Source organism: Lemur catta, chromosome 6 (assembly GCF_020740605.2).
Source record: "Lemur catta isolate mLemCat1 chromosome 6, mLemCat1.pri, whole genome shotgun sequence".
NCBI classification, from domain to species: Eukaryota; Metazoa; Chordata; class Mammalia; order Primates; family Lemuridae; genus Lemur; species Lemur catta.
The window spans coordinates 18,657,583-18,871,566 of record NC_059133.1 but is presented as its reverse complement, the minus strand read 5'-3'; the positions used below and the strand labels follow the sequence as shown (position 1 = coordinate 18,871,566).

The 213,984-nt window shown below is 40.0% G+C and overlaps 4 protein-coding genes across 16 annotated transcripts; 2 read left to right on the top strand and 2 right to left on the bottom strand.

The window, feature by feature from the left end:
* The first annotated feature begins 12,041 nt into the window (after positions 1–12,041).
* CHPT1 (choline phosphotransferase 1) lies at positions 12,042–49,724 on the top strand. Of its 3 annotated transcripts, none has more exons than XM_045553118.1 (9): positions 12,042–12,529; positions 27,316–27,463; positions 27,744–27,885; positions 35,193–35,277; positions 38,202–38,333; positions 41,505–41,663; positions 42,097–42,222; positions 44,391–44,501; positions 49,315–49,724. In XM_045553118.1, the coding sequence occupies exons 1-9, from the start codon at positions 12,257–12,259 to the stop codon at positions 49,384–49,386; spliced, it is 1,248 nt and encodes a 415-aa protein (XP_045409074.1). In that variant the 5' UTR covers positions 12,042–12,256; the 3' UTR covers positions 49,387–49,724. The 3 variants fall into 3 exon arrangements, with proteins under 3 accessions (XP_045409074.1, XP_045409076.1, XP_045409075.1); XM_045553120.1 differs by lacking the exon at positions 49,315–49,724 and adding an exon at positions 46,504–46,669 and having other exon boundaries at positions 12,178–12,529; XM_045553119.1 differs by lacking the exon at positions 49,315–49,724 and having other exon boundaries at positions 12,178–12,529; positions 44,391–46,669.
* Positions 25,185–59,172, bottom strand: SYCP3 (synaptonemal complex protein 3). 4 transcript variants are annotated; one of them, XM_045553122.1, is made up of 9 exons: positions 59,132–59,172; positions 58,052–58,201; positions 57,478–57,544; positions 57,279–57,313; positions 54,629–54,746; positions 53,101–53,197; positions 49,097–49,195; positions 46,709–46,813; positions 46,023–46,581 (listed from the first exon to the last, which is right to left on the bottom strand). In XM_045553122.1, the coding sequence occupies exons 2-9, from the start codon at positions 58,182–58,184 to the stop codon at positions 46,528–46,530; spliced, it is 708 nt and encodes a 235-aa protein (XP_045409078.1). In that variant the 5' UTR covers positions 58,185–58,201; positions 59,132–59,172; the 3' UTR covers positions 46,023–46,527. The 4 variants fall into 4 exon arrangements, with proteins under 4 accessions (XP_045409080.1, XP_045409078.1, XP_045409077.1 ...); XM_045553121.1 differs by lacking the exon at positions 59,132–59,172 and having other exon boundaries at positions 58,052–58,279; XM_045553123.1 differs by lacking the exons at positions 49,097–49,195; positions 59,132–59,172 and having other exon boundaries at positions 58,052–58,279.
* Positions 59,173–65,038: 5,866 nt separating this feature from the next.
* Positions 65,039–159,839, bottom strand: GNPTAB (N-acetylglucosamine-1-phosphate transferase subunits alpha and beta). Of its 4 annotated transcripts, XM_045553115.1 has the most exons (22): positions 159,761–159,839; positions 159,242–159,288; positions 113,733–113,818; positions 108,671–108,790; positions 107,568–107,609; positions 104,982–105,187; positions 100,417–100,481; positions 100,044–100,178; positions 91,459–91,620; positions 90,517–90,696; positions 90,111–90,281; positions 88,531–88,654; positions 87,126–87,329; positions 85,363–86,453; positions 82,747–82,946; positions 82,308–82,527; positions 81,511–81,624; positions 77,647–77,732; positions 77,294–77,392; positions 74,600–74,767; positions 69,872–69,962; positions 65,039–67,019 (listed from the first exon to the last, which is right to left on the bottom strand). In XM_045553115.1, the coding sequence occupies exons 2-22, from the start codon at positions 159,242–159,244 to the stop codon at positions 66,942–66,944; spliced, it is 3,645 nt and encodes a 1,214-aa protein (XP_045409071.1). In that variant the 5' UTR covers positions 159,245–159,288; positions 159,761–159,839; the 3' UTR covers positions 65,039–66,941. The 4 variants fall into 4 exon arrangements, with proteins under 4 accessions (XP_045409071.1, XP_045409070.1, XP_045409073.1 ...); XM_045553114.1 differs by lacking the exons at positions 159,242–159,288; positions 159,761–159,839 and adding an exon at positions 135,573–135,942; XM_045553117.1 differs by lacking the exons at positions 104,982–105,187; positions 107,568–107,609; positions 108,671–108,790; ... (1 more) ...; positions 159,242–159,288; positions 159,761–159,839 and adding an exon at positions 103,564–103,628.
* A 229-nt stretch (positions 159,840–160,068) lies between these two features.
* Positions 160,069–187,831, top strand: DRAM1 (DNA damage regulated autophagy modulator 1). 5 transcript variants are annotated; one of them, XR_006735709.1, is made up of 8 exons: positions 160,069–160,311; positions 166,345–166,412; positions 169,167–169,309; positions 174,865–175,042; positions 179,578–179,636; positions 183,799–183,891; positions 184,445–184,652; positions 187,648–187,708. XR_006735709.1 is itself a non-coding variant. In XM_045553110.1 (7 exons), the coding sequence occupies exons 1-7, from the start codon at positions 160,181–160,183 to the stop codon at positions 184,487–184,489; spliced, it is 717 nt and encodes a 238-aa protein (XP_045409066.1). In that variant the 5' UTR covers positions 160,069–160,180; the 3' UTR covers positions 184,490–186,716. The 5 variants fall into 5 exon arrangements, 3 of the variants coding, with proteins under 3 accessions (XP_045409066.1, XP_045409067.1, XP_045409068.1); XR_006735708.1 differs by lacking the exon at positions 187,648–187,708 and adding an exon at positions 186,443–186,716; XM_045553110.1 differs by lacking the exon at positions 187,648–187,708 and having other exon boundaries at positions 184,445–186,716.
* The last annotated feature ends 26,153 nt before the right edge of the window (positions 187,832–213,984 follow it).

Sequence of the window (213,984 nt, the reverse complement as noted above, 5' to 3'; positions counted from 1 at the left end):
TTTGCACTAGCCCATAATCTTTTAAGCAACTTCCTCCACTCTTCCTGATATTACCAAGTTTCAGTTAAGGGAGCAAAATAGAACTATAAGATACCATGCCACTATTCTTTATTCCCTCACCTGCCCGCTTTTTATTCTTTTTGGTCTTTTGTTGCAGAGGCTAAATATATTGTGACTTTCAAGTGGGCCCAGAGCATCTTTGGATGACATTTAAAAATACCTGTCCTGCTTCCTTTCCAGATTAGAGCTGAGCAGTTATAGGTGGTCATGGATCTGGATTGATGTTGGGCTAATATAGGGACGGGTGGATGATCCAGGTACTTGCAGCACATTTGAGAGGAGCAAGGGAAAACTCTAGTTTGTGTCCAAATTATTGCAGGAAGTCTGGTTCATCTATAAAGACATGATGACCATATCTCTATGTGCAAACAAACAAAAAACAAAGGCAGCATGGCAAAACCAATCTGTGTGGCCCCCACAGCCTGGCTGCTGGGTCTGAGCCACAATGCCTGCAGCTGAGCTGGTCACCTAACTCAAATAAATGCTCATTGACTGATTTTGCCAGATCATGGTCAAGTTCATTAGGCTGTTTATAAACATAGCCTAGAAGTGACTGTAAGCCTGCTTACAGAATTTTGGTTCCCCACTCATGACTTTTTCTCTCTAATTATATTTCATGCTATTAATAGGTAATGTTACTTTTCTACATATGATTTCTCCTCTTATTAAGGGTACTCATACCCTGCAAAATTCCAATAAGGATGAAAAAGTCTATTGTGAAACTGCAAAGAGCAAAAAATGCCAGCAGCTGTCACTGCTACCGTTTCCCACAATTTTGTTCTAATTTTGCTGAAATTTCACTCTATTAGACAAAAATTGTATATTATCATAGGAAAGTATCAAAACTTCTTGTTGGGAACTAAATATTCACTAAAATGATTAAAGGATAATATTTAATTTAAAAGAAAGTTTAATGAATATTCTCATCTAAATCAATATAAAAGTAGAAAAAAAACATTAGTTCTAAGAAATGTTAGAACAAGATAATACGTCCTTAACCTCATTTATTTTTAAACTGAATTCTGAACCACTCTTTTCAGCTCAAAAAATGAGTAATTGAGTGTCTGGTGTGTGCTTGGCACTATGATAGATTCAGCTTGGAACTCAATGATGACTAAGCTACTCCATGCCTTTACAGAATTTATGATGTATACGACTAGTACACAAAGGGCAACATATAAACAGGGCAGAATGCTGGTATGAGAGCACAATAACAATTCAGAAGCTGGATAATGTGGTTTATGTATTTGTTATTATCAGTGTATATATCATGCTAGAATGGAGTACAGGACATAACCATATTATTAAATACTTTATTTTTCCAAATCATATATGACTCTGAGATCCCCACTATCTAGGGAGATTGACAAATTCTCTCCCTCCATTGGGGGATCCTACTTTAGCCTCAGATTCCAGAGTCAATTGGAATCTTCCCTGGTGCCTAGAAAATGGAGAGAAGGAAAGACCTCCAGTCTTCAGTCTACATGGGTGATGGCAGAAATGCTTGTGGTCTAACCTAGTACGGTCTACTCAAAGGTGACTCTGAAACTTCCCTGACAAGTGTGGACCTGGGGTCTTTCAGCTTTCAAGACTATAGCTTGACTATTGGATTAGTCAGGGTTCTCCACAGAAACAGAACCAATAGGAGATGTATGTGAATAGATTGATTGATTAGATAGATGGATAGAGATCTAGGAAAAGATGTAGTATAAGGTATTGGTCATGGAATTATGGAGGCTGAGAAATCTCATAATTTGCTGTCTACAAAATGGAGACCTAGGGAAGCTGGCAATGCAGCTGAAGTCCTGAGAACCAGAGAATGATGGTATACATTGTAGTCTGAGTCTGAAGGCCTGAGAACCAGAAGCACTGAGGATGATGCCCGCCCACAGTGGGGAGGATCATCTGCTTTACTCAGTCCTCCAATCCAAATGCTCATGTCTTCCGGAAACACCATCACAGATGCACCCAGAAATGATGTTCAACCAGCTACCTGGGCATCCCATGGCCCAGTTAGGCTGACACATAAATAAACAGATATATTTATTTATTTATAGCTGATAAATAGCTATCATAGTTATTTCCCTGCTACTTGTAACACATTAAGTGCCATGTGAGTTGTATTTAACTCACGCTAGTTTTGAGCCCGGGGCCTCATGAAACACAGATAACTCACACGTCTCTTCACCTTGGGGGCTGCGTGGACTATTTTTCAAATTGAATATAACTCATGCACAGAAAACAACAAAAAATAAATTTTTCATTAAATTAGGATTGTTTTATTTTCAAAGTTTTTAATTCTATTTTCATAATAAAACACCATGGCCCCAAGGAAAAATTTTTTTTTCTAGTGTGGGAGTCAGTGTGTTAAAAATGTCCTTTGTGAGAGCATTGAACAGTTCTACTCCTCTGTACCAGCCTTAGACTTGGACAGGAGGAGCCTCTGCACTTTCAACAGCGTCACTTTTGCCCTCCTCCAGCCATGTCTCCCTCCACAAGGCAGGGAGTCCATGGACCCCAAGGGATGGGCCTACTTGGAATCCTCACCAAACTCTGCCTTCTTAAAGGCTGCACCCAAGCCCACGTGTAGGGCCTTTTCCCTGGATTCAAACCCCCAAGGGTGCACCATGTGGCCAGTATACTCACCCCAAGCCCAAGCGGTAGCCCAGAGGCACCTGTTTGCCAAAGAGTTGAGATGTGAAAGATGTGACCAGAGCTTGGGCATGAGTCAGGGGCACCTGAGACCCCTCATGGTGTCGTGTGGGAGGGAGCCAGGGTGGTAAGACCAGGGAGCCTGGAGACTGGCATTGAGCCATGATACTCTGGCAAGAGTCTCTGAAGAATCTAAGTATTTGTGTATATGGGCTGTAAAAGTTAGGGGTCAGGCAGCCCCCAGTTGCCTGTGTCTCCTTCCCTGAATCTCCTCCGTCCCCTCCTGCATGCACCCTTCCCACCTTCTCCTCCACCCGCCCACCAAGCTCCAGGCCTGACCTTCTGTCTCTTTCACATAAGTTCCCCTGAATGCAATTCTAGAAATACAAGTTTGGTTTCTCTTTCCTAGGAGTAGGAGTAGCATGAGGAATAATAAGACCAGTCTTCTCACCAAGTCCCCATAACATCAATTGATTCTAAATTGAACTCTACATTTGTTTTATTTCCTTATTTTAGTGGGGTCACTTAATTAACAACCTAGGACCAAAGATTCAGGTGACTGCTACATGTATGTGTTTATGAAATCTTTTGTAATTAAACTTTGATAATTTAGAATGAGCTTGAGAAACAAATCTGCTTCTAGAACAACTGGTTCTCCTGATTCTAAGGGCTGTCATTACCTTCTTAACCTCACTCCATGATCTCTCTCTGTCCCTGAATGCATTGGCCTGAGCAATCGCTGACCTAGCTGAATATTTTTATTCCATCTGGAGTAGATTGCTAGGGGCAAAACACCAGGGAGGTGACAGATGCAGTTAAACACTCCCAGAGAGGGGACTTGGGAGTGGCTTGGGGCACTGGCGGACTCAAAGAAGTCATTAAAGAGCAAAATCTTGCACTTAGGTGCATAATCGATCAGAACTGCTCTTTCTCCCAAGCAAGAGCTTTAGAAAGCATCTTTCTGTTCTTTGCAGATAAGCATGTACACAGCTATCCACAGGCAAGAGATTCCTCCTTGTTTTTACTCTACCCTCACTTTCATTCTACTCTTGGAGCCCAGGAAAACATCTTAAAGATGTTATACACCAATTTCAAAACCTTGGCTTTAATTTTTTTAAGTTAATGAGAAAAATAAAAAAAGAAGTACTGAGGGTTATCAGCAACACTGTGGCTGGGAAAGGTACTGCTATTCAGACTTGGTAAGGCATCCCTCTCGGACAATTGTGACAAGGGGTACTTGAAAGGGAGCCATGTTTCAAAATAAACCAAAGTTGGTGTCAAGTCATGTGATCATTTGGAAGATTTCAGGCACTAAAGAGCCAAATAAGTATCCCCTGCAGGCTTTGGGATGCAGTGCCATTGGACTGATCATCCCAGCCTCACGACTGAGTGTCCACGGGGGATCACTGTGAATTCAGTCCCCGTTCCTGCACTGGAAGGTACCACGAGCAGAGCAGGAGGCACATGGGGTAATAGCAAGAGGAGGGTAATAACACTCTGTGAGGGTTATTTTCTTATTTCTTCCTTCCTTCTTTTCTTTTTCCTTCCTTCCTTCCTTCCTTCCTTCCTTCCTTCCTTCCTTCCTTCCTTTCTCTTTTTCTTTCTTTTCCTTCCTTCCTTTCTTTCTTCTTTTCTTTTCTTCTTTCTTTCTTTTTCTTTCTTTTCCCTCCCTCCCTCCCTCCCTCCCTTCCTTCCTTCCTTCCTTCCTTCCTTCCTTCCTTCCTTCCCTCCTTCCTTCCTTTCTTTCTCCCTCTCTTTCCCTTTCCCCCTTGCTTTTGAGACAGGGTCTCACTCTGTCATCTAGGCTAGAGTGCAGTAGCATCATCATAGCTCACAACAATCTCAAACTCCTGGCTCAAGAAATCCTCCTGCCTCAGCCTCCCTAGTAGCTGGGACTACAGGTGCGTGCCACCACGCCTGGCTAATTTTTCTATTTTTTTGTAGAGATGGAGTCTTGCTATGTTGCCCAGGCCTCTCCTGAACTCCTGGCCTCAAGTAATCCTTCAGCCTTGGGCTCCCAATGTTCTGGGATTACAGGCATGAGGCACTGAGCCTGGCCTATGAGGATCATTTTTATGCACTTCTTAATGACCCACTGATGGGGCTCAACATACGTTCGTTAGCAGTAGAAGTAGAAGTTGTTCCCTGGTCCGTCCCTGTTTAAGTCCTCCCAGCAACAGCATGGACTCTGGCTGCAAGTCTGTCCTCAGTGACTCCACTCCCTCAGGAAGGTAAGCAAGAGCAGACAGACCAGGAGGGTAGGACATGAGGGGGCTCAGTGAAGGCCACGACCAAAGAGCAACATGGAGTAGGAGGGAGTGGGGAGGAGGAGAAGACACTCTTATTTATACAGAGGGAAGGGCAGTCCAGAGCAGCGAGACATTAAGAAAGCCAAGAAATAACCCTCCCAGCCAAGGAACGACAGAAAGAGGAAACAGCAATGGGAAAAGCAACAACAAAAAGAACAGCACTGTATTTATCTGCTTTACAAGCACTATCTTGCAGCGGCAGTCCCGGTTTCTTAACCCTTCCCACGCCACTGTGTTCCTCATGGTGGAAGACAGGCAGACCGGGGCTGGAGGCAGCACGTGAAGGCACAGCCTGAAGCCCCCGCCGCAGCTCCCCAGGTCCTTATTCAGCAAAGGGGATCCGCGTGTTCTACTCTACTCCATGACATATGAGTTTAGTATAAAAACACTGTCATCTTCCCAGATCTTCAAACGGATGTTCGTTTCTCCAGAATTATATATCGTCAAGGAGCTATTGTCTCCCAGTCGGGGAAGCACAGCATTCTCTTAGAAAGCTCCATCAACAACCAACAACCAACATCCTCACCAACGACCAAAAGGAAGACCTCAGTTACACTGTGGATGTCATTATGTAAATGGCATAAAACATATATATATATCTTTTAAATATATATAAAATTTGAAACATCTACCTATCTGTCCCTTCACAGCCTCAAGCAAAATTAAGTCCAGCTGGTCTTTCTCATCTTTCAATTGCCCTGAGTCTGTTCGCTCTTTTTCTACTCAGCCCCGGTCCAAGCTTTGTAAGACGGTAGCTTCAGTCCTTCATTACTCAAAATGTGCTTCCATGACCAGCAGCATTGGTCACCTGGGAGCTTCTTACAAATGAAAACTCTCAGGACCTGCCCAGATCCACAAATTCAGAATCTGCATTTTAACGGGATCCCAGGTGATTTGTGTCCTCATTCATGTCAGGCCATGCTCCAGCCTCTTGCTGTCTTGTTCCTTGGATGGGTATGATGTGGGGCCACTCTCTCTTAGTTATCACAGAGGAAACACATCCTGACAATTATATCCCCTCTAGGTATTCCTGACGACCTGACCTAACATCTAAATGTGACTTAGCCTGTTACTCCTAAAAGCCCTAACTCAAAGGCAGGAGTAACTTGCCCTGGGACTTTCAATTCGAGGAGTAAGTTTCCCTCTAGTGCTCCTCAAATCATACCATGGGAAGCATTTTAGAGCAGCAGGATGTGAACTCAGAAAATGATAAAAGTAAAAACTGATTAGAGGATATAAACAAGACCCAATGCTAAGAACTGTGTCGCCAAAGGAAATCTGTTTCGTTAACCCTAAATTGCTTTTGCAATTCCAGATAAAAAGCACAATTACAACATCTCAGGGATTCTATTGTGAAATTTTGTTTTCTGACCTCCAGGAAATTCAGCATTTCTAGAGAGGAGAGCAAAGGTTTCAGTTAATCTATTATTGCACACTGCGTACCTACTCTTGTATTTCATAAGTTACCATAGTTTCATACAATTTGGACTTTAGAGCTTCAAAGTACAAAACTATAAAAATATAAACCAAAGCAATTAAATGAAATAAAAGCAAGTATTTATGCCACAATATTATATTAATCATAAATTCTCCAGCCTGTAGGTCTAAAGCTCAGAATTCTAGATACTTACACAGATAGCTTGATTCCCTGGATGATAAAATTCACACATCTGTTTTTGTTTTTTTTGTTTTTGTTTTTTTTTTTTTTTTTTTTTTTGAGACAGAGTCTTGCTTTGTTGCCCGGGCTAGAGTGAGTGCTGTGGCGTCAGCCTAGCTCACAGCAACCTCAAACTTCTGGGCTCAAGCGATCCTCCTGCCTCAGCCTCCCGAGTAGCTGGGACTACAGGCATGTGCCACCATGCCCGGCTAATTTTTTCTATATATATTTTTAGTCGTCCAGATAATTTTTATTTCTATTTTTAGTAGAGACGGGTCTCACTCAGGCTGGTCTTGAACTCCCGACCTCAAGCTATCCACCTGCCTCGGCCTCCCAGAGGGCTAGGATTACAGGCGTGAGCCACCACACCCAGCCCACACATCTGTTTTTATTACGCCACACATCTAGCTAGGTGAGTGATTTCTTGGGATTGCAACCCACATCTTTTTCCAAAGCAATGAAAGTCAGTGGTTATTTCACACACAGCTGTACCCAATCTGGCTATGTGAAACTGTGTAACATTTTGTTGGAAGTTGGCCTAGAGGTTGAGGATGCAGAGGAAGATTTCAAATATGAGTGAAATTTACACAAAAGAACTAGCAGTAAAACCAAGAGCAAGATGTCCTTTCTCCTTTGAGAAAGGGATTCAATTCAGACAAACAATCAAATAAAAATTTATGGATGCAAGAGGAAAAATAATAAGAAATCCTGAATCTACTTTTCTTTGATATTAGAATATATTACATGAAGTGGGGAAGGTAGACAGGATAGATACGCCTTAGTATGTCTTCAATCAATTTGAAATTTCCAAAGCCAGGAACTGTGGTGGTTGCCTGTAATCCCAGCTACTCAGAAGGCCGAAGGAGGAGGATTGCTTGAGCCCAGATGTTTGAGGCCAGCCTGGGCAACATAATGAGATGCACATCTCCGAAGCAAACACACAAACAGACAACAATTAAAAAAAAAACCCTCAAAAATGGAAATTTCCAAAAATTCATTAAAAAAGCACAGGGGAAAATCAACTTTCTATGTGTTAAAAAATAGTTCTTTTAATTTTTATTACTTTTACTACTTTTGAATTATGAAATATTTCATATTTGCAAAGTAAAATGCAAATGTTTATGGCACATATAATCTCTATATCTATGTGTATATAGGGAGACATGGCATAGATAATAATAAAATGAACATGTTACGACTACTCAGTTTAACAACTGTAGTTGAGACAGCTTGATGGCCCTCCAATACCCACGCTCCCACTTTTCAATAGTAAGAGAAATTTTAGCTGGGCAATGGTTGGCCAGCAAGAGACTCCATTTGCAGCCTCCCTCTCGGTTAGGTGTAGTAGCCGTGTGACCAGGTTCTGGGCAGCGAGATGAGAGCAGAAGGGAAGTGTGCAGTCTTTGGTCATGCCCTTCAAAGGAAGGCAGCGTAGCAGTCCCTTTTCTTTTTCTCCTTCCAATTGGTTGGGAGTTGCGGCCAGCCCTTTTTGACCACAAGGACAAGGGCAACATCCTGAAGGTGGTAGACTAAGAAAATAGAAGAAATCTGAGTCCCTGACACCATCAAGCTGCCATACCAGCCCTGGATTACCTACCCAGACATTAGATGTGGGAAAAATAAATTTTTCTTGTTCAGCCTAGCTGTATCCTACTATAATTACCAATACCTTTGAAGCCTGCCATGTGCCCTCCACAATCACATTTCCCATCCTCTGTATCAGGAGTAACAACTACCCAGAACTGTATTTATAAATTTTTGCTTGTCTTCATAGTGTGGCCACAGGGATACGTATTCCTAAATGCAAAGTCTTGCATGTTTTTGAGCTTTATATAAATAAAATCATACTGTGTGCATTTTTTCCACGACCTGCTGCTACAGACTGAATGGTATTCCCTCCCAGATTCGTATGTTGAATCCCTGACCCCTGTTGAGATGTTATTTGGGGAATTAATTAGGTTTAGATGAAGGTGGGGCCCTGATGATGGGATTAGTGCCTTTATAAAAGGAGGCACCAGAGATCTTCCCCCACTGTTTCTCTCTCTGTCTCTGTCTCTGTGTCTCATTCTCTCTCTCTCTCTCTTCACTCCCCCAACTCTCTATCTGCCATGTGGGGATATAGAGGGAAGGTGGCCATCTGCAAGCCAAGAAGAGAGCCCTCCCTGGGGAACCAAATCAGCTGACACCTTGACCTTGGACTTCACAGCTTCCAGAACTGTGAGAAATAAATTCCTGTTGTTGAAGCCAACCAGTCTACAGTATTTTGTTAAGACAACTCATTCAGACTAATACACCTGCTTTTTTCCCCTCACTCGACATTATGCTTGTATAATTCATTCATGTTAATAAATCAATAGTTCAGCATAGCACATATAGTCCATTAATTTTTCATTGCTATATTAAATTTGCTATATAATATTAAGTTACTTGAAAATATCACCGTTTATTACCCGCTGTATTGTCGGACATTTGAGTTATTTACAGCTTTGGGTTATTATACAAAGCTGCTATGAATATTCTTATACCTAGCTCTTAGAACACATGAGCAAGAATTTCTCTAGGACGTATTCATGGATCACAATTGTGGTGTTACACAGTATACATCCGCATCTTCAACTTTACCAGATAATGCCAGATTTTTTTTCAAATGGTTGTATCCATCTACTCTCCCTTGCTAATACGTGCATTTAGGTAGGCTACATCATTAAGTTCTGGCCAATGGAATGTATAATAGTCCCCCCCACCACCACCTTATCTGCAGGGGTATAAAAGCCTAATAGATACCTGAAACCACAGTTATTCCCAAACCCTATATATACTATGCTTTTTATCTTATAACTAAGATGGCTAATAAGTGACTAGCACATGAGCAGCACATATAGCATGGATATGCTGGACAAAGGAATGATTAATATCCTGAGCAGGTTGAGGTAAGATGGCACAATATTTCATCATGCTATTCAGAACAGTGCACAATTTAAAATTTATAAATTGTTTATTTCTGGAATTTCCATTTAATATTTCTGGACTGTAGTTGACTGTGGGTAACTGAAGCCATGGAAAGTGAAACCATGGAGCAAGGGGGACTACTGTATGGAAGAGTGTTGTTTGGGACTTTTGAAAAGGCACCCTAGTTTGCTGGCTCAGCTGAACAGTATCCACCTTTTTCTATCCTCTTCCTCTTTCCTGCTGCTTGAAACGCAAGTAGGATGGCTGGAACTCCAGCAGCCATTCTGAACCATGAGATGACCTTGTAGATATAAGTTGGAGCAGAAAGACAGAAGAGCTTGAGTTTCTGATGACTATGGAACCACCATACCAGTCCTGGAGTGCCGAATCTAGACTTCCTTTATGCAAGACAGAAATGAACTTCTACTTTATGTCACCATGTTTTGGGGGGTTTTGCTATAGGTATCTTAACATAAGCCCAGTTGATTGTTTTTGTTTCTTATTGGTTTTTAGGAATTCCTTATATACTCTGGGCACTATTCATTGTGCATTTTATTTGAGAGAAATACCTTTTCCCAGTTTATGGCTTGTCATTATCTTTAGGATGTCTTTTGATGTATATTAGAAATTACTTCTAATATAGTTGAATTTATTAATCTGGAAAAGGATTTTTCCTTGGATTATTTGTGGCACTGGTACATTAAAAAATAGGTATTGCAAGGTTCACTGCACATAAAGCTAGCATTGCTTAAAGTGGATCTCCCTCATTCTGTTTCCCTTCCTGCATTTGTCAGCATCATTTTTCACAGTAAAGATTAGGAGATACATATTCAATGAATGGCATAGTCTGTAGATACCCTCATAATGCTCTAAGGCAGGGGTTGCCAAGCTTTTCTCTGCAAAGGGACAGGTGGTAAGTACTCTAGGCTTTGCAGGCCACACGGTCTCTGTCACAACCAAACTCTGCTGCCCTTGTGGCATGAAAGCAGCCAAACTATATGTCAGGAATAAACATGGTTTTATTCATGGAACTGAAATTTAAATTTCATATATTTTCACATCACAAAATGTTCTTTTGATTTTTTTCCCAATCATTTAAAAATGTAAAAATTATCCTTAGCTCATGAGCTGTAGGAAAAACAGGTGGTGGGCTGGGTTTGGCCTGCAGGCAGCAAGTTTGTTGAGCCCTGCTCCAAGGTGTTGGGATGAGTTGGGGGGAGGGGTGGAGTGGGTGGTGGGGCGAAATGCATCTGTTGATAGCTGCTACTCAGCATTAAGTATCCTAGAAGCAGTTTTTGGCTTGTTCTATGCCTTAGAAAAGTGCATACAGATTAGAGCCATGAAGAGCAAAGCAAGTGACAGGCCTATCTCAGGTTGTGCAATAGAACATGTTTATGACAGGATGTTCCAGTTCAAAAGGGTGCATTGTGAGGTAAGGGGCTGCTGAACTACCATTGTGTGGCAAACTGGCCTGCTCCCTGCTGCAGTGAGAGGAAACTCCCGATTCCTGCCTTCTATTCCAGGGAAGAGTGTGTGTAAAAATATCCATCCTTGTTGATATCAAATGCTCTGAAAAATAGGCATTTGGGTTTTGTTAGGTCCGGAGCCGAGAGGGAGACACACGAAGCCTCATGTGTAGCAGAATGCTGTTTATTTTGAGCATCTGGGTGCAGATGGGTGGAGGCGAAAAAGCGTCCACGAGAGAAAAGGGGAGAGCCTTGGGTTTGATAGAGGGTTTTTTCGGGGGGAGTAAGTGGGCCAGAACAGCCGTTTGTAATTAATTCTTTTGCAAACAACCAACTCCTGAGACCCTTGCCCCAGTCACATCCATCCTTCAGCTCTGGCGTGGCTCTGATCAGGAGAGCTAGGGAGGGATGAACTTCGTCTCTATCAGGGAGGGAGTGGGAAGGAAGACTGGCTGCAGCTGTCAGATTTACAAAGTCCGCGTCTCTCCAGACTCCTACGGGCTATTGTTTTACAAGCCTACGTTTTGCATTAACCACATTCTGTCCTACACATACTTTTCGGGTTCCCACCTGGAGCAAACCTAACAGGTTTCAGCCACTGGGTCCCCTTGTTGGACAGTGTTTGTGAGCCCTGATTTTTAGTTGCAACACCTTGATCTCTGAACCTGCACTGGGAGTTCTCTAGAGCTAATCACATGGCGGCGCCGCTTTCCTCCGTGTTGTGCCCCGCCCCACCACAAGGTAGAGGAACCAGCTCTGTCACTGTCGGGCCAGCCAGAAGGCTTCGTTCAGGGGAGCGTAATCAGACGCCAGAAGCAAGTGCAGGTGACCTTTGGGAAGTCTGCGCCCTTGGGCAACAGCAGAAAGTTACAGTCTTAACCGCGACCTGCCGGCCTGCGGCGCCCGCCCCGCCCCCTCGAGGCCCCGCCCCTCGAGGCCCCGCCCCGCCCGCGGGCTGCATCCGCAACCCCAGCCGCTGGGGGCGGGGGCCCCGGCACCAGGGCGGCCCGGCGTGATCTCTACCTCGGCCGGCCGTGCGGGGCCCCACGGGCCAGTGCCCCCCGCCGGCGCAGGCCCCGCCGCGAGCCCCGCCCTCCGCTCTCCCCGCCCCCGGCGCTCGGCGCTGGCTGCGCTTGTCGCGGCTGCGGGGCCCGCGGGCGGCCATGGCGGCGGGCGCCGGGGCCAGGCCGGCGCCGCGCTGGCTGAAGGCGCTGGGCGAGCCGCTGAGCGCGGCGCAGCTGCGGCGGCTGGAGGAGCACCGCTACAGCGCGGCGGGCGTGTCGCTGCTCGAGCCGCCGCTGCAGCTCTACTGGACCTGGCTGCTCCAGTGGATCCCGCTGTGGATGGCCCCCAACTCCATCACCCTCCTCGGGCTCGCCATCAACCTGCTCACCACGCTCGTGCTCATCTTCTACTGCCCCACGGCCACCGAGGAGGTAGGGCTCGCTCCCTCCCGCCCGCGGCGGCGGCGGCGGCGGCGCAAGGGAAGCCTCCAACCGCTGTCCCTAGGAGCCTCTCGTCCCTCGCCCGAACCCGGCCCCGGTGTGCTGCGGACGGGTCGCTAGAGGTGCCTCCAGGGGCTGGGGGAAAGGGGAGACCCCCGCGCGGCTGAGCCTCCAGGGCGGCGGAGGGCACGGCGCGGGAGGCCGTGGCCGTGTCCGCCCCTAGCCTCTCCCGGGCCGCCTAGAGGCTGTCATGCTACTACCCCAGTCCCGTGACCATCCCGAGCCTCCCCGGGCAGCGGAGGGGCTGTCAAGGTCACTGCCCCAGTCCCAAGTCCACTCAGATCCTCACCGGGCCACGTACTGGCGGGAGGACCGCCTGTGGGATGGAGCAGCGGGGGGGTACTGTGCACGCTGAGGGCTGAACACCCCCATCTCCGTCCTGTGCGGCGCAAGGACAGGTGGCCGGGTTGGCCAAACCCGAAATGTTCTTTGTATACTTTTATAACCGTCCGTTTCTCGAAGGTTGTGCTAGTGATACTGAAATTACTGGTAGCACTGATCAAAGAGAAGTTACTTTTAAGAGAGAACTTCCTCTTTGCTTCACTGACTTCTTCATGAAAAACAAACTAGGGTATTATCAAGACGATAATTCTTATCACAACCCAGGGATCGATAAAAATCAACAGATATTATTAGCAATAATTACATTTGACCTATGTGCAAAATAAGAAGGGCAAATAATGCGGGCTTTGGACAGCTGTTAATGAGAAGCACTCCTTGGGCTGAGTATGGAGGGATATAGGGCAAAGTTGGGTTTATTCTCATCTGTAGCTTATAGTACATGGGATAGATATTACATGGCATGTTCTGTGCCATTACTTTCTTTCTTTGCCCTCCAAGTAGTGAAGCCCCTTTATAATCATAGTTGAGTATAGATCCAGTGGAGGTCTAGTGGGAGTTGAGGTTGGATAACAGGAATACAATGGAAATACTTCATGCCTTCCATTCATGCATCCGTTTTTAAAAAATATTTGATGGAGCCTACATTTAAATATACCTTGCCATTTGACCAGTATGTTTGATATATATTTCTTAGCAGACATTCCCATTGTTATGCACCATTGCTATTCATTTACATGGTGTTTGAAAAAGTAAGCTGCTTCAGTTTTTGGTTTTTGCTTGCCTGTTTCCAGAATTTTCCAGAGAGAGTGTATCCAAAATGAAAAGATTCTGAGTTGGAAGTGAGCGACTTGGCTTCTGACTAGCTCTGCTACAACAGAACTTCTGTGTCTGTTTTCCCATGTGTCAAATAGAAAATAATGCCTGCCAAACCAATTTCTCAAGGATGCAGTGAGGATCAAATGATATATACAGATAAATGTAGGGAATTATAATTTGCTCAATAAATTAAAAATATTAGTTAATGCATTAGAAATATTACTGTTATTAAACAATGTCCCGAAAATGCATAAAAAATTTAGTTTTGATTGGTTTTAAATTCAGCTAACAGCATTAGATGAGGAAACTGAAGGGAAATTAGCGGCATCTAGGATCACATAGCTTTACTTGGGGACCAGGATTCCAAGCTAAAAGAGGGGAAGGGAGCTTCCTCTGTAGGGTTTTGTCCCTCTCCTGTGGAACTTCTCCATTTTACTTTGGTTATGTGTATCCTTATTGAGCAGGACAAGCTACCACATTTTAAGTTCAGACAGCAATTGCTTATTTGTATACTTTCCATAGCACAGTGCCTTGCATAAAAGCAAATGCTTAGTAAATATTTACTGAATTATTGACTGCATGAATGAAATAACCCAGTGTAATTTTGAGAGATGGTGTTTTTCAACTCTTACTCAGTTTCAGCTGTTCTTGGATTACTTATCAGTTGTTTGGCTTTGGTAATTTTAAGGTGAATAAGCAAATGTTAGGGTGAATGGAGAAAACAAGAACTGAATTGTCTCCTCATTTTGATGAAGCAGTTCTATCTGAACACCACTCTATATAGTCCGTGGTCCCCGTTCCTTGGCTACCTAATCTTAAACTGGAATCACAGATCCTTAGAGTTTGGAAGGACCTTTGAGCTTAGATAATTCATTAATTGAAATCCAGTTCTAGCTCCACCCTAGTAGCATTTCCTACTACAAAACACTGCATGCACTTATTTTTGACTGGTGTAAACTGTAACTCCATTCCCTATTCCTTATCCGATGAAATGTTTTTGTCTTGCCTTCTTGATCTGTGTATATAAATCCATGTCATTGTCTCTGTTAAAGAGCATATTTATAACAGGTGCCTAGCTTAGGGCAAGGTCAAAGGGCATTGACTAATATTAATACATTTCTTTTGTTTATGATGATAGAAAGTTGAACCCAAAAGTGAGTACACCTGAGGAAGCCAGAAAGCCCTTAAGAAATGGTTTATTCTTTAAATAACTCAGATTACAGTCACCTTTGTACTACATTGTAAAGAGTTATTTGTTGGGGGAATAATAGAAAGAAAAGGCAATAACATGTAGATTCCTACTTAGATTATTTTTCATAGGTTCGGTTTCTTTGAGATCTAGTATATTTCCTTTTTTATCACTCTTTTATCTCTTTTTTAATTTTTTAACCAGCTCAATAACTTTTCAAGTTTCATTTATTAGGGTAGGACTCTTGTAAGGGAATGACCTCTCATTAAAACAATATATGACAAGTCCAGACTGAAGAAGAAACAAACAAAAAAACAAAACAAAAATAAACTCCAGACTTATAGGAGATGAAAGTTCTAGAAACAAGGAAGAATTCAGCGTGAGGCAAGAGGAGGCCTCAAATTAAAGGAGGCACTTGCAGAACCCTGAGAGTGAATGCCTAAAATTCTGCAGCCTTGGTGCCTCCTTGGCTCACCGTGGTCCCAGCCCTGTCCAGAAGGAGCCTCTTTAGGTAAAGTGGAGGTAGTTTCCCTTTGTGGCCTGTCCCTTTGATTCTTAAGGCTTTACTAGTGCCTTAATTCCTAAGGAATAAACTATTTCTTCTTTAAAATTCTGGTTCAACGGTAGATAAAACACAGCATTGTGATGTATAGAAAGGGCTTTAAATCTTACTCCTGGTGCATTTGACTGGGGCATAAGGCTATGACCACCTGGGTTTTGAGAAGTTAAAGACCAGAACAGATGCTAAAGCACCCAGGAAGTACAATTAGTGTGGATGATAGATTTGGCCTGGGTTTTCTCCATAAACCTCTCTCTCTTATTCCCCTAAGCACAGTGAAATACTGACATCATCAACAAGAACTCTAGTAAGGGCTAAGGAGGAAGAAAACCTGGAACAAATATAAAAAATATATTTCAAAGTACAGCTTTCAAAGTACAGATGTGTCAGGTCATGAGAAAGCCCCTTTGGCCCTGAGTGCTGGTTTGACTGCATTTGTGTGCAAAGTCTGGTTTCCTTTGCCCCAGCTTATAATGCACTTCATTTCCTGAAAAAGGGCGGGCTCTTCTCAAATGCTGATTCTTAAACTGAGCTGAGGCCAAAGATCTGGATTGAAACCAATAAGCCCCTAGGGCCTTCCTGATTGGCTTGACAGGGAATGGTCCTACCTTTCCTGACCGCCAGCCCCGCCTCTGGAGCCTTTCAGGTGGGAACCCTCCATCTGTAAACAAGGGAGCGCCCTGCCCTTCACAGGCTCCCAGTGAGCAATGTCTTAACCCCATCACAGGTGCATAGTATGTGTTTAGAGCAGTTGCAGGACAGGGGCAGTCAGTCATTTCTAATTGTTATGCTTTCCAGGGTCAGGTTAGCAGTGTATTAGGAACTCCATGAATTCTCTTTTAAACATCATAGAAATATCTGTCTGGGTGCAAAGTCCACCAGGAGCATATCAGCATTACATTTTTTCACATACGCACAGTCTGTCTTCTAATTTTCTTTCCTCCTACCTCTTAGAAATACAGTTTCTATTGTTTTTAAAGAAAGAAGTCAATTGATGCTTGCATAATTGAAATCTCCTTACCAGCTAAGCTAATAGTTATTGGTTATGTAAATCTCTTTTGCATATGTTTCAACTCACCCAAGGCCATTTAAAGGAAAGAGGTATTTTTTTTAAGTAAAAAAAATTCACATAATGGACATTGTATAGTTACAGTATTTTCTAAATTTTAGTTTGGGAAGATTTTTGTGTTGATGTATTACCTATACTAGCTTTTATTTACTATTTTTCTTTATGTCAACTTTAAATCAACCTCCTTTTAAAAACAAACTCATTGTAAAGCTTAACATCTATAAAATCATAGATTTGATATGCTAGCTATCTTTCAAAATACCTTAAAATAAATACTTAAATATTAAAATGAAAAGTATATCGATGAATCACCTAAAATTATCTGATGTAGTGTCAGTATTAACAATGACAATAATTAACATTGACTGAGCTTCTTCCATATGCCAGACACTTTTATAAGTACTTCACATGTATAATACTTCATTTAATTCTCACAATGAGACTGGAATAGTGATTATTCCCATTTTTCAAATGAAGAGACTGAGGCACTGAGAAATTAAGTAACTTGTCCAATTCAGCCAGTAGGTGGCAGAACAAGGATTCGGGTGCAAGTAAAGTCCAGGGTCCGTACTCGTAACTATCTGCAAGAAGATCCCAGGGCAGGTATTCTTCCTTCTGAAAACCATTTCTGTAACCTATTACTTGATAGGAAAAATTTAGATCATCAATTGATTTCATCATCTAGTTATTTAGCTCCTACAGCAGATTTTAAAAACAGAATACATGCCTCACACCCATGTATTCTATGAGAAGATTATATTCTCATATGAAAGGTGGGGCCGAATATGAATGAGATCACATAAATCTACAGTTAAAACATACCTTGCAGACCATCTAGTCTAGCATTTTCTTTTACAGAAGACCTAAGAATGTGTTCTGGAAAATAAAGTATTTCAAGGTTGTAAGTGAAGTTTGTCCGGTAAGCAGAGATGTGTCCTTCACTTTCTAAGTCTTTTCTTCCTTTTCCTGAGGGGGTGTCCTCTTTGAAAGATGCATATAAAAAGAAGTCTGATACCCAGGATAAACAGTTGATCTATATATGTGTTGTTCTCTTTTATCCAGAGTTAATTTTAATAAGAACAATTACCATATAAGGTCTAGTTCAGATCTCTGGGTGTTTAACTTCCTTCCAAATGACTTGGATAAAGATCGGTGTTCTCATAATACAGATTTAGATTTATGATAAGGGATGTCTGTCTAGGAAGGAGGACTGCCTTAATGGACTCCTGGATTCCTCCTTTTCCTCTGCATGTTGACATCTTACTACATATAAGCTGCTGGAGGAACCCCAATTCTGTAGTCTTTCTAACCGGTTGGTACCATATGCAACCACTGTCAATGATTGGTAGTGTCCAGTTATCTCATAACCAAAGCTCTGTGGCCTTAGTGAGTTCCCAGGAACTCACTTTTCGTTTCTCCTATAATTTCTCTTTCTTGTCCTCTTGTTTTATCTAACAGGGACTCTTTCTTGCAGCAGCATAATGTTGGTGCCATTTCTCACCATTCTCACTCCAGGCCCAGTGGTTCTCATTGTCCTGGACACCTGCACACCTGACTACTTGTACTTACCACTCAGTACTGCTATTTCTCCTTTACATGCTCTGTGTCTTCTGCTGTGGAAGGCCATGTGATTCACTGACATCCTCCCACCTGGCTAACTGACCACTTGGGTGACTAAACTCATGGGTCACATCTCTCTCTCTCTCCAAAATAATCCTCGCTATGTGTTGAAAGAGACTATCTGTATGCCCATATGAAGCCCAATCATTTGAGCAATTAGGGATTGATTTCCTGGCTGAACTTCCACCTAGAGGTCCATTCCCCCAGGAAGTGAAAACTAAGGCTGTCTGAATGCTTCTTGTTTTTCTCAAGTGGATTTCTGTTTTCTTGCACTGTGCATGCCCCTCCTCAGACACTGTGGGGTGGCCAGAGTGCTTGTAACCCTGAGAGTGGGTTTTCTCTTTAATGCTTTCCCAGAACCTAGAATAGTACATGTACCTAAGGGGTCATTTAGTACTCATTTTTTAGACCAGCTTGGGACTTCTCTTGGTCCTAGAGGTCCCTCTCTAAGTCTCTTATTTCTGATCAGGGAACTTGAGTCTACTTTTCTCTTGGACTCTAACAGACTACCATCTGGTATTTGCATCTGGTTTCTTTTTCATGCGTGCCTGGTAACATTTAAACCACTGACCTACCCTCTGCTGGCTTTCTCGGTAATTAGAACTAGTTTTCACCTATGTATAGTTGAATAACAGAATACCTTTTGGGTTATATTGGCCAAGTAGACATGTTTCCATCATCTTTCCTTTGATGGCCCCTCCTGCAAACAGATAGAATAAAAGGAAGAAGAAAAATTTAAAGTGAAGTATTAATAAAACCTATTTTCTTAGGAGAATTTTTGAATTTTACAACTGAGGAAAGGTAGTTTACATTTCATATTCTCACATGTTAGAAAGCATCCACATGTCTTTTTTGGATTATCATTTATTTTTTATCAAGTAAGGTGATTGTTAAATCTTTATTTATAGGCAAAAGAAGGAAGGGAATTATCACTTTAAGTGGAATAAAATAGAATATCATCGTGATTCAATTTCCAGTTATTAATAACTAAATTGATATAGTAGTTTCCTTTAATCTTATAATGTATAGCATCCTATACTTCTACATGATTATGAAAATATGAATTTCCATATAAGAGTTTGAGGTGGAAAACCGTGATTCTGTAAGAATTATCCACTTATTTCTATTTGTTTTCACTATGGATTTAGAGGTCTTAAAGTTGAATATTGCTATGGTTTGTGTCCCCTGAAAAGTTCATGTGTTGGAAACTTAATCTCCAATGGAACAGTCTTGGGAGGTGGGACTAATAAAAGGTAACTGGGTAATAGATTAATGTTGTTATCACAAAAGTGGTTTGGTTATCATGAGATGGGTTATAAAACAAGTCTGGCCCCTGGTTCCCTTCTCTGTCTCATGTGCTTATTTCCACCTTCCACTATGAGATAACACAGCAAAAGGCCTTCACCAGATGCCAGTGCCATGTTCTTGGCCTTCCCAGGCTCCAGAACCATGAGCCAAATAAATCTTTTCTTTATAAATTACCCAGTGTCTGGTATTCTGTTATAGCAACAGAAAACAGACTAATGTAAGGTTTTTTTGAGGTAGCCGGTGCCAGAGAAAGAAAGACAGCAGAGTTGAAAGGGATAAGTAAAGAGGCTTTATTGGAGCACTCCCAGGTGGGGGTAAGGAGTCCCGAGAGAGGGACCCGGGCGAGCCTCACGGGACCCACGGAGTGGTACCAGAGAGGCTGCCCTGCCCAGAAGTCTGAATGGGTTTATATAGGTTCTTAGGACTGGGGGATGGGAGTTTCTTCGGCCAGGAGATGGCCAGGAGATGTCGGTGGTGGTGCGAGGAGTGAGGAATTTCTTTGTTTCAGCTTTGGGGCGGGTATTGAGGGATAGGAGGAGGGACTTCTTCTTTTTTCCATTAGGGAAGGGAGGGGTACCTGGCACCAGCCTTACAACTAAGATAACTGTTACTTGAAGAAATGGTAGGCTACAATTACGAAACAATGAGCGACTTATGTACAGTCCCTTCCCTTGGTTAAATCAGGTCTTTACTTCATTAACTAAAGAAGACAATTTCAGAACTGTGCATTTTTAACTTGATGCCGCCACCTGTGAAACCATTTAAAACTAAGGAAACACCAGAAATAGTGCTATTTATAATAAAGTTATATATAAAGTCCTGAATACTATTGTTATGTAGTTTCTTATATTTGCATGCTTGAGGTACCAATGATGCATGCATGGTACAACAGAGGCCTATATATTTACAAAGTTTGCTTTCACCCTGAAAAATAAATATTTATAGAAGGCATGTTTTTTAAGTGGAAGAGGTAGGAATGTAATGACTGTCCTTTGATTTCTCCCTAGGTGAAGCAAAGGCATATCAGGCAGTCCTTGAGGGAGGGGGCACATGAGTGCTTTGCGGAATTGGGTGAGCATGTTTACGAAGGAAACAGCCATGAGATGGAATCAACTAATAAATAAATAAGGTGGATAAGAGGACCTTGTGGGTGGAATGGAGCTGGAGTATGAAGTTAGGTGGTTGAGAGAGAGGCTGCTGTAAAGAAACTTACCAGTGGGTAGAGCTTGTGTTCATTCCATATATTTTACTACTTCTAAGATTAGTTTGGGAGTAGCCAGAGGAGCCCAGAGCACATGAAGGCCCTGCCTCAAATGCTTCTGTAATACAAATTGAAAATTATTTTTGCGTAAAGACCTTTATTGTCACACTTGGTCCATTAATTCAGGGATATTTGTTGGACATGCACTCTATGCCAGGCACTGTGCTGGAGGACTGGGAGTGCAGTGCTAAGCGAGAAAGACACAATCTCTGCCCTGACTCTGCTTCAATCAGTTCAGCCCTAAAAAATGAAATTTGTTAGGTGAGAAGAAAAGAGGAAGAGAAAAGTTAATTTTGGAGTTTGGGTTTGAGGGTGGCAGGCTTTGATGAGAGAAGGCAAGCTGAAGGCACTGGTGCTGTTTCTCTTTTTGTTTGTGAGTCATAGAGTTGTGGGCAAGGAAGAAGAAAAGTAGATGCCTGCTCTCTCACTAGAGGTCTTGTCTCTCAGTCACTGGCCAGCCCCTTTTCCCTCTGTTTTTGATATGGAAACTAAGATTCTTAAACTCATGGGCTTTTCCCCAGAGAATGCTGAAGGAATATAGGATTTGTCAGAGCTGGTGTTCACCTCTGGATGTTTTCTGGAAAAGCAAGTTATGTGTAAAAATTAAATAAATTAATGGACTACCGGAGTTGCAGTTTCCTTTTTTCCAGTATAAGCTTTGTGCCTTTGAGCCTAAGGTAGTAGTGTATGACTTCCAAGCTAAGATGTCAATTTAATTTGTTTGTTCTTCTATATAATAATTAGAGTATTGTCAGAAAGCACTGAGGAGGAAGTTTTAAAATCATGATTCAGTTTTCTCTAATCGTGTAATGAATAATAGAATCCTATAAATAATTCAAGTAAATAGAAAAGCAAAAATTTCCCAAATACTCAGCTCTTTTGTGCAGCTCTTTTTCAGCAGTGTAACTGGAAAACAATTTATCAGTGGAGACTTATTCTTTTTAATGACTAGGGGTTATGATTGATTCTTAGTAATTATTTTGTTTTCTAGAATAAACATATGTGACAACCCTTCATGAAATCAAATAAAATTCATTGTTAGGGAAGTTATTACTTAAATTATGGTATAGCCACATAATTGAATACCATGTAGTCATTAAAAAGAATGATGTAGATCTGTATGTTTGACATGGAAAGATTTCTATAATATATTGTTAAATTCTGATCTTAAAGATATGTAGATATTATAAAAACTATATAATTAAAAACTCTAAACATTTGAATTTAATATTACCTGCAAAAGTTCTACTATTTAGAATTAAGTTCCTTCTATAGAAGTAGTCTGATATATTGCTTATGGCTCTATAACGTACAATCCAAGCCTGATTTTTCCATCCTTACATTTAAAACTTATGGAAATAAGTTCATGTGAAAACTAGAATTGAATTGGGGTGGCTGTGTAGATCCTGCTTCCTTTAAGAGTCTCTGTAATTGTACCCTTTTTGGGAAGACTCCTGGAAGGAAGGTGTTCTGTGTGCCTGGCCAAGTAGATCCCAACCTGTTTGCGGAGATAACAAGTTAGAAAAGAAGTCGGAAAAAATGCAAACTTCCAGTTGGGAACAGAGGTGATGATTGAAGGGAAAAGAGAAGATAGGTCTGGCTCCTGTGGCCTTGGGAAGACTGGGAAAACTTAGAAGGACTTGGGAAGACTTGGAAAAGAAGTGAACGAGGTATTGGCAGATCAGGGTACCTTTCTGGGTTTAAAAGAAAGGCGACTTCTTGTGGCTTGCAGCCATTTCCAGTGGTTCACTACCACTTGAAATTGTATTGTGTGAGGGGAAAGTGCTTCTCAGCAGGTTTCATGGAACAGGTAGTTGGTGAAGAATTCAGGTAAGAAGTTCATCCAGCCTGTGTAGCCTGAGGCGGGATAGATCTCATATCATAGGGCAAGTCAGAAGACCTGGGTTTGATTTCTGGACCCAGCCTAACTGCTTGCCTTGATGGGAATTATCACCCCTCCCATGTTTCAGTTTCACGTTTAATATAAAGAATGTGATGATAACTGCCCTGTCTCTGTGGATTTCTGTATCAAATAAAACAATACATTAAAAATACCCTTTGTTGTACTACTGTTTAAGATCATATTACCTTTGTAATCTTACCTGTTATAATTACCTGTTCCAGGAACATGGATGCAGTCACTGACTCATGAGAGCCTTTCACTTTCAGGCCTCCACCTTGGTTGCTGCCTAGACCTTTTCTGTCTTTTCCTTGTTTAAATTCTCCATGTCTCTCTTTCCTTATTTAAATCCTAAATCTTAATGCCTCAAGAATCCTAATGAAGTAGTTTTGTTGTTGTTGTTTTTTTTTTTGAGACAGAGTCTCACTCTGTTGCCCAGGCTAGAGTGCCACGGCGTCAGCCTAGCTCACAGCAACCTCAAACTCCTGGGCTCAAGTGATCCTACTGCCTCAGCCTCCCAAGTAGCTGGGACTACAGGCATGTGCCACCATGCCTGGCTAATTTTTTCTATATATTTTTAGTTGTCCAGGTAATTTCTTTCTATTTTTAGTAGAGATGGGGTGTCGCTCTTGCTCAGGCTGGTCTCGAACTCCTGACCTTGAGCAATCCTCCCACCTCGGCCTCCCAGAGTGCTAGGATTACAAGCGTGAGCCACCGCGCCCAGCCAATGAAGTAGTTTTAAACTGGGAAAATAGTCTTCATTTCCTTTTCTAAATGAGGAGCAGGATGTAATTTTGGGCAGAGTCCACCCCAACTGTGGTGTCAAATTTATTTCAGTATGAATTTCTTTTTAACACCTTGACCTTTAGACCTGCCTGCAGCCAATCTCTCAGATCAGAGGTCAGAATTAAGCTTTTAATATTGATCTTTGGGGGTACTCCTTGAGAAGCTCTAGATTTTCAGTATAAAAAGTTACATGGAAGGGAGAAATGCAAGATCCTTCAGGTAAGATGATTATTTTCAGAATTCTCTCATTTTAGGGGAAGAGTATTTGATGGAAAATAAAAAAGAGAAAAATGACATTTTATGTCATTATAGAAATGTTAGTAACTTCAGCTTCCAATTTTATATGTTTAAAGTATAACTTTGATCATCAAAATTAAAACAAAACAATTTTTCATAATAGAAAAAATGAGTAAGAATTTGCTAGTTTGGTATGATCAACTAATTTTTGACAAGGCACCAAGAGGTCACAATGGGGAAAGGATAGTCTTAATCAATAAATGGTGCTGGAAAAACTGGATTTCCACATGCAAAAGAATGAAATTGGACCCATATCTTATACCATATACAAAAATCAACTCAAAATAGATAAAGGACCTAAATATAAGACCCAGAAACTATAAAACTAGAAAAGAACATAGAGTGAAAGCTCCTGGACATTGGCCATGGTGATGGTATTTTGGGTATCACACCAAAAGCTCAGGCCACAAAAGCAAAAATAAATGAGACTACATCAAACTAAAACATCTCTGCACAGCAAAATGAACAGATGACAAAATGAAATGGCAGCCTACGGATTGGGAAAAAATATTTGCAAACCACATATCTGATAAGGGCTTAATATCCAAAATTTATAATGAACTCATACAACTCAATATTGGAAAACCAGATAACTTGATTAAAAAATGGGAAAAAGACCAGAATAGACATTTCTCCAAAGAAGACATAAAAGGCCGAGCACCGTGGCTCATACCTGTAGTCCCAGCTACTTGGGAGGCTGAGGCAGGAGGATCATTTGAGCCCAGAGGGTTGAGGCTGGAGTGAGCCATGATGATGTCACTACACTCTAGCTGGGAGACAGAGCAAGATTGTCTCAAAAAAAAAAAAAATTTACACTATAGTTGGAAAAGGGTTAACAAAATTGTTCTCTGCAAAATACTTTGGGATTCTTTCAAAAGATTCTAGGTGGGTTGTGTTTTGTTTGTATGTTTTTTCAGTCTTATACTGGCATGATTCTTCAGTTATCTGTTTGCTCTCTTTTAAATTGGTTCATAGTTTCCAGATAAACTTCTAAAAATATGCTGATTGGAACTGTGACATTCTAACATGTATGTTTATAAATCAGGTTGTTTCTCTTGTTAAATTACTTCTAATTTATACTGATTTTCCTTTATATGGGTGAGACTTAATAAGTCCTTTGAAACAATTAGTACTGCAATCATTAGTACTGGACATGTATTGTTAACACATGGTAAACCTTTACTAAGGTTAGTTCAAAGTAAATTGATATTTACTTAGATTGAAGAATGTGGTGGGGTAGTCAAGTTGATTGGATATTTATAGAATTACCATATAAACCATACATAAATTGGTATTTTAAAGATTATATTTGCTACTAAAAATATGCAAAACACAATTTAATGACAATAGCTAACCTTTATTGAGCAGTTACTGTATGCCAGGCTCTGTGTAAAGAGCTAAGAGTTTTTTTCATCAGATACTATCACCTGTAAGTATTATTCACATTTTACAGATGAAGTCCTTAAGGCTTAAAGAGGTTAAAAGACTTGGCCAAAGTCACATGGCTGTTAAGTGACAGAGCCAAGGACTCCAACATGAATCTAACTTTAAAACCCTAACTCTTAACAATTTTGCTGTATTTCTCTCCAAAATGTAGAATCCTGGGCCAACGTTGCTATCATGGTCCCTGAGGAAGTGGAATTCATTTGTACAGTGCTGAAAGGAAAGAATGATCATTATTAAAATCTTGTATTTTCAAATTGGATAATTTCTATCGATCTGTCTTCAAGTTTACTGACTCTCCTCTGTCAGTATTATCTGTGCTTCTGTAGGTAATAGGTCTTTTCCTCTGGCTTTTATGATTTTCTCTTTATCACTGGTTTTAACTGATTTGATCATTATGTACTTTGATGGGTTTTTTAAAAATATTTATTCTGCTTGGGGTTTGTTAAGCTTCTTGGATATGTGAGTTTACAGATTTCATCAAATTTAGACAATTTTCAGCTTTTATTTCTTCTTAATGTTTTTCATGCCCCACCCTCTCTCTTTTCTCTGAGCCTCCAATTGCTTCTATGCTAGACTGCTTTCTGTTGTTCCACAGGTCACTCATGCCCAGTTCAATTATTTTTAGTCTTTTTTTTCTTTCTGTGTATTATTTTGCATAGTGTCCATGGGTAGTCTGCAAGTTCACTGATCTTTTCTTCTGCAGTGTCAAATATGCTATTAATTCTACAATTATTTTACCAAATACTGTATTTTTCATTTCTAGAAGCTTCACTTGAGTCTTTTCTTTCATTTCTTTTTATAATTTTCATGTTTTCCTCTATCTTCCTGAACATGTGGAGCATATTTATAATAACTATTTTAATGTCCTTGTCTGCTAATTCTATTATTTTTTTGTATTGATTCTGATTATATTGATGATTTTATTCCTAGTTGTAGATCCTGTTCTTCTGCTTCTTTGCATGACTGGGTATTTATTTAGTTGTTTATTTTTGACTGGGTGCCAAACCTTGTGAATTTTACATCTTGCGGTGCTAGATTTTTTTTCCTAAGATACACTTTGTGCCAGCTGCAGTTAAGTTACTAGGAACTAATTGGGTCCTTTTGAGTCTGGATTTTAAGTTTTGTTAGGGTTGTCCAGAGAAGCCTTCGGTCTAGGATTAATTTATGTCCGCTGCTAAGGCAATACACTTCTGAGAAGTCTACCTGATGCCCAGGTATTAACAAAGTCTTTCTGCTCTGCCCAGTGGGAATATGAACTATTCCCAGCCTTGTGTGAGCTTCAAGAATTGTTTGACCTTCCTTCAACATTCCAGTCTTCTTTCCCTGGCCTGGATTAGCAGTTTTGTCTCATTCAAGCACAGACCAGCAAGGGTGCCTTTCTGTAGACCTCCACAACTTGTGCTCTTCTCTGCACAGCTTCCTCCTTTCAGGTCCTCTGCTCCACAAATGCTAGGTGCCTTGACCTTCCTGAAATGCTGATGCATTTCTCCTCAACACAGCAAGATTACTGGGCTCTGTTCTGGTCCCATTCCTGCACTTTGGTCTGGAAACTGACTCTGGCCTGTAAGCTGGAGCAATCGTAGGGCTCACCTCATTTGTTTCCCTTCTCCCAGGGATCACAAGCCTGTGCTGTCTGCAATGTCTGAGAACTATTGTTTCGTATATTTTATTGCCTTTCCAGTTATACAAGGCGGGAGAGTAAATCCAGTTTCTTATACTCCATCATGAATGGCAGCAGGTGTCTGCAGTTTGCCTCTAAGGTCTTTTTTCATAGCAAAAATATATTGAATAATTTCAAAGCTGTGCCATATATAAGTAGTAGTATATTAAAAGAGCCATGGACTAGGAATCAAGATCAGGGGCCTAATCCTTGCTCAGCCATTTAACTTTGTGCTTCTCACAGTATGGACTTCTGTGACCCTCCACCCAGATGACTTAGAGCAATTCATTTGATTTCTCAATTTCACATGTAGAAGGAAGGTTATCAATGTTCTTTATAACACACTGAGATGTTACAAAGTATGAGCCCAAGAAAATACGTTGATTGGCTTAGGTTGAGCTATTTTCACACAGAAGCTAGCTTGTTGTCACTTAACAGTCTTTATTATTTACATTTATTTTTAGGCACCATACTGGACATACCTATTATGTGCACTGGGACTCTTTATCTACCAGTCACTGGATGCTATTGACGGGAAACAAGCCAGAAGAACAAATTCTTGCTCCCCTTTAGGGGAACTCTTTGACCATGGTTGTGACTCTCTTTCTACAGGTAAAGTAGTGGAGATATATAGGTGTTTTTTTTTTTTTGGTACTGATACCCTAAAAATAAAATGAACTGAGCTGTTTGGTCAGTTTTTTGGATAGGTGTACATTTGGGAGCAATTTTGAACAGAGCATTTAAAAAGTGTGTTCAAGAATTCATTTTAAGTGTACCTTATTTTAGTGCCAGAATGATTGCCTTAAAACTCTGTATTTGTAAGCAGCACAGAGCAATTATTTCATTAATTATTTTTAATTCTTAATAGTTCTAAAACCTTGTTTTCTTTCAGTGTTTATGGCAGTGGGAGCTTCAATTGCTGCTCGCTTAGGAACTCATCCTGACTGGTTGTTTTTCTGCTCCTTTATTGGGATGTTCATGTTTTATTGTGCTCATTGGCAGACTTATGTTTCAGGCGTGTTGAGATTTGGAAAGTAAGTATGTTTTCTAAGTTGTACATTTAAAAATATAATAGAATTCATTTTCACAATCTCTTATTTATCCATAATAAGGGGAATAAATCTTCAATCAGTAATTTAAATTAGTTTTTAATTTATTGGAGCATCTATAAATACTACACCTTAATTTAAGTCTTTTAGGTAATTTGCATGTTATAAATAGTTACATTATTTCATAATAATTTTATTTTTCTTCTCCCCTTCTCCAACTTACTAGCCCAAGCTTACAATAGACAGGAGAAAAAGAAAAATAAGGGACTCGAATAATATAGAAAAAGGATATGCAGTAATTAAATAAGCAGCATTTGACTCGTATAATAAAATAATGTGATATGGAGTCTAAGGTCCTTTTTGGTCAAATCTTCATGTACCCAAAAAGGGGAACCCCCTTGACAGCAGTCACCAACAACAGGTAATCTTGAGGGTCTCAGCTGTGGTAGACAATTGGTGAGATGTAAAAACACCTTGTAAATGCTACAGCTAAACTTCAGATAATATGTATGCCTGTGGTGAGACACCAGGAAATAGTGCACAAAGCTAGAGTGCTATTCTCTGTTCCTGTTTCTCATACAGCTTCCTCTCTGTCTGATCCTTTAAGAACCATCTGCCATTTGCTCATTCTTGGCTTTGGCTTCCCATGTCTGCTAATTCTTTTTAGCCCCATGTTAGTGCTCCATAGGAGAAATGGTAGCTCTGAAAAAAAATCTTTGTTAATGATAAATGAGAGGAGAAGCTCAAAACTATGGATCATTTAGCAGAGAGCAGGCTTTAGGCAATTTTTCACACTGATTCTAAATTATGGAATAATTGTATTTACTACCTGTCGAGCACTTGCATATTTCAGGCACTGTACTAAGTGCTTTACGTGCATTATCTCATTTATTCCTCACATGAACACTGTAAGATGGATGGGTATTACCCCCACTGTACAAATGAGGTAGTGCAAATATACTGCCAGGAAGTGGTAGAGCCAAGATTAAAACTCAAGTCTATTTGACTTCCAGCCCCACACTTGTAATGACTGCTGCTTAATACAATGGGGTCAGCAATGTATTAGTTGCTGTGGAAAGATACCAAATACATTTAAGATTTAGTCCCTGTTGTAGGAACTATACGGTACACTTATTAAAAAGATGAGAAAATACTTCTGTGACATTGCTGATATACTCCATTCCAAGTATAAAATGACTTGCTTTAGGTTTCCAGAAGAACTGAAGAAATTCTAACTAAGGAGAAGGTAACTGTGGGCAGAATTAGTTTAAGAAGGGTTTTATGGAAAATGAGAATCTTTACCTGATTCCTTACATTCTGATCAAGAGCCCACAGATCAAAAATTAAGAATCTGTACCTATTTAATTAGATTAAGATATGCTAAAATAGAAAAGCAGCTTTGCAGAGTATAGTGCATTTTAGTTAATTTGCTGAACTTGCTATGGTAAACTGGAGTAATATAATAATGTAATGTTTTGGTTAATTGTCATTATTGTTATTTAATGACTAATACTTGCCCTTTTTGATTCCTAACTTCATTAAAAATCTTTCTGAATTAGTTCATATCTCTGGCCTAGTTTATACTCATTTGCTATTGATTGAGAGCTTAGTATATGTGCTTAGAATTGGAGATACAAAGATGAGTCACCCATGGATGGGAATATCAGACAGACTGGGGAAGAGCATTTTAGGCAGAAGCGTGAGGGAAGTACTCAGAACATTAGGGAAATGGCTAATGGGTTCAGCACTGAGCCCGCAGGGGAGTGAAAGAGATCCTGCAGTGTCCCAGGGGTCAGCCACTTAAATACTAACTCCATATGGCATTTATCCTAAACAGCACATTGTTTCACCTTCCCAAAGTAAAAATATCATTGAGCTGTTGACTAGGATAGATTGGTGGTCCTACTTAAAACAACAAGAAAGATCTCTGTGTAGGCCCTCAGCTAAGCCTCTGGAAATTCTTACAAACTGAGCCAGTGTCTCTTGTCTTTTCACTAGGATGGATTTTCTGAAAATCTGTCAAGTTTTGAGTTTAATTTTTATAGTATTTATAGTATTTGAATACAGATCTATGAAACCAGGCCAAACAATCTCAGAATATACTGTGGAAATTTGTTTTATGAATGTATTCTTGGTTTAAGCCTGTTTTATGTTATTTCCCTCTTTTCTAAAAGAATGAAGAAAAAAACATGCCAAATGAGTTTTTTATTGGGCTAAAGAAATTAAGGTTTTACTAATAGTACTATATTTTGCTACATATTCTTTTTTCCAAATGTCAGAGCCCTTTAAATCACGTATTAGTATTGATTCTGCTTTAAGTATAATAGTTAAAAGTACAGGCTCAGGAATCAGACTGGGTAGAATCAAATCCTGGTTCCAGCATACCAGTTATTTGGCCAGAAATATATTAATTTCATTTTCTTCAGTTTCTTCTTCCATAAAATGGGGATATTCCTCATAATTGTCTTCAAAGGTTATTGTGAAAATTAAATAATAATATATGTAAAGGACCTAGTCCAGAATCTGGAACATAGAAGTACTCAATAATAAAGTTAGCAATAGTGTGCCATGCTATCTTTATTTTAATTCAATATCTTTTGTATGTTTGTTTTCTCATGAGTGACATTAAAAAGTGACTCTTACTACTAAAAGAAAAACAGATGTCTTATGTAGTAATCAGTAAGTAACTGATACCATAAGGAAATAAGCATATAGAAGAAATTGAGCTAAAATAAATTTTAAATGGGAGGTCAACATGTTAATAATTTATTGAATACTGATACAATATTTATACAATGAATTTGAATATGTATTTTTGCACTATTTCTACAAATATTTATTGAGCATCCATTATATGTCAGGCCCTGTTCTAGGTGCTGCAGGGTGAGAGTAAACATAACAGACAAAATCCCGGCCCCAGTGGAGCTTACATTCTAATATGAGAGACATACAATAAAACCAGCTAAACATGTAAATGCTGCATGTAATATGTTGGACGGTGATAAGTGCTATGTGTCAAGAACTATAAAGGGCCTGGGATTTTACCCTACTTAAAAGCTATCAGGCCTATTAATGTTTCATGGATGCTGGCAGAAAACAGCTTTATTACGCAGAGCAAAAGCAGTAGCCAGAGGTTCATGTATGTGCCAGATTCCCATGTTCCCACCCTCCTGCAGTTTTGTGGGGACCACACAGGTGGGCCTAGATGAAACCCTGCATATGCAGTATGTTGCATTATGGCAGAGGAATACTGAGGAATCGCTCCATTTTATAGTAAGCTTGCTCTTTGTCTTGGGGAGATGTAACCTTATTCTTCAAGGTTGCTCACTGAATATACAACCCTGAGAAATGGCCCAGGTAAAGAGTATTCAGGATCTTGCCTTCTTGGCACACCCAGCAAGAAACATGCAGAGATGGCAGTGTTCATGGCAGACTGCCTCTCCTAATTGTATTAAGGAAAAGTAAGCAGGGAAGGAACAGTGACTAAATACTATTATATTTTTCTAATGAATATAAAAATACTCTTCTATACTGTTCCATAGAACAGAAATACTATTCTATTTTACCTGTGAATATTTTAATTGTTATATTTTATCTCTTGAAAATATGTAGATTTCAGTATAAATACATATTTGTTACCTTGAATTAGATCATTTAAACCACAAAATGGTAGTAGCTATTTTTAACTATAATTTTCAATTGTTACTTTATGTCATAAAGTTTATGGTGTTAATGTAAGTTTAGTTTATTAATGATGCATTAATATTTTCCTTAGTACAGTTATGGAAAAAGTACAGTTAAAATCTGGCCCTATACTTACGCTTGCCATATGAGATAAGGCATATCTTACTTATAACATATAGCAGGGGTCTTATGTAATTCAATAGCACAAAAAAAGTGCTTAAAGCTTAATTCTAAATCAAGCATTTTAGATTCAAGTCCAGTGTTAATTTTTTTTTTTTTTGAGACAGAGTCTCGCTCTGTTGCCCGGGCTAGAGTGTTGTGGCATCAAGCTCACAGCAACTTCAAACTCCTGGGCTCAAGCAATCCTACTGCCTCAGCCTCCCAAGTAGCTGGGACTACAGGCATGTGCCACCATGCCCAGCTAATTTTTTTCTATATACATAATTTTAGCTGTCCAGATCATTTCCTTCTATTTTTAGTAGAGACAGGGTCTTGCTCTTGCTTAGGCTGGTCTCGAACTCCTGACCTCGAGCGATCCTCCTGCCTCGGCCTCCCAGAGTGCTAGGATTACAGGCGCGAGCCACTGCGCCTGGCCCAGTGTTAATTTGTATTATGTGATATTTTGTTATTTACATGTGAATATTTATAGACTCAGTATTAATTTTCCTTTCTTTCAAATTTTGTGAGAATTTCCATATGACATTAGATTCATTTTTCAAACTATCTATAGTAAAGTACCAGTTCCCTTCCTCTTCCTTGATCCATCCTGGACTAATAACATACAATTAAAAAATTAAAAAATAAAAAAAACTTATAAAATACAGACTTCAATATTTCATTTGATTCATAAACAATATTATTCTGTCAAATTGCCATAAAAGGGCCAGGCACAGTGGCTTGCACCTATATCCCAGCTACTTGGGAGGCTGAGTCAGGAGGATCACTTAAGGTCAGGAGTTCAAGACAAGCCTGGGCAACACAGTGAGACCCTATCTCTAAGAATGAATAAATAAAAAATAGATAAGAAAGTAACTTCTTTTAAAAAAAAAAAGCCAAGTGTGGTGCCTCATACCTGTAATACTAGCACTTTGGGAGGCCGAGGTGAGAGGATTGCTTGATGCCAAGAGTTTGAGACCAGCTGAGCAACATAATAAGACCCCCATCTCTACATAAAATTTAAAAATTAGCTGGATGTGATGGCAGTATTCCCAGCTACTAGGGAGGCTGATGCACGTGGATTGCTTGAATCTAGGACTTTGAGGTTGCAGTGAGCTGTGATGATGCTACTGCACTCTAGGCTGGGGTGACAGAGTGAGATTCTATCTCAAAAAAAAAAAATTGCTGTGAAAGTTTCTAATGTTAACTCTCAATTTCTATACTTATTTCATTGGGGGCAAACTCTGTACCACACTTTGAATAGCACTATTATAGATTGTTCTCCGTGATAACAGCCTGGGGAGTTAAGGATATACCTTCACCATATCCCCCATATCCATCTTTCTTACCTTTTTAAAGCCTTTCCTTGGATTTTTAAAAAATTTGGACCCATTAATGAGTTCCCTAAGTTTATTAATTGTTACAGAGAATATCCTTTTCTTTGTCTAATATATCTTTCAAGCTTCAACTGTCTCTTCATAGTTCAAATATTTGAGAATTTGGTGAGTGATTCCACCCTTACTCTTCCTATAAATGTCATAATTTAATAGATCTTTATCACCATCCTTTCAGCTTTCTTTTTTCCGGACTCAAGAATTATAATCTATTTAGTTTATCCTTAAAAGGCACAGAAGGGGAATGAAACTATAAGTGTAATTTAAAATCTGTGGTAATGAATGATGCATATGTGAAATCAGGTTCCGAGCTCAGCATCCATGTGTCATTATGTTTCATCTAGAGAAAGTTTGTTCTGTAATCCTTATCTGCTTTCCTAGTTGCTTCTGCTCACTAGTCATACCCTGTGAAAATTATGGATAACAATGTTCTATCATTGTTACCGCAAAAAGAGTGCAACACTGGTAATGAGTCATAAGCGTAGTAGGAAGAATGTTGGTTGTGAAGTCATTTTCCTATAGCAGTATTTAACTGTTCCGATACAGACATTGGAAAGATCATTTCAACTTCCCTCTCTAAAAAACAAATAATTTATAGCCCATAAGATGAATAATAGATGCTCAGTAAATATTTGTACTTTTCCCCTTTTCCCTCCACAAAGGACCATACATTATATTATTAAGTTTACTTTTTTCAACTAACTGGACTATTACTCCAGGCAGCCTGGAGGCCTTGGTTTGCCTGTCACTGATCTTATAAATACTGGATGTCATTATTCATATTTTCATTTTATTTGTGAATTAAGGTTTAGTTCACCTTTTCCTTCTAACTGCCCCCCAAAATAGTTCAGTTGAGAAGTCTTTTTCTTCCATATCTGGTTATATTTTATCCTCTAATCCCTACATTTCTTATATTTACAATACAGTAAGTATTCCTCTAGCATCTACAGACATCCAAGTGCAGATGTAAAGAGGTAGATGGATATAAAAATCTGGAGCTCAGGAAAAAAGATAGATTGGAAATATGGATTTAGAGGTCATTAGCATATAGATAGTAGTCTTAAGTATAGATAAAATTGTTCAGAGAACATAAAATTTCAGATGAAATCTGAAAACAGCATTTAAGATATAGAGAAAGAAGCAGTCTAGAAAGGAGCCTGAAAAAGAGCTCCAGCAAGGTAGGAAAATCAGGAGAAAGTATGGAATAAATAAAAACAGCAAAGCATTTCAAGAAAGAGGTATTGATCAGCATCCTAAATATTACAAAGAAGTTATGCAAAATAATTATTGAAATGTATCCCTTAGATTTGACAAATTGAAAGTCACTGTTTACCTTAAACAATTTTAGTAGAGTAATGGGGCCAAAGGCCAGAGTACAATGGGTTAAGCAACAAATATGAAAAGAGGAGAAAATTACAAATATAGACTAATCTTCAGTCAGCCTGTTCTTGGAGCAAAGGAGAGAGGGTTTGACAGCTTCAGAAGAACGCAGAATAGAGGGACTACGTTGGTTGGTTAGTAGTTTTTGGAGAGAAATTTCAACATGTTTATATATTAAGGGAAAATGTTTATGGAGACCAGAAAACCATTAGTAGTAACAATAAGGAAGACTGTTGGAATTTTCCCTACTTTTTAAGTGAAATTGACTTGGGAGTGTTTCAGAATTTGCTTACATCGTATGGCTGTCTTTATATATTTTTTCCTGGTTTACAAGAGTAATGAATAATTGTTATAAAAAATTCAGACTTTACAGAAGTACATAAAGTAGAAAATAAAAGTCTTCTGTAATCTGTGATAACTGTTAACAATTTGATATTTACTACACAAGTTTTTTCCCCTCTGCATATACTGATGTTTACCTATGTGTGAACACATGTTGATCTGTAGCCTTTTTCACTTAATAGTGTAGTCAGTTGATAATTCAATGATGGAAGTAAAGGTAAAAACAAACTAGGCCCATAGAGATTTTTACATCTTTGTATTTAATACATGCTTAATCTCCATATTAAGGAACTTTATTTACAAATACCTTATCTATTCTTTATCCTTCCTCTTTAGAGTGGATGTAACTGAAATTCAGATAGCTTTAGTGATTATCTTTGTGTTGTCTACATTTGGAGGAGCAACAATGTGGGACTATACGGTAAATCTGAATATTTAAATTTATTTTTAAGTACTTTTAAAATATTTATGAAAAAATACTGAATTTTTAATTTTCTTCAAAAATCCTTGCATTGTTTAATATTTATTCCATTTCTTAGTGTTTTCCCTTCATTTTATGTGTTATTACCCTATATACTTTATTATAGCATTTTCTTCTATGAATAAATGTATTACCTTGGAAGAAAACCACCCAGTCTCCCTAATATAAAACAAACAAACTAACTAAACAGAAACACACTGGAATTACCTTTACCAGGCTAAAATTTGTCTCATAAAAATAAATATTTTTTAAAAATCCAGTAAAATATTTTTACATTTGAAATTTTATCCCTCAATATTAGGAAAGAAAATTAGCTAATTTGCATTTTTATAATCCACTTTGAGGTAAAGATTCCCATATTAAGGAGTGTTTTTATTTTCTGCTTGGTTGGTGACCTCAGTATTTTGCAAAAAGTTGACTCTTAAGGAGGCCACTGTCATAAATGTAAGCTTTTTTGCATAGGAAGAAAATTTATGAAGAAACATTCTGTCACTACAACCTAAGTCCACAACATTGGCTAACTGATTCACAACTTTTTGCTCATAGTTTTAAGAAGAATAATAAGGGTAGTATCAATAGCCAACAACTAACATTCATTCAACACTTAGTATTTTCCTAAACACATTACCATCAATTTCATCTGCCCCTCAGAACAATCCTATGAAATAGATAGTATTATTATTGTTTTATAAATAAGTCTTAGAATATTAATTTGCCCAGGACACATGGGAAGTAAGTACTGGAGCTAGGAATTAAGCAGACCAAGTCAAGACTGTATATTTGTAATCACTAAGCTATATATATCCAGTAAAAACAGCAAGAGATAGGCCAGGCACAATGGCTCATGCCTGTAATCCTAGCACTCTGGGAGGCCGAGGCAGGAGGATCAGTCGAGGTCAGGAGTTCAAGACCAGCCTGAGCAAGAGTGAGACCCCATCTCTACTAAAAATAGAAAGAAATTAACTGGACAACTAAAAATACATAGAAAAAAATTAGCTGGGCATGGTGGTACATGCCTGTAGTCCCAGCTACTCGAGAGGCTGAGGCAGGAGGATCACTTAAGCCCAAGAGTTTGAGGTTGCTGTGAGCTAGGCTGACACCATGGCACTCTAGCCTGGGCAACAGAGTGAGACTCTGTCTCCAAAAAAAAAAAAAAATAGAGATAAAAAACTAAAACATACTTTTACCATATGATCCAGCAGTAGTCCACACAAAAACCTGCATACAAATGTTTACAGAAGCTTTATTCATAATTGCCAAAACTTGGAAGCTGTCCTTTAGAGGTGAATGGATAAACTGTGGTATATCTAGACAATGGAATATTATTTAGCACTAAAAAGAAATGAGCTATCAAACCATGAAAAAACATAGAGAAGCCTTAAATGCTTATTACAAAAACAAAAAAGCCAATCTGAAAAGGCTATATACTTTCTAACATATGACATTCTTTAAAAAGGCAAAACTACAGAGATAGTAAAAAGATTATAGGTTGCCAGGGTTTGGGGGAGGGAGGGATGGTTGCTGAAAAGGTGGAGCACAGAGAATTTCTAGGTAGTAAAACTATTTTGCATGATCCTATAATGGTGGATACATGTCATTATACATTTGTCATAACACACAGAATGTACAACACCAAGACTGAACTCTAATGTAAACTATGAACTTTGAGTGATAATGATATTCCAACGTAGGTTCCTCAATTGTAACAAATGTACCACTCTGGTGTGGGATGTTGATAGTGGAGAAGGCTGGGCATGGGGGAGTGGCAGGAGGTATGTGGGAACTCTTGGTACTTTCTGCTCAATTTTGCTATGAACCCAAAACTACTTTAAAAAATAAAGTTTATTAACATAGTAAAAGATTTCCCTGTGGCACATAGTATCAGAATTGCCAATTACTGTTCATATCAGAAGGCTTAGAAATAGACTTTGAGCATACTTTTAAGTAGTGGTACATACCCTGAGACATTCATATTCCTTCTCATCATGTAAGAATAAATAATACAATCAAGGATATGCTACCACAGGTCCATACAACATACTAGAGGGATGGTATGTGTCTTTTATGGTAGCTGTTCAGCTAGTACCCATAAGAAGGTAAATGTGGACCTAGAAGCAGTTAAGCAACTCTGGTCATTAAGTTAGGCGTGGTTGTCTTAAATTTGAAATTGAATCTTAAAATTGTTTAATTCAATATTTTTGCCAATCATAGGAAGAAAATACACCTGCTTATTCTTACTAAGAAGGATACTTATTTTTGATGCAGGTTTTCTAAATTTAATTGTTAACCTATAGTTTCTACAAATTTTGATGTAATATTTCAAAGTATTTTCAAAACACAATAGCCTAGAGCTTCTGGCAATTCATTTGTTACTGTTTTTTAAATCCTTTGCTGCCCTTTGGAAGTTTTCTTGAACAGCAATTGACCAACAGGTAAATATATTGCTAGAGATTTAATCCTGGATATTAACTACACATATTTTTTGCATGCACACACATTATGGTATTTGTCACATTTAATGATGCAGATGATGGTGTCTGCCTTTCCTATAATGCTGCTTTTTAGAGGTTACTAAATATAAGTGAACTATCCTTTTTCATGTTTAAGTCAGATAAAGTCTTCTGAGATTAAAGATTTAATCAATTATATAAATAGACTAAGCTAATCTGGTAGATTCACTTTTCACTTAATAAAGCAATTTCAAAAAATGTTACCACTTTGGGCTACATTCCAGAAGTTATGGTTTGATTTCAAGAAAAAGGATAGCTTGTTGTACAGGGCCATATCATAGTGTTTCTTTACTATTTAATAGGAAAAGAAATTCTGTTTTCTTAATGATTTGTTTCTTTCCTCTACCCCTAAAGATACCCATTCTAGAAGTAAAATTGAAGATCCTTCCAGTTCTTGGAGTAGTAGGTGGAGCAATATTTTCCTGTTCAAATTATTTCCATGTTATCCTCCATGGTGGCGTTGGCAAGAATGGATCCACTATAGCAGTAAGGCATTAATTTTATCATCATTCAGTATTAATTTTATCATCAGGTATAAAAAAGATACTAAAAATATGCCAAAGTTCAAGAACAGGGAAGGAAACTATCTTAATTAATTTTATGCACATAGTACAAAAGCATTTAAAAAGTTGAGACTGACAAAACATTTTTCCTCTTTCTACAAGCTTGCTCTGTGCAGACTTTTCTGACATTTCATTTAATCATCCAGTTTCATTACTGTACATAATTAAGAGTTGCCATTTGTCTTCCTGAATTTTGTGCCCTGTACTATTATGGGAGAGGAGGAAGAGTAGGGAGTGAGTTCCTGAATGAATGGCAGGAAAGCTGCCAAAAGTCAATGATTTCACATTTGGGGCAGTTTATTACTCATGAAGTTAGTTTTACTGAAATTTCACTGAAATATACTATTCTAATATTTTAAAAGGTAAAATTTTTTTTTTTACCCTGGTTCTTGAGTAGGTATACCTTGTGCTTGTGTTCTTTACACCTTGCTCATGCTATAATACTTTTGTATTTATTCACATTTGTTTTTCTAAAACTTCTTCAATACTTTTAAGTGGGAAAGAGTCAGAATACCTGCCAAGATTTTAAACAAATATAACATAATGCCTGTGTGTTTTAAAAGCCTACTGTCATCTTCAAGGTAGTTGAACACAGGAAGATAAGTACTTATTCCATTGATACCATCTTATTACCAAAACATTGTTAGAATGCCTTTTTTAGGATTGCTTTAAGCTATAGCATATTCTCATTAATTTCTTTGGCTCCGTAGTTCAAAATTTCTATCCTTTATGGGTGGATTTGATTTGGGGAAACAGTTAAAGTCATTTGGAGCCAGGTCTAATAAATGAGTCATAAACATGAGCTACAGCATTTTTAGTATATTAAAAAAAGTCTCGGCCGGGAGCAGTGGCTCACGCCTATAATCCTAGCACTCTGGGAGGCCGAGGCGCGAGGATCACTCAAGGTCAGGAGTTCGAGACCAGCCTGAGTGAGAGCAAGATCCCGTCTCTACTAAAAATAGAAAGAAATTATTTGGACAACTAAAAATATATATAAAAAAATTAGCCGGGCATGGTGGCTCATGCCTGTAGTCCCAGTCACTTGGGAGGCTGAGGCAGAAGGATGGCTTAGCCCAGGAGTTTGAGGTTGCTGTGAGCTAGGCTGATGCCACAGCACACTAGCCTGGGCAGCAGATCCAGACTCTGTCTCAAAACAAAAAAAAATTTTTTTAAAAAGTCTCATTCTCTTAAATGACTTGTAAATTGGCTTTTAAGACAATTTCAAAGGAGTCCTCATAATTCATAAATTACCTTTATGAATTTTACATACATAATTCAAAAGCAAAGTATAAAATTCATTTAGATATATAAGTTCTGCTATATTTGGAAAAACTGTCATTTCTTGAGGTGTTTTGTCAGTTGACCTCAGTACAGTATTTTGCATAAGGTTCTTAGGAATACATATCACTTGACCATGGATGATACAATAGAACACTAGCTGGAACATAAGTTCCACTAAAGAAAATAAGATTTAGTAAGGATTAATATCTACTTAAGAGAATATTTTACTAATAAATAATTGATTATTAAATGTTTGAGGGATGACTTAAGAAATCAAACACAAGCTAGGAAGAGGTTGATTTCAAACTCTTAGTGATTTTCCAACTTTTTCAGCAAATTTTTTTCTCAAATAAAAACTAAGAATCACAATATATAAAACAAAGTACTATTAGTTTAAATTTTTATAATTTATTACAATATAGTAGTATAATGTTTATTATGTACATAATGTTGCAGTATTTATAGTATTATTAATTTTCTAGTAAGTTCTAACTTAAAACATCTAAACTTAAGTAAGGCTGTTTTAAGGAACCCATTTAAATTGGTTGTAGATTTAGTAAGCCTTAATACCAAATTTATTTCAATATTTTGTTTAGGATAAGCAGTGCCGAGAGAAGACTAATTCACATAAACAAAAATGTAATGGCCTGGCCAGTATTGGACATGATGTACAAGGCGACAGCCCATTTTGCCATGTCAGTCCTCACTGTTGTAATTGTTGCTTATGACTGTTTTTGCCTGATAATCTGTTGTTGTAAATATACTGCCAAAGCTTTGCAATGGCATACATACATAAGTATAAACCTTCCATCTAAAATGTTGCCCCAAGTCAGCAGGAAGTAGACCAATAACAATATCACCCCTCCTCCCATAGATTTGGAATGGAAATATTGACAGTGGGGAATATGTAATAAAGGGAATGGCCTGAAAAAACAACAAAAATATTTTATGTCTCTTTAAAACCTTCTCATTCTTTTTGAGAACTATTATAAAACCTGCATCCCTGCTTTACACCAGTGGTTGGGAGGGGTGGGGGAATGTCCTTTGTTCTTTGTGCTGCAGTGAATTGTTCAGGTGGAGGGTCGTGGTCCTGGGTGGAGGTCATAGGATTGTCTTCAGCAGAGATAGGATGGAGATGAGACAATTAGAATTATCAACTGTAGTTGAATAGCAATTGCCTGAAACTGAGAACCCACCCTTTAAAAGTTCTATATTTCTGCTTATTATTAGTAAGCTAGCATTTTTAGACAGAAGTCTCCATTTTCCTGATTTGCTGGCAAATTAATAAACTTCTCTTTCTTTCTCAAAAACAAAAAAAGTAATGGCCTGGATTGTAGTTTTACATAGTAGGACATGCAGTCTGAATGCAAAAAGAGGGGAAGAGGGATATTGGTATAGAGAAAAATGAGAGCAGAATTAAGATATTTTGTGGAATTAGCAAGATAAGCTTATTTCAGTATCTCCACAAAAATGTTAATTTAGCAATCTAAGTGTGGGTGGCCTCCAACAAAGTAAAAGTTGATATAGAATAAATTACATTAATTTTTAGCTGGTTATTAGTTTAAAAGGTGTGTGAATATAAAATTGGAATCAAACATCTGTGGCACTATGTTGTGTCTGTGTAACCCTGGATTCTGTGGAAGTTTGAAAAGCACACCCAAGGTTTGTATCTGCCTTTAGGCCATATATTACATCATACTTTTCTTTAGGTTCTCTAGTTCCTTGTACAAAATCGATACTCAGAAAATGTTTGCATTGTACAATATAAATGCAATGTTAAAATGTGATATTGACTTTCTGTTTTATCCCTTAGGGCACCAGTGTCTTGTCACCTGGACTCCACATAGGACTAATTATTATACTGGCAATAATGATCTATAAAAAGTCAGCAACTAATGTGTTTGAAAAGCATCCTTGTCTTTATACCCTAATGTTTGGGTGTGTCTTTGCTAAAGTCTCACAAAAATTAGTGGTAAGAAATTCTTTTATGATTCATGGTATAAATAATGTGCTTAGTCCTCAAACACAAAGCTGTAAATTACTTCATATAATGTGTAGGTTTTCTCTTGTCATGTCAACATCACAATTAATAGTTAGCTATTTGTGCTCCAAGTAAAACTGTGATATGAGTTAATGTTATATTCGGTTAATTATTTGGTTAGTTGTAATTATCAATTACAACTTTCCAAATTTACAACTTTCAAGGAATTTAAACATTAGAAACTTTAATAAGCTACCCAGTTGTGAATTTGAGGTATAGATAAGTATTCCCATATCAAATGTAAGATTAAATGGTCTCTTTATTTTTGTCTTAATAGTGAATTAAAATTATAATTTTGTCCTGAAAATAAATGCTAAAACATTTAAAACTTAATAGTGAAATTATTTTGTTTACTTTTTTATAGATAGCTCACATGACCAAAAGCGAACTTTATCTTCAAGACACTGTCTTTTTTGGGCCAGGTCTGTTGTTTTTAGACCAGTACTTTAATAATTTTGTAGATGAATATATCATTTTGTGGATAGCAATGGTAAGTACTTCTGCTTTTTCTTTATGTTTTAACAGATGCCTGATCACACTATGCTAAAGAGCCATTTCAGTGAGCTATCCAGTAGCCTCAATAGTCTATCTAGTAAATGTTTTTGAATATTTGAAATTACTTTTGCTAAGCTATGAATCATTCTGTATTGTATATAGAAATAGCCAACATATCTGGAGATCAGACTTCTAACAACCCAGACCCTTGGAAACACAACAGTGTACCTAAAAATATATCTTTCTTCTCAAGAACAAAAAAAAATGTTCAAAGATGTCAAAAACTAGTTAACTCTGCCCAAAGGACTTTCTGACTTAATCAAGCTTATTAGAATTATTCCCAGTTTACAGCAGGTAATAGGCAAACTGGATGGTGTTAGTGCTAGCAACAGTGGGCACTTTATTGCATCAAGAACTGTTAGCTAATATTGAGGAAAGAAAACAGAATAGACAGTACTACTACATACAGCATTCTGAGATCACTTTATGCTAGAAGCAAGCAATCCTATGTGTACAGCCCTTGAGGATAGTACATAATATGTATTATTAATAATGACTCAGTCATCAAGCAAAGGTTAAATTCTCACTGACTATATCTTAAGAAAGGGATGTGGATAATACATATATTAATTTATCTTCAAAATGATACAGAGTATAGTGCGCTTAAGAGAAACACTTCAGCCATCTGAGGAAAAGAAAATCATTACTGGTAATACTTCAATCACAAAATTAGATAAATGGAGCATTATTAAATTTTGTATATTATTAAGATGTTTGTTCTTCAGTGAATGGTGGATTTGAATAATTTTACTATATTTTTCTCTCTGGACCTCATTGGACCTCTCCAAATTGTTAGTGACATAAAAACACTGAAATACGCTTTAAAAAAACCAGCAATGAATCTTTTGATAATTCAAATAATCTCCTATACTTGTCAGATTTAAGTATTTAAGAAATCCGTATCTGTTCTGTGTGTGGCCCCCAGGGTACATCTGATGATCCTTCACAAAGTTGTATAGTATACTTTTTCTAAAGTAAATTAATAATTAATTCACTCAGTCCATTCAAAAGTCTTCCATTCTTCCTTCAGTGATGGTAAGCTATATCCTTTTAGGTAAATGAGTTTTGAGGCAATATTCTAAAAAGTATTTGAAAACCAGAATAATTTCCTTTAATTTGCTATTGACTATAAATATTTTTAGGGTTCCAAAACAATCCAAATTTAAGACATAGGGTGTGATTATTCAAAATATCTGAAAACTCAATGTAAGTTTTCTTTTAGGGAACCTAGATAGATATTACCAAGTGTAATTGTTTAATAAAATTAAAATATCAGGTATTAAAAATTTAAGCACCTATTTTGCAATGAGTAGTTAGCCTGGTTTACACCAGTGATGGAGACTGGAGAACTGAAGAAGTCAAAAGCACTAAGTGAACAACTTAAAAACACTCACCAACACACAAAATGAGGGCCAAAGCATATGTACCTTTGGCATAAGCGTCCTGCTAAAGACAGAAAAGAGCCTGATGGAGCTTTTCAAGTAAGTGATACAGAGATTTTTCCCCTCATGGGTGAGAAGAATTCCCTCTACAAGGGCAGAGCTTTGAGGCTCTTCTTTATCCTGGACTTAATTTTCTGAAGAGAAGCACTTGACTGTGGTCTCTGGGCAAAGTCTCTAAATAGAAGCCCTCCTCTAGAGGGCCTCCTCCTTAATTTTGTAAACACAATTTTATATATGCCTCCCCTCAACTATGGTGTCTTTTCCAGAACTTTTATCTTCTTATAATGCATTTGATGGAGTGAATTTATTATAAGATACGACTGATAGCCCCTTCTAGAAGGAAATGTATAGCTTCATTGCACAGCGGGAAGTAGAATGTAGAGTCAGAAAACTTGGGTTCTGTTACTTTTGAGCTTTTGTATTTTAGTCTAGTCCTTTTATTTCATTGAGCCTCAGTCTCTATAATTGTGCAATAACCTGCATATTCCAGAGGACTATAGTGAGGTCCAAATATGAAATATATCAATGTACTTTAAAGTGTACTATTTTTGGTGAATAATTTTAGGTTAAGGTTTAAAGCTTTGTGGAGAAACAGAATAGTAACTGCTACTTGAGAAAAGATAGACCATAATCAATTTGATATTTCTTTTTGCTCCTAAAGGTCATTTCTTCATTTGATATGATGATATACTTTAGTGCTCTGTGCCTGCAAATTTCAAGACACCTTCATCTAAATATCTTCAAAACTTCATATCATCAAGCACCTGAACAGGTTCACAAGCATATTGACTGACTAATGGCCCAAGGAAAAGAGGAGATGCAGTTAGGGGAACCTATGAGTGAAGGAAATCCCCCTATGCAGGAGGCTAGTATACTATCAAATAAGGTTATATTTGAATATAAAACATAAATACTGCAGATTCTATTATGTCTATTTCAGAAATGAAGCCCTCATTGTGTATCATTTTTGATCACGGGTATTCTCAGAATAATACAATCTGTAAATTAGAAACAAGACTAAAGAAAGAAATTTCAATCCTAAAAATAAGAAACTGAACTCCTATAGTTCTAAATGGCACTCTCTTTGAGAAATATTTATTAGATACTTAGTGTTTTCACTGCCAAAAGAGTACCTAAAAATTGAGAATGTAAAGGATTTTAGCCATTTTGAGTGTATTTTGCTAAAAATGGAAAAGTGAGCTCATAATACTGCATAAGTGCTTGGCTTGTAATTATTGAGTCAAGTAATGTTCTAAGAATTTTAAAAAATCATAATCATTTTTCAAATGAGGCACATTAAAGATCTTTGGTGATCCAAATCTTCAGCTACCATCTGACCCTATTTTTAATTTTATACAATAGTTCTGTAGACCATATACCATATGATGAAATCAGAAAAATAATAATGAATATGTACTATATCGGTCATAGGCAAGAAAAAGGCCTATTGAAAAAAACAGTGAAAGATGATATTCCTTATGTGAATTAAGTACACAGAAAACACTCTGGAGTACTACTTACTTTGCCTCTGTAACTATTAAAACTTCTCACATAAGGACCTTCTTAGAAGTTTGAATAGTACTTAAGATTTATATTCTAATACATACTTTGGGTTAAAAGAAAATCCCTTACAAAGTTCGAAATTTTAGGAAATAAACTGTCCTTTTAATGTCAAATATTTGTTAATGGTAGAGGATTAAAATCTTCCTGTACAAGTTATCACAGTTAGAAAAAGAATCTATGTGGACTTGTTTTTTAAAACTTGGAAAACCTTAAAACTAAGATAAGGGTGGGTTATAGAGTCAAAAATTAGAATTTAAAACATAGAAAAGCAGGAGAAAATTGCTCCTCTTCTCCTAATGGGCATATTTTTTGTTTTGAATAATACATGGAAAACAATCTCAGCAAAAAATAAGTTTAACTGATTTACTTCAAACAAATGCTGAAACAAGTGTTTGTATGTCCATCCTTATAAATAAAATGCAGATTTTAAAAGATGTAAAAATTAACTATTTGGGTTTGAAAATAATGTAAAATTAAACTCAATATCAAAAATGAGTATTACCAAATATTAAAATTGAAAAAACATTCTAGGTAATTTATCTTTAAAGACAGATGTCATATACTTAAACCATAAGTAATTAGGTATGTTAATGATGTGTTCTTATTCATTGCTAAGGGCACATGTGTCAGTTAGTTGCAGACCAAGCCGAATTAAATGACATATCTTTGTAGAAATGACAGATTCACAAAGCCGTGTTTTAAAACTGATATTTATCTCTTGTTCGTTTGTTGATGATTTAATGTTCAGAGGTAATGATTTTAACAGTTTTATTCTAGAACATAAACTTAAGTTATACAACCAATTCTAATGAAAATAAGACGAACTTAAGGATGTACATGTAAAATAGATTTTGTATTTTTTTTCTTAAAGAAGAAAAATGTAACCTTCTATACTTGTGCTTTCTACCATTCAGATACACTAAAGCCAAAACCTAAAATTAAATCATCTTTAGTGGTTACAGTGAATTTTTCTCTTTAACATTGTCAATTAACTTTTAGCAATAAAGAGCTGAAAACTTGATACATATTATTTAGGAATAGCTGCTACTCACATAACTGTTTAGATTTTATTTGGGGATTAACAGAAAGGAAGGTCTTACAATGAGACAAGCTAATGATTAAAGGTGTTATAATTTAAACTGGAATTTCTAAACCACTTTACAGACTTACATGCCTCTTAGCTAATGTTGTAATTGTATCATATTACTTAGGTTTAAGTTCTGTCTTCAAAGTCATCAGAATAACATGGATTGAAGAGACTTTCGAACACTTGCCATCTCTTCCTGCTGCTGTTTCATGAAAGGAGATATTAAACATTTGTTTAATTTTTAGTTAAGTGTTATACTTCTTTCAGCAAATAAAATATTTCAGTGCTTACATTAATCTTTATTTTTGAAATTTTAAACAAAGACTTACAGTTTCCATCATCATTTTTTTTTGCAACATAGCCATTTCTTTTCTAAGTTCATTTTGTGCACCACTAAGAAGACTATCATGTTCCTTCGCCAAGTGTTCCATACTCTAAAACACAAAAGGCTAGTTCAGTTACAGTAAACCACTACTTTTCACCTCAGGTTCTAAACTTGTACAACTAATTTTCAACAGTAAGAACTTGTTAATATTCAAATGCTGCTCATTTTTTTCATAGCTCCAGAATGAATAGAAGTGCTCATCATTTATTCCAAGTTTCAAAGTTCTAAGCAATAAAGACCAAAATACCTACTATAAAGGAAAAAAAATCAGATATGAATCAAATATTATAGGAAGTTCAACAGTAATGTACTTTGCTTACACAATGGATTAGTGAACAGTTAAGGTCAAGATGGAACAAAAAAAAAAAAGGTTAGGAATCCCATATAATAAATACCATAATTTTAAATTTTCTATTAAGTATTCCAAATATCAGGTAATTACTATTTATGACTAATAGTCAACATGACATGAATTCACTAGAGGGAATAAAATGGTCTGTAGTATGACCTCTTCTACATTATGAAAAACAAAAATTATGTTTTAAATCTTTATTCATTCAACAAATAGTTATAATCTAGTGTCTACTATGTAAAAAGTACTATGTTAAGTGCTGTGGAGAAATTTTAAAAATATCACATGATTGCTCCCTTGTTCCAGTGAGAAAAAACAAAAATAACACAGAAGTTTTATAATAGGAATGGAAAAAACTTGCTGTGGCTATGTAGTGGAAAATGAAGATTAATTCTGATTTATTTGACTAAAGAGTAAGCTTCCAATAGATAAAAAAGTTGAAAGTATTCTAGGGAAGAGCGTCAGCAAAAACATGGAAGTAACATGGTGAGTTTAGAGAAAAATTAAATGGAGTGGTGGGGTAATGAACAAATGTAGTAACTGAAGCTCAAAAAGAGAGGGTCATGTCATGAGGAGATCTTGAATAGCTAAGAATTTAGAACGGGAAGCTACTGACAGTTTTCTAGGAGGGAAACAAGATATTTTCCATAAGTATAGAGTGGAGAACAGAGAAACCAGTTAAGAATTTTAATAGTACAAGCAAAGCATGATGAGGTCCTAAACTAGGGTAGTACCAGTGTGAATTAAAAGAAAGAAAGAACCACGGCAGAGGTAAAAATTGCAGACCTAGCAATAACTGGATGTGAAGGATAAAGGAGATGGAGAAATCAAAGATTATACTACAGTTGCTACCCTAAGTAACATTTAGTGATAACATTTAGACGAAACTTTTACCTAGTGCTTTATCAAACCTTCACATCAATTAACAAATGACTCTCTGGAAGCACTGGAGCAAGCTGACAAATTCTCTACTGGGAAATACTTTTAGAAATAATTTTTGTGGCCAGGTGCAGTGGCTCATGCCTGTTAGCCCTAGCTACTCAGAAGGCCGAGGCAAAGAGGATCACTTGAACCCAGGAATTCGAGGCGCAGTGAGCTATGATTGTGCTACTGCACTTGACCCTAGGCAACAGAGCAAAACCCTATTTCTTTTAAAAAAAATTTTAAAAATTGTGTTCATATATATTAGTTATTTAAAAACTTATTTTAAAACTATTTTACTAGTTTACTCAAGAGTATCCCAATTCCTTTAGAAGAGTTATATTTTAACATGTATTTGAACAAGATATCTAAAAGAATCCATTAAAAAAAATTATATGCAGGATTCCATTGAGCTATGAATGGTCACTAAAAAGTATATTTCTGCATGAACAAGGTCGGTGTCACAGACCACAGTTTGCTTATATATGTGTCAGTAGATAACTACCAATTCACAAATTTTTAATCCTCAGCTGTCTGTTTTATGTCTCAGCTAGTTCTTATGATAAGTTGGCATATTAAGTCATTTTGGTCACTGTAATAATTGTAAAAACAAATATGCTATAAAATACTTCTATAATACATTTGAAAACAAAAGAAATACTCATTAATTTCAATTGGTACTTTCTATTTAACAAACACTGGGGATACAAAGACAAGTAAAACCCTACCTAGAAATTATTTAGACTTTATATTTTCCGTTAAACAGAGAACTACAACTAAAGTGTTAATAAAGTATGGATTTTGTGTAAGATAAGCACATTTCTAAGTAAAACTCCCAATTAAACTATTTCATGTTTTGAATAATCCCCACAAAGCTATTAGAGTCCTAAAGTAAAGATATATTTATCACCTAAGTTAAATCAGAAACAATGAATTCAAAATGGAAAGTAGTTAAGAATTTAAAATGTATAAGTAAGTTTTTCCCAGAATCTAAAAAAATTATACTTCCATAAATACATCATATTTTCTAAGAATGTATTGTTGCCATATATAGCTGACCTTTATGAACTGCTCATATAACTGTCTAATTGTTTTCAGTCTCTGGCTCTGAACAGTTCTTGATTGTTGGAAAACCTTTTGTTGCTGCTGAAACATATTCTACAAATACAAAAGAAAAAAACTGTGTAATTGACAATTTTGGTACACTTTTATTTATTTATTTATTACTGAGTACTTTTTCTTGAATACTAATGCTTTCTTGGGTTGTACAATCCCAGGGCAACAAGAATGAAGGGAAAGAAGGAGTGCAGGAAAAATTGGCAAGCAAATTCAAGATGTCATATTATTGAACAAGTTACTCTTTGATGAAGAGTCATAGGTGGGTGAACATGGCTATACAGTAAAACATGCCTCAGAACAGACCATCAACGAGGGAAATGGAGAGAGAATTTATTTGTTGCTCCCCTCCCATCCTCTGCCTCCCAATTGTTAAAGTTCTGCCTATGGGAAGTAATTCTCTAGCACTTCTAGCTTGTGTGAACTGCCCCTTTGGGAATCCTCTGGGGAAGTGAGATTCCATGCCTGTGGAGTGGGTGCTAGAGGCTCTGGCTAGTGCAGAGCTGGCCACCTGGGGTACAGTTTTAAATTTAGCAAAAATAAATAAATAAATAAATAAATAAATTCCACATTAAACTTAAAAGTATTGATTTTACAACTACTTCTTTTAACATTTTAACTCTTATGACCAAGTTTAAATAATTTGTGTTCTTCACTAATATGCAACAGTATATAATCCTACCAGTCAGTGAATAGGAAATTTTAACAATATTCAAGACAAGTCTTAATTCTTGATTTCAATATCCACACAAACAATCCTTGCAATAATGGTGGTCTTTCAGTTCACTGACCTGTATACTCACTTATATACTCATATCCTAGATGTGTCATTTCTAATAACTTTAGAGCTGGGTATTCATTATTCCCCTTTCATAGATGAGGAAACTGAGGAATAAAGGTAAATAATTTGTCCGTGGTTTCACAGCTAGCAAATGCTCAAACAAACAAGTATTTGATCCCAAACACTGTTGTTTCCAGTGTTCAGACTCTAACCATTATACATATTTCTCCATATATCCCAGTATTCAACCACTACTTCCTTACTATTCTAGCTTACTTTCTTTTTAGTGCTACAGCTCAATAACCTATCAGCACCTATAATCCATTTCTTCCTACCTACTTTTCACTGTCATCCCTACCTCTATATCCCCACTTTCCTCTTTCCTGACTTAAATTCTATGGTCAATTATTATTATTCCTTTCCATGTATAGCTTGCCTTCTTACTGTCACACTTGCTTGGCTATACCCCAAACCTGGAAAATCCAACTCTCCAGCTACTCTGCCTGGAGGTAACACCTTCCTATCATTTGTTGACCTTAACTATGTCACTAAATAGAAGCAATCCAAAGAGAACTTTCAGTCTCCCATCACCATATCTACTCTCCACCTACATCTGTGCTTATATACACTCTACTTTCTCTCCTGTTTCTAAGGATAAACTATCCTTGTCTCTTGCTAAGGCCAACTTCTTCACATGTCTCATCCACTCTCGAGAACTCAGCAACTGTCCCCCCTTTCCATTATTTTTATTTTTTTCCTCTAGATTATTCCTATCAGCATACAAACATGCTATTTCTCTAATCTTAACAAAAACCTCTATTCCCTTTCTCCACAGGCTACCACCCCGTTTCTTTCCTTCCCATTCTGTCTTACTCTGAACAGATTTTTATACTTATTTTTCCATCAAAATTATTCTAACTCAGGCTACCAACTTGACCTCTATCTTGGCCAAATCTAACTTATTTGGCCTGTAAGCAGCATATGATAAGAGTTAATCCCCTATCCTTCTTAAAATGTGTTACTTGGCCTAGTTTTCTATTAGGTCACTCTGTCTTTACTAGTTCCCCCTCATCTCCTGGAACTCTAAACACGGAAGTACTCTAGGGCTATCCTTAGACTTCTTTTACATTTAAAATCACTCCCTTGGTGATATCATCCAGTCTTCATGGCTTAAATACTGTCTTTATGCTGAGAATTCCCACCTTTGTATCTTCAGCCTCTCCTGAACTCAACTCATACCAGTGGCCTACTCAACACCTGAGTGTTTCATGTGCACCTCAAAGTTAACATTTCCAAAACAGGTGATCAACCAACCCCAGCATTATTTGATAGGAACAATACTTCAGCTCTTAGATAAGAAATGTTTGATAATTACAGAGAATGAAAGGATGAAATGAAAATGTAGTTAATGCTGTTCTATAATATATGAGTGGGGCTGACTTCCATCCTCCCATAGGGATGGGTAGGTAACACAAATCTGGCCATTAGGAGTAGACCATGTTCTGATTATAGTTTCCCCCTTGGTATCCTTGGGGGACTAGTTCCAGGGCCCCCTGAGGATACCAAAATCTGCAGATGCTCAAGTCCTTATATAAAATGACATAATACTTACATATAACCAGTGCACATCCTCCCATATACTTTAAGCCTGCAGTTCCTAACCCCTGGGTCATGGACTGGTACCCGTCCGGTCCATGGCCTGTTAGGAACTGGGCCACACAACAGGAGGTGAGCGGCAGGTAAGTGAGGGAAGCTTCAGCACTCCCAATCGCTTGCAGCACCGCATAAGCTCCGCCTCCTATCTAATCAGTTGGGGGGCATTATATTCTCACGGAAGCGCAAACCCTACCATAAACTATGCATACAAGGGATCTAGGCTGCACGCTCCTTATGAGAATCTAATACCTGATGATCTGAGGTGGAACTGAGGCAGTGATGCTAGCGCTGGGGAGTGGCTACAAATACAGATTATCATTAGCAGAGAAGTTTGACTGTATAATAAACGTAATGTGCTTGAATCATCCTGAAACCGTCCCCCCAACCCCCGGCCCTGTGGAAAAATTGTCTTCCATGAAACTGGTCCCTGGTGCCAAAAAGGTTGGAGACTGCTGCTATAAACCACCTCTAGATTATTTATAATATGTAATATAACATAAATGCTATGTAAATAGTTACACTATATTGTTTTTTAAATTTGTATTTTTTTTTTTTTTTGGAGACAGAGTCTCGCTCTTTTGCCCTGGCTAGAGTGCCGTGGCGTCAGCCTAGCCCACAGCAACCTCAAACTCCTGGGCTTAAGCAATCCTTCTGCCCCCGCCTCCTGAATCGCTGGGACTACGGGCATGTGCCACCATGCCCGGCTAATTTTTTCTATATATTTTTAGTTGTCCAGATAATTTCTTTCTATTTTTCAGTAGAGACAGGGTCTCACTCTTGCTCAGGCTGGTCTCAAACGCCTGACCTCGAGCGATCCTCCCGCCTCGGCCTCCCAGAGTGCTAGGATTATAGGCGTGAGCGACCACACCCGGCCTGTATTATTTTTTATTTTTTTTTCCCAAATATTTTTGATCCACAGTTGGTTGAATCTGAGGATGCAGAGCCCATGGATACATAGGGCTGAATGCAAAATGACTGGCTGTGAATGGGCAAATGATCCAAACTAGATCGCTGATATTCCTCCAGAGAAATGTTCGCCAGTGCTGTTGAGATAGTCTCAGTCCACTGGGGTTATTAAACTTGTAGTAAGTCTAGGATTAAAAGTATCTTGCTTATTACTACATTGAGAGAGCTTACTAAGAATTGTCAACAGAACCCAGATGACACTATGTGAGCAATCCTTCCCTGTTTTCATAAAGCTGTGCCTAAAGCTAAACTACCTCCAACTTATTATATATACACCAATAATCCTTGTGTACTTTGACAAATTTCTGTCACTTGGAAGTGTAAGAATCCCAAGCAATATAAGAAGCAAAGACTAATGGCTTGTATGAATATGATATGTTTCTATATTTCTGTGGGTTACAGTTCAGCAGGACTAAAACACATAGCCAACAATGGTTAATGGAACCTGCCTCAGTACCATGGGTCTAATAAAAGGCCAGGTTCTCCACTCCTACTTGAGACTTCGTTAAAATAGATTAATTACAAACTTAATCATGATACCAACCATTAGTTTTTCTTGTTCCTCAGCTTTCTGCGCATCTACATCCCACTGCTGAAACAAAGCCATAAACTGCTGAGAATATTCCTGTTTAACCTTCTGCCTATAAAACATAATGAATTATTGTCATATTTCATACCAATATGAAAAAAAATTTAAAACAAAATTGAGTTGACATATTTATACTATAAAAAAGGAATGCTTTCTTCTAGTAATCAATTTTTTTTAAAAGGGAAATAATAGCAGCTTAAATCTGATGGGAACCCAAAAAATAAAATGATGATTTATGCTGATTCCAGAAGTATGCTGATTCCAAATAAGCTAATAGAAAAGCCCTCTCACATGCTTTAGTTCTTGAAACTGTACATATGAATTTCCTAGAAAAACTCATTTTATCTCCAAGTAGTTTATTTTTCATTTTTTCCTACTGAATATAGGTTCTGATATAATAAATTGATTAAATGAGGTTATTATATTTATCATATAAGATTTCCAAATAGAAATATTTCACTTATTTTTTCCTCCATTTTGGAGCAACAAAGATTTTGGACAAAAGAAAAGTCAGCTAAAATATACAAATTATTTATAATATAAGATTGGCCTTTTTCTACATTATTGAACATAGTTAACTATCAGAAGACTAATGATTTCCATGACATTTACCTTTTATTCAACTATTGTATCTCAAGAATAAATATAAATTACTTTTATAATTAAAAACCTCAATTGCTTGTTTATTTATTTTTTTTGAGACAGAGTCTCACTCTGTTGCCCGGGCTAGAGTGAATGCCGTGGCATCAGTCTAGCTCACAGCAACCTCAAACTCCTGGGTGAAGCGATCCTACTGCCTCAGCCTCCTGGGTAGCTGGGACTACAGGCATGCGCCACCATGCCCGGCTAATTTTTTCTATATATATTTTAGTTGGCCAGATAATTTCTTTCTATTTTTAGTAGAGACAGGGTCTCGTTCTTGCTCAGGCTGGTCTCAAACTCCTGACCTTGAGCGATCCACCCACCTCGGCCTCCCAGAGTGCTGGGATTACAGGCGTGAGCCACCGCGCCTGGCCCTCAATTGTTATCTAAGGGCCAGGTACAGTGGCTCACGCCTGTAATCCCAGCACTTTGGGAGGCTGAGGCAAGAGGATCACTTGAGGCCAGCAGTTTTAGACCAGCCTGGGCAACACTGCAAGACCTCGTCTCTACAAAAATTAAAAAAAGAAAAAAATTAGCTGGGTGTGGTGCTGTGCACCTGTAGTCCCAGCAACTTGGGAGGCTGAGACAGGAAGGATCACTAGAGCCTAAGAATTTGAGGTTACAGTGATCAGGCCACTTCACTGCAGCCTGGATGACAGAGTAAGACCTTGTCTTTTAAAAGACCAAAAAAAAAAAAAAAAAAAACTTAGAATAATCAAGCCAAATATATTTTTATGAGGGACTCCAATAAATACAAGGTGATGGTAGTTTTCGTAAGTATTTTGCACCAGTAAAGACTAAGAAATGACACAAATGTCTGGCTCTAAACCAACAACCATACCTTTGCTCTCGTTGTGTTTTCCAAACATGTTCAATTTTCTGGTGGCTAGATTTGAGAGAAGCTTTGGTATACATTTCTAGTCTTTTTTTCTTAGCCAGAAAAACCTTGTTCATGTCAGCTAGATTGAAAATAAATAGTAATTAAAATTTAATGTTGAATAAAATTTTGTTCTTACATATTCAAGTAAATATGAATAAAGTTGGTTCAACACTATGGAAAAGACATTTAAAATTAAATTTAGATAATAGCATAATTTCAAAAAACAGAATTATTTACTTACTTTTTTTCTGAGACAACTTTCAGTCATTAGTGTCCCAATTCTTTTTTTTTTTCTGAGACAGAGTCTCACTCTGTTGCCCAGGCTAGAGTGCTGTGGCGTCAGCCTAGCTCACAGCAACCTCAAACGCCTGGGCTCAAGCAATCCTCCTACCTCAGCCTCCCGAGTAGCTGGGACTACAGGCATGCGCCACCATGCCCGGCTAATTTTTTATATGTGTTTTTAGCTGTCCACATAATTTCTTTCTATTTTTAGTAGAGATGGGGTCTCGCTCTTGCTCAGGCTGGTCTCGAACTCCTGAGCTTAAGCGATCCGCCCGCCTCGGCCTCCCAGAATGCTAGGATTATAGGCGCGAGACACTTCGCCCGGCCCCAATTCTAATTTTTCTACCTGGGGATATTTTATTAATTTAGGGATAGTGAAAAGAGCTAATAAGCAAAACAAAGAGTCAAGGGCTGACTTAATTTCCTCATAAGAAAACACTAATAATGGCTAAATTTTTCTAAATGTATAAAATAATCCCCAATTGAAAGGACACATTTAGATGAATTATTTTTCATAATTTATTATATAAAACATACAAAAGTACTCTACTAAAAAACAATCCAAAATGGATAAAAATAGTTAAATCAAATAAGAAAAAATTTTTTAAAATGTAGTCAATGATGCTTTTAAAGACATTTTTTACTAAAAGAGCAAGGACCAAGGACTGAAAAAAAATCTTAGTTTAAGCAAATATCTATATAAATTCATTCAACACCACTTTTAAATACTTCCATGAATCTTTTTTTGAATATTTTTGCCAATAAATACTGCATTTCATAAAAATTTTAATGATACAAAAGTAAAAAAGTTTATTTTATCTTCTTGAAAGAGAGTAAAAAAAAAAAAAGAAAGAAGGAGGGGAAGAGAACAGGGAGATGGTGTGGCATCCCAAAGAAAGGGAAGGGAGTGCCAGTCCATAAAATTTTTAATACTTCAAATAATGGTTTGCTAAACATATACCTTTATGTTATAGATCTACCATAGTTATCTTTCAATAATCATGATGGAGCTGCACTATGTTTTATACTTTCAGCATCATCTGTAATAACAAACTTATAAGACAGATTATAAAATAATTTGTCACCACCAGATAGAGCAAAGCTTTCAAAAAAGACTTAGTTGTATGAATAATCCATATGGAGGAGCCATACCATTTACTCTTTTTAAGAGAATATCCCTGGCTGGGCATGGTGGCTCATGTCTGTAATCCTAGCACTCTGGGAGGCTGAGGCAGGAGGATCACTTGAGGTCAAGAGTTCAAGACCAGCCTGAGCAAGAGCAAGACCCCCGTCTCTACTAAAAATAGAAAAAATTAGCCAGGCATGGTGCACTACTCCCAGCTACTCAGGAGGCTGAGGCAGGAGGCTTGCTTGAGCCCAGGAGTTTGAGGTTGCTGTGAGCAAGAGTACTATCCTCTAACAAAGCTCAGGTAACTGATATTTAACATACTACTTAAAACTGGAGAATTTTTAGACCTGATTCTTTTTTTTTTTTTTTTTTTTTTGAGGCAGAGTCTTGCTCTGTTGCCCGGACTAAAGTGCCGTGGTGTCAGCCTAGCTCACAGCAACCTCAAACTCCTGGGCTCAAGTGATCCTCCTGCCTCAGCCTCCCGAGTAGCTGGGACTACAGGCATGCACCAACATGCCTGGCTAATTTTTTCCATATGTATTTTTAGCTGTCCATATAATTTTCTTTCTATTTTTAGTAGAGACAGGGTCTTGCTCTTGCTCAGGCTGGTCTCGAACTCCTGAGCTCAAACAATCCATCCACCTCGGCCTCCCAGAGTGCTAGGATTACAGGTGTGAGCCACCGTGCCTGGCCTAGACCTGATTATAAATCTTTCACCAGCTAGCAAAGTTGTCTTTAGTTTTCAACTACATAGTTTATTAATGTAAAAAAAACAATAGTTATTTTAGAGACTTCAATTTACACTGTCCTCCCTAAAGAACACAGAAGTCAGATAAATAATGAATTTGAGAAAATGCAAAACTGATATATACACAGACATGTATGTATATGTGTGTGTGTGTGTGTATCATTTAGCCTGTGAATACGAAGAAAGGTAAAGACTTCCCATCCATTTTTCTTCTAAATTTCCATAATCTGTTCAGTTCACACACATAAAATAAAAGCACCATTCACACTTTTAACATCATAGAAACGTAAGCATGGAAGTCTATGAAACTAACAAATACTTATGTAAAATCCTATATATGAGAATAAGACATTAAGTAACAGTCTTATAGTCCACTGATTAACATTTCCTATTACACAAGTTATATGTTTTAAAACAATTTTTTTAAAATACAAATATCTCTTTAAACATACCTCCAAATCTTTCCAGCATATTGTATACTTCACCCCTGTAAAGAAATTACATTTTAAAAGTTTTAATTGAAGATCCATAAAATACCATGCTTGTTTTGGAAGCTATCACATGCCAAGTATTTTACATACATAATGGTTGTTAAACAACAAAAGAACCTTGAAGTACTTTAACATGCAAAAATTATTTTGAGCAAGTTACCCGAATTCTTGTACTGTTCCTGCAGAAGGCCTCTTCTTCCCATGTTTATCAGTTACTAGAATCTTTCCTGTATTGACAATAAAAACAGAAAAGCTGTTTTGAAATTAAGTATGCTATTTTGGTAAATTTTAATGAAGTAATATCTTCATTTGAGGGTCATGTAGGCTTTTGGCCAACATAAATTTTTAAAGGAAACATGTAAATGCATACTCTCCCTGCAGGTTAGATGAAATTAAATCAGAATTCAGGACTATCTTATAGGAACAATTTTTCAAGTCTTACTAAGTTACTGTCATAGTAAGCCATGTACTATTTATCAGACATTTTGCATATAATGACTGTAAAAGCAAGAATGCTACATAAGCTTCTATAACTCCGATACTAGGGTATGAAGATCAAATGAAAAGCAAAGTACAGCTGGTTGTACGCACCCACCAGTTCTGAATCCAAGGATACCAAGGGATGACTGCACATGAAAACACTTTGCCAAGTTTTACTGCTGTTTTAAATGTAGTGGGTTCAAAGCAAATGAACTGAAGGACACCATCACTACCCAACATTAGATATACCGTACCTTCTGTAACAGCTTCCTCTGAACCACTCAGATCTTTTTTATCTTCTTTCTCAAAGTCATAGCCTTTTATAACCTGATCCTCGGTTGATGACTTCCCAGATTTCCCAGAATGCTTTCTTCCAGAGGGCACCATATTTAGATGTTTCCTGACTTGAAAAAACAAACCTCTCAAACCTTCTGAATCCAAACGCATCATTTAAATAAATTGGTAAACTTTAAAAACCCAAGAAAATATCAAATAAGGATTATCGTAGTTGAATAAAACTTCAGCAGTTTCGTCATTTACTTTATTGGACCAAAAGTTAGCAACCAGTATAATAACACTGCCAACTAAAAAAAAAAAAGGATAAATGACAGCGTCAACCCGGACTCCACGTGTGCTGTGATGGGAGAGTTTGCACCTGAGGACTGGGAGATTTGAATTTTAGGGCCCCCTTTGCCAGATTCTGGCTTAAATGTAGGCAAATCTAGTTGGCGTCTCGGTCACAAAATAAAATCTTGGTTGCTGCCAAGATAAATCATGAGCATGCCAAAAAAAGTTCACAGCTATATACATATAAAATAAAAACGTTCTGCAACGTAAGTCGCGGAAAATTAACGTCCAATAAGATTTCCACAACACATTCAGCTAGGAAAAATGCCAAGGAAGCTTCAGTTAATTCCGCTTTTTTCTGACCGGTTTGGGGCAGGCAGGAGGGAGAGACGCACAGAAGCGGCCCGGCCCCGGCCCCCCGCCGCTGTCCCCGCTGTAAACCTTCCGGGGGCGCCGACTCCACGGGGCCCAGACCTAGCCCAGACCCAGCCCAGCCGGCCTGCTCTTCCTTCCGCCAGCTCCTCGCCTGCGCAAGGCGCTTCCCTCAGGTTTGCCGCCTCCGTCTTCCCGTCAGAGGCCCCCAGCTAACGCCAACAGGGAAGATTTACTTCACTAGTCAATAAACAGCCCTTGGCCCGGACACCGGCGCTGGACAAACCTCTCCCCTGCTCACGCCTGAAAAAAGGCCCAATGGTCGAAGACCCCAGTTCCCGGCCTCCGGACAGGTGGCCCCCACAACTCCAGCCTCCCTCACCCGCACCCCTTACCTGAGCTATCCACTTCGCTGCCGCGATGCTACTGAGGAAACGGGATTCGCGCGGGAAATAAGCCAGCCTCGCCTCAGCTGGGCTCGCAGCTGATTGGCTGGACGCCGCACGCATGCGTGCACGGTGTGGCGAGGCTCCCGCCCCGCCTGAGCGATGGCTGCCAAATTGCTGGCGGAGGGTATTTTTAGCCAGATGAGGCCAGTTGCTAGTAAACTGGACGCCCAGCGTTTTCCAGATTTTAATTTAAGTTTTAAAATGTTTACAATCATGAAAATTGCTAAAGAATATGTAAATTATGAAACACAGTGAACACACCACCTAATTGTGAAGCAGAACTTTACCAATATTAGCTGAATTTCTTGAGGCAGTCCTTACCATCCCATCCCCCTCCACCCCCACACCCGCGCCCCCGTCTTCCCCACTCAGAGGTATAAGAAAATTACCTTGAATGTGTGTAAACCATTCGCCCCCTCCCATTTTCCAAGTTTTGTTACCCCGTGTATTGTATCCTAAACAACACGGCTTAGTTTTGTGTTTGACATTACAAAAAAATTGAACCATACATAGTCTATGTAGTATTCTGCCACCCACTTTTTGACTCGACGTCATGCCATTGAGAGAATCTGTATTATTACTTGTAGCATAGTTCTTTTGTTTTCACTGCTGTGTAATATTCCATGTGACGCTATTCCACGATTTATTCATTGATTTTCTTGTCATGGATATCTGGGTTATTTCCAGACTAGGGCCTATGTAAACAATACTATTATAAATATTCTAATCTCTTGCACATATGCTAAAGTTTTGACGGAGCACAGTATATAGGCGTGACGTTGCCAGGTCATAGGCTAGCTGATTTTCAATAACGCCAAATAATTGTTTTACAATTTATATTTCCACCAACACAATGAGTTCCCTTTGTTATATATATTCATTATCACTTGGTATAGTCAGATTTCTTAATTTTTCCATTCGAGTGGGTGTAAAATGATACTTGTTTGGGGTCTTCTATATTCTTCCAGTCACTCACAAGACTAATCTCTTTTAATGCTTATTGTCCATTTGCATTTCCTTTTCATTAAAATACCTATTTCCGTTTGTTGCCCATTTTTCAGTTGGGTGTTATATGTTTCCTATTGATTTGTAGGCCTTTATATATGCCAGGTATTAGTCTTTATGACTGCTTTTCTGTGTCTTTTCAAAGAAACTTATCTTTACCCTGAAGACACAAAAAATATTCCCAGGGAAAGTGGTGGTGCCCTGCCTTCCCCTGCTCAGACCCCCCCCTCCCCCAAATTCCCCTATAGTTTCTATAAAGATTTTAACCCTTTTAGGGTTTAACACTCCTCCAAAGTGGTTCTCCCTCTAAAGTCACCAGTGACCTCCGTGTTGCTAAATCAAATACACATTCTCTGGTCCCCATCTCAATTGACTCTCAGCAGCAGTCAACACTGTTGACCACTCTTTCTTCTCCCTCGTTTCTATCTTCCCTTGGCTTGCACAGCTGCGTGTATCTCCTCCTATCTTCTTAGCATTCTGGCAACTTGTCAGAATCTTTGCTAGCTCCTCCTCCTTCAAATGACCCTCACATGTTGGAGTTGCCTAGGGCTTGGGTTTTACTCAGTTCTTTTCTCAATTTATATACTCTTCAATGTTCTCATATATGCACATGGCTTCAAATATCAGTTTCTCCAAATGGGGTTCATGGATCAGCCAGTATCAGAATCACTTGAGGGGGAGATAAAAAAAAAAAAAAAAGATGGGAGGCAGAGAGAGAGGGAGGAAGAAAGGTGCGTTCAAGTGCAGATTTCCAGGCCCCATCCAAGGCTTACCAAATTTACTCTGAAGGTGGGGACTGGAAAACTTGCATCATAAATAAGTTCTCCAGGTGATTCTCATACTGTAAGTTTGGAACTCCTAATTTGATTTGTTACATTAACAAGGACAGCTCAACATCTCCATCTGGTGGCTTACTAACACCATTGCCTTATTTTCTCAAATAGGGAATTACTAAAAATGAAAAACAGGAATAAGGAACAAAGGACATGAATGGCTTATCTGCTCCACGAATATTCAAGATTGCATTATGTCATCTTTTGACTTTTCTAGCTCCTGAGAGCTCACCTAAAGTTTCTAATTTTAATCCTTACCCAACTAAATAAAAACATAAGAATTGAGATGATTGCATTATGAAGTTTCTTATATGAAACCAAGGGCATTATGGATTTTTAGTTAGCTTTCCTGAGGTTAGCTAATAAAAAGCATTCTGCTGTCCACTAAAAATTTAATATTTAATAAGTTTATCTAAAATTTCCCATTAAATCGTTCTAGTTATATTCATTATAAAACAATCTTTTGAAGATATCATTTATGAAGGAAATGACATTCACCCATAATCCCACTACTTAGAGATAATACACAATTTCAAATTTTTTCTGTGCATATATCTATTTTCTCCCAAGTTTAAAATATATTTCAACTTTTGTACATCTACGTTAGTTTGTTACCAGCTCTGCAATCTTTTTTCTATTTTAAGTTGTATATTTTACCTCTTTTATCTAATATTTGGCAAGCAAAGGCTTCAGATTGTATTGATGCTGACCACTTTTAGACTGCACAGTTCAAGTACAGGTTCAAAGGAACCCTCCTGTTTACTGTTTTGCTTTGAATCCTCTTATGATGATACTCAGCATTCCATTGGCTAGCTCCTTTAAATACACCACGGTACTGGGTGAGGAATGACCGATGCGACTCTCAGGTTCCTTCTTTATAATACACACTATTCACTATATCATCATAAAGACTGAGTTGTTTGTTTTCCTACAGTGACTCTTAACTGAAGATCATCAATCATTTTTCTTCTTTATTCATGGTAAAAATTTCCCAAGATTGATCTCCATCATCTTGGCATTTTACTACCATAAAGACCATATCTGGAGATTTCACCACATGCTTCATCAGGTGATTTATAATTTTTAACAGATATGCCAATATATCATGACTTGTCTCAGTACTGATTCTTAGAAGACCACATGGTTAATACTTTTCCATATAGATCATCACCCATTTAACTTCAATTATCTGGATTCCTGACAAACATTTTCCCATTTTCTTTAGTAACTAGTGGTGGAGAACCTTGCCAAGGTTGTTTGAAAGCCTAAATATTACATCCCTTGTTTCCTTACTCATAGTCTCAAAGACTCAGGTCATACAGTCAATCTGTTAGAAATTTCTCAGTAGATGAGCTACTGGTGATGGACCTTGAGGAATGGGTAAGAGTTTAACAGATGAATAAGGAAGGAAAAGATGAATCAAGCATAAGAATAGCATCTGGAAAAGCATGGAGGAATAAGAGTGCATAACACATTTGGGAAAATGCAATGTGGTTGACATAGTAGGAGGCCACGAGTGAAGCTGGCAGGGGAGGAAAAACACAAGATTGCAACTGAGACCAATTGTGAATCATAAGAGCTACCATTTATGGAGCACGTGTATAGTAATACTTTACAAACATTTCTTTGAATCCTTTCAGTAATGAAAAACTTATAAGGCTCATTGTATTCTAATCAACAGATTTGATTTTTCCAATTGCTTTCAAGTATGGCAGCTTGCCTTCAATTTGAATAACAAATCCAGGAACTTGGTTTTCCACATACATCCAATCTTTATTCTGTGAAGCTGGTGTGTAGTGTTTTTGTCAGCTCTGCACCCTTCCCCTTCTTTTAGTAAATGTCTCCATCCCTCTGGCCACAGAGGTGGGCACAGAGCCCAGACTGAGCCAATCATAGTAACTTATCCCGCCCCCACCAGGGTTTTCTGTGTTGGAGCCAGAGAGGAAGCCGCCTGCTTCTCTGGGGGATATGAGCCAGACAGGAGCTGCCATGTCCTCACCACGGGGACAAAAGCTGACATGCAGAGGGAGGCAGGGATGGACGGTGCTGAGCAACAATCCTGGAAGTCTTCTTTGTTTTATCTTTTAAGCAGCTTGAGTTAGATTTGTCCCTTGCAATCCAAGATATTTTAGTGGCTAACAATAAATTTTGTAGAGATTTAGGTGGAAAAGCCGGCTCTGTCACTTAGTATTGAGACCTTAGGCGAGGCATTAAACCTAGTTAGGACCCAGTTCCTTCATGAGCAAAATGGGGATATGGTGTGGATGAAATGAGATTATGAACATAAAGCATTTAACACAGAATGTGCTCAATAAGATGCAGCTGTTAGGGCAAGCGAAAGGGGAGGAGCAGTAAGACTGACAAGAACCCCCTTCACCTTCCCTTAACAACCAAGGCTTTGTACTCCTGACACCATGAAGTCAGATTTACTTTAAAATTTATCAACAAAGAAAAATAAATAAAAAAGATAGAACAAATGTGCCAAAGTCTTGATAATTATTGAACAGATGAGAATTCATCTACTTGTCTCTCCACTTCTAAAATTTTCATAATGTTTTTAAAAGAAAAATCTGTGGAGATTATCATGTGGTTTCTCTTTTGGGGCCTGCTGATGTTGTGAATTGTATTGATTTTCAAGCATTGGGCCAACCTTACTTGCATTCCAAGAGTGGATTCAGCCTGTCCATAAGGGTTGTTTCTTTGGGGGAAAAAAGAAATTCAGCTTGCTAATGTTTTATTTGGGAATCTTTTGAGGTAGATTGTCAATGGTTTTCCTTTCTTGTATCTAAGCCAGGCTTTGGTGTTCGGGTTGTGTTGACCTCAAGGGATGAGCTAGATAGTATCTTCCTTCTTTTTTCTACTCCCTGGAGGAATTTATGTGTGATTGGTCCTGTTTCTTCTTTAATTGTCTTGACCTGAGGTATGATTATACTTTACTTTTAGATCCTTGATATGTTAGTCATTATTTGCATACTTTTTGGTATATGTAGAAATAACTTTAAAAATACACACTTTTGAAGAAATAGAGGAGGCAAAAAAAAAAAAAGTACCCTTTTTAAAATTAGAAATGTGTCACTTTCTTAGCTAACTACAGTGTAAGCATTTCACCCTAAGACTAGATTAGCAGCCTCGCCTCTGCCTGGATCCTTTACGCAAACTTTCATCATTACCACCTGTATCACTGATATTTACCAGGCAGGACTATTTGCCAGGTGCTATGCTGGGTACTTTACACATCTCGTTTCCTTCAATCATCATTATAAGCCTATGAGGTAGCTAGCAGTATTGCCTCCCACATTTCGTAAGAGGAAGCTGAATCACAGCAGGCCATGTCCAGGATCCAGAAGCTGACTGCAGAGAGTGTGCTCTTCACCCACATGTGCCACTGCCATGGGGAGGCAGCACAGCCTGGTGGGCATGGGAATAAGAGACAGACAACCTGGGTTCCTGCCCCACCTCTGCCTCTAACTGGCTGTGAGACCTTAAGCAATCCTCTTGGCCTTGGTGTCTTCACTAATAAAAAGCAAAGCTTGGTCTAGACAGTTGTTTTGAAATTCTGTCTGAAGGCCCTGAGATTTGGGAGACAACACCTTGAGGGGGTCAGGCAGGAGGGGCGGCTTTCCTTCTTCTGTATACAGACTGCTATGGTTTGAATGTTTTTGTTCCCTCCAAAATGCATATTGAAACTTAATCACCAATGTAACAGCACTAAGAGGTGGGGCCTCTGGAGGTGATTAAGTCATGAAGGTAGAGCCCTCCTGAATTCAATTAGATGCCCTTATAAAAAAGGCTTGACAGAGGGAGTTTATGCCTTCTGCCCTCTGCCATGAGAGGACACAGCATTCAAGGCACCATCTAGGAAGCAGAGAGCAGTCCTCACCAGACAACCAAGTCTGCCAGCCCCTTGATCTTGGACTTCCCAGCCTCCAAAACTGTTAGAAAATAAATTTCTGTTCTTTGTAAATTATCCAGTCTCAGGTATTTTGTTATAGAAACACAAACAGACTAAGATACATACTGACCATTATAGGATTATATTTGAACTAATGGTTCTTAGGCTTTAAAAACTCTGAAGACTGTTTAACTACTCATCAACTTCTGAGGTTCCTGTGTTCCCTAATGTTGTAATAATTCTATTAAATCATTAGACAAATGATTCTATTATCCATCCCATTATCAAGCTCCTAACTAGGTGTGGACTACATTCATCTAACCACAGAAATCCCCGTTACACCCAAATGTTCATTTCTCTATAACTTTTCTAGAATAAATTCTCCACTTTTATAATAACGCCCAGAAATCCCCCTAAATTTTTACCATATGATAAATTCTGTAATAAATTCTGTAATTTAGAACCCATTTCCCCCCATAAAGCAACATTCTCCTGTATAATACTATTCTCTCCTTATGCTTTCCACTTAATTTTAGCAGTGTTCAGTACAGAATCTGGCACACACCATATGTGCACTCAACTGATTGTTGAATCTGGGTAACAATAAACAATCCTCAAAGATTTAAAAGTCAAAGCATCAGACAAAAATGTAACTTTTTATGAGACTTCAATTTTTGAAATACATAAACTCTTACAGCACACACACAGTATTTACATACATTTCAAGTTCTTTTTACAAAAGATGTCTGCCATTTTGAAAGAATACTGTTGAGATCATGATCTAAAATACCTCTCAGAGTTCAAAAAGGACTCATGGAATCTGGTCTCCACAAATCCACTGTATAATGACATAAACAAAATATGGCTGAATGTCAGGATTTGCCTATACATAAAAATACAAATTCTCAGTGATCAGCAAACAATGGCTTATGGATCAAATCTGGCTGGAGGCCTGTTTTTGTACAGCTGCAAGCTAAACACGGTTTTTACACTTTTAGACTGTTATTTAAAAAAAAAAAAAAAAAACCTAAACAACAAAACAAAGAAGAATATGTGACAGAAACACATGTGTCCTGCAATTATTTACTATTTGGCCTTTTACAGAGAAGCTTGCTGGCCCCTGTTCTATCCAAAACAGATTGAGAGAGATAGCTACTAGAATATACTGATGAGCATTAAACAAGATGCCACTGTAATGTGCCAGTGCTATCAGCACTACTCATTTCTAAAATGAGGCACTTCCGTTTGAATATGTACATTTCTAAAACATAATTACATCTGGTAAGTAGCACTGCTACTTAACTCTAGCCCTTTGTATTAGGCTTGCACATTAAATCATAGCATTCTTAGGGGCTGAAGTAAACAAGCACAAAGTTTTTCAGATGTCAGTCATTGAGCTCTTCAGTAGTTATCAGTGGCTTAAGACCACTTATAGTCTTAAATACTAATAAAATCCATAATTTAGATATTGCCAATAAGAGGCAATACTGCTTCATTATTTAAATAACACCTATAAAAATATGTTTAGATATTGCAATTCATTATGTTCAGAAGCAAGAATAATTAGTTAACTTAGTAGCTACTTATTTCAAAAATGGGAAATAGGGAAAAAAAAGCAAAAAACTATAGCAGAAGGCTTAGAAATGCAAAGACTGGGGTCTTTTAGCAATCACTCCCATGCTGGCCTTGGCTTCTCATATTAAAGTGAGTCTGCAGTGGTTGCTGTGGGAGATTAGCAGCTGTCTCTTGTCAGTGAGCCTTTTTATAAAAAAGATGACAGGTCCATAAGCAAACGCTTTAAAAGTCAAACCAGTTCAGATCTGCTCAACACACAAGTTTTCAGTGTGTTAGCTGACTAATTCCTGGTCAATGGGCTATATGCATGACAGAAAACAGCATGGTACTGGATGTTTTCCTTCTTCAGGCCAGGCTGGCTAATAAGCATCACGTCACAAAGACATCTCTTATGCTGAGTTTTAAAATGCTCAGTAAATGCTGAGGTAGATGATTTTCAAATGAAGATCTTCTATACCCTGATTCGATCAGGACTAGCTTCTTTGTGTAACCTCCTTCTGGGAAATATCTTCCGCTTAAGTGCAATTAACTAAATGACAAAAGATGGAAAATAAATTTTAATTCTCATGCTGATGAAAGAGTATAAGTACATTAAACGTTCTGAGGTCCATGTGACTGTAATCATTTCCACAATCTTACACATAAAAAACAGACAACAAACAAGACTCCATCACTCCTCTCCCAAAACAAAACCAACCATTAACTTTGTTTAGTTCTGTAGGGTCAATATGCCTAGATTTGTGCCCACAAAGAGATCAACAGGATTAAAATTATTTCAGCCCACACTTTATTTTTCTAAGAGCTATGACTACAGATTTTTACACAGCATTACCCAAGCATATTTATTTTTCAAAAGATGTCCATTTGTCAAGGCTTTCTATTGAAGGAAGCTAGCCATGTTTAGCCATTAAGACATTGTCTCTAGGTTTGAAAATAACTAGATCTGTGAGTAGGATTAAAAAAAAACCTAAACACCTATGTTAAAAATCCTGTCAGCATTTTTTTCTATACTTACTGTAACCACAATCATTTGGAAATGCAGGTAATAAAAATTTATGAATGGGTTACAATGTAAAAGTTCATTTGTAAATTAGTAGCTTAGAACTTAGATGAATACTTTTTTTCTGATAGAAAGTTTATTCATGATAGATCTGAAATAGAAAACCTAACCACCATTACAATAAAATTTCAATTAAAAAAATGTGTTCTTTATGGTTTCCATTTGGGATCCCTATGTTTACCTGTCTTCCTTCTCCCCAGCCGTGCAGGACTAGCTACGCCTCCATCCAGAGGTGGAAGCAGGGCTTTGCCCAAGCATAAGGCACCACGGTTTGAATGATGAGCTGGGATTCAAGAGGGTAGGAAGACACAGCATTGGCTGGTCTGTTTGTGCTGGTGGTAGGTATGGCAGAAGGAAAGAGTTTGATACTACTAACTAGAGTACAGGGTGTTGCAGAGGGGAGACGATTTAACCTTACCCCCCTTCTCCCACCCCTCTAGTTCCCTGTTCTCTGTTGGTGTAAGTGACACAGAGGAAAGACTGACCCTCTTGCTCCCTTCCACTGCCACTAGCTGCTTCTTTCAGCCAGGGTCCCTCTCCTTCCGCAACCCAGGCCAGCTTGCAGTAGACTCATGGCTTCCTCACTGGACCCCTGTTCTAAAAGCAGGTACAGTCTTTTTGAGATTTTTTTCTAAGACTTTTACCTGCCAGGAACAAGGGCAAAAAAAATATCAAGAACAAGATATATATGATCCCTGGGAAGCAGATGAAGGTTAAGGTGCCATCCTGCCTGCCTGCTCAGTCTCCATTTCCTGAAGTTCCTTCCACCTGTGTCAGGAAGCTCAGTCATTTATCCTAAAGCTCTCAGTACTTGGGAGCCTCATCCTTCTCAGTGTAAGTCAATTTGCTGTACATTTCCCCTGAGTGACAGCTAGAGAAGCTCCACTCAATAGTCACCTCAATCAGAAACTAAGGCAGGGTTGCTTGCCCTGCACAAGTCATGGCAGCCCAGATGCCCATTTCCCTCCTGCTATCCTTTTTCTCCAGAGTATTTCATACCTACAGCCTAATGAGGGTTCTCTTATCCTTTTCTTTTTACCTCACAAATTTCCCTCCTACTACTGGACCCTCACCTCAGGGAGGCTGTGTGTGGGCATGCAGAGGCAAGCCCGGGTGCAGAGGGGCTGACAAGGAAAGGAGGACGGAGGAGGAAGGAGAATTCCCAGCAACTCAAAGGAACTCTAAGAGGGAGCTACCAGTATGAGCAGGACAGCACACAGAACGGGGGGGATGTCTGAAGATAAGATATCATGATCACTCTAGGAAGGTTAAAAGAAAGGAAGAAGGCCGGGCGCAATGGCTCACGCCTGTAATCCTAGCACTCTGGGAGGCCGAGGCGGGTGGATCGCTCAAGGTCAGGAGTTCAAGACCAGCCTGAGCAAGAGCGAGACCCCGTCTCTACTAAAAATAGAAAGAAATTATCTGGCCAACTAAAATATATACAGAAAAAATTAGCCGGGCATGGTGGCATATGCCTGTAGTCCCAGCTACTCGGGAGGCTGAGGCAGGAGGATCGCTTAAGCCCAGGAGTTTGAGGTTGCTGGCAGACGCCATGGCACTCACTCTAGACGGGGGGGGGGGGGGGGGCAACAGAGTGAGACTCTGTCTCAAAAAAAAAAAAAAAAAAAAGAAAGGAAGAAAATTGGAGACCCTTAAAAAATTATCAGATAAGGATTCTAGGTGGTTTTTGGTTACAAATACTTAGACTTTTCAGTTTTATTTTAGAGCCTACAAGTTAATCTATTGAGTTCCAGATAAAAGAAGACTGGTGGCTGGGTGAGGTGGCTCATGCCTGTAATCCTAGCACTCTGGGAGGCCGAGGCAGGGCGGATCGTTTGAGCTCAAGAGTTCGAGACCAGCCTGAGCAAGAGTGAGACCCCGTCTCTACTAAAAAAATAGAAAGAAATTAGCTGGACAACTAAAAATATACAGAAAAATATTAGCCAGGCATGGTGGTACATGCCTGTAGTCCCAGCTACTCAGGAGGCTGAGGCAGGAGGATCGCTTGAGCCCAGGAGTTTGAGGTTGCTGTGAGCTAGGCTGACGCCACGGCACTCACTCTAGCCAGGGCAACAGAGTGAGACTCTGTCTCAAAAAAAAAAAAAAAAGACTGATAATAGATTTATAAGGTAAATAAATAAAAGGCTGTTATGTTTGCTGCCTGAATATTATGAAATATATCTGACATATTGATATGAGCTATAAGCCAACAGGAGAAATTAAGATTTTTCTGGTTGTAAATTTGTATCATTTTCTAAAAGACTCAGATGCTAGTGTACCAAGAAATAGTTTAATACCCATATAAAATATATAAAACTTACCTGCTCAGCAAAAAACGAGAATATAGTAAACATAATCAATGTTGCTAGTACACAATGGGTCCAAAACTTTAATTTGTCTCGATATGCCCTCCTGTGCAGAGAGAGAAGAAACAAATATATATGTACTTCTGTATACGGTTTCACTGTCATTACATAAGCATTATTATACACTACTTTCACAAAAACAAGGTTGGAAAACACAAAAACATTGTCTAGAGGCAATTCTAAAATGTTGACCCAATATACATTTCCAACTTGAGTTCAGATGTTTTATTATGTCATAGCAAATATTATACTTGAATTAGTAAAGTGATTCAGGCGGGAAAAGGACTTCAAAAGAAAATTTTGAACTCCAGGCACCTAAACAAACCCACTCTTTCATTCATTTTTATTTATTCATTCATATTCATTTATTCATTCACTTATTTACTTGATAAATGTTTCCTGTGGATACAGAGAGATGAACAAGATGAAGTCCCTGCTTGAGAGTGTTCGGAAACCTGAAGAGTCACTGACATGCAGACTGACATCTAGCTAGCACGTAAGGTGGACAGAAATATGTATTATCTGAAGCAAAGTCTTGTAGAAAACTTAGATGAGGACATCACCACAGGGAAGGTAACATTTCCTTTAAGCCTTGAAGGGAGAGGGCAAGCACCTGGCTGAGGAAGGGAACAAGCGGCAGTGGAGAGGCAGAGTCGTGAGCTGGGCCCTGAAGAGATGAGGGGAGTCGACATGGGGGCAGCTAGGCCAGGCCAAGGCCGTGGACCTGAGCTGCAGCTGCTCTGAAAAGCATGAGATGGCGTCTGGACATAAGGCAGTAGTGGGAAAGCGGATGAAATGGCAGGGTGGGGATGCATGTGACATGGTCAGGGTAAAAATGGTGGCCATTTGAAAGATGGATGGACAAGTGAGGCAGGCAGCCCAGTTTTAGTCCAAGCATGAGAGAATGAAAGAGATAAGCAACAGACAAGATATGCTGAAGGTGAATCAAATGGACCTGGAGCCAACAGAATACTGGAAATAAAGATAGGCAGTACAGCACAGTTTCCGCATCTGTAATTTGGAAACAATGAATAATTAGTTATGAAGATTAAATTAAAAATGCTTAACATAAAATTTGGAAGATATGCTAATTACTACCAAATTTGAGCCTCTGTGCTGAGTTCCAGATTCTCATTTACAACTGTTTGGTTGTGGGTGTCTCGGTCTCATGTCACACATCCAAAACAATACTCTCCCAAACATGGTTCTTCCTCCTGTATTTCCCACATCAGTTAGCAGGATCACAACCAGCTCAGACAACTCTAATATCTACAGTGTCATTCCGAATCTATGTGGAATTTAACAAGCTAAGCAGCCACAAACTCTAGGACAGCTAATGTGTTGTGCCAGCAGTCAGAGAACCCACCCACTGAGCACCTACTATGTGCTAGGGAGGCAGGCACTGTGGGCTCAGCAGCGAGTAAGACCCCATCTTTGCCCCTGAAGAGGACTCACTGTCTACCAGGAGAGACAAACACAACCAGACCGACGGCCGTACAGTGCAGTGAACACTATACCCAAGAAAGGAACTGCTTCTGTGGGAACAGGAAGAAAGCCAGTGCAGGAATTCAGGGAAACAAGGCAGGGGATTCATGCAGAGAAAGAAAAACAAAGCAGTTTCTAGGAAGGAGGGCGGGGTGGTGGCCGGCAGATGATGCAGAAGCTGAGCAGGATGAGAAGCAAGCAGCCACCAGGGCAGAGGCCTGCAAGGGCATCCCACACCTGATTCATGCAATTTATACTGCACAGAAAGCAAAGTCCTCCCCAACTTCTCTTAAGCCCATGAAGGTAAATTTAGTCACAAACTGGATTTGGGGAGTTAACACTTAGAACTGTCTGAAGATCTTTTCCCTCTAAGCTCAAGAAAAGTGAAAACGGTGAGAAGCCATTCCTTGCCATTTCTGGAAGACAAGATCTATGACTCAGAGCAACTCCTTACGAAAATAAAAATATACAGATACCAGCAGTGTACATCCTAATTGTCTCATTTATCCAACTCCAAGACACCAAAGAATTCTAGTTGCCAACAACTACCAATTTCCCCTCTAAAGTCTCTCCTAATTCGTCCCCTGCTTTCTCTTTATTCCCTGGGCTGTGTCCTTGGTTCACACCTTGGCTGTCACTTCTAGGACTACCAAAACACTTACCAGCATTTGCCTCCAGTTCCCAGACAACCCTGCCCTACTCCAAATAACTTCCTCACCAGTCCAACCTCCACGCTAATAATAACTATTTCACATCATGAAGTCTGATTAAAACAACTGTCCTGGGGATCCATGCTCTAAAGAAAAAAGTCTAATCCACATACAGATACAGCCCTTCATAATCTCTCCTTTTCTTACACCTGTGTGCCTTTGAAAATGCCATTCCTTCTATCAGGAATGCTCTTTCTTACCTGGAAAAGTCATTTTCATAATTCAAAAGCAAGTCCAAATGTCACCTTCCCCTAACAGAATCGGCTGTTCCTTCCTCTGTACACCAATAGTATTGAACCCTGCTACCAAACTCAGTATACTGTATCACAACCACTTGCGTGGTGTCTGTCCCCCTGGACAGACTGTGAGCATCTCAAATGAAACCTGGTACCATATACCTGTCATCTTTTGTATTCCTAGCAGCTGGCACAGGGAGACAGGCAGTGGGTCAAAAATCTTCCTAAACTGAAAGATAAAATTATCTTTATCATTAAATGTAGTAGAATATAGTGGAATGTGTAGAGGGTTGGCAGTCAGGCTGGATCTGCCACTCGGCTAGCTATTTCAGCTTGAGCAAGTTACTTAACTTCTATTACTGTGTTCTTATCTGTAATGTGGCAACAATACCTTTAACTGTAGAGAGTAAATATATTGCCCAGCACAGTGTCTGGCATACAACAGGTACTCAAGAAACAGAGTAGCTACTCTGATGGCAATAATGGTGGTGATGACGACGATTCACGAGCTGAGATGCCTTATGCAAGTTACTTCCTATATCTGTGCCTTGGGTCCCTTTTGGTGGAATAAGGATAAAATGGACCTACCACAGAGTTGTTAGAAGAGTTAAATGAGAATATGCATGAAAAGCTTCAATATGGTGCTTGTTACTTAAACACTCAATAATGGTAGTAATTATTCCCATAGTAAATACTCAATAAATTAGTTGATTGAACAAATATAAGAATGAAAATTAAGCATAGCAGAAAGAAAAAACAATGACCATATCAGTGTGATTTGTGTTTTTTCCCTAGATAATCAAGAATTGCTTCAAGCACCTTTTCTGATGGTTTCTTTTTCTCCTCAGGCCCTCTTAAGTATGACACCCTTAAATTTCCTTTCTTAACTCTCTGCTACTCTATCTGAACTCTCTCCTGCTGAGAACCTATCCTGGATCATGATTCTAACCGTAAGCTCTGTGAAAAATGATTTCCTGAACTAGGCTTCCCTAGCTCCAGCACCCATCTCTCGACTGCCAACTCTCTCTTGCAAGCATTGTTGTTACCACACACAGCTACAACCAGCTACACTTTCCACTATCTCTACAGGCCAGGGTACCATGTTTGCTAAGCCAATCAGGCTTAAAATCTCAGCCAACTTCTGGCTCCATCATATTTGGTAAGTTACTAAGCTCAGACCATTATTCCTTTCTAAGAGCTTACTCTTCTTTTCCGCTCCCATAATTAGATTAAAACAGCACTCATTATAGCACTTTCCAGGTTATTCCTACATCAAAAATGCTGTCCCCCTAAGTGAAAGAAGCCAGACACACAAGGTCACATACTATATGATTATCTTTATAGGAAACATCCAGAACAGTGAATCCACAGAGGAAAAGCAGATTAATACTTAGCAGGGGGCCGAGGGTAAGGAAAATGGGGAGTGACTACTGAATGGGTACTGGATATTCTTCCGGAGTGAAGAAAAAGTTTTCAAACTAGAGATGTTGCACAACATTGTGAATGTACTAAGTGCTACTGAACTGTATATGTCAAGATGGTTTATTGTGTGCTCTATGACTTTCAAGTTTTAAAAAATGCTGTCCTTGATGCTTGTCTTCTTACCCCTCACAACTCTATCAAATAATTTCTAAACAACACTTAACCAGATGTCAATCTTTCACTCTATAATATAGTTTCCCAGTTGGTTATAAAGGCTAACTGGACAGTCTGGTTGCTAAGGCACTGAAAGAAGTGGCTCCTAACACCTCTCCAGGTTTACTTTCCGCTGTGTCAGTATATGAATTCTCTAGTTGACAGGCTAGACCCTAAACTGCCCTGCTCATTCTCATCCCCAGATTTTTGCTCATTGTTCCCTTCTCACTACTTCTTGAGATTCTCCCTTCAGGACTTAGCATAAGTTCATTTTCCCTTGACCACAGCTCAGCCCATACTGTCTTCAGATACTTCTCATTTTATACTAAACAACGAGCTCTTCCATACGGGTGTTCCCCATCACCTATGCATTGATCAACAAATGGTTCAATAAATGAATGACATTCCAACTAACTGAAAGAACTCAGTTACGTATTTTTTCAAATCCCTTAAAATGCCACTATTTTTCAAATATTAAACTCAATAAAAATTATCTGTATTTTTACAAAGTAATTACAGAGTAAATAACACATTAAAGAAATTTCATCACCCTAAAATATAGATATGTTTGTATATATACATACACACACATACATATATAAAACATGAGAATTTACCATTCCTGTAGCTCATGCATATGAAGGAAACGGTTTCGATACTCTCTTGGCAGCTCAAACTGAGAAGGTATGGGGAACATGGATTCATAGAAGTCCCTGAGAACAGCCTTCACTGTGTGGGCATCTTTATGATTGTGGTCAATGTTGTCATTCAGGCAAACAAACTTCCTGAAATAATAGAGAACTAGGGTTATTAGTTATCATAAGGATAACCCTAACCTAACAAAACAAGGAATGTGGATTCCAAACATATTTTAAATGGACTTATGTCCCAAATTGATACATTTACTGATATTACTCTCTGGGGGAATAATATTCAGTAAAATTTTCCTTTAGATATTCTTCACCTATAATACAAGAGAACTAGAGTAGATAAAAGAGCCTTCTAGCTATAGGAGTAAATTAATTTAATGATTTCCATTTAGTGCATACTGAATTAAGTGTTTAGTAAGTATAGTTAACTCACCAGAATATTTTGTTAGCAGCTAGAAAAAAAATTAGTAAGTACCTAAAACCAAGTTCTCTGAACTGTTAGTTATATTAAGAAGAATAGTCCTGCAGAGAATTGAGAGAGAGAGATTATGCCTACTGATTCTTGAGTTTGATGATTTCTATTAATACTTAATATGTCTTCAACCAAGCTGTAAGAAGCTAGAGTTCTGGTAAAAAGCAGATTACAGTGGTGCTTCCCTATTTGCTTCAAGTTTCCTTCAAGGCAAAAGTCACTAAACTAAGGGCCCATTAAAATGGTAGGTAGGGATGATAACACTTTTAAAGTAGACTTACCAAATTTTTAAAAAATACATAAAATCAAACAAATCTGAAAAAGCCTTCGGATCCAGCTACCAATTTATGGGAAATACAGAGGACATAAAAATGTGTTAAACAACTGGGATATGATCAGAGAAGTTCTTGAATATGTGTTAATGCTCTTGGCCTGAGGATGAAGCCAACACAATCAGGAGGGCAGCAAAGCTGAAGAGGTCAGCCAAAAACAAAGCCTGGTTACTGCCTATCCCAGACTCCTTATTAATGGGATAAAAATGTCCTTAAAGCTCAAGTAAGAAGGCTGGGTTTCTTTTCTTTTTTTTTGTTTTTAAAGACAGGGTCTCACTCTGTCTCCTAGACTGGAGTGCAGTGGCAGGATCACAGCTCACTGGAGTCTCAAACGCCTGGGATCAGTGATGCTCCTGCCTCAGCCTCTTGAGTAGCTAGGAGACTAGTTTCCATGACTGACTTAAAATAAGGCCCCATAAAAGTGAAACAAAACAAAACAAATAAACAAACAAACCAAAGTAAAAATGATAAAATCTGGGTGCCCCAAGGCAGGCTCCGGGAGTCAGAGGAGGCTCTGTAGGGAACTTGGCCTTGGGGTTTGAAACAACAACAACAACAACAAAAAAGATAAAATCTGTTCAGGTACACAAGAGGCAGCTAGGCCTGGAAACTATGGAAAAGGCCTGGCTCTGCCATGTGTCTTTTTACTAAAGCCCTGTCCCTTTAAGTACCATGAAGATGTCTGTCTATAAATTCTCTCACCCAACAACTTTCAAACTGGTACAAAGACATAAAAAGCACAAGCTACAACTAAAAGCTGCAAATTCTCACGTTAGTACTACAGATCACTAATGACTGAGAGCACACATCAATGGAATGGCAAGAATTCTGTATCCTCATCAAAATTCATTCCTAAAAACTAAAGTTTTTTTTTTTTTAAATGACAGCAGTACATTTCAGGTGGAGGGAACAGCATGTGCAAAGAGAGCTGTAAGCTGGGTAATTATTAATTACTGTAGCTTATTGTTTGGTTGGTTTGTAGGAAAATATTTTTTATTTTATAAGAAATCAAGTATTTTATTAGATTACTAAAGACACTAAATAAACACTAAAGATATTTTAATGTTTCTCAAAATTCCTATTTCTTTTTCCTCCAAACAAGAATGGGATTTGTAGGAAAAAACCATGGCTTTACAATACCTAAAAACTTTACATCTCTGACTATAATTAAAATCCTAATTTAAATGAGGTAAAACTGTAAGACTTCCAAAAGCATTTATAAGACTCAGAAATTAAAAATATTCAGTTTTATACGTCAATGTCTTTTTTCCTCCAAGAAAATTGGCAAAATGCCTATTTCCCACTAAAGTGAAAGAGTTAAAAGAAAACAAAAAACCTCAAAATGAATATTTTTAGCCAATTTTATCAAATCAGTTAAGGCAACAGTCAGGGGCTGGAAATTTTTAAGGTTTATGTAAACCTGAAAGTTTATTCATCTCCAAAGGATGGCTGGAGTTTACTGGATCAATTTTCACATTTATGGTAGCATTTCTTTTTCTTCATAAGCTAATCTGAACTTTAGTTTGATCTGCTAAGATAAATCTAACCACAGAAACAAGTGTTCTGGAAGCACCTTTTAAGCAATGCTGTGAGAGTCCCAGCTGCCTGGCTTCACCTCCCCCCACAGGATGCAGCCTGCCCCTGAGCCTCCCTGAACAGCTCATGTCCGCCATGGGCTAGTCCTCTGCATGGTGGACCCTACCTCAACTCACAACTATCTCAGTCAACCTCCAGCTCAAACACTACCTCAGCTGTTAGGTCTTCTGTCTGCTCCAAACAGAAATAAGCCACCCCCTTCTGTCTATAGTCCTACTGCCTTTTAATTGCATAATTAAAAATAATTTTTAAAATTGGTACCTGGGGTTTTTTCTTATGTCATCCAACTGGCCAACGACATGAGAAACATTGGTACGAATCATCTTAAAAGCAATTTCTTCTTCTCCCATGATTTCAAACCTAATTATCAAAACATATTTAAAGAATTTAATATTTATGTGGATACAAAAAACAAAATTTCAATAGAAAAAAAACATTTAAGACTTTAGTAGACTCAATATCCACAAAACAACTTAATCTTTCATATTATTAAACAACCTCACATAAATTTTAGAAGAATGTTTAATAGATAAAATATTGTGAAATTACGAAAATGCCAGACTTTGGTAATTATTCTTAAGCTAAACAAAGGGAAAATGTATGTACTAACTTACCTATATTTGTTTTTGTCCTTATATGCTTTGTGGATTTTGTCAGTTACTGGTTTACAGTTGGTTACTAGACTTTTAGTGACTGGTGGCTGTGAGAAAATACAAGTAGATCAGACATTCCATCAGGGCTGAGACTAGGGGGAGGCAAGTGAGGCACTCACTTGTAATATTTAAAGGGGCACCAGAAGACTTGGTAATCAAAGTGAATATTTTAAAATGCAGTATTTTTTAAAAATCAGCCAGTCGTGGTGGCTCACACCTGTAATCCTAGCACTCTGAGAGGCCGAGGTGGGAGGACTGCTTGAGCTCAGAAGTTTGAGACCAGCCTGAGCAAGACTGAGACCTCGTCTCTATCAAAAAAATAGAAAAAAATTAGCCAGGCGTCATGGCACAAGCCTGTAGTCCTAGCTATTCGGGAGGCTGAGCAGGATGATCACTTGAGTTTGAGTCTGCTGTGACCTAGGCTGACGCCATGGCACTCTAGCCTGGAAAACAGAACAAGACTCTGTCTCCAAATAAATAAATAAATAAATAAATAAATAAATAAATAAATAAATAATCAGATTGGCATACTACAACCCACTGGCTAATCACTTTTTTTTATAGTTTTATTTTAATCACACATTACTTCACATTAGCTGTTAAAAGCCTTAATAAGGTGTTACAATTTTTTTCAGAAAGAAAATCTTTAACACAAAATATAATGAACTAGTTAATGATACTCATAAGCTAACTTGTGATTCTTATAGTCTAATTAGGTAACTTCTTTACCCTGTGTGTAATCACAGTTAATTACAGTAATGAAGCCTATACCTTAGTTAAGAATTCACTCAAGTACTGTTAACTAATGCTATAAGTATAACCAATACTTATACTTTAAACAGTTTATCTGCAGGAGCCTCAAGACTAAATTATAATCATTAGCAAAGTGGCCTTACTTATTTAACTCTTAGCTCTCAAAGAGTATTTGCTGATTCTAAATCTCAAGCCAGAAATAAGCAAACACTAAAATATTATTCTGCTAATGAATGAAGATGTACGCATTCCAAAAGAAAACTAAAATCCCTCAATAATCTTTCATTGTGGCTATAACAAGGCAAGATGAATAATTGTTTCCTATACGTGTATTATCTTTCCTTAGAAAAGAACCCACTTCTACAAGTTTTATATAAGTGCAGGGATTGGTAATTGTAAAATCTTACTAGGGACCTAACGTTTTAAGGAGAAAGAAGAAAACTAGAGGAGGAAAGATAAACAAGTGAAAGGACAGATGTGAAAACAGAGGTGGGAGAAACAAAAGCCTTGAGTGAGAGCTAAAATAGTCCCTGCCACTGGTGAAGCTTCCTGAACCTTTGGGCAAAGTCAGTGGCCTCTAAGCAACCTTTTAGCACACCACTACATTGTCCCAAAGAAAGTGAAGACCAAAGAGGACCTCTTAGGGAAAGAGGTTGAGGGGGAAATGGTTTAGGAGGCCAGCAGCCTTTCTCCTTTCTTCCTCCTCTTCCTAGCCATCATGCTCTGGGGTTGCCCACGAAGAATATAGGGTGAAATTTTAGTTATCTTGACAAATATACAGATGTAAAAAAATTTTTTTTAACCGGATCGTTGACCTCTGGATGACTGTATTAGCATTGTTAGGGGAACTCCAAATTTTGAGAAAACAGAGTTATTATTTAAAAAGTCTTATAAGTAAGAATGTTATTTAGCCTACACGACCTAATTTCTACGGTTTTTTTAGCTTTGATTCTATTCTTTCTGGAGGCAAGAAAAACACTGACTGTGATTACACATATACCTTTTTAATCATTAAGAACATACTGGCAAACAACTACTAACATTTACACAATAGTCTAGAGCTGCAGTCCCCAACCACAGGCATGACCCGGTACCAGTCCATGGCCTGTTAGGAAACAGGCTGCACATCATCACCCGAGCTCTGCACCTCACCCCTCCCCACCCCAGGCCCATGGAAAAATTGTCTTCCATGAAACCAGTCACTAGTGCCAAAAAGGTTAGGGACCACTGGTTTAGCGTTTACAAAGCATTTTTCATAAACTTTATCCCACTGGATTATGTCAAAGAACCAGAAGAAACTGCGGAAGCACACAGGTGAGCTGCTATTCTTTTATCAGCCTGATTGCCTAGCAGCTCTATGTGAGGCCTCTTGAGAATACACACCCCAGAACTTGCCTCATTCTTGACCTGCTGTTCATATCTGCTCACCCTACTAGAGCAAGTTCCTTTGGAGCTGACACCAGGTCTTACTCCTCTATTTATCTCAACTTTATTGAATTTGTAGTTTTAAGTTTAGAATATTTAAAGAATTGGCTTTAAGTGGCACATATCTACATACTAACCCACGTCACATACTAAACTAACCTACATGTGATTGGCAATACATTCATGTGTTGCTTAACAATGAGGATATGTTCTGAGAAATGCATCATTAGGTGATTTTGTCTTTGTGTGAACATCACAGCGTACTTATGCAAACCTAGATGGTATAGCCTACTACACACCTCATCTATACAGTATGGCCTATTGCTCCTAGGCTATAAACCTGTACAGGGTGTTACTGTAGTGAATACTGTAGGCAATTGCAACACGGTGGTAAACATATCTAAACATGGAAAAGGTACAGTAAAAATACAATTGTCATAATCTTATGGGTCCACCGTCATACGCAGTCCACCATGGACTGAAACATCCTTACGTGGCACATGACTGAACTTTTACTTTGTCTATGTGTTCTGACGGCTGCTGTGCTGATCTCTTTCATCAGTGGCTGCAGCTTGTCACACTGCATGAGCCTTCCAGTGGCCACTCTGAGAACATGTGTGAGAAACACGGGCCCTGACATGCACAATGAATGCTAAATGAATGGTTTTCTTCTTTTAGCAAGCAGATTTTTAACTGACTCTATTACTTTTCTCTACAGTCACAAGTGTCTTATCTGTAGTCAATTATAAATTATTTATTACATATATGGCTTGAAGATTTGCAAGATAGTAAATTTTTTAAAATAACTTATTCTGATTGTGAAAGCAAAAGCTATTCATTATAGAAAATATAGACAATACTAGTGTAAAAAAGGATATTAAAAACTATCTGTTATTTAACTTATTGTCATTTCTGTTATCTTTTGGGAGGCATGGGGTGTGTCTGTCAGGGGAAGGACAGAAGTTTTCTATAGTTGAAATCATACTGTGTATATGGCACTACCCATTTTCCCCCCACCTAATTTTATTTTATAAGCATTTTTCCATGTATCAGCAAAAATTAAGTCTAAATGTCATGTTAAAGGCTGCATTATATTTTTGTTTTATCAATTCTAAGATGCACTTTTTTTTCCCACATTTCCACTTCTTTGAAACTGGGATGTCTCTTGCTATCAACAGCCTTCTAATTACTTCAGCCAGGTGGCATTCCAATGTCTTGCGTGCAAATCACACACTGCCCCATTGGTAAGATGGAGAAAGCGACAGCATCAAAGCAACTCAGCCTCAAAGAACAATGGTATTCCATCTGATGAATATTTTTTTGGTTGACATTTAACCCCAGGATTTTTTTCCTGGCCAGTGAGAATATCCTGGGGCTATTTTCTGCTATTCTTTGTCAGTAGGAGATCTGTTTATAGAATATTAGCAATATTCTCAATATTAGCTTACATATCCATGGGGGGAGGGAGTAGATTCCAAAGCAAGATAGATATAAATGATTCTAGATTATCTGTGCTATTATTTTGCACCAAAGACATACAAACATAGAGCCTGCCTCTAGTTTTTGAAATACTATGCAGCAATGGTGTAAATAATACTCGATAAGATATACTTTCTATTGTACATAAAAGTAACACAGGCCACTTACCAGATTGGGATCATAGTAAGCTTCCTGAGTTGCTGGAATGTTGTTTAGCTGACTGATATTGGCAGGAAGCATTTTTGAGCAATTTATTAACATGTGTTCCAGGCCTGTCAAATCCTAACAAAGTAAAATAAAAAGATAAACCTGTTATGTGCATTATAAGTAATGATTACAGTTTTAAAAATAAAAATTTTATAAAATTCTCCAAAAATCAGTTAAATGCTATCTTCAAAGAGAGTTTGACTACATGATTCTTAAGATAAAGCACCCTAAAAAGAGAAGAATGAGACAATACAGATACAAAAATACTTCATCCTCATCTCAAAGTAGAACGTCCTGGCTTGTGACAAACCCATTTTACACAAGGTTGGTACAGGGGATCAAAAGAAGGGTGCACTGTAGCTAGATTCATCTTGGCACCCTCCATTAGTGCGTTCCTACTCCTGGGACTAGAAGGTGCCATGATGGAGGGGCCTGTCTCAGAGCTCCAGTCAGCCACACCTGAAGTCCCAGAATGAACATGCCATAAGAAATGTATATGTAGGTATGGTCTGGCTCTACTCCAAATAATACAAGATCTATCCCCACTGAAAACCTACAAAATATAATCTCATAAAATACAGACTTCAAATTTGGTTACAATTCTGGCACTAAAAATAGACTAGTTACAAACATCCACATTAAATATTAAGAATTATTTTTATTTGCACTAATCTGAAATATGTAGGGGGTAAAGGCATCATCAGAATTAAGATTGTCATTTAAAATGTCACAAAATTTAGAATAAAACAATACAACACCTGCAAACTTAAAGGCAGGTCGTGAATTCTGGTAGCCAGTGTTCGGATTTCTCTGTCAGACAAGACACCAGATTGGTCTGTATCAACTTCATCGAAGACTTGAGATATGTTCAGTGGCTGAACTGCACTCATGAGATAATAAAAATAAGAGAAGGCAAACTGCATATCCTCAGAATGGCGTACTTTGTGAAATGACGTCTTGTCAAATTCTTCAGGGAACCTGTCATATGTAACATATAATGAGCTCTGGATGTTCAAAGTATGTATAGTATCTAACATTTATGGAGACAGATTTTTCCCTTCCCACTTATCCAGACAATACTTCTAACATATTAGTCATCAAACATTAGAGCCATAAATTTAGCATAGCAAATATGCAAGTTTCAAGTAGCCTTTGCTCTGAACACATGCAAGCAACTCCAACCTAAACAAGACTTACATATCTTGCAGTTCTTGCATAACAACTCGGTCAATCATGTGAGGCATGTGAGCAGGGACTTTCCGAGACGTGAATCCAAACTTGCTATTTAGAATTTTATTTACATATCTGAGGGAATCTGCAAAAGTATCTTTTAGTTGTCTCCCAGTATGTTTGCTCTCAGTAAAGTATGCCAGTTGTTTCTTCAATGACTCTTCCTCCTGAAAAGAGAAGTCCACATAACTTGGTGTTAAGTTTAGTGGACAAAAGTACTTTGTTAAAAAGAGATAAAGGTACGATTTTATATAATGTGGTAATAACTAGTCACTAACTCTCCATAAGGCGCAAATAAAATGCATGCTAACAGGTCACTTTAAGGATTCAAAGGGTAGGGACTAAACTGGATGTCAGTGCAAGTATCGCCAATATTGGCGTGAGAACAACAGGTGTGTGATGGTGGTCTATTTATAGGGTATTCTTCAAGGACTGGTCATTGATCATGAGATTTCAGACCCAATTCAATTCAATACTTAAAACATTAATCTATCTATCTACTTATTTATTTAGACAGAGTCTTGCTTTGTTGCCCAGGCTAGAGTGAGTGCCGTGGTGTCAGCCTAGCTCACAGCAACCTCAAACTCCTGGGCTCAAGTGATCCTCCTGCCTCAGCCTCCCAAGTAGCTGGGACTACAGGCATGTGCCACCATGCTCGGCTAATTTTTTCTATATATATTTTTAGTTGTCCAGATAATTTCTTTCTATTTTTAGTAGTTATGGGGTCTCGCTCTTGCTCAGGCTGGTCTTGAACTCCTGACCTCGAGCGATCCTCCCGCCTCGGTCTCCCAGAGTGCTAGGATTACAGGCATGAGCCACCGTGCCCAGCCTAAAAAATTTATTTATATATAAATTTGATAATACTTTCAATATCATCTCTGCAGGTGACATCAAAGCAGCAAGTCCTTGAGTTTTGAACACAAGGACTAGAAACAAATTTGGTTTCATTGTATAATAATATTATTATAAAATCAAAACCAGTAAGAGGCAGAACTAAATAGGTAAAGAAAATTGGCAAAGAATTCGAACATACTTTACAGAAGAGGAAATATTTTTGCTTCTCAAACTAACAATGTAAAGAGATTGGTATTAACTGGTATTGTTTAGCCTGCAGAGAAACAAGCACTCTTGTATACATTTTGTAGAAGTATGAAGTGGTGCAACATTTTAGGACATATTTAAAATTTATTCACATCAGACCCATTAATCTAGTAATTCTACTACCTACAGAAATAAAAACCTACTCAAGTATAACATATGAGCACAAGAATATTTATTCTAACACTATTTGTAATCACAAAACACTGGAAATAGCTTGCAGATATTAAAAAGAACAATGGCACCAACATGGGTTGTTTGCCCACACATTACTAAATCAAAAGGTAAATGCAGAAAAATATATGCACAGTGTCATTTCAGTGTTACAAACCAGTAACTATACAGCTGGAACGTTTGCATACATATAGAAAAATACTGGACAGATACCCACCAAACTACTAAGTGAGTTTCTCGAGGAGGGAGATTGAGGAAGGAAGAATATCTTTCCTTTTTTTTTTTAACTGTATGTTTTTGAATTGTTTGCAATTTTTACCACTAGCCTATGGTGCCTTGTAAAAACCTTTTTTTATAAAAGGAAAGAAAAGAAAAGAAAGAAAAGTGAAAAAAGTGAGGAAATAAGCAAGAACTCTGTCCTTCACTCAGCAATAAGTAAATGCCTACTGTGCCAGGGCAAGACACTTCCAAAACAGAGAGGAACAAGCTATAATTCCCCTTCACCCATTTTTCTCTCAGCCTATCACCCACTTGTGGCTGTGCTTCTTCACTACCCAGCCTAGACCACATGATTTTTCTTGGTGTGTCAACTCTCACCCCCTTCAAAGGTTAGCTCACAGGGCACTTCCTCATGGATGCCTTCCCCTAAACCTCCAGGAAGAGTTAAGGAGTTCTCCCCTCTGGACCCCTTATCCATACCACAACAGAGACATTTATCTCATTGCCCAATTATGTGCCCACACATTTGTCTTCCTTAATGGTCTCTGTGTCTCCACAAGCAGCAACTGTGTGAGTTATCCTGCATTGTACAGTGAGTTGTACAAATGAGGCCATGGCACGGTGGTGGCCGTGGTACAGGGGAAGAGAAAAGAGTACTCCAACTTTGAGGCTTGCTCTTGTAACACTGACTTATACTCTTGTACTGTTGGGGAAACTAACGAACCTAACTGAACCTCAGGGATTTTTTCATCAGTAAAGATGGAACGGTATCAGATTTGACATGCCAAGTAAAGACAAGATACCATCCTTGTTCTCCTACTTCCTTGGGACATGCTCCTGGCTAAATCCCTTACTTATTCACAGTAGGGCTGTTTCCCAAACTGCAAATGGAGATAAAAATAGTAAATGCCTGCACGTGGCATTTTTATTATTAGGGTTATTGGGTAAATTAAGTGAAACCATGGAAGAAAAGCACTTACAGAAAAGCACATAGGAAAGTGCTGAATAAGTGGTAGCTGTTTTTGTATTATCACTTACAGGGTTATTTATTTTTCCCGAGTGTAAGAAACAATAAAGCTGGATGTAACTTACATCAAGAAGATCTTGGAAATACTTTTTTTTCTCCCACGGTAAAAAGCCCAGGTAACTTTCTGTGTAATGTTGCAGCTTTCTTCCAAGTAATACTTCATTAACACTTATGTGATTTTTAGCATTTTCTTCCATTCTGTTTTCCTCTTCTTCATTCTCTGTGATTTTTTCTTTTGTCACATGGTTTTCCAGTGGAACAATCAGAGGTGAGAGTTTTTCTTTTGACACACTTGTACCTACTACTTTTTGGGTCTGACTTTCTGATATAAATCTTGCTTTGGTCCTCAAGTCTAGGGGTGGATTCAAGTGATCAGTCACTTTTATGGTCACTGCTGGAAAAGTCAACCTCTGTAATGTTTCAGATGCTCCTAAGCTGTTTGGCAAGCTGCTTTTGTGAACCCCTTTTTCTGGTGGGGCTGCCAAACTGTTATTCATTTCATCTGTTATTACAGCTTGATCTATTTTTATTTTACCATCCTGTAAGTTCATTAAAACTGATCTCAGCAAGGCTGACTTGGATAAATTATATCCCCTTAAAGTGATGTCCCCCTGTTCCAGTTGCAAATCCAAGTGACTGAGACTCAACTGGGCCTCTTTTGGAAGGAGTGAAGTATTTACCAGGGGAATTTTCACCTCCTCTTGAAATCTACTTGTGTTAACATCATGTCTCTTGACCTTTGGGAAGCGTTTTTCTTCAGGAATATCCTCAAAAAGAACTTCCGCCTCTGGAAGAAGTGTTATGGGGCTACCCAAATTTTCATAAGCCTTCTGAACCGTAGAATTCAGTTTTGGTCCCTCCCTGGTATCCACCTCTACTGTTATCTGGATTTTGAACTCTTCATCATTTGTATTTTGAAAGGTGAGATTGAAGTGTATTGTGGTTGCATTCATTCCACTGTGCAGTATGAGGTGGATGGTTTTCCACTTATTGGCAACAGAAGCGTGTCGAATTATTGGATTATCACTATAGGCACCTTCAATTCCTCTTTTTGCTATTTCTGCAAAGCTGAAATAAGGCAGGTATTCACCTTTTGGAATAATATAGTAAGTCTGGTTTGGGAGAAGAGTTACTTTATATAATTCATGAAAATGATCTAGAGGAAAAAAACATAAACGTGATTTGTTAAAAACTAGGAATTTTTCCTCCTTTTTAATTCTTTGAGTCTGAAATTTCACTAAGAGTGACTTTAAATTAATTTCAAAATAATCAGAAATTGTAATATAATAGCTACTGGTATAAGATTCATTTTACTATCTGAGGAAGTTACAGTAATTAACATGAAATGTTGACCCTGACTCACTACAAGAGTTACGGCACAATTCTTAACAATAAATTTCAGTTAATAATTTCCATCTCTTTTTTTTGTCCATTTGAAGAAAAAACTTTCTGTCAAAACAATTTTCATTAATAAATTATCAACAAAATCCAATACTTGAACTGTTCTTATTTAATGAATTATTGATCCCCTTTTATTGTTTCCAAATTAAACCTTCATCACATATTTTCAGCTAAGGTAAACCTGCTTAGTCCAAAAAAAACAGACTGGAGCAATAACAGGAAAAGATGAATCTTTACTGTCTACTAATTTTCTAAAGATCTGTGTCCTTCTCTTACTTTCAATTTACAATTAGTTTGGATACAAGGCTGGAACAGGGATACACTAAGAATAATTACTTTAAATCACCACCACCACCCAAAACTCTCTGTACTTGTCATGGATTTTTGTCCTATTATTCTTAATATGTTTGTACGGCAATAAATATACCTTGCCCACAGTCGCCAGCATCAAACCCACAGGACAAAACATTGCAGGCTTGGTCACAGAACTTATCAGCGAGCCAGGAATTTGCACATCCTTGATTACAGTAAGAGACACCATTTATTCCTCCACCAAAGTGCCAGGGCTGTCCGACTCCAATACTCCCAGTACCCCCGCCTCCTGCAATAAAGCGACTCCCTCCACTGTTACCTACAGGGGGGCAGAAAGGAAGACAGACTCTTGTGATACTTATAATTTTGAAAAAAAGACAGTTTCTTATTTCTTACTAATGTTTTCAAGATTGATGCATGAATTTCAGTCAGAAAAGGTTCACCATTCTTTAGTAGAAGATTTCATGTATCTTAAGAAGAAAATAAACTGAAAAGGGAGCATCGCTTTGCAGTGGTGGGATGACCAGGCCTTGGTACCTCATAGCTGTGGGACCTACAAGTACAGGCCTCAAATTTCCTTGGCGGGGGTGGGGGACATGTGCAGACAGGTATGAAGGAACAGGGAAACAGGAAGAGATTATTCTAAAAAACATGACTGTCAGAATTACCAAAAACATGTCCAAACATGCATATTGACCTTTGTCATCAAACTAATATTCTACCAGGGGCTGACTTCTCTGGTCTGCACAGACCTACTTTGCATATCTGCATTCTCTCCATGCAGCTGCTTGTATTTTTTAAAAGTGGATCTGACAGATTGGACTGAAACACAACTCAAAGCTTTGTTTCCTCCAATATTCAACATTTCCAAATCTGTTTCCTCATAAGGAACATGGGGATGATAACATTTTGTGCAAATTCTCTCTCTCTCTCTCAGGTGACCAAGAAATTGAAGTGGATAATAGATAACACACTATAAATTTAATGCTTTATAAACTGAAAACAAATGTAAAAAATTGCCACTATCAACAAGTCCAAATATAAGTATGTAAGAAAGGGAGAGGAGCTGCTGAGGAGATGAGACATTTACTTCTTTTGCATCTCCTTAGGTACTCTGCGACCTAGCATGATCTGCTACTGAAAACCACCAGCCATGAGCTCCTATAAAAACCAGTTAGATTTGTATCCACTGAAATACAGAGAAAAACAAAAAAATAACCAGTGAGAGTGATTCTGGCTCTTGAGTTTAAACAACTAAGCATATTCCAGATTTTCACATTTTAAAAAATAAGAAAATGCATTTTCCAGTGCAGGGCCAACATGAGAAAATGCCCTCAACAATGGATAAGATGAATAAACTGGGCCACAAAGAAACTCTAACCATCACCTCCAAAGAGTCTATGGATTACTTACTGTTTCAATACATGAAGAATGTTTATATCTACAGCACATGTTCAACAATGATTTAAGAATCAAAAAACTCCGTAAACATAAACGAATTACATTTAACACGTACTTACCAGAGCAATCACCACCATCCCAATCACAGGCGGAATTATTACAAGCCTTGTCACAATAGCCATCTTTAATCCAGGAACCTGGGCAGCCCTCAGCACAGTTTGGTACAGGCCACGTCAAATAAACCTACAATAAATCAAAGAGAAGATACAGTGATTTCTGGTTTCTAACATTTTTATTCTTGAATTAGGATTCCTTTTGTAAAAACAAACAAACAAAAAACTAGAAAGGTTAAAATTTTCCAAGGGCTGACATTCATATTTGCTCTAAATGTGCCTGTGCCTAGTAATTGTTTTTTTAGATCCTGCTGTGTTGAAGGTTCTTACTGAGCACAGTTACTCCTTCCCATTACTCAAGGAAAGCAGACAAGGACTCAACTCATGGATTAGTCTCTCACAACATGGGCTTATAATTTACTCTGAAATAAAGTAACAACATGTCAGACTTAACCAGGCGTACAAAAGCATGGCAAAGCAGGTGGCAAGCAGGCACAGACACTGCTTTTCTGTGATAACTATCAGTAACTCACAAGTATGTTTATGCACAGTCTTGTCTCAAAGCTGAGAAGCAGCAGATGAATTCTTAACATCCTCCTCTATCTCCATGCATAAAGCCCTGTGATAAATAACCCGCACAGCATTCTGAGCTGAGTACTCACCTGTTCTCAAATAGCAATAAGAGTACATGGTTACTTTTTCAATTGAAAGCATTTTAAAAATACCCCCCTTTCAAAGTCTCTCTGCCTTTGCACGTTCCACCTACTTAGAATGTCTTTCTTCACCTAAACCAACTCCTACTTTTTCTTCACAACACATGTCAATTCAGATGGGTGTTCTCCCCTTCTCATCTGTCTGATTTAAATGTGCTCACATGCCTGTGCTTACACTCCTCAGCAGCACCAGGGCACACCTGTCAGCAGAAGAGGCACTGTACAGTCATTGATTTTGTATTTGACTCATTAAGCCACAAGCTCAACTCTGCAGCCCTACAATCTAACACAGAGGAGACAAGTCAACAGGAGAATGAACCCTATAACCACCTATGGTAATAAGTCTCTTAACTTGTCACTGAATCTTTCTAACAATACTCCTGGGTTATTTGTATTTTCCCCACTACACAGACAGATAAAACAGAGGTGAAGTCACTGCCCAGGGTCATCCTAAACAGTTGGCTCCTGAATCTGTGCTCTTAACCACTTCTTCAGCCTGCCTCTCCACAAAGCCAGAGTGTGATGGGCTGCCTTAAATGAAATTTCATCCATATCTTTTGGCATGAGTTTGAGCTAAATTTCTATTTTGGTCATTTTGCTGACATTCTAACCATGATTTTGTGTTTCATAGTGATTTTATTTTTCTGCTGTTGTAGTAGAAAATTTAGAGAGTCGGGGGAAAAGACTGGGTTCTGGGTGTCTGAGAATGCAGGGAAGCAAATTTCCTACTGTAGTTTTCTTACTCGTTAATTGTTGACTCTCCTGAGCTTAGCATTCAAAAATGCTTACTTGATCCTATTTGAGTATAATAGTATATGCACTGATCTCCTAAGTGACTTCCATGCTAAGCATCTCCTCCTCTGAGGCACTCACCTTCTGACCTTTGGAGTGACTGTAAAAATCATCTGGCCAAACATCCTTCCCAAACATGACATCATCGTTTAGGTAAATAAACTTTTGGGACAGCCCTTCAATGCGATGAATGTGACTTTCAATAGCAGGCGAACTAAAGGTAGGCAAGTGGCTCAGATTTCGAAAAACATCCTGTTAACAACAACAAAAGAAAAATCCAAGAGAGAAGGAGGATGAATGAGAGAATGAGAGTTGTTTTGATTTGGCTGGACTGGGTTTTTGGAAGCAAGGAAGGGCAGGAAATAGAAGAGAGTTAAGGAAAGCTGGAAGTGGAGGTCAGAAGGGTAAGGGGAATGAAATTATGGAGGTCCCTGTACCACATTAAAAGAAAAAAACAGGAAACCACAGCCTTGTGATATTCATGTACCTGGTGTGTTACTATTGTCACTCGAGGATTGTCAAGGTTCAACCAGGATGGAATCTGCCCGTTGGTGACAATGAAAATATTCCGAACCCAGGGCGCATGCCTCTCAATAGATCGCAGCGAGTATCTCAGCTCTTCATTATCTTCAAAACGACTGGCAGAAATGTCTTCATCCTGTTTAGACTGAGAAAAGCACTTGGCACATGAAGATGTGAAATTCCCCTTCAGTGATATCTCCTCGTTTCTCCACCCTGTCTGCTCTCAGGGTGCTCTGGCAGACTTTTAAAGGCAGAGTCCTAGTTGTAAACATCACAAAAAATGCAAAGGACTCCGTATATTAAAAAAAAAAACAAACAGGCTGGGTGTAATGGCTCACACCTGTAATCCTAACACTTTGGGAGGCTCAGGTGGGAGGACTGCTTGAGGTCTGGAGTTTGAGACCAGCCTGAGCAACATAGTGAGACCCCGTTTCTACAAAAATAGAAAACTTAGCTGGGCACCATGGCATGCGCCTGTAGTCCCAGCCACCCAGGAGGCTGAGGCAGGAGGATCGTTTGAGCCCAGGAGTTGGAGGTTGCAGTGAGCTATGATAACACCACTGCACTCCACCCTGAGAAATACAGTGAGACCCTGTCATACATACATACATACATACATACATACATACATACATAAATAAATAAATAAATAAATAAATAAATAAAATTAAAAACCAAAAAACTCAAAGATAACAGCATTTCTGTAATATATTTATAGACAAGCTTCTTGGATCTGATTCTAGGTTACGTTAACTAATAGTAAACCAGTAGCAGTGACTAGAAAACAAGAAAAGTTCCATTCAACTCACCTCTCTGTAAGTCCTCTTCCTTTCTCCTAATATAATGACATAAATTTTTAACATTCTAAAGCCTTGATCTGAATTATAAAACAATCTGTGTCCCTTACCTGGCTGATGGCACTCAGATCCCATAATAAATACGCAGGACTTATGGTCAGTTCTTTTCCATCGATGGTCATGTTCTTCTTAGTTTGTTTATTCAGTTCTTGGAAATCTTTGGGGTTATTCAATTTTAGAAGGGCTACACTGGCCTCTGAATACAACTGCAACTATCAAATAACAAGAGAGTTACATATGAAAAAACTGAACCTCAAGGAAGAGGCACCTTTAAATTCCCAGTATGATCTTTAATCTTGAAATGGCAGGACAGCATCACCAAAAAAAAAGGAAAAAAGAAGAAGACCTAAACAAACTGGATGCATTTCCCAGATGGATGCAGCAGACCAGCTGTTTAAAACCAAGGAGGAGTGATGGGGGTGGTAGCAAATGGGATACTTTAGGCCCCATTTGAAACCTGCAGCCACTACTCAATGCCACCAAATGCTGTCAGATCTCCTGAGAGGCCAGAATCCCCAACTGTTATATGAAAATTCCCCAATTTTTCAGTGCTGGCTCAAATGCTTTTGATTACTTTGTATTCAAACAAAACACATCTACTAGCCAATAGTTTTATAACTTTTGTTCTAGAATATTACCAATCTGCTTATATTGGGCAAAAAATCTGCAATGTAACTTTGCTGGGAATAGTGACAAGCACATCTGCCAGTGGGGTATCAGAACAGCTTTTGTGCCAAAAGCTGAGGAAGAGTATCTTGGGCGGGGCTGCCTGAAGTGCTTCCATGGGAAAACTACCTTTGGGGCAAAACTTTCGTGGCAATCAAAAATCTAACACAGAACATCATAAACATCAACAAGTTTTACAAACAGGCCTCTCTACCCCTACTGGAGTCCACATCATCCTTTATCTTTTTTATGTTCTGACTGTATCATACAACTTCCTATGAAAAGAGGTTTTCAGAGTTCAGGAAAAGGGGAAAGGACTGAAAACCATGAATCTAAGACAAAAGAATCTGCTGAATTAGCTCTTCTAAACAGAGCTTATGGCCTTCTTTCTTAAACCATAAAACAGAAGCAAACAAATTATGAGCTCATTTTGAGCTCTTATATTTGCTACATGACTATACAAAACTCATTTTCTAAGCAGTTTCCTGAGCTTATGTAGGCCAACACACTAGAGGTTAGAGTTGGAAATTTCATTTCTATCTTTTCTCCTTTTTATTATGCAGGCCATTAACACAGGTCTTACCATAAATTGTGAGTAGGTATATGTGTGTGCACGTGTACTGTCTTCCCAATTCTACTTTCTTTTACCTTGACAGTGCCTGGCATATGTTGAGGACTCACTAAAAGTCAGTTCTCACGGCTGTCACCATCCTGCCTCAGTGTGTGTGTGCTGGGTGTCGGGAAGCTGGCCACGCAGAATGAACAGCACGCTACCTGGGTACCTTCCCACGCCTAGCCTCCCCTGCCCCTTCCCTCCCTCTTACAGGGGCTACCAAAGCATCTTTGAGGGCTCCCTGGAGTGGAAAACATCACTATCACAGAAGAAATAAATAGTAATTTAATATTCTAATTTAATTTTAAATTTTATCGGGAAAATACCTTTATCCTAACCTCTTCTATTCAAATTGCTTTTATTCTGAAAAACTATTTTGAAATTTCACAGACATTTTAAAATTTCATGGATTCTTAACATTATTTAAACTAAATTTAAAACCTAGATAAAGTTCTGAGACTAATATATTCCTGAGATATACAGCACATCCGACCTTAATCCTTGATTTCCAACTCATAGCAAAGGTCAGTTATTGTTAGAAATTGATTTATGACAGCAATTTTTGTTGTTTGTTTTTCCCCCAGGCACTGTTCATTAGGGAGAATCAACCTCATAGAGGCTGTACATAAAAGACATGCCAAAGGTGCAGCATATTCAAGTCAAAAATCAGTGAAGCTGAACTGCCCTAACACATTTATATTCTAACTTGATAATATAAATAACATTTTCCCTGCAATTTCTATCCCTGACTGAGTGTATACTATGTACCAGACACTGCCCTTGGTGGTTAGTAAGTGCTGGAGCTGAAGATTCAAACTCAGATCGACATAACTCCCAAACCTGAGTGTGCTCATTCATTTATGCTTTTGTTGGTATTGTAGGGCTGGTGTGTGAGATGCACTGAGATGGATGATAAATACTTTACAACCCCAGCTGGCAGTCAGCTGCTCAGCCACTCACGAGCACAGCATGGTGGGTGCTACTTGAACTGTAAGAGAGGTAGGCAGCTGGGTGGGTGGTCAGGAAAGACTTGCTGGAGGAGGTGCTGGCTGAACTCTAGGAGTAAGAACCTGGCTAATATCAAAGGAAGCAACATTTTTGGCTCCATTTACAAGAGTCGTTTAAGATACTGACAATCAGGGTCAGAGTGAAGAAATTACCAAAAGTGCCTGGAGAGCAAAGCAGGGCCAGGCTCTGGGTCATGTGTGCCACTTTTTACTGCATGCCTCTACTGACAGGTTCCCAGGCCATCATGTAAAAGCCTATTTAACTACAACTAAAAGGCTAAGGACTTCATTTTAAGACAAAGAAAACAGAATACAATCTTGTTCCAATACTAGCCATTAAAGTATAAAGAAAAAAATTTTTTAAAAAAAGGAAAAATAATTTTTCAGTTCCTGATAATAAAGGAAAAGAAAATTACAAAAGAGAAAGTAGATTAAGAATTTTAGAAACTGTGAAAGGGACTTCACGGTTCTAACAAAAGATTTAGAGATTCACAGCATTCTTTTCATTTCATAACTTGTATTGGATCTTTCTTTGCTAAAAAGGTACATCACTTAAACTATTCTTATATTAGCAGCCTTGCCTAGGGCTGGTTTCTAATTACATATCCATTAAAAAGCAGTAAGAGGTTTTTCTACAGTAACTATACAACAATTGAGAGAGAGATGAAAAGGCAGGTGTATAAGGGAATATTCATATGTACGAGAAAGATTTTCTCCCACGGTAATCAACCAAGTTGTGAGTGGTGAAAAGGGTGAGGAAGTACCCTTCACTAGCCACTAGGTGACAGCCCAATCCTGGACATCTATTCCTTTTGCCAGAGACAGACAGAGGTGGTAAGGAAGGGTGGTTGTAGTTTGTGCTTAAGGCTAGAGTTCTTAGCTTGCGCAATTGTGGGCAACTGCCTCCATATATAGTGTCTTACTTTAAATTATAAGTTTATCTAAATTCTTTAAATTATAAGTTTCTTAAAGAGAGAACAACCTCTACACTTACCCCCTACAGACCCACAATGGACACGGAACGTGACTAAGAAATAAAGCTTTTTTTTCTTAGCCATTGAGATTTCAGGATGATTGTTACTGTAGCATTACCCAGAATCACGTGACTGATACACCTATGTGGCCCTATGATGCCAGGGAAGACAGAGAGGGAGAATAGAATGGTGGTCAAGCCAGGCCTTGGGTAAGCTCTGACTAAGCAATTGATGGATGAAGTTGAGTCAGTGAAGGACAATATAGATCACAGTCAGGAGAAGCAGTGTTATAGAAACCAAGAGGAAAAACATTACTTTTCTTAATTTTTAAATTGTAATTCTGGTATATCTCCAAAGATAGATAACAGACATACACCAAAATTAAAGGACAAGAAACCAGGGGGTTGGTAATCAGCAGGTCAGTGGAGACCGATTTCAATAGAGTAATAGACATGGAAACCAGATTTCAAGCACTTGACACTGCACATTTAGACTTCTGGTTGTACATATGTATACACACACACACACACACACACACACACACACACACGGTCTGTCCAGACAGTATCTAGCCATGTAATATGAAAAATAGAGACGTTTATTCAAGAAGATACAAGATACATTGTACATAGGACAATGATGCCTACCTCAGTCCCCTTCAAAGTAGGCAAATTGGGACCTCACACAGTTCTCCCACCGTCTCTTAACCTAACCCGTACATGTTCAACATTCTCAGGCGTTCTGCTTGTTGCAGGCCTTCCAGAATGCGGCTCAATTTCAACCGATACTCAACCATCTTTAAAGCATTTCTGTCACACTTTTATTTGTGCTACACTTATTGCATCATCTCCGAAAGCCTTCTGAATCATCCGAATAGTTTCCGCACAGGATAATGTTCAAGCTTAACACAAAATTTGATGCAGATTCCTTGCTCTACTCACTCAGTCATTTTGAATGCTACAGCCACACAGTACACATGCTCAATGGTGTCCAGCACCCCACTGACTAGTCCAGTGAAGTTGTCATTGTTCAGGCATGTGCATTACAGTCCACTCGCCTTGGCTGCCAGGTTATACCAATGTCGTGTGTTTTAAACTGTTCTCATGTTAACAATGGCTGGATACTTTCCGGACAGACCTCGGATATATACATACATATTGGAACAAATCAAATACTTTACATTTTGTATACTGTATGAAATAGGATGAGGGAAGAATAGTCACAAAGGTATTCTTTCACAAACCTAAATTCAGAGTTATACTGACCAAATCATAAGATAGAAGGACTGGAAAAGCAGCACAAGTAATCTTCACTTCTCAATTATATAAGTGATGATTATCAAGGCAAGGTCAGAATATATTAATATATGTAAGACCACTTAAAAATATTGCTTACTGTAAGAATATTCTAATTAAATAGTTCTACCATTCTCTACATATTATCTTATATTTAAAAATTGGCTTTATCACCCAAGAACTGGCTAGGGAAAAAAGATAAATATAAATAAATAAAAAAAAAAGAAGAAAAAAAAATGGCTTTAAAAACAACAGCCAATAAATACAGGTAAATATGAATGCATGTTTTTACATCAACCAAAAGTAATCAGTGCAGAAGAAAAATTATCCTTAAAAGACAGACAAAACAGTCTTAAGATAAAACTTATTTAAACTTATCAAACTGGTTATTTTTAAACGCCAAAAAAGAAAGGCTGCATCAAGTTGTGTAAACAACCACATACCTGCAAATATTATTTCTAGGACAGTTTCAACCAGGGATATTTTCCCCCAAGGAAACATTTGGCAATGTCTGGAGATATTTCTGGTTGTCACAACTGGGGGCGAGTATACTACTATTGGAGGATAGAGACCTGGTACGCTGCTAAATATCCTGCAATGCACAGGACAGTCCCCTAGAGGATAGCAGTATCTGGCTAAAATGGTCAATAGCTTGGAGGTTCAGCTATTGACCTAGGCCTGGCATGGTGGCTCATACCTGTAATCCTAGCACTCTGGGAGGCTGAGGTAGGCGGATCGTTTGAGCATGGAGTTTGAGACCAGCCTGCGCAAGAGCGAGACCCTGTCTCTACTAATAGAAATAAATTAGCTGGACAACTAAAAATATATAGAAAACATTAGCTTGGCATGGTGGCACATTTCTGGTACCAAAGGCCTAGGGTGATTCTTGTGAATAGTCAATCATGTTGCTGAAAATGTTCCCCTTAATATCCCAAGACACTGTATGTATATGGTGGGTGTGTTTATAGTCACAGCTTTCTTATTGCTCATTCCTTCAACAAGCATTTCTTGAGCGGTCCCCTTAGTGCCACGTAATCACTAGGGGTACAAAGGTGAACAGAACAGTACCTGTCTGGAGATGCCCGTGGCCTGGTGAGAGTCTAAGGGACACAGCTGAGCCCTAGGTGGCTCAGGGGACGCAGGCCGCAGCAAAGCCCTCCTGAGGGAGCGTGGGAGGGCAAAGTGGTTCAGCTATCAAGTCTCGAAGTCCAATGCCTAACAGGCCTCTCCTCCAGTGTGTTATGAGTACCTCTAATGCAACATACCCCAAACTGAACTCTAAGTTTCCTTCCCCAAAACTTGCTTCTTCCACTGAAGCTCTGAGTGTGATTAATTCCATCACTTCCATCTTCACTAGAAAGATCCATTTCCCCTCCCTTCCCTCTCCCTGAATAGCTTATAAGTCACCAAGTGAAGCTGAGTGTGTCTCTCACATGTTTCTGGAACCATTCCCATCTTTGGCATCCCACTGCCAAGGCACTTGTTGAACGAGAATGTCTTGCTGGGTTATGGCAGCAGTGGCTGAACTGGTTTTCCTGTCTCTAGCCTCTTCTAGTCTAACACCTACCATATCTTCCTCTACTAAGTTCCTTAGAAATAAAGCAGACTGTATCCTCCTCCTGCCTCCAGGATAAAGTCTAGGCTCCTTAATAAAGACCTTTCTCAATATGGCCTCAACCTGTCTTCCCAATCACATCCTTAGCAAAGTTTCTGCCTGCGCTAGCAACCATTGTCTTGGTTCCCTGAAAACACCATTTACCTTCAAGCCTCCAGCCCTTTGTGCGGTTCCCTCCCTCTGTTGGGAATGGTCTTTTTCACTCCCTTCTCTGCTGAAGAATGACTGCTTTATTCAGGGCCCAGCTAAAACGCTTCCCATTATGCAAAGCCTGCCTTACCCTCAGTACACCTAAAGCCCAGGTGTTCTCACAGCACTTTGTATAAACTCTTATTTGGAAATGACTGTACCCAAAATTAATTTAAGTGTTTTTATCCACTTAGTTGTAACTAGCACAGACCCTGGCACACAGAGGGAATTTAATAAATGCTTGCTACCCAAATGGATTGGGAATCCAATGATAGGAAACCTCCTTCTCAGAGTACTCATAATAACATCAGAAAGTACTGCCTAAGGAGTCACTTGAAGGCTTGGGCTCGAATGCTAACACACTCCTATTCTTCCTCTTTCTTGTTTTCTCTCTAGTCTCCAAAAATCCTAAGTCCTAGTCTCTGAAGTTGACCACTTGTGTCGGGATCATGAAAACAATCTGCAATGAATGTCATGGATGATTAGCTTGATACTCTGAGAGGTGTTGGCCTTGACAAAGACAAGCCTGGAAATCCAAATAAATCTCCAACTGGGTGGATGAACTATGGAAGGAGCTATCATCATGCCTGGAGCCTGCTGGTACTCCTTCTCCAATTCAAGCTACTACTCCACTCCACCTCAACCTGCACATACCACACCATGCTACCCAAAAATAGTTTGCTGAAGGGTCAACCACAACTTGGGATTTGCATTCTTTGGCAGCACACACCTATCCACCAGTAGACATATCAAAACAGCACTGGTAAGCAGCTGTAACAGGCCACGTGATATGGGATATTCAAACTGGAGTGGAGAATGGAGAAGTGGAATGAACCTTCTTTCTTTTAAAAATTTATCATAGTTGGAATTATATAAATAGAATCAAGAATGTCATTCTTTCTTCATAAGCAATTTGACAGTCAAAAGTACAGATAAACATGTGTTTGTAATTCTAGAACTAATAGCTAGGAAGCCAAGAAGCCAAATAAACATTGGCTGAAATGAAAGCTAACCTATGGTTTTATCTGCCCAAATCAGTATTAAAAATAACTTGGGGAAGAAAGGACATAATATATACTCTAAAATAATTGCAGATTAAGAAAAAATTCAGCCTGGGCACTACCATATTTTAAAGTACAATAAGAAAGTTATGAAGAAAAATATGAAAAAGGAAAAAATATAAATTCATAAGTGGTCATCATATTACCATTGTATTACAATGTATCATAAGACAAAGAAACACCTATGAGGAAAAAGAAACAAGTGAAGGGGAAATTTAGGGCGAGGGTATAAAAACATGGCCAAGTGAGGTATAAAAACATGGCCAAGCGCTCACCTAGTCAGAGCTCCCCCACCATCCCATCTTCATCCTTTCACCCCTAAGTTATCAAATAATGTACAACACAAGGAAGAAGAACCAATCAGGTAAGCTACACGTAGTGGCAAAACTCAAAGAGCATTTCTTTATAAAATCAAGAAAAACAGAGTCTAACAAATCCTGAGCCAAGGACTTTATGCCCTCTGCTCCAAGAGAAAAGACCTTCACGATTTACACCCTAGAACATTTCTGAGAAAATAGTAGGCGTCTTAACTTAAGGTCAAATAAAACAGTATACCCACATGGACCGTGTCCATGCCCTAAAGCAATTAGGCGAATGGCTCTGAAAACAATAAATATTAAAGAAAACACATGCCCCCAGCCAGCCTCCAAAGTCAATCCTAACAAATGGCATCCATGGTCAAGACTGAAGAGTTAATAAGTATACATTCTAAATACTTTTGTGCCTCAATTAGCTACTAATGAATGGTTTCATATTATCAAACATTTCAAATATTTGAAGCACATTCTCTTTGAGAAAGCTTTTAATAAATATACAGGTTAGAGTCTGTGTATTTATTACATTTATGATTTTTCCTCATCTCCTCTCTGTTTCCACTTCCTTACACTATAAATTCCATCAGAACTTCAGTCTGTTTTGTCTACTGCTGTATCCCCAGCAGCTATAATGTCACCTGACACATTGTAAGAGGTCATTTGTTAAATAAATTCTGCTCTATCTGGGAAACAAGCAAACCAAATAAGACTCTTAGAATTTTGCCCAAATTAAGAATAAAGAATGAGGCTCTTATACAAATAAAAAGTCACGCTAATGACAACATATTGTGGCAGAAGAGTCCCTCTTTGCTTCTTATGATTGTCAGCTACACTTTGAAAAAATGGAGCACTCATTAAATGTGATGTGCCAGGCTGATTGCTCTATTTTCTACATTCTTACCAGTTTGATTTTAGAAGAAAGATTTTCTGGCAATTTTGTTTTAAGTTGATTTGTTTCCTTGAATGTTGGTGGAAATCCACTCAGAAAAGCCAAATCTTGCATTAGCACTAACCCAGGGACTTCTTTATCTGTTGTCTAAAATAAGGGAGAAAAACACAACTCATTTTCCATATCATGAGGCTGGTGAAAACTTACAGCTGAGAAAACTAGTAAAGATCTATTGCATCATACAAGCTTCAGAGTAAGAATGTTAGGATTACTTAAATCAATAGTCATTAATATCAGCAAGCCAGCCATAGAGAAAAAGTAAACATTTACTCATATTTTCATTCTAGTCTATTACAAACAAGCAACTACATTTAAAAGAACGTACCAAGTAGCCCCTCCAAACTGTCTGTTTGCTGTTTCCTTTAAATAGTCCAGTGTGAGCATCTTCAACTACAATCAGGAACACAATAAACAAGCATATTTTTAATGAATACTTAACTACAATGTCTGGCAGGACACAGTGCAAAGCATTTTGAGATCTATTAAAGCAGTATAACCCAAAGTCTCCAAAAAAAGGAGTTGGAAGAGACAAAATTAACCCACTCAACAAAACAGGAACAATTTAAATCAGCATACAATTAAATGTTAAATTTTGTAATACCAAAATAAAGATTCGTGCAGGCAAAAATGTGGAATGCTTCAATTTAAGCTAGATCTCAAAGGAGGAAAGGACAGGATGACAGAAATCACAGATATAGGAGCAAACATAGATATGTTTTAGGAGAAGAAAAAGAGAATCATTTGACTAGAGTAAAACATTTGGGAGTGGTGAGTACTAGGAAACAAGGGTAACCAAATAGGGGCCCTTAAATGCCAGGCAGTGGCATTTATGTCAACATCAGGGAGCCACTGTGGATCCTACGGTTCCTTAAGAGTCCCAGTTCTCTCACAAAGAGTCTCTAAAATTCATCTGGTGATGCTGAATAGAGCAGAGCAAGTGGGGGTAAAGACTGACACAGCCCACATGGGAGAGAGTTCTAAAGTGAGGGGGACAAGGGAGCTCAGCAGACTGGCTGCTGACAATCAGGGATTATGGAAAACAGAGAGAGGTCAGAAGGCTCCAATTCTGATCTTCAGGGTGGGCCAAAAGGGCAAGTTCTGCAAATTACAGCCTGCCAAGATGTCAATCCTGGGCAAGGGTCTCAAGTGTACTATTAAAATATAGTTGGTGAGCACTGGAGAAAAGAAAGCCTTCACAATACACTGTTTACCTTTAAAGAAAGCACAGGAGGTTAAGAGTATGACTTCATTATGAATAAATTTATCAGATATACTTCTCTCTCTTTCTATTGGTATAGTGTGTTCTATATTGGCAGATCAGAGAATCCTAATAAATCTGATATATGGTATTTGTAATCTCAGCAAAGTAGCTAATAGCATCATGTCATCCCTATGGATATAAAAAAGACGTACAGGCTGGATGCTCAGTTAGGAGATAATATAACTTATCAAATTCTACTAAAGAATGTGAATTATAAAGCCAAAATCAACCTAGAGGGAGGTTTAAGACGTCTGCCATAAGTTCTGTCTTGTTGAATCCTCTATCAGGGTTTTGGAAGATGCAGAAAGCATGTTTGTAAATGTTTGCTGCTCTATTCAGCATCACCAGATGAATTTTAGGGACTCTGTGACAAAACTGTGACCCTTAAGTGGATTCACATGAAGCTGACAGAGGAGCTGTTACCTTGGGTAACACACTAAGGATTCCCCAAATTTGTGACTATTTAGAGCAATGAATCAAATCTAGCAAAATAAAATACCCTACAAACAAAGGTAAAATCTTTAACTTGGCTAAAAGCATAAATTAAAAGAAGTATATGGGCATTAGCACATGCAAGTTTTTTTTTTAAAAGCTAAGTTTTAGTCACCAGTGAGTTCAGTATGAGTCAATAATGTGCTGTGGCCATACCGAATTTCCACCACATTTTTGTGCTTTTAAACAGAAGTACTTAAAATAAGAAAGGTGATAATGTTACCCAAAACCGACTCATCAGGAAACTCTGAAGTTTGAAACTTTTGAAGGTTGACCTTCAAAATATCCAGAATCCAACCACTTCATACCTTCACTGCACCTCCCTGGTCTAAGCCATCTTCCGTCTTGCCTGCATCATTACAACTTTTGCTCCTACTCAAGTCTATTCCCACCACAGCAGCCAGACTGACCCATGTTGAACATAAGACAGATCACATTTCTCCTCTACTCAAAACCCTCCAATGATTCCTCATCCCACTCTGCATTAAGGCCAAAGTCCTTGTCATGGCTACCAGGGCCAACATCATTTGGTCCCCGTTACTTCTCTGGGCTCATCTGTTGCCTCTCTGCCTTGTTCACTCCACTCTGGCCACACTTGCCTCCTTGCTCTTCTTCAAATATGCCAGAACACTCCTGTCTCAGGGCCTTTACACTGTCTACTCTACTGACCCAGACCACTTTTTCCCCCCAGATATTCACATTGATGGCTATCTCACCTTCTTCACATTTTCACTCAAAAATCACCTTTCCAGTGAGGCCTATCCCTACCAAAATTGGAACTGCAACCACCCTGCCCTCAGTTGACACTTTCTCCACAGCACTATCTTCTACAAACCATATACCTTACTTATTTACTGTGTTTACCATTTGTCTCCCTCTACCAAGATATAAACTCAATGAGGGCAGAGACGTTTGTCCATGTGTTCACTGCTGCATGTGTTCACTTGAATGAATAGTTCTGCTCTCCATGTAGAAACTGAATCACGCTGAAATAGAATTTCACTTCCTGTTGACACATTTTAAAAGCAATCTAAGAGCAAACTAGGACTTGAACAAGCCCCTAAGAGACAGCTAAAGGAACAAGAATAAAAAGAAATGTCACGTGGAGAGGGATTACATTAGTTCTGAATGACCACAGGGGGTACAACTTTAACCTATATGAGAAAGTTGTAAGAAAGCAGTTTATAGTTCCTTTTAAAAGTCAGTTTAGTCCAGAGGTAAAATGAATTGCCACAGGAGGAAATTCATTTTGTATAAATCAAAGCTTGACTGGGAAACCACTTTGCTGAGGAGATCTGGGTGCAGGCTGCAGAGTGAGACCGTGTGACTGCTGCAGTGCGTAATAGTTCAAGATCTAGAGTGTGAAGGGGGACATACTTGTACTTGGAAAGATTGAAATTTTCTTCCAAACTAAAAAACGCTTGTTAAGTACCAAGCAGCCAGCACCATTAGACATTATTCAGGATATAAACTGGAGATTGGTAAGGTTTCTGCTCAATAAAGAAATTTCATGAGAACACCATAAACTCCCATGTAATCAAAAACTAACTTATGAGTTAGATGATAAGTATTACAGGAGTGTAGAAAAGCAAAAACAAAATTAAATCACTGTGAATGTACTAGTCTGGGAGCTTCACAGAAGACAGAGAACTTGAGATAGGGCTGGAAAGAGGAGAGGGGAGAGGAAGGGGAGGTGCCGTAGGAAGGAAGGATTAGTACCTGTGAGCACACTGACAGCTCCAACGCGATCCAGGGGATGCAGGGCGGGCAGGGGCGTGGGGATCAACAGGTGAAATCAAGGCAATTAAGGCCAAACTCCAAACACCAGGAAGACGAGTGTGAAAAGCAAACATAGCCTACTATATTATCCTCTTCAAAAAGGCAGTGAACCAGAAAAATCAGGCTTTTCAGATTTATTTGAGAGTTGTGTGCTAGACAGAGACAAACTTCACAGTAAAGAGCGCAGCCAGGAGTCTATTACCAGAGGCTGTGAGCAGGAATTCAGTCTGGTGCAGAGGAAATGAGATGAGTAAGGTAAGAATCTAAGAATAATTTTCAAAAAACAAAAGCACGTGATAGGATGAGGTTAATTATTAGTTATAGAGGAAGAAAGTAAGAAGGGGTCAGAGACGGTTCCAAAGATTTAAGCTGGGGACACTGACAGAATGGGAGCTTGAGAACTGGACAGTGTGGTAAATGGAACATGACAGCGTTCACTGTACGCATAAAACCCATAGAGCCTCCAGGTAGAGAGGATCAATGCAGTGAAGGAATTAGAGAGACAGAGGCCAGAGCAGGAGATGCAGGTGTGGGCTCAGCAGCTGAGTGGCCAAGTGGGAGAATGGAATCTCTAAGGAGGGAGTACAGTTTTATGCCAGGAATTATCATTTTAATTCCATTATCTGTTCAAATCATCTGTTGCCTTATAAACAGCACAAATTTATTTTTCATAATTCTGGTGGCCGAAAGTCTGAGATCAGAGTGCTAGGAAAGTTGGCTTCTGGTGAGGGTCCTTTTCTAGGTTGCACGTATAGTCTTCTTGTAACCTCATATGGTGGAGAGCAGAGGGGGCTCTCTGAGGTCTCTTTTACAAGGGGAGCAATCCCATTCATGAGGGCAGGGCTCTGGTGACCTAATCACCTACCAAAAGTCCCACCTTCCAATACCATCACTGGTATAATCCTACGGGTTAGGATTTCAGCATATGAATTTGGGGGGGGGCACACAAACATTCAGTCCATAACATCTATATAACCAGACATTTCAGAATGTAAAGTATGAATGCTCCAGGTATGTTCCATCTAAATTGCAGAAAACAATTGTGTTGAATTATGTGATGGAAAAACAGCCTCTAGAAAAATTTAGAGCCAAGATAATAAGGTATTTGTTAGTATCAGATTGAAGGTCCTCACCACAACACAGAAGAATATGTGCATCACATGGAGTAAAATATATGCAATTTATATCCCTTTCTGAGGTTAAGGCTGAAATGCAAAGGCAGCTCTTTTGCTTCTCTTTTCCATTTTTAACTTATCAGACATTTCTTTAAAACTGAATCATTTTCATTCCATTCAGAACTCTGTTATTCAAATATCCAATGATAACATGATTTTAAAATATCCATAAAAAGATCTTACCATCCTTAGCACTGTCGAAAACAACAACTGAGACATTAGTAGAAGGATTTTTTGGTTTTGCAACATTGAATATGTCACTGGCAGAATGAAAAGAAGGATAAAGAGATGGCAGGTCTTTCAGGGTGATGTTGGCTGGCAGGGCTGGGTCCAGGATAAGCATTGGCACCTTAATACAGTGTGTCAGCAAACATTCTAACTGCTTCTCACTGGAAAGAAATACCAACATGCTTACAATTACATTCTTTAAATTTAATCAATAATGAGAAGCTTCTTGGTACTACTAAATTTTCCAGATTTTTTTCTATAGTTTATTAAAAATCACAATATTTTAATAAATTAGGAATTTTATCTCATGACTACAGAAACTTAGCAAGTTAGCAAGTATGATACAAAATTATTAAGTTCAACTCTAAAGATAGAGCTTTCAAAATCCTATTAATAAAACAAGATTGTCAATGTTTACTAACTCAAAAGTGCACAAGAAATAAAGCACTTCCTTACCATATTTAGAGAGTATTCATAATTTCAATGAAACTCATTATTAGACAGATTAGGAAATAGGTAGATTCTCATTAATAGTGTCATTGTTACCAGATAAAATTTACCAATTCCAGTTAGAATATAATTAAATACATTGAATATGACACTACATTGATGCAAAGAAAAGCAAATGGGCCATGGTTCTAATACAAATTTATATATTTCTATCTGAATATGAGTAATATCTAGAATAAATATATCATCTGAATAAACTAATGGATGGGCAAAGGACAAGGCTAGAAAATCACAAAGTAGGGCCTACAACAAATTAAAAAACATATAAAATTGTTCAACTTCCCTAATATTCAAAGAAATGCAGAAGAAAACAATGATGTATCACCTTTTATTTACTAAATTAGCACTCCCCAAAAAATGATGACTTGAATGTTAAGCAAGTATAGTAAACCTATTCTCAAATACTGCTGGTATCACTCCAAATGACAGCCACTCTTTGGGAAAGCAATTTGCTAATGTATACATCTATGATGTATAATATACCAATGTATACATATACATCTATGATGTATAATATACCAATGTATACATATACACTTATTCAGAATCATAAAAACATATATATGCTTCTTCCTTGGTAATCTTACTTCCAGGAATCTAGTCTAAGTAGGGAGAGAGAAACAAAACAGGAAAGACAAACAAACCCACACAAAGAAAATGCCACAAACCCAAATATAAATATCACAAAATATTTACAACAGTGAAAATACAGAAGTCCCAACATTTAATAAATTATAGCACAATGACTTTGTGGAATATTATGCAACTATTAAAACTGAAAAGTATGCAGCATGAAGATAATGTATCAACACAGAAATATGTATGATTATATAAAGTAAAAAAGGATATAAAATTGCACTCAGATTATAAACTGTAACTACTCAAATATGCATTAAGAGGAAATAATAAATAAAGATGATAATAGTTGTCAAATGAGGATAAAATTATGTGAGTTTTTTCTGAGACAGAGTCTCGCTCTGTTGCCCTGGCTAGAGTGCCATGGTGTCAGCCTAGCTCACAGCAACCTCAGACTCCTGGGCTCAAGCGATCCTCCTGCCTCAGCCTCCCAAGTAGCTGGGACTACAGGTGCATGCCACCATAGCCAGCTAATTTTTTTTTTCTATTTTTAGTTGCCCAGCTAATTTTTTTTTCTATTTTTAGTAGCTATGGGGTCTCACTCTTGCTCAGGCTGGTCTCACCTGAGCTCAAGCAATCCTCCTGCCTTGGCCTCCCAGAGTGCTAGGATTCCAGGCATGAAGCAACGCACCTGGCCTTCCCTCAATCTTTCTTAATGTCACACCATCACTTTCATTTAAATAATTTAAACCATTTACAAAACAGTATTAACATTAGCATAATTTATAAATAAAACTCCATAATTAACATAAAGAGATGATTCAGAAGGTACTTCTGGATCTTGAAATTCCCCAGGATCTTCTCTAAGAATAACTGTTTTTTAAAGTCTAATGGTTAAGTGGGGGAAGTGGCAGTTAACAGAGGTTTCCACTTGCCAGTGAGACAGTCTTGCTTTAAAGACCTATCAGAGTCAGGGATCATTCACTTGTAGATAAATTCTTGTCATTGGGATAAATCCCCTTCCCAGGTCCTTAAATACAAAACATGCAACTTTATAGCCTTTAAAGAAATATATATTAAACATATAAGTAAATGGGATATAAATTTTATAAATGAAAGTATTGGGTATAAGTCAGAGTTCAAGCAAACCAAGAGAACAATGCACCAAGACAGATTAACGGGAACTATAAAGAAGGGAATTCTTGGTACTCTAACCCTTTCAAATGTAATAAAGCTTTGGTTAGCTAGCACTCAAATAACCAGAGTTCTCAGTCAACTATGCATTCAGCATTGCAAAATTTCCCATCTAATGGATCCACCTACTTTGGGTGTCAAAAACTATAGAGAAATAGAGTAAATACAAAATACTATGTACCCAACAAAAACAAGTGACAATCTGGAAATTTCACTTCAGTCCTTCAGTTTTTCTTCTTGAGAGGAAATAAAAATGTTTACCTCTTCTTAGTTGGTTCCGTCGTATTCTTCCCAAGGATTTCTCTAATGAAAAGCAAATAGAGTTCATTCATTACATATGCATGGGCTAGTGGTAGCACCAAATGAGAGTAAAAGGGACTTACAAAGTTGATTTTCCTGGTTACTCTGATGAAACCAACATACTGGTAGGAAGCACTATAATGCTTACATTTAAAATGGATAACAAGTTAAATGTTCCAGTGAAATATTACGAAAAATACTGTACTTCCCCCTATAACCAAGACAGTTTACTTAAAATGTAAACTTTTATATTTTACTAGTAAAAGATGGTACCAGGCTGTCAGTCATTTCCACGCACTGGGAAGGTCTTACATCCTCTAACTAAAAGAGAGAATTTGTTGCAGTATAAGGTGGCCAATGACCTGAAACTGGGGTGCACCCCTGACATTTACAAAGAAGTGAATGAGGTTCTCAGAAAATACTCCTGAGGAAAGCAGAGAGGAATCTATATCAGCCAGATTCCTAGCTCTGAAGGCTCTCTGGAAGTCCATTGTATCTTTCCCAGATAAAGTAAATAGAATGATCAAAATCACATATTAAAGAAAAAGTACCGAAGTTTCTAATTCCATAGTCCATGATGTGTTCCTTATAGGGAAAAGGGAATACATGCTTCTGTCTTTTTCAAATGGAAACAAGTCTGTAGGCCTATTATATTTTTCAAGGGAATAATAATCTGTCTTACTTTGAAGCTATTTCCCATAATAAACCCTTACTTCATGCAAATATCACACCTGGGACTTGAAATGAGTGAGCAGGAAGCCTAGAGCTTTCCTGGGACTCCCCCACTTTAGGACCCCTGAAGACCAAGCCATCACTAGAGCACCATGTTCATAAAATGGCCATCTAACAAAGTAAGGCCGGCACTTGGCAGAAGTGGCCAAATCCTCCTCAGGCACCAGGAAACAAGGATCCGACAGATAACTGCCAAGATCTTGCAATGGTGTGGATTTGAGAGGTGGAGTTTTGTTTGTATAGCATTGTGAAAATCAACTCACCCTTCTCAAATGCACACTTACTTGTGCTCACAGGACTATGTGTGTTTATTTTTTAAAACTCAGTTTTACCTCATTGCTTTCTGCTCCTCCTCCATCTGTTCTCTGACCTGCTGTAGTTCCTTCAGGAGTTCAAGATCCGTGCCATTCACCCAGGTGTAAACCACGTCGATCGGCATGGGCAGACAGAGCCTAGGGCAAACCCACAAGTCTTCCAGCTTAAATGCATTTTTCCAATATATTTGGAATAAGAATATAACAGGGTTTAAACCCAGAGATCATGGAAAAAATCAATGAAAAGGTAATCCAAGTGTGGTACATTATCACAGAAATGCATGTTTTCAAACAGGAGCTGGGTGCCTAATGTTTGTCGAGTACCTTCTCTGTGAGTTGCATTATGCTAAACACTTCACATAATTTCCATTGTTTGATCCTCACAACCACTCTGTAAGGAGGCTGGTATTACTCCATTTTAAAGATTATTTGGGGTGGTCTTGGAAGCTCGGTCTAGATTAAATTGCTATATTCTAATAGCAAACAAGGGAGCTAGGATACAAATGCAGACAAACAGAAAAGAAAATAGAAGCTTAAAGAATAAAGTTATTTAAAAAAAAACAAGTTATTGAATAGCTCATGATGAAGACCTAGCCCTACTCAGTACTGCAGCCTTCTTGTGCCCTCCTGCCCCCAAGCCCAACCTCTCCCTGGCCTCCTCACTCTGCTCTGCTTTCCCTTTTTTCATAGGACTTATCATCTTTCTAACATACTAAACAATTAACTTGTAACCTATACTGTTAATTATGTGTGTCCTCCCCCTAGATTGTAAGCTCCAAGAAGGTGGGAAACTTTACTGCTTTGTTCCCTAAAGTATCCAAGCAATGAGAAGAGTACCTGGCACGTAGGTGCCCAGTAAGTATTTGCTAACATGAGAGAGACACTAGTACAGAAGACCTTCCTGAACCTGCACCATTTTTCCTAATTATCTAATCCTCATAACAAGGAGTCAGGCAGACTTTCAATTCTTGAGTGCACTGTTTAAGCCACACCTTAGTGATTTTGTCCAGGTTTTACCCTTGCCAAAAGCACTTTCCCCCATTCTCTCACTGACTTACCAAAACCTATCCATCTTTCAGGGCCTGCTCCAGAACTTTGACATATGAGTTCATGTATACATTTGGGTAATGATATTACTTTTCATGGGCTGTTGCAAGTTTAGTATTTTCCAAGAAACTGTATAGTTTTTGGGGTGTTTTGTTTTAGGCCAAGGACCAAAGCTTACCCTTTTACCATCTATTTGTCCTCCTCACAGCCCAGGTACAGATTAGAATGATTTTGGTTGCAACCATATCACTCAGTGCAGGATTAATTATCTCACGGGAAAATAAATGCAGGTTGGTGGATATATCTTTCAAATTATGGAAAAGAAAAAAATAAATATTACAGAAGTGTCAACCACCTTTAGCTTAAAAGAGGTGAGATGACTGGATGAAAGGAATGTTTATCCATTCACTGAATAAATATTTCTTGAGCACTTGGTATATGCTAAGCACTGTTCTAGACTCTAGGGATTCAGTAATAAATAAAACAAAATCCAAATATGTGCCTTCATAGAGCTTACATTCTAAAAGGGTGAAAACAGGAAATAAATCAAATAAATGGATATAAAGTCATTTTATGTTACGGAGAAAATAAAGCAGCAAATGAAGAAAGTATGTCTATGTGGGGGGGTCAGTTTTAAAGAGGGAGCTCAGAGATGGCCTTAGAGAAAAGGTGGTATTCCAGCAAAGATGTGAAGGGAAGAGAGGAAGCAAGACAGTTGTATAAATGGGGGAAGAATGGGCCAGAAAAAGGGAACATCTCATGCAAATGCCCTCAGACAGACATGTATCTCCAATATCTCACTTGTTTAAGGAACTAGAGGCCAGTGCTCCCTGGTGGGGCAGAGGCAAAGGGAACAAATGGTAGAATGTAATTGGAGATGAAGGTCAACAAGGTAACAGGGGACCCAGAGCTTAATCAGGAAAATGAGGAATCACCTTATACGCCAGCACATGTGACAGCTGAGTATCTACCAACTCTCTTGTCAAGATTTACCATTGCCTGCAGAATACAGTCTAAACTCCTTCATAATCTGCACCTTGCACTCTGGATGCTCCAATTGTATACCCATACCCAAATATGACACGAACTTGCAACACTTTGTGCCTTTAAACATGCTTTTCCCTAGGCCTAGAATGTCCTTTCTTTCATGCTTCCTTTAACTAACTACCTCCTCCTTCCCCAAACTGCCTCTTCCCTCACCCCCTACAAAGAGGATTTATTGCTTAACACGCAGCTTCCATACAACTTTGTACTCTGAGGCTGCAGTCCCACTCTCCACCCCCCGTCTGTGGCCTGCTAGCAGTCATGCCGCACAGCTCCGCAGAGCTCTGTCTATAAAAAAACTGTCTTCCATGAATGTTGGTGGGGGGGCGGGGGTACAGCGGTGAGGAGGGGCACACCACAGGAAGTGAGCTGAAGCAAAGGAAGCTTCATCTGTATTTACAGCCACTGCCTGAGCTCCGATCCACCCCAGTCTGTGGAAGAATTGTCTTCCATGAAACCAGTCCCTGATGCCAAAATGGTTGGGGCTGCTGCTAAGGAATCCTTATCATACTGTGCTGTACTATTTTTCATGCATGCATATTTTCTGCATTTATCTATATCAATGATTCTCAAATGTTAGTAGGCATCAAAATCACCTGTAGGACTTGTAAAACAGATTGCTGAACTCCATGCCTAGTGTTTCTGATTCAATAAGTCTAGAAGGGGACCCCAGAATTTGCTTTTCTAACAAGTTCCCAGGTAACGCACCTGCTGCTGCTCCGGAAATTACACTTTGAGAACTGCTAACTTATATGTAGGTTATACTTCACTTTTTTCCCCACTGAAATGCCAGTTCTATGTAAGGTCAACGAGTTCATCTTGTTCACCACTATATGCGTAGGGCCTGGTACAAAAGTGGGGTTTAATACATATTTGTTGGATAAATAACTATCAGTTCATTCCTTCAGCATTTATATCAGTCTTTCCCAGTTAAAAAAAAAAATCTGTCTGCCTCACATTGCCCACATGTAAATTATCCAAGGTCATCTCACTTCTAATCTCCCAGTTGGTTTATGCTCAGACTAAAAATAAATTTTAAAAAACTGCTTAAGTGAAATATTTTTAAAAGAAAAGGTTAAAAAATGAGGGGGGAAGAGAACTGCATATTCTGAAGTTTTCCTGTAAAAGTAACACTATCTGCTATTAAAGATTTTTTAACATACTCAAGAGATATCCATATATGTTCAATGTATAAAAACATGATATACTCCTAATATGCTGTATGTATTACATGATCAGCTTAATTCTCTGGTGAAATTGACAATCCAAAGGAGATCATGTGATCTGCACAAGGTCAATGAGTCAGTTGTTTTTCTACTATTAGATGTGGTCACGGTGAGTGTGAATCTTTTGTTCTAACCACTAGCCCACTGTCTGGGTTCACAGATGAGAAGGCAGGCTTTATCTTAGTGACTCAGAACAAAAGCAGTGGGGACACAGATACTACTTTTATTTGAATCACTGTAGTTTAAGTGAACATTAAAGTCACTTAATAGTCCCTTGGTTCTATATGCTATAAAGTAGGCAAGAAAACATAGAACTTAAATAGTATCTTAGAACCAAAGAGTTGGAGGAGATTTTACACTTAATCTAATATCCACATTTTACAGATGATAAAATCAAGCCCCAAACTGACTTACTGCCTCATAATTAGTAGCAGTGGAAAATTTACATATTTGCTTGTTAATGTCACATAGAATGGGATTCTGTTTTCATTCAGGGCAAACAACCTTAAAAAGATTTGTACAAAAATTAGCAAAGGAATGAAAACATTCTATAAAAACAATGGTATTTTAAAATATGTTAGAACATGTGGCATGTTGTATTATGATCCACTTATTTGTTATCATCAAAATTAGGCAATTTTGAATATCCCTACATAACATCAAACTAATTTTAATGCAATCTAAAATTAGAAGACACATTTCACACAAATTTTTTTTTAATTCTTTAGAAAGAGAAAAAAACTATTTGATTAAAACTGCTGACCTCAAAATCCACATTTTCTAATAAGCTAGTTTTCTTTCTAAAAGTTTGAAGCTCCTTCAGGGCAGAGATCTGCGCATCTGTGCCCTATCAGAATGCAGGACAGCGTAAACACAGAGTAGGTGCTCAATAAATGAGTAAAAAAAGTCAAAAGTCAATCAAGTTTGAACTTTCTTTAGGGAAACCAGCTGTTGTTAAAATGAAAATTGGAGAAGTAGAAAATTATATTTCATTAAGAATCCTTTAATGCAACAGTTCCCAGAATGTGGTTCACCAGACCAGCAACTTCAGCATCACCAGAAAACTTGATGGAAATGAAAATTTTCAGAGCCCCTCTGAGACCTACAGACTCAGAAAGTCTGAAGTGGGAAGAAATTGTTATTTTCTCAGGCCGTCCACTGCAAGCTGAAGTTTGAGAACTGCTACATTAAGAAATGGTTCTCAAACTTTTTAGCCTCCAGATCCTTAGCAACTAAAAAATTATTAAGGACTCCAAAAAGCTTTTTTTATAGGTTATAATTATCTACATTTGTTATATTAAAAAAATTGAGACATTTAAAAAATACCAAGACATTTTAAAACAACAATAATAGGCTAGGTGTGATGGCTTATGCCTATAATCCCAGCACTTTGGGAGGCTGAGGCAGAAGGATTGCTTGAGGCCAGGAGTTTAAAGCCAGCTTGGGCAACACAGCAAGACTTCATGTCTACAAAAAATTTAAAAATTAGCTGTATGTGGTGGTGCATGCCTATAGTTCTAGCTACTCGAGAGGCTGAGGCAGGAGGATCAAGCCCAGGGGTTTGAGGTTACAGTGAGCTATGACTGAGCCACTGCACTCCAGCCTGGGTGACAGAGCAAGACCCTATCTCTCAAAAAAATAAGTTAAACTATATCTTTAACTTGGAAAAATGCTTCAACTGTCATATTTAAAGCATGGATTATTTCATGACTCATCATTTAGGTCCAAATAACAGATATTCCTCAAAATAGATCTCTTCTCACCGATTCTGAAAGGACTTTCCAGCAACATTGTCTCTATAGGAATCAAACAAGACATGGTATTGATCTCGGCTCCATTCCAGAACCACCTAGAAAGAAGAAAAAGAAACAATATTTTCTCTGTGTCAAGAACTAACAGTATATCTTTGAACATGTGTCCTAGAAAAAAACAAACGAAACTAAGAGTATTTAACTTTCATTTCATTTTAATTTCATTAGGAATTGCTAGAGGAACAGGCAAAGCAATCAAAATTCATTCCTTCACTTACTGTCTACCACATACCAGACATTGTGCTAGATTCAGGCAAATTACAGTTCCTGACCTGGACAGCCTAAAAGATTTAGTGTCTCACTGTGCTTGGAAAGGGGTAGGGGAATCAAAGAAGTTCATGAGGATGTGATATTTGAATTGGGTCTTAATGAATGAGTTCACCAGGTGGGGAGAAAGGGGCTGCCAGCCAGTTGGAAGAGCATATTCAAAGGTTGAGAAGCAGCAAGGGCAGACTGTTTTAGGGCAACTCTGTAGCCGGCTTTGTCGAGAGCACAGGTAGATAACCACGGAGCAATGCAGCTAGGAAAGAAAGCTGGGCCCTAACTGTGACAGGTCTTCTGTGCCTTGGGACGAAGCAATACTGAAAGATTTTAAGACAGCTATACATCCATCTAAAGTTTAAGAAAGACTCTTCAGCATACATGAACACAAGCTGAAACAGAAGGGACTGACAAGATATGGGAGGATGATGACCTTATTACCTATGAGGTTTCAGCTGATAACCTTGCTAAACATTTCAGAAGAAGTGGTAAGCCTCCTCTTATCTGCATCTCAAATCTATAAACCTACCCAGACATATGCTCCATTTTCTTTTTCACTCTTCTTACCACAGATGAAGTGTCCCTCCTCTTTGCAAACATCCCATCTTTGTCCATTTTCTCTGTATCTCATCAACTTTCAGGTTCTTAAGACCTTGTCTTTCTCATTTTCTCCCAAGAGGATTATTCCCATCAGCACTTAAACATGTTCTGGTATCTCAGAAAAACCTTCCCTTCATTCCACATCCCTCCCAGCCAGTTCCTCTATCCCAATTCTGTCCCTTTCAAGATTGTCTCCTGCTCCCTCCTTCAACCTTCAGCCCACTTCAATATTAATTGCCAAGCCCTCCACCTTGTCAAATCCAATGACATTTTCCTGATCTCTATCTTACTCAATTCATAGCGGTTGCCTAGTTCTTCTTTCTTGAAATGCTTTCTTGGTTTTCTTCCTATCACTCTGGTGGCTCCTTTTCTGTCTCCTTTACCAGCTCATTCTCTGCTATCTAATCTTTGTGTATGTCCTTTATTTTATTCCTCTTTCTGAAACGCCTGCTTCCTGCCCAGGCTTCTTCCAGCATCCTATTCCACCACCCCTAGGAAGTGGCCCTGCTATATTCAGATGGGATATAGGAGCCCCAGTTGTTTAAATTTCATTCCAGACAGCAGAAAGGAAAGAAAGGGAAAGATACGCCCCTCCATTAAGGTGACTTCCTGGAAGCTGCACCTACTACTTCTGTCTTTATCAGTCAAAGCTTAAATAAATCTATTATAAGAAGTTAAAATTTATCAAAACTTATGCACATAAACACAGTTAGTAGTTGAGAGAAATGTAAAGATGCAATACTAAATAACTGCATAAAATTAACTGTAGCATATGCTATACTACTGTAATAATTTCATAGCCATCTCCTGTTGCTACTGAGTTGAGCTCAAGTGTTCTAGCTGTTTAAAATTCCATGTGACACTAATTATCTCCCCATGAGTAGTTGGTATTTCTAGTAAATTGTATATCACAGTAAAAAGTGATCTCTCAATAGTTCTCCCATATTTTTCATGTTTAGTGCAATACTGTAAATTTTGCACTAAACACCATAGGACTCTTACGAAGTGCTGCTATTAGTGCTGCTGGAAGTGTTCCCAAGGAGTAGAGAAAAGTCACAACATTAGAAGAAAAAGCTGAATGGCTTGATACATACCATAGATAGAGGTCAACAGCTGTGGCTACCAAACATTTTAAGATAAAGGAACTTAGTGCAACGGTCATTATGAAAAAAAGAAAAGAAAAAATTCATGAAACCGGCACTGCAGCTACACCAGCAGGTGTGAAAACCTTGCACTTTTTGTGAAATACCTTTTTAATCGAATGTTGAAAATGCAGCTTTTATGTGGATGCAGGATTGTTATAAAAAAGGATATCTACCTACAGACTCTAATGATTCAAGAAAAACAAAAGTTGTTACATTACAACTTAAAGCAAAAAGAAGATGAAGGATCTAAAGCTGGAGAATTTAATGCCAGCAAAGAATAGTTTGATAATTTTAGAAAGCAGTTTGACTTAAAAATATCAAGCTAACAGGAGAAGCAGCTTCTGCCAACCAATAGGCAGTAGACCAGACGCCACTAAGAAAATCATTGAGGACAAATGATATCTGCCTGAACAGGTTTTTAATGCAGACAACATTTAATTTAATTCTGGGGGGGAAATGCCACAAAGACCACTTAATAGTAAGGAAGAGAAGTAAGCACCAGGATTTAGGGCAGGAAGGGATAGGCTAACCCTACTGTTTTGTGAAAATGCAGTCAGGTTTATGATTAGGACTCTCTATAAAGCTACTAACCTTGAAGGGAAAAGAAACACCAGCTACTAGTCTTTCGGTTGTATAAAATGAAGGCTTCTACAAGGAGAACCCTTTTTCTGGGTTGGTTCCATAGATGCTTTGTCCCTGAAGTCAGGAAGTACCTTGCTAGTAAAGGACTGCCTTTTAAAGTTCTTTTGATATTGGACAATGCCCCTGGCCACCCAGAACGCTGTGAGTTCAAGATCAAAGCCAACAAAGTGGACTAATTAAATCGGGGTTATAAGGACCTTTAAGGCTCATGACACACAGTATTCTACAGAAAGTTTTGTTAACGCTATGGAAGAGAACCCTGATAGGGAGAACTTTTGATTTCAGTTTTGTTCTGGCTTGCTTGTGTACACTTATACTCGTACTTTCACACAGATCCAAACCCCAAGTGTTCCCTGACTGGGCTTATAGGGTTTTCTTTTGCTCTCAAGAAATTAATAAGAAGCAGAATGGGAATCCAAAATTCTAAAGCATGCAATAATGGCCCCCCTCCTGGGACTCCTGCTGGCTACATGTTCAAAAGTTATGGTCTTCTCTCATGCACATTTTTAAATCAATGGATAGAGAACAAAAACAACGTGATGGCCATCCTGGGGATCTTTTGATTTCCCCAAACTTGTCCTTCTTAGAAAAAAATTAGAAGACTGTGGTCCTAAAATTGAACAATCTGAGTGGGAGGCATACTTTAATTTGCACTTCAAAGCTTCTAAATGCATTCAGGATCCTAAAATTGCCCTCTCTACAAGATACTATCTCGAAATTAATTGAGATAAACAAATAGTTAAGAAAAGACAAGGCCTTAAGGACCCAAACTCTTCTCTCTCTGGAAGAGACTTCCCTTCTCTTTCATCTGTTCCTCCTCTCTATCCTTCCTTGGCCTGCTAAAACCTGTTCCTTTCAAGTTAAACTCACTGATGATTCCTCTAAACCCCATATTTCTTTTGTTTCTTGGAGCAGGGCTGACCTTTGAGCCATTGCCAAGGAATTCCCAAAGGTCACTGAGGACCTTCAGTGATTTGCTGATGAAGTCAACATAGCCAGGCTTATCAGCCAGATGTTTCTGACCTATACCAGTTGGTTCACATTACTTGTCAGTGAAAGTCAGGCACAACACTGGATGGGCAAGGCTTGTTGGTGTGATCCTGAGGGGATTAGGCAAAACACCCTCCAAAGACTATGATAGAGCCCAAGGCATGGGAAAAAAAAAAACTCCAAAAGGCCTGTTTAGGCTTTTCCTAAAGCCTGAGACTGGGAAATACTCTAGGGCTGTACTCAAGAACCTAATTAGCGGGTTTACAACTATCATAGCCAGCTCCAGGTTGTATTTAAAGAAAATGCTGGATTACCTATAGATGTTGATTCTACTAGAGTAACCTTTAATTCTGATTGTGAATGGCCTATGTTGAGAATTCCCAGCTGGTCAAAAGAGCCTGCATGGAATGAGGAACTATGTGTACTCCTGAGCTAGTTAATTTGGCAAATCAGCTTGCCGGCACTCTTGAGGACACTACTAAAAAGAAAACCACTAAAATTCTTAATCTCCAATTACAGCATATGGAGGCGCCCAAATATAACACTAGGAGGAAAGCTCCTGAACTATGCTACTACTGTAAAGCCAGAACTCTGGAAAAGAGATTGCTGCAAAAGACAGAGAAAACCTTTCATCAACTTCAACTGAGAAATATGCTCAGTGTATAACAAAAAGAAAAAAAGGGGGCCAGTCTCAAAAGTTTACATATTGTATGATTCTGCTGGAGCTCAGGTGCCTTAACATGCTAGGACGTCTTGGAAGCTGCCTCAGAATCAAGGTCCCTCTAACCCTGTCCTCACCCAAACATGAGGGATGGAAAGAAGGAAATGTACCATGTTTCTGGATTACAACATGTTCTTCATAGTTTCCGAAAACAAAATTTGTTTTGCATTAAGAGGCACTCAAAGAAAGAAAAAGATATACTAAAGATATTCTAAGCTTTATCTTTTCTAGCTGCCCTCCTCCTTTGATACCAATCAGGAATCTAAAGCAGCTCATCACCAGCAGCACTTTCTGATCAATCTGATTCAAGATGCTGGTTTTCTCAATGCAAAGTGGCTTAGTGCAATAGGCACAACTTTAAAAAAAAAAAAATTAACCCATTTCATGTTAGGAGTTGAATGGTTATTAAAACTGGGGCGATTTCCCCTCTTCACATAAATTAAAGGAAATAACTCAAACCCAAGATGCATGACCACTCTTACTCTAATTAAACTCAGACACTTTTCTAGACCACGCCTACCTTCTTTGGGTCCTTTATGGAATTAGACACACAGTATATGTTTGTTGAACAGATTTTTTAAGGAACACAAAATGGAAACCAGGGCTCTATTATGGACTAATCATTTATTTGCATGAAATGATGTAGGAGTACTTATTGTTTAGCTTTTGAGTGAGTACAGATCAAAATATATTAAACACTATCAGAGAAAAGAAATAATAAAGGATAGGGCTAATCATGACAGACTTTTCCTAGGAGAGAGCTAAGATTTTTAAGGAAATGTAGGAAAAGGGAAAAAAGGAAGGATTTGTTTGCCATTTGGGGAAGAAGGAAGGAGGCAAAAATAACAAAGGAAATTGTATTAAAAGTCAGAATTAAGAACATTAAAGCTCTGACAGTGTACTTTACTGTATAAAAGTTGTATCTATAAGAAAAAAAAATTAAAAACAAAAAAAGAACCTCCAGCAGCCACAATTGGCTAAAGGAAAAAAGAAAAAGAGAGAGAGAGGAAGAAATGTCGAAAGATACTTTCAAAATGTACTCAAACGGACTTTCCAGGTATGTCTAGTTTGCCTGTTTTTACTGCTCAGAGCTTTAAGAGTCACAGAATTCTTCAGGAAAGACTTTAAATCCAGTGCCCTCCTCTGCAGCCAAAGTTGAGTCCTTGTTATAATGTCCTGGAAAATAGCTATTCTATCTCTGAGTTCAGACCTGCACTGTCCAATATGATATCTACTAGGCCACAGTGGTTATTAAATTTAAACTAAATAAAGTAGGAAATTAAGTACCTTAGTCACACTAGCCACATTTCAAGTGCTCAGTAGCTACATGCAGTTAATGGCTACCATATTGGACAGTACTGAAATATAGCACATTCTGATCATTACACAAAGTTCTATTAGACAGTGCTGCAGCTATTCATTTAGATTAAGTGTCACAAAAGTACACTGGGTGGTGAGTCAGAACGCTTGGCCTAAACTCTAGTTTTGCTATTTTAGACAAGTCACTTAACACTAAATTTCAACTGTAAAATTTAAACAATACTACCTTATCCCATAAGGGGTGGTTATGAAAAATCAAGTGAGCTGATATATGAGGGCTGTCCAGAAAGCATCCAACCATTGTTAATATGTAATTTTCATGGCTGGATACTTTCCAGACAGCTCTCGTATATACAAATACTCTGACAACTACAAAGGAAACATAAGGTATAAAAGTATGAAATAACACTGAATTTACTTAGCCCCACAAGGGGCTCACAGACTACTAGGACGACAAATTATGAAACAAATAATTACAGTATATCATGTGAAAAAAATAAAACTAAAATATGAACAAAGAGATGGTTTAACCTGGTAAATATTTCTATTAATACTACAATTTTTAAACAAGAATCCAAAACTGTTCTAATTAAGGTTTTTTTAAATTTCATTTTGGCAAAATTTAATTGCCATAAAAAAGTTTAATGAAATGAAGTTTTTTGCATATTAACTTAATAACTTAATTCAGCCAATAAATATTATGTGCCTCCATTCTAGACTCTGAGGACTCAGCAATGACCAAAACAAAGTTTCTTCCTTTGTGGAGCATTACAGACTAGTCAAGGGAGAAAGTGCTTGATATAATGTTATATGAAAAAACAATTGCAGGGGTGGGGAACCTGCAGCCTCAAGGCCACATGTGGCCTTCTAGGTCCTTAAGTGTAGCCTTTTGACTGGATCCAAATTTTATAGAACAAATCCTTTATTAAAAGGGGCGCAGTAGAGAAAGATGAAGTTTTCTTGCTTCTTTGGTGCTTAAAAATGAACAATTTTAAAATGAGAAAACCACAGGTTCCCCACCACTCTGGAGTATGATACTAGCAAAATGGTACAAGAGGCAACTACAGTCTTTCTTTCCCTGAATAAACATCAAAAAAACAAGCAAAAACTGCCATAATAACAATAAAAAACAAAAAAAAATATTGTATTATTTCATTATATAAAATGTCTGGCAGGCAAATCCATGGAGACAGAAAGTAGATTAGAGGTCACCAGGAGCTAAAGGGAGGGGTGAATGGGGAGTTGTTTCTTAATGGTTACAGAGTTTCTGGGGTGATGAAAAAGTTTTGGAAATAGATAGTGGTGATGGTTGCATAAGCATAAATGTAATTAATGCTACTGAGTTCCACACTTAAAAATGGCTAAAATGACAAATTTTATGTTATGTATATTTAACCACAATAATTTAAAACAAAAGTAAATCACTACAATAACCTCCCCCCTAAAAGAATAAAGATTATGAACAACTCTATATCCACAGATTTGATCATTTAGATGAAATATTTAGACCAACTTCTTGAAAGATATAACCCACCAAAACTCAAACAAGGAAAAATAGGTCATCTGAATAAGGCTATATCTATTAAACAATTTGAATCAATAATTAATCACCTTCCAAAACAGCACCACACAGAGATGGTTTCACTGGTGAATTCTACCAAATATTTAAAAGGAAACAAATGATACCCATTCTCAACAATCTCTTCTAGAAAACAGAAGCAGAGGGACTATTTCTTAACTCATTCTATGAGGTCAACATTACCCTAATACCAAAGCAAGACAAATAAGAAAGGAAAATTACAGACCGATATCTTTCATAAACATATATGTAAAAACCCTCAATAAAATGCTACCAAATCAAATCCAACAATACATAAAAAGAATTATATACCACAACCACATGGGATTTCTCCTAGGTATGTAAGGCTGATTTAACATTCAAAAATCTATTAATATAATCCTTCACATCAATAAGTTAAAGAAGAAAAATTGTAGAATCATATGAATAGATGCAAAAAAAATTTGACAATCCAACATCCATTTGTGATTTAAAAAAAAAAAAAAACACCTTCAGCAAACTAGGAATACAAGGGAGCTTCATCAACTTGAAAAAGAACATCCACAAGAAACTTATAGCTAATAACATTTGATGAGAAACTACATGCTTTTCCCTCTTAAGTCAGGAACAAGACAAGAATGGACTCTTCCCCCCTCAACTCTTCACTCCTACTCAATATTGTACCAGAAGTGCTAGCTAATGCAATAAGACAAGAAAAGGAAATAAAAAGTAAACAGATTTAAAAGGAAGAAATAAAACTCTCTTTGTTCACAGATGGCATGATTGTCTATGTAGAAAATCCCAAAGAACCAACCAAAAAAAAAAAATCTCCTGAAACAAATAAGCGATTATAGTGAGATGGCAGGATACAAAGTTAACATGCAAAAGTCTATTTTCTTATATATGAGCAATGAACAATTGGAATTTGAAATTAAAGATACAACACCATTTAGGTTAGTGTCCCTCCCCCGCAAAAATAGAAAAGAAACATATAGGTATAAATCTAATAAAATATGTATGAACTCTACGCAAGGAAATCTACAAAAAGCCAATGAAAGTAATCAAAGAAGATCTAGGCTAGACATGGTGGCTCACATCTATCATCTCAGCACTTTGGGAGGCCAAGGTAGAAGGATCAGCTTGAGGCCAGGAGTCAAGACCAGCCTAGGCAACACAGCAAGACCTCATCTCTACAAAAAATTAAAAAATTAGCCTGGAGTGGTGGCAGATGCCTCTAGTTCCAGCTACCCGGGAGGCTGAGACAAGAGGATCACTTGAGCCCAGGAGTTCAAAGCTGCACTGAGCTATGATCATGCCACCACACTCCAGCCTGGGCAAGACTCTGCCTCAAAAAAGAAGATCTAAATAAAATTCCATGTTTATGGATAGGAAGATTCAATATTGTTAACATGTCAGTTCTGTCTAACTTGATCTATAGATTCAAGGCAATCCCAATTAAAATTTCAGCAAGTTATTTTGTGGACATATACAAAATGACTCTAAAGTTACATGGAAAAGCTAAAGACCCAAGATACTCAACAAAATATTGAAAAAGAACAAAGTCAGAGGACTAACACTACCCAACTTCAACACTTACTACAAAGCTACGGTGACCAGGACAATGTGGAATTAGAGAAAAATAGATAAATAAATCAATGAGTAGAAGACAGACCAAGACATAGACCCACATACGTGTAATCTAATCTTTGACAAAGAAGCAAAAGCAAGTCAATGGAGAAGGAACAGTCAACAAGTGGTGTTGGAACAACTGGCCATCCACATTCAAACAATAAATAAATCTAGATACAGATATTTTATCTTTCACAAAAATTAACTTAAAATGTGTCAAAGACCTAAACGTTAAATACAAAATTAAAAAACTTCTAGATGACAACACTGGAGAAAATCTAGGTGACCTTGGATTTGGTAATAATGTTTTAGATACAACACCAAAAACCCAATCCATGAAAAAAAAATTGATCAGTTGACATCATCAAAATTAAAAACGTCTGCTCTGGGAGACACTGGTAAAAGAATGGAAAAATAAGCTACAGACTGGGGGAAAATATAAAAACACATATCTGATAAGGGATTGGTATCCAAAATATACAAAGAGGCTGGTACAGTGGCTCACAACTATAATCCCAGCACTTTGGGAGGCCAAGGTTGGAGGATGGAAGCCAGCCTGGTCAATATAGTGAGACCCCATCACTACAAAAAATTTTAAAAATTAGCTAGGCATGGTGGCATGTGGCTGCAGTCCCTGCTACTTGGGAGGCTGAGGCAGGAGGGCTGCTTGAGCCTACGAGTTCAAGGTTACAGTGAGCTATGATGGTATCACCACACTCCAGCCTGAGCAACAGAACAAGACCCTGTCTCTAAAAAAAGAAAAAAAAGAAAATATATATATCTACACAAAGAACTGTTAAAATTCAACAATTAAAAAAACAATTAAAAACAGGCAAAAAAACCCACCATACAGATAGCAAATAAGCATATGAAATGATGCTCAACATCACGTTATTAGGGAATTACAAATTAAAACAAGAATGAGACACCACTATAAACCTAATGGAATGGCTAAAATCCAAAACACTGAAAACATCAAGCTGGTGAAGATGTGGAATCACAGGAACTCTAATTCATTGCTGGTGGGAATTTGAATGGTACAGCCATTTTGGAAGGTTGTCTGGCAGTGTCTTACAAAGCTAAACATAGGCTTACCACACAATCCAGCAATCAAGCTCCTAGGTATCTACCCAACTGAGTTGAAAAATTATGTTCACATAAAAACCTGTACACAAATGTTTATAGCAGCTTTATTCATAATTGCCAAAAATGGGAAGCAACGAAGATGTCCTTTGGTAGATAAATGAATAAACTGCGGTCCATCTAGAAAATGGAATATTATTTAATGCTAAAAAGAAATGAGCCATCAAGACATGAAAAGACATAGAAGAAACCTAAATGAACACTGCTAAGTGAAAGAAGGAAATCTGAAAAGGTTACATATTATATGATTCTAACCACATTCTGGAAAAGGCACAACTACAGGCACAGTAAAAAGATCAGTGGTGGCATCCTACTTATGACATCCTTTAAAAGGAAAAAAAAAGGCTCCCCTTTCTTCTCTCAACCATCTCCTCCCAGACCAGGCTCAGATGTCAGCCCATCTGAGAAAGTGTGCCTAGCACCCACACCTATTCTTCCACTCCATTTATCACCATGCATTTTAAGTTTGCCTACTTGCTTGCCCACCTAGATCTGTCTGGACTGTGAGTTCCTCCAGAACAGAAACATCTTTGTGTCTTTAGTAAGCAGTAAAGAACCTTCATGAACCAGTCACATGAACAACTTCTGAAAATTTGCTAAAGAAGCTTTATCCAGTTTGGAATTAATGAGACACAAAAATGAAGTTAAGGGAATGAGGTCATGAAGAAAAAAGGTATATCAAGGGGAAAGGATAAACTAAAATACTAAAAGAAGTAGCAATTTTAGGAAGGAATTTTAAAGTAGCCAATATGGTTTTTAGTCTAATTGGAGAATGCATTTCACCCTCTGCATGAGTGACTTAGTCTATAACATTTTCTTAAAGATCACTTCCTACTTAATTTAGTGCACATATGAATCACACACAGGCTGACTCATCAACTGCTAGAGATTCTGCATCTGGATCACAAGATGGGAACAATCAATCTAAAGAGCAGTAGAAATTTAAAAAGATATATCAGAATATATATATTTAGTTACACTTGCTTGTTACATTTTAAAAGGACCCAGAGAGAAGCCTACATGTTATTACACAGTGTAATACATGTTAAATGAATAAAGTTCTTGCTCCCTCTGCTTTCATATCAGCCATAATAAGTACACTGAGGTAAAGAAAGATAATTATGAGTTTTCCTGTTCTGTCTCTAAGGAAAGATTAATGGGCCTTAGCCCAGAAGGTGGTCTCCTGTTCCTGTCTTCATCAGCATTGTGGTCAGGTGGAGAACGGTCCTGCGATGGGACATTGGGCACTTAATTAGCATTTACTGAACACCTGGCACCAAACTCTGTGCAAGCTGCCTTATATACATTAGGCCTCTCATTTAAACCACCTTTCCTCACTAGGCTCAATCACAATCATCAAACAAAAATAAATTTTGATGCTCATAAGTATTCATTCAACGAATATTCACTGAACACCTACAATTAGAATCTGGGAGGGCAAATAAATTTGTCTATCTTGCTTACTTTTATATCCCAAGATGTTAGTGGAGTGTCTGACACATAATGGAACATAAAAACCAGATGACTTTGCCTCCTAAACCTCTAGAATCTGTCAACTTCTCTTTTTATGCCCTTCCACCAGCCTAGCCAGAGGCTCCTGCAGACTAACTGCCCTGCAGCCCTTCTTGCTTCCTCTAATTCAGGATTTCTCAACTTTGGCACTTTGCTGTGGGGGCTATCCTACGCATTGTAGGATATTTAGTAGCATTCCTGGCCTCTACCCACTAGTCCAGGTTATCCTACGTAATAACCTTTAAGGGCACCCTATTGTTCTCAGGACAAACAACAAAGTCCCAGATACCTAACTACCTAGGGGGTGCTGGGAACAGGGCACCACCAACTCCCCTGATCTCCCCTAGATCCACACTTTGCCTTGCTCTCTACCCTCCTGCCACACGGGCCTTTGTCTGCCTTCTTGAATGTGCCCTGACTTCAAGGCCTTCACACTGTTTCCTGGGCTGGGAGCAGGGTTTCTCAACCTCAGCACTATTGGCATTTGGGGCTGGGTGATTCTGTATTGTGAGGGGCATTATAGGATATTTAGCAGAATTCCTGGCTTCTACCCACTAAGTGCCAGTAGCACCAACCCCACCCCATGCCCCAGCTGTGACAACCAAAAATGTCTCTAGACATTGGAATATTAATATGTCCCCTGGGAGGCAAAATCATACCCCACTAAGAACCATTGCCCTAGAGCAAACTTGCCCTCCTCTCTCCTCAGCCTCAGTAATTCTTACCCTTTAGAACTGAACTCAAACAGCATCAAGAAAGCCTCTCCTGACCCCCAGCCACCAGGTAAGACTGAGTCTCACTACCAGTCTCTCCCACAATACCCTCTACTTCTTTGCTGCATTTCTCACAATTTTAATGAAGTAGCATTTAATGTCTGGGTGCACAATGAGAATATAAGCTCCTTGTCAGTGGGAACCATGTCTGCTTCAGTCACTGCTATATCCCCAGGGGCCTGGTACAGCGCTCAACAAATATTTACTAACTGAATGAATGAGCCAGGCACTCAGCCCAGGCACAGGGATATGAAGATAAGAAAGATTCCATCCTTGTGCTGGGGATGCTGAGTACAGAACTGGCAAATAAGTTTCACCTCCTGGGCAAACTCAATTAGCTGCAATGATGTGCATGTAAAAATATAAGTTTTTTCTGAGGCACCAGAATAAAAGATACCACATTCCAAAGTGAGGTGTTGGGCCAAAATGCAAAGTTTCCTAGGGAGCAGTTGCAAACTCATCCAAATCATGGTATAAAGGTCCAGGAGCATCAGAGGAGGGTTTTCAGAGGCAACTGGCATTCTGTGACTCCTGCTCCACCTCATACAAGGGGAGGGATGGGAATCTCTGTCCCATCCCCTCAAGCCCAGGAAAAGAGCTCAAAGGATCACCAAGAGAGCTCACTATGGGTCCGTGGAGTTGGGTGGGTAGCATGTCTGTCTCACACCCGAGAAATATATAAAGGGCTGGCTAACTGCTCTGAGGACAAAACAGAGGTTGTCATGTGCTGGAATCAGCCCACACTCCCCTAGTTTAAGCAAAAGATGTGGGTGTCCCATGCACCAAATGTGGGCCACATAAGAGAGAACCAGCAGAGGGTCACCTTACATCAGGCCCCGGGCCCTCTGGAGGGGCAAAGAGGCTGAGATGAGAAGCTCCCAGTACCATCAAGACTCTTAGAGGCTATGGAATGAGTAAGCAATCAGTCTGAATGAAGAGGCATATGGTCTCATCAGGGGAAAACCAAGTGACTGTGCCCAAATGTAATGGTGGGTATGGTCTCTAGGGTATCCTTTGAAAGCACTCAGGAGAGACAAGCTCTGACACCTGCAAACCCCAGACAGCTCCTGCACCTGTTAAGAAGGACTTTTCTGCCCTCATTTCCTTTCCTTCTCCCACATGCTCCAACACAGGGTGGGTGGGAGAAGAGAAGCATCAGGTGGGCAAAGTGAGAAGCAGCCCACTGTGCCCACCCTCCCTTCCCCAACTGCAGGCTTTCTGCCTGGAGCGGTCTGTGCTTGTGCAGTGGGGAAGAAGCTTCAACTTAGGTTTGAAGTTCTGTTATGACTTAGGACTTGTCAAAGGAAAAAAAAGACCAAACTCGGTAAAATAATTTTAAAGAGATTTGCTCTGAGCCAAATTTGAGGACTGTGACCCAGAGTCACGCCCAAGCAGTCGTGAGCAAGTGGACTCGGTGTGGCTGGGTTACAGTTTGCTTTTATACATTTCAGGGAGACAGGGGTTACAGGTAAAGTCATAAATCAATATGTGGGAGGCACACATTGGTTTGGCCCTAAAAGGTGGGCTATCTCCAAGCGGGGGCTTACAGGTTACAGGTGGGTTTAAAGATTCTTTGACTTGTAATTGGTTAAAGACATGAAGCTTTGTCTAAAGGCTTGGAATGTTTTAACATAAGGAGCTGTTTATCAGAGACAAGCCACCAGACATATATTTGTTGCATAAATTGAGGACCTGTAGGTTTGTCTTGCATACCCTTAGGCCTGTTAATGGGTTACAAAGGATGTCCCCAAGAAGGGGAGGGGCATGATGAGGCATGTCTGACCTCCCTCCTCCTGGCAGGCAATTTAGTTTTGGGATATCTCTTTGGCCATGAGGGGGTCCATTCAGTCAGACGGAGTGGGGTGAGCCTTAAAATCTTATTTTAGTTCACAGACTGAAGACTTTAATTGCCAAATTGACTTTATGTAGTATGAAGTGACCATGGGACTTTTTATTACCTAGCAGTGACAGAAGTCTTAGGTCCACCTGAGTTTTCTTCCGGGCAGGGGTACAGTTAACCCTGCAAGCGAAAATAAAGGGCCAGTGGAAGGTAAGAAAAGAGGCTGGCTACACACCCCACAAGCTGTGCTTACTCAACATGACAACTGCAGCCAGTTGCCTACCCAGCGTCACTTCCCTATTCTTCTTCCATAAAGGAACCCCACCTCCACATAATGGGAGACAGTCCCCAGCTTCAGGGGTAGGTCAGATTGGTCTAAAAGTAACCCCTTCCTCCTTTCAAGGGGTTCATTTAGAAATGGCTCTATGACCCAACTGGGGCCAATGGCAGGAAAGGATTGCTAAGGTCATTGGGCAAGTTCTTCTTCCATGTTCTGAGAGTGTTCTTGAATGCTGCAGGAACCCCAAACTGTTAGAGAAATTATTCTGAAACTATATCTGGGCTCAGGGAGACAAAAGTGCCATGATGAAGGAGCACTGTCTGTCACAGGAAGGCAGGTGGAAGATAAGTGGTACAGGCAGCTAGAAGGCAGTGTGGACCTACAGCTTGTTGGAAGCAGCAGGAGATCAAGAGTCACAGATGTCTGGATGGGGGCGAAACATGTGTTCCCTATATATAGCAGGAGATGGCTAAGGAGCAAAGCCTGGGGAACCCCAGCATTTAAGGCTGAGAGGGAACATTGAGTGGAGAGGGTGAACAGAGAAAGGGGATGGTGATCTTCCTGAAGAAAGGAGTGAGAATTTCCAAATGCCAGAGTGCCAGATGCTGCAAAAAGGTCAGATTAAGTTTTTCTCTCATAAATTGCTAAAATTCATTAACAAAATAACATTTAGACCTCAAGAGTAAGTCAGGCCAAATGTAACCATCAAATCACTATATTAAAGATATGTACTGAATCATCAAAAGATTTAGGAGGGCACACTTGAATTCCTAAAAGATTTAGGAAACACACTTGTGTTTAACAATGCTCCATATTAATATACCCACCCAATAATACAAGTTTCACAGAAAGATTAATTAACAAGATACTAAAAATGGAAACAACCCACTTTTACATCTTCTAGAGCAAGGTAAAGTGCTAACAGCTATCACACACAATGTCAACATTAAAGCTGAGGAAAGGAAATGGGTGTAGACTAAAGCCAGTACCTAGGGCAACTGTTGCTCTGGCCCTTCTTTCGATAACAGCCTCATGGTTATCCCCCTAGGGCTCCCCTCTCAGTTCATGTGGTTCAGTTGAGACTGACAGCCCCACCCATTCCCCCAGCTCTGGAGATGATTCTGGCGGTTAACAAGGGTATCACAAGGGCACTCATTCCCCAGCCTAGGCAGGCAGCCCTGGGTTTAGCTGGCATTAATGAGAAAGAGAAGCTATCTTTTTACTACAGTTACTAAACTGGTACAACAGAAGCTGCAGTTGCCAGCAGTGATCTTTGCTCCATTTGGGGAGAGCTTGTCTGAGAAGTAAACCAAAAAGGGGAAAGCTGAAGAACAGGGACAAAACAAGATTCCTGATGACATCAGTTGAGTACCCAGATCCAACCCTGCCAGAAATTTCACCGTGTATTTTTCAATTACCATGTACATTCTAAGAGCAGGCCTCAGGATTTTAGGGAAAGTTACCAGAACAGGAAAGACTTTCAGAGCATGAAAATGTGTAAATTATGATAAGATCAATCATTTTTGAGAATAAAAGATAACTATAAATGTTCTGCATCAGAGCAGAAAACTTTACTGGGAATGAGTTTGAAAGAATATTAGTTAAGATCATCCTCAATTCATTCACTCATTCATTCATTCATGCATGAAGTATTTATTTGCTACCTACTGGGTACCAAGCACTTTCTAGGTGCTAAAAAAAAAACAGCAGAGAATAAGATAAGGTCCCTGCTTTGACAGCTGGACTATGTATCTCTCCAAAACCTCCCAAAAGAAAAAGACTCTTTAAAAAGCCTGTGTAGCCATTGGCATTTTCTCTGTAACACAAACTCCATTATAGTATATTTCCCATGTGAAGAACGCAATAAATTTGTATTAACAAAACATTAAAGCTAAAATGGGAGTCTTGAAATCTAGACTCACAGCTTTAAAACATTTTTTTAAACAATGACACCTTTTCCCCTTAAAAGAAATCTACATACCTTGCACTCTGGGAGGCCAAAGCGGGAGGATCGTTTGAGCTCAGGAGTTTGAGACCCCGTCTCTACTAAAAATAGAAAGAAATTATATGGACAACTAAAAATATATATAGAAAAATTAGCCGGGCATGGTGGCACATGCCTGTAGTCCCAGCTACTCGGGAGGCTGAGGCAGGAGGATTGCGTGAGCCCAGGAGTTTGAGGTTGCTGTGAGCAAGGCTGACGCCACGGCACTCTAGCCCAGGCAACAGAGTTGAGACTCTGTCTCAAAAAATAAAAAAATAAAGATAAATAAAGCAGGCAAGCAAAAAGGAGCAGAGAGGCCAGGGAAAAATTACTATCCATCATGAGTAGATTCTATCTGAACCTATCTGCCTTGCTTATGTAAGTTACTTATTGGATATTTGTTTCCATACTTAATGCACATAAGAAGTGATATGTTATACACACACACACACACACCCCATACCCCCACACACATGCACACAGATACACACATATCGGTGATCTACAATCCTCTGTTAGCAATCCTGAAATCCAAAAAGCTCTGAACACTGGAGATGTTTTTGTACCTTATTTGGCAACAAAACCTGACCTGACCTGAACTCATTTGGTGGCAAAACTTGACCTAAACTGACTTGAGGCTATTTATGGTCTGTATTTTCCTTGCTCAGTGTGAGGGATTGTGAACTTGTATATAAATGGTTCAACTAAAGATGATGGCCTTGAAATAATAAATTTTTACCTCAAAAGCCACACATTTAAAAATCTATACAATAGCAACTAATAGAGAACAAATATTTACAATCAGAACCTTCTGAGCTAAAAAGGATCTTAAGAGCATAGTCAATCTAGTGCCCTCATTTGTAGAGAGGAAACTGAGGCTCCCGGAGGCCACATGAGTTGCCCAAGTCAACTAGTCTGCAACAGACAGGCTTGTACTTGCTACCCTCGCCTTCAGGCAATGCACTTTTGTAAGCATTAGTCCCCATTCTGAGGGCCTTCCCCATACAAATGTCACTTTTGGAACCAGCTCTGCTTTTGTCTCATCAGAGTTCCAAGGGTTCCCCAGAAAGTACCTGGCTCAACTTAAAGAGAAAACAAACAAGCAAAAATTTTAATACTTCTCTGCCTCAATTCCACTTTTCTTTCTTAAAATTTGGATGAGTGTACAAATGGCTAATCAAAATACAGCAGTCAATCCTAGTACTCTGACAGGCCAAGGCAGGAAGATGGCTTGAAGTCAGGAGTTCAAGACCAGCCTCAGCAAGGGTGAGACCCGCCTCTACTAAAAATAGAAAGAAATTAGCTGGGCAACTAAAATAGGAAAAAAAAAAAAAATTAGCCTGGTGTGGTGGCATATGCCTGTAGTCTCACCTACTAGGGAGCCTGAGGGAGGAGGATCGCTTGAGCCCAGGAGTTTGAGGTTGCTGTGAGCTAGGCTGACGCCATGGCACTCTAACCCGGGCAACAGAGTGAGACTCTGTCTCAAAAAAAACAAAACAAAACCCCAAAAAACAACAACAACAACAACAACAAAAAACCACACAGCAGCCAATACTGTAAGGGCAGCCTTGCTGAAATAAAAGGAAAATATCTAATCCCTCAATTTCCTAATAACAGCTAAATATCAATCTTGAGCTCTCCCTACTCTGCTGTTTCTCTCCCCAGCTGGTGGGAACCCGGGGTTCCCTTGTCACAAACATCTGAAAACAGCAGAAAGACAGAAAGGAAAAGTAAATCTTTCTCTTTTACATTCACCAGCTCACAGCCTTCAGAATGTGTTTCTATAGCCTCCAGGTGTTCCTGAGAAGCTCCAGGACAGAGGGCAGGAGAGGTAAACTCCAGGCCTTAGTTCCTTGCCCAAAACCCTATCTCAGGGGCAAAATCACATGCCCTGTGATAAGCCTGACTACATCTCAGAGATAACCAAGTCTCCAGGCACACAGAAAAAGCAAGAAAGACCGGCAGCTGCCTGCTAATTACTCCACAACCATTACTATTTTTTTCTCTTTGTCCCCATAAAAGTAGCAGGCCACTTGGCCTGGCTGCTGGCATCTCCCTTCTCTTTCTTTGGGAGGATGGGATGCCAAGCCTCTCCTGCTCTTCCCCCCACCCCCAGAAGGATAAAATTAACTTTTTTTACTTTGATATTTTAATTTCTGTGTGAGAAATCTTTCTCCACCCATACCGTGAGCACCTACTAGGCTTTCCACCCTAACAAATACCTCTTATAACAAAAGAGGAAAAAAAGATAATGAATTCACAGTTAACAATGATCTTCTTAGTCCTTTTATCCATTACAATTAGTGAGCTTATTAACAAGTTGTGATGAGAGTATTGTTTCCCCTGTGGACAGCTGCTGTAGGAAGGAAAAAAAAAAAAAAAAGAAAAGAAAGTATTCTGTTTCAAGGATATATTTCAAAATAAGGATTTAGGACATAAAGTAGTCAATAATAAATAGTAGCAGTAGCTACTACTATTTAATGAGGGTCTGTTATATGCCAGGGACTGTGCGAGGTGCTTTACATACAGGTCTTATTTAAACTTCACCATCAACCCTGCCAGGAAGGTATTTTTGCCTCTAATTTAAAGACGAAGAAGCTCAGAGTGGTTAAGCATTCTTTTCAAGATCAGACAAGGGACAGCCAGGCTGTTTGACAAACCATAAAGAGGTGTGCTTAAAAGCACAGCCTCGGAGCCAGACTGCCTAGGTTTGAAGCCCAGCTCTGCTATGAATTATATGGATTAATCTGTGCAAATGCCTCCGTTTCATCACCTGTAAAATGGGTACAATAACAGTACCTACCTCACAGGAGTGGTGATGTGAGGATTAGTTAATGTACACAAAGCAGTTAAGAGAAAGCCTGGCACCTGGTAAGGCCTATGCAAGTATTAGCTATTATCATGATCGTTATTAACTGGAGCCAGCATTTCAAACCCAGATCTGCCTAACCCTGCAGCTCCTCTTTTCCACTGTGTAGTACAAGTTAACCACAGGCCAGCTGCCTGTACCTCTCATTCCACCTGTTGGCATTCTTTCTCTCTCATTCCTCTTTTCTGTTCCAAACTTTAAGATCTGTGGCCATTTGAAGCCTGTGACAAAACATCTTTCTTTTGGTAAACAGCCAGGCATGGAATGAAAGGAAAAAGTATATACAATTGTTATGAAAGTTCAGCTACTTGTCCTCGAGGCTGCATCAGAAGAATGAGAACAAGTGGTTTTAGAGGAAGGAAAGATAAGTTTTATTACTTTGCCGGCAAAGGAGGAGGATGGAGACTCCTGTCTGAAATGCCATCGTCCTCATAATAAACAGAAATACAGAGCTTTTAAAGGATGGGTTCTCAGCTTCAGGCAATTACTACTGTTCAACTACAGTTGATGATTCTGATCATCCCATCCCTGCTGAAGACAATCTCGTGACCTCAACCCAGGACCTCCCTTTACCTTTACCAAGGCCAGGCCAGCTCCTATGGCACAAATAACACAAGACTTAACCTGCCCCTCCCAACCACTGGCCTGAGGCAGAAATGCAGGCTTTAGTTCTCAAAAAGGAGTACAGGATGTTTTAAAGAGACAAAAAATATTTTTTCCAGTTTTTCAGGCCAGTCCCTCTGTTACAAAATGAAAAATTCTTAACAACTGATGGCTTTAAGTCACCTTCACGATGCATCAGAGTTAATAAATGGCTAACTTGAAATTAATCAGGATCAAAAAAATCATACAAAAACAATCAGGCTTAACTATGCACAGATACATTAAGTTGCAACACATAAAACAAAGATAGAACAGCAGGTAGTTTTGAGATCCAGGAAGGATATAAGTACCTACTCCACATTTACAAGTCTGGAGCTTTCTCACCCTTACCTGTGAGACATTTTTTTCTAGCCTCTAGAATCAAGAACTACTAAAAGTATACACCTGGAAATCATGCCATATAATTCAGTCACTCATTAAACAAACACTTAGATTGTACTCTGGCAGTCCCTGGCACTGTGCTCAAGCCAGGGTTACAGTATTTAAACAGGTAGCTCATTCTCTTATGGAGCCTACAATCCAACATGGGTATAGACCTCAAGCAAACGTATATTGTAGCATTTCTAAAAACCATTCTGTTTATTTTAAAATCTTCTGCACACCCCCTGAAAAAAAGAAAGAAAAAACAAATAGATAGATTTCAAACCACTTAAAAATACAGCTTTTCTCCCAGTTGCTAAAAGCAGTGTTCTCAAAAATCACATACATGTACTCTTCCAGTTTTGACCTGCTCATAGTTTGCTCATAGTCTCTGTACACTTATGATAAAGAATACTGTATTAGACTATCAATAATGAAATAAATATCAAACTAAACCAAAGGGTTATTTAATTCCAGAAAATGTTTAAAGTATATAAGCAGAGGGGCACAAAAATCCATCGAACCTGGGTGTTTCCACCTCCCAAATCTGTTGCCCGACCCTCTCAAGAGTTTAGTCTAACCAACTACTTCATTGCACATTAACTAAGAGCAGATCAAGAAAGGCCTGGCCTGTGTGATCAAGTCTAAAGTATTAGCATATCCCATGACCCAAGGGCTGGTGCTGGCTCCCAAGGGGTGTGGTGCTGGAGTCCAAGTCAGTTACCCAGTCCTTGGTCACATGGCAGGGGGCCTGGTCCCAGCTGATCTCGGGACGGGGAGAAGAGTTTGGAGCTGCCAAAAGATCTTTTACATGGGTGAATGCACAACTACTAGTAGAGGCTCCACGGGCTAACTGATGTACAGCTGTCCATAATAACGGAGTAAAAATGCAAAAGAAAATTCCCTTTCACACTTAATTCCCTTGAAATCTGGGTCAGTACACTCTCCCCAGTGAAAATTCACACGCAAAAAAAAAAAAAATTAAAAAAAAACAACAAACCACACCACACTACTCTTGCGCAAAATTTTTGAGATGGGGGGGAAGAGGATTAAGAAGATAAGGTGGCTTTGTCAAAAATGACAAGATTAGAAAGGTGATACCAGAGAGAAACTGTAAGAGGGGCAGGGAAAGGGGATTTAGGTGTGCTATGGAAAAATGGGAAAAGAAACTCAAGGTCCTGGAAAGCAAGTTCATCGGAGAAGGCAAGGCCTGCGGGAGAAAGTCAATGACTTGGGGACCCTGAAGACGGCGCCCAGGAGACTCGGCGGAACACGCGTCTATCCCCCCAAACCGTCAGGAAGACGAGATCTGCACTCCAGATGCTGAAACCGGAGCGGGCAGGAGATTCGAGTTCCCGGCGCCCCGGGGGAAAGCGCAGCTCTGGGACTGGCTCCCGCGGACGCGGGGCGGATGGGGAGGCAAGAGGGAAGCGCGCCGGGGCTCGGGCGCGGGTCGTGCGTTTTCAGGGCGTCCGGCCCGGGGTGCGGTGCCGCTCACTCACCTCTCCGAACTGGAAGGCTGAGACGATGGTGACAACGACGCCCACGAAACAGACGTAGAGCCCATACCTGTGGGACAGGCAGGTATAGGTCTGTCTCTGTAAGAGCTTGAGCAGCATCACCCCGGCCGCCGCCACGCCACGACACGCCCCGAGGAGCCAGAGCCGCCACCGCCGCCTCAACGAGCCGCCATGCAGGGCCCCCGGCCGGGCCGCCGCGCTCAGGTCACAGCCTCCGGGCGCCGAGCATTGCCGCTCCGGGGACCGACGCCCGCTCGGCTCCGCGCCGCGGCCGCCGCTTCCGGGAGCCGGGAGCCCACGCCCTCGGCGCGGTGGAGGCGGACCCGCGGCCCGCGAGGCGGCCGGCGCCGCCAGGGTCCGACCCGGCGGGAGGCGGCGGCAGCGGCGGCGGCTGCGGCTGCAGGTTCGCCAGCGCCACCTTGAGGGTGGAGGGGCAGAGGGTGGGCGCGAGCCCTCCCCATCTGCGCGTGCGCGGCGGGCCCTGTGGGCGGGGCTGGGCGGGGCTGGGATCCTTGCTCGGGGTTGGGCCGGCAAGCGAGGGAGCGCCCCGCCCTTAGTCTAGGGCTCTAGGCTGTGCCACTGACCCGGCTATAAGGCTGTAAATGTTTTTTGTGGAAAGGCGTAAAACCTTTCTGCATTTACAATAATCGGGAAATCATGGTTTTCCACAGAGCTAAGAGGAGATGCTGTATGAGGCGCCTTCCCCACCGCCCCAAACACTGTTTCAAAGAGGAGACTTTAGGGCTAAATCTGCCAAAATCAAATTTCATTCATTCACTAAATATGTCTATAGTGCCTGGTGCCTGGCATAGTGCTTAGTGTCAGGTATTCAAAAAGGAGCTGGACCTGGCCACTGTTCCCACAGAATCTAGTAGGGTGATAAACATGTAAACTACCAAACAAAAAAGTTGTTGCGAAAGAAGTCATGAGATGTACTGAAGGGGAACAAACGCAGGCGTGGCCAGTTAATCCTACTCTGGCACCAGGTTATTTCCAGGAGGTCCTACCCTTGGCGCCTCTGATTTAGGAGAAATCTTTTTTTAATCCCAACACACCCTAGGGAATATGATTTCTTCCTAGTCACCCTGGGAAACAATACACTTTTCTAATGTTGCCATCATGCAAAGCATTTTTAGAATTATCTTCAGAACCAGCTTCAGGAAATACTCAAAATGTGCACTCTCAACTTGATGGTCAGATGGAATTAACAGACTCGCAAAAGGGGTTTGCTTTACTTCAATCCAAGGCAAGGTTTTTACACTTTTCAGTCAATTCTTTTCATCCTTCTTTAGGAAAAGCTGATACATGCTATAGGTACATGACAAAGATTATAGCAGTTGTATGAGACACATACAGTTCTGAGGTCTTTTCAAGCATGATATCAGATATGAAACCGTCTACCACCCAACAAGACTCTCTAGATGATGGCCAACATTTACTTAGCATCTACCACATGCACAGCTCATCTAATCCTCACATCAACCTTATGGTGTAGATACCATAATTATTGCCATTCTATAGATCAAGAAACTGAAGTACAAAGAAGTTAAACAGCTAACATCACACAACTAGTAAATGACAGAATTGAGATTTGAACCAAGTAGTGGGCTCTAGAACAAGGCCAAGATTAAGGGAAGTATAGTGAAGTGAGTCATGTAAGTACAGGGACAGATTCTGTCTTTGTTTAAAATTTTGGTATTTTGTTCTTCGTGGATATTTTGCATTAATTTTGATCTTTTAAAATATTGCATTAAAATATTACTCATCTTGATTAGTGAAGTTTTTTTTTGGATTTCCCTTAAATTTTACACCCAAGGCAAGTGCCTCACCCTCCTCACGCTAGGCCTGGCCCTGCCTAGAACCTGTGCTGTTAAAACAGTATGCTTTGACTAAGTACAGTGGCTTATGCCTGTAATCCTAACACTTTGGGAGGCCGAAGTGGGAGGATCACTTGAGGCCAGGAGTTTGAGACCAACCTGGACAACATAGCAAGACCCCGTTTCTACAAAATATAGAAAGATTAGCCTGGCATGGTGGTGCATGCCTGTAGTCACAGCTACTCAGGAGGCTGAGGCAGAAGGATCACTTGAGCCCAGGAGTTTGAGGTTGCAGTGAGCTATGATGATGCCACTGCACTCTAGCCTGGGCAACAGAGTGAGACCCTGTCACACACACACACAAAAGTGTGATTTGTTGTAGTGTAAGTCACCTTTAAATATGTTTCTACCTCTTTATGCTCCAGCCACACAGCCTCAAGGGAGTTAGGAGCATTGCCTAGATCCTTTCTTCTAGAGAACTTGCTCTTGTCCACTCTCTCTCTCTTCCCCTTCTAAGGCAGTATGGTTAAACTTGAGCAAAAAAAATGTGAGTGTAATATGATACACCTGTTGTAGCTATCTTATAGAGTTATTAGGAGAGTTAAATAAGATAATGCATGAAAATGCTTAAGTGCCTGGGACATTTTAAGTGTTGGGGAAAATTTAAGAAAAGGATATTTAACTTTGTTCTATAAGCAATGAGGCTTTTCAGCAAGAGAATGAACTGATTAAATATGTACTTCAAAAACATGAATCTAGGCCGGGTGCGGTGGCTCACGCCTGTAATCTTAGCACTCTGGGAGGCCGAGGCGGGTGGATTGCTCGAGATTAGGAGTTCGAGACCAGCCTGAGCAAGAGCGAGACCCCGTCTCTACTAAAAATAGAAAAATTATCTGGCCAACTAAAATATATATAGAGAAAAAATTATCCGGGCATGGTGGCACATGCCTGTATTTCCAGCTACTCAGGAGGCTGAGGCAGTAGGATCGCTTAAGCCCAGGAGTTTGAGGTTGCTGTGAGCTAGGCTGACACCCCGGCACTCTAGCCCAGGCAACAGAGTGAGACTCTGTCTCAAAAAAATAAAACAAAAAAACAAAACATGAATCTACTAGTAAGTAAATGTATCATTTCTGGAAATGATTTTAAACTATCAGTATCTGAACAGTGGAAGAAATACACAGAGGAGCATCTTCTTTATCTGGAGATCTGTTATCTGGCAACCTAAGCAAGCCAGAAAAGCACAAAAAAAAAAAAAAAAAAGCAAAAAGACTGTCAAAGACCCAATGAAACCCTGAGTTTTGCTTTTAGAAGAACCCCTCAGTCTCTTTCTCTCAAAATCTGATAAATATAATTCTGAGAAACAGTTATCTGGGTTTTCAGTCCATAGCAGATCAGGATAAAAAAAAAAACTAAATTGAGAGCTCCGTTTCCTGCCTTTTCCCCAAGCAAGAAGTGACTATTGGCTTGATCTTGAGAAAAAATTAGAGGAAAAAACTTTTTTTAAAAAGAAGTCAGCCAGGCATGATGGTGCGCAGCTGTAGTCCCAGCTACTGGTGAGGCTGAAGCAGGATTGCTTGAGCCCAGGACTTCAAAGCTGCTATGAGTTACGATTGGGCCAATGCCCTCCTGCATGGGCAATAGAGTGAGACCCTGTCTCTTAAAAAAAAAAAAGTCAAACTAGTTCAAAAAGTATAAGCATCTTCTTCAGGTCAATAAATTGAGGCAGGAGCAGAGATATAATGAAGACACCAGTATCCAGGTACAGTAGGATAATATTTCAGAGTGGTGAGTCTAATTTCTGAGATGAGTTTAAATAATGTTTAGTGTTTATTCAGCATTTGTTAATGAACACTTAGTGCTGGGCATTTTACTGTACATTGAGTGACCTAGGTACCTAGATACATGGGTACTGAGGAAGACCTGGTCCCTGCTTTCATGGAATTTACACTCCAGAGGGACAGATACATATTGAATTAGTATCTTAAGGGGAGCTAACCTAGCCTGGAAGGTCAGGGATGGCTTCCAGGAGGAGATGATGCTAAAGACAGAGTTGAAGACGCAAGATGGTGGGTGGGGGGAGGCAGGAAGGGAAGTATGTTCCAGGCAGGGCTGGCCATGTTGAAGGCTGTAATCTAAGGCAAAAGAGGCTAGAGGTGAAATGAGATGGAAACAGAGAGGCTGGCAGGGCTGTAATGGCCATATCAAGAATAAAGGACTTTATCCTAAAGACAATGACAAATTTTAATAAAATCCAAGAAGTGACATGATCAGATATGAATTTTAGGAATCATCATAACTGTAGTGTGGAAAATCTGTTGGAGGGGGCCTGAGGAGTTGAAGTGAGACCAGTAGCAGTTGAGTTGCCTGATAAAATACAGAACACCCAGCTAAATTTGAATTTCAGATACACAACATATATTTTTAGCATAAGTACATCCCATTCAATATTTGGGACATACTTATACTCAAAATTATTTGTTATTTATCTGAAATTCACATTTAACTGGGCATCCTGTATTTTCATTTGCTACAGATGTTCTCAGCCACTTTTGGCCAGGCACAGGAGTCCCTGCCCTTGGTTCTGGGCCAGTGCCTGGAAAGCCTATCTGAGTCAGGGATGAAATATTGGCTGTCCATTTGTTTGCAGATATAAAACAGCATTCTCCAATTAACCTCATCAGTACTAAAACTGATCTCCCTCTGTCTGTATCTTCCACAGCCTTCACAAATAGTTCAAAACTCAGCAGACAATGAGAATGCTTTTATGTATTGGACCCTATAACATCAACCATCTTTGAGTCTCCCTTTGCTCAGTTTTGATGAAACATGAACAACCCAAGTAAACAATCCTGCACAAACAGAAACCTCTTGCCCTGGGCCTACATATGTTTTGTATATAGCGAAAGTGTGCTTCAAAGGCCTTACTTGAGCTGATAAGAAAATTGAACCTAAACAAAGAGCTCTAACTAGCTGATGAATTTAAGTTAAAATAACTCCTGATAAATCTATATTTAACTGAGTCCTTGCTTTATTCAAGGTAAGAAGATAAAATGTTCATGTTGCAGAATGCTTTCACTTTTAGCTCTAGGCTTGAAAAAACTTGCGTGTTCCCAGGAAACATGTTTTGCTTTTGTCCCTTCTCCCCTTTCAGGATATAGTGTGTGTTCATAGGACATGTAAGTTGTAAGTGACCCCATCCCTTTCTTTCTTTATTCTAAAAAAGAAAGCCAGGACAGCTTTTAGTTTTTGCAAAATAGTGAATAATACAAAATTATTAAGTAATTTAACTGCTTCTGATAGAATTTCAAGAACCAAAACAGGCTCTGTTAATTTTCATTTGAGCTCAAATACATCATGTATATATAAATGAACATACATAATTTTCATATAAATGTGACCATACTTTTATTTATTTGATATTACTGTTGGGTTTTTTTGGTTTGTTTCGTCCACTGGAATATAGGAACCATAAAGGCAAGAGATTTGCCCATCTTATTTACAAACATATCCCCACCCTTAGCACTGTGCCTTGCTAATAGTAACTAATTGATAAAAATTTAACTATGTGAATTGGTATATTTTGCACTGATAAAAGTATCAACCATAGAGTTGGCATATATTAAAGTTTTTCTGAATTGCAATGTATTATTAAAGGAAACTAGAGTATTATGGAGAACAAACCTAAATTTTGAAGTAGAACTCATTTGGAAAATTTTCAGGTCCTGGGTCATTTTAATATGGGGTATTGTACTCACGACATCTAGGTTTTAAAATCTCTGTTATATCTGTTATTATTTACTCTCTTTGTTTTATTTTGTGTATTACTTCTTTGTGCCTTTCTACCTTTTCCTAAATAGTCTTTTCAAAGAACCAGCTTCCTCTCTACCTCATCCTCTCTATTTTTCTGTGGTTTTTCTATTCATTGATTTGTGCCTTTATCTTTGCAATTTGCTCAGTTTGCTCTGTTGCTCCTGAACCAGTTTCTCAAATTTAACACTCAGCTTTTTCAATCCACATTTTTTATAAATGTTTTCAGAACTATAAATTTCCCTCAAAGTACTAATTTTGTTGCACCCCATAAACATTGGCATGGAATGCATATACGCAATGGGAGTTGAGGCACTGCAATAGGTGCAGGCCTGAGGCACAGCGTCCCCATCAGAAAAACCAGGCAAGGTGGTCACCAGACCTAGGCCAGGGTGGCAAGGTCACTGAGAGACTGTGCTCTCTGGGCGTGCATGGCTTGGGCAGAGGACCACAGCCGTCCTCACATATTGGTACACTAACCCACCCCATGCAGCAGGAGGACAAAAAAAGCAAAAGCCACACACGGGAATCAGGAAGAGAAACCCCCTTCTTCCTGAGACGTCCCTCCATCGCCCTCTACTGGCAAAGCTCAACATCACACTCCCTGCAAAAGAGAAATGCGTTAAGAGTTCAGCCCGTTATCACAGGGCGGGTTCTGAGGAGGTGAATTTGGGACTGCGAGGCAACAATTGGTTACTGGGGCTTCCCTGAAGCTAGAGCACCACGTGTGATCTAGATTCCCCTAATCAGGATGAATATGTAGAAGATTTTCATCTGGAAGTGAGTTACATGGAGGGAGAAAGAGAGAGAGAGCAGAGGGCACCTATTTTGGCTACTGTGGGTCGAGGCAGACACACTGGGGCTCTGAAGCCAGCACTGCTGGAAGCGGATTCCTGCTGTGTAGACGCCATCCTGGTCCTGCTCTTTCTGATCCTGGCCGTCAGAAGCTCCCGTGACAGCCCAGTTTAGCTGGGGTTTTAGGAGCTGATCCTACAAATTCAACCTAAGGTCTCTTTGTTCAGCCTTCCTGATAGCTCATGGGTGAACCAACTTCATCCCTTTCTGCTGAAATCAGCGAATGGATTCTTTAATCTACAGATAATTAACCTGACCAAAACATGGTAAGAGAATGTAGTTTGTATAATATGAACTCTTGGATTTCATTGAGGCTTCCTTTGTAGCTTAGTACGTGGTCCATTTTTATAAAGTTTCAGGTTTGGTCAGAAAGAATATATCCTCTGTGATCCTAATTTCTTCCCTGTTTAAGTTCTCTCAAGCCTTAGGATCAATATCAAGTCCACCAGGATATACTTTGCAGAATCTACCTATTTCCAACTCTTATATTTGAAAATTGAATCAACTGTCTGATCTCCAAGCCTTTGGAACTTTCTTTAGTTTTCTGCTCCTTAGAACCAAAGCAGTGAGCACTCAACATATAAATATTTGATTATCTGGTCTGGTGCAGTGGCTCACTCCTGTAATCCTAGCACTCTGGGAGGTTGAGGCAAGAGGATCACTTGAGATTAGGAGTTCAAGACCGGCTTGAGCAAGAGTGAAACCCTGTCTACACTAAAAATAGAAAAATTAGCTGGGCTCGTGGTGGACGTTGTGGTGCACGCCTGTAGCTCCAGCTACTTGGGAGGCTGAGGCAGGAGGATGGCTTGAGCCCAGGAGTTTGAGGTTGCTGTGAGCTAGGCTGACACCACGGCACTCCAGCCCAGGAGACAGAGCAAGACTGTCTCCAATAAAAAAAAAAGGATTATCAAAAAACACTGATTCTTTAACTCATTGTAATGTTAAGTGTATAATTAAATAGGGAGAGTTCTGTATGTTGTATAGTCTGTCTTCTGAAATACTGTCAGAGGTACTCTAATATTTTGCTACAATACTTTGGCAATGGCTTCTAATTTCTTATAGTCACTGTAACCAATCCCAAGGAAACAGTACAAATACAAGTGATGACAAGTAATATAGTTAGAGCACCACAAGTGATGACAAGTGATATAGTTAGAGCACCAAATTCCAGAGTTAGTTTATCTGAAGTGTAAATGTCACAGTGAAAGACCAGTAACTGGGGCTGCTGGCATTTCAGGCTAAAAGAGTACTGAAAGGACTGTGGTAAGAACCTCTAGAGGGTACCAAAGGAAAGGGTTAATAGTTACTGGGATTAGTGTGACTAGAGAGAAGCTCATGAAAAAGAAAGCAAGGATTTTCTGTTGTCTTTTCTTCTATCAAGTACAAAGGAGCTGCAGGTTTATCTCAACTGCTCTGCTACGAGGTACAGGGGAAACAAATAGATTTTAAAAGCTATATCACAGCAACCTCAAACTCCTGGGCTCAAGCAATCCTTCTGCCTCAGGCTCCCAAGTAGCTGGGACTACAGGCATATGCCACCATGCCTGGCTAATTTTTCCTATATATTTTTAGTTGTTCAGCTAATTGTTCAAACGATCCTCCCGCCTCGGCCTCCCAGAGAGCTAAGATTACAGGCGTGAGCCACCGCGCCCGGCTGTAGTTGTCTCTTGAACAAGCATTTTCAGGGCGGAGTCTATGCTTCATACTTCAAATCCTCCTTGTGCCCATCAGGTTAGGGGTTCAGCAAAGGTTTGTAAAATGACTACATGAATGTTCTGTTAGTGGCAGACACGGGCTGGCAACTTGCCTAAATCCCTTGTCCAAGTTACAGAATTTGACAACAAATAGACAACACATTTCACCACTAAGTGGCAGTATCCACAATGATAACCTCCAGAGATGGCTCAGTTCCAGTGAGCGCATCACTGAGACTTCAGTGACCGTGGGGACAAGACCATGGTAAGAACATAACCTGTTAGTCAAACTATTCTCCTTCTGGTGAAAATTAGCAATGAATTACTTTCTGTGCAGAATGGGTAACTCTACAGATAATTTCTAATAAATATAGTTAAGAATCAAAAAAGCCTGAGTACTAGTAGAAATATTTGCTTTCATGAAATATTAGTATAAATTTTAATATTCTTTTTGTTTTTTAAATAAAGCTTAGTTTTATTTTTTTATTATGAAAGTATTATATTCTTAGTACAGAAAAGATAAAAGAAGACAAAATCTCCTATAGCTCTTCCTGGTGTTTTTCCCCTGTAAGTGTTTCACCTTGCTTTTTTCTTTTGTGAATTGACCTTTAAATTTTATTGTTCCAAAACAATTCATGTTCATAAAAATAAATGAAATAAAAGGGGTATAAAGTAAAAAGTTAAAGACTTTCTTCCTCCAAGGCCCTGTTCTCCCTCCTGTACTTCTGAGGAGTAACTATTGTTAACAATGCGATGTGTATTATTCCAGACAATTACTTTCTGCAGATTTAATTTTTTTTAAAAAAGTTTGAGAATTTTTTACTAAAAGTACAAGTAATATTCTCGTTTTCAAAATCCTTCCCTCCTTCACCCCATGCCCCTCAGATGAAACTACATAGAAGTAATCAATGTTACCAGTTTCATGTGGTTTCTGGTTTGCAACACTTAGGCATTTGGAAATATGGGAGGGCATTTTTGGTTGTCGTAGTGACTAGGGAGCTCTACTGGCCCTCGAGAGCATAGTGCTCAGGGATGCTAACAACTCCGCAATGACAGAACCTTGTTACACCAGGAATGCTACTAGCATCCTTGCTGAGAAACCCAGTAAGATCTCTTCCATCCTAAACACACACACACACACACACACACACACACAGAGCCTTTTTTCATTCATACACAAAAGTTGAAAGAATTGTCCATTGAAACACTCATGTACCCACCACTTAGGTTCTACTATTAACCTTTTGCCTTACTTGCTTCTTTGCACATCTTTCCAACCATCTATGCCAACTCCAGTTCATTAATCCATCTTTTTAAAAAAATGTACTTCAGAGTAAGTTGCAGAGTTGAATATACTTTATCCCTAAACACTTCAGTATTAAATTACCTTTTAAAAGTCATATCATACATAATACTCTATAGCTCGCTCTATGACTATATTATCATTCGTTCAATAAGTCAGTATTTATTGAGGGTTTGCTATGTGTCAGATACTTGGCCAGGCCCTGGAGTTACAATGAGAAGAAAAACATAGTCCCTAAATTGTGCAGCTTACTCTAATGCAGCTTTTCAAACTCTTTCTATAGTAGTAGTAACAATAACAATAACAACAATAATAATTGCAGGCAGTCTCTGGGTTGTAGACAACCCAGGCAGCCCAGCTCCGGAGCCCACAGGCTGCACCACAACTCTGTTCTGTCCTCTGCTGCGTTGTCTCCATGTTGATAATATATCATCTACCCTATTCTTTTCTACAGGGGCAAAATATTCTCCAGAATTAGTTTAACGTAATGTAATACTGATTCTCTTACTTTTTAACTAATTATTCACTGTTGTATTTAATGATACAGAAAAGAACCTTGCTTGTATATCTTTGTGCATGTGTATAAATATTTTTCAACTAGGTTCTAGGAGTAGACTTGTTTTTATTTTATTTACTTATTTGTTTTTTTGGAAGCTAACCTGACCTGGGATAGAAGTAGATTTGTGAATCAAAAAAGTATACACATTTTAATTTTGATGGATACTGGCTGACCTCTGAAAGCATTGTGCTACTCTACGCTCCCCTAACAGAATGTAAGAGGACCAAATGTCTGACATCTCTCACAAAACTCTTTAAGTTTTACACACCTGGTAAAAGAAAACTACCTATATAAAATTGTTTCACATTCACTCATTTACTTATTTAATTACTTAACAAATATTCGCTGAGTACTATTATATAACAAGCACTGTGCTAGGCCAAAGTGACAATCTATGAACAATACAGAAAAAGATTCCTTCCCCTGTGGGCATATAATCTAGTAAGAGTAGGCAACCAATAAAGAAATGTGCAAATTAGTACACAACATAGTGTTAGGTGATAAGTGCAGTGTAGATAAATAAAGCAGAATAAGGAACTAGAGAGTGAGGAAATTAGGGGTTAGGTAGTGTCATCAGGAAGGGTCTCTAGGGAAGTGACTTTAAGCACAGATGTGAATGAAATGAGTGGAGCCACGTGAAAGTCTGGGGAAAAGTCATTTCAGGCAGTAGGTGCAAAGGCCCCGAGATGGGAACTTGATGAAACTGAGAAATGTCCATTGATGTTGCATTTCCCTCATTACAACTGAGCTATAGCAACTGTTTTCCCCTTCTGCCTCCTAGTCTATAAAGTACATGAGTGTAGCAGTTTTACAGACTTCCAGTCCCTTCCATTACTAAATGTTAGTCAGTGAGTAACTTTAATATGTTTAATGATTTTGAGTTAAGCCAATGGGAAGAGTATTTTTCTTTCTTTTTTAAAGGCAGGTTTATTGAGGTGTTGTTTACATATAATAAAATTCACCCTTTTAAAATGCAATGAGTTCTGACAAAGGTATACAGTTGTGTAACCACCCCCAACAATTAAGATTCCACCACCGAAAAAGGTTCCCTTGTGCCCCTTTGAAATTAATCCCTTTCTTTCACCCTTAGCCTCTGGAAACCACTGATCTATTTTTTTGTACCTATAGTCTTATCTTTTCTGGAATGTCATATCAATGAAATCATTCTGTAAATAGCTTTTTGTGTCTGGCTTAGCATAATGCATTTAAGACATAATCATGTTGTTTCATGTATTGGTAGATATTTAATCTTTATTACTGAGCAATTTTCCATGGTATGGTTGTACCACAATTTGTTTATCCATTCATCGGTTGGTGAACATCTGAGTGGTTTCCAGTTTATGGCTGTTATAAATAAAGCTGCTGTGAACATTCATGTATACCTTTTAGTGGACATAATTCTTTTTTCCCTTGGGTAAAATAGTAAAGAGTACGATTGCTGGATTATAAAGTACCAGTATGTTTAACATTGTATGACATTGTGAAATGGTTTTCCAAAGTGTCCATTCAATAGCATTCCAATCAGCAGTGTAGAGGAGGAGTTCCAGTTTCTTCATGTCTTTGCCAGCATTTGGTCTCCTACAGAGTACATAGTTATATCCCACTGTAGTTTTACTTTGCATTTCCTTATAGGCTAATGATGTTGAACATCTCTTAATGTTCATATTTTCCACCTATATATTTTCTTTAGAAAAATGTCTGTTGAAATCCTTTCACCATTTTTTTATTGATTGTTTTCTTTTCTTTCTTTCTTTTTTTTTTTTTTGAGACAGAGTCTCACTCTGTTGCCCGGGCTAGAGTGCCGTGGCGTCAGCCTAGCTCACAGCAACCTCAAACTCCTGGGCTCAAGTGATCCCACTGCCTCAGCCTCCCGAGTAGCTGGGACTACAGGCATGCACCACCATGCCCGGCTAATTTTTTCTATATATATTTAGTTGTCCATATAATTTCTTTCTATTTTTAGTAGAGATGGGGTCTTGCTCTTGCTCAGGCTGGTCTCGAACTCCTGAGCTCAAACGATCCACCCGCCTCAGCCTCCCAGAGTGCTAGGATTACAAGCGTGAGCCACCGCGCCCGGCCCACCAAATCTTTTTTCGCCATCCACAATCCACTGCCTTAAGTTAGTATTTTAGCATTATCTTAAAAGCACCCACCTGACATTAATCTCCAATGTTATCCCTAGTCCAGACTACCCAAGGGCTGCTGGTGTTATTACCACAAAAATAAATCTGATGAAGATACCATACTGTTAGGTAGACAGTAAGGGATTCCAGGTCTCCTAGGGACGAAAGTGTGTTGCCCCCATCTTGGTCCTGCCCCACCCTAATTCTTCACACCAGAGGGAGGAGGGAATATCCTACGAATCTGCCAATCAGAACTTGACACGCCAGCTGCAAAAGAATGCAGAGGACTCTAGCCCATGGGCCAAGCGGCATAGGTACCATAAAGTCTGGAAAGTGACCTAGAACCCACATGCACAGTAAGACTCAGGTCATGTAGCTCCCAACTGCCCAATCAAAGTGGTTCCATGGTGACCTCTGAACCATGAGGGAGGTCCCAATCAGCACTATAAAACAAGATGCAGACTATAGCCAGTCCCTTTTTTGTGCCCTTCCTTTGGCTCTCCCTTTGCTGTGACAATGGGTTCAGTCGTCATCTGTGGTGTATGTACCATGCTCTGTAAACCTATATCTTGCTCTTGCCTTGTAATCCTATCTTATTCCCCTCAATAAACCTCATTTTCATGCTTGCCTTACTTTGACGTGTCTGATCATTCTTTGGCCACAAGCATGCCAAGAACCGAAATTTCAGACTGAAACCTGACAATATATTCATGAGCTCTCCTTATTGCTTTCAGGGTAAAATCCAATCTCCTAAGCACATTGTACAAGGCCCTTTACAATGTCATCACCACCAATCTCCCAGCTTTATCTTCATGTGTTCCTGTAACACTGGACCACTTTTCATTCTCTAGACAAATCAAGTTCATTTGGACACTATGACCTTGATTTCAGGCACTGAGTGTTTTCTTTGTATATCCTTAATCACAAAACACAATGCCTGACAGATTGTACAACCTCAATAAATGTTTGTTGAATGAATTTACTAAGGATCCTGGAAAGTGGTTCCTAAATAAAACCAGCTGGGCCTGATGGCTCACATTTGTAATCCCAGCACTTTGGGAGGCTGAGGTGCGAGGATAACTTGAGGCCAGGAGTTTAAGATGGGTCTGGCAACATGGCGAGACCCTATCTCTTAAAAAAAAACCAAACATTCATTATTAAGTAAAAGAATTATGAAAGAAATCCCTCTGTCAAAAATTGGTTTTTCTTTTTTGAGGAGGGAGGCAAACAGTTGCCTGCTAACCTGATGTTTCTGTCATTATCCTAGCCATTTTCAAATCTTGTCCAATTCATGTCAGACTATCAAAAGAACAGCTGACAAAATCTTTTTTCTTCTTACTGTGTGGAAAAATAAATCAGTGAGATCTTTGCAAATGGGAGCATCATACCTCAGTTTTTCCATTGATTATGACAACAAAGCATGAACTGTACCTGAAACCCTGTGTAGGATTTGAAGTAAATGGAGATTTAAAATTAGCTAAACTGAGAAAGTCAGATCATATGAGTTCCTATATTTGTGAGTTAATTTAGAAACTATTCATAAAGGGAAGGGAGAAAAAAAACCTGACCTCTTAAAACTTACAAGAAATTCTCATTTTCATCGTCATAATGGAAACTCCCAAATTTCTCAAATGTGTTCTTTTTTCTTCAGCTCTGATAGCATAAAAGCACCTGCCAGAAAATATTATGAAACTGAAGAAGTATCTGGTGCCCATTGTCCAAGCCTGTAATAACTTGTAACAATCAACCTATTCTCACAACAGTCAGGTCTCATTTCCACACAGGGCTCTGGTGCTCTCTCCCCTAGAGCAACCGAAATTTCTAAACTTTCGCAGCTACTCTCTGATTTCGGTACTCAATGACACGGTCTCATCTGAGATGCCACTGTGCTGCTGGTATGTACGAATGTATAAGACCAGATCCTCTAGGTAATAGTATTAAACTAGTATCGAGCATTCATCTGTACATATTTTTTCAATAAACATGTATTAACCACTTATTCTGTGCTAGTGCTTGGCACTGAAGATATAAATATGTAAGATTCAGTACCTACTCACAAAGAGGTTAGAGTCCAGTGGGTAGGCTCACAAGTTAACATTACAAAATATGTAATAGAAGGAGCTTCCGACCCCAGAGAAGTGGCACAGAGGTCAGATGTTGGGGATGTTAAGGAAGACTTTGAGCAAGGCCATTGCTGAGGAGAATACATTCAGCAAGTGTTTATTAAGCACCGTGTCAAGCTCTGCTCCCCAAGCCTGGGAACACAGCTGTGAACAGAGCAGAAAGATATTCCTGCCGTTGTGGAGCTTACATTCTAGGAGAATAACCAGAAGAAAGAGCAGGAGTTTGCTAGATGAGCAATCTAAAACGAAACAACAACATGTCTACCTTTGGAAGTCAGTTATATACAAGTAAGTGTAGCTTCGGTACCAGTAAAGTCACTGTGTGATCTCTGTCTTATCCAAAGCATGTTGAGAACACACCGAAATTTCCTGTCTTTGTGTATAGAGGGGTGACTTCCTTCTATAGCTGGGAACAGGGCCCAGAATCCATTCACAGCTCAAGGGGCCCTGTCAGGAAAAAGACCCACACAGCCGTCCGCGTGCACACACACACACACACATACACACGCACGCACGCACGCACGCAGGATGAGCCATTCACAATTCACATGCTGATCACTGACACTGCACTGCCTGGTCCCAGTCTTGACATCCCTATTGTGACAATGACCACTGCAAGAAGCAGGAATGCAGGAAAGAGATGCTACTCAACCCCTACTTTCAAGAGCATTTTTTAAGTTTTTTCCTGATCACAAAAGGGAGAGCAGAACTTGTAATATATATGGTGGTACACACTAGTACATGTGCCCTCTTTTTCAGAGCAAGAGTTATGCACATTCACTCAAATAAATTTGCTTAACTGTTTCAAAGGACCCTTGGAAGGAGAAGGATGGTAACATCCACTTGGGTGGAATGATCCCTGTGACCCTGTAATTGAAAAATATACTATTTTGATTTTTTTAAAAGATATAAAGGTGTGGATGTCAATGACATTTTCTTTCTTTCTTCCTTTTCTTCTTTGTTTTTTATTTTTTCTTTCTTGAACACATATAACCAGTATAAAACAAGTTAGGCCCACAGATATTTTGATAAATGAAAATAAAAGGGGGAGAACCCTGTAGTTCAGGATGACTACTGCTAATATTTTGGTATGTCCTCTTACAGATTCATTTCCCATGCTTATTTCTTATAAATTAATAAATACACATGCACTTTCTTTTATAAAATAAAAGTATTACCATACATACTATTTTTTTTTTTTATAGACAGAGTCTCACTCTGTTGCCTGGGCTAGAGTGCCATGGCATCAACCTACCTCACAGCAACCTCAAACTCCTGGGGTCAAGCGATCCTCCTGCCCCAGCCTCCTGAGTGACTGGGGCTACAGGCACATGCTACCATGCCCGGCTAATTTTTTGTATTTTTAGTTGCCTGACTAATTTGTTTTTAAATTTTTTTAGTAGAGACAGGGTCTCACTCTTGCTCAGGCTGGCCATACATACTATTTTGCAATCAGCTTTTTTAGTTTAACAAAATTTCATGAACATTGTTTCAGAACAATATATATTCATCTACAATATAGCTTTTAAGGGTTACATGTATTTTCTTTGTTTTAACCACTTTATTGAGGTATGATTGACATATAAAAAGCTGTACATATTTACTGAATACATCTTGATGAGTTTGGGGATAAGTATATACCTGTACATATAATGTTCACAGGTATATACTGCTTTAATTCTAAATGTACTAAATTGCAAAAATTCTTTTATTTGCTTCTTTAGTTCTCCTGTATCGGGTTGTTATTCATAGCAATTGCTAACATCTGCCTGACTTTATGAATCTAGAAAGACCCTGTAATGTCAACCTAGGCCAGATGAGTTAGACAAGCTGGGAGAATCAAGTAGTTGCATAATTAGCTAAGATAATGTGAGCTACTAAAACAGATAAACCTAGAAATCTCAAGGGCTTAAATTTCTCATTTATGTAAAGACCCAAATGAATGTTTCTTAATGACTAGGCGGTGAGGTTTGGATGGGGTGTTTTGCCTCACAAAGTCATTCAGGGACCTAGCCTGACAGTCTCTCCATAACATGTGGCTTCCAAGGTCACGCTAGCATTGGCATTTAGCCAGCAGATGAGGGAAGAGAGAAGGTGAAGGTGTGCTGGGAAGTGACTCACATTTTCCACTGGCAAGAACTAGTCCTGTAATTCTACCTTGACACAAGGAGGCCTGGAAAATGAAATCCCTGCATGCGAAGCCCTTCCCACCAAGAACTACGCAATTGAAAAGGAGCATCGATCTTTCATTCTAGGTGAACATCTCATCATTTCTCATCAATATGTTTTCTGCTTCCACAATATAATTTAGCAAAGTAACATGTTGTCATAAGGTAACAAATAATTATAAACTACATTTTCGTGTCCCCCTCAAAGTCATAAATTGAAAGCCTAATCCCCAAGGGAATGGTAATAGGAGGTGGAGCCTCTGGGGAGTAATTATCTCATGAGGGTGGAACCCTCATGAAGGGATTAGTGCCCTTATTAGAAGACACGGACTGAGCTGGCCTCCTCTCTCTCTCCGCTTTCCACCCTGTGGGGACACTACAAATCAGGAAGCTGGTACTCACCAGACATGGGATCTACAGGCACCTTGATCTTGGACTTCCCATCATCTACAACTGTGAGAAATAGATGATCGTTATTTGAGCCACCTGGTCTGTGGTCAGCCCGAACTAACTAAGACACAAACGAAGTGTGAGATTTTAAATATGAGAACTTAACATTGAGTTTGAAGTGAATAAATCACTGCAACTTTTAATTTTGGTATAATTTTAGATTTAAAGAAAAGTTGCAAAGATAGCACAGCGTTCCCATATACCCTTCACCAGCTTGCCCTGACATTAACATCTTATTAATACATGACTATGGTGGTACGTTACCACTAAGAGACAGACTTTATTCAAATTTTACCAGTTTTTTTAACGGATGTCTTTTTTCTGTCCCAGGATCCAGTCTGGGGTACCATGTTGCATTAAGTCATTATGTCTCTTTAGTCCCCTCCAGCCTGTGACAGTTTCTCGGTCTTTTCTTGTTTTTCATGACCTTGATAGTACCTTCAAGGTACTAATCAGGTATTTCATAAACTGGCCCTCAATTTTGGTTTGTCTGCTCTTTTCTCATGATCAGACTGGGATTATGGGATTTGGGGAAAATACCAGAGGTGAAGTAACTTCTCATCACATCATGTTATGACATATCATTGTACCATATGATTTATTACTAGTGATGTTAACTTTGATTAGCTGGTTAAGGTGGTGGATGCCAGATTTTTCCTCCATGAAGATACTTTTTTTCCCTTTCCTTACTCTAGTCTTCCTTCCAGGTCATTAAGTTCAGTCTACGTTCCAAGAAAGGGGATAGTGCAACTTTTACAATGAAGAAATAATTGAGGTTTTTACTGCCTGTGAATAAAAATATAGAGAAGAAGTAAAGACATGATTGGAAAAATGGAATTACCAATGCTAATTTTTATACTGTTTTATCTGATATAAAAAGTTGAGTAATCAGCAAGCTACGGTGGCTCGTGCCTATAATCCTAGTACTTTGGGATGCCGAGGAGAAAGGACTGCTTGAGGCCAGGAGTTCAAGACCAGCCTGAGCCACAGAGTGAAAACCCATCTCTACAAAAAATTAGAAAAATTAGCCGGGTGTGGTGGTGCACACCTGTGGTCCCAGCTACTTGGGAGTCTGAGGCAGGAGGACGGCTTGGGCCCAGTAGTTTGAGGTTGCAGTGAGCTATGATGACACCACTGCACTCTAGCCTGGGAAACAGAGATACTGTCTTAGGGGGAAAAAAAAAAAAAAAGCATCAAAGATTTAACCAAGTAATGAGGAGTTCCTGGTCCAAGATCTGGAAAGAGAATAAAGATCCTGAGAAGTGAGCCCAGCGATGCGGCTATTTTTGCCCAGGGGCATCTGCTAAGCAGGAGAGACCACTGAACGGGGTTTTCAGCTACCTCATCGGTATAGGGATTAGGGGAATAAGCCTTGGAGGCCAGGGATGTGGGGCTGAAGTAAGGGTGAGCAGGAAATCACCAGTCTGTGAACAGATCACAGTGTGGTTTCCAGGCATCTGGGTGGCATAGAGAATTCCAAGCTCTAAAATGGGGTTGAGGTGATGCTGAATAGCAAGCGTCCCAGGTGCTTCTGGAGAAAGGCAATATCATTCGAAACCTAAAATTATTTTTTAAATTATTTCCTTTTTTTTTTTTTTTTTTTTGAGAGGAGACACTGCTTTATTGCCCAGGCTAGTCTAGAACTCCTGGGGGCAAGGCATCCTCCCCCCTCAGCTTCCTGCTCAGACTACAGGCCCACGCCACCTCGTCTGGCTTTTAAAATTACTTCTAAAACTAATTTTTCAAATACAATGTCTAGTGTTCAGTCAAAGATTACTTGATGTGGTACTTCAAAGTGGGAACTCCAGCGATGGAAAAAACCACAATTTAAGAGGAATAAAAGGACTTCAGTTTGAATTTGTAAACTTTTTATGACCTGGTAGAAGGAATAGGCAGGCCTCTTAAAGCAAATTTAGGATATTCAAATTTAGATTTACAAAAGGGATAAATTATAGGGTAATTTAAAGAGGATTCATGATAGTATTTCAAAACGGTATTATATAGAAAAATGAGTTTATACCCAGTTTTCCAGGACTATGGCCCACTATACAACTGGGTACCTGGGATTTAGAGACATCATAAAGGGAATGAGATAAATCAATCAATACAGGAAGTTGTGGCTGTGGTTACATGTAAGAGAAAACTCCCCAAATAACAGTGCCTTAAGCAAAATGGAAATTTATTTGTCTTTCACATAAAAGAAGTGTAGAGCTAGGGAATTAGGCTGTCCTAGGAGCTCCATATCTTAGGGCATGGGACAATAGCACCCACCTTTTTGCTCCATGATTCTTGTTTATGGCTTCTCTCCTTAACATTGGTGACTTCATACTTCAATATGGCTGCTGGAGTCCAGCCATCTCAAGGTGTTGCAAAATGGCTTCCCTGAAGCAGCCTTCTTATAAATATCACATAACACTTCTTACTATACACCACAGGCCAAAACCAAGTCAAACAGCAACCCCTAGCTGCAAGAGAAGCTAAGAAGTCAAATCCTTTTGGAAGGGGGAAGAATATATCCACTCAAAATCAGAGTTCTATTAATAAGGATGAAGGAGAAATGGATGCTACACAGGGTAATTAGTGATCTCTGTCCCAACAATGAAATAAGGGCTCAATAGCTTGAAAAGGAAGTATGAGTTAAAACCCCAAGTTAGTATTTTATAGCTACTGTATTAGAAAACATTAAAAATACAGAAATGGAGATGATGAAACAAACACTCATGTTTTTGGAGGTAATGAATCAATACAGTACCTTCAACTAATTTAGGATGTTTACAGAGAGTTTACAATGTCCATATTGCCCTTTGGCAGAGCAATCTTTCTCATGGGAAAAGAAATGAAATACAGAAAAAGCTGAAATGCTTGTTAAGTGTTATTTAAAATAGAGGAATATCTGGAAAAACATAAATGTTCAGCATTGAGGGCAGTAAAGTAAATTACAGTTCATCAGTTTCATGAACTAATATGGAGTCACTAAAAGCAATAGCTCAAAGACTACAACTTGGAATAGATACTTGATATATAAAAAAATAATCAAGATACATGTTGGAACTACAATTTAATTTTGATTATTCCTTTGAATAAGAACCAAGCAGAAATACGACACTGAGAAAGTTGGCTTGTTGGCAGGGAATTGTGAGTGCTTATCACTTGTTTATGTTGTTACATAATATATAATTACTTCAAATTGCATAAATATGGGCTGGGTACATTGGCTCATACCTGTAATCCCAGCACTTTGGGAGGCCAAGGCTGGAGGGCCAAGGCTGGAGGCCAAGGCTTGAGGCCAGGAGTTCAAGACTAGTCTGAGCAACATAGCCAGACCTTGCCTCTACAAAAAAATTTAAAAAAATAGCTGAGCATAATGGCATGTACCTCTAGTCCTAGCTACTTCTCCTCACTCCGGAGGCTGAGGTGGGAGGATTGCTCAACTCCAGGAGTTAGAGGTTATAGTGAGCTATGATCACACCACTGCACTCCAGCTTGGGTAATAAGAGTGTGACATTTTCTCAAAAAAACAACAAACAAACAAGGAAGTTTGCTACATCAATTGACTCTTCCTTTCATGAAAGATTTCTCTGTAGCAAGTGAGGCTGTTTGATAGCATTTTAGCTACAGTAGAGCTTCTTCCAAATTGAAGTCAATCCTCTCAAACTCTGCCACTGCTTTATCAACTAAGTTTATGTAATATTCTAAATCCTTTATTGTCATTTCAACAATGTTCATAGCGTCTTCACCAGGAAGAGATTCCACCTCAGGAATCTACTTTCTTTGCTAATCCATAAGAAGTAACTCCTCTTCTTGTGAGATTGCAACAATTCCGTCACATCTTCAGTCTCCACTTCGAATTCTAGTTCTCTATTTTCATCACACCTGCAGCAACTTCCTCCACTTAGGTCTTGAACCTCTCAAAGTCTTCCATGAGGGTTAGAATCAACTTCTTCCAAACTACTGATAATGTTAATATTTTGACCTTCTCCCATGAATGTTCTTAATGGCATCTAGAACGGTGAATCCTTTTCAGAAGGTTTTCAATTTACTTTACCCACATCCCTCAGAGGAATAACCGTTATGGCAGCTATAGCCTTATGAAATGTGTTTCTTAAATAATAAGATGTGAAAGTTGAAATGACTCCTTGATCCATGGGCTGCAGAATGGATGTTGTGTTAGCAGGCATGAAAACAACACTAATCTTCTCATACATCTCCATCAGGGCTCTTGGGTGTCAGGTGCATTGTCATTGAGCAGTAATATTTTAAAAGGACTCTTTTCTGCTGAGCAGCAGGTCTCCATTGTGGGCTTAAAATATTTATTAAACCATGCTATAAACAGATTGCTGTCATCCAGATTTTGTTGTCCCACTTATAGAGCACAAGCAGAGTCGATTTAGCATAATTCCTAAGGGCCCTAGGATTTTCGGAATCGTAAATGAGCATTAGCTTCAACTGAAACTCCCCCACTGCATTAGCCCCTAACAGGAGAGTCAACCTGTCCTTTGAAGCCATGCACTGTCTTCTCCTCTCTAGCTATGAAAGTCCTAGATGTCATCTTCTTCTAATAGAAGCTATTTCACCTATTAATACATTGAAAATCTGTTGTTCAGAGTAGCCACCTTCATCAATTATCTTAGCTAGATCTTCGGGATAACTTCCTTCTTCTACATCAGCACTTGCTGCTTCACCTTGCTTGCATTTTTATGTTATGGAAACAGGTTCTTTCCTTAAATCTTATGAACCAACTTCTTCTAGCTTCCGGTATTTCTTCTGCAGCTTCCTTACCTCTCTCAGCCTTCACAGGATTGAAGAGAGTTAGGGCATTTTTCTGGATTAGGCTTTGGCTTAAGGGAATGTTTTGGCTGTTGGATCTTTCATCCAGAGCGTAAACTTTCTCCATATCAGCGATAAGGCTGTTTCACTTTCTTATCATTTGTGTGTTCACTGGAGTAGCACTTTTAATTTACTTCAAGAACTTTTCCTTTGAATTCACAACTTGGCTGTTTGGCACAGGAGGCCTAGCTTTAGGCCTATCTTTCTATCTTTAGGCTTTCGATATACCTTCCTCACTGAGCTTAATCATTTCTAGCTTTTGATTTAAAGTGAGAGATTGGCAACTTTTCCTTTCATTTGAACACTTAGAGGCCATTGTAGGGTTATTAATTGGCCTAATTTCAATATTGTTCTGTCACAGGGAATAAGGAGGCCTGAGCAGAGGGAGAGAGGTGAGGGACCGGGCATTGGTGAAGCAGTCAGAACACACAACATTTACAGATTTAAGTTTGATGTCTTATATGGGTGTGGTTCGTGGCACCTCAAAACAATTACTATAGTAACATCAAAGATCACTACTCATAGATTACCATATATGATATAATATATATTATAACATACAATAATAATGAAAAAGTCTGAAATATTGCAAGAATTACCAAAATGTGACACGAAGACACGGAGTGAAGTGAGCACATGCTGTTGGAAAAATGACACCAGTAGACTTACTCAATGTAGGGTTGCCAAAAACCTTCAATTTGTAAAAAATGCAATGAAGTGAAATGCAATAAAGCAAACTACAATAAAATGAGGTATGCCTGTACCTATTTTAAGAATTTATGTATACATACTTATCTTAAGCAACAAATTATCTGTCGGCTCTATAGTCAGACAACTCATGTAATTATACTTTTGTTATAAAAGTGATGGTGGCTCATGCCTGTAATCCTAGCAGCTTGGAAGACTGAGGTGGGAGGATCCCTTGAGGCCAGGAGTTCAAGACCAACCTGGGCAACATAGTGAGACCCTGTCTCTTAAAAAAAAGTGATTAGCCAATTGAATTGCTTAAGGGAATTACATAAACAGCAGAAGCACAAGACAGTCAGGTGATGTCATAATTTCTCCGCTTAAGGGAGAGTTTTTTTTTTTTAATCTGATGAGTCAGCAGTAGAGTAGGAAAGGAGAAAAGGGAGATCATGGGGATAGGGAAGGAAGATGAGAGAATACAGTGGTTTTCAGAACACAGAAATTTCAGTAGAGATTACAGTGGAACACCATGGATGCCAGCTTTTGTGATTTTTAAAAAGCCTTGGTTTAAAGCTTTTGTTTTATTCAGTATGGTGGGCCCTCACCCACAGCCACACTGAACTCTTGAAATACTAGTCTGCCCATGTTCCTACTCTCCCCTCACTACCAGAGTAATCCAAGATTCTTAGACTTGGCCCTCTTTCCATTCCCAGACTCACACTTATTCAAAAGCTTTTCTAGTTCCAGAGAAACAAGTGCTGTCAGTCTATGCATTTTTCTCCTGTTGTTTTGTGGGCCTGAATGCTAGCCTCACTTTTCTTTGCCTGGTTGGTAATTATTTTCCTTTTGAAAACTCTGATGTCATCTGTCAGAAAACCTCCCCCGTTCTTCATCAGAGCCCTGGGCCCTGGCTCCCAGCCCTGTGCATAACTCTATTTCACTTTTTTAATCCTCTCCCTTTCTATTGGATATTCCATGTAATTTTATGTTATTTTGATCTATCAGTCTCCTAGTCCTGATGGTGCTATTTCATCTTTGCAGCCTATACTCTAGCAGGTGTGGCACCCAAGAAAGGTTAATGTGGCTGGAAGGAACCCACGTTGGGTCACCATGACCCAACGACCTCAGCCACCTACGTGGGGCCCGGAATGCCAACACTATACTTTCAAAATCACGGTGCTTGCAAGCGCCTCCAGAACACAAATCCCTTTTGCAGGGGTTGAAATGTATCAACTCACCATTACTCATCTTAGGTCAAGGCTCCAAATCTGGACGGTCCAGATCCCTGAGAGGAGAAAGGGAAATCTGATTTCCAGGAAACAAATACTGCAGGTGCGCTCTTGTGGAAAGCAGCACAATGGGCCGCTCCCGCTCTGCTGGAGTCAGTCCCACCCGCCGCCGCCTCCCCCTGCTCCTACACTGTCTTGGCTTCAGGTGGACACCACCCAGGTGGGTGCCACATCTGTGCCCTGCGGCCTGGGGAATGTCACCGAACATTTCTGCCCGGACCCCGCAGCAGCAGCAGCAGCAGCTACGGCAGGCACGCGACCGGATGGCGTGGGTGTCCCCTCGCGCCGGCCACCCTCTCCGCCGCGAGGCGCCGGCGGCGGGGCCTGGGAGGGGAAGCCCTCGGGGTGCAAGACTCGGTACCCCGGAAACTCCGAGGGAAGGAGGGCCCGGGAGGAGTGCACCCATTTCCCCGGGGTTGCGCAAGAGCCGGGCGGCCGGGCTGGGTGGGAAGGACAGGGCGGACATACCCTCCGACGACCCCGCGCGGCCCGCCGCGCCCACCCGCGCCGTGTCCGAACCAAAAGCGAAAGTAACGACCACCGCGTCCCCGCGGGCTCTGGCGTCGCGTCCGCCGGGAGGTCGCCGCGCGCCCCCCAGGCGGCCGCCCCGCCGCTTTGTGACTTCACCGGTTTCGCAACAAGCCCGGGTGGCCCGCGCCCCACCCAGCCCCGGCCCGGCCGCCTCACCGCCCGCCGCCTCGCTCCGCTCCTCGCGCTTCCCGCCCGCCGGGGCCCGGCCCGCCCGGCCGTCGCGGAGCCGCCCCGTCCCGCCGCCCGTGGCCGTCCGCGCCGAGGCCGCCACCTGGCGGGCCGGCAAGCGCGCGGCCCCCGCCTCCAGGCAGCCCGGAGCAACCCGGGTTAGCGCAGTGCCCTCTCGGCGGCGGCGCGATGCTGTGCTTCCTCCGGGGAATGGCCTTCGTCCCCTTCCTCCTGGTGACCTGGTCGTCCGCCGCCTTCATCATCTCCTACGTGGTCGCCGTGCTCTCCGGGCACGTCAACCCCTTCCTCCCCTACATCAGGTGAGAGGCTGGGTGGGCGCCAGGGCCCGGGGAGCCGGCGCGGGGACCGCGGGGCAGCGCCGCCGCCGGGAGGGAGCAGTGCTGCCTTTACCCCGAACGCAGCAGAGCGGCACCGGGAGAGTTCCGGACAAACGGCAGAGCTTCCAGTCTGGGTACGGGACAGAACCTCGGGAAGACGCCTGTCTGGCAATATTGAAACAAGGATGGGTCCTGAACAGATGGCGTTTATTGTACAAGGTAGATCCAGGGTTGCTCTAAACAGCTCACTATTTCCCTTCTGCTTCCCACCATCCTTCGAAGTGGATGTCTAGGCTCATTTGTCCTACAAGGAAACGGAGGTTTAAAACAGGTGAAATATCAACAACGTGACACTGATGTCACACTAGGAAATGGTAGAAGCAGAATTCACATCCAGATCTGTCCCATATGGAAAGCTACCCTGTGCTTTCCTGGTCCTTGGGAGTCTGGCTTAAGCTGCCCAAGACCCCTCCTAGGCACTGCACCCCTAAAGTCAGAGCGCTCAACTTGCTAACAACTTGTGACATCTCGTGTTATTTTACCAAATCATCTTTGCTGTGTTATGGCCTTCACCTTTCCTGAGGGTCACTTCGTCAGTGCCAGTGACAATGGCCTGGTCCATTTTACGTCTCCCAGCTCTGTGCCTTGGCGGTACCTTGTTGCCTTGGTGGCAGTAGGCATTCCTTCAACATTAGAATAATCCATCCTTACTAAGTGGTGTGACCCCTCTGGGTCTGCATTGGTTGGTGAGGGGATGATAAAACTGGTGACATCCAAAGTTTGTTATGCCTTTAAGATATAGGGTACAGGGTCTCCCCTTCCCTGCAGCCATTCCTTCTGGTGAGCAATGTTTTGTGGTGGGTTTTTTTTTTTTTTTTATGGTGAGGAAGGAAAAACAAAGGAGAGGAAAGAAGGGACTAGAGTTTAAAAGATGGAAGGAAGAGAGTGATAGGTACAATAGTGCACAGAAACAAATCTGCAGGAGCTGTGGTGGTTTTGCCCATGGAAAAAGAGATGTTCTATACATTGAGGAGACTTTCCCATCTGGTCTTGTGCCCATGCGGAAACCTGGGCTCGATTTCTCATGGCACATGTCAGGCCCAAGTGCCATCGACTCACTTCTCTTGTTTATGAAGCAGGATAGATCCTCTTAGACGTGTGTGAAAGGAAAAAGTGCTGCTCTCCCTGCAGTGCTTTTTATTGAGAAAATAGTAGCTGTGTTTGGCTGGATCTGGAGGTCAGGGACACATAATATGTGATATGCATTGGCCAGGCTGACAGAGGCAGGGTTTGAATCTTTGTAGAAGTGTCTGATGTAGCTGTGATTTAATGTCACCCCAAGGTGAACTTGAAATGGGAGCTGTTCAGAAGTGGGGAAATAAGATGACAGGGTGAACCACTTGTGAGATGCTCAAATTACAGACACTCCAAAGAAGGGGGTTTAAAATTTAACAAGAAAAGGAAGCCTTCAGGAAAAGCAGAATTATGAGCAAAAAAGGCATGAAATTATCCCTTTGCTGCCAGGAGTCCTCAGCCAACAAACAACAAACACGTGTGTGGATTGCCTATATGCGCTGGGGCTTTTGGGTTGTTTGCTCTCTCTGCTTACTGGAGCAGCCGGAGCATTGGATCACCCCTGCCTTTCTGAGAAAACTAAGTCACTGAAGCAAGGGCAAGACAAGCTAGAACCAGACAGGGACAAGTGATGGGAGTAATTCCATAGTCATCCACTGGCCAGAAATGTTCCACCTTATTATCTCTAACCTTAATGCCCCCTCCTCTCCTCTGCCCTTACTCCTTGGACTTACCTTCAACCACACTGGCCTCCTTCCTGTGTCTTAAACGTATCATGCACACCTCCTCCTCAAGGCCTTTGCATTGGCTGTTCCCTCTGCCAGAATGTTCTTCCTCTAGATATCGCCAAACTTTCTCCTTTACTTCCTTTGCTCCAATATTACCATCTCGGTGAGACTTGCCCTGATCACCTTTTTTAAAATTGAGCCTGACCGCTCCTGATCCCCCACATCTGGTCTCATTATCCACCGTAGCACCTGTCACCTTCTAACAAAGCATGTGGTTTCACTTATTTTTAGTTTAAAAATAGTTGATATAACTGTATGGTGCCTCCCATTCGGGAATAGTCATCACTAAGTGAAGCCGCCATAAAGTTAGTCCTAATAATTAAAAGTATCTAATAAACTGTAATATAACTTTTTACTACCATACTTTTTTCTTTTAAATATATTTAAATATGGTAGAGATAAAGGAAATAATGATCTCTTTTTACTGGAGCATTACATTTTTGGGGGGGGGGTTCTGAGTCCTGGTCAATCTTCCAAGCAATAAGCTTATGATTTTAGAACAATCTAATAAACCTCAGACTGGAGACAAAGGTAATGTTGCTTCTTGTCAGCATCTAAGCCCCTCCAATAAACCATCACTCCAGGCTTTGGAGTAATTGAATCTCCTGTATCCAATGCTTTAAAGAACAGCATTTGACCAAGCTTGGGAAAGTCTTACGTTATCAAGCACATTTTCTTTGTACTGTTTTCATTACTTTGAGCATCAGTTGATTATGCACTGGCTTAACTTCATAAATTAGTTTGGAGAACGATGTTACACAGACTACTTGGAATTTTCCACGGTCAGCTTAACCTGCAGATATGTAAATACAGGAAATGAGCACGTAAACTGATTTCATAGGCACAACTTACCCTGGAACAACTGTGACCACTTAAACCTCAACACCTTCTAAACCACAGGTAAATCAACAACTTGCTCTCCTTATCCCATTGCAATTTCCCGGAAGTGCCTCATTAACAAGCAGGCAAGTGAGGTGGTGGGTGGAGCTGAGGTGGGGTTGGGGGAGGGCCAACCACATTGCTGAAACCACCTGAGGCAGAATGATAAGGGAGCTGCATAGAGAGACTGCTGCCAGATTGGGAAGCAATTGGTTTCCCCTCTCACTCGTTCTCCAGTGTCCTGAATCAGGCACCAAGGCACAGCTATGCCAGCCAGATACTACTACCTCTGCCCTGTGTGATGGAATCTTTTAATATGAGCTAGAAAACAAAAAGAGGCTACCCACAGGGTCTCTTGGTTACCCCCTTAGTGTTATGCTCATCTGAATTCCAACATCAGAAGATGTGACTCAGTATTTACTTATGATGTAATATATAAGATCAGAGACTGAAAGACTTATAAGAACATTTTTCATTGAGGGGTAAGAGCCCTTTCATTTTTATTAACCAAAATGGTCGACTGCTACCATACTTAAAAGTTTGTACACATATCTACATTTTCATTTGCTGCTTGGAAAGTTTTCATGAAATATTCTTGAGCAAAATTTCAGCTAACATAATACCCTTTTGTCATTTAGTGGAAATAAATCACAAACTCTGACAATTCTTACCTGATAGATTCGAGAATTTGTGATTCAGGTTGTGTCTAATGAATGTTTTGTTGATGAATGGATAAATGTTATCATTATTTTGAGGAGCCAAACCAAAAATGTTGAAAAGATGGTTGTTCAGTCAAACAACTGGTTATGAATTCAGTGCATTAATATTTCCCCCAGTTTTTGTTGTAGTGCCACTGCCTATCTTTTAGTGCAAAGATGTAGGGAAGTGGCCCATTGGTACTCATGCAGGGATGGTGGGTGTTATGGACTCAATAATCCTGAAAAATAATTACATTTGCCATGGTAGTATTTGTCAAAGAGGTTTTACAATTCAGTTGTAGTATTTGAGAAGTTTTTTTCGTTTTGCCTAGTTTACATCTTCCTGGGACACAACAAAGGCATACTGATCTCTTCTCGTTACCGTGAAGGTTCATTCCCATGGTGTGCTGGAACCAGCTGGTATCTGCCCCTGAGAACCTACTGTGTGTATCTCTTCCCAACTCCATGTTCAGTGACCTGCCTTTGGTAGCCTGAATTTTGACACGTTGGGAGTATTTTCACCATGGAAATTAGCAAATGCTATAATACAAATCAGGTGCCCTCTAGAGCTATCTGTTAAACATGGACCGGCATATTAGTGTTGGTGCCCCACCCCCATCACTCGCCTGGCTGCTTTGTTCCTTGCCTGCTGTTAGAGCTCAGAGGACGCTGAGATGTCAGGGGTTAAACATTTGGATTGAGATAAGGATTCTTCTACATAGCTCTTTGACCTTGAATGAGTTATATATCCTCTCTAATACCCAGTTTCCTCCTTTGTAAACTGGGGTTGATATAAAATCCACCTTAGGGTTGTGAGGATGAAATGAAATGATTACAGTAAGCACCTAATGGTGTCTGGTACATAGTTAATGCTCTACAAGTGGTATTTGCAAAGTGCTTTTGGTTCCAAAGTGTATGGTTTTAAGTGTACAGATAAACACAAATAAAATACCACCCTCAAATTCTGAGTTTTCAGATCACATGCTTGATGTCCTGTGGACCGTACATCTGGGCCTTTGACATAGTCTCAATTTGCCATCAATAGACAGGGTCCCCAAGTCTGGTGTTCTTCATCGCCTGTTAGAGTACTCTCATGGCCCCAACTGCCTATCTTCCTAAATGTCTTCCTCATTCTTCCATTTCCTTCCCTTTCTCCACGAACAAGCAAATAAACTTCTTCCCAGTACATCTCCTCTGCCTGTGCTTCTGTCCCTGGTGAGTGGCTGCCTGAGTTTCCAGAATTACTCTTGGACCTGTGCAACAAGTGCCCTAGGATGAGTCACCTGGTGGCTGCTTTTTTATACCCCGAGGCCAAGCGAGGAAGGCTTGATTTCCTTGTCAGAGTTAACTGACTGGCAAAAGTGCTGCCCGAAGTTAAGAGCTGTCTCTGCTTTCTTCCTGGTACTGGTTCCAACCCTCTTCTCCATGCCGTTCAGCGGTGTGCTCAGAAGGACGTGGTGCATCCCAGGCAGCCGTCTCCACCTCAACATTCCTTCAGTGTGCAAAATGGTTTTAGTGGGAAAAGTGGTAATGTTAAATTCTAAACCCTTCAGGTTCCTACAGGTACAAGTGACACTGCGACTGAGATAATTGGGAATAAAGGCATTTGTTGTAAGGGGGGCTGTTAACAACCTCTTTATGCTCATTAAGTGTTCACAAACCTTTAAAATTCCTGCTTTCTGCAAACACAGGCTTCATGTAGAATTCTTCAGACACTTTGAAATGCATCTTTTTCAATGTGATCAGTTTTTCAATACTTAAATTTCAGAAGCTGTTTTGAAATGTGGAAGCACTCAAAACGGGTACAAATTGTTTCATGTTGGGAGCTTTTTTGCCATCAGTTTTAAAACTGGGAAAGTTGCTAAGTGAGCAGCCTGAAAATGTAAACATTTAAAACTTGGCACTAATAGAAAATAGAACATGCCAAACAACATTTTTCAACTCACTTAATGTCAGTAGACTGCACCTGAAAAATGTTTTATAGAAACTCTTTTTCATTAAAATAGTTGATCACAATTAATATACCCTTCATACCCTATTGTTTCCATAAAGTACTAATAGAGATCAATAATATTGCTCACCTTTTTATCATTTTATTTTTAGCACTATAACAACACGGGCATAAATCTAGTTATCAAAAAATTAAAGTGGTGTGTTTAGGTGTATTTCAAGTCTCGATAGTAGAATTCTCAAATGTGATTTTAGATCAGTTACTTTTTTTTCCCCAAAATAGTCACAATCAATTTTTCACTGAGCATGGGTTTGATCATTTGAGAAACAGCAACACCATTCATTTTAAACATTTTCTAGCTTTTTTCTATGGCAAAAAATTAAATGTAATCTCTCATGGTAGAAAAATTAATTTTAGATTTTTCAGAGCCAAAATGAAAATACTTTAGAAAAAAATCAGGCCAAATCTTTGGAATTTAAAGTGGCTGAACACCCAGATGAAATTAATTGCCATCAGTTTTAAAACTGGGAACTATAAAACAGGCCAGTATAAAACTTGCCAATTCTATGCCTGCTCAGAGGTCTGAACTGAACTGAATAATTTGGACATTTCTTCTCTTTCCCAGTGATACAGGAACAACACCTCCAGAGAGTGGTATTTTTGGATTTATGATAAACTTCTCTGCATTTCTTGGTAAGTACCCAATAATTATGATCCATAAATGAAAAACTCACAATCCTAAACGAAGTCAAATGTGTTATTGACAGCATGTGTATGTATGAGTTTTTAAAACTACAACCTTTGCAGCTAGAATTTTTCCCTACTTTGAGAAACTAAAGTGACTAGAAATCCAAAATTATTTATGGCTTTATTATAGAACTCTACCTTATCTGGTAATTTGTCACAGGATTTGCTGTAGGTGGTTTTAAATGCCAAACTTCTGAAATTGATTTTAAATGTAATTTGGTTTTTAAAAATTTTGGTTTATATCCAAGACACTGTAAGCCAAAGACACCCAGTGTATAAGTTAATATTTCTCAAAGTGTGTTCTGAAGGCAACTTGGTGAACATCATCTGAGGCTTTGGTTAAAACACATGTTCCTGGACCACACTGCAGATCCACTCAGCCAGAGCCTTTGGGAGTGGGGTCCAAGAATATGTGTTGTTAACAAGCAGTCTGAGGGACTGGGATCCTCACTAAAGTTTGAGAACCCCTTACAAAGGCATCATCTTACCTGTTAGAGAAAGGAGAAAGGTGAAGCAAGGAATTGTTTGTCTCCAACTCAGGTATGATCTTTCCTTTCAATTCCTCAGATGCACCTGAGATGCAGTGGATGGGCTACAACCCTGTCATGAGCCAACTAATGTGATGCACATTAATGGCAACTGTTTTATAATTATTGCAAAATGTAGTCTCCTATGGGGTGATCTGAGTGTATAGATGTCAGCTTGTAGGGCTCTTTCTCTTAGTCCTTCCATAGTCCCCCACCCTATGGAACAATCAAGTGTTTGCCAAGGGTCTGTCTGTTGCTCTCTGCTGGTGCAGGGTGGGAAGAGACAGGTGCTGGAAACCCTACTTAGTGACTGGGCGTCTTTGGATTTTGTTAATTCTACCTGGTACAGAGAGGGTTTCACTTCCTCACCCATTTGTGGTCCTCCCCTCCTGAGGTTTTGGAAGTGAGCAAAAGGAAGTAGAAGTATGGGGTGGATCAATTCCAGTGCCCTGTTACACCATCTTTGCCAACAGTCCAGACTTGGAAGACAGAGGGACTATGTTACCACCAGCAAGTGATAAAATCTGGCTTTTTGCTTTTAGGCAAGGCAGAAGCTGATGTGGACATATTCACTGGAAATAGTCATGATAAATTATTATTTTTTACCTGCTTTTTAAAATTCACTAAAATATTATGGTCATCATTATGTCAATACATACAAGTCTACCTTATCCTTTTAACACATGCATGATGGCCATCACATGGATGTATTATAATTTAGTTAGTGAGTCCCATATTGTTAAACTATTTCTGATATTTTGTAGTTACAACGTTGAAGTGAACATCCTTTTAAATATATTTTGCATATTAAGTGAATTTTTCTATAAGATAAATTTGCTAAGTTAAATGAATATATATCTAAAATTATGATAGCTGTCCATTTATTCAACATTCACTTACTAAGTACCTACTGTGTGACGAACTTTGTGCTTAGTGTTGGGGTCACAAAGCAAACAAAACAGACAAGGCCCCTGCTCCCATATAGGTTGCATTTTACTGACAAATTACTCTCCTAAACAATAAATGCTATTAAATACTTTGTTAATAGACTAGCTAAAGATATGGAAGGATTTGGAAAAACATATCTTTAGTATTCTCACACCATACACAAAACCAATTGCAATTAAAGAACTAAAACTGAAAAGCCAAACTATGAGAGAATTAAATTATAAGAGAATATTTTAAACCTTAGAATAGAAAGCTTACAAAAAACCTAGAAGCTAATTAGGAGAGAATTGACAGATTTCAGCAGATAAAAAATTAAAACTTCTAAATGACCAAAGATACAAGAGGCAAAGTTAAAAGACAAACAACAGACTAGAAGAAAATTTGCAATGTTTATAGCAGACAATAGACTAATGTATATAATGTGTAAAAAGCAACTACAAATTAGAAAGGAATAGACAAACCCAAGAGAAAAATAAGAAAAAAATTATAAACATGCAATTCTCAGAAAAAAAGCAAATGACCAGAAGATATACTGAAAGTTGCTAAATGTCACTAATGATCAGGGAAATGCAAATTAAACCAACAGGTTGCCATTTTTCATTCTTTAGGTAGACAATAATTAAAAGGGCAAAGGCATACAGAATTGCTCTCCAGCTCTGCTGATGGGAATATAAATTGTTAACAGTCTTGGAGCAATTTGGAGGTGTTTCTCAACATTTTAATTGTGCATGGTTTTTGACTCAGTAGCACTGACTTCCAGGAATTGGTCTTTCAAAAACACCTGAAAGTGTGCCCAGAGATTTATATACAAGGGTGTTCATTGAGCATTGTTTGTAATAGGAAGCAACATAGAAATTTATCCCTTAGGAGAATGATGAAATAAATGTGGTATCTCATACCATAGACCATGATGAGACCCCTAAAAACAATGAGGTAGATCTATTTGTCCTGACATTGAAAGATCTCCAGGGTACATTGTTAAGTGAAAAAAGCAAGTCACAGAATAATACATGTACTATAATAGCATTTACGTGAAAAGGATAACTGCTAAGATGGGGGTGTGTGTGTGTGTCCATGACGCTGGGAAGAAAGTAAGATGGGGTGAAGAAGGACAGGGAGATTTGCAATCAGGACATTTTTCAAAAGTGATACAAAACTTCTCCTGTGTTTGTCATTCTAAAAAAGTCAAATAATGAAAATTCATCAAAGTTCCTTTCTTTTTCAGGTGCAGCCACCATGTACACAAGATATAAAATAGTAGAGAAGCAAAATCAAACCAGCTATTTCAGCACTCCTGTTTTTAACTTGGTGTCGTTAGTTCTTGGATTGGTGGGATGTATCGGAATGGGCATTGTTGCCAATTTTCAGGTATGACCTGAAGCTTCTTTAGCTGTTGGGGGTGACGGGCACGAGTGTCTGGGAAGAGAAGCAGGAAGGCAAGAGGCACACTCGCACCAGTATCGCTAAATGGTTGATGAGTTTACAAAAATTGGGTTAGTTTGCTTTTTAGAAACAAATGTTTAACATTTGAAAGTCAGTCCTGCCTGGTACTTGGGAGAGATGGGGGTGCCTGTTTGCAGGATCAGGAGAGAGTGTGTGCTTCAAATGATGCGCCGGGCTCTGCGCTGCCCCGTGTTCTGACTGATGTGATTTGGAGTGTTGGGAGAGCTCCTTCAGCTGCTGTAATGATTTCGCCGAGTGTGAAAATATTTGTGTGTGTTTACGGATTCTATCATTTGAACATCTGGTGTTCAAAGGGCAGCATCTGATTGCTTCCTTTTGCAGGTAAAGGGGTGTAGGTTTATGGAGATGACATAATTTGCTCAGGGTTATTCAGCTAATAAGTTGCAGAGCCAAAATGTGACCCCACCAGAGCAAATTAACTTTTGTGACAACCACTGGGGCATCTGCTTGATATATTCTTACTGTGTCAAGTGTTGGAAAAAAATCATCCTTATTCTAATTTGTGGACTCCTATTTTAGTCCAAGTTCTCTTTCAGGAGACAATATTTAATATTTTAAAAATATTTATTGAATTTAAAATGAATATACGTATACTAATGTCCACCTCGTAGGGTTTTTGCAAGGACTCGATGAGATAACGTACAGTACCCAGCAGTCTGTACTTGGCAGCTGTCATGGTCATCATCGGGTCATCATTACAGCCTAACACTATAGTCGTCCTGCTCCATCACTCTTGTCTCTGTGAGAGCAGAGTGGAAGTTACTCCAGGAGACTTCTGGGCTGGCCCAGGGATACCCCTTTAAATTTCCGCCCCCCAGAGGTAGATCTCATGTGATGCTTATTTTCACAAAAAGGCAGCCGCCTTCACAACCGAGGGCTGCTCAAGTTCATGTCCCTGCACTGAATAACCTCAGGCCCCTGCCCATACCATATGCTTTCCATCCATTCTCTAATATCTCTCCTGTGTGAAGCTGGACCATCGTCAGAGAGTCCCCTGTCTGTCCTACACCATGTGGACCTCACAGCCATCTCTGCACCTTGCTCCTGGGGGTGCCATCTGCTGATGGGGTGTGGGGGCCATTGTAATTAAGTGCCTCAAGAAACTCAGAGCTGTGTTTACCAAGGACTAAGGAGGAAAGTGCCCTTTCTTACATTACACAACACCTTCAGGATGACCCACAGGCCAGAAACAGTCACTCAGGTCTCGGAGCCAACCAGTTTTAGTTCTTGGATGTTATAAATCCTGTGATTATTAGTGTTTCCTTGTTAACATTGGAAGCTAGAAGGTGACTGCCAAATTTGTAGCACTTCTGAAGCAAATGTATAGGGCTTTGTGGGGCGAGGGCTTTTTTTTTCAACTTTCTCCTTTATTTGTTATTATTACTATTTTTAGAGATAGGGTCTCGCTGTGTCACCCAGGCTGGAGTGCAGTGGTGCGATCACAGCTCACTGTAACCTCGAACTCCTGGGCTCAAGTGATCCTCCCTCCTCATCCTAACTTTCCCCAGAAAAGTCATGTGGAGGGCATTCTGTGATCTAAGTTTGCTTCTGGCTCCATTTTGCTTTTCTATCCCTATTGTCCTTATATGATGAAATAAGACAAACAGAGAGCTGCAGTACATGTTGGCATGTGACATTTGTCACATGGTAGAAGTTCTCAAGACATTTCCTTATGTTATATGATAGTATGCATTTTTTTTCATAACAATAAACATTTATTGATGTTTTTCTATGTGATAGACATGTTTATGAAAATGTCCCCTGTTTTAACTCGTCAATTCTAATAGAAGCCTAGTAAGATAGGCACTATTGTTTTCTCCATGCCTCAGTGGTGAGATTGAGGCTCAGAGAAGTCAGTACTTGCCCAGGGTCATATGAGTAATGTGTGGCAGTGGTGGGCTTCAACTTGAGGTCATGTTCTCAGAGCCAGTGGGAAGATTTATCCTCAATGCCAAAAATGAGGAAATACCCGTGAGAAAAAAGCGAGAGTATACAACTCACAGTTCTTCCGTGAGAAAGCACGATAAAAAAAAAAAAAAAAACCCAAAAGGGGAGATCTAGCATGATGTAACTTGTCTAGTGCAGTGTGGATATGGATTGTTCTGGAGGGGGTGGGATTGTATGCACCTTATCATACCACTTTATCCTCTGAATAACTCAACATCGTGAGAGATACAGGTAAAACCATAACCATCTTTTAAACCATAAGGCAGACATTAACTTTAGGAAGAAAACTTACGTGGTTAGGTAATTGAACTTTTGGTTCTCTTTAAGTTTTCAATGAAGTGATTAAATCTTTACAAAAACCGGAAATAGAATCTTCAGTAGAATCTTTAACTTTCCGGCAGAAAAGTATTTGACTTGTCACTGTTCTGATAAATATATGTTTACAGCTTCCTTGTTTGGTAGCCTGTGACTCATTTCCAGCATGCCAGGGGCAAACCAACGTGAGCTGTTCCTTGAGAATTTGAGATGTGAGGGCAAGAGTGTGCCTGCCTTTGGAGGTTTCTCTTAGTAGCAATAAATTACATTTATGAAAAGTTCACAGATAACTACTCGCTTTCCCAAACGGGTGGGTGGGATGACTACTTTCTGGTGTGTCCTCACTGATTGCTGTCAATGCTTTATTGTCCCTCGAGAAGTTTCCTTTTTGAAATCCTGCCACTTGGGACAACATAGATGAACCCAGAGGACATTATGCTAAGTAAAATAAGTTAGTTGCAGAAGGACAAATACTGCATGATCTCACTTATATGTGGAATCTAAAAAAGTCAAACTCACAGAAGGAGTAGAACAGCGGTTACAGGGGTTAGGGAGGATGGGGAATGGGGAGATGCTGGTCAGAGGGTACAAAGTTTCAGTTCAGCAGGAGGAATAAATTCTGGAGATCTGTTGTGCAACATTGTGACTATAGTTAATAGTAACATTGCATATTTCAAAATTGCTACAACAGGAGATTGTAAATGTTCTTACTACAAAAAAATGATAAGTAGGTGAGGTGATGGATATCTTAATTACCTTGATTTAGTCATTCCACAGTGTAAACACGTATCCAAACATACACAAGCCCCACAAATGTATACAATTATTATTTGTCAATTAAAAATAAAATAAAAAAAAGAAGTTTCCTTTGTGGAAAAGAAAATTTGCAAGGTTTCACCCTATCAGTAGTCTAGTATTCTCTATTTTTTTTTACTACCTTTTGAAATAATAAGAGAGTTTGTAAAAAGGGGTCCACAAGGGGTGCCAGGTTTTCATCTTATCCTCTATCCAAAATTCATGTCTGATCTAAGAATCATTTCCCTTCTAAAAAACTTCTATGATGAGAGAGTATATACCCTATGGTGAAAAAGCCACATTACAAATAAAACTCCCACTGAATCAAGGGCCTTTTGATCTGATAATATCAGGATTAATGTGGGGACTCCTAAAGTTTGCAGATTAAAACTCTAAAAGATAAGTTGAATTGGCCAGGGTTGAGGAAGCATATTCCCTGATGGTATTTGTGGTCAAAAACATGGTATGTAAATTCAGGATGTTGATGTACTTAGCACGAAAAGACAAGAGAGGGTGGAAAGTACCGGAATTCTCAGTTTATTCCTGAAAGTGACGCATTAGCAGTAGATGCCTGGCCTTTTGTTTATTTTTCCCTTGTCCAAATGTGCCTGACACCTAAGGAGTGAAAGGACTTTATTTCTCATAATTCTTTTTAAAAAATTCTTTTTCATTGTGCTGTAATATACATAACATAAAATTTACTATCTTAAACTTTTTTTTTGTTTGTTTGTTTGAGACAGAGTCTTGCTTTGTTGCCCTGGCTAGAGTGAGTGCCGTGGCGTCAGCCTAGCTCACAGCAACCTCAAACTCCTGGGCTCAAGCGATCCTACTGCCTCAGCCTCCTGAGTAGCTGGAAATACAGGCATGTGCCACCATGCCCGGATAATTTTTTCTATATGTATTTTAGTTGGCCAGATAATTTCTTTCTATTTTTAGTAGAGACGCGGTCTCACTCTTGCTCAGGCCGGTCTCGAACTCCTGACCTCGAGCGATCCACCCGCCTCGGCCTCCCAGAGTGCTAGGATTACAGGCGTGAGCCACCGTGCCCAGCCTATCTTAACCATTTTTAAGTGTACAGTTTAGTGGTTATTTTCCTGAATTATTTAAGTACTTAATTTGTACACACAGTTTAAAAGGCACTTTATTTTTCGTATATAACTTTCCTGACTCTCTATGTCCATACTAGGTATCTGAGGTATACAGAATCTATACCTAATAAATGAATAATTTATATGACATATTGCGGAATGTCAATGCAGTCGTATTTGGATATAATACAAATCAAGTAATGAATTTCTCCCCATATTCCCAGGTTTGGTTTGTCCAGGAAGTAAATTTCCTTAGAAAATAAGTTAAAAGCTTTTTTTTTTTTTTTTTTTAAAAAAAAAAGGTATCTCCCTTTCTCATGTGGAGAAGGAAGATTTAATATCAGTTCGTTCATGCTCCAGCTTGAGATTCAACAGTCTGGATGGAAACTCTGTGGTGTTGGGGAAGCCCCGGTGGCCCAGGTCAAAGAGCAGCCAGAGGTCGGGTGTGCACAGTGAGGGGGGGCCATTGGGGGGCCTGTGGCCCAAACCAGGCTCTCGTGGACAACACTTGAACTTGCCCCTTTGCAAAGCTCAAAGTTTTCAAGTTCAAGCTGAGACTCAGTGGTTCCATCTAAATGTCCTTGTGCCCAGTGCTCATTTGAAAGGAGCCTAAGGTGAGGCTCCTTGACCCATCATGGCCCGGGTGTGCACACGGTCGGCACCAGACTTTCTGCCTGGACTGGGCATAGGGGCTGCCTTCTGGGCAAAACGGCTGCTTAGAGGATGGTGGTGGATTGAGAACTTGTTTTGAAACTGCCTTTGCATCGCAAAACCAGTGGTTTTACTTGTTGGTGTATTTATTTGAGGTGGCTTGGAAGGAGATTATCAGGGAGCAGGGACCCTAAAAACCCCAAGCCATCCTTGGTACCATCATGGAACAAGTTGTGTACTTTTATACAAAATTATTATATGAAATGTATTATGAAATCCTCATTGCAAACCTGCAAGAAAGGGATGATTATGCCCATTTTACAGATAGAGAAATTAAGGCTTTACACCCAGGTCACAGAGCCTAGTCGTGGCCACGTGTGCCAGACTCCAAAGCCCACTGTATTCAACTCTCTCACCTCTAAGGCAGATGTCATACTTCCCTTGTCCCGTGGTCCCAGGTTCGCTGTGGAACCACCAAGTTCTTGGCATTTATTTCAGCATCAGGAAGGTTTTCTCTTGGTAGTCTTCTGTAAGCAGCCGCATTTTCCAAGGAGCAGCCCATCTGTGATGACTGAGAGCTCAGAGCAGCCCAGAGCCAGTGAGTGCTCTGGCTTGATGCTGACTGACTCACGCGGAGTAACATATTTGTGATTTTCTCCCCAGGAGTTAGCTGTGCCGGTGGTCCACGACGGGGGCGCCCTTTTGGCTTTCATCTGCGGCGTCATATACACGCTCCTACAATCCATCATCTCTTACAAATCGTGTCCCCAGTGGAACAGTCTCTCGACGTGCCACATACGGATGGCCATCTCTGCTGTTTCCTGCGCGGCTGTGGTCCCCAGTATCCTTTTTCCACGTTTGTCAGTTGTTAAAGGAAAAAAAAAAAAAAATTTCATGACACTTGTTAAAGCATGGTAAGGAAAATTTTATTCGGGCCCCCCGACGTGGGTTACAAGGACCCCTGCCATGGGGTCTTGCAGTGGGGGAGAGAGACTGGGCTCAGCTCCGGGAATGCCGCGTGGGCCAGTGGGAATCTATAGCCAGGGAGCAGGGTGGGGGCAGTGGGTGGAAAAGTACTACAGGGAAACAGCAGAGGTAATGGGCATTCTGGAATTCTCACTGAAGGCAGGCCGGGGAGACCAGGCACCACCTGGGGGACAAGTGGAAGATAAGGAATCTGACCAGATATTGAGGGTGAGAGGTTCTTGCTAAACTGACTTATACTGGATTTTACACAGTGCACAGATGGATTTAGGAGAAGGTTCAGGAAGCTGACTAAAGTTTGGCCAAGCGAGGAATCTTTGTCACAAGGTCCTAGCAAGCTTGACTCCCCATCCCCACCCACACATATAAAAAGGGCATGAAGAAAACAAAGGATAACAACCAAGTCTCCACATTCTTCAGAAGAACAATTGGACTAAAAGTGTAAATCATTAAGAAAAGATCTCAACATTGGTTAGATCAAAAGAATCTTTGGGGAAAAGAACGTGGGGTGAAAGGAGGGTGGAAAAATGTAGGAGCACTTCAGTCCCTATTTTCCTTCCCACAGGGCCGGCTTCATGAGCCGTGTGAAAATATTTATTTTGCTTTGTAGTACTTGGCTAAAGACACCAAATATTGATATTGTACTTAAAGTCATAGCCCTGTGAAGTCCCGTGAGACCAGACTTTCCTCTCTCCCTGCATGTAGGTGAGAAGATGGTTTGATGAACTAGTCCCTATTAAGAAACTTTTAAGAAGCTCTAGATCACGTGTTACTAAGTCAATTAAAATACATTCAGCATTTTCTTTTTATAGTCACTGATTTCATTTTCAAAATGAAATTCATTTTGTTCTCTAAGTCAGCAATGTGAAAAGAAAAGAAACTATAAATTTATCATGCTTGCATATTCTGATTTAGAGGAAATAGCAGCTTTTTCTTTTTTTTCCTCTTGTTTTATTTAGTTATTTATTTTTTAGAGACAAGGTCTCCCTCTGTCACCCAGGCTGCAGTGCAGTGGCACTATCATAGCTCACTGCAGCCTCAAAATCCTGGGGTCAAGTGATCCTCCTACCTGTGGAATAGCTGGGACTACAGGCCCCTGCCACCACACCTGGCTGTCTTTTCTTTCTTTAATAAAGTATTTAACAAAGAAAATAAAACAGCTGTGGTCTTTAAGGGTTGGTGTGAAGAATTTCCCATCTTTCAAATACCATTTGTAGTACTATCAGAGAAAGCAGGGTCATTACAAATGACTAATGTCAGATTGTGAGCAAATTGGAACTATTTTACCAGTGGCAAATTTAGTCTGGGTTGAGTTATGGTATAAAGTGGGCAAGCTTGTGTGAAAACACATCATGTGCTTCTACATCTTAAGCTTTGCATTTCTTCTGTAAAACTGAAACTATACAAAATGTGGAGTCTTAAGTATGGTGTTAAGGGTTTTTTTTCCATCTTAGGGAAGGAAATTTTTAATTATGAAATTTCCAAGCACAGAGGAACCAAATTTACCAACAAAGTACATACCCTTATTCCTAAGATAATTCCCTCTCAATTTCCTTGTTCTATTTGTAGATTGAAGGCACTCTTGCTTTCTCTTTGAATATACTTCACTAAAACTTTTAGCTTGTATTAGTTGTAAAGGTTATGGTAGAAGTGTTTGTATTGTTAAAAGCAAAACCCTTCCTTGCTTCCAACTTTGGAGACAGATCCCTAGATATTAAAATCAGAGGGTTTTAGCAGAATAAACACTTTCAGGCCTCACATTTTCACATACTAAAATTCTCATTTCTAGGAAGTTCTCATTATGAGCTATGCCAAGGGGTAGCAGCCCCAGACAGAAAGGGGTTATGTCCCTATATCAAATTAACTCCAATGAATGCATCCATATGAAAAAGTCTTTTGTCTTACATTTTAGCATGGTATTTATGTTTCCTCATAAAGACTAGAAAGCGTCTTCAAAATGCCTTTGTTTCTCCTTACCACAGTATTTCTGTGAAATGGCCTCAGCTGACTCAGGAGGACAGTGAGGCACTTAGGGAGGCAGGCATTAGACTCTTGCTTCTAAACCCTTCCTGCTAAATTATCCATCTTGCACCCGGCTTCTAATGCTTCTGAAGGTCTTCACAAAAATCACTGACAGCATAAAGTCCAGGTGCCTTTGCATGAGACACATGCTCCAGAGACCTCCTGTTGCTTCAAGCTCATTTTTATGCTTTCTTCCTTGGGCTTAGCTGTTTTATGTGCTCTAATTTTTGCCCATGCTCTTCTTGGCTAGATTATCTTTGTCTTTCTAGAGCTGTCAGTCCAACACGGTATCCACATGTGGCTTTTGCATACTTGGAATGTGGCTAGTCTAAACTGAAATGTGCCCTAAATGTAAAATACACACCTGGTTTCAAAGATATAAGAAAAAAACTGTACTATCTCTTAATAATTCTTTATCTTATGACACATTATTAATATTATTAATCATATGATTTGATATATTGGGTTAATAAGATATATCATTTATTAATATATAAGATATAGCATTGAATTATATATTAATATTATCAATATTGACAAATTTTTATACATTGAATTAAGCAAGGTATATTATTAAAATTAATTTCACTTGGTTCTTTTTTTGTTTTTAAAAATGTGCATATTATTATAGAAAATTTATTTACTTATTTATTTTCCCTGCTTCCCCTCCCCCCTTATTATAGAAAAGTTAAAATTACTCATTATATTTCTGTGGGATGCTGCTGCTCTAGAGAGCTCCTCAAACTTCACAACTTAGGTTAAGCTCAACTCAGTGAAGCTTTTCCTGATACCCCAAACCCTATTCCATTCTGAATTAATAATTTTCCCTCTGAGTCATCGCTGGACCCTGTTCTTTTCTCTCTATCATGGCACAATCCCTGGGCTTCATTCAACTGTGATATTTCTGAGAGCTGAGACAAGTCTATTTCGCTAGGGTTTTCCCTCTCTCTACCCCTGAAACCAACATGGTACCTGGTGTACCCAAGATGGAACTAAAGAACAAATAAATGAAAGAATTAAGAGGATTTTATTCTATTTTTTTTTTTTACTTATCTGTAACATATCCCCAGAATAAGAGGCTTTTAAGCTATTAGAAAAAGAAGTATGGTAATGAAATGATCAGAGAATCTTCTATGCTTTCTATTTCTTTTATTTTGAGAAACCGAGAAGTTATTAAGCGTGCCAACGTATGTGGGGAGGGGTTGCTGACTGAATTCAGAGGAGGCTCCAAACTTTGCTTGGCTTAGCACTTTGAATTCCTAATTTTTTGTAGACTTTTTAGAGCATCCTGTTTCCTTCTAGCTTTCTCTTCTGCATTTTAAGTTCAATTTAAACAGTTGTCATAGCCTTTTTACGCACAGTACAGTCCAAGGAAAGCAGGAGCCTCAGCCTTGGCATTATTAGGCCGGCCTGCAGGGGTTTGTCATTCACTCCCAAAGTCAGATGTAGGGCAAATCTCTTTGATTTGTAAACTCTTTGGGCCAGGAGGGAAGGGCTCCACTTATATACCCAATTACCCAACACAAATCTGTTTTTTGTTTTTTAGTTTTTATTTCATTTTTATTTTTGTTTTTATGAGACAGGGTCTTACTCTGTCTTCCAGGCTGGAGTGCAGTGGTGTCATCATAGCTCACTGCAACCTCAAACTCCTGGGCTCAAGCGATCCTCCTGTCTCAGCCTCCCGAGTAGCTGGGACCACAGGTGCGCGCCACCACACCCAGCTACTTTTTTTATTTTTTGTAGAGAGAGGATCTGGCTCTTGCTCAGGCTAGTCTTGAACTTCTGGTCTCAAGTGATCTTTCTGCCTAGGCCTCATAAAGTGCTAGGATTACAGGTGTGAGCCACTGCACCTGGCCAAAAGTCTATTTTTTAAAGATAAGAGTTTGAATTTCTATAGCTTCTTTGTGTATATGAGCCTTGGTACTTTGAAATGTTAAATTTTATTTAAAGCTGTTACCTTGAAAATAGTATTTTAGGGGAAAAGTATTTTCATTCAGTTAGCAAGTATTCAAAAAGGACCCATCTTGGACTGCTGGGTCAGCCATTTTGACTAAATTTAAATAGCTAGTTTAAATAGAAACACCCAGCAACATGCAGGGTTGAGCAAAATGTAGCCACAGATTAAAATTTTGCTAACAAACTGAAAAAATATTGCTAAGGACTTACCATACTTCCGTGTTGTAACTTAACTGCTATCCTAATGGAATTTAAGGTTTGAGATCATGAAAAGCTAATTGGTTTGTTTGTAGAAAAGTTGGTATTAATATTTTAGCACTGTGTGATGATTATATTATTAGTAGAATAATCGAGTCTTAACATGAAAGGAAATGTTTTCTGCTGTGGTTTCCTTAACAGCTTCCCTTTTTTTAGTGATTGCTTGTGCTTCACTAATTTCTATAACCAAGCTGGAGTGGAATCCAAAAGAAAAGGTAACATTTAAGTTGTTCTCATATGACTGTTGAGCCTGGTTATGTGACACCGTGCCTGGGCAAAGCCTAGGAAGGATCACTGTCATTTCTTAGGACAAATTGCAAAAATGTGGGGTAATATGGTATATAATCAATTTACTGTCCAATTATTTGGCAGTGTGTATGTAGTAATTAACTAGCAAGGTAATCCCAATTGGCTCCTGGGATTATTTTCAAATTTTTGAATTCCTGATTTCTTTCTTTCTTTCTTTCTTTCTTTCTTTCTTTCTTTCTTTCTTTCTTTCTTTCCTTCCTTCCTTCCTTCCTTCCTTCCTTCCTTCCTTCCTTCCTTCCTTCCTTCCTTCCTTCCTTCCTTCCTTCCTTCCTTCCTTTCTTTCTTTTTTTGAGACAGGGTCTTGCTCTGTTGCCCCAGATAGAATGCAGTGGTGTCATCATAGCTCACTGCAACCTCCATCTCCTGGGCTCCAGAGATCATGCTGCCTCAGCCTCCCCAGTAGCTGGGACTACAGGTGTGTGCCACACCGCCCAGCTAATTTTTCTATTTTTAGTAGAGATGGGGGTCTCACTTTCTTCGCTCAGACTGGTCTCAAACTCCTGGCCTCAAGCAATACTCCTGCCTTGGCTTCCCAAAGTGCTAGGATTACAGGAATGAGCCACTGCCCCCCGCCCTCTGGTTTCTTTCTTAACCATTTCAACTATCTACGCTTAGTAAAAGAGGTTGGACACTTAAGGTAGGGGACAGTGTGAATGAAGATGTGTGGAGGCCCGAGAACACATGGAGTGTGGAAAGCAGAGGGGATGAGATCAGCTCCAGTGTAGTGGATAGTTCATTTCAGGAGAGGGTGAGAAATAAATGTAGTCAGAGAGAACTTTGCAAGGGAGTAGTGGCTTTCTTTAAGAGGCAGGCAGAGAGGCTCATACTTGACATAGGTGACCAAAGTAAGCCTTTGAAAACGTTTCAATAGGAAAGTAAATAGAGTATTATTGGCTGAGTATTAGGCAGAAGTAATGCCTGGGAAGGATTGAAGAGAGAGCTCGGCGTTAAGAGGGCAGGGAGAAGGCAGTTCAAATCAAGATGAGCCTAGTTTGGAAGCGATGGGGAAAACGTATTTGAGGGGTGCTGGCAGGTGACTAACATGAGAATGAAGGGGCATAATGAATTAAGGATGACTTCCAAGTTTTTATCTTGGGTGAACCAAAGAATTTATTCCCTTGACCAGGTAAGGTCTCTAACAGGTATAAATAATTTTGTAGGCAGAAGTGGATGACTTTGGTTTTAGAATCATTGACTCAGGCTGTTGTGAGACATCAAAGTGAAATGTCCAGTTAGGAACATGGGACTAGATCTGTGGTGGGATTGTGATTTGCGAGAGCATAGGGTAGAGTGACTGATAATTTCTAAATTAAACATCAGAACACATGGAACCGAATGTTTGGAATTGAGATCGACTCCTGCAATTAGATATCTGTAGTGGTGGTTCATCTAGATGCCAGATAGGAAAATTAACGCTGCCCCAGGAGAGAAGAGAGTTAGTGAGAGAACAGCAGGAGGTTTTTTTATCCTCCCAAGGGGCAGGTGAAGGAATGTCTTCGGTGAAGGAGAATTAAAGAGAGGGAGTCATGGACCAAAGAGAAGAACCAGAGTTGTGCTGTGTAGTCGACCTCATTGACTCTTCTGCTGGGAGACGGTGGAAGGAAGGGTGGCCGTGGGATAGAGGGTCTCCAAGGAAGTTTATAGTTCAGAGGGACAAACAGCCAGTTGTCAACTGCTAAACCTAATACTTTGAAGAACAAAAGAAATGCTGAGCTGAATATTGTGGAAATATCAAAGCAACAGCAATGAACTCTCTAATAACTATGGAGTGAGAGAAGATACTATCCCGGAAAGGACATTTTTGAAGGGAAAGGGAGAGGGTTAACCATGGCACATGTAGCTGAACAGTCTTTAGGAATGAAGTCCCTCAGTTTCTCAATTTGGGCAATAAGGGAGCCACTCATGTTTTTCAAAAAGCAGATTAATAAAATGTTGGGGTTACACGCCAACTGGAAGAGGTTGAAGAAATGGCGAGGGCAATGATTCGCTCAGCTAGCAGCCGTGTGTTTGCTGAGTCCCGTTCTGGACTGGACGAGAGAGGAAGAGGAGAAGCACGGTGGTGGCTGGAGTGGGCACGGGGCGAGGAAGGATTTCCCAGGACGGAGGATTCCGGCGCTGGCCCAGACGGTGGGGACGGACGCTGGTGGGGGAGACAGTGATCCAGACAGGACTTCAAAAGGTGCTTCCTTTGAACGTAACTTTAAAATGGCCAAATGAGTTACTAGGTTGGAGCTAGACAAAAGGCACTTTTTCCCCTGAGGTGTGGGGAATTCGGCCCATGCGAAGGGGGTTCAGTTCCTCTTTCCATTGGTGAGACCCGCTGAGACCTCACCGCAGACTTTCCCGGGTGTGCTTCGCGCTTCAGCCACCGGAGGGCGCCCTTCCACCACAAATCAGCCGCCGGGCAGGACGCGTCAAAGCCCATGCCCAGGCAGTTCAAAATCTGTTATATTCCACTTTCTATCTTAAAAAGGTGACCAGTACTTGGTTTTCTATTCACTTTATAGATTACTGTGACACTCTTGTATTGCCTTCTGTTCCAAATCTCAACGGATGCAAAAAGAAAAAAAAAAAAAAAACAGAAAAATAAACGCTTTCCATTAGTTCACTGAATAATCGTTTAGGTACTGCCCCAAACTTCTGTATCGTGCTTGAGAGCTTTCCCAGCACATTTGTGTGCATTGACTCACTTGGTAGGGAGGGTGAGGACTAGAACGTCATTGTCCCATTTCATATAGCAAGGAGATTAGAGCTTCGCCTGCATTCACACATGTGTAGTGGAGTAGAGAAGGTTCAATGCACTTTCATTAATATCATGCCAAAGAAATTCCATCCCCCTCCCAATTCTGTCTCTATTCCTAGAATCCATCTTCATTGTTAAAGCATGATATGGGTTGGGGCGGGTGTCCTGGTGCTAGCACCAAAAGGAGGAGGCCTCTGTTCCCTACCCGCTAATGAAGGCTGGTCAGGGTCTCCCCAGGGTGGCCTAGGGTGAGAACAATGGATGCATGACAACATCCCTGGCGTGGAGAGCAAAGAGTGATGTCCATGAAAGTGTGACACGTCTTCACTAGATCTTTGTGGATGAAAACACGATTAAAAAAAAAAAAAAAACCACTGTCACCAGAGAACTGACTTGGATTGCAGCACATTTGTTTACTCACACTTGCAGCCTATAGCAGAGCAGAAAGTGAAGTAGGAAAAAGAAATTAAGCCATTATTTGAAACCAGAGGAGGCCAACTGACAGTCCCCAGGCCTCGAATGGCATGTGAGCTAAGGCAGACATGCATTTTTGACTTACACAGAGTTTAAAAATGCTTTTAAATTAGTTACCAGCATTAAAAAAATCAGGAGATGGCTCCCTATCTTCCTTCTCTTTTCACAATCAGTTTTATTTATTTTTACTAATTTTCTGGCCTTGGTAGGCAACTGAGTTTGGAACCTCTGATTCAAGCCATTCTCCTTCTTGGCTTCCATTCTTTCGTTCTTGCCCCCAGAAGATATGCAGTTAACATGTGGATGTCTTGTTCTTAGCATTTACTTTGCAGATATATTTCCCTTATAATGATCAGTGGAACTATTTTCTGAATTAACAATTTCTATAGAAACAGAGAAACACAAAACCTAGTGGCGCTACTCAGCCAGTTTCATCTAGATGGAGACACTTATTTTTTGGAACAGCTGCGGGTGTGCTATTAAGTGTGTGCCCTTCAGCTGTGGAATTCCCAGTGGAGGGAGACCAAGCCATGCCTTGTATGGAAAGTTCTTTCTTCCCGAGTCCACATTTGCTTCCCAGTGTCAGCCATTTTGTAGTTCTTATTCTGCCTTTTGAAGTTCTGTAGAGGAAGTCTTAAAACCAGAGTGTGTGACAGCGAGAACTTCTGGAATAATTGCACTCCATCAGGCGGGTGCCTAGGCATTTATTTACATGGCGTTGCTTACTGTATTTCCCCAACGTTCTGATTTATGCTCACTGGACAGATTTTTCCTCTAGTCTGACCTTCTCATTATTATTTCAGTATGTATGCTAAAGTGAGAAAATTCTGTTTCTTTTTCATTGCTATTAGGATTATGTGTATCACGTAGTAAGTGCGATCTGTGAATGGACAGTGGCCTTTGGTTTTATTTTCTACTTCCTAACATTCATCCATGATTTCCAGGTAGGTATTTATCAATTCAAATGTTAGACATTAGGATTAGTAAAAATCCACAGGAAATTTCTTGCATTTTATTTTATTTTTTGAGATGGGATCTCACTATGTTGCTCAGGTTGGTCTCAAACTCCTAGGCTCAAGTGATCCTCCTGCCTTGGCCTCCCGAGTAGCTGGTGTTACAGGTGCACGCTACTGTGCCCAATTGCATTTTTAGAAAGAGCACTTGCTTTCTTTTTACTCTTAATGCATTTGGAAAAAATATGTAAGTATTGTGCAACTTAGTTTATTAGCTTATTCCCAAAGGGAAGCTTCTTTAACAGCTCTCCCAACCAATGACATTTTCATGATCCTCTGACATTTGATATTAATAGTCATGTGTCCTGGTTGTTTTGTTTTTGAGGAAGTCTCATTTACTAATTCCAAATAATAGAAAATACTTCTTTTTAAAAACAAGCCATAGTGAGGCCAGCTCTTAGGTGGCACAAACCTGTTGGAAATGTCATTAGTATTGGAATTGTTTAACTTTTAAATGTTTTTCTTTTCATTTTTTAAAAAATAGGGTGTCACCCTAAGGATATCCACAGAAATCAATGGTGACATTTGAAGAAAGAAGAATTCTATCTCACTCAGTGAATGTCACAGATAATTTCTAGAAGTGGTCCAGAGGACAGGCAGGGTTTTGATGCTGCCCTCATTAGCGTGTATCTGCGGCACATCCAGGACTTGAATTTCATTAAGAATTCCCAATAGTTGTACTATTTTCAAAGGTATGTTTTCCTAGAGAATGTAGAGCACTTGTGACATTGTAGCAATGTTTTCATAATTTTCTAAGTAGACACTTTTTTATATTAACAAAGTCATATATAGAAAAGATAAGGTGTTACGGAAAATGGAGAGCTCTTATTTTTGTACAGATTCTGTTGTTGCTTTTTCTTTGTGTGTGAGTGATTTATGGAAATACACTAAATGAGGGCTTTAAATTTAGGACATTTGTTACAAAGTAAAATCAGTGGATATTCATTTTTTAATTTCATTTTTAGAGAATGAACTGTATCATTGTTTATTATGAGAGCATTTATAAAATTGAATTTATAACGATCGTATGCCCAAATCACAAAGATTTAGTTAATAAATTAACACTAAGATACTCTGATTTTTTGGCTGAACTAAGCAAAACGCTTCTATTGAGAGCTCTTTGTACTACTATGCACAGTAACTCTAAGTGACTAGGGGAGACCTCACTTTTGAAATCCTGCCTCCTCGTTTCTCCCTGTTCACAGGGCGCAGCTTGTACCCTTGCTGCTATACTTGATCTTAGCCAAAAGGCCAGGAACAATATCCTTGCTGCTAACTGGCAGTCCATAGTGGGCGTGATTCCAGATGGGGTGGATTCAGCAAGGCAGATGAGAAACTCTAAAACCGTCCTTTATTGTCACTGGCATAACTTGAAGTATAGTCTGACTCAGAAGCTGAAACTCACACCTCAAATTCATTTTTTGCCAGTAAACATGCAAAGAGCACAAAGGCCCAAGAGTGATACATGGATCAAGGAGAGAAGGGGGTGGCCCAAGTTTCTGGGTGCGGGGTGCTGTTTAATGCCTGTGGGTGGATGTCCACAACGCTGTAGGAAATCTGCAGGCCCGTCATTAAGCAGGACCTGCAGGCTCCACCTTTTCACCCAAATAATGAAAGACAAATGAAAAGCAAGTCATTCCAGAGGAAGAAGTAGCCCTTGAAATGTTAAGGCTTAAGCTTGAAAGTTGATGGGAAGGAACTTTCAAAGACCCCAGGGCTTAAACCCACATCTGGCCAAGTGGGAGCAGGCATTAAGGGCACATGCCGAGGGCAGAGCCGTCCATTTGGGCAGCCTTGGAGGGCACAGAGGTGTGGGGAGTCTGTGGAAGCTCCTCATTAACTGTTTGCTGGGTGGACACAGGGGTGAGGTTCAGCAGCAGTCAGTCACCCCTGCCACGACAGGCTGTGTCTCCCCTGTGTGTTTTGAGGTGGGAAGCTGCTAACCATTTCTGGGTCCGCTGTAACTTGTCATAAAGCTGTGAACCCCCATTGCACCACTGGAACTGAAAGACAGTGACCAAAGTTATAGCAAGCATCCTTATTCTGAGGAGGAGGCAGAATGCCACATACTAAAAATACCTTTTCCATGGAACCTATGGTAGAGTGAGTGAATCCATGGTTATGTCTTGCTTTCAACAGAGTTTTGTTGTCAGCGCTTCTCACGATGCCTTATCATTCATTTCCAGCTTCTCTCTGCACAATTAGATTGAGAGCTCCTTGAGGGCAGAGTATGTGCCTTAATCTTTATCTTTGTAACTCCAGCATTTCACACGGTGCCTCCTGGTACACTGTAGGTGCTCAATAAATACTTATTGAATGCATGCATAAATGAATGAATGAACAAATGAAGGAATGACTAGGATGTTTGTAGTGCTGCATAATGGGATTTACTCTGGTTTACTAGTTAGTTTAATGATAAACAAACAGTCTGTATCACCCAGTAATGTTGACTGTTTTGCTTTGTGTACTGTAAACATTTCAGTTGTTTGGGCTTCACCATTCTATGACAACTCTCTTCATCCTGGACAGTTACTACAGAAATTGTTACCTGGTCTAGACCAAATGATACACGTGTCTTGGCAAACTGAGAAGGCCAAAACTCACTCCAGACAATGACATTCTGCTGATTCCGTGCAACCTCTAAAGCTGGTCTTATCCGCATTTTGGTATTATTTCTAATTTCTATGAACTTGCATTTCCTTGGACCTCGTGGCTGAAAGAGTAAAATAAAAAGAAATATTTCTTTATTTTAGTAATTTGTGTTTCTGTTAAATTGTAACATGTCGCCTGGGTACTACTATCAAGTGTGTTTATCTGGGAGATGATTTCCGATCCGTTTGGACTTCATAAAGTTATGGTTTAAAACTTATGTTTTCTTAATTCGTGTAGCTTGTCATGTGGGCACCATTGGTTCATCTTAGTAGAGGTTCTCAAACAGCCTCAGAAGTTTGTATCAGTCACGACTCTTAGAGTTGAAGGCATAAGAAATCCAACGAGAAGGAAAAAAGGGAATCTCTAATTGCCTCCAGCACCTGAGAAGTCCAGCAGCAGGGCTGGCTTTAGGAATGGCTGGACCCAAAAGTGCCACCGGGACTCCCTCTCCTCTCTCCTCCTCTGAGCTCTACTTTCCTCCCTGCTGGCCTCACTCTCAGGCAGGCTTTCCCCTGGTGGAAGTGAGAGGACGTCTAGAACCTCGCGGGCCTGCAACCCGTCCAGTGGGAAGAGAGGACCTCTCCATAGTCAAACAACAGCAAGCCTGAGAACTGAAACGCATTGCCTCTGATTGGCTGGCGTGGGTCACATGCCCATTGGGAAGCGTGATGTTCGGATTGGTCAGACCTGAATCACGTGTCCACCCCTGGGGCAAACTACTGGGCTGATGGTGGGTGAAATCTGTTTCTCAGAAGAAAGGGATGGGAAATGGAACTTGAACAGACAAAAAGCAGCAGATTCCGCTATGGAATTAGTCCCCTTTACCCCAAAGACGACCTAACTTGTTTCAGAGTAAACCAAAGTATACTTGCTAACAACTTTTTTTAGATTAAAAAAAAAAGATAAATGTATGCCATTAACATAGTACAAAGACCTTCTGTTAACTTCAAGTCGTGTTTATATTTTTTCAGGGTTCCTGTGCTCTTATTTAGCCTCTGTGAGGTTGGTCACGCTGTTAATTATCACATTTTTCAGATAAGAAAACAACGCAAGAGAGATTCGGCAACCTGCAAGCAGTTCTGCAGCCTGATGACAACAGATTCCAGTCTGGAACTCTGTTTTCCTGATTCCTAATCAAGTTGGCCTTTTTAATTTTTTTTTTAAACACTAACACAGAGGATTCCACAGAAATTGCATTTTATAAACCAAATTAAGTACATCCGTGTTGTGCTGTGTTTGGGTTTCCTAACATCCTTTACATGTGGCATTGCCCCACGTTCCCGTTTTTTACTCAGTTGGAGACATGCTGGTCTGGTGTTTGGGCCTGGAATGAGGAAAGGAGAGTGGGAGGAAGATAAGTGGTATCCCATTCTCCCCCACCGCCTGATTCTGGCAGGCCTGTAAGCCCAGCCGTCTCCCCACACACATACTCTTGGTCTGGCTCTGAATGCCCGGCATTCTCCAGTCCAGAATGTCATGCGTCTGCGTCGTGTCTGTTGCACAAGAGAGCAACCACAGCCTCAAGCCCTGGAAGGGAAGCTTATGACTCTCCTTTGTCACTTCCAGCAGATTCATCTTAAAGGAAGGGCAGCAGGGTCCCAAACTCCTTCTGGGTGGTGATAACCTCCAAAGTCAGTGCTTGGAAAATGCTGAAGGAGACACCAACAATCTGCTTGGTGGTTTCAGACAAGGTACCACGGGGGGCCTGGAAGGCCTGTGATTTAGGCAGCCTCTCAGCAACAAACACTGCTCTGTGCCTTACTGTCCCCGAAGCCAGTTCTACCTCTGGACTTCTCGGTCACATGAGTTGACGGGGGTCTCTCTTTAATATCAGTTAACTTGAGTTTGGATTTCTGATGCTTATACCTGCGAGAGTCCTGACTGATTACAAAGACTCAAGAGTTCCCCCAATATGAAAATATAGTAAACTGCTGTCACCTGGAGTCACCATGCAGGGTAGAAAGATCATTTTTAGATAAATGGGATTCAGCTGTCCCCACTCACAGCCCTTACTCTCTGAGACATTTGTTCTTATTCAAAAAAAAGTTGAATGAGTAATATATTCATGATTCAAAACTCAAAACAATGTGAAAAGTTATACTATCAAAGGTCTTTCTCTACCCACATTTACTCAATTCCCCCCTTCCTTGTGGATATCCACTTTCTATCAGATTTTTCTGAAAAGACAAACAAAACCAAATATCTTCACATTTTTCTTTTAATTTTTGCCCCCAATGCAGCATACTGTGCAAACAGTTTTGAACCTTCCATTTTTGATTTAGCAATGGTATCTTGGGGATGTTTTCTTTATCAATACATAGAAATTATCCTCATTTTTTTTTATACCTGGACAGAATTCCATTGTGTGGGTGTGCCATCATTTATTTAACAAGTTCACTATTTGATGAGCAATCGTGTGGTTTCAAAACTTTTGCAATTACAAGTAAATCCATCATTTCACACATGTGCAAGGAAATCTGTAGGAGAAATTTCAGTGAGTAGGATGCTGGGAACTGCGTCTGTAATTTGACAAATATTGTCATATTGCCTTTAGAACCTTTTATTTGAATATTTTTGTTGGAAATCTTCCCAGTTGCACACACTTCCTTCTAAACCAAGGATGCTGAATGTAAGTTCACCTTTTCTTGTGACTCAGTTGTCCCGGAGAGCATCTGTGACTGTAGATGAGGCACAGATGTGGACTCTGCTGTAGATGGTTTGGGACAGAGGCCTGCTGACTTGGTCACTGGCCTTCTGCAAACACTCTCCGTCTTCGTTCCCTCTTTTATGTAAACACTTACTGCAGGGAGGGCAAGGCTGTGTGCTCCTCTTTCTGCAGACAGCAGAACTCTACTGCCTTCTGCCTTGCCCCCTCTGACTCTACTCTCTTCTTTTGCATGGTCAAGAGTGTCTCCAGCTCACATGGGTTTATGATTGTGATCTTGCACTTTTGTCACTATCTCTTCCATTTTCTCAAGTCTTGTTACTTCTCTTACACTTTTTCTTATCTTTTGAGAGAATCGTGCTTTTATAGATATCAGCCATCAACTGACTACAATATTCCATTTCCTCCTTCTGGCTAACTGACCCATGACAGAAGGGGTTATCCACAGACCTTTGGACCCTCCTGGCCTTGTAACTTGGTGTTCAGTGCAGAATGACCCCATGAGTGGGGGACACCAGCAATGCAGGGGCCAGAGAGAGAGTGAGACAGGAGAAGCTCCAGCTTTGAGAAACTAAAAAATTGACTTAGAAATAATCAATCAGCTTTTATGTTGCTTAAATATACCTTTTATGTCATTTGGAAAAAGAAAATCTTATTTGGAATTACCTATGGGGAGGTATCATAATTTTTTTCAGTACCAGGTATTTAGGGACTTTTGCTTAAAAACTAAAGATATTTCTTTACCTGCTTTCATTATCACTCAGGTTCCTTTTTCTTTCTTTCTTTTTTTAGTTCTTTGTTTGTTACTATAATCACTCCGGTTCTGTTAACGTTGATGGAGCATCTACCATGTTGCAGATACTGTGAGAAGGGGATTTCCTCATAGTTAGCCCCATTTTACTAACGAGGAAATTAAAGTGCAGTGAGGTTGTCACCAGGTATCAAGTGATGGGCCTGGGACTGACCCCAGGGCTGTGACTCCTACAGTCAGCCTTTTTCATACTGACAAAATGGTTATCAACCATTATCCTGTGAGTACAAATTAATTTGTTAGATTTTTACAGTATAAGGCCCTGAGGAATGAAACTCCTGAATTGGCAAGTTCAGAAAAATGGGTGAAATGTCTGGGTTTCTGCCTCAAAAGGGCAGATCCTGGCTGACGTCCGAGCATCTAAGATTAGGGGTGCAGGTGACAGGCAGCAGGAATCAGGAGTAGAAACAGTAAAGAGAGTGGGCTCATATGACACACCCGATCGTTGGTGGAGTTGGAGATCAGCTCTCCCGCACCCGTCACCAGCCCTGGGGAGGAGCACTGAAGTGGCCACCGTTCCACCGGGGGCAGTGAGGCTGGGGGTGAGGGCCCTCAGCATGATTAAGGCTCTGGTGAGCTGTGGCTTCTTAGGATTCTCCACTCCTAGTATCTTTTGCCTCTGGTTGGTGCAGCAAGATGTACTAGGGCTGTGTTCTGTTTGGAAAGAAGCATCTCTCTGGACTTCCCAAGGGGAAAGTCATAGTGGGGCCCAGGGGAAGACCATGTGGGCTGCCACCAGGCTGGGGAAAAGAAGTTTTCATGTTCAATTTTTATAAAAACAATATTTTATTTTATTTTATTATTTTTTTTTAATTTCAGCTCTTCATGGGGGTACAAAAGCTCAGGTTATATACATTGTCCATGTCCCGCCCATCCCCCTGAGTCAGAGCCTCAAGCGTGTCCATTGGGAGTGTGAGGAAAGATGCTCAGTTTCCTTGTTTTGTTGTTGTTGTTGTTGTTGTTGATGTTGTGGTTGTTGTGGTTGTTGAGACAGAATCTCACTTTGTCGCCCTGGGTAGAGCGCAGTGGCGTCATCATAGCTCACTGCAAGCTCCAACTCCTGGGCTCAAGACTTCTTCCTGCCCCAGCCTCCTGGGTAGCTGGGACTACATGGGCTGGCCACGATGCCTGGCTTTTTTTTTTTTTTTCTTCTTCTTCTTCTTCTTTTTGGTAGAGATCAGGTCTCGTTCTTGCTCAGGCTGTTCTTGAACTCCTGACCTCAAGCAATCCTCCCGCTTCAGTCTCCCAGAGTGCTAGGATTACAGATGTGAGCCACCATGACCAGCCTCATTTTCCCCTTTTTTGCTAGTAGCTTTCCTAATGGGTGAGAGGTGGTATCTCCTAGTGGTTTTGATGTGCATTTCTCTAATGATTAGTGATGTCAAGCATCTTTTCATGTGCTTATTTGTGGCCATTTGTGTATCTTCTTTGGAGAAATGTCTACTCAAATCCTTTGCTCATTTTTAAATAGGTTCCCCGCTCCCCAGCACTCAGTCTTGTCACAGACATGGGTTTGAGATCAGATCACCAGCACACAATATAGTCTTTTCTGTGCTTGAAGCGGCAGCAGGAAATGATAAAGGACCCAGGGTCTTGGGCTCCAGCTCTCTCGCTGTCCCTTGCTCATCAGGCTAATATGAGCATGAGGGACAGGAAAGCCTAGAAGACAAACTTCACGTTCTTTAACAATCATTTTGCTCAGGGTCAGCCCAAAGAGTAGCAAGTTCCAAGTGCCACCCATAACATCTGATTTAAGGTGAAGAGTGAAGTATTCAGAGTTGGCCAGGGCTTTGACAGCTGCTAACATAACCTTTAACATGTGTATTAAAATGAATACTGAGCTTACTTCAGTCTTTCATTTCCTCTTAATACTTGAAAAGCTGCAGTTTTGTTTTAAAGTTCCCTCAAAAGGCTCTAGTGGGTAAATTTATTCTTCCGCTTGACTGCATTTGGAACCCTTAAGTAAAAGCCACCTTGAAATAGAAACCGGGAAAATCCCGGGTCTCTGGCCAGGAGAAGAAGTGAAGGTATGTTCTGAGGCTTATTAAATAATTACCTAGTTGTTGACATGCTACTGGGGGGCAGAAAAAAGCCGAGGTGTTGGCAGGCATGAATAGAGATTAGTAAGGATCTTGGGTGATGAGGCTTATAAATGAGGTAGCGCGATTTGGTGTTGCCTGACCTTCAACTCAAGACAGTCAAACCAAGGGATGTGGTCTTCAGGCTCAACCTGGCCTTGGCGTCATATGTCGTTATACTGACTGCCTCATTGATCACGGTCAACTATGAGCCAGTTGTTTGGAGCGTTCACAGCAGTGACTTGGGGAGAAGAAAATGGGGAGTCAGAAGCATAACCCAGCATGAGCTTGCCTTTTTGACACCCCATCTGCAGTCGGAATGAACAGCAGATACGGCAGGTTTCCTAATGTAATGACTCGCTCTGGGACTAAGTCAGAGCTTCAGGGAGGGACGATGTTCTCATTTGGTGATACCTTCGATCAGTGTTCCAAACTGCAGCCTTCTGTGTTCCCCCTTCGAAATTTCTTGTCATGCTGTGTACTGCAGTTGACTCAATACTTTGTGATGACTCTTTAACTTAAATACTTTTATTTCAAAGAGAAACTTCTAGTACTGCTTTTCTCCTGGATTGCCTAGCTTGGTCAACGGTGTTATCATCCACTGGGTGACCCAAGGCAGAAACTTGAGAGGCATCCTAGACTTCTCACTTTGCTCAACACCCCTCCCATGCTCTATTAACTTTATTTCTGACATACACAGTGAATAGATAATTGTTATCCAAGCCAGGGCATGCAAACCAGGGGCATTTTGGGCAGTGAAAAGGACACTGTTAAGAATTATGCCCAGGGTAAACTGTCTGAAGCAAATGGGGGATGTCTGGCCAACCCATGCCGATCCTCTTCCTCCTATCCATTCTCACTGTCACTGCCTGAGTTCAGGCCTTCATACTTATTTGCTTAGACTAGTGCAGTAGCTTGCAATTTTTTCCTTGGCTTCGGTCTTGGTCCTTTCCAACACATCTTACACACTGCACACAGACATTTGATATATCACCTTCCTAAAATCCTCTGGTGGCTGCCTGTAACTTCATGATAAATTTCAAATTCCTTAGTATGGCTTATAAAACTTTACACAGATCTTATTCCTTTTTATCCTTCCAGCCTGTTTGCTCATTCATCTATTCCTTTATTCATATTTATTGAGTGTTACTCTGGGTCAGGCACAATGCTACACTCTGGGAATATAATAATAAATAAGACGGGTTTCTTATTTACAGTGGAGTGCAGAAACAGCCGAGGAGATGTTGCAGTCGAGGAATGTGCCATGGTGTAGCATTGCACCCTATGACCTCGATACTCAAGGTGTGGTCCCGGGAGGTGCAGCCTGAGTGTGCCCTGGGAGCTCCATAGAAATACAGATTCTCAGGGCCCCTGAGGAGCCAAACTCACTAAATCCAAATCTGCATTTTGACCAGATGCCTGGCTGATCACAGTGAATGTCAGCTTTTGAAGCCCCGGTCCACCGAACCACACTAGCTGAAGCACTTGATTTAGATCCCCAGGGGTGGTCACGCCTGGTGGAAACTGGGAGGAGACAGTTTGCTACATGAAGGCGAGGTGGGGACAGGCACACCTCCTGGAGGCATTGGCGTGTGCTGTGGCAGAGGCAAAAGAGAATCTGCTGTTTGGGGTCAGTTACAAATTATTCCAGATTTTGGGAATACAGATTGCCAGTGGTGAATTTATGTCTCTCAGAGACACCCTCTATTCAAGGAAAAGGTTTGATCAAATTTAGTACCCCCATCCCCTTTCTGAGCTCATCCTGAAACACAGCGATTAAGAATGAGTACTTTTGATTCAGAGACAAAAAGCAGAATAGAGGTTGCCTGAGGCTGGGGCCGGGAGGCAGGTAGAGAGTTACTGCCTAAAGGGTAAGAGTTTCTGTTTGGGATGGTGAAAAAGTTCTGGAAATGGATAGTGGTGATGGTTGCATAGTATTGTGAATGCCACCAATTTATACACTTAAAAATGGTTACAGTGGTACATTTTATGTTATGTGTATTTTACCATGACTTTTTTTTAAAAAAGAGTGAGTACTTTGGCATCCAAGAAGACCTGAGTTTCACGTTCCAGCTCTACCACTTCCTTGCTGCGATGCCCCAGGTAAGTCAGGTGACTTCTCGGAGCCTTAGCGTCCTCATGTATAAAACGGGAATAACGCTGGCACCTGTCTTATAGGCTTGTCATAAGGTTTCATTGAAGCAATGCCCATAACACTCCTGGGAGCTTGCTGGGCGATACTTATGCCCATCAAAGCTTGTAAAGCCCCAGGCCCTAGCACGATGCCTGGCCTGGCCAGAGCTGTGCACGGCAGTTATGTTATCTTCCCTTCCTCCTCCTCTCTGACCACACACCCTCAACTGTCTTCTTCCCCTGTGGCCGCAGTGATAATCCTGGCTGCACCTGGAGAGCTTTGTAAAACCCCATTGCTTGTGGCAATGACATCAGAATTTCAGGAAATCAAGCGGAAGCATTATTATTTCAAGGTGATTCCAATGTGCGGCTAGGGCTGAGAAACACTGTTCTACAGTGCAATTCACAAACTTCAGTGGGCAACAGAAGCACCTGGAGGAACCCAATTCCTGGGCCTTGCCTCCAGAGTTTTAAGTTAGTGGATACAAAACAGCTCTCCTGTTTCATTCCACTATTTGTGTGGCTGCTTTTTCCTTCTGTTTGCTGTCTGTGTATTTCTACCCACTTCCTAGTGACCGCTTGCAGACCCACTCCTGAAGTCTTTGCTAAAAACATTTGCAAACAGCCTTCTTCCTGTCAGTGGTCTCGATATTCTCAAACCCGCTCTGGCTTTAGATGCAATTGACCGTGTCTCAAAATTCTCCTCTGAATTCAGAGCCATTGCTCTTTTGGGTTTTCCTCCTTTCTCTTTGCTTCTCCCTCCTCCACTTAGAAGTAGTGACTTCCATGACCATTTCTTGGGTCCGTGTTTTTATCCCTTAAAAAGAGCCCAGCCTCAGATGTGTGCCAGGTGTGGGTTTATAGCTTGTACTTGGGCAATTCACTCAAACCCTGAGCCTCGTTTCTGTCACTGGTTAGTCATGGGTGATGATAATAGTGCCCCTATAAATAATATAGCCTCACACATAACACTCAGCTGTTAGCTATTACAGTGTTTTTTACCTTTAAGATCATTGTAAAATCCTGACCTCAAAGCGAACTCCAGGGGTGGTGGATCTAGGCCACAGGGTGCAGAGGGCAGAGCTGCGAAGACCAAAAACAAAGCACGGAGGAATGAAGCCAGGATTTACCAAAAGGCAAGGAGAAGGTCCCAAGGGTTTTCCAGGAGGCCTGGGCAGACAGGGAGGTGACAGATGGGCTCTGACAATAGGAACTAACCAAGAGATTTCCTGTGACTGCATTAAAATGTGAGCCTGTGAGCTGGTCCATGCACAGGGAGGGGGCTATTAGCCGTGCCAGGATGGGCTATGGAATGGCCCCCGAGGAAAACACAAGGGGATTTCAACCCCATGAGCATGAAAAGAGCAAAGTGATAAGGAACCTGTTATAGTTTGCACCATTTGTAATAGCTGGGTGCAAAACACGACTGTGGGGTGTTACACAGAACTGTCATTACAAGATAAGCTCTCCCAGTGCTGTTTCCCGTCATGATGTTATTCAGCAGGATGGCTCACATGTTGAAATTTGAAACTCCTTGGGTGAAAAATCCCTCTGCAGGCTATACCAGATGTTGCTTGTGTAGCTCCCCAAGCCCCAGAAAGATGAGTTAATCCTTGAAGGAAATTATTTTGAACTTGCATCAAACTCAGAGGCTTTGATCCAACAGGCCATGGCAATTAAAAACAAGGCTATCAGAAGAGCTGTGGGTGGTAGTCCTGTCTCTGAGAAAAGAACAGGGCCACTGGCTGACGGCTGCATTCCAGAACGCCTCCAGATGCAGAGGGCCTCAGTTAGTGTGATGTTGTGAAAATATTGCACTTTAAGCACATGGAGTCACAAACAAAGCTTCCTTGCCCTTTACAGACACTGTAGAAGTATCACCCTCTCCAAGATGCTTCTCCCAAGGGCTCCAGGCCCCACTGACCTCACTCACCTCGAACCTTCTCTTACCCTGATTGCCTGTAGCCCACAGCTTGCCCTTGTTATGCTCCAAATACATTGTTGTCTTTCTCCAGTTACATAAGTTCCTAGATGTCCTAAACCAATTATGTTTTGTATTTCTTTGTATCTCTGCATGCCTAGCACTGTAAGAGGCACATAATAGAAAAAGCATCATGCTCATCTTTGCACCCCTAAAATCTAGTACAGTACCTGGCACATAGCAGAGATCCAATAAGCGAATGAATAGATGCTTATTAAATGAGTGCAATTGTTGGTTGATAGCTAAGTTGAGTAGGCACGAAAAATAAATAAGGGGAGATTTAACAAACATCTCATATTGTTTGCCCAGCACCTCACCCCTCTTCTTCCAGAAGTTTCCCCTCCCTGGCCCCATCTTTGTGGCTCCCACAGGAGCTGACACAAACTGCTTCAGTGAATCCTTCTCTGGGAATTTTTGACTTGGAACCAGAGAGAATGTTAAGATAGAGTCTTTCTAGAGCTCAAAATTTAGGAGCTCTTGGCCTCTATGTTTTTCACCACACAAACTCTAGCTAGAGTGAAGGAAGCTAAGGAAGAGAGTGAGTGGAGCTGCAGACACAGGAAGAATGAAAGAGAACCTTGACGGTGTTTGAGTTCTTGGTTCCATGTGTTCCTGAGCCCTAGGCACATTCCTGTCTTTGGGTTTCAGGGCCATCCCATTATCCCTTACAATGCCCCCCCACCTTTTGCTTAAATGAATTTGAGTTATATCTCTGTCTCTTGCAACCACACAAGTCCTAAATACCACAGAAATGTCTGCTTGCATGGTAGACAATAAAAGAATGGATGAATAAAATCTCATTATGCCAAGTTATGAAGTTTTGCAAACAGGAATTTTTCAAAACTTCCCATTTTTATTTGTGGTTTTAAGAAGTACCTCTTTGCCATTCCTCCAGAGCTAGTGTAGTATTAGCTATAGAGGAGGCATGTGGCATACATGAATGATACAGTTTCTGGTAGGTTGAGTGTTCATTTTTCATTTTCAACAACTTTTTTCCATGTTTGCATTTGTTGAGAAGCTCAGATGCCTGGGCCTGCAGTGGCATCTGTGCATGATGAAAAACATTCATAAGGATTTTCTGAAGTGCAAAAGGGTGATGGGCTCTGAACAGCAGCTACAGACTTAACACCAGAGGATGGTTTTCATGAGCAAGAGCTGGAGAAAGAGCCTTTGCATAGCTCCATGGCAGAGAAGGTGGCTCTAGAAACTAAATGGTGGCCACAGTTTCTGAACCTCAAATGCAGACACATGGCTCAGTACATAGGAGGGAACTTATGGAAACAATGGGAGAGCTTATTTAATGTTGAGTGGCCAGTTCAGCATCTCTGGTTACCGTATTTAGAGAGCTAATCTTTAGCATCAAACCCTTCTCTAGACAGACTTGTTTACTTACTGCCACCCAAATAGCCCATGTTGGTTTTATCCTTGGCAGATTTACTCAGAAAATTGCAAGTGCCAGATACCTCACCCTCCCTTACTTTATTTTTTTCTTTTTATGTCCTACCCATGGTCCAGGTCCAGCTATCCTACCTCCTCCAGAAACTGCTCTTCTGTCTAATCTGCCATGCGTGGCATTTCATTATTCATTCTAAGACCGGCCAATACGTGCCATATAACCACATATCCACAGTCCTGTGACAGACATCACTAACTGATATTGTTGCTTTTTCTCTCTGTAGCTGGCAAAACCCCTCAGAATTATTCTTAACATTGCACTTGAGGCAGTCACTAAAGGCTGACTGGAGTTATGTGAAACCTAGTTGCTATCTCCTATTCATTCCTTTATATTGTTATTTGAAGTTTCTGAGTGTGCTTGTCTTCTTTCTCCAGCTGGGACATTAAGTCCGTGAGGGCGGGGACCACTCCTCAATAATTATAACAACAATAATAATAGCAGTGGCAAATGCTTACTGAGTACTTATATGTCCTGGTGCTGTGCTGACTGTTTTACATGTATTAGCTAATTAAATCCTCAGCACATTCCTGTGAAGGGAGTATTATTTTCCTCATTTTATGCATGGAGAGTGTGAGTCTTGAAGATGATAAGCAACTTGTCCAAATACACACAACCACAATGTGGCAGAATCAGAACTTGACCCGCAAGCCTTTGCTCTTATCCGAAGTGGTGCACTTGCCTTCCTTCATATGTGTGCACAGTAGGTGTTTAATAAGTATTTGTTGAATAGAGCCTTTTTAGAAAACAATGAAGTTCTTTACAAGAGACAGAGAGAAATTGAATTGAAAATACCAAAAACAAATTCTTTTCCCCAAGGAGTTGGAATGTACTTGAAAGTGGTCTACTTAACTTTCCCAATATCCTTGGCTGAAGGCAATGGCCGTCCCCATTCCACAAGTAAACATGCTTTATGGATACAGAAATACTAAAGGTCAACTTTAAGGGGGTTGGGACATCCTGGTGGAGCAGCAGCCTGGGACCTCCCGACAGGGGTCCTTGCAGTCACTGGCATCGCCCTGGGACTCAGTTTCCAATTTGTAGAATGATTCATTTGGACTTGATTAGCACTTCCCAAGAGTGTTCCCTGGAATATTGGCCCTACAAGAAATTCATATAAAAAGTGGTTCTGTTGTCAAGCGCGATTGGGAAATTGCATTTCCCTTGGGAGACACACAGTCCATATTAAATGCTCTGAGAAGGCCAGCAGGAGAGAATCTCCTTATTTGATATTTTCTTAATTCTTATTTAACCCAGCATTTCCTAACATTCTTTGGTTTCACATAATAACGGCAAATATCTCTCATAACTAATCCCATACTTGGTTAAAAAAAAATTGGCTAAATATTTTCTAAGGACCCTTCCTAATATTCTATATTGTCTATGAAAATGATAATGTAAGTTGACTATGAATTGCCCCTCAGTGATTTAAAGGTGGAATCACAATTTTGAACTTTCGGGATTTATTTGAGAAGTTTAAAGGGTTTTAAGATAACTTATCCAAGTTTAGCAGCTTATGCTGTCTGGTTAGTTTCCTAAAGTAGACCGTAGGGGGCGCTAGGGGACTATAGAAATGGCCTCCCATGCACAAGCTCAGCGAGAAAGGGCAAAGTGAAGGTGTAGAAACCAGAAGGATTTCAGCAATTCCTTTTCCAGCTGAATGGAAAGCTACTGAGAACAAACTCCTTTCCTTTTTGGGTTTCTCTCTGCCTCTCTCTCTTTTGGAGGAAAAAAACAGGATAGAATCAAGATAGGTAATATCTTACTTTGGCCCTTTCCCTCTATAGATAGGAAGTAACATAAATCAGCTCTTTTCAACTGCTTGTCGATGGTTTCTGCTCACTTTGGGGCAGCTACAGTTGACTGTGAAAGTTTTTTATTGAATAAACATAGAGGCTATGAGTTGAAAAAAAGAATTCTTTCCTTCATCAGTTCTCTCATTTTAAAGGAAAAAAAATTGTACATGTGAGGAAAAGAACAAACTTCTTAAGGCTATAAGCTCTTTTTAATTTAATTTTTTTCTCTAGACTTTGGGGTTAAGATTTCTACACTAAGATTCTTTTTAAGGATGTGTCGGGTTATAAAGGGCTTGGGGGCAAAAGGGCTATACTACGTACCTTTTCCTCACTGATGGCTTCCCTGTCCAAGTCAAATACACGAGGTTTATGCAATGACTGGTTTTAAGGCAATATTGTCAGTAGCAAGTGGGTTATTTTGTTCCCTACCTCCACCCTTGTTATTACCCACCTCTGCCAGGGCCGCCCCTACACAGCACCCCTTGCTTAGGCAAGACAACTTTACAAAGACTTTTAAAATCTTTTCCTCAAGAGAAAGTGTAAAACAAGATTCAGGAGTTTAGCCCACAGAAACCAACAAAAGACAGAGAAATCACCCGTAGAAATTCTCTACGCACCAGCTCAGAGAAACTGTGAGGTTGGAGGGTCTTCAGCATTCATCTAATTTCAATCCCTTCGTTGTAGACACAAAGGGACCAGAGTCCCTACGTCATGCAGGGACGTGCCAGCCCGGCTGGTGCCTGAACTTCTGGCCAGTTGTTCCCTGAAGCAGTGCCCTTCCCGTTGCCCTATGCAGACCCCATTCTCAAGCCCTTAGGAGATTTCAGGTGTTCATCCTACAGGCAGCAAGGGGCACCAGCAATAGCCAATCTCACCTGATTCTCCATGCTGCGTGGAGCATCTTGCTTTTGACAATTCCATTCCTGTCCCACTGAGTATAGTGGAGACATGGAGTATGAGCGGGTATTGCTGGACCAGCAAACAAAGCCAGATTTGTCTGGCTAATTTCTGATCCATTTCTACCACTCACCTCTCAAAGTAATGCTGGGAAGAGCTTGGAAGCTAGAAATTAAGCAGTTTAAACTCTTTGGAAAGTTTCTAGTGCCTTAGAATTCCAGGAAGTACTGAATCATAGAGGCACAACATAGGAAAAGATTTGTAAGAAAAGGATGAAATGAATGTTCATTGAATACCTCCCATATTATTGGATGTATTTTTATCGCAACCTCACAGTCATTCTCAGAGGTAGGTATACTGTGATTTCCTTTTTATAGAGGAGGAAATGAAGTATCAGAGTGGGTAAGGAAATTGGCCCAAATCACTGAACTTGTAAGCTAGGATTTGAACTCAGGTCTGTTTTGACGGAGGCCATTGCTCAGACCATGACGCCATTACTTTTTGTTCTCACTTCCTGTTTCCTACTAGAGAATGCTCAGTCCATATACTCTATCTGTGAAAGATTTTCCCCCTGTACTTTCTTCAGATTCCCAGACAGCAACATTCTACAACCACATTTGCGTCTGCCTTTCACAACCATTAGAGTGAGCAAGTGCTTCCTAGCATCTAATTTAACTCCCCCAATGCAAAGAGAGCCGCTGGCCCTGTCCTCAGGGAACATGGAAAATGGCTACAATATTTCAGTTAGCAGCGGCTTCCCAGTCCTGGTTCCAAACTGCTTCTGTTAAAGAAATTGCCAATTCAAAACACATGCGCTGTCGTGAGGCCTCACCCCGACCCAGATGCTCAACTCTTCTTTGGGAGAGTCTCAATATCACTCTGAATCAGGCTTTGTTATCCAGATTGCCATCAAGTGGGACCACAGATTCTCTTCTACCCCCATTCCTGAGCTGAGCCCCAACTGGATCCTTTTTTTCAAAGTATATTCTAGGGCTAGCATTTGATGTGATCAAACAAAGGGGCTTTTTACAACTGAACTATATCAGAGATGAGAAAACTGGAAATTTGGGCACTTTCTATGATTCTTTATTAATAGAAAATCTAGCCCTTTGCAAAAAGACATGTGTATATCATGATAAAGAAATAGAGTGCAGGCTAGGTGCCGTGGCTCATGCCTGTAATCCTAGCACTCTGGGAGGCCAAGGTGGGAGGATCGCTTGAGGTCAGGAGTTTGAGACCAGCCTGAACAAGAGGTCTCTTCTAAAAATAGAAAAAATTAGCCTGTCAACTAAAAATAGAAACAATAAATTAGCTGAGCGTGGTGGCTTGTGCCCGTAGTCCCCCCTACTTGGGAGGCTGAGGCAGGAGGATTGCTTGAACCCAGGAATTTGAGGTTGCTGTGAGCTAGGCTGATGCCATGGTACTCAATCTAGCCCAGGCAACAAGGCAAGATTCTGTCTCAAAAAAAAAAAAAAAAGGCCGGGTGCGGTGGCTCACGCCTGTAATCCTAGCCCTCTGGGAGGCTGAGGTGGGTGGATCGCTCAAGGTCAGGAGTTTGAGACCAGCCTGAGTGAGACCCCATCTCTACTAAGAATAGAGATAAAAATTATCTGGACAACTAAAAATATATATATAGTAAAAATTAGCCAGGCATGGTGGCGCATGCCTGTAGTCCCAGCTACTCGGGAGGCTGAGGCAGTAGGGAGGCTGAGGCAGTAGGATCGCTTAAGCCCAGGAGTTTGAGGTTGCTGTGACCTAGGCTGACGCCATGGCACTCACTCTAGCCCAGGCAACAAAGTGAGACTCTGTCTCAAAAAAAAAAAAAAAAGGAAAGAAAGAAAAAGAAATAGAGTGCATGGTAAGTAGTATAACAACTTGCATTTAAGAGCAAGTAAAGGTTTGTGGAAAATGTAGGGAATGTGGAGATGAAAGACCTCTTATTTGAATACAACCATAGTTTCTCACTAACTGTGAGATCTTTGGCAAGTTACTTAACCTCTCTGAGTTTCAATTTTCTTCTCTGTGAAATGCAAGTAATAATATATAACTCACTGGGTTGATGAAAAAATTCCTGCAAAGTGCTCCATAAAATTTTTAAAGATACTATTATTGGCACTATTGCTATTGCTACAGCTCTAAAAAAAAGCCTACCTCTGATTCCAGAGAAGAATAACCTTCAGTCTTGCTCCTTTTGGGCACACTGTTATTCTTTATATATTTAATACCTGATTCTAATAATACCTCATGTTTAGTGGGTGTTTACTACGTGCTGAGCTTTACAAGTCTTACGCTTTACATGTTTTAGCTCATTCCTAATAATCCTAGGAGGTAGATGCTGTCTTTAGCAGCCTTATTTTACAACTGAGGCAAAGAAGCAAAGCAAATTACCTAAAGCTACTAAGTAATAAATGACTGAACCTTGGCAGTCTGATTCCAGAATCCATGCTCCTGGGCACTATATCAGGATCCATTTTGGCTGTGATAACAGAGCAGTGGCTTAAACTAGATGGAATTTTATTTCTCGCTTATGTAAAAGTCCAGAGGTTGATGGTTCAGCACTAGACCAGAGGCTCGACTCCACACAGTACTCAGGGCTCTAGGCTCCTTCTTCTCTATTCCGGTTCTCCTAATATGTAGTTTCCTCCCCAACAACTGAAATAGATGATAGTGCTTCGGTCTTCACATCTGTATTCCAAGCAGCAGGGTAGAAGAAGGGATAGGATGGAAAAGGGGCAGAACGCATGCCAGTCATTTATTATTGACTATTCTTGGATGTAGCCATGTGATATTTCTTCTTACATTCCTTTCATCATCATAGCAAGGGGGCTGGGGTAGTCATTCTTCTAGATGGCTTTGTGACCAGTTATAAATTAGAGGATCTTATTCCTGAAAGAAGGGGAGAGGTAATCAGAGCCTAGCTGGGTGCATGGAGGACTAGTGGGAGGTGAAGCTGGAGAAGTAGGCAGGGCCTGGGTGATAAGAATTTCCCAAGACCCTACATTTCACCCCTCTAATCTTTGAGTTCCTCTCCCATTTCAGCAGGTACTAAGGGGAAGGCAGGGCTGTCCCTTGAGAACCGTCAGTTATGGCCATTTACTGGCCCTCCGAAGCCTTATCGTCAGCACTCCCAGAACAAGTCCGGTGTCCCACTTGGGGATGGGCTTTAGGCAGGTTCCAGTCTGGGACTGCTTCTGATCACATCTCCAGACAGTCAGGAGGTGGGTGGCTTCCGATTCATGTCTCCAGAGAGTCCAGAAAGGAGGTGGATGGGGAGGATACAGTGATGGACTACAGGCTTCGAGTGGCCCTCAGCTGGCTGCTTTGAACCTGCAGAGCAACCTAGATGCCAGCCACTAGGGAGTAATTTCATGGTCTCCAAAGCTCTTCTGCACATGCTATTTCCCTTGAAACACACAATAAGACTGTGGTAGGGCTTGCTGTGCTTCCTGTTTTGGCAATGAGGAAAAAGGAAGTCAGAATCCCTGGGTGATATTCAGGAGGATGAGGTGAAGTCTTAGAATCTGTCCTTTCACAGGGATGCCAGGTGATTCTTATGTTCAAATAACTCTGGGAAACACCACACTCAGGGTGGTGAATGATATGGGAGGGTCACACATAGGATGGCAGATAAATCACAAGACCACAGACTCCAGGATGACTTTGAGATATTTCACACTGCTGTATCTCTGTAGCTGGCACGTTGTAGGTACTCAATAAATATTTGCTGAATGAAGACAAGCTTAGGTATCCAGACATCTTGGATCCTATTTCCTCTAGTGCCATGGAATAATCCTAGAATAAGTTCACATTTTTATATGTTTAGCACCCACAAGGTGAGAGTTACATATGATTAAAACCACCATTTTACAGATGTGGAAACTGAGGTTAAATGACTCGCCCAAGGTTACACAAATAATAAATGTTAGAAGTAGGATTCAAACTCAGGCTCTTTAATATTATACTCTCATGTTCTTGAATAGGGAATCACTGTTTCATGTCAGTAGATTTACCATTGCTCAAACAATTTCCTGGGAAACAGAAAAAGTCTATTCTGTAGATGTTTAGCGTAACAGTTAACCTAATACACAGATGAGAGTCTTGTCACTTGACACCCCCCATGTTATAGAAAAGTTCCACTCTGCTTCATAGACTATTTGCTCACATTCAAGTGCCAAACTGGATTGGCGGAGAGGAATGTATATTGGCCTTGAATGTTCTGTTTTTGTTAATGGGGACGAGGGCAATCAGTGTGAGCTCTCCTTAGCAGACAGTCTTGATGGTGGAATTCTCTCCCAGTCTCTAAATTTTTCTCCTCCCTCAGGCTGGAAAGCAGGTTGTCAGTTTAGATGGTGCCCTGGTGAACCCAGAGGCTTCGTTTCTTTGGGGCTGAAGTTGAACCTTAAGGAGATGTGAGATATTTGTGGTGTAGTTACTGTATCAAAAAGACCCCAACCAGACCTGGAAGAGCAAAACAGCTCTAAAAACCCCTCTCTTATCCAGCAACAAATCCGAAGTATAAGAGCTGAGCCCTTGTCTGATCTGCTTTCTCAGGGCCCTGCTCGCTTTTATATCCACTGCCCCAGCTCTAGCTCATGTGGGGATGGGAGGCTGCCCACATTGGGGATAGTTTTCATTTCCTTCCTTTGTTGACTTTCCTTTATAGAAGACATAACACACACAGATTGCACTGGCAAACGCTGCCACATAATGCGTTTGGCACTAGTAGCCTTCGTGTGATCAGTCACCAGTTCTTCATTTGTCTTAGATGCAGATGACCTGGCCCCCGCCTGTCTGGCCTCTGTAACACAAAGGCAGCTAGGACTACGGACAGTCGGTTAGCGGGTTTCATGAGGACTTTGCTTTTTCACTCAGCCACTTTTCCTGAAAGAAGAGTTGAAGACAAGACAGGACTGCATGTTCCTTAGGTGCAAGCTACTGTGACTGGGTTTTGGGTCTATCCCACCACCCCAAGTGATAGGAACAGTTGTTCGTTCATTGGCTGACAGAAGCTAGATCCTCTGACATTTGATGGAATTGAAACATTTTCAAAGGGCAGGGCATGAAAAAATAGTAGAAGTGGGAGGTGGGGCCACAGAGGACCTTGACAGTGAGTCTGTGAAGTGCTGTTCAGAGTCTGACTTTGTGCTTCTATTTTATCTCAATAAAAGTGCTGTGATCTTTTTTTCTTGGTTACAAAACAAATATGATGACTCATGGTTCAATGCTTTCATATCTGATTTCTTAGACCTTTTACATTTATATCACACTTTTAACAGTTAAAATGTTTGTCTTCTGAAATATCTGCTCATTCCCTTGGGAAAAGCATTTTTATTTTTATTTTATTTTATTTTTTTTGAGACAGAGTCTCACTCTGTTACCCGGACTAGAGTGCCATGGTGTCAGCCCAGCTCACAGCAACTGCAAACTCCTGAGCTCAGGCGATCCTCCTGCCTCAGCCTCCCAAGTAGCTGGGACTACAGGCATGCGCCACCATGCCCAGCTATTTTTTTCTGTATATATTTTTAGCTGTCCATATAATTTCTTTCTATTTTTAGTAGAGATGGGGTCTTGCTCTTGCTCAGGCTGGTCTCGAACTCCTGAGCTCAAACAATCCACCTGCCTTGGCCTCCCAAAGTGCTAGGATTACAGGCGTGAGCCACCACGCCTGGCCTGCCTTTATTTTTTATATGTATTTTTAAATTTTTTTGAGATGGGATCTTGCTATGTTGCCCAGGCTGGTTTCGAACTCCTGGCCTCAAACAATCCTTCCTCCTTAGCCTCCCAAAGTGCTGGGATTACAGGTGTGAGCCACCGCAGCTCACTTTCACTGTCTTTAAAGAAATGATTTCCATGTTTACCATGTCACGCCTCATTCTACTGGCACCTTCTGTAGACATGTGTGGCTAGAATACTTTAGGTCTGCCATCTCTCAACTCAGTCAAGAGCTTCGGGCCTCTTGGTTAACTTGCCTTATCTCTGCTCTCTGAGGTTGTGTATTTAAAGTATGGCTGGGATTCCCACTCGATCCCCAGCCCAGGTGGTTTGCCCTGCAAGCCCCCACTTTGGTAACCCTCTGCTGAGCTCTCCAGTAGCACCATTAATACCTTCTTTATCCTTCACGGGGCTGTTTAAGGACTTCAGGACACTCTCCGTATCACATGGGAGCCAAGGATGACTGGGCTTAGCAGCCCACGTCGGTAGAGGGGACACTCTGTCTCATTCCAATTACTGCCCTCATAGTGGAGAAGAGGAAGTTTCTGTCCTGCTGGAAGGAAGTGAGCTAGACTTCCTGTCCTTGGCCTTGAGGGAAGGTCACAGAAGGAAGTAGGCCCTATCCCAAGGGTTGGAAGTGAGGGCTTTGTGGGCTCCTCAGACCTGAACCAGATTCTCTCTTGCCTCTCTGAGAGCCATGTGCTGGCCATGTTTGGGAGCATATTCCCATCTGGCTATCATTTCTCCAGCATAGAATGTGGGAGGCCAGGATCACACGGCATTCCCTTGTCATTCCCAAGATGCCTCTGAACTCCCATCCTTGAATATTTGCTTCCACTCACACTGAACTTCTTGAATGGCTCCCAGCACGCACCATGTTACTTTCTATTTCTGAGCCTTTGCCCATGCCATTTTCTCTGCCCAAACTGCCTTTCCAATATCCACTACTCTTGGAAAATTTCTACGCATTTCCTAAGACACTGCCCTTGCATCTTCCTGTAAGACGTTCACTTCTTTCTTAGCACTTTGCATAATGACCTTTATCAAAGAGAACTTTTGTGTCTGTCTTCATCATGAGAATAGAAGGACCTCAGAATGCAGGATGCTGGCACTGGCTAGGATGCGGAGAAAGGGGAACCCTCGTGCACTGCTGGTGGGAATGTAAATTAGTACAGTCACTACAGACAACAGTATGGAGGTCCCTCAAAAAATTAAAAATAGAACTACCATATGATCCAGCAATTCCACTACTGAGTATATATCCAAAAGAAAGGAAATCATTATATTGAAGATATATCCACACTCCTATGTTTATTTGAAGACTATTCACAGTAGCCAAAATGTGGAATCAACCTAAGTACCAATTAATGGATGAATGGGTAAAGACAATGTGGTATATACACAATAGAATATTATTCAGCCATTAAGAAAGATGAAATCCTGTCATTTTCAGCAACATGGATGGAACTGGAGGTCATTATGTTAAGTGAAATAAGCCAAGAACAAGAAGACAAATTCACATGCTCTCACTCACATGTGGGAGCTAAAACAGTGGATTTCATGAAGATAAGAGTCTCACCAGAGACTGGGAAGGGTAAGGGGGAGAGGGAGATGAAGAGAGATTGATTAACAGGTATAAATACACAGTTTTACAGAAGATATAAGACTTGATATTTGATAGATCATTAGGGTGACTATAGTTTACAGTAATCTATTGTATATTTCAGAATAACTGGAAGAAAATAATTTCAATGTTTCTAGCATAAAGAAAAGACAAATATTTAAGGTTACGGATATCCTAATTACACTGGTTTCATCTTTGCAAACTATATGACTGTATTAAATTACCACATGTACCCCCCCCAAATATGTGTATCTATTATGTATACATAAAAAAATAAAATTTTTTTAAAAAACCACAACATCCCGAGGGGCAGGGGTTCCATCGGAAGCATCTTTGTTTTCCTGATGCCTGGCAATAGAAAAAGCGCTCAACAAATATTGATTTACCAAAGTGATTTTGGGGTGAAAGGTGTGTGGATCTCTGTATTATTTCTTGCAATTATATGTGAATCTACAATTATCAAAAAATAAAAACATTTATTAATAATTTAAAAAATCCCTAAATGAAAAGAGCCTGTGATTTTCTAAAACTCCCCAGTTGCCCCTTGTGGAAGACCAGAGTCCAAAGGAAGTCCCAGGTCTTCATGAAGCTGCCATCTCCAAATGGGAGGTGGAGGCTTCAAGCTATTAGTAGATGGGTCCATGCTCTCCATTTGCCCTCAGAACTGTCAAGCTCTAAAAGGCTTTGAGGAAAGTTGGGGCACCTACTAGCACATTCAGATTATGCCACTTATAAAAAAGAGGGCCTCCAGGCTGATGAATTAGGAAGAATGGCCTTCTCTAGGCTTTGTGGGTGGATGGTATCTCTGTGGAAAATAAAAGCATGGCTCCCCTTCCTCCAGGTGCTTCACCCACACCAACAGGCTAAGAGAGGAGCATAGGCCAAATGTCAGCCCCTCTTTCCACCTCAGCCCTGCCCTCTTGGGTACTGCACAGCCTGAGCACAGCAGCCCAGGCCTCAGTATTTTCCTAGGTTTGCCATCTCATTTCAAAGGGCCAACTGCTATGTTTTCATCCCCTTGGAGTGTCTGCTTTTATGAAAATGTTACTTGTGGGTGTAGCAAAAACTTAGTATTTTCTGTTAATTTTCTTAAATGAGTCAATGTAAGTAAAGAGTTAGTGTGTGGCTCATTCTCCACAAAATTAGTTCCCTTTTAGTCAATATTCCCTCTGTCTTAGTCCATTCAGGTTGCTATAACAATGTACCACAAACTGGGTGGCTTATAAACAACAGAAACTTATTTCCCAACTTTCTGGAGTCTGGGAAGTCCAAGATCAAGGTGCCGGCACACTCTGTGTCTGGTGAGGGCTCACTTCCTGGTTCCCAGATTGTGCCTTCTTGCTGTAACCTCACATGTTGGAAGGGACAGGGAGTTCTTTTGGGCCTTTTTAATAAGGGTACTAATCCCACCCACAAGGGCTCCTCCTTCCTGACTTAATAACCTCCCAAAGGCCCCACCACCATCACCTTGGGGGTTAGGATGTCAACATTATAAATTTTTTGGTGGGGGAGATGCAAACATTCAGACCATAGCATCCTCCTTTGGGGTTTCTTCCTAGTGGAAGTTTTTGTCAGGATAGAGTTTTCTGTGGGGTATTTTTCTCCCCTGGAGAGTGAAAGTGGGGATCCAGGAACCAGTTTTGGCCCGCTTTACATATCTCAAAGGCGTGGCCCTACAGGATTTTGCTAAGCAGGCAGAAATATGCATTTTAGTTAAGATTGTAATTATGGGCCATAGTATATATGTTGCCTGGAGCAGGGTGGAGTAACAACCCGTTAAAATCGCTTCTTTAAGAAGTGTCTGTAAGTGTATTTGCATCAACAAGACTGAATTCTTTGTGTGTAGGGACCTTTAGTTCACACCTACATGCAAATCTACTGGGATCTGACACTGTCATACCAAGATGGCACAGACACACACCTGACTAGTGACATGGGGCAGAAAGTAAAATAAGTTTACTGGCAAAGCTTCCACGCAGAGAAGCAATGGGATGCATGGACACCCTGGGCTGCAATCATCTGACAGAGAGGTGTGTGCTTGGTCAGCCAGAGCTGGATGCACCGCGGCAATGATTCCAGGGGAAGGACCCTGCCCCTGTACTGCTCTATGTATATGTGGGAAATGACGACAGAGGACATCTAGAACACTGTGGATACCAGGAACTTCCTGGTTGAGGAAGCAGCCTTATTAGAAGACAGAACCTCCAGAGATGAGCCGCTAGTATCAGCCTATTCATCCTTTGAGCTAATGCAGACCTGCTCAGCCAGCTTCTTGCCAAACTACCTAGAAGGCTGCTGGCATTTGTCTCTTTTCTGGCACCAAGTAGGCAATTGGGCACTCAGTAAGTGTTGCATAAGTAGAACTATTATTGTTAGAAGGAAAGTCATGTTTCATTTAAATTTGCTCTCCTCCCACAAGCTGGCTACGGTAAGACCTCTTAGGAGTGGATGAGCTAGGAGGGGTCCACGGTTATTTTCTCTGTCCGCTCATTTCAAAGAGAAGGGAGTGGGCAGATTAGCTACCATTTGTGCTTTTTGGACCTTGTCCCCTAGAACAGAAACCAAGAGAACATCTCTCTCCTGCTGGGTAGAAGAGGTAGCCAGTGGAGAGACATAGGCACAGAGGAACAACGCTGAGCATAGCTTTCTGGCCTGCATCAGAGTTTGGGCAGAGTAGCCCACCTCATGTCAAGGAGAACCTCAAGACCATTCTTGGGGGGGGTGTCTGGTAAGGAATGGCAATCATGTTGTCTCAGTCCAAACCTCAGGGCATGCGGCAGCTGTATGATACAATAGCTGTTGAGTGCTCTTTTGGTGATAAATGTTTGAAACCAGGACTGTACCAAGGGGTAAAACAACTCAGGATCCACCAAAAGGTGGGTTTCTTGGGAGCCCTGAAGGCCCCGACCTCACTGGAAATTCCAGATCTGCTGCTCCTGGGATTAACATGGAGCAGGGTGAAATCTGCTGAAACCTAAGAGGCAGAGTCGGGGGAAGAGTATGTCACAGGGTGGCAGGCCTCCACGGCCACGGTCACTGGTGACAGGCCTCGGACTTCGGGGTGATGAGCAGAGCTGCATCTTTTGGGGTCAGAGATGTCAGGGCTCAGGGAGTGTGAGGGATCCTTGCCGTCGTGGGGCTAGCAACCAAACAGTGTAGGGACTCTGGGTAAGAAGCTGCCTTTCCTTCCATGGGCAGGAGGAAGCACCACAGCTTTGGAAGGCAGATGTGTCGCTGAGCACTGGGAAAGACTTTTTTCTCTCCTTCAGATTGAAGAGCCTCCCAGGGTGGGATGGATCTCCGACCTCCTGGTGATGGCTGGACCATGCACTTGCGATACCAAAGATAAGGAAACAGCCTTTTTTGTGGAAGGTCATTATAGCCCATCCACTACTACTGGCTATTAACCAGGCACTTTGCTAAAAGCTGTACAAGCATTTTTTCACTTAACCCTAGAAATAACCTTATGAAGTAAGTACTTCTGCAATTTAGGAATTCAAAGCTTAGAGAGAGGCTGAGTAAATTGTTCAAGATAAAACAGCTTGGAGTGGTAGAGCCTGGAACAGAACACGGTTAAGTCAGACTCTAGAGTCCAAAGCCTCGCCATTACCCCGTGTGCCTCAAATGTCTCAACAAGTAATTTATGCGGCCAAGACAGCTCCCTTCAGTGAATGCCATGTGGCAATAAATTGTGTTTATCCTGTTCACCACTGCCTGGTCCCATGCCTAGCACAGTGCTTGGCCCACAAGAAGTGTTCTACCAGATACATCTTTGTGGCATGAAAACAGGGATGTGTATGTAGAAGAACACCAGCCGTTTGTACTGAGTCTCTTTCCTGAAGTGAGCTATGAATACTACTCTCATACCAGGTCAGGGGAAGGAGAATGTAATTGTCAGGCTATTTGTGCTTTTAATGTTTCAGATTCAAAACAAGCATTGTTTTATGATCAAAATGAATTATCCTGACATCCTATCACATCTTATCAGACTCTTCTCTATTCAACATGTTGTTAGTACTATTACTTAATAAACCAGAGCAAGCAATAAATTCCACTGGTCTACAGAGACTGTGGTTGGGTTCCCAGTACCAAAATGATTTTGATTATTGAGTTGGCATCTGCCCCTACACATTCCTAAATCAGTGGTTGGCAGCAGCAAGATTCTGAGAGAAAGAGAAAAAAAACAGCAGCACACACACACACACACACACACACACACACACACACACACACACACATCTAGCAACTTCAAAGCCTTTCACACATTAATGAATTCCTTATGGATTACATGGCTATAATTGTGAAAGAGGACAAAGAACTAGAAGAAACCTTATTTCTTTAAACAAAAAACATTTTTTAAAAAGATACTCCTTTGAAAAGTCAATATTTCTGAAGAGAGTAGGGGAAAAAAAACCCAACATAATGGAACTCTTGAAAATGTGTGTCAGCAACACAATAGGAAACCAGAATAAACGTAGGCAAGGCAACCACATGAAGTCAATCACAGAGTGAGTTCATTTGTACTCAGACGTAGATGGAGAAAACAACTTGCAGAATAGAGAGCAGTGAGAGTAAGAATGCCAACTCATAGTAAGAGGGCCGAGGGAGGGGGTGTGGTAGGCGGTAGGGGGAGGAACATTCTAGAATTCAAAACAACAGACTATTCATATCATATTCCTAAAATCTGTATAATGAAACCTGTTTATATAATATCATCCTCAAATTAATTGTTCAATGTTCAAATTTCAGTGTCCCAGCCAGTGACCCACCAACAATTTCCTTATTCATAACATTTTCTTTTCTTGGTCCTTTGAAAAAAATAACGAATGAGTTTCTCTTCATTTATAAAGCTGCTCTGAAATGTCTTCTTACGTCATGGAGGCTGGCAGGTCATCTTGGGACACTGGATGTCATGGGGGGCCCTTGGCTGGGACCAGGAGGTTTTTGTGATTATGAGGCAACTTCTGATCCCATTAGCTGATGGTTGACTGGCATTTTGGATCAAGATTTTGCAAGAGACTGGGGAAAGGAAAAGAAGGAGCATGGGAGGGAGGCACTTAAAAGATTGAGAAGGCAGGAATAAGCTGAGTGCTCGCAGATTTGAGGAGGATTTTATTATTGGACACAGATCTCTCGTGAGCTTGCAGCCAGGATCTCGCCAGGATCTCGGAGGCCTGTTTTGAGGGGCCTACTTTAGGTTTTCTTATCAGCTTTGTACTGACCTTACCAAACAAACTGGCTCTTTGAGAAAAGATAAATTAACTTCCTATTTATAAATTAATACAGGCATGAAGGGACAGCCCTTCCTGGAGGGTTAAAGGAAATATTTTAGAGAAAATAAAATGAAGTATCACTTTTATGCTTGGAAATTTCCTCCCAGAGAAATGACAGAAGCTAAAAATAACTAGTTCCATGAAAGATTTACCTAGATTCCTTGTTACTAGATTTGTAATAATATTCTTAGTGGAAATGCAGTACTTTGGGGGATGTTCTTAAGTTTTCCTTAGTATTCCTGTCAGAGGCAGAATATTGCTTGGGTTGAACAGACTCTAACTCATTATGTAATTTCTCACTGAAAATAATAATCACACTTTGGAAGATTTCAGGAAGCCCCTCTATCCAAACAATGTGGAACTGTTTTAAAAAAAAAAAAAGGAATGAGCTTTGCAGTCAGACATCTGGGGTTTGCAGCTTACTTGCACTACCTCCTGACTGTAAGACTTTGGGTAAACTGCTCAACCTCTCTAAACTTCAGCTCAATGATGAGGATAAAAATAATGTGCCTAACAAGGTTTCTGTGAAGAACAAGTGAGACTGTATATGTGAAAACCTAGCATGGGGCCTGGCACATAGGAGGTGTCCAGTAAATGTTAGATCCACTTATTTTCTCCCCTGCCCCCACCAGTTCTGCACCCACATCTCCCTGATTATTGAAATTCTTTTAACCAGTGACAGAGCTATTCCTACATAATTAAAAGTAATGGTAATGATAATTAGCATAACATAGCATAAATAAAGAACATAATAGCCTTAAGCACTTCCCATATATTTCATCTCATTTGATCCTTAAAACAATCCTATGACAGCTTTCATTATTGATCCCATTTTACAGAGGAAAAAACCAAATCATAGTGGGATTAAATACTGTTTGTTTACTGCTGCATAAAAAACCACACCAAAACTTAGTAGCTTGAAACCACCACTATATTATTGTATCTCATG

What these genes read in the sequence shown, in the direction of transcription:
- CHPT1 (XM_045553118.1), top strand. Translation starts at nt 12,257, where the DNA reads ATGGCGGCGGGCGCCGGGGCCAGGCCGGCGCCGCGCTGGCTGAAGGCG. An exon ending in AAGTCTCACAAAAATTAGTG is followed by an intron (nt 41,664 to 42,096) that starts GTAAGAAATTCT and finishes ACTTTTTTATAG; the next exon opens with ATAGCTCACATGACCAAAAG. An exon ending in TCATTTTGTGGATAGCAATG is followed by an intron (nt 42,223 to 44,390) that starts GTAAGTACTTCT and finishes TTGCTCCTAAAG; the next exon opens with GTCATTTCTTCATTTGATAT.
- SYCP3 (XM_045553121.1), bottom strand. Translation starts at nt 58,247, where the DNA reads ATGATGCGTTTGGATTCAGAAGGTTTGAGAGGTTTGTTTTTTCAAGTC. An exon ending in GGAACAGTACAAGAATTCGG is followed by an intron (nt 57,314 to 57,477) that starts GTAACTTGCTCA and finishes ATTTCTTTACAG; the next exon opens with GGGTGAAGTATACAATATGC. An exon ending in AAAAAATGATGATGGAAACT is followed by an intron (nt 46,582 to 46,708) that starts GTAAGTCTTTGT and finishes TTCATGAAACAG; the next exon opens with CAGCAGGAAGAGATGGCAAG.
- GNPTAB (XM_045553114.1), bottom strand. Translation starts at nt 135,689, where the DNA reads ATGCTGCTCAAGCTCTTACAGAGACAGACCTATACCTGCCTGTCCCAC. An exon ending in TTTCTTCTAAAATCAAACTG is followed by an intron (nt 91,621 to 100,043) that starts GTAAGAATGTAG and finishes GTTATTTGATAG; the next exon opens with TTGCAGTTGTATTCAGAGGC. An exon ending in TGACAATAGTAACACACCAG is followed by an intron (nt 90,282 to 90,516) that starts GTACATGAATAT and finishes TGTTGTTAACAG; the next exon opens with GATGTTTTTCGAAATCTGAG.
- DRAM1 (XM_045553110.1), top strand. Translation starts at nt 160,181, where the DNA reads ATGCTGTGCTTCCTCCGGGGAATGGCCTTCGTCCCCTTCCTCCTGGTG. An exon ending in AAACTTCTCTGCATTTCTTG is followed by an intron (nt 166,413 to 169,166) that starts GTAAGTACCCAA and finishes TTTCTTTTTCAG; the next exon opens with GTGCAGCCACCATGTACACA. An exon ending in GCATTGTTGCCAATTTTCAG is followed by an intron (nt 169,310 to 174,864) that starts GTATGACCTGAA and finishes TTTTCTCCCCAG; the next exon opens with GAGTTAGCTGTGCCGGTGGT.